At 43.2% G+C, this 288,358-nt stretch overlaps 1 protein-coding gene and 2 pseudogenes across 2 annotated transcripts; 2 read left to right on the forward strand and 1 right to left on the reverse strand.

Moving 5' to 3' along the window:
- Positions 1-33,212: 33,212 nt before the first annotated feature.
- On the reverse strand, positions 33,213-205,189 carry PDS5A (PDS5 cohesin associated factor A). Of its 2 annotated transcripts, none has more exons than XM_010384559.2 (33): positions 204,667-205,189; positions 203,640-203,817; positions 149,162-149,365; positions 147,667-147,753; positions 147,032-147,129; positions 143,821-143,947; positions 141,551-141,631; positions 138,263-138,403; positions 134,605-134,720; positions 131,579-131,673; positions 129,780-129,925; positions 125,331-125,482; positions 123,659-123,772; positions 121,524-121,605; positions 119,991-120,039; positions 119,599-119,738; positions 109,547-109,662; positions 96,678-96,783; positions 93,648-93,808; positions 90,641-90,764; positions 89,358-89,516; positions 85,466-85,534; positions 81,867-82,003; positions 77,768-77,891; positions 77,298-77,502; positions 76,320-76,434; positions 63,615-63,747; positions 62,949-63,068; positions 59,826-59,888; positions 58,661-58,806; positions 55,359-55,467; positions 48,248-48,600; positions 33,213-35,851 (listed from the first exon to the last, which is right to left on the reverse strand). In XM_010384559.2, exons 2-33 carry the CDS (start codon positions 203,775-203,777, stop codon positions 35,848-35,850), a joined length of 4,014 nt encoding a protein of 1,337 aa, XP_010382861.1. In that variant the 5' UTR covers positions 203,778-203,817; positions 204,667-205,189; the 3' UTR covers positions 33,213-35,847. The 2 variants fall into 2 exon arrangements, with proteins under 2 accessions (XP_010382861.1, XP_010382868.1); XM_010384566.2 differs by lacking the exon at positions 204,667-205,189 and adding an exon at positions 204,459-204,564 and having other exon boundaries at positions 34,675-35,851.
- A 4,454-nt stretch (positions 205,190-209,643) lies between these two features.
- LOC115892759 lies at positions 209,644-209,838 on the forward strand (annotated as a pseudogene).
- A 45,359-nt stretch (positions 209,839-255,197) lies between these two features.
- LOC104679094 lies at positions 255,198-269,923 on the forward strand (annotated as a pseudogene).
- Positions 269,924-288,358: the final 18,435 nt, after the last annotated feature.

Consider the following 288,358-nt stretch of genomic DNA (forward strand, 5'->3'; position numbering starts at 1 on the left):
GAGGTCAGGAGATCGAGACCATCCTGGCTAACACAGTGAAATCCCGTCTCTACTAAAAAATACAAAAAACGAGCCGGGCGAGGTAGCGGCCCCTGTAGTCCCAGCTACTCGGGAGGCTGAGGCAGGAGAATGGCGTAAACCCGGGAGGCGGAGCTTGCAGTGAGCTGAGATCCAGCCACAGCACTCCAGCCCGGGTGACAGAGAGAGACTCCGTCTCAAAAAAAAAAAAAAAAAAAAAAAAAATTCATAGTGAAAAAAACTGATTGTCTACGAAACTCGACTACTAGTACACAGAACAGTTTTTAAATAATGGATTTTTGTTTTTAGGTTACCTCCAGATCACTAAATAAAGTGCTCAAACTCTGTCTCAAACAAAAAAAAAAAAAAAGAAAAAACTATATGTGTATATATATATGTATATATAAAACCATTCATATATATGAAAGGTTCACACTACTCATGGCAAATATAAGTATTCTCTTCAAAAATACTCACATGGTTGGGCATGGTGGGTTCACACCTGTAATCCCAGTACTTTGGGAGACTGAGGTGGGAGGATTGCTTGAGCCCAAGAATTTGAGACCAACCTGGGCAACGTAATGAGACCTCATCTCTAAAAATATTTTAGAAATTAGCTGGGCATAGTGGACCACACCTGTAGTCCAGCTACTATGGAGACTGAGGTGGGAGGTCAAAGCTACAGTGAGCTGTGAGGGCACCACTGCACTCCTGCTGGGGCGACAGAACAAGACCCTGTCTAAAAAAAAGAAAAAAGTTCATATGAAGGTGACAGTAATGGGGATTTGTGTTTAAGTGAAGATTTGGTGTGGTTGAATATATCAGTACTTTTCTTATTATAGTCTTTTTACAACTGAAGAAATAGTATATACAACTCACCAGAACTCAACAAAGCGTAACCTGACCAAACTAGGTTTCAAACTTCCTGAAACCAAAACTCTTGCTACTGGCCCAGGCACGGTGGTTCATGCCTGTAATCCCAACACTTCGGGAGGCCGAGGGGGCAGCTCCCTTGAGCTGAGGAGGTCAAGACCAGCCTGGGCAAAACAGTGAGACCTTTTCTCTACAAGAGTTTATTAAAAGAGCCAGGTGTGGCCGTGCGCGGTGGCTCAAGCCTGTAATCCCACCACTTTGGGAGGCCGAGACGGGCGGATCACGAGGTCAGGAGATGGAGACCATCCTGGCTAACACGGTGAAACCCCGTCTCTACTAAAAAATACAGAAAACTAGCCGGGCGAGGTGGCGGGCGCCTGTAGTCCCAGCTACTCGGGAGGCTGAGGCAGGAGAATAGCGTGAACCCGGGAGGCGGAGCTTGCAGTGAGCTGAGATCCGGCCACTACACTCCAGCCTGGGCGACAGAGCGAGACTCCGTCTCAAAAAAAATAAATAAATAAATAAAAGAGCCAGGTGGGATGGCGTGCACCTTAGTCCCAGCTACTTGGAGGGCTGAGGCGATGGGATTGCTTGGGCACAGGACATCAAGACTGCACGCCACGCATCCAGAGGACTGTGGCCTCTGCACTCCAGCCTGGATGACATAGTGAGAGCCTGTCTTCCAAAAGAAAAAAAAAAAAAGAAAAGAATTAACTGAAAATTGGAATTATTCCCCACCCTCCATGATTATCTTATAGTCATACTGTTCTTAATCAGCATTTTAGTGCCTCACTCTTTTTTTTTTTTTAATAATTTTTTTTTTTTTTTTTTTTTTTTTTTTTTTTGAGGAGTCTCGCTCTGTCACCCAGGCTGGAGTGCAGTGGCCAGATCTCAGCTCACTGCAAGCTCCGCCTCCCGGGTTTACGCTATTCTCCTGCCTCAGCCTCCAGAGTAGCTGGGACTACAGGCGCCCGCCACCTCGCCCGGCTAGTTTTTGTATTTTTAGTAGAGACGGGGTTTCACCGTGTTAGCCAGGATGGTCTCGATCTCCTGACCTCGTGATCCGCCCGTCTCGGCCTCCCAAAGTGGTGGGATTACAGGCTTGAGCCACCGCCCCCGGCCAGTGCCTCACTCTTAACCATAAGGGGAACTAAGATGAAAACTTTGAGAAGACCAGCCTGGGAAACATGGCAAAAACCCGTCTCTACAAGAAATTAGCCAGGTGTGGTGGTGGTGTGTGCCTGTGGTCCCAGCTACTAGGAAGGCTGAGATGGGAGGGTCCCTTGAGCCTGGGAAGTCGAGGCTGTGGTGAGGTGAGATGTTGCCACTGCACTTCAGCCTGGGTGACAGAGCAAGACTCTATCTCATAAAAAAAATGTAAAAAAAAAAAAATTTTTTTTTTAGAAGAGCCTTCAACATAAAAGAAATCAAGAAGAAAAATAACCTGGATGAAACTTAACCTAGGGATCAGAATAATTAAAACAAAAATCCAGGCTGGGTTCCGTGGTTCATGCCTGTAATCCTAGCTCTTCAGGAGGCCGAGGTGGGCAGATCACGAGGTCAGGAGTTCAAGACCAGCCTGACCAACATGGAGAAACCCTGTCTCTACTGAAAATACGAAAGAAATTACTGGGTGTGGTGGCGGGCGCCTCTAATCCCAGCTGCTCTGGAGGCTGAGACAGAAGAATCGCTTGAACCCTGGAGGCAGAGGTTGCAGTGAGCCAAGATCATGCCATTGTACTCCAGCCCTGGGCAACAAGAGCAAGACTCTGTCTCAAATAAATAAATAAATAAATAAAAGAGCCAGGTGTGATGGCGTGCACCTTAGTCCCAGCTACTTGGAGGGCTGAGGTGATGGGATTGCTTGGGCATGGGACATCAAGACTGCACTCCACGCATCCAGAGGACTGTGGCCTCTGCACTCCAGCCTGGATGACATAGTGAGAGCCTGTCTTCCAAAAGAAAAAAAAAAAAAAGAATTAACTGAAAATGTTGACATTTGAAGAAGTCATTGCACCCATACAGAAACAGGATGCTATAAAAAAGAATTTTTTTTTTTTTTTTTTTTGAGATGGAGTCTTGCTCTGTCACCGGGCTGGAGTGCAGTGGCCGGATCTCAGCTCACTGCAAGCTCCGCTTCCCGGGTTCATGCCATTCTCCTGCCTCAGCCTCCCGAGTAGCTGGGACTACAGGCGCCCGCCACCTCGCCCGGCTAGTTTTTTGTATTTTTTAGTAGAGACGGGGTTTCACCGTGTTAGCCAGGATGGTCTCGATCTCCTGACCTCGTGATCCGCCCATCTCGGCCTCCCAAAGTGCTGGGATTACAGGCTTGAGCCACTGTGCCCGGCCTATAAAAAGGAATTTTAAGAAAATAAGAGCTGTTAGAAATTTGAAAAATAATCACTGAAGTAAAAAACAACAACAACAACAAAACTATAAATTTCTTCTCCAACTTTTTTTTCTTTTCTTTTCTTTTTTTTTTTTTTTGAGACAGAGCCTTGCTCTGTCACCCAGGCTGGAGTGCAGTGTGGTGGCACGATCTCGGCTCACTGCAACCTCCCCCTGCCAGGTTCAAGCGATTATCCTGCCTCAGCCTCCCAAGTAGCTGGGACTACAGGCGCCCACCACCACACCTGGCTAGCTTTTGTATTTTTAGTAGAGATGGGGTTTCACCATATTGACCAGGCTGGTCTCGAACTCCTGACCTTGTGATCCGTCCACCTCAGCCTCCCAAAGTGCTGGGATTACAGGCGTGAGCCACCAGACCTCCAACTTTATTTTTGTCCTGACAGGATTTAAGGGAGACCCACAGTGTTCCTTGTAGGGAATAGGGGGAATAGTCTTATCCATATGGATAAGACCACTATGAAAATGTTACCCACTTTACCACTGCCTAGGGGACTAATCATGCTTTTCATCTCAATTTACCTTGGTCACTCACTTCAGTACTTTCCCATTATTTGGCACAAAACTCTGTATCTTCTTCCTTTCTTTTCTTTTTTTTTTTTTGGTGGGGGGTGGTGGACAGGGTCTCACTCGGTTGCTCAGGCTGGAGTGCAGTGGAGCCATCAGAGCTCACTGTAGCCACCACCCCCAGGCTCAAGTGATCATCCCATCTCAGCCCCCTCAAGCAGCTGGGACTACGGGCACACAGCACATATCCCTGGCTAATTTTTCATTCATTAGTTTTTGAGACAGAGCCTCATTCTGTTGCCCAGGCTAGAGACTTGATGACAGCTCACTGCAACCTCCACTTCCTGGGCTCAAGTGATCCTCCCACCTGAGCCTCTGGAGGAGCTGTGACTACAGGTGTGCACCACAACAGGCTAATTTTTGTAGTTTTTGTACAGATGGGGTCTCACTATGTTGCTCAGGCTGGTTTCAAGCTCCTGAGCTCAAGCAATCCACCTGCCTTGGCCTCCCAAAGTGTTGGGATGACAGGCATGAGCCACTGCGCCCTGTGGATTTCCTAGTCTTTATCTAATCTTACTAACTGGCCCCCTATCTGCCTCCTTCCTCCATTCTCAAATTCTTAGGAACAGTCATGAGCAAAATTCCATGTAACCGCAGCTGTTTTTTTCTTTTTATGGAAACATGCTTTAATTTCTGTTGGGTAGGCCAGGCGCGGTGGCTCACACCTGTAATCCCAGCACTTTGGGAGGCCAAGGCGGGCAGATCACGAACTCAGGAGATCGAGACCATCCTGGCGAACACGGTGAAACCCCGTCTCTACTAAAAAAAAAAAATACAAAAAAATTAGCCGGGCGAGGTGGCGGGTGCCTGTAGTCCCAGCTACTCGGGAGGCTGAGGCAGAAGAATGGCGTGAACCCGGGAGGCGGAGCTTGCAGTGAGCTGAGATCACGCCACTGCACTCCAGCCTGGGCGACAGAGCGAGACTCCGTCTCAAAAAAAAAAAAAAAAAAAATTATGTTGGGTAAACAGTTTGGAGTAGGCCGGGCCTGGTGGCTCAAGCCTGTAATCTCAAGAAAACAAAAACAAAAACAAAACAAAAAACAGCTTGGAGTAGAATAGCTATCACCACACCTCTTTATCCATTCAACTTCTAACTCAAACATGACTATTCCCTGAAGCTACTGTTTCCACTAGAGCCTCTTCAGTTAGTGGCTATATATTGTTTTTAACGTTGACAATCATGGCATGTATGACTTTTACTTTTTTCTTTTCTTTCTTTTTTTCTTTTCTTTTCTTTTTTTTTTTGTGAGAGATAGAGTCTTGCTGTGTTACCCAGCCTGGGGTGCAATGGCGTGATCATAGCACATCATAACCTCAATCACTTAGGCTCAAGGGATCCTCCCACCTCAGCCTCCCAAGTAGTTAGGATTACAGACATGCACTACCATGCCAGGCTAATTTTTTTTTTTTTTTTTTTTTCCTGTGGAGTGGAGGTCTTGCTTTGTTGCTCAGGGAGATCTCAAACTCTTGGCCTCAAGCAGTCTTCCCACCTCAGCCTCCTAAACTACTGAGATTACAGGTGTGAGCCACTGCACTCCAGCCTGGGTAACAGAGTGAGACCCTGTCTCAAAATACATATTTTATGTCGTTTAATTCTCAGTATTAGGGGATTTTCCAGATGTTTTTGTCATTGATTTGTAATTCTGTTATAGCCTAAAAATGTATTTTCCACGACATTTTTTTAGGGACACTCAGGCAGGAGTTCAGTGGCATGATCATAGCTCACTGCAGCCTGGAACTCCTGGGCTCAAGCAGTCCTCTAACCTCAAGCATGAGCTACCATGTCCAGCTGAACTTTGTTATTTTTAATTTGTTAAGATTTGTTGTTTTGGTCGGGCACGGTGGCTCACACCTGTAATCCCAGCACTTTGGGAGGCTGAGGTTGGTGGATCACCTGTGGTCAGGAGTTCAAGACCAGCCTGACCAACATGGTGAAACCCCGTCTCTACTAAAAATACAAAATTAGCCAGGCGTGGTGGCGGGCGCCTATAATCCTAGCTACTCGGGAGGCTGAGGCAGGAGAATCGCTTGAACCCAGAAGGTGGAGGTTGCAGTGAGCCAAGATTGTGCCATTGCACTCCAGCCTGGGCAATAAGAGCAGCAACAAGAGCAAAAAAACTCCATCTCAAAAAAAAGAAAAAAAAAAAATTGTTTTTTTTACGACCCGGAATATGGTCCCCCTTTTTTCTTTTTTTTGAGACAGGGTCTCACTATTTTGCCCAGGGTGTAGTGCAGTGGTGTGATCTTGGCTCACTGCAGTCTCTGCCTCCAGGGTTCCAATAAGTCTCATGCCTCAGTCTCCTGAGTAGCTGGGACTACAGGCACTCGCCACCACACCCAGCTAGATTTTTTGTTTTTGTTTTTGTTTTTGTTTTTGTTTTTTTGGTAGAGACAGTGTTTCACTGTGTTGGCTAGCTGTGTTTGGGGTTTTTTTGAGACAAGGTCTTGCTCTATCACCTAGGCAGGAGTGCAGTAGTGTAGTCATGGTTCACTGCACCCTCAACCTCCTGGTCTCAAGCAATCCTCTCTCCTCAGCTTCCTGAGTAGCTAGGACTACAGGGGCATGCCACCACACCTGGCTGATTTTTAAAACTTTTTTGTAGAGACCGGGCGTGGTGGCTAATGCCTATAATCCCAGCACTTTGGGAGGTTAAGGCAGTGAATTACTTGAGGTCAGGAGTTCAAGACCAGCCTGGCCAACATGGTGAAACCCCATCTCTACAAAAATACCAAAAAAAAAAAAAAAAGGCCAGGTGCAGTGGCTCACGCCTGTAATCCTGACCCTTTGGGAGGCCAAGGTGGGTGGATCACCTGAGGTCAAGGGTTCAAGATCAGCCTGGCCAATGTGGAGAAACCCCATCTCTACTAAAAATATAAAAATTAGCCAGGGATGGTGGCGGGCGCCTGTAATCCACCTACTTGGGAGGCTGAGGCAGGAGAATCACTTGAACCTGGCAGGTGGAGGCTGCAGTGAGCCGAGATTGCACCACTGCCCTCCACTCCAGCCTGGGTGACAGAGCAAGTCTCTGTCTCAAAAAAGAAAAAAGAAAAAATATAATGTATAATCTGCCATTATTGGGTGGAGTATTCTGAATGTCAGGTTACTTTAGTTGATAGTGATGTTGCTCAGGTCATCTATGGCCTTCCTAATTTTCAGCCTGCTTCCTCTATCAATTACTGACAGGAATATTGACATCCTCAAATATAATTGCAGATTTATGTATTTTCTTTTTACATATATTATTCTTTCTTTTTGTTTTGGGGTGGAGTCTTGCTCTTGTTGCCCAGGCTGGAGTGCAATGGTGTGTTCTCAGCTCACTGCAGCCTCCGCCTCCCGGGTTCAAGTGATTCTCCTGCCTCAGTCTCCCGAGTAGCTGGGATTACAGGTGTGCACCACCACGCCTGGCTAATTTTGTATTTTTTAGTGGAGACAGTGTTTCTCCGTGTTGGTCAGGCTGGTCTTGAACTCCTGACCTCAGGTGATCTGCCCGACTTGGCCTCCCAAAGAACTGGGATGACAGGTATGAACCACCACACCTGGTCCAGATATATTATTCTTGCCTCAGTTGTTTGAGGTGCATATACATTTAGGAGTGTTCTGTCTTCTTAGAGAATTGACCTCTTTTTTTTTTTTTTTGAGACAGTGTCTCACTGTGTCACCCAGGCAGGAGTGCAGTGAGGTGATCTCAACTCACTACAGCTACAGCCTCGACCTCCCAGGCTCAGGTGATCCTCCCACCTCAGCCTCCCAAGTAGCTGGAACTACAGATGCACTCCACCAAGTGCACTCCACTCCGGATAATTTGTTTGTTTTGTTTTGAGATGAAGTCTGTCTTGGTCACCCAGGCTGGAGTGCAGTGGCGCAATCTCGGCTCACTGCAACCTCCGCCTCCAGGGTTCAAGCAATTCTCCTGCCTCAGGCTCCCAAGTGTCTGGGATTACAGGCACATGCCACCATGCCCGGCTAATTTTTTGTATTTTTTAATAGAGATGGGGTTTCACCATGTTAGCCAGGCTTGCCTCGAACTCCTAACCTCAGGTCATCCACCCGCCTCGGTCTCCCAGTGCTGGGATTACAGGCATGAGCTACCGCACCCAGCCTCAAGCCTGGCTAATTTTTGTAGAGGTGGGGTTTGGCCATGTTGCCTAGTATGGTCTGGAACTCCTGGGCTCAAGTGATCCACCTGCCTTGGCCAGACCTCTGTCATTTTATTTTCTTTCCTTTTTTTTTGAGACAGAGTCTCGCTCTGTTACCCAGGCTGGAGTACAGTGGAGCAATCTCAGCTCACTGCAACCTCTGCCTCTGGGGTTCAAATGATTCTCCTGCCTCAGCCTCCCCAGTAGACAGGACTACAGACACCATGCCAGGCTAATTTTTGGATTTTTACCATGTTGGCCGGGCTGGTCTCGAACTCCTGACCTCAGGCGATCTGCCTGCCTAGGACTTCCAAAGTGCTGGGATTACAGGCATGAGCCACCGCACCAGGCCATGAGTCTTGCTTTTTAATCCAGTCTGATAATCTCTCTTTTAGCTGATGTGTTTAGACCATGTCCATGCTTTTTTTAGTAGCTTTTTTTTTTTTTCTTTTGAGACAGAGTCTCACCCTGTCACCCAGGCTGGAGTACAGTGGTATGATCTCGGCTCAGTGCAAATTCTGCCTCCCGGGTCCAAGTGATTCTCCTGCCTCAGCCTCCCTAGTATCTGGGATTACAGGCATGTGCCACCATGGCTGGCTAATTTTTTTGCAATTTTAGTAGACACAGTGTTTCACCATATTGGTCAGACTGGTCTTGAACTCCTGACCTCAAGTGATCCATCCGTGTGTGCCTCCCAAAGTGCTGGGATTACAGGCCTGTGCTACTGCACCCAGTCCCTAGTCCCTAGTTGCTATTTTTATTTTTATTTTATTTTATTTTATTTTGAGATGGAGCCTCGCTTTTGTTGCCCAGGCTAGAGTGCAATGGCGTGATCTCGGCTAACTGCAATCTCCATCTCCCAGGTTCAAGCAATTCTCCTGCCTCAACTTCCTGAGTAGCTGGGATTACAGGCGTGTGCCACCATGCCTGGCTAATTTCTGTATTTTTAGTAGAGATGTGGTTTTATCATGCTGGCCAAGCTGGTCTCAAACTCCCGACCTCAGGTGATCCACCCTCCTCAACCTCCCAAAGTGCTGGGATACAGGTGTGAGCCACCACCCCCAGTCTCTATTGATCACATGCCCCACATTAATGAAGGTGAGACAGATACGGTCCTCGTTATACATCTCCTTTATGCAGCTTAGCTTTCATAGGCCATTACTGTATTGTTTCTTTTCCCTTGCTTCCTGACTGACCTTGCAAAATCTCAGTTCTCTGCCTAGTCAACTCCTATGCCTAAGTAGCAGAATTGTATGTCTCCCTGTTCACTCTCCGAGGTGACTATTTCACAACTTCTCTCATTTTGAATCTCCAACAACTTATATGAATCCCTTACAACTCATGAACCTATTTCTTTTCTTTTTTTTTTTTTTTTTTGAGACGGAGCCTCTATCTGTCGCCCAGGCTGGAGTGCAGTGGCCGGATCCCAGCTCACTGCAAGCTCCGCCTCCCGGGTTTTCACCATTCTCCTGCCTCAGCCTCCGGAGTAGCTGAGACTACAGGCGCCCGCCACCTCGCCCGGCTAGTTTTTTTGTATTTTTTTTAGTAGAGACGGGGTTTCACCATGTTAGCCAGGATGGTCTCGATCTCCTGACCTCGTGATCCTCCTGTCTCGGCCTCCCAAAGTGCTGGGATTACAGGCTTGAGCCACTGTGCCCGGCAACAATTTCTTATATTGCTAATAAATTGAAGCAAAAAGTGATGTATCTCATCATCAAATGTATCTTATCTACACCAGTGGTCATATGGTCTGTCTTCACTGTCTTTTTTTTTTTTCTGAGATGGAATCTCACTCTGTTGCCCAGGCTGGAGTATAGTGGCGCCATCTCAGCTCACTGCAACCTCGCTCCCGAGTTCAAGCAATTCTCCTGCCTCAGCCTCCTGAGTAGCTAGGATTACAGGCGTGCACCACCACACCTGGCTAATTTTTTTGTATTTTCAGTAGAGATGGGGTTTCACCATATTGGCCAGGCTGGTCTTGAACTCCTGACCTGATGATCTGCCCACCTCGGCCTCCCAAAGTGCTGGGATTACAAATGTGAGCCACCGCGCCCGGCCTGTCTTCACTCTCGTCTCTTCAAGGACTTCACTCCTATAATTAATCCTTCTTTTTCTCCAGAATTGTTCATTTCTCTCTTTTTGCTTTAGCGTACATACATGCTATAATATCTCCACTTTAAGGAGAGAAAAGATATTTTTGTACACTCCGTGCCCTATCCAGTCTAGAATTTAATCTAATGCTGTCTCCCTTCAGAATCCACTCTCTTAAACACTGTGGTAGGACACTTCAAATTTATGTCTTAGAAACAAATTCCTGGCCGGGCACAGTGGCTCACGCCTGTAATCCCAGCACTTTGGGAGGCTGAGGCAGGTGGATCGCTTGAGCCCAAGAGTTTGAGGCCACCCTGGGCAACATGGTGAAACCCTGTCTCTACAAAAAATACAAAATTAGCTGGGAGTGGTGGCGGGCACCCGTAGTCCAGCTACTCAAGAGGCTGAGGTGGGAGGGTCACCTGAGCCTCGGTGGTTGAGGCTGTGGTGAGCCATGATTATGCCATTGCACTCCAGCCTGAGTAGCAGAGTGAGACCCTGTCTCGAAAAAAAAAGGCCGAGGTGGGTGGATCACTTGAGGTCAGGAGTTTGAGACCAGCCTGGCCAACATGGTGAAAACTGTCTCTACTAAAAATACAAAAAATTAGCTGGGCATGGTGGCAGATGCCTGCAATCCTAGCTACTTGGGAGCCTGAGGCAGGAGAATCGTTTGAACCCGGGAGGCGGAGGTTGCAGTGAGCTGAGATCGTGCCACTGCACTCCAGCCTGGGTGACAGAATGAGACTCCCATCTCCAAAAAAAAAAAAAAACAAAAAACAAAACAAAACCTGGCCAGGTGTGGTGGTTCACGCCTGTAGTCCCAGCACTTTGGGAAGCCGAGGCGGGTGGATCACTTGAGGTTGGGAGTTCAAGACCAGCCTGATCAACATGGAGAAACCCCGTCTCTACTAAAAACACAAAATTAGCTGTGGTGGTGGCGCATGCCTGTAATCCCAGCTACTCGGGAGGCTGAGGCAGGATAATCTCTTGAACACAGGAGGCGGAGGTTGTGGTGAGCCAAGATCGCGCCATTGCATTCCAGGCTAGGCAATAAGAGCAAAACTCTGTCTCAAAAAATAGAAAAGAAAAGAAAAGAAAAAATAACGAAAAAAAACCCTTATTCCACTCTACCATCACCCAGACTTGCTGCTTTCTTTGTCTGTCCTTAGGCAATTGAATGGGACCATTATTTATTCAGTTGCTCAGGCTAAAACCTCCCAAATCATCCTTCACTCCTTTCCCTGACTAACTGCCCATATTCATCAGCAACTCTTATTAGCTCAGCCTTCAAAGTATATTCTAGTTCTGATTTCCATTTACTTGTCTGCTACTTTCTAACCAAGCCAGTGTAACATTTGCTTTGACCACTACGCTAGACTTATATAGGTGTCTCTACTTATACTCTTGAGCTCTTACAGTCCATCTGTCAGATGGCAAACTGATTTTTTTTTTTTTTTTTTGAAACTAAGTCTTGCTCTGTCACCCAAGCTGGAGTGCAGTGGCACAATCTGGGCTCATTGCAACCTCTGCTTCCCAGGTTCTAGCAAGTCTGGTGCCTCAGCCTCCCAAGTAGCTGGGATTACAGGTGGGTCACCAGGATTGGCTAATGTTTGTAATTTTGGTAGAGATGGGAACTCCAGGATTTCACCATGTTGGCCAGGCTGGTCTGGAACTCTGGACCTCAAGTGATCCACCTGCCTCGTCTTCCCAAAGTGCTGAGATTACAGGCATGAGCCACCATGTCCAGCCAGAATGTTGTTTTTAATGGTAGTTGCCTGCTTAAAATGCCTTTTAACTAAATTAGAATAATATCCATACTCCTTACCATGGCCACAATACCTTACATGGCCTTACTACCTCCATTGTTCCTGACTACCTCTCTGACCTTATCTCTTTTCTTTCTCTCTTTATTGATTGATTGATTGATTGATTGAATGATTGATGGTAGTGGTTGTTGAGACAGGGTCTCCTGTTGCCCAGAATGGAATGCAGTGACACCATCATAGTTTGAACTCTTGGATTCAAGTGATCCCCTGCCTCAGCCCCCAAGTATCTGAGACTACAGGCATCTACCACTATGCCTGCATTCCTGGGTTTTTTTTTTTTTTTTTTTTAGAGAGACAAGATCTCACTATATTGCCCAGCCTTGTTTGAAACTTCTGGGCTTAAGCGACCCTCATGCCTCAGCCTCCAAAAATGCTGGGATAACAGGCATGAGCCACCATGTCCAGCCTCTTTCATCTCTCACCTTGCTCACTCTGCCCTAGACATGCTAGCCCCTTGCTGTTTATCAAGCACACTAACCTTGTTGCAAACTCAGGCCTTCTGCCTGCAATGTTCTTCCTAGAGGTCTTCCCAGGACTTGCTCCATCATCTCCTTCATGCCGCTGTTCAAATGTCAGGCCTTCCTTCCCTGACCATCCTAGCTAAAACAGCTTCTAGCCCCATTCTCCTTCTTTTCCTCTCCTGGCTTAATTTTCCTTTATGGCACATTTTGGCACTTACTATTAATCCACTTTTAAATTTTGTCCAAAATGAGGATGAGGATTTGTCTTATTCATTGCTGTATCTACACTGCCCAGAACATTACCTGGACACAGAAGAATACGGTAGGTCAGTTATCAGTAAACACCTGTTTCAGTAAATGAGTAAATGAATTAACTGAAGGATTAATGAATAGAGGAAGTCTCAATGGAAAAACTTTTAAAAAGGAGGTTGATTTTAAAAATAGGAGCAAGATGCCAGGAGCAGTGGCTCACGCCTGCAATCCCGGAACTTTGGGAGGCCGAAGCAGGTGGATCACGAGGTCAGGAGGTCAAGACCAGCCTGGCCAATATGGTGAAACCCCATCTCTACTAAAAATACAAAAATTAGTCGGGCCTGGTGGTGTGCGCCTGTAGTCCCAGTTACTCAGGAGACTGAGGCAGAAGAATCGCTTGAACCCGGGAGGCGGAGGTAGCAGTGAGCCAAGATCACACCATTGCACTCCAGCCTGGGTGACAGAGCAAGACTCCATCTCAAAAAAAAAAAAAAAAAAAGAAAAAAAAAAATAGGAGCAAGAATATGAGAAATGTATCAACCCAGAAGTTCTGATAACTGATCATCCCAGAGAGAAAACAGAGAACAATTGAGCTCCACCAAGAAAAAGAGAAAATGAGGCTTACATTACCAAAGAAAGAGGACAAAACATTTTGCAGAGCTAAAGGACACAAATTTTCAGATAAACTTACTAGTTCAGTGCGATTAAAAAAAAAAAATGCCAGGCACGGTGGTTCATGCCTCTAATCCCAGCACTCTGGGAGACTGAGGCGGGCAGATCACGAAGTCAGGAGATTGAGACAATCCTGGGCAACATGGTGAAACCCCGTCTCTACTAAAAATACAAAAATTAGCTGGGTGTGGTGGCGCACACCTGTAGTCCCAGCTACTTGGGAGACTGAGGCAGGAGAATCGCTTGAATCTGGAGTCAGAGGTTGCAGTGAGCCGAGATTGCGCCACTGCACTCCAGTCTGGCAAAAGAGAGAGACTCCATCTCAAAAAAAAAAAAAAAAACTTACACATCTTTGACTAATTTTAGAGCACTGGGTAGAGGAGAGGACACTAAGGGCCCCCCGAAAGAAAAGAGCATGAATCAATCCAATTTTGTTCTTTTTTTCTTTTCTTTTCTTTTCTTTTCTTTTTCTTTCTTTCTTTTTTTTTTTTTTTGAGACAGAGTCTTGCTCTGTGGCCCAGGCTAGGCTGGAATGCAGTGGTGATCTCAGCTCACTGCAAGCTCTGCCTCCTAGGTTCAAGTGATCTTGTATCTTAGCCTCCTGATTAGCTGAGATTACAGGCAGCTACCACCATGCCTGGCTAACGTTTGTATTTTTAGTAGAGACAGGGTTTCATCATATTTGCCAGTCTGGTCTCAAACTCGCGACGTCAAGTGATCTGCCCTCCTCGGCCTCCCAAAGTGCGGGGATGACAGGTATGAGCCACTGTACCCAGCCAATCAGATTTCTTATAAACTATTAATATACTGTATTATGAAGACAGTGACATTGTTTTATTTATTTATTTATTTATTTATTTATATTTATTTATTTTTTTGAGACGGAATCTCGCTCTGTCGACAGACTGGAGTGTAGTGGCATGATCTCGGCTCACTGCAGACTCCTCCTGCTGGGTTCAAGCGATTCTTCTACCTCAGCCTCCCGAGTAGCTGGGACTACAGGCATGCATCACCATGCCCGGCTAATTTTTGTATTTTTAGTAGAGGCAGGGTTTCACCATGTTGGCCAGGATGGTCTCGATCTCTTCACCTCATGATCCACCTGCCTCAGCCTCCCAAAGTGCTGGGATTACAGGTGTGAACCACCGCACCCAGTCTTTATTATTGATCTATTTAATTTATTTTTTTGAGACGGAGTTTTGCTCTTGTGGCCTGGGCCTGGAGTGCAATGGTGTGATCTCGGCTCACTGCAACCTCTGCCCTCCAGGTTCAAGCAATTCTCCTGCCTCAGCCTTCCGAGTAACTGGGATTACAGGCATGTGCCACCACACCCAGCTAATTTTTTTTTTTTTAGTAGAGACGGGGTTTCTCTGTGTTGGTCAGGCTGGTCTTGAACATCCGACCTTAGGTGATCCACCCGCCTTGGCCTCCCAAAGTGCTGGAATTACAGGTGTGAGCCACCACGCCCAGCCTATTTATTTTTTTTGAGACGGAGTTTTGCTCTTTTTGCCCAGGCTCGAGTGCAATGGTGCAATCTCGGCTCACTGCAACTTCCACCCACCAAGTTCAAGCAATTCTCGTGCATCAGCCTCCCGAGTAGCTGGGATTACAGGTGTGCACCACTGTGCTCAGCTAATTATGTATTTTTAGTAGAGATGGGGTTTCGCCATGTTGCTCAGGCTGGTCTCGACCTCAAGGGATACATCCGCCTCGGCCTCCCAAAGTGGTGGGATTACAGGCATGGGCCACCGTGCCTGGCCAATGGTTTTATTTTCAATCTAAATTTTCATCCAAGCTGTAAGTCATTTATTAGGATACAACATTTTGTTTGTCTTGAGACAGAGTCTCACTCTGTCCCCCAGGCTGGAGTGCAGTGGTGCAATCTTGGCTCACTGCAACCTCTGCCTCCTGGGTTCAGTGATTCTCCTGCCTCAGCCTCTGAGTAGCTGGGATTACAGTCATGCGCCACCAGCCTCAGCTGATTTTTGTATTTGTAGCAGAGACGGGGTTTCACCATGTTAGCTGGGCTAGTCTGGAACTCCTGACTTCAAGTGATCCACCTACCTCGGCCTCCCAAAGTGCTGGGGTTACAAGTGTAAGCCAGAGAACTCCAGATGCAATCTTTTTTTTTTTTTTTTTTGAGATGCTGTCTTGCTCTGTCACCCAGGCTGGAGTGCAGTGGCACAATCTCAGCTCACTGCAACCTCTGCCTCCTGGGTTCAAGTGATTCTCCTGCCTCAGCTTACTGAGTAGCTCGGACTACAGGCACCTGCCATCACGCCCAGCTAATTTTTTGTGTTTTTAGTAGAGAAGGGATTTCACTGCATTAGCCAGGATAGTCTCGATCTCCTGACCTTGTGATTCACCTGCCTCGGCCTCCCAAAGTGCTGGGGTTACAGGTGTGAGCCACCATGCCTGGCCCCAGATGCAATCTTTATTTTTACATTCAAAGATTCAGGGCTGGGCATGGTGGCTCACACCTGTAACCCCAGCACTTTGGGAGGCTGAGGTAGGAGGATCACCTGCGGCCAGGAGTTAGAGATCAGCCTGGGCACTACAGTGAGACCCTGTTGCCACAAAAAGTTTTAAAAATTAGCTAGGTGTGATGATGGACACCTGTAGTTCCACTACTCTGAAGGCTGAGGCAGGAGGATCACTCGAGCCCAGTCAGGCTGCAGTGAGCTTTGATTATGCCACTGCATTCTAGCCTGGGCAGTAGAGCAAGACTCTCAAAAAAACAAAACAAAACAAACAACAAAAAAACAAATATTCAGAAGTTCTACTTAGGCACATCATTTTAAATCGCTTGTAGGTATACTGTGGCAAAATGGAGCAATGAATAAACCCAGGAGATAGAGAATGTAGTGAGCTAGGATCGTGACACTGTACTCCCAGGCTTCCTTGCTGGGGTGACAGAGCAAGCCTGTCTCTTAAAAAAAAGACGGGCTGGTAATCCGGGCACTTTGGGAGACCAAGGTGGGCAGATCACTTGAGTTCAGGAGTTTGAGACCAGCCTGGCCAACCTGGTAAAACCCTGTCTCTACTAAAAGTACAAAAATTAGACCAGGCGTGGTGGCTCATGCCTGTAATCCCAGCACTTTGGGAGGCTGAGGCAGGTGGCTCATGAGGTCAGGAGTTCGAGACCAGCCTGGCCAACATGGTGAAACCCTGTCTCTACTAAAAAGACAAAAATTAGCTGAGCATGGTGGCGCATGCCTGTAATCCCAGCTACTCGGGAGGCTGAGGCAGGAAGATCTCCTGAACCCGGGAGGCAGAGGTTGCAGTGAGCCGAGATGGTGCCATCGCACTCCAGCCCGGGTGACACAGCAAGACTCTGTTTCAAAAGAAAGAAAGAAGAAAAGAAAGAGAGAAAGAAAGAAAGAGAGAAAGAGAGAAAGAGAGAAAGAGAGAAAGAAAGAAAGAAAGAAAGAAAGAAAGAAAGAAAGAAAGAAAGAAAGAAAGAAAGAAAGAAAGAAAGAAAGAGAAAGAAAGAAAGAAAGAAAGAGAAAAGTAAGAAAGAGAGAGAGAGAAAGAAAGAAAGAGAAAGAAAGAAAGGCAGGCAGGCAGGCGTGCAGGCAGGCAAGCAAACAAGAAAGAAAGAGAGACCGGGCGTGGTGGCTCAAGCCTGTAATCCCAGCACTTTGGGAGGCCGAGACGGGCGGATCACGAAATCAGAAGATCGAGACCATCCTGGCTAACACGATGAAACCCCGTCTCTACTAAAAAATACAAAAAACTAGCCGGGCGAGGAGGCGGAGCTTGCAGTGAGCCGAGATCGCGCCACTGCACTCCAGCCTGGGCGACAGAGCGAGGCTCTGTCTCAAGAAAGAAAAGAAGGGAAGGAAGGGAGGGAAGGAGGGAGGGAAGGAAGGAAAGAAAGAAGAAAGCCAGCCAGGTGCGGTGGCTCACGCCTGTAATCCCAGCACTTTGGGAGTCTGAGGCGGGTGAATCACCTGAGGTGGGGTCCCGTTCAAGACCAGCCTGACCACCATGGAGAAACCCCGTCTCCACTAAAAATACAAAAAATTAGCCGGGCATGGTGGCACATGCCCTATAATTCCAGCTACTCGGGAGGCTGAGGCAGGAGAATCTCTTGAACCCAGGAGACGGAGGTTGTGGTGAGCCAAGATTATGCCATTACACTCTAGCTTGGGCAACAAGAGCGAAACTCCATCTCAAAAAGAAAAAAAAAAAAAAAAATTGCATCTGGCAGCTCAGTGGCTCACACTTGTAATCCCACACTTTAGGAGGTTGAGGTGGGAGGATCACTTGAGGCCAGGAGTTCGAGACCAGCCTGGCCAATATGGTGAAACCCCCATCTCTACTAAAAATGCAAAAAAAAAAAAAATGCTGGGCGTGGTGATGGGAGCCTGTAGTCCCAGCTACTTGGGAAACTGAGGCAGGAGAATGGCGTGAACCCGGGAGGTGGAGCTTGCAGTGAGCCGAGATTGCATCACTGCACTACAGCTGGGCAACAGAGTGAGACTTCGTCTCAAAAAAAAAAAAAAAAAAAAAAAAAATTAGCCAGGCGTGGTGGCGCATGCCTGTAATCCCGGCTACTTGGGAGGCTGAGGCAGGAGAATTGCTTGAACTCGGGAGGTGGAAGTTGTAGTGAGCCAAGATTGTCCCACTGCACTCCAGCTGGGCAACAAGAGCGAAAGTCCTTCTCAAAAAAAAAAAAGACAGGAGAAAAAAGAAGAGAAAAGACACTTGGAGTCAAAGAAACAAAGAAACAGTGGATCTAACTCAGCAGCGCCATACCAGAACGACTTGTGACGACAGCGCTAAAAGAGTCTACCTTTATTAGAGCTGGACGAGGGCTTCAGGACAGATGGCTCTGGGAAAGGGGGACTTGATGAAATACCTGATATGGAGACAGACTGCCTTATTGCAGAACCCTGTTTATTCTTTCTATCTGAATGAGAACTTGGAGGTGTGCAGTTCATGACCTACATGAAAGAAACTATTGGAAATGCCTAAGAGAAAGATAATTATAAACTCTAGGACGGAACTCTGCAGTAAGAGTAAAAGGTGACACTTTTGAGTGTATACTAAGTGCCAGTTGTTCTAAGTCCTTTTACATGTATTAACTCATTTAATCCTTACCAGAGCCCTGTAGGTCTTATCCACATTTTGCAATGAAGAAACAGGGACAGAAAGATTAAATAACTTGCTCAGAATTAATACAGCTAGGGGGTGCTCAAGCACTTCCTAGGGTTTGACCCTCTCAGGGCTCTAAGAGCTGGTAAACTTTTTTTTTGAGGCAGAGTTTCGCTCTTGGCGCCCAGAGTTTCGCTCTTGGCGCCCAGAGTTTCGCTCTTGTCTTAGTGCAATCTCAGCTCACTGCAACTTCCACAGGAAGCGTTTCTCCTGCCTCAGCCTCCCCAACTAGGATCCTCCCTGGGATTACAGGCATGCGGCACAAGGCCCAGCTGATTTTTTGTATTTTTAGTAGAGACAGTGTTTCACCACTTTGGCCAGGCTAGTCTCAAACTCCTGACCTCAGATGATCTGCCCACCTCGGCCTCCCAAAGTGCTGGGATTACAGGCATGAGCCACTGCACCCAGCCAGAGCTGATAGACTCTTAATTCATATTCTATAGATCCTCTTAAGAGAAGACATATAGTTAAACTAAAGAATTTGGCTCTTCATGAACAACATTTGCAAGGTAACAACTACTACTAAGTGATTTAACCAAATGTAGTGATAAATCTGTATTGCAAGATTGATAGTTCTTGTTGTGCTTGTTTTTTTTTTTTTTTTTTTTTTTTTTGAGATGGAGTCTCACTTTCGCCAAGGCTGGAGTGCAGTGGCGCAATCTCGGCTCACCGCAAACTCTGCCTCCCGGGTTCACACCACACCCGGCTAATTTTTGTATTTTTGGTAGAGATAGGTTTTCACCGTATTAGCCAGTCTAGTCTCGATCTCCTGATGTCGTGATCTGCCCGCCTCGGCCTCCAAAAGTGCTGGGATTACAGGCGTGAGCCACAGCTCCCAGCCGATAGTTATTTCTAAGAATGTCAAGTTTTCATCTTCCAGGGCACATTTGTTGCTATACTTGATATGGTTAGGCTTTGTGTCCTCACCCAAATCTCACCTTGAACTGTAATTCCCATATCCCCGTGTGTCAAGGTGGAGGTAACTGAATCGTGGGGGCGGTTTCCTGGTTTTCCTCATGCTGTTCTCATGACAGTGAGTTCTCATGAGATCTGATGTAAGTTTTTTTTTTGTTTTTTTTTTTTGAGACAGAGTTTCACTCTGTCGCCCAGGCTGGAGTGCAGTGGTGCAATCTTGGCTAACTGCAACCTCCGCCTCCCTGGTTCAAGTGACTCTCCTGACTTCTGACTCGGCCTCCCAAGTAGCTAGGACTACAGGTGCACACTACCACTCCCGGCTAATTTTTGTATTTTTGGTAGAGATGGGGTTTCACCGTGTTGCCCAGGTTGTTCTGGAATTCCTGACCTCAAACAATCCACCCACCTTGGCCTCTCAAAGTGGGGGGATTACAGGCTTGAGCCACATCGCCTGGCCCAGATCTAATGGTTTTATAAGAGGCTTCCCTCTCACACTTCACTGTGCACTTCACCTTGCTGCCTCCATGTGAAGAAGGACTTATTTGCTTCCCCTTCCGCCATGATTGTAAGTTTTCTGAGGCCTCCCCGGCCATGCTGAACTGTGAACCTTTCCTTTATAAATTACCCAGCCTCCAGCAGTTCTTTATAGTACTATGAAAAAGGAGTAGGCCAGGTGCAGTGGCTCATGCCTGTAATCCCAGAACTTTGGGAGGCCAAGGCAGATGGATCAGCTGAGGTCAGAAGTTTGAGACCAGCCTGGTCAACATGGTGAAACCCCACCTCTACTAAAAATAAAAAAATTAGCTGGGTGTGGTGGTGGGCACCTGAAATCCCAGCTACTCGGGAGGCTAAGGCAAGAGAATTGCTTCAATCCAGGTGGTGGAGCCCTGCACTCCAGCCTGGGTGATAAGAGTGAGACTGTCTCAAAAAAAAAAAAAAAAAAAGAAGAAAGAAGAAGAAAGGAAGAAAGAAAGAAAAACAGACTAATACTCAAAATTTATAAATTAAGAAATAGTTCCCATTTCAATAGATGTACCTAAAAAAAAAAAAAAAAAAGAAAGAATATTCAAAGCATATTGTTTTAAAATATGGCAACTATCTGAAGAAACAGCTAAGAAATCTTGTCAAGAGTAAGTTTTGGGACTAGAAAACACTAGGACAGAAGACTTACTTTCATTATAAGCCTTTTGTTTCTTTAGCCACTGTGTATTCTTTTTATAAAAATAAAAGTTGATAGTCAAAAGATCTTTCATTTTCTCTGTATTGTAATTACATTTCTCCAAGTATACATTGTGCTTCCTGTCACTGCACATTTAAAATTACTGTTTCTTCTTTTGTAATGTGATTCTCTTCCATTTCTTCTTTTTTATTTTTGGGACAGGGTCTTGCTCTGTTGCCTGGTCTGGAGTGCAATGGCAGAATCTCAGCTCACTACAGCCGTGACCTCTTGGGCTCGAGCAATCCTACCACTTCAGCTTCCCTAGAAACTGGGGTACAGGCACAAGCCACCACGCTCAGCTAATTTTTGTAGTTTTTTTGTGGAGACTGGGTTTCACCATGCTACCCAGGCTTTCCATTTCTATAAATCGAAAGAAACCTTATCTCCCATAGGAGATAGTCTCATAGTCCAAATCTCCCATAGGACTCAACTGTTCCAGTAGTGATAGACATCCCACCTGTTGTTTGTTTGTTTGAGACAGGGTTTCACTCTGTTGCCCAAGCTAGAATGCAGTGGCACAATCATGGCTCACTGCAGCCTCAACCTCCTAGTCTCAATTGATCCTCCCACCTCAGTCACCCAAGTAGCTAGGATGACAGGTGGGTACCAGCTAATTTTGTCTTTTGTAAAGATAGGGGTGTTGGGCCAGGCACGGTGGCTCAAGCCTGTAATCCCAGCACTTTGGGAGGCCGAGACGGGCGGATCACGAGGTCAAGAGATCGAGACCATCCTGGCTCACACTGTGAAACCCCGTCTCTACTAAAAAAAAAAAAAAAAAAAAAAAAAAAAAAAAAAACTAGCCAGGCGAGGTGGCGGACGCCTGTAGTCCCAGCTACTTGGGAGGCTGAGGCAGGAGAATGGCGTGAACCCGGGAGGCGGAGCTTGCAGTGAGCTGAGATCCGGCCACTGCACTCCAGCCTGGGCAACAGAGCGAGACTCCATCTCAAAAAAAAAAAGATAGGGGTCTTGGCTGGGCACAGTGGCTCATGCCTGTAATCTCAGCACTTTGGGAGGCCGAGGCGGGCGGATCACAAGGTCAGGAGATCAAGATTATCCTGGCTAACATGGTGAAACCCTATCTCTACTAAAAATAAAAAATAAATAAAAAATAAAAATTAGGCGTGGTGGCACGTGCCTGTAGTCCTAGCTACTCAGGAAGCTAAGGCAGGAGAATCACTTGAACCCGGGAGGTGGAGGTTGCAGTGAGCTGAGATCGCCTCACTGCACTCCAGCCTCGGCGAAAGATGAGACTCTGTCTCAAAATAAAATAAAATAAAATAAAGTAACAAAAAGCGAGAAACAAAAAAACAGTGAGCTGTGTTGCCCAGGCTGATCTCAAACTCCTGGCCTCAAGCAATCCTCCTGCTTCAGACTCCCAAAGTGCTAGAATTACAGCTTGAGCCGCCATGCCCAGCCTCACCTTCTATATTCTTGTTAGCTGTCTGTTGATTGTAAACTCCTTATGCACAATATTTTTACGTCATGGCATTTAACAGTCACTTAATTAATATCAACTTTATTAAATGCATCATAAAAATCAAGAGCAGAGGAAATGGGACTAAGGAGGGTGCCATCAGTGACATGAAGTGCATCAGAAAGATGGAGCATATTAGAGCTAGACATTGTATGTGGCCAACGGTTTGAGCATTTTTTGTTTTTTTTTCGAGATGGAGTCTTGCTGTGTCGCCCAGGCTGGATGTCAGTGGCACAATCTCCGCTCACTGCAACCTCCGCCTCCCGCATTCAAGTGATTCTCTTGCCTCAACCTCCTGAGTAGCTGGGATTACAGGCACACACCACCATGCCTGGCTAATTCTTTTGTATTTTTAGTAGAGATGGGGTTTCGCCATGTTGGCCAGGCTGGTCTCAAACTCCTGACCTCAGATGATCCACCCATCTCGGCCACTCAAAATGCTGGGATTGCAGGCATGAGCCACCGCACCTGGTCTGAGCATTTTGTTAGTTGTTCTCTTCCAATCCTTGAGGAGGTCTGATCAATCGATGGGATTAACAGCTAGTGTGGAAATTAGAGGGTGATGAGCTAAAATTTTGGGGAACAGTCTGACTGCTTAAAGGGAATTACAACAATTACAAAATAGAGTCAGGTGTGAGAAACTTGTGCCAGGCAAATTTTGTGACAGAAGGCTACAAGTCTGTAGGGAGAGAGAAACGGAGGATGCTGGAGAGATGGAAAGTTCTATCTTTTGGTGGGAAAGGTAGGATACGGAACATGTATGAATTCTATAATCATGGAAATATATGAAGACAGTTACAAAATGCTGTCTAATGTATCGTGATTGCTTTGAGTTATTTGGGAGGCCGAAGTGGGAGGATGGCTTGCATCCAAGAGTTTGAGACAGGCCTGAGCAACATAGTGAGACCCTGGCTCTACAAAAAATAAAAAATTAGCCAGGCTTGGTGCTGCTCGCCTATTGTCCCAGCTACTCGGAGGCTGCAGTGAGCCGTGATTGTGCCACTGCACTTAGCCTGAGCAACAGAGTGAGACCCCGTATGGGTGTGGGTGTCTGTGAGTGTGGGTGTGAGTGTGGTTGTGATTGTGTGGCTGTGTGGGTGGTTGTGAGTGTGTGGTTGTGATTGTGGTGTGGGTGTCTGGTTGTGGGTGTGTGGTTGTGATTGTCGGTGTGTGGTGTGGTTGTGAGTGTGGTTGTGGTTGTGGGTGTGTGGTTATGATTGTGGGTGTGTATGTCTGTGGCTGTGGGTATGTGGTTGTGATTGTGGGTGTGTGTGGGTGGTTGTGTGGGTGTGGTTGTGCTTGTGGGTGTGTGTGGTGTAGGTGTGTGTGGTGTGGGTGTGTGTGGTGTGGGTGTGTGGTTGTGATTGTGGTGTGGTTGTGCTTGTGGGTGTGTGTGGTGTGGATGTGTGGTTGTGATTGTGGTGTGGTTGTGCTTGTGGGTGTGTGTGGTGTGGGTGTGTGGTTGTGATTGTGGTGTGGGTGTGTGGTTGTGATTGTGGGTGTGTGTGGGTGGTTGTGTGGGTGTGGTTGTGGGTGTGGGTGTGTGTGGTGTAGGTGTGTGTGGTGTGGGTGTGTGGTGTGGGTGTGTGTGGTGTAGGTGTGTGTGGTGTGGGTGTGTGTGGTGTGGGTGTGGTGTGGGTGGGTGTGGTGTGGGTGTGTGTGGTGTGGGTGTGTGGTGTGTGTAGGTGTGTGTGTGGGTGGGTGTGTGGTGTGGTGGTGTGGTTGGTGTTGTGTGGGTGTGGTGGGGGGTGTGTGTGGTGTGGGTGTGTGGTGTGGGTGTGGTTGTGCTTGTGGGTGTGTGTGGTGTGGGTGTGTGGTGTGGGTGTGTGTGGTGTGGGTGTGTGGTTGTGATTGTGTGGTGTGTGTGGTTGTGGGTGTGTGTGGTGTGGGTGTGTGGTGATTGTGGTGTAGGTGTGTGTGGTGGGGTGTGGTGGTGTGGTGTGTGGTGTGGGTGTGTTGTGATTGTGGTGTGGTGTGTCTGGGGGTGGTGTTGTGATTGTAGGTGGTGTGGTGTGGGGGTGTGGTGTGGGTGTGTGTGGTGTGGGTGGGTTGTGTTGTGGGTGTGGTGGTTGTGGGTGTGTGTGGTGTAGGTGTGTGTGTAGGTGTGTGTGGGTGGGGTGTGTGTGTGTGGGTGTGGTTGTGCTTGTGGGTGTGTGTGGTGTGGGTGTGTGTGGTGTGGGTGTGGTTGTGCTTGTGGGTGTGTGTGGTGTGGGTGTGGTTGTGCTTGTGGGTGTGTGTGGTGTGGGTGTGGTTGTGTTGTGGGTGTGTGTGTGGGGGTGTGTGGTGTAGGTGTGTGTGGTGTGGGTGTGTGTGGTGTAGGTGTGTGGTGTAGGTGTGTGTGGTGTGGGTGTGTGGTGTGGGTGTGGTTGTGCTTGTGGGTGTGTGTGGTGTGGGTGTTTGTGGTGTGGGTGTGTGGTGTGGGTGTGTGTGGTGTGGGTGTGGTTGTGCTTGTGGGTGTGTGTGGTGTGTGTGTGTGTGGTGTGGGTGTGTGTGGTGTGGGTGTGTGGTTGTGATTGTGGTGTGTGTGTGTGGTTGTGGGTGTGTGTGGTGTGGGTGTGTGGTTGTGATTGTGGTGTAGGTGTGTGTGGTGTGGGTGTTTGTGGGTGGTTGTGGGTGTGTGTGGTGTGGGTGTGTGTGGTGTGGGTGTGTGGTTGTGATTGTGGTGTGGGTGTGTGGTGTGGTGTGTGGTTGTGATTGTGGTGTAGGTGTGTGTGGTGTGGGTGTGTGGTTGTGATTGTGGTGTAGGTGTGTGTGGTGTGGTGTGTGGTTGTGATTGTGGTGTGGGTGTGTGGTGTAGGTGTGTGTGGTGTAGGTGTGTGTGGTGTGGGTGTGTGGTTGTGATTGTGGTGTGGGTGTGTGGTGTAGGTGTGTGTGGTGTAGGTGTGTGTGGTGTGGGTGTGTGGTTGTGATTGTGGTATGGGTGTGTGTGGTGTAGGTGTGTGTGGTGTGGTGTGGTTGTGCTTGTGGTTGTGATTGTGGTGTAGGTGTGTGTGGTGTGGGTATGTGGTTGTGATTGTGGTGTGGGTGTGTGTGGTGTGGGTGTGTGTGGTGTGGTGTGGTTGTGATTGTGGTGTGGGTGTGTGTGGTGTGGGTGTGTGTGGTGTGGTGTGGTTGTGATTGTGGTGTGGGTGTGTGTGGTGTGGTTGTGATTGTGGTGTAGGTGTGTGTGGTGTGGGTGTGTGGTTGGTGGAGCTCGGGTTGTGTCGGAGCCCTACTGCATATGCAAGGCTGGAAAGTGAGTGTATTGCATTTTGTTCCACAGAGAAAAATGGATGCTGCCTCACGAGGTAGCAGTTATGGGGAGGGTTCCCCAAATACAAAACAGGAGCTCAGGTACTGGCCGAGCAAGAAAGTTTTCCTGTTGATGTGGCCTCTTGGAGGCTGAACTGTGTGGCAATGTAACTAGAAACTGGAGACTTTATACCCTGGCTCAAGAAAGCCTGATGCAGGCCCAGAGCCCAGAGAGCAGATGCTGCACCAAGCGAACGGGAACAGCAGCGTCTGCGAGCGCACCCAGCTGCTGCCGGAGGAAGTCCTGGCTGGGGACACGCCTTCCGCTTGAGCTGCGAGTGGAGGCGGACCGCGGGGACGCCCTGGCCAGCTGTGCCTGCGCTTTCCAGAGCTCACTCGAACTCAGCTGCCAAGAGACTTCCCAAGCAGAGAGCGAGAAGTCATCCATCATGAACATGTAGACTGCTGGTTACACAGTCTTTTGTGTCTTTGCCTTATTATAAGGGCAGTCCTTGAGTGTGACCATGAGTGTGTGGAGGAAACTTTCAAGATCTTTACAGCCGGCCGGGCGTGGCGGCTCACACTTGTAATCTCAGCACTTTGGGGGCCGAGGTGGGTGATCACTTGAGGCCGGGAGTTCGAGACCAGCCTGGCCAACATGGCGAAACCCTGTCTCTAGTAAAAATACAAAAATTAGCTGGGCATGGTGGCAGGCGCCTGTAATCCCAGCTACTTATATAACTCGGTATAATGTCACACATATCATTGAATTGTGCATTTAAAGCAAGTGGATTTTATGGTATGTAAGTTGTATATGTCCCCTCCTGAGTACCAGGGTAGGTGGGAGGGCCTCCCAAGAACTCCTCTGTCCAGGAGCCCCAGGTTTGGCCTCCTGAATTGGACTCTGCACCATTTTATTTATTTAGGAGACAGAGTCTCACACTGTTGCCCAGGCTAGAGTACAGTGGCACGATCTTGGCTCACTGCAACCTCTGCCTCCCAGATCCAAGCGATTCTCCTGCCTCAGCCTCCCAAGTAGCTGGGATTATAGCCGTGCACCACACCTGGCTAATTTTTTGTATTTTTAGTAGAGATGGGGTTTTGCCATGTTGGCCAGGCTGGTCTTGAACTCCTGACTTCAAGTGATTTGATTGCCTTGGCCTCCCAAAGTGCTGGGATTACAGGTGTGAGCCACGATGCCTGGCCCTGCATCATTTTATTTTATTTTATTTTATTTTTATTATTTTTTTGAGATGGAGTCTTGCTCTGTCACCTGGGGCTGGAGTGCAGTGGCCGGATCTCAGCTCACTGCAAGCTCCGCCTCCCAGGTTTAGGCCGTTCTCCTGCCTCAGCCTCCCGTGTAGCTGGGACTACAGGCGCCCGCCACCTCGCCCAGCTAGTTTTTTTGTATTTTTTAGTAGAGATGGGGGTTTCACCGTGTTAGCCAGGATGGTCTCGATCTCCTGACCTCGTGATCCGCCCGCCTCGGCCTCCCAAAGTGCTGGGATTACAGGCTTGAGCCACCGCGCCCGGCCTCCTGCATCATTCTAAAGGCACATTTCCCCTGCTGCCTGGTTGCTACCACTTGACTGACACCGTGAGGTGTCCAACCCTCACCTTACAGGATTCCTGCCGGAATTTACACAGCAAATGTTTCTCCTATATTTGAGGATTCCTAAGGGGCAGAGAATCGAGTTGCAATGCCAGCCCTTTTTGGGCTTCTGCTGAATTATCATTGTTGAATGATATTAATCATAAGCAGGACATTAAAATGGAAATGAACTCAGGCAGAAATCCTGATTTACTCTTCCTCTGCTGTCAGAATCCTGTTCTCCCCAAAGCCAAATGGCAGTCTTGTTTCTACCTGTTCTGAATATTTGTAATTCCCTTCATCCTTCTATACGAACTGTAAAAGCTAGGTAACTGTGACTCTTAAAACACAATAATTGTCAGTAAAATAGAAATCATGCATCATCAGTAAAGAATAAGGTCTTCAGAGGCTGGGCGCAGTGGCTCAAGCCTGCAATCCCAGCACTTTGGGAGGCTGAAGCAGGTGGATCACGAGGTCAGGAGTTTGAGATCAGCCTGGCCAGCATGGTGAAACCCCGTCTCTACTAAAAATACAATAATTAGTCAGGCGTGGTGGTGCGCGACTGTAACCCCAGTTACTTGGGAGGCTGAGGCAGGAGAATTGCTTGAACTTGGGAGGCGGAAGTTGTAGTGAGCTGAGATGGCGCTACTGCACTTCAAACTGGGCAACAGAGCAAGACTCCGTCTTGAAAAAAAAAAAAAAAAAAACAGCCTGCAGACAACATACACGTCTCTGCCATTTCCATGAAAAGGTGGAATTACTGTGAGACTGGAGATGATGTAATGTTTGATATATATATATGTATGTATATATATATATATTTTAGACAATCTCTGTCACCCAGTGGTGTGATCATGGCTCATTGTAAGCCTGTAGCTCCTGGGCTCAGGTGATCCTCCCATCTCAGTCTCCTGAAAACTGGAACTATAGGTGCACACTCACCACCATGCCCAGCTATTTATTTATTTATTTATTTAAAGAGATGGAGTCTCACCATGTTGCCCAGGCTGGTCTCGAACTCCTGGACTCAAGCAGTCCTCCCGCCTTGGACTACCAAGGTGCTGCGATTACATGCATGAGCCACCGTGACCAGCCTACTTAATCTGAAAGTCCCCATTTTACAGGCAAGGAAACTAAGGAAAATTTAGTTAGCGCCTTGCCGGAGTTTATAACGTCTGTGAATGTTCTCTGAATCAGCTGTGGGGACTGAGAAATGTTTGACTCCCATGCTGTGTGGATGCCTTGTCATTAAGACAACCTCCAAGCTATGTATGTGTAGAGAGAAGAAAATGAGAACCAGTCTACTTTTAATATCCCTAATAAGCCATGGCTTCTAAAAAGACACATCCTGCTGCTCACAAGTATAAGCTTCCATGGGCAGCCAAGCTGCCAAATGGTCAAAAAATGCAGAGGGTTTAGTCCCTGGGTCTGGCCTACATCTAAAAGTAAGGTAGTTTTGGGGCGACCAGTATTTTGCTTTTCAGCTTTTAGCCTGAGGTGGGTTGCAAAGGGACAGCTTCCTTTCAGTCCCTGCGGTTGACGTTCCTCTTGGAGAGGACATGCCAGATGCATTCAGAAGACTAAACTGCCAGGGTTTCCTTGGGGAAGGGGTTGGGGGCCACCAAGGTGGATCCCTTCAAAAAGACTCCGAAACATGGGTGCTTCATGGGCTGCCTTGCTTTGGAGAAGTCCACTAAGCTCCTAAGGTGGCGCAAAGTTTGTCCAAAGAAGACACAGGAATGACTGACACCCCAGAATGACTGACACCCCAGAATTTGTGCTTAGAGTAGGGTGTGTCCCATGTCCCTCAGGACTGCAGTGCGTAGAGAGGTGTGAGGGCTGGGACCAGCTCTTCCACAGAGCAACATGGCCGGGCCCAGGGAAGTTTAAGGAGTGTTGGTCATCGCTGAAATGGTGGCCTTCTTGTCTTTCCCCAGTCCTCAACCTGGAGAGCCACCTCCAGCTTCAGGTCAAGCTCCTTGTCCCCTGAGGCAGGGCGGTTTGCTCAGGCCAGTCGCTTTTTTTTTTTTGAGGAGTTTTGCTCTTGTTGCCTAGGCTGGAGTGCAGTGGCACCATCTTGGCTCACCACAACCTCTGCCTCCTGGGTTCAAGCGTTTCTCCTGCCTCAGCCCCGTGAGTAGCTGGGATTACAGGCATGTGCCACCAAACCTAGCTAATTTTGTATTTTTAGTAGAGACAGGGTTTCTCCATGTTGGTCAGGCTGGTGTCGAACTCCCTACCTTAGGTGATCCACACACCTCGACCTCCCAAAGTGCTGGGATTACATGCACCTACGTGCTCATAATAGTTCTTAGAATTGCACTTCACTGTGTAGAAAAGGTGAGGATTTTCTGCTTCTACAGCATCCATCAGGGTTCTGAAGTCCACACAAAATATATCCCCTGGAACAGTCGCAGTTGCCTGTGTTATCTGTTGCTAGTCCTTGTGAGGCACCAATCTTGGTGTTTTAATGTCTGCCTGGCATCATGCCTAGTCTCTACAGATCACAAATGCCGGTAATGATGAAAAATGACGACTCCCCATTTTCTTTTTTTTTTTTTTTTTTTTTTGAGGCGGAGTCTCGCTCTGTCGCCCGGACTGGAGTGCAGTGGCCAGATCTCAGCTCACTGCAAGCTCCGCCTCCCGGGTTTACGCCATTCTCCTGCCTCAGCCTCCCGAGTAGCTGGGACTACAGGCGCCCGCCACCTCGTCCGGCTAGTTTTTTTTGTATTTTTAGTAGAGACGGGGTTTCACCATGTTAGCCAGGATGGTCTCGATCTCCTGACCTCGTGATCCGCCCGTCTCGGCCTCCCAAAGTGCTGGGATTACAGGCTTGAGCCACCGCGCCCGGCTGGACTCCCCATTTTCTAGTTGGCTTTTGCAGATCCAGACTCAGCACTATGGTGCTCCTTACATGTCTTACTGACTTCTAGTGTGTTTTTCTATTAGTCCATTCTCATGCTGCTATAAATAACTCCCTGAAGCTGGGTGCAGTGGCTTATGGCTGTAATCCCAGCACTTTAGGAGGTTGAGGCAGGTGGATCACCTGAGATCAGGAGTTCGAGACCACCATGACCAATATGGTGAAACCCCGTTTCTATTAAAACTACTACTACTTGGGAGACTGAGGCAGGAGAATCGCTTGAACCCGGGAGGTGGAGGTTGCAGTGAGCTGAGATTGCACCACTGCACTCCAGCCTGGGCAACAAGAGCAAAACTCTGTCTCAAAAAAACAAAACAAAACAAAATAAAAACCTGCCTGGGACTGGGTAATTTAGAAAGGGAAGAGGTTGAATTGACTCAGTTCCAGATGGCTGGGGAGGCCTCAGGAAACTTAATCATGCTGAAAGGGGAAAGGGAAGCAAGGCATATCTTATATGGTGGCAGGGGAGAGCCAGAGCAAGGAAGGGCCACACCTTTAAGCCATCAGATGTCGTGAGAGCTTCACTATCAAGAGAACAGCATGGGGGAAACTGCCCCCGATTCAGTCACCTCCCACCCGGTCCCTCCCTCGACATATGGGGATGACAATTTAAGATGAGATTTGGGTGAGGACAAAGAGCCAAACCATGTCACTATTCAAGCTTCTTCAAGAAGAATGGATGTAGTGCTGTTTACTGAAAATAACAGGTTTTATTCAGAATAACATGGTCCTTGCTCAAGAACACCAGGAGTAACCAGAGAACCAGGGGAGAAAGGTGCTTTAAGTTAGCAATCAGCATTGATAAAGAAACGTTTGAGAAACACCCCAAAACTGAAGTACTGATCAGCAGCCTGGCCCAGGTTCCTCAGACGTGATACTTGTACATGTTCCTGTTAGGTTTTTTTTCTTCGAGACAAGGTCTGGGTCACCCAGGCTGGAGTGCAGTGGTGCGATCTCAGCTCACTGCAGCCTCTGCCTCCTGGGCTTAAGCAATCGTCCCCACCTCAGCCTCCTGAGAAGCTGCGGAAACAGGCACATCCCACCATGCCTGGCTTAAATTTTTTGGTAGAGATGGGTTCTATGTTGCCCTGCTAAGACTTTGAAATAAGATACAATAGTGAAATAAATGAAGGTTATTACTCTCATGGGAGTGAAAGGTTGAAGGTGTGGTTTAGAGTAGAAATGTGCTTGATTCTGCACTCTAGTTTCCATCCTCCCTACCTTGCCGGCTTATTGGCTAGCTCCTTGTAGGAAATGCTGTCAGCATCACCTAAGCAGGCTACAAACTGCAGGACAGTTTATGTGAGTAGCAAAGACAAAAAAAGTCTTGTCAGTGCAAGTATTGGGGGTGGAAGGTCAACCCATTATGGGTAAAATACAAAACTAAGCATGATAGCTTTTCCTTTTTTTTTTTTTTGAGACAGGGTCTCACTGTCACTCAGGCTGGAGTGCAGTGGTGCAAATGCACATGTTTCAGGCCTTTATTTAGTTACTTATTTTGAGACTTCAGATGGAGTCTCGCTCTTTGCGCAGGTTGGAGTGCAGTGGCACAATCTTGGCTCACTGCAACCTCCGTCTCCCAGGTTTTCTCCTGCCTCAGCCTCACGCAAAGCTGGGACTCCAGGCGTGCGCCACTATGCCCGTCTAATTTTTGTATTTTTAGTAGAGACGGGGTTTCACTATGTTGGCCAGGCTAGTCGCAAACTCCTGACATCAGGTGATCTGCCTACCTCAACCTCCCAAAGTGCTAGGGATTACAGGCATGAGCCAACATACCTAGCCTATTTTTTTTTTCGAGACAAGAGTTTCACTTTTATTGCTCAGGTTGGAGTGCAATGGCGCAATCTCGGCTCACCGCAACCTCCACCTCCCAGGTTCAAGTGATTCTCCTGCCTTAACCTCCCAAGTAGCTGGGATTACAGGCATGCACCACCATGTCTGGCTTTTTTGTATTTTTAATCAAGACGGGGTTTCTCCATGTTGGTCAGGCTGGTCTCGAACTCCTCACCTCAGGTGATCCACCTGCCTTGGCTTCCCAAGTGCTGGGATTACATGCGTGAGCCACCACACCTGGTCTATTTGTTTTTGAAACAGTTTTGCTCTGTTGCCCAGGCTGGAGTGCAGTGGCACGATCTTGGCTCACTGCAACCTGACTTCCAGGCTCAACTGATTCTCCCACCTCAGTCTCCTGAGCAACTGGGACTACAGGTGTGCACCACCACACTCTGCTGATTTTTGTATTTTTGGTAGAGACAGGGTTCACCATGTTGCCCAGGCCGGTCTTGAACTCTTAAGGTCAAGTGACCTACCTGCCTCGGCTGCCCTCCCAAAGTGCTGGGATTAAAGGTGTGACTCACTGCACCCAGCCATGATAGCTTTTCTTACCTCTCATTCTGGTCACCTCTTATCCCAGATATGTTTATGTAATCTGCTTGCTCTCTTGAATTTTTTTTTTTTTTTTTTTTTTGAGACAGAGTCTCACTCTGTCACCCAGGCTGGAGTGAAATGGGGTGATCTCAGCTCACTGCAACCTCCGTCTCCCAGGTTCAAGCGATCTCCTGCCTTAGCCTCCCGAGTAGCTGGGACTACAGGCACATGCCACCACGCCCGGGTAATTTTTGTATTTTTAGTAGAGACGGGGGTTTCACCATGTTAGCCAGGATGGTCTCAATCTTCTGACCTTGTGATCCACCCGCCTCAGACTCCCAAAGTGTTGGGATCATAGGTGTGAGCCACCGCGCCTGGCCTTGAATTTGTTGTGAAACTAAGTATGTGAGTGCAGAACTTGCAATGAATGGATGAACCATAGACTAATATGAATCAAAGGCTGCTTTTAAATTCTTAGGTTAAAAAAATAACCTCTTGGTCAGGCCTGGTGGCTCAGGCCTGTAATCCCAGCACTTTTTTAGGAGCCTAGGGCAGGAGGATTGCTACTTGCAATGAATGGATGAACCATAGACTAATATGAATCAAAGGCTGCTTTTAAATTCTTAGGTTAAAAAAATAACCTCTTGGTCAGGCCTGGTGGCTCAGGCCTGTAATCCCAGCACTTTTTTAGGAGCCTAGGGCAGGAGGATTGCTACAGTGAGCCATGATCATGCCATTGCACTCCACCCTGGGCAACAGGGTAAGATAACATTTCAAAAAAAAGCCACCCCCTAAAACCAACTTCTTGTTTGGAAATTCCGAATGTCCCTCAGAATTTATCATCCACTATGTTCTTCCTTAGCCACTGTAAGCTACATCAGAGTACCCAGCCAGGAAGTTTGAAGGTGGCTTTTGATTTCTAATTAGGATATTCAGACTCCAGCATCTCAATAGAAAATATGCAGAGACATTCTATCAACTTGTGACATACCAGGGGTACATGAATATTCAGGGCTCCACACTACTATATAATGCTGCATTTCTTGGTTTTATTTGAAACAGTGCATATTTTTAGCATTTTATGGTAGGATTTTACACTTGTCATTTACACAAATTACAAGGTTCTGCTTCAAGTTTTTAAAAAAAATTTAAAAATTCAGCCCATGTGCAGCACAAGAATATGCAAAACTACTTTACATTATACACACTTTTTATCAAAGGAGATACAAAATTCTGGCTTGTAGTTTTAGACAAATACAAGAAGCTTCAAACTAGACACAAAGGGTTAACATTAATTCTCAAATATAAGTCTGCACTTTTGTGTTGTAGTTCTCTGAGATGTGAATACCAAATTCCTAAGGGATTTTTATGTTTTCCTTCAAAAAGGAAAACTAAAAAAATTCCCATAAACAAGTCCCTCCCCATCAGCTTGATCTTTCTACAATCCTGCTCTTGCTTCCCTTAGTGCCAGACACTTGCATCATGTTACAGAATTGGGGTGGGCCATTTACATCAGACAAAGACCAGATCCTTTTGAGTAACTCCTCTCCTGCAAAAATCTAAACAAGAATGTATTGATGCAGATAGTTCTGCTACATTTTGTTTAATATGATGTAACTCTTGGTAATCTAGTAAACTGACGCTGGGCAATTAATCAAAGGGAGGAAGAGACAAAGGTCCCTATCAATGCACTTTTTGTTGGTGACACACTGGAAACCTTAGGAATCAAGTTGTCTGATGCTAAGAGAACTTTAAACTCTTTCTAAATAGAACACACCTACTGACTGCTTGAGGGACTTCTCTGATACTTATGCATAGATACTCTTTTTCAGCATGTTGGAGGCAATATTTTATACTTTCTAAAGGGTTCTGAAGAGGCAATAAGGAAGAGTAGGGCTTTTTCTGCCCCTGTAAAGGTATCGTTTTCTATCATTGGTATCAATTGTTCCCTAAGCATCTTCTGATACCTAAATGTGTGTATATGCATATTTAAAATTACCCATCTTTCAATCAATACACAGCCAACTCTTGATTATCTATGAGAAACGTAAGTGACATTTACTCTCAAACTTCACTCTAACAGAAACATCCACCTTTGATACACTTCATGGTTTTACTTCCCATGTACACCATAGCCTATCAAGACCAAGTTATAACACAAATGTTGTTTCCTCTGACCCATGCTAGGAATGTGTAAGGAAATGGAGTGAGCACATTCTGCTAGGGCTTTGCAGATGACTCTACAGTGGACAATGAGGGCAGGATAGAACTCTGGACATGAGAAAAGACAAATTTCACGTTCTTCCAGAATCAGGTCTTACATGCCTTCGTTATTTTGTTCTAAGTTTATCATTAAAATTAAAAACCTGAGGCACAGTCACTATTTTATATAGATAATGGAGAGTTGACTGTAATCATGTTATGACTTTAGCTCTTTAACATGAAAAAATTCACAAGAAAGCGTATGATAAAAAGATTAAAAAGACTGCCATGACATCTAGAAGCATTTATTTTATGCCAAAAACTTAAATATGATTATGTGTACACAAAAAGTGCACACATTACCTATGCTGAACAATGCTGAGACATAATATATTGATGCAAGTTTTCTAAAATAAACATAAAAATGAGCCCAGACCATCAGACAAAAGCAAAACACTTATTTCCCAGTAGCACAATGCTGAAAATTGATAGCAATCCTAAAACACCTCCAACTTTCCTTACAAAGCTGCCAAAGTCCAACTATTTTTTAAAAATTGACTTTTCTTTTTTTACATTAATAAAAATCTGGTGACAAACATTATAAAACCAAATTCTGGACAGTCTTTACTCCTTTAAAATTCCAAATATTCCAACATAATCACAGGAGTAAAAACCATTTTAAAGTGATATGCTTTATGAAACAAACAACAATATGTACACTTATTGCAAATTATATTAAACTAAAATGAGGGGAAATCAAAATATGAACTGTTTACTACTTGCAAATCAATAATTTTAATTATTTTCTCACTCTGATAAAAATCAGAAAGCAACATTTATAAAATTGCCACCACATCACTTTTCATAGCAGGGAACCGAAATCTGTACATCTCATTTTTGCAGAAAAGTAGGCAGGCAGAAAGAATTATACATAAAAGTTTCCAAAAGGAAAAACAAAGAAATATTTAATCTGATCTCTTTTCTTTTAAAAAATTAATTCAGTAGACTTCTATTTTTTCCTGTGTAACATGGGACTTCCTGGCTCTAAAATGGATGAATTTTCAGTGTCAGTGTAAAGACATCTTGTTACTTTCTTTAAAATAAAAACTGCAGCGTGGAAATTAATGGTGTATTACGCATTTAAACTCCAGATAGGCAGGAACTGGAACCAAGTGTTAAGCAATTTGCTTAATTATTGACTTTTCATAAGAAAAGTCTAGGGGAAGGGTGAGAACAGAGTTGCTTTTAGCCTCTCTCTCAAGAGTTTCTGCTGTACATTTCCATCAGAGGACTTGTGGTCATGTGAAAAGGAAGTAATAGTTTCTGTAGTTTTCAAGGCAGAGAGTGTGTGTTCTGAAGTGAGCTTCATTTTCTGTTCAAGGACATTTGTGAATCCAAGTTTTTGCAGAAGCTGAAGCCTGCTTCTGTTTGGCCTTCATTTTCTCCCTCTGCGAATGCGTTTTTACCTTAGGGATAAGAATAGAATGCACAGTTAGAAAAGATGTGGAGAAGATATAAACCAAACTAAAATGATTTCATTTCTATAGTTGTTATATAATAATATATATATATATTTTTAAAACTTATGCATCAGGGTCTCACTCTGTCACTCAGGCTTTAGTGCAGTGGTACGATCATGGCTCACTCAGCCCCAACTCCTGGGTTCAAGTAGTCCTCCACACTCAGTGTCCAGCCTGAGCCTCCCCGATCGCTAGGACTATAGGTGCACACCACCATTGTTGGCTAGTTTTTAAATTATTTGTACAGACACAGGGTCTCATTATGTTGCCCAGGCTGGTCTTCAACTCCTGAGCTCAAGCGATCTGGGAATTCACTATGCTTCTCAGATTCACTACAGGGATTACAGGCATGAGTCACTGTGCTTGGCATGTTATCTAAAATCCTTAAAAGGTTTTTCATTTTTTCACCTGAAACTTGGTTTAAAGAGCCTTTCCCTAAACTATATAAAAACAAAACACCAATAAAGGAGTTTTTGTTTTCAATGACAGTGCTGCTATCCAATGCCCTATTTGCTTACAACAATAAAAGCTATTTATGACACTATGGCAAAATGAATTTATAAGTAGCAAAATAACTTCCGAGACTCCTGAGCTGGGTAAACATACGTTTTAGCATACTAAAAACACCCCAACCAAACCAGGAGGAAAAAATCAGCGTTGTTTTTTTTTTTTTTTAAAGAGATAAGGAGGAATTCCCCCATTGCATTTCCCTAATAGGGAGAGAAATTCTGATCCCTGGAAGCACAGGAGAGTGGGACATGACCTCTTTCTCAACTCCTCTCACCTGCTCCTCTTTGGGAGGAGGAGGAACTCATCTAATAGATGCGATTGGGGAAAATGAACGAACATGTTGGGTTTGGCTTCACCAAGATTTGTTCTTTTGCCCTGAGAAGTGCATTCTGGTTTGTCTGTGGCTGTTCAATTCAGCGGCAAGGCATTAGCAGCCCAACTTGCCTAATTCATTCCACATTTTTATTTTTATTTATTTATTTATTTATTTAGTTAGTTTTTTGAGATGGAGTCTTGCTCTGTTGCCAGGCTGGAGTGCAGTGGTGTGATCTGGGCTCACTGCAAGCTCTGCCTCCTAGGTTCATGCGATTCTCCTGCCTCAGCCTCCCGAGTAGCTGGGACTACAGGTGTGTGCCACTACGCCCGGCTCATTTTTTCTATTTTTAGTAGAGACAGGGTTTCACCATGTTGGCCAGGACGGTCTTGAACTCCAGACCTCATGATCCGCCTGCCTCGGCCTCCCAAAGTGCTGGGATTACAGGCGTGAGCCACCATGCCTGGCCCATTCTACATTTTTAATCAGCCTGATCAGTAGTAAGACTGTCTCCTTTTCAACAAATTTTACACCTAAAAGAGAAAGAAAGATATATTCCCAAACTCCTTTACTATGTACATATTTTATAAAGGTAACAATGCCAAAAAAGCTAAGTGATTATTACAATTCATACAGAGACTATTAGTGATTATTATAATTCATAGAGACTATTAATTTGTTATACTATTTGAAGCAATTTTAACAATATGCTACTAAAGCTTTTTTTTTTTTTTTTTTTTTTGAGGCAGAGTCTTGCTCTATTGCCCAGGCTGGAGTGCAGTGGCATGATCTCGGCTTACCACAACCTCTACCTCCCAGGTTCAAGTGATTCTTCTGCCTCGGTCTCTTGAGTAGCTGGGACTATAGGTGTGCGCCCCCAAGTGTGGCTAATTTTTGTATTTTAAGTAGAGATGGGGTTTCACTATGTTGGCCAGGCTGGTCTTGAACTCTTGACCTCGTGATCAGCCTGCCTTGGCCTCTCAAAGTGCTGACATTACAGGCGTGAACCACCGTACCGGCCAAAGAATTATTTACAAGCTGCCTGCTACACCTTCAGGAAGCTTCCCTTTCCTAGCCCTGAGTCCTCTGTATTTCCTGGGCTGCTCTCACAGACTTGTGAAAGACCCAGGTCACTGGAAGAGCCTCCTGGACTTGATTCTATGTACCAAGATGTACCAAGATGAATTGCCATCACTGAAAGCACTTGGCTTCTGAAAAATTTCATGTTATTTTGAGAAAAATTCACTTGTTACTAAAAAAAATTCATACTGAACTAATATATAGCTGTTTAACACATAAGGATACACACTTGAGGATATATACTTAGGGGTTAATTTTGAGATATGATGGGAGGAAAGTTCAATATACAAATGAGCACAAAAACTCAGTAAATTCTTTAAGAAAAACAAATTCTAAGATCCTTGAACACTCCCCCACACTAAGCATGCTAAACAAAACATGTTAATCCAAAGACTAGAAACCCACCGTCTGTTACCCTACAGATATTCTGTTTAAATTCAGATTCCTCAGAAATCACAAATTTGGGGTTATTTTTCCACTGATGTTTATTGACAAGCTCATCTTCAAGGAAGAATTTGGCCTTAACTGTAAGCAAAACATACTCAAGAATCAGCAAATCTATTCAGAACATATTTTCAATTCAAAACATTAACTGTTTGCCCTTTGAATGATAGCCTTAACACAAAGAGGAAAAACAACTGAACTAAACTACTGAAATGACCATTCCTTCACCCGAAACTCAGAGACCCAACACTAATGTCCAGCTAATACTGTTGACTGTTCCCTGACCACAGTGAAAATGGCTGATTTTTATTGGTTTTATTGGGTGAACTAAACGAATTTTTGCAAAACGACTAAGAAGTCCAAATGCAGCCCAAAACATAAACAGGACTACTTACTGAAACCCACATACATGCAAATAGCTGAGAGAATACATTTACCACAAAAATCCGATCTAAAAATTCTAATGTTAACTTTACAAGTTAAAACCCTCAGCATCAACTCCCAGCTAAAACTGAGGCCAGTAGGATTTTGCGTATCCTCTCTGTTTTGGTGGAATCAAGTATCCTTGAACCATATAGGCAGGAATCAAGCTAAAAATAAACATTATTGACCCTAATGTTGTGAGTAAAAACCTAGTAAGTAAGAGGAATTCTGCAAGGGTTAGCACTTGCCACATATTAGAAGTTATGGCTGTGGTATTAAAATGGCTCTAGAAGCTTACTTAACACATCAGAAATCTATCTAAAAGAGCTGAAGATGAAATGAAGTTAACAAACCTAAAGTGTAAACTGTAGTTGGCATATACTAGGGCCTAAAAATGATTTTCACTAATTAATGATTAATCATAACATATGATAGCAAATAGCAAGTAAAACAACTGGACAAGCTTTCTGGAGGTGGTGCTGGTGTGAAGTACCCCTCTGGGGGGGATTCTGTACTCAGATCGACAAAAGAGCACCTATACATGACTGGGGTGAGGTTAGGAGGCAAGCTCTTTTAAGGTATTACTGCAGAGTTGTGATCAGAGCAGGAAATGATCATCTGGGAAGTGAAAAATAAAGCAAGTGAAAAGTGTGGAGAATCATGCAAGGAAAAATAAGACTGATAAATTGGGCATCTGGAGTTAGAATGCAGACATACAGAGAAACACAAGGGTGCCAGGCCTTATTTATCAAGTAAAACCCAGGGCTGAACTTAGAGCAATCCACATCAGACTCCATAATGTAAGGCCCTTAAGGAGAGCTGATTCTATCATCCTAGGTTCATCTGTAGCTCAGTAATGTGTTTGACTGCTCTCAGGTTTGGCACCTCTATGTCTTCTCTTACCAGTTAGTTGGTTGAAACTGTAATGATACAAAACCTGAACAGGATGATCCTCACCAGGTCTCACGAAAATGCAGGTGGAATGTCAAATCACTCACAGGGAATACTAGCAGTTTATGAGAGCTATGTTTAGAATCTTGTAGCAAGGTGGAAGCTGCAGTTCCATATGAAATAAAAATAGTTGGCACTTTCAGGATTTTGACCATTCAACTGAAGGACATTCAAAACATCAACTGAGGCTGGGCGTGGTGGTTCACACCTGTAATCCTAACACTTTGGGAGGCTGAGGTGGGTGGATCATGAGGTCAGGAGATAAAGACCAGCCTGACCAATATGGTGAAACCCCATCTCTACAAAAATACAAAAATTAGCTGGTGTGGTGGCACACACCTGTAGTTCTAGCTACTAGAGAGGCTGAGGCAGAAAAATTGCTTGAATCCAGGAGGTAGAGGTTGCAGTGAGCAAAGATTGCGCCACTACACTCCAGCCAGGGTGACTCCATCTAAAAAAAAAAGAAAGAAAGAAAGGAAAAGAAATTTCCGGCCAGGCACGGTGGCTCACGCCTATAATCCCAGCACTTTGAGAGGCCAAGGTGGGCGAAATCACCAGGTCAGGAGATCGAGACCATCCTGGTTAACACGGTGAAATCCCGTCTCCACTAAAAATACAAAAAATTAGCTGGGCGTGGTGGCGGGCACTTGTAGTCCCAGCTACTTGGGAGGCTGAGGCAGGAGAGTGGTGTGAGCCCAGGAGGTGGAGCTTGCAATGAGCTGAGATGGAGTCACTGCACTGCAGCCTGGGTGAGAGAGCGAGACTCCGTCTCAAAAAAAAAAAAAAAAAATTTCCAAATACTACATAAATTAATAAATTAGAGGAGAAACACAGCTGCAGCTACTGCTGTGAGCAGTATGTGAGGCAGACCAGATAATAAGTAACATGACGGGATCTTAAGCCATGCCCTGTGTAGCACTAGCCAAGTGACCTAAGCAAAGTCCTTTCAGGTCTTCATTTCCTTACCGCTCATATAGTGTGGTACTTGCTTCATAATGGATGTTGGCAGGTCAGATATCTGCTCATAAAACATTTCCTACTGTCACTACTAATACAGATGGCAGGCACCTATCTCTCAGGCTGCAGTACAGTGGCACCATCATGGCCCACTGGAGCTATGAACACTAAGGCTCAAACAATCCTCCTGCCACAGCATCCCAAGTAGCTGGGACCTCACAGGTGAATACCACCACGCCTGGCTAATTTCTTTTTAAATTTTTTGTGGAGACAGGGTCTTGTTATAGTACCATATATCATTTGAACTAATTTTTGTTAATTTTCATTTTTTTGAGACAAAGTCTCACTCTGTTGACCAGGCTGGAGTGCACTGGCATGATCTTGGATCACTGCAACCTCCGCCTCCCAGTTTTAAGTGATTCTCCTGCCTCAGCCTTCTGAGTAGCTGGGATTGCAGGTGTGTGCCACCACGCCTAGCTAATTTTTGTATTTTTAGTAGAGATAGGGTTTCACCATGTTGGCCAGGCTGGTCTCAAACTCCCGACCTCAAGTGATCTGCCCACCTAGGCTTCCCAAAATGCTGGGATTAAAGGTGTGAGCCACCATGCCCAGCCCATTTGAACTAATTTTCACCCGAGTCTTGTTCTTGGCATTGGGTGTTACATTCAATTAAAGTATGCCACTTTCAAAAACATCTGATCTATCTCTCGGTTTTCCTCTCTGACCCTAAAATGCAAGGATTTTCTTCGCATATACTACCAAAAGAGGTGAAAAAGATGAGTAGAGTTGGTCTAATTTAACTGGTGATTATTTCAAATAAACTACTGTTTTTACTTAGTTACTAAAACTGTGTTCAGCCGGGTGCAATGGGTCACGCCTATAATCCCATTTATATAAGGGATCAAAAGCTATATAGCCCTTTATACCTGGGTTTCCTCCACTTTGAGGAGGAAATGACAGTACTGGAGAGAATGACAGTACTAAGCCACATAGAGTTGTTTTTGTTTTTTGAGATGGAGTCTTGTTCTGTCATCCAGGTTGGAGTACATGGTGCGATCCTGGCTCACTGCAACCTCCGCCTCCTGGGTTCAAGTAATCTTTCTGCCTCAGCCTTCTGAGTAGCTGGGATTAGAGGCACGTGCCACCATGCCCGGCTGAATTTTGTATTTTTAGTAGACAGGGGGTTTCACCATATTGGTCAGGCTGGTCTTGAACTCCTGACCTCGTGATCTGCCAGGCTTGGCCTCCCAAAGTGCTGGGATTACAGGTATGAGCCACCGTGCCCAGCCATAGAGTTGTTTTAAGCCATAGAGCCATAGGGTTAACAAACAAAGAGCTTATTATTGAGCTTGGCTTATAATAAGCACTATATTACTGTTAGCTGTTTTTTAACACACTAAGTTTTAAAATTGTGATAAAATATGTATCAAATACAATTTATCATTTTAACAATTTTTAAGTATAGAGTTTAATGGCATTAAGAAGATAAAGGGACTGGCGCGATGGCTCACGCCTGCAATCCCAGCACTTTGGGAGGCCGAGGCAGGCGGATCACCTGAGGTGGGGAGTTCAAGACCAGCCTGACCAACAGGGAGAAGCCCCGTCTCTACTAAAATACAAAATTAGCCAGGGTTGGTGGTGCGTGCCTGTAATCTCAGCTACTAGGGAGGCTGAGGCTGAGACTGAGGCTGAGGCAGGAGAATCGCTTGAACTGGGAGGCGAAGGTTGCGGTGAGCCAAGATCACACCATTGCACTCCAGCCTAGGCAACAAGAGTGAAACTCCGTCTCAAAAAAAAAAAGAATATTAGGAGTCTGGCTGCCCAACACGGTGAAACTCGTCTCTATTACAAAAACAAAAATTAGCTGGGCGTGGTGGTACACATCTGCAGTCCTAGCTACTCAGGAGGATGAGGCAAGAGAATCCTTGAGGCCAGGCGCAGTGGCTCAAGCCTGTAATCCCAGCACTTTGGGAGGCCGAGACGGGTGGATCACGAGGTCAGGAGATCGAGACCATCCTGGTCTACACGGTGAAACCCCATCTCTACTAAAAAATACAAAAAACTAGCCAGGCGAGATGGCGGGCGCCTGTAGTCCCAGCTACTCGGGAGGCTGAGGCAGGAGAATGGCGGGAACCCGGGAGGCGGAGCTTGCAGTGAGCCGAGATCGTGCCACTGCACTCCAGCCTGGGCTACAGAGCGAGACTCCATCTCAAAAAAAAAAAAAAAAAAAAAAAGAGAATCCTTGAACCCAGGAGGCAGAGGGTGCAGTGAGCTGAGATCTCCCCATTGTACTCCAGCATGGGTGACAGACCAAGACTCCATTTCAAAAACAAAACAAAAACCCAAAAACAAGAATATAAGGGATCTTCAAAAAGTTCATGGAAAATGAATGTTATGAAATAATAATGCGTGGATTTCAAAAAAAAATTTTTTTTGCACCAAAATAAACTCATACTAACTTGTTATGTCTCAACAGGATCTAGTATGAGGCACTGAAAATGTTTGAAAAGTTTGAGGGCTGGGGCAGGAAGACTGCTTGAGTCCAGGAGTTTGAGACCAGCCTGGGCAACACAGCAAGACCCAAAAGATTTAAAAAGAAATTAGCCAGCCATGGTGGTGCACACCTATGGTCCCAGCTACTTGGGAAGCTGAGGCAAGAGGACTGCTTGAGCCTCAGTGCTCTCATAGAACAAAGTGAGCCATGATGGTGCCACTGCACTCCAGCCTCAGTGACAGAGTGAGACTGGTCTCTCAAAAAAGTTGTGAAGAGACCGGGCACGGTGGCTCACGCCTGTAATCCCAGCACTTTGGGAGGCCGAGGTGGGTGGTTCACCTGAGGTCAAGGAGTTTAAGATCAGCCTGGCCAACATAGTGAAACCCCATCTCTACTAAAAAAAATAATAATAATAAAATAAAATAAAATTAGCTGGGTGTGGTGGCGGGTGCCTGTAATCCCAGATACTAGGGAGACGGAGGCAGGAGGTAGAAGTTGCAGTGAGCTGAGATCGTGCCATTGCACTCCAGCCTGGGCAACAAGAGTGAAACTCCGACTCAAAAAAAAAAAAACAAACAAAAAACAAAAATGTTTGAAGAGAGTCCCTATCAGAGCAATAGGAATTCTGCTAAAATTGAAGCAAGAAAAGCATCAAATGTCTGGTGAAGCTTGGGTAGAAGAATGGTGAAATCACTGATGCTTTAGGAAAAGTTTATGGGACAATGCCCCAAATAAATCGGTAGCTTAAAACTGGTAAATTTTGTGTATGTGTGTATGTGACAGGGTATCCTCTGTCAACCAGGCTAGGGTGTAGTGAGGAGTGGCATGATCATGGCTCACTGTAGCCTTGACCTCCCAGGCTCAGGTGATCCTCTTACCTCAGCCTCTGAAGTAGCCAGGACTATAGGCACACACCAGACACCTGGCTAATTTTTCTTTTTCTTTTTTGTAGATATGGGGTTTTGCCATATCGCCCAGGCTGGTCTCAAACTCCTAGGCTCCAGTGATCTGCCAGCCTCAGCCTCCCAAAGTGGTAGGATTATAGGCATGAACCATGATGCCCAGCTGGATAAATTGTTTCAGGAAAGGTTGAGACTATGTTGAACATCATGCCCTCCACATTAATTTATGAGGAAAAAAATTCATCTTGTTTTTGCCAATTCAAGAGGACTGACAAAAGCAGAAACAATAGTCAACACTGTGGTCATTTCAATTGGTTCAGTTTACAAAATTCTGACTGAAAAATTAAAATTGAGCAAGCTTTCCACTCAATGGCTGTTAAAACCCTTTGCACCTAGATCAGCTGTAGACAACAGCAGAGCTTTTGATGGAAAGTCTAGACAAGTAGGATCAAGATCCTAAAGCAGTTCTTCAAAGAACTGCAATGGGAACTGAAACATGACTTTACCAGTACAATCCTGAAGACAAAGCACAATCAAAGCAATTTAGCAGGGCATGATAGCATGTGTCTGTAGTCCCAGCTACTAGGGAGGTTGAGGCTACAGTGAGGCAAGACCACGCCACTGCACTCTAGCCTGGGCAACAGAGTCAGATATTGTCTCAGAAAAAAAGGGTGCTAAGAGGTGAAAGTGGTCAAGTGATCCAGTGAAAGGAAAAGTAGACTGGTCAAGAGTAAAGGTCATGGCAACAGTTTTTTGGGATGCTCAAGGCATTTTGCTTGTTGAGTTTTTGGAAAGCCAACAAATGATAACATCTGATTATGAGTGTTCGATCAAAGTCAAAGCTTTAGCAGAAAAATGCCTGGGAAAGCTTCACCAGAGTCCTCCTCCACCATGACAACGCTCTTGCTCACTCCTCTCATCAGACAAGGGCAAGTCTGCAGGAGTTCCCATGGGAAATCATTAGGCATCCCACTTACAGTACTGATTTGGCTCCTTCTGACTTCTTTTTGCTTCTTAATCTTAAAAAAATCTTCAAAGAGTACCAATTTCTTTTGGTCAATAATGAAAAAAACAGTTTGAAATGGTTAAACTCCCAGGACGCTCAGTTCTTTGGGGATGGACTAAATGGCTTTTATCATTGCTTACAAAAGTGTCTTGAGGTTGATGGAGCTTATGTTGAGAAATAAAGTTTATATTTTTATCTCTTAACTCCACTTTTCCATGACCTTTCTGAAGTGGTCAATTATTTATATTATGTACAATCTTTATCACCATCCATCTCTATAACTTTTTCACCTTCCCCAGCTGATACTCCATCCCCATTAAACACTAAAGCCTATTCCTACTACCCTCAGTCTCAGGCTCAGGCAATCCTCCCACCTCAGTCCCCTGAGTACAGGTACACAACATCATGCCTAATTTTGTATTTTTGAGATGGAGTCTCACTCTGTCGTCCAGACTGGAGTGCAGTGGCACAATCTCTGCTCACTGCAACCTCTACCTCCCGGGTAGCTGAGATTATAGGGGTATGCCACCACATCTGGCTAATTTTTTGTATTTTTAGTGCAGACAGGCTTTCACCACATTGGTCAGGCTGATCTTGAACTCCTGACCTTAAATGATCTGCCCACCTTGGCTTGGCCTCCCCAAGTGCTGGGATTATAGGTGTGAGCCACCGTACCTGGCCATAAACATTGTCACTGAGACCAGAAAACCATCACAGAATACCGTATTCTGAATGACACACTGCCCATTGATCTACTACTGGCATATTTAAGATCTCTAATGTGCCTTTTCACTCTGTAAAGAGAAGGCCAAATGCCGTTTGATGATACTGGGGCACATAGTGTAGCTAAAAGCAAAGCAATGGATTTTACAATGCTGTAAATGAGAGAAGGTCTAATTGCTACTGAAAAAGTTTTCAGGGTTCAAGTATGTATCTGGTTTTTTTTTTTTTTTTTTTTTTTTTTAATTTTGAGACAGAGTCTCACTCTGTTGCCCAGGCTGGAGTGTAGTGGCCAGATCTTGGCTCACTGCAACGTCTGCCTCCCAGGTTCAAGCAATTCTCCTGACTCAGCCTCCCGAGTAGCTGGGACTACAGGTGCGTACCACCATGCCCAGCTAATTTTTGTATTTTTAGTAGAAACGGGGTTTCTCCATGTTGGCCAGGCTGGTCTCAAACTCCTGACCTCAGATGATTCACCCGCCTTGGCCTCCCAAAGTGCTGCAATTGCAGGCATGAGCCACTGCACCCGGCCTCAAGTATGTATCTGTACATTTTAGTTAGATGGTACAGCGACAGCGAATGGTAGGTAAGGTCAGGTGGCTTAGGTAACCTGTGTGTGATGATTAGTACTTTTTGTGTGTAGGTGAAGAAAAGGACAGATCTCTTGAAACTGTTTAGAGAATTCTGGCAATCTCCAGGGAAACATTCAACTTCTATATAACTGAAAAATGTATGTTAAGGGGTAAGGAAAGTAGAATTCAAAACAGTAACGATAACAGTTGGGCATTTATTTTGTAATAGCCCTTTTGCTAGGTGCTTTCTTTATATCTACTGATCCATTTAATTCTTAGAGGAACCCGTTAAGATACATACTGTCATATTAATGAAAAAGGGAGGCAGAGGTTCAATAAAGGTCCAGGTTTGAGAAGAAAGTCATGTAAAATTTGCCCCTAATATTGGCTTTCATTACTACACTTACTAGCTAATAGAAACAGAAGTGAGTAGGAGAAACACACTAGTACTCAGATCAGGTTTGAGCCTTCTGGATCAGATGCCATGAGAGGATGTGAAAGGTTGCCAAGAGGGCACTTAGATGATGTAGAAATTTAATAGTTCAAAATTTCAGAATTTCATAAATGCTTATTTTTTTTTTTTTTTGAGATGGAGTCTCACTCTGTTGCCCAGGCTGGAGTGCAATGGCGCAGTCTCTGCTCACTGCAACCTCTGCCTCCTGGGCTCAAGCGATTCTCCTGCCTCAGCCTCCTGGGTAGCTAAAATTACAGGTGCCCATGCCCATGACCACATCCAGGTTTTTTTTTTTTGTATTTTTAGTAGAGATGGGGTTTCACCATGTTGGCCAGGTTGGTCTCAAACTCCTGACCTCAGGTGATCTGCCTGCCTCAGCCTCCCAAAGTGTTGGGATTACAGGTGTGAGCCACCGGGGCCCAGCTCATAAATGACAATATTTTAAATGTTTTTATACACATGCTTCAGTGACTTTTTTTTTTTTTTTTTGTTTGAGACAGAGTCTCCTTCTGTTGCCCAGGCTGGAGTGCAGTGTCACAATCTTGGCTCACTGCAACCTCTGCCTCCTGGGTTCAAGTGATTCTCCTGCCTCAGCCTCCCAAGTAGCTGGGATTACAGGCACGCATCACCACACCTGGCTAACTTTCTGCATTTTCTTTCTTTCTTTTTTTTTTTTTTTAATTTTAGTAGAGATGGGGTTTCACCACGTTGATTAGGCTGGTCTTGAACTCCTGACCTCAGGTGATCCACCTAGGCTTCCCAAAGTGCCGGGATTACAGGCATGAGCCACTGCGCCCGGCCTGACATTGAGTTTTATAAAAATAATGAAGCAGGATAGTGGGGGTATCCTGAGCTGATCAAATCTGGGACTCTTCCCTAGAAGAAACTCAAATACCTGCAGTCTAATTTCAGGGGTAAATGAGTTAGGTATGTAAGGAAAAAATGAGGAAGAGTTAAGTTCTAAGGCCAAGGTGAAAGGAGCCACCTTCTAGATTTCCAAAAGGAAAAGTCTGAAATCTCAGCCCAAGAATGATCAAAGATGAACAGTTTGGTAAGCCGTTTCTCTGAGCAAGGTAGGGAAGATGTAAGTTGTTGACCTGTGTTAGAATTAATGAAGAATTAAAGAGTGGGGCCTATTACCTATTGACATTTCATGACTGTTTTCTCCATTATGGGAAATTGTATCCAAAAGGCAGCCCTTACTTTATGTCAACCTCTGCAACCACTTGAAAGGCACTAAGCGAAAGAAATACTTGTCTTGTTAATGAAAATAGAAATATCAAAATACCATATACTAAAAAAAATTACACAAAGAAGAAAAGATTTTTCTTCAAATTCGTGCCTTAAAACTGGAGGTTATGAGATAATAGCAGATGCTATTATAAACTGACCCAGGAAAACCAGATACAGGTTTCACTCTCAAATGCTTAGGTGTTGAGGTGACTGGCACTAAGGATATACTACGTATAAAACAGAACGTATAAATTCCTACTTCAGGAAGAATGGCATACATTACCTTTGTAAGTCAATTTGTCTTTCTGCTGGTGCTGCCTTTTTGGCTAAATCTTGCAGTTTGGGTGCTTTGGCATTACCTGCTTCCAAACCCCCAGGGCTCTCCTGACCCACTGCGGCTCTCTTCCTTCCCTTGTTAACAGGTTTATTTAGATCATCATTTTTGGTTGCATTGCCCTGAGATTCAGACTTGGGTCGACGTCCTCTCCTGGGTTTGGAAGGGGCAGGCGGTCCCGATTCATCTACTTTCTCATCTGTTTTTTGTTGGATATTCTCTGCACCAGCTGCTGTTACTGTTCTTTTCTTTCCTCGGTCACTGCTGATGTTGCCCTGGGTAGCCTGATCAGAATTAATTTCCTAAAAAAGCACAAAACAATTCCATAAACACAAATTCCTTAAATATTAATGATCTCTATTAGAAAAGAGTGTTTTGAAAGTATTTTAAAGGAGTCTGGATTCAAGGGCTTCCAGTTAACTGCTTACATCACATTAGGAAAGTAAGCTCCTTGAGGAGAGTGACTGTGTCTGGTCCCTACCATGGTGAATAGCATATATAATGTGCTCGATAAATGCTCACTAAAAAGCAGAGGCTGGGAACAGTGGTTCGCACCTGTAATCGCAGCACTTTGGGAGGCTAAAGCGGGAGGATCGCTTGAGCCCAGGAGTTCCAAACAATCCTCGACAACATAGTGAGATCCTATCTCTACAAATAATTTAAAAAATCAGCTGGGCATGGTGGCTCATGCCTGTAGTCCCAGCTACTTAGGAGACTGAGGTGGGAGGATTGCTTAAGCCTGGGAGGCTGAGGTTACAGTAAGCAGAGATTATGCCACTGGACTTCAGCCTGGGTGACAAAGGGAGAGCTTATCTCAAAATAATAATTGCAGGCCTGGCACGGTGGCTCACACCTGTAATCACAGCATGTTGGGAGGCCGAGGAGGGCGGATCACCTGAGGCTGGGAGTTCAAGATCAGCCTGACCAACACGGAGAAACTCCGTCTCTACTAAAAATACAAAATTAGCCAGGCGTGGTGGCCTATGCCTGTAATCCCAGCTACTCGGGAGGCTGAGGCAGGAGAATAGCTTGAACCTGGGAGGCGGAGGTTACAGTGAGCCGAGATTGCACCATTGCACTACAGCCTGGGCAACAAGAGTGAAACGCTGTCTCAGGGGGGCAAAAAATTGCAATAATAAAAATATAAAGCACAAATAGTACTTGAAAAATAAAATTTACTTGGTTTTGTTGCTATACTCCATCCAAATGAAAGGTGCTTCTTACTGATGATATGTACTAAATGTCACTTCTTAAAAGAAGAGTATTTTCAGAATTCTACATGCTCTTCATGTTTTCTTTGTCTATGAGTACATCTAAGTATAATAATCTTTGTAGTTCTGTAATGTGAAGTTCTTTAACTTTTCATCTCATTTCAGTTGCAATGAGCTGAGATCATGCCACTGCCCTCCAGCCTGAGTGACAGAGAAAGACTGTCTCAAACAAAACAAAACACAGAAATTATTATTTTAATTGACATAATTCTAACTGATTAAAGAGAAAGAGAGTAATACAATCATCGAAAGAATTAGATTAAATCTTTTTAATTAACTAATTTTCATTTTCCCCAGAAAATATTCCCAGAAAGACAAGGGAAAATAAATGACAAATCTTCCATGTTTCAAGAAAATTTAGTTCAAAGAAAATTCCCAGGAGTAACAACTTAAGTGAGAAAACCCACAAATCAGTGTTTTATTTTAGAGTTTCCTTTTTTTTTTTTTTTTTTTGAGATAGGACCTCGCTCTGGTTGCCCAGGCTGGAGTGCAGTGGTGCAATCTCAGCTCACTGTAGCTAAAGTCATTCTCCCACCTCAGCCTCCCTAGCAGCTAGGACTACAGGCAGATACCACCATGCTCAGCGAATTTTTCTATTTTTAGTAGAGATGGCGTTTCACCCAGTTGCCCAGGTTGTTCTCAAACCCCTGGACTCAAGCAATTCACCTGCCTCAGCCTCGCAGAGTGTTGGGATTATAGGCGTGAGCTACCGTGCCCAGCCTGAAGTCTCCTTTAATGTGAAGCCTCACTTTAGTGAACAGATAATCCATGAAAGGACAAGAGTAAGATGGCTTGCAGGAACTGAACTGTGAAAACAATACATAACGGATCAGAGAAGAAATATGCAAAGTCATCTTCGGGAATGATGGCGACTGCTGGACATAACGGAATGGATCAACAACACGACCAAATATTGGTCTAAACACGATCAGCGTTTTAACCTGGAGTAGGAACCACTTGTTCAACTGAAAGTTTAATAGGTGTGGGGGTTCTTGGGCATAGATTGAGGAACAAAACAGGTATGGTTCTTCATATAGGTTAGTACGGTAGGTAACTGATTTTTAAAAAGGTAAATACTTAAGCACAAACCTGTGTGCTAACAGGGTAAAGAAGCTGAGTTAGATGAGACAAGGATAACAAGTTTAAAATGGGCAAAATATGAACAGGCAATTTACAGAACAGCACATCAAATGGTCAGTAAACATACTGGCAGTCAGAGAAATGCAAATTAAAGTAGCAGGGCATTAGATCTGGTAAGCGGAGATAGAAAAAAATTCAAATGAACCGTAAAACATGTTGTTGTTGGTATATAGAGAAGAAAGTACTCTCATACCCTGCTGCTAGAAATGTCAAGTGTTCCAATCTCTCACGAAACCAATATGGAAATATCTAAAAGCTCTAATGCATTTATCCTTTGACCCACTAATACTACTCTGAGATATTCAGCCCACAAAAATAAAAGCACCAGTAAGTGTGCTTCTGTATGTATATATACATATATATGTCTTTTTTTTTTTTGGTGATGGAGTTTCACTCTTGTCATCCAGGCTGGAATGTGGTGGCATAATCCTGGCTCACTGCAACCTCCATCTCCCAGGTTCAAGCAATTCTCCTGCCTCAGCCTTATGAGCAGCTGGGATAATAGGAGCATGTCACTATGCCCAGCTAATTTTTTGTATTTTCAGTAGATACTGGGTTTCACCATATTGGGCAGGCTGGTCTCTAACTCCTGACCTCGTGATCTGCCTGCTTCAGCCTCCCAAAGTGCTGGGATTACAGGCGTAAGCCACTGCACTCGGCTGCTTGTGTGTATATTTTATTATTTTACACACAATAAGTTTATAAACAATATTTATTGTGACATTATAGTAGAAAAAAAGGGAAAGTATATGTGTATACAAATGTGAAAATAAGATTAAACTGCTGAAAAAGAAAAAAAGAGGGCCGGGTGCAGTGGCTCATGCCTGTAATCACAGCACTTTGGGAGGCTGAGGGAGGCAGATCACCTGAGGTCAGGAGTTTGAGACCAGCCTGGCCAACATAGTGAAACCTTGTCTCTACTAAAAATACAAAAATTAGCCGGGTGTGGTGGCAGGTGCCTGTAATCCCAGCTACTTGGGAGTCTAAGGCAGGAGAATCGCTTGAACCTGTGAGGTGGAGGCCACAGTGAGCTGAGATCATGCCATTGCACTCCAGCCGACAACAAAGTGAGACTCTGTCTCAGAAAAAAAAAAAAAAAGAAAGTTGAAGTAAGGGTTTGGAGCAATATAATATTACAGATCAAGCTGAAAGGAAGGTTTGGATATAACAGAAATTAGAATTTAAATTTCCAATTTCAAAATTACATAGACTTTTAGGAAAAGGCCATAAAGGTAACAGATTGCTGGTTGTACTAGATAAACACTTAGGCCTTTGCAAATGTACCACCCTTTAGTAAGTATTGTAAGTATATGATGTAACTCAATGTCTATGGCAATATGCATTTTTTTGTATGTAAGTTTGTTTAAGTCAAGACTGCTTAACTTTACACAAGGATCCCACAATATTCTAATCTATTGGTATCTGGGTTCTAAGAATTTTGATAGTAAGAGGTAACTTGTTACCTGAATCCATTGACATGCTGTGTTTCAAACACTAAGCAAAAAGAGTTTAGATAGCAAGAGATTGATCTAAAAATGTAACCTTGGGTGGGCATGGTGGCTCATGGCTGTAATCCTAGCACTTTGGGAGGCCGAGGTGGGTGGATCATGAGGTCAGGAGTTCAAGACCAGACTGGTCAAGATGGTGAAACAACATCTCTACTAACAATACAAAAATCAGTCGGGCACGGTGGCAGATGCCTATAATCCAGCTACTTGGGAGGCTGAGGCAGGAGAACCGTTTGAACCCAGGAGGCGGAGGTTGCAGTAAGCTGAGATCGTGCCACTGCACTTTAGCCTGGGCGACAGAGCAAGACTCCATCTCAGAAAGTATCCACATGTAGCTGAGTTCAGAAAATGAGAGTTTGGATAGGAAAAGTTAAGCTACTGTGGTGTAATCGCATAATCCTAGTATATTTCATGTACGCAAGGGTAATACCTAAAATATTTGATGACCACCGTAAGTATATGGCGAGCAATAAAAAGATAAGCACTTCAAGAATATGATCCTGGGTGGCAGGGGAGGGGGAAATACTTAATAGTATTTTCAAACCATTCTTACTGAGATAAATTACCAATTTCATAACAGTTGAGTCAGACGCGGCTCATGCCTGTAATCCCAGCACTTTGGGAGGCCGAGGTGGGTGAATCATGAGGTCAGGAGTTCGAGACCAGCCTGGCCAACACAGTGAAAGCCCGTCTCCACTAAAAACACAAAAATTAGCTGGGAACGGTGGTGTGCACATGTAATCCCAGCTACTCAGGAGGCTGAGGCAGGAGAATTGCTTGAACCCGGGAAGTGGAGGTTGCAGTGAGCAGAGATTGTGCCACTGCACTCCAGCCTGGGTGACAGAGTGAGACTCCGTCTCAAAAAACAAAACAAAACAAAAACAACTGAAGACCAGAGAAGTCAAGCAACCTGCTCTAGTCAACACACAGCCAGTGAGTAGCAGAAAAGAGAGGTACAAGTCAGATCTGTGTGATGCTCCTATCAATTATGCACCACTTCTTTCTCTCCTGCCAAAAAATTAAGAAATTGGGTTGGGCATGTGAGATCCAGTTTCAAAACAAAACAAAATTGGGTGGTATAGTTTAAAGATCAACAAAAAAGTCAAGCACGGCTCACGCCTGTAATCTCAGCACTTTGGGAGGCTGAGGCGGGCAGATCACCTGAGGTCAGGCATTCAAGACCAGCCTGGAGTGGCGTGATCTCAGCTCACTGCAACCTCCACCTTAGAGGTTCAAGCAATTCTCCTTCCTTGGCCTCCTGAGTAGATGGGATTAAAGGTGCATACCACCACACCCAGCTAACTTTTGTATTTTTAGTAGAGATGAGGTTTCACCATGTTGGTCAGGCTGGTCTGGAACTACTGACCTCAGGCGATCTACCTGCCTTGGCCTCCCAATGTGTTGGGATTACAGGTGTGAACCACTGCGCCTGGTCTTTTTTTTCTTTTTTTTTTGAGACAGGGTCTCACCCTGTTGCCCAGGCTGAAGAGCAGTGAGTGGTGCAATCTCGGTTCACTGCAACCTCTGCCTCCCGGGTTCAAGTGATTCTAGTGCCTTAGCCTCCTGAGTAGCTTGGACTGCAGACAAGTAATTTTTTACACTTTTAGCAGAGACAGGGTTTTACTTCAAGTGATCCACCAAGTCTCACTCTTGTCACCCAGGCTGGAGTGCAATGGCATGATGTTGGCTCACTGCAACCTCCACCTCGAGGGTTCGAGTAATTCTCCTGTCTCAGCCTCTCGAGTAGCTGGGATTACAGGAGTGCGCCACCACGCCTGGCTAATATTTTGTATTTTTAGTACAGACGGGGTTTCACCATGTTGGCCAGGCTGGTCTTGAACTCCTGACCTCAAGTGATCCACCCACCTCTGCCTCCCAAAGTGCTAGGATTACAGGTGTAAGCTAGCGCACCCAGCCAAGATGAACTTTTAAAAACACAGTAGAAACAAAGTAAAGGGTTGATCACTGGTAGGAATCAGTAAACTTTTGAAAGATTTCAAAAACTCTCGATTCCTTTTTTTTTTTTTTTTTTGAGATAGAGTCTTGCCTCCTGGGTTCAAGCAAGTCTCCTGCCTCAGCCTCCTGAGTAGCTGGGATTACAGGTGCCTGCCACTACGCCCGGTTAATTTTTTTACTTATAGAGACGGGGTTTCGCCATGTTGGCCAGGTTGGTCTTAAACTACTGACCTCATGATCTGCCCACCTCAGCCTTCCAAAGTGCTGGGATTATAGGCGTGAGCCAACGTGCCGGGCCTCAATTCCTATTCTTTAAAAGAGTTGAAATGGGTAGTATAGGAAAAGAATACCATTATGGGTGACCACGTTAATTTTTTTTTTTTTTTTGGAGGCAGAGTCTCTGTCACCCAGGCTGGAGTTATCTTGGCTCACTGCAACCTTTGCCTCCTGGGCTCAAGAGATTTTCCTGCCTCAGCCTCCCGAGTAGCTGGGATTTCACTGCTGACCACCATGTCCCGGTAATTTTTTTTTTTTTTTTTAGTAGAGATGAGGTTTCACCATGTTGGCCAGGCTGGTCTTCAACTCCCGACCTCAGGTGATTTGTCTTCCTTGGCCTCCCAAAGTGTTGAGATTACAGGTGTAAGTCACTGTGCCCAGCCAGACCACATAAATTCTTATAAAATAAAGTGGATGGAGGTAAGCCCAATCATTTTTGGAAAGTGTAACAAAGTATAGCCAGGGGTGGTAATACACACAAGTTTAAAATGTAGCATGTGGATTAACATGTTGGCTGTAGATTTCTTACCCCTATGGAAAAACTGTCATAATCTCCATGAAAAAATCCACTTGTTAAATTTTAAAATTGGCCGGGTGCGGTGGCTCAAGCCTATAATCCCAGCACTTTGGGAGGCTGAGACGGGCAGATCACGAGGTCAGGAGATGGAGACCATCCTGGCTAACACGGTGAAACCTCGTCTCTACTAAAAAAATACAAAAACCTAGCCGGGCGAGGTGGCGGGCGCCTGTAGTCCCAGCTACTCGGGAGGCTGAGGCAGGAGAATGGCGTGAACCCGGGAGGTGGAGCTTGCAGTGAGCTGAGATCCGGTCACTGTACTCTAGCCTGGGTGACAGAGCGAGACTCCGTCTCAAAAAAAAAAAAAGAAAAAAAAAATTTTTTTAATTTACCTTATTCTTTACTGGGTCAATATTCTTTACAGGTGTGACTGAAATAATCCTCACAGGGTTCTCTTCATTTTCACTAACTCCAGTTTCTGCTGCCTCTGAACTCTGTTCCCTGTTTAAGACAAATAAACCAAGACTTCATATTTCCATGAAGAGAAAGTTCACTCTCTCACCATACCAATAAAAAAAGGCTTAGGATGGTTTTGAAATCTGGACAAATGAAGCTACAATAGCAAGATTCGGATATTCTGTAGTTATAGACTAATGCTTTAAAAATACCATTTTCCATTTAGCTTTGATAAAGTGGTATCTATTTCCATTTTGCCTTAATAACCTTAAGACAGAAATGACTGCCTAAGACTACCTGATAAAAGGGTTAATTGTCAAGAGACACAATAACACAACTATTGTAAACTTTATCTTTTGAGAATAGAAAATCCTAAAACGAAAGTAAAACTATAGACCATAGTATAGTTGTCATTTCCATAGTGTTCTACAAAAAAGGGGGCTGTCGGCCGGGCGCGGTGGCTCAAGCCTGTAATCCCAGCACTTTGGGAGGCCGAGACGGGCGGATCACGAGGTCAGGAGATGGAGACCATCCTGGCTAACACGGTGAAACCCCGTCTCTACTAAAAAATACGAAAAACTAGCCAGGCGAGGTGGCGGGCGCCTGTAGTCCCAGCTACTCAGGAGGCTGAGGCAGGAGAATGGCATTAACCCGGGAGGCGGGGCTTGCAGTGAGCTGAGATCTGGCCACTGTACTCCAGCCTGGGTGACAGAGCGAGACTCCGTCTCAAAAAAAAAAAAAAAAAAAGGAGGGGGCTGTCAGAAAAGTCTATTTGGTAGGTATTTGAAGCCCCACTATTCTTTAAACCACATTAATTGATTTTATATCTTGGGCTTCATTTTTGCGAAAAGTGGTTTAAAACATCATTGGCTGAGTTTATTCGTAAGATTTCATGTGTAAGAACAATATCTATAAAAGCCACAATATTAAATGTTCCTACGAGTAGGGTCAGAAATGATAAAGGTTTGACGTGACAGATATCCTAATTACCCTGATTTGATCACTATACATGGTATGCATACACCAAAATATCACAAACACCTCATAAATATGCACAATTATTATGTATCAAAATAATTATGTTTATGAAAAAAATTGCAGGTAGAAATTCTTATGTAGTAGCTAATACCCTGAATACTTAGTATGTTAAAACAAACATGGAATATTTTTATAAGTGAAAAATGTTAGAACAATGTAAACTTATCCTATACTTTTAAAAGAGGCAGGGTCTTACTCAGGCTGGAATGAAATTGTGTAATCATAGCTGATATAGCCTAGAACTCCTGGGCTCAAGTGATCTTCCTGCCTCTGTCTCCTGAGCTCCCAAATCGCTGGGACTACAAGTGTATGTCCCCATGTTGCCCAGGCTGGTTTCAAACTCCTGGGCTCCAGTGATTATCCTTCCTCGGCCTCCCAAAGTGCTGGGATTACAGGTGTGAGCCATCCCACATGGCCTTTTCTTTTTTTTAAGAGCCAGGGTCTTGCTTTGTCACGCAGGCTGGAGTGTAGCGGTGGCATCATAGCTCACTTTAGCCTTGAACTTCTGCACTCAAGCGATAATCCTGCGTTGGCCTACTAAAGTTCTGGGATCACAGCCGTAATGCACTATACCCAGCTCTCCTATACTAATTTGAGTTAAAAATTAAAAAGCATTTCATTTTATTTAAAAGTTATGTTTTCATAGTTTTCCTAAGCGTTGAATTTTCTTATGTATAAAAAATAAACATTTTGGGCCAGGCGTGATGGTTCATGACTGTAATCCCAGCACTTTGGGAGTCCAAAGTGGGCAGAGACTAGCCTGGCAATCATGGTGAGACCCCGTCTCTACTAAAAATACAGAGATTAGCTGGGAGTGGTGGTGTGCACCTGTAAGCTCAGGAATCTGAGTCACGAGAATCACTTGAAACCGGGAGGCAAAGGTTGCTGTGAGCTGACATCCCATCACTGCACTCCAGCCTGAGTGACGAACAGAGACCCTCTGTCTCAAAAATATTAAAAAAAGCATTTTGATACAAATCGGTTGTATTAATTCTTATATTATTTTCTGTTAACTTTTCTACACACTTAGAATGCTATATATTAATAGTTTCAAAGTGTGCAGTACACTCTTCATTTCCTCATTGAAAATACTAAAATGTGCCTGGGTGCGGTGGTTTGCACCTGTAATCCCAGCACTTTGGGAGGCTGAAGTGGGTGGATCACTTGAGCCCAGGAGATCGAGCCCGACTTGGGGAAGATGACGAAACCCCATCTTTACGAAAAGTACAAAAGAAAATTGACTGGGGTTGGTGGTGCATGCCTGTAGTCCCTGCTACTTGGGATGCTGAAGCGAGAAGATTCCTAGAGCCCAGGAGTCTGAGGCTATGGTGAGCTATGATTCTGCCACTACCCTCTAGCCTAAGCAACAAAGTGAGACTCTGTCTCTTAAAAAAAAAATAATTACGGCCGGGTGCGGTGGCTCAAGCCTGTAATCCCAGCACTTTGGGAGGCCAAGGCGGGCGGATCACGAGGTCAGGAGATCGAGACCATCCTGGCTAACACTGTGAAACCCCGTCTCTACTAAAAAATACAAAAAACTAGCCGGGCGAGGTGGCCGGCGCCTGTAGTCCCAGCTACTCGGGAGGCTGAGGCAGGAGAATGGCGTCAACCTGGGAGGCGGAGCTTGCAGTGAGCTGAGATCTGGCCACTGCACTCTAGCCCAGGCGACAGAGTGAGACATCGTCTCAAAAAAAAAAAAAAAAAAAAAAAAAAAAATTACACAAAATTGAGAAAAAAATAAAATACTGACTGGCCGGGCGTGGTGGCTCATGCCTGTAATCCCAGCACTTTGGGAGGCCAAGGGGGCGGATCACCTCAGGTCAGGAGTTCGAGACCAGCCTGGCCAACATGGCGAAACCGTCTCTACTAAAAATACAAAAATTAGCCTGGTGTGGTGGCAGGCACCTGTAATCCCAGCTACTTGGGAGGCTGAGGCAGGAGAATCGCTTGAACCCAGGAGGTGGAGGTTGCAGTGAGCCGAGATTGCACCATTGAACTCCAGCCTGGGGACAAGAGTGAAACTTCGTATCAAAAAAAAAAGAAAAGAAAAAAGAAAAAGAAAATACTAAAATCCATCAATATTATTTTGTACCAGAACACCTCTAACGACAGAAGACCATTTTATGAGACAGCGCTTTAGGAATAAAAGATAAACCAAGTAGTGAGTGCTAGGAACAAAATAATTGGAGAGAAAAGTTGCCTTGATCGATTTCCGGTTGAAGGGTTCAGCTCTGAATTTACATTAATATTGCTTCCAGTCTCAGTGCCAGTGCTTCTAACATAGGGTTTCCTTCCCGTTGCTGATAAAGGCTTATTTACTGCACCTAGTACTCCAGCAGGCTTTGGCTAAAAACAAAAAGAAAAAAACCCCCCCAAAACACACACGTTTATATCTTACCATGTATACATGTAAATTTAGACAAAAGTAAGAGATATTGTTAAATGCTAATTAGTTAAATTGACCAGAAATGTTCATTCTGGGCCAGGCACAGTGGCTCCTGACTATAAATCCCAGCACTCTGGGAGGTGGATCACTTGAGGCCAGGAGTTCAAGACCAGTCTGGCCAACACAGTGAAACCCAACTTCTACCAAAAACATAAAAATTAGTCAGGTGTGGTGGTGTAAGCTTGTAGCCCCAGCTACTTGGGAGACTGAGGCACAAGAATTGCCTGAACCCAGGAGGTGGAGGTTGCAGTGAGCTGAGATTGCACCACTGTACTCCAGCCTGGGCGACAAAATGAGACTGTCTCAAGAAAAAAAAAAAAAGTTCATTCTGTAAAATTGTGTTTGGCTGCCTTAATACAATCAAGTCATAAGCATATCTCTACTTAATAATAACTAGGTAATATTAATTTATCCTTTATTATTCAATCAAAATACAAAGTTCCCCTAAAATACAGCAAAATACATAATAAACGCTCCTATAAACAAACTATTGGAGATATATATATAGAGTAACACTTTAGGAATTGTTTACAAAAAACTAAATTTCCTTTTGCTGTTCTAGGTGTCATCGTATTACTTATATAGAACATGAATTATCTAATTCATTAGTAGTATAAAATTATTTCTTTTATCTTATATACCTAAGTTGGTTATAGCATTTCCCAAGAAAGCCTTCTTTGTGAATTGTAAATAAACTGTGCTTAACATTACTAATGAGAACACACAGTGGCAATTCAGAAGAGTGGTTGCTGGCAGAAAAAGTCTAAAAGCATGGCTGCTTTAGATGCTTTAAATCCATAATGTGATCCCTAAGAATCAGGAACTATATAATCTAGTGGTCATTTAAAGGTATTTCTAGGAATAGCAGAAGCAATATACACATGAAACAAAGATCTCAAAATTATTAAGTACATAATACCTTTCCTGTTAACAGAAGTACTCTTGTCTCTTCTGAAATATAACTCTTATCATTACAGAAGTCCTATTAATAAAAAAAGAAAAAGAAAAAAGAAACATCAATCAAAGGGAACATGAGTATTTTAATTATCCCAATAAGGTTTTTTAGGTATTGTGCCTTGCAATAATAAATACACTTGTGCTAACACATATACCAGTTCGTCAAACAAACAAAACATTTAATGAGCCATACCATAAGTCTAGCTTTAAATTAAACTGATGGCACACACACTTAGGCAAATGTCAAAGATAAATTTCCTAAATCACACCATAAATAAAGCACACCCATGTTTTCATATGGTTCAATGCAGTTTATTCGTTAGATTTATTCATTGAATTCCACCACATCATAAACTTGGGCTGGGTGTGGTGACTCACGCCTGTGAGCCTCATCCCAGCACTTTGGGAGGCCAAAGTGGGCACATCACCTGAGGTCAGGAGTTTGAGACCCACCTGGCCTGGCCAACAGTGAAACCCCATCTCTACAAAATATACAAAATTAGCCGGGCCAAGTGGCACGCGCCTGTAATCCCAGCTACTCAGGAGGCTGAGGCAGGAGAATCACTTGAACCTGGGAGGCAGAGGTTGTGGTGAGCCAAGATCGTGCCACTGCACTCCATCCTGGGTGACAAGAGTGAAACTCCACCTCAAAACACAAACAAAAACAACAACAAAAAACACATGAAACTGTTTCTTAGAACCATAAGTAGATCAACTGTCAAAATATAATTAAGTGAATTATGTTCTTTGACAGCTGTGATATTAACAAGTAAATAAACGATTTAAACGAAATGTGGAAAATGATAGCACTTTGAGAGTTGTATCTATATACAAATTAGGAGTTCAAAGAGAAAAAAAAAAAAGAAAAAACAAATTAGGAGTTCAAACTTGATCTCTCGATGCCTCTTCCTGTTTAATATCTGAAAATGGCAAACAAATAAACCACAATGTTGTGTCAGTGAAGCAAAACCAGCTACTAAACTCAGGAAATATAAATAAGTTTTAAGTAATCCCATTAAAAAATATTTTTAATTGTATTAAATTTACCTTCACAGAAGTAGGAAAGAACAAAGTGTGCCTGTGAGGAAATCACAGTTTTGTCATGTGTGCTAGGCAAAGCCGTATCATTTCTTTTGCACTGTCTTCTATGCAGCTAAAATAAACATCAAGAAACCTGTGTACCAAAGTTCATTCACTTCATTCATAAAAATATACTATAGCTTCACTAGGTTCACTAACTTCACAAACCTAGTTTTCTAGTGTTTATGAATTTATAACACACTGAAAGCAACATGTTAGAAAAATAAGGAATGCTGCATACTGAAAACAGAAAAACCTAAGTTATTATTAAGAAGACTAAAACACTATAACACAGAAAATATCAAAAGAAAAAAAAATTGTTATTCACGAGGCCAGACAGGTGTAGTGACATGTAGGAATTTAATTCTTGATGATGGTGTTACCACTGTTATGAAGATTCTATTCAGGTATTATTCTATTCATGATGGTCCTAGGTCAACAACAGGATTAATTTTAATTCAACAGCTCACTTAAGAGCATTTTATAGGCTGGGCATGGTGGCTCATGCCTGTAATCCCAGCACTTTGGGATGCTGGGAGGTGGGTTGATCACTTGAGCCCAGGAGTTTGAGGCCTGGCCAACATGATGAAACCACCTCTCTACAAAAAAGTTAAAAAATCAGCCAGGTGTGGTGACACATGCCTGCAGTCACAGCTACTTGAGAGGATGAGGTAGGAGGACTGTTTGAGCCAGGGAGTTGGAGGCTGCAGTGGGCCAAAATCAAGCCACTGCACTCCAGCCTGAGTGATGGAGACCAAAAAAAAATTTTATACAGATCAGTGGATTCAATTAGAGAGCATACTTTTGCAATTCTCATTATTTCTATCAAAAGCAAGGCACAGTTAAGTGTTTAATACTAAATCAATAATAAAAATCATTACATTTTAGCAAACTTTTAGTAAAGTACGGCATTCAAAGTAGGAAGCGCCGTTTATTTCTTGGAATGTGCATTTGGAGAATTCTCTAAGCTAGGGGTCTCCAACCCACGAGCCGCAGACCGGTATGGGTTATAGGTCGTGGGTCTGCGGCCTGTTAGGAACTGGGATGCATAGCAGGCAGTAAGTGGCTGGCCAGCAAGCATTACCACCCGAGCTCTGCCTCCTGTCGGATCAATGGCAGCATGAGATTCTTACAGAAGCACAAACCCTACTGTGAACTATGCATGCGAGGGAGCTAGGTTGTATGCTCCTTATGAGAATCTAACTAATGCCTGATGACCTGAGGTAAAACAGTTTCATCCTGAAACCATCTCCCCACCTCAACTTCTCTGTGGAAAAATTGTCTTCCACGAAACTGGTCCCAGGTGTCAAAAAGGTTGGGAATCTCTGCTCTAAAGGGGTCATTACTGAGGCATATATATATACATTTACAGGACAAAGTTAAACAAGTTTAAAATACCACCTAAAAGCAGGAAATAAATAAAAGCTTTTAAAAATCCAAATTAGCTGGAAACACTTAACAGGCCTGGGTTACCTGAAAAATTTACTTACATGGGAAACAATTTGCTGAAAGCAGAACAGATACACTGTATATTAATTAATAACACCATTTATTGAATGGTTTTATGTGATAAACTCTTCATATAAACCTAGATATTAGTAATTGTCCATATGTATTATTAACATCTGCATTATAAAGATGAAGAAATTGAGGCTTAGAGGAGGGAACTTGTCCCTCCTTACAGTGTGCCAAATATTAAAAATTTTTGTCTGCAAAAATACCACGTTTCAATAAAATGAGATTAAAATAATTTTAAAAATCTGAAAACTCTTTTTAATACTAGAAATTCCTAGAATAAACATTAAGATCAACAATATTTGTAGTCTTCTGTTCAAGTGAGAATAATGTTCAGGGCTGTGTAAGACAATCTCCCATTCCTTGATAAACCCTGATTTTCTTTTTTTACTCTGTAGTCAAGACAATTCAGTATTTGTCACAATGGTTGATAGTAACTGAAATTTAAATCAGTTTAGTGTGGTAGGAAAAATGAGAGGAAGAAAATTACCTTTTCAGGTTGTGTAAAAAATTTCATTGGGAGGACTGGGTCCTTTGGTGAATCTGCATTGCACAAAGCACTTTTACTATTTATAACACAGAGAGCCACATCACATACTGTATACAGTTTCTAGGGAAGAAAACGAATCATATATAACTTTTAGTATTGCGAAATAATCACAATTACCAATTCCACTAAATGTATAAATTAGAGTTAAAAGAAGGATACTGTGGTTGTTATTTATTCCTTGAACATTCCATATTTCTGTTCAGCATTGTTTATGCAGCCTTGTGGTAAAGAAAAATCCCTCTATATGAATTTAACATGAATGCCAATATGCATGGCATTCATATAACAAATGAACCAACCCAAAGAAAGCACACAAAAAGAACAAGCATTTGTCTGTAACTCTTACTGTAAGTTTGTAAAATAGCATAGTTGTACATTTTATTCTTATCCTCTAGATCTAAGGTTATAATGTCTTTTCAGAGCACTAAAGATTCTTGAAATAAAATTCACTTGTAATGAAGTGCAATAAAAACTATTCATTTACTTTTGTAAACATTCTAAAATTTAAATTATTATGTATGGCCAAAAAAAAAAGAAAAAAAAAACAGTGGGACAATATATTTTTCTATTACATCTTAACATCCACTGGCCTAAGACTCATCTTACTTCATTTGTCTTGGATTCATCTGGAGACTGGGCATCTCTGGTTAACTTGATGTTCTCTGCCATCTTCTTCATAAAGGCATGGCTATTGTTTTCATTCTTTGTCATTAAAACTTCAAGCATGAACCATAGGCACCTAAATGTAAACATATTAAAGAGACTAGATATAGATAGATGCTTTAGCTTAGCGCAATAAATATGTTAACAGAAATTTCTGTTGTCTGAATAAAATAAAATAAAATGATCAACCTTAATGACTAGTACATGTTATTATCCTATTAATAATATTCTATTCAAATGGAAAATTAAAGCATGAAATAATATATAAAAAATGAAAACATAGCTTAATAAGAGAAATTCTGACAGTTTCATAAGGCATATAAAGATTCACCCTAGCTGGACATGGTGGCTCATGCCTACAACCTCAGCACTTTGGGAGGCTGAGGTGGGTAGATTGCCTGAAACCAGAAATTCGAGGCCGGGCGTGGTGGTTCATGCCTGTAATCTGGACACTTTGAGAGGTCAAGGAAGGTGGATCACGAGGTCAGGAGATCGGGACCATCCTGGCTAATACGGTGAAACCCCGTCTCTACTAAAAAAATATAAAAAACTAGCCGGGCAAGGTGGCGGGCGCCTGTAGTCCCAACTTCTTGGGAGGCTGAGGCAGGAGAATGGCATGAACCCGGGAGGCGGAGCTTGCAGTGAGCCAAGACTGCACTATGGCATTCCAGCCTGGGTGACAGAGTGAGACTTCGTCTCAAACGGAAAAAAAACAAAACAAGAAATTCGAGACCGACCCCGTGAGACCCCATCTCTACAAAAAAATACAAAAATTAGCTGGGCATGGTAGTGGGTACCTGTAGTCCCAGCTACTTGTGGGGCTGAGGTGGGAGGATTGCTTGTGGCTGCAGTGAGCCATGATCACACCACTGCACTCCAGCCTGGACAAAAAAGTGACACCCTCTGAAAAGAAAACACAGATTCACCCTACAGGTAAGTTTAGATAATCCAATGTATCTTAACACCCAGCAATGATGAGCAAATCAACACACAACAGTCTTGGCATTCTGATTATTTATAAGCTATGCAGAAGTTCTACAATTGGTATGCAGTTCAGCTGAGAAACAAATCTAAACTGCATGTACTATGAGGCTGATGTGTGTGGTACTCAGCCACTCAATTAAGGAGTCACAATCTCAAACCACTTTTGCTATTCTACACTTGTCACTGTATATTCATTTAACATATTGTGTCTGAAGGGAACATTTGAATTTCCAAGTAAAAGGGAACCCCAAATCAGGCTGAACATTAGAATTGCTTGGAGAACTTAAATAGACAAATCTGGAAATGGGGCCTGTTTTTATAAAGATCCCGGGATTTTCAGGCAGTGACACGACTACTACATTACTGCATCAACAGGGGAGAAATTATTTGATGATACTCTGTAAAAGTTTCTTTTTTTTTTTTTTTTTTTGAGACGGAGTCTCGCTCTGTCACCCAGGCTGGAGTGCTGTGGCCGGATCTCAGCTCACTGCAAGCTCGACCTCCTGGGTTTATGCCATTCTCCTGTCTCAGCCTCCCGAGTAGCTGGGACTACAGGCGCCGCCACGTCGCCCGGCTAGTTTTTTGTAGTTTTTAGTAGAGACAGGGTTTCACCGTGTTAGCCAGGATGGTCTCGATCTCCTGACCTCGTGATCCGCCCGTCTCGGCCACCCAAAGTGCTGGGATTACAGGCTTGAGCCACCGCGCCCGGCCAAAAGTTTCTTTTCCTACATTCCATGTAACTGTTTTAAGAGACTACTGTAGCATGCATTAGGTTTTTAGCTTAATGGCTTAAATGATAGTTGATTGTTTCAATAATATTTATTAACTTTGGCAAAGAGTTGTCAACTCTAGTTAGATATTGGTTAGCTGCTAGAATCCTGATCAAAGAAAGGAACAGAATAATGAATAACAACACATATAATAAAAATTAGCAAATATTTAATGAGTGCTTACTATCTAATAAGCATTAGGCTAAGCACTTTACCTTCATATAATCCTCATAACTCTATAAAGAATATGAAAAATCATCACCATTATATATAGAACCTATTTTTTTTTTTTTTTTGTCTGTCTTTTAAGACTGGGTCTTGCTTGCCTCTCAGGCTGGAGTGCAGTGGCGTGATCACAGCCCTGGCAGCCATGGTGTCCTGGGCTCACACTATCCTCCTACCTCAGCTTCCTGAGTAGCTGGGACTATAGGCGTCCGCCACTACGTCTGGCTAATTTTTATAGAGCTGGGGTTTCACCAGGTTGCCCAGACTGGTCTTGAACTCCTAGGCTCAAGCAATCTACTGGCCTTGGCCTCACAAAGTGCTGGGACTGCAGGCGTAAGTGACCACGCCTGGCTGTCTAAGTATTTTTTTCAAGCGTTACCTGTTTAGGGTCACAGAGATAAAAAGATGGAGCTAGGATTAGAACCAGGTCTGCCTTTACACTTTTAACAAAAATACACAAAATAAATATAATAAACATTATCTGAGCAACTATGTACTAGACAAAGGTGGCAACACTGAACACATCAGTTCTACAGGTTTGAGGATTCTATTTATTTATGTGAACACTGAAGTCATTTCCTTGACTCTTAGGTCAGAATTCTGTTGAGTTTCTATTAACTTGAAGATTTGTTTGATCCCTTTTCACAAAAGTATAGGGTTAGGATTACTCTCAGTTTTAGGGGATAAGGTGAGGAAGCATTCCTACGCAGCGTTTCTTTAAAAAGTTGTAACAAAAAAATCTTGCAATAAGGTTTTAAACATTAGTATATATATATATATATAAAATACTTGAATGCACATCAACACAATAGAGAATTTATTCCTTGAAGTAACTGGAAAAAAGTATGATTGTTTTGTGATAAGAACGCCAATTCCACCTTAATTTTATGCAAACATGCTGAGACTAATGTGCTATCTAATATGAACCAATTGACTCAATAAATTTTAGTACTTGGAAGCTGTTCAATATAATGTTATGTTTAAAACAGGATACAAAACAATACAAAACAAAATGTATTATAAAACAATAGAAAATAGACATTAAAATGGCATTTTGTGAAATCAGAATATGATGAAAACCTTGGGGCCGTGTTTCACTTCTGCATCCTCAATACTGCCCAAGAAATGTAATCATTAATGTTTACCCATCCTACGAAGTACACAGACTCCCATAATCCTCTGCTTCTTCTTGCCTTATCCAAAGGAGCTAATTCCTCTCCATCTCAATGTCTTTTCACTGAGCTCTCTGGAATACACTTTCCCCCCAAAAAGAAACTTCAATGAATGCTCACTTCACCTTTTTGCCATAACTGAAACCATACCCCCACTCCAAGAATGCTTGCCTTGCATTCCCCTAAAGTTGTAACTGCTCATTCTATTAGATGACGCATACTCAGGGTTAGAGAGTGGGTTCAGCTTCTATCATCCCCAATGCTGATTCCAGTTATTCTTTCATGTTTATGTACAATTACTCCAAGGAAACTTGTGCCATTTGGCTGCTTCTACCATCCTCTCCTTGTCAACTTATCTATCAGCTTCCCTATGTTCCTTGCATTCATTTAGTTTCTGGATAACATTTTTCCTCAACTCCATCTTTAAGTCCTGCCTATTTTCTGGGCAACCTACTCAACACGATTTCCTAATTCTTTGGCGGTTCCAATCCTGGTAAATTTTCTTTGCCTAAGACATTTCACTGCCTCAGACATTCCTAGACTTGGTTAATCTTTAGAAATTGTTCACCTGTGAAATTACAAATTCACTGCAGCCTACCTTTTGGGCTCAAGTGACGCTCCTGCCTCAGCTTCCTGAGTAGCTGGGACTACAGGCACACGTTACAATACCAAGTCAATTCAAAAAAATTATTTGTAGAGATAGGGTCCTGCTATGTTGCTCAGGCTGGTCCTGAAATCCTGGACTCAAAAAATCCTCTTGTCATGGCTTCTCAACATTTTAATCACTTTTTTGAAAACAGTGTGAACTCTCTTACCAATTTTTCTTCTGGTACACTTGCTTTGAAAAACTCAAGAACAATCCAAGTCTTTGGCTTCTCGACAGCTATATTTAGAATTGTTTAATGCTACAGAAAAACCATGTAGCTGAGAAGCTTGATATAATTATAAATTTAAAATTTTTAACTTGGTACTTTATGCTAGCCAGCTATCCTATGTGTCACCAGGATTTTTAGCTACTTCTTCACAGCAGCTGTTTCCAATCTTTACACTACTCATATCTAATTCTATCACCCTCACCTACCAGTAGACTCTGCTCCTTTATCATTTAGAAGCCTATCATTAGATGAGACCTCCTCAACTACTTAACAGCAGTCCTGGAAAATTATTTTTATTTCCTGGCCTTCCTTTGATCTATCTTTAAGATCCCACCACCTCACAAATTCTTCTTTTAGAAGTCCTCCCCTCAATTTATTACCATCGTTTCTTTTACCTACAACCACACTTTATCCCCTGGCTCCTTAAATACTTCCCATTGCCTTCTTCCTCCCCAGTTCATAGCCAATTTTTAAAAAAGATTTGTCTAAACGATACGTATTCCTTATCTTTTGGCAATTTGGCTTTCATCTGCATTGCTTTACTGTAGCTGCCCCTGCCAAGCTTATCAGTGAGTGCTTTGTTGCTAAACACATTTTAAACAATTTTTCCAACCAGTAAGCAAATAAATACAGTTTGTTGTTAAATTCAAAGGACACTGATTAGCTGTGTGACTTTACCCTTGCTGGTATCTTCATTTGTAAAATGGGAACAACAGGAAGGGTGTGGTGGCTCACACCTATAATCCCAGCACTTTGGGAGGTCAAAGCGGGTGGATTACCTGAGGCCCGGAGTTTGAAAGCAGCCTGGCCAACATGGTGAAACTCCATCTCTTTAAAAAAATACAAAAATTAGCCGGACATGGTGGTGCATGCCTGTAGTCCCAGCTACTTCGGGATGCTAAGGTAGGAGAATCGCTTGAACCTGGGAGGTGGAGGTTGCAATGAGCCAAGATCACACCACTGCACTCCAACCTGGGTGACAGAACAAGACTCCATCTCAAAACATAAACAAAAACAAAAATAAAATGGGAACAACAGTAATTATCCCATTGTTCTAAAGAATAAATGAGGTAATATTTCCAGTACACTTAACATATAATAAAAAGCCAATGAAAGTTAGCGGGTTCCTGATCATTTTTCCAAACTGCTGCTCCTTTGACCTCCAATATTCTTCCTCCAGGTCGTTTTCTGATTCTCTGTTCTTTCCAGCAGTGATATGTCTGAAGTCTACACTATTAGAAGTTCTGCTCTACAGATTATTTTTTCTTCCTCCTCTTTTTAACTTCTGACTCCCTCCAAGTGTGAGTTATGTGCCTATTCTAGGTTCTCCCACAATAGCAGAGCATATATCACATACCATATTGTAACCACCTCTTTACCTTTCTTCATCTTCCATTAGATTGTAAACCTTAAGGGAATATATATGATACTCATATTACATAACCTCACAGCCCAAGAACCTAGCATACCTGGCACATTGAAAGTACTCTATAAATATTTGTTAAGGAAGTATGAACATATGAAAAAGAAAAAGTGTTGAAAGATACAGACCAAACTGTTAATAGCAATGATGGGCTTTTAGGGGGTTTAATGATGAATAATTATTTTCTTCTTAATGAATTCATTTTCAATTTTATCTTACTGAATATCAATAAAGGAGAAAGGTAATCATTAAACATTAAAGGCGGCCGGGCGAGGTGGCTCACGCCTGTAATCCCAGCACTTCGGGAGGCCGAGGCGGCCATATCACGAGGTCAGGAGATGGAGACCACAGTGAAAATCCGTCTCTACTAAAAATACAAAAAATTAGCCGGGCATGGTGGCGGGTGCCTGTAGTTTCAGCTACTTGGGAGGCTGAGGCAGGAGAATGGCATGAACCCGGGAGGTGGAGCTTGCAGTGAGCCAAGATGGCGCCACTGCACTACAGCCTGGGCGACAAAGCAAAAAAAAAAACTAAATAAACATTAAAGGCTATATTTAAGTAAGATTTTTCAAATTCAAATAAATTATTACTGATGTCAGAAAAATGGCAGAGTTAAGAAATTTCAGATATCAACTGCAACAACAAAACGAAAGCTGGAAAAAACCAATCATAATCACCTGTCCAGAACTCTGGAAGCTCATGGGACCCAGCAACCAGGAGGTAAACACCTGGTTTGATGGAGGGAGAGGGGATGAATCTCAACAGTGAAGGGAATCTATGTCAGGGTCACAGGCTGACCATAGAGATAACAGAACTATAACTTCAAGGCCTACACAAAACAAGGAATACAGACTTTGTGAAAGTAGTTTAGAAAAGTCAGAATGGTGGACTGTGCCCTACAAGAACCAAAAGCAATCTAGAAAGAGGGGAAGAACCAGACTTTTAGAGTTATCACATTATAGTACTTAAAATGTCCAATTCCTAACAAAAAACTACAAATCACATAATCAGGCAAATATGACTAACTCACAGGGGAGAAGAAAGAATTAGGAATTAACCCTGAGGAGGCCCAGATTTTAGAGTGACTAGTCAAAGACATTAAATCAATTGTCTTAAATATACTCAATGAGATAAAAGAAACAAAGATAATTATATGTATGAACAAGCAGAGAATACTGATAAAGAGACAGAAATAATTAAAAGGAACCAAGCAGGAATTCCAGGACAGAAAAGTGTAACAGCTGAAATTAAAAATTCACTCTAGGAGGATTCAATGGCAGACTACAGCAGGCAGAAAAAAGATTCAGCAAATCTGTAGATAAGGCAATTGAAAATACTCCGTCTGAACAGAAAGAAAAGAGAATGAAGAAAAACAATTTCTAAAGAACCTGCAAGACACAATCAGAAATACTAACATACACATCATGGAATTCCCAAATGGAAACACAGAAAGTGGCAGAAAAAATATTTGACGAAATAATGGTCAAAAACTTGCAAATTTGATGAAAGATGTGAATTTATACATCCAAGAAACTCAGTGATCTCCAAGCAGGATGAAATCTGAGACCCACACTGAGACACATTAGGGTCAAATGGTTGAACATGTGATAAAGAGATAAAGGATAAAGGTCTCTTCAAAGCAGCCAAGAAGGAAGTGACTCATGTTAAAGGATCCTCAATAAGAATAACAGCTGATTTCTCATCAGAAGCCATAATGGCCAAGAGGCAGTGGTGGGATGACATCCTCAAGTTCTATAAAAACAAAAAACAAAAAACCCTGAACAACTCGTCAACCAAGAATCTTTTTTTTTTTTTTTTTTAAAGAATCTTATATCCTACATAAGATTTGTCTTTGTCCAAGAATAAATACAAAATCAACATATTTTCCAAATAAACAAGAGCAAAGGGAGTTTGTCATTAGCAGACCTATCGTAAGAGAAATGCTAAAGTGAGTCTATCAGGCTGAAATGAAAGAACACTAGATAGTAATTTAAAGCCACAAGAAGAAATAAGTAAATCTGGTAAAAGTAACCATATAGGTACATTTAAAAGACAGTATTATTGTACTTTGGCTCATAACTCATTTTTATCATACATGATTTAAAAGGAAAATGCAGCTGCACGTGGTGGCTCATGCCTGTAATTCCAGTACTTTGGGAGGCCAAGATGGGTGGATCTCCTGAGGTCAGGAGTTCGAGACCAGCCTGGCCAACATGGTGAAACCTCATCTCTACCAAAGACACAAAAATTAGCCGGGCTTGGTGGCGGGCACCTGTAATCTCAGGTACTCAGGAGGCTGAGGCAGGAGAATTGCTTGAACCTGGAAGGCGGAGGTCGCAATGAGCCGAGATCGTGACACTGCACTCCAGCCTGGGCAACAGAGTGAGACTCCGTCTCAAAAAATAAATAAATAAAATAAAAATAAAAGGAAAATGCATAAAACAGTAACTGTAAATCTAAGTAAATGGGAATATAGCCTATAAAGATGTGATTTGTGATAATACAAAATAAAGGGAGGGAAAATACAGATGTAGAGGAGCAATGTGTCCATAAGCTATTGAAACAAATTTACTATTATTCAAACTAGGTTGTTATAAATTTGAGATGTCAGCTGTGATCTAAAACCTAATGAAATAGCTAAAAATTTTACAAAAGAGAAGTCAGAAGGTTCGCCACAAAAAAGTCAACTAAATACAAAAGAAAGAGGCAAAATTGGAGGAATTCAACAAAAAACAAGACATGCAGAAAATACACAGCTAAGGCCGGGCGCAGTGGCTCACACCTGTAATCTCAGCACTTTGGGAGGCCGATGCGGGCGGATCACGAGGTCAGGAGATCGAGACCATCCTGATGAACACGGTGAAACCCCGTTTCTACTAAAAATACAAAAAAATTAGCCAGGCGTGGTGGCAGGCGCCTGTAGTCCCAGTTTCTAGGGAGGCTGAGGCTGGAGAATGGCGTGAACCCAGGAGGTGGTGGAGTTTGCAGTGAGCAGAGATCGTGCCACTGCACTCCAGCCTGGGCGACAGAGCGAGACTCCGTTTCAAAAAAAAAAAAAAAGAAAAGAAAAAAAAAAGAAAATACACAGCTATTTAGCAAAACTCCTTCCTTATCAGTAATTACTTTTAATGTAAAAGATATTTCACGTAACAGTAACTAGAGATAAGTGGCTATTTTATTATTAGATAAAACAGATTTAAAGTCAAAAAGCTAACAAGAGACCACAAAGGACTATACTGATAAAAGGTCAATCTGGCAAGAAAATGTGACTGTAATAAACATATACAAAACAAACAAGAAAGTCCCCAAATCTATGAAGCAAAAAATCAACAGAATTGAAGGGAGAAATAGAGTGCCTTAATAAGAACTGGAGACATCAATAACCCATTTTCTTTTTTCTGTTTAATTTTTTAAAAAGAGACAGAGTCTCACTATGCTTCCAGGCTGGTCTCAAATTCCCAGGCCCAAGCAATTCTCCCGTTCCGGCCTCCCAAAATTGCTGGGATTACAGGTGTGAGCCACCATGCTTGGCCAAGAATAAAATGTTTAGAAATAAATTTAACCAAGGAAGACAAAGACCCGTACCCAGAAAACTACAGAACAGTGCTGGAAAAATAAATAAAATAAAATAAAATAAAAATAAAAAAATTAAAGGCCTAAATAAATGCAAAGACATCCTGTGCTAATAGATTAGAAGACTTAATACTTGTAAGATAGTATCACCCAAGGCAATATACAGATTCAACGCCATTCCTATCAAAGTACAATGGAATTTTTTAGAAATATAGATAAATGCAACCTAAAATTCATAAGAAATATCAAAAGCCAAAACAATCTTGAAAAAGAACAGAAATCAGCCTTCCCAATTCTGAAACTTATTATAAAGTTACAGTAATGACAGAGTTACATGGCATAAGGCCAGACATACAAATTAAATAGGATTGAGAGCCCAGAAGTAAGCCCTTGCATATATGGTCAGCTGATATTTGACAAGGGTGCCAAAACCAAACTTTGGGGAAAGAACAGTCTCTTCAACAAATGGTACTGGAAAAATGGGATATTCACAAACAAAATAATGAATCTGAATGTTTACACCTTATACCACTTGCAGTAATAAATTTACAAGGGATCAAAGATCTTAACTGAAGAGCTAAAACTGTAAGTCATAGAAGGAAATGCAGTAAAATTTTCTTTTTTTTAAGACAGAGTTTTGCTGCTATTGTCCAGGCTGGAGTGCAACGGTGCGATCTCGGCTCACTGCAACCTCCGCTTCCCAGGTTCAAGTGATTCTCCTGCCTCAGCCTCCCGAGTAGCTGGGATTACAGATGCCCGCCACAACACACAGCTAATTTCTTATATTTTTAGTAGACACAGGGTTTCACCATGTTGGTCAGACTGGTCTCAAACTCCTGACCTCAGGTGATCCACCCACCTCGGTCTTCCAAAATGCTGGGATTACAGGCATGAGCCACTGTGCCTGGCCGAAAACACAGTAAAAAATTTTTGGATTTGGCTCCTTAATTATGATAACAAAAGTACTGTATAGATAACAAAAGAAAGAATACACTGGGCTTCACTAAAGTGAAAACTTTCATGCATCAAAGGATACTATCAAGAATGTAAATGATGTACCTGATAAGAGATAAATACCCAAATACAAAAAGAACTCTTACAACTCAATAATAAAAAGACAACCCAATTAATATAAAAGGGCAAAGTCACTGGACATTTCTCCACTTAATTGTATGATTAAAAGTGGTTAAAAACGGCAAATTTTGCTATACATATATTTAACAAAAAAATTGTTTCTGACACAATAACTTACTAGTTTCCATAAAGTTATGTAACTACATTCTGAAAACCTTAAACAAACCAAAAAAACAGACCGGGTTTCCTGTCACCCAGGATAGAATGTAGTAGCTGGATCAGAGCTCACTGCAGCCTTCCACTCCTGGGCTCAAGCAATCCTTCCACCTCAGCCTTCCAAGTAGCTGGGATTACGGGTGAGAGCCACCACACCCGCCATGAAAAACATTATTTGGAACTTCAAATTACATGGTAATTTAAAAATTATGTTTAAAGATACACAAAAATGGAAATGATTTCAGCAAGATGGCAGAACATCTAGAAAATATTTAAGACAAGAATACCATCTTTAATGCACCAGAAGCAGGAGGAGAAGAATTGAGTGATGCCACCACTGGTAAGAGCAACAGTTCAATTTCAGACTGCACCACCCTGATCTCCTGAACTGTCAGAACACCACTTGCATACAATTTCCCTAGACTCGTGGTTCTGAGATGAGAGGAGGGAACTGGAAGTGGAACTCTGAGCTCTCCACAAGTCTGGGAAGCCCACTCCAGTCCTGTCCCATGAGAACCACTGGGAGTGCTAGATGGGCAAAACCACCTGGGATGAACTGGGGACAAAGAGCAGGGCACTGATTGTGCTTGAACTTTGGTGACTACTCAGTGCTCCAGTCAGTGGGGACACCATGTTGAAGCTACTATGGAAAACAGTATGATGGTTCCTCAGGCTGGGTGTGGTGGCTCATGCCTGTAATTCCAGAAGTCTGGGAGGCCAAAGTGGGGGGACTGTTTGAGCCCAGGAGTTCAAGACCAGCCTGGGCAACATAACAAGATCCCATCTCTATAAAGAGAGAGAGAGGAAAAAAAGGTTTCTCAAACAAACAAACAAACAAACAAACAAAAACAGATCTGCCATATCATCCAGCAATCCCACTGCTGGATATATATCCAAAATAAAGGCATTTGGTACATCTGGGCCGGGCATGGTGGCTCATGCCTGTAATCCCAGCGCTTTGGGAGGCTGAGGCAGGAGGGTCACTTGAGTCCAGGAATTTGAGACCGGCCTGGGCAACACAGTGAGACCCCATCTCTACAAAAAAACATAAAAATTAGCCGGGCATGGTGGCACATGTAGTCTCAGCTACTTGGGAAGCTGAGGTGGAAGATTGCTTTAGCCCAGGAGGTCAGGGTACAATAAGCCCTGATCACACCACTGCACTTCAGCCTGGGGGTAGAATAAGAACTTGTATCATTAAAAACATAAAATAAAATAAAAATGAAGAATCTTATACAGGCAGAGAGTAGAAGGGTGGTTACCAGAGGCTGTCAAGCGTAGAAGGGAAAGGGGAATAAAGAGAGACTGGGTGCCAGGTGCAGTGGCTCATGTCTGTAATTCCAGCACTTGGGGAGGCTGAGGCAGGCGGATCATGAGGTCAGGAGACTAGCCTGGCCAACATGGTAAAACCCCATCTCTAACAAAAATACAAAAAAAGAATTAGCCAGGAGTGGTGGCAAGCACCTGTAGTCCCAGCTACTCAGGAGTCTTGAGATGGGAGAATCACTTGAACCAGGGAGGCAGATGTTGCAGTGAGCCAAGATCGTGCCACTGCACTCCAGCCTGTGTGACAGAGCAAGACTCTATCTCGGGGAAAAAAAAAGAGACTAGTTAATGGGTACAAAAATACACTTCGATACAAGGAATAAGTTCTGACATTTGATACCACGGTAGGGTGACTATAGTTAACAATAACTTACTTGTATTTTAACAATTTTATTGTTACTATTATTTTTTAGAGACAGGGTCTCACTCTATCACCCAGGCTGGGGTGCAGTGGCTTGATCATAGCTCTTGCAGCTCCGACTGCCTGGGATGAAGAGGGGATGGATATCCTAATTATTCTGATTTTCTCATTACACACTATATGCATGTACCAAAATATTATGTGTACTTCATAAATGTGTACAATTATTATGTATCAAAAAATTTTTTAAAGATACTCGAAGCTGTTGCATGCTAGACAGAACAAAGAATAAAAAATATGCTCCACTGTTTTCAGTTCCAACTCCAATTATTTCACACACTTCAGTACTCTTCCCATATTCAAACCCTCTCAAAATAAATAGTAAAAATCAAATATAATATCTAAGATAACCAAACTAACCTATTTCAAAGACTTAGATAGCTTGACTAGCTGCAAACAAACAGAAAATGAACAACCAAAACCTGGCAGATGGGAACATTTTTGAAAGATGAAACTGGCAATTTATAATAAATGAATAAAACCATAAGGAGATTCTAATTCTAATGGAAATATAAACATAGTAATACATAATTTACCATTTATTGAAAACTAAACATAATTTTTAGAGTTCTCGAAAAACAAGACTTACTCTTTGATATCACGAAGCTGATCAACATCTTGTGATCTTGTGAAATCTGGATCATGGGCCAGAAGGTGAATCATGTATGGAACTACATATTCAGGCAACAGTGATAATAATTTCTCTGAAGTAAAAACATTATTAAAAACAATCTTTATAAAATGCCTTAGTGGACTGAGTTCTAACCACTTAAGTTTCCATTTTTTCCCTCAGTTATTTCTGTTTTTTTTTTGTTGTTTTTTGTTTTTTGTTTTTTTGAGGCGGAGTCTTGCTCTGTCGCACAGGCTGGAGTGCAGTGGCCGGATCTCAGCTCACTGCAAGCTCCGCCTCCCGGGTTTACGCCATTCTCCTGCCTCAGCCTCCCGAGTAGCTGGGACTACAGGCGCCCGCCACCTCGCCCGGCTAGTTTTTTGTATTTTTTAGTAGAGACGGGGTTTCACCATGTTAGCCAGGATGGTCTCGATCTCCTGACCTCGTGATCCACCCATCTCGGCCTCCCAAAGTGCTGGGATTACAGGCTTGAGCCACCGCGCCCGGCCCCCTCAGTTATTTCTAAATTAGACGCAACATGGTACCTGGATACTAAAATACTTTACACTTCACTTTTTAATTTCTTTTTCTGGTACCTGGTATGGAGTTATATTTCACTTTTGAAAGATATTAAAGTCAAAGTTATCAGATATTAAACCCATTAAACAACAGGTCCCTGGCAAAGCTAGGAAAAAATTATTTAGTCTGACATCTGAGCAATATGTTCAAATTAAACCACACTCCTGATCCTGTAGGAAAAATGCAGTTTGCCAGGAGTTAATGCAGCATAAACAGGACTGAGGAGTTCAGTTTTTAAGTACATAACTACAATGACAGTATTCTATAAAACTCCCAGTTTTATTATAAACTATAATAGAAACACATGACAAGAAAAAAACCTAAAAATTGATACACTGACAAAATATATTTGCGCACAGAGAACTTTGAGTTACTTACCAGTAGCCATAGGGTTCTGTTTAATGTATTCCCTGCGTATACTGATATTTTTCAGTAAACACTGTCGTGCGTGTGCTCTTCTCTCCTTCACAGGATCTTTGGCACACAAGGCAAAGATCGCCATATACTCCAATGGAAGCAGTAACTTCACAAGTGCCTTATGTAGCTTCTGAGCAAATATCTGCCTTACTTGGTAACATTCATCCTACAGCAGCACAGAAAAACTTAAATTGGCAACCATTTATTAAACAAAGACCCAGCAGTTTAAGTATTCTTAATGTTTTCTTCAATTAAAAAAAGATAATTATATGGGGGAATAAATAATGTAATAATTGGAAGACAGTTAAACAGGTAATAATAGCAGTACCTTTTGTGCATATATTCACATAATAAATGGATTTGTATCCATAGAAAAGTAATGTATTCAACTTTGAAGACAAGTAATTGACAAAAATAAGATTGTTACTTACATTAATAACAAGTGCACAGAGCTGAAACTGTTCTGGGGTAATAATTTCATGGTAACAAGGTTCCTGAGCAAGCTTCATTATGGCACTACCAGCAGCTAATCGCAAGCGAGACATATCAGATTTACTATAAACAAACAAAAAAGAAATAAACATTTCCTATAACCATTATCATTCATAAAAATGCTTTCGTCCCTTTTTGAACGTAGGGTCCTTAGAGGATAATTTATGCTTAAAATGACGTACAAATATGGGAAAGCTACTTTGAGTCCATGAACTTAACACAAGGGATTGTGACTTTCACAATCAAATCAAATCATTGTGACTTTCTGATTACAAATTTACCTGCCTTCATTTCTAGTCCAGCTCTAAGTTAGATACTTTACCACAACCCAACAACTCTGCTTATTCTTGCAACCACAGTAATTGCAAGGTTAGGAAAAACTCTGAGTATCCCTCATTTTAAGAGAAACACATATCGATTGTCGAAAACTTGATTAAAGTGGCTGGGCATGGTGGCTCACACTTGTAATCCCAGCACATTGGGAGGCTGAGGTGGGCGGATCACGAGGTCAAGAGATTGAGACCATCCTGGCCAACATGGTGAAACCCTGTCTCTACTAAAAATACAAAAAAATTAGCTGAGCATGGTGGTGCGCACTTGTACTCCCAGCTACTCAGGAGGCTCAGGCAGGAGAATTGCTTGAACCTGAGAGGCGGAGGTTGCAGTAAGCCAAGGTCACACCACTGCACTCCACCCTGGCGACAGAGTGAGACTCTGTCTCAAAAAAAAAGAAAGAAAGAAAGAAAGAAAACTTGCCGGGCGCGGTGGCTCAAGCCTGTAATCCCAGCACTTTGGGAGGCCGAGATGGGTGGATCACGAGGTCAGGAGATCGAGACCATCCTGGCTAACACCGTGAAACCCCATCTCTACTAAAAAATACAAAAAAACTAGCCGGGCGAGGTGGCGGGAGCCTATAGTCCCAGCTACTCGGGAGGCTGAGGCAGGAGAATGGCATAAACCCGGGAGGCAGAGCTTGCAGTGAGCTGAGATCTGGCCACTGCACTCCAGCCTGGGCGACAGAGCGAGACTCCGTCTCAAAAAAAAAAAAAAAAAAAAGAAAGAAAACTTGATTTAAAAAACCACAAAGAATTAAAAAAAAAAAAAATCACCTATCATAATTTAAAATCTATTTCCTGTATATAAACGTGTAACAGGAATCTAGCTTTATGCCTGCTGAAATGGCAGGGCTGCAGTTAATAGGGAAGAAGTATCAGACAAATACCTAAAGGATATGAAATATAAGAGCCAGTGTCTGTCTTAGTTCCTGGGGCTGACCTCCTTTTGCAGAATACAGTTTTCAAATGGAACCTATGAAGCCTTGGCACTCCCACCCCCACAGTATGAATTTTTATTACTTATGTGGTAAAATGTGGCAATGAATGGGATGGCATGGGAGTCTTTCTACTTCGACTTCTATGTGGAACACAGCATGGCTTTTATATTTATTGTGACCACTTTACGAAATGCAGAAAGCTAGCCGGAACCCACTGGGACTGTTGCTAAGCACACAGAGGAAAAAACCTGGCACTCTTGGACAACAGGATTGTTACAATGAGCACTGGTAACAATGAGGGAGCCTCAAATGGTTTCTATGGCATTCATTCAGGAATCAAACTTAATAGCTATCATGTGAGTGCTTACTCCACGCCAGGCAGGTGTGAAAAACACTTTATAGGCTTTATCTCAATTAATTTTCACTCCATAAGATGAGGAAATTGCGGCTTAGAAAAGGTAATACTGGCCGGGCGCGGTGGCTCAAGCCTGTAATCCCAGCACTTTGGGAGGCCGAGACGGGCGGATCACGAGGTCAGGAGATCGAGACCATCCTGGCTAACACGGTGAAACCCCGTCTCTACTAAAAAAATACAAAAATCTAGCCGGGCGAGGTGGCGGGCGCCTGTAGTCCCAGCTACTCGGGAGGCTGAGGCAGGAGAATGGCGTAAACCCGGGAGGCGGAGCTTGCAGTGAGATCTGGCCACTGCACTCCAGCCCGGGCGACAGAGCGAGACTCCGTCTCAAAAAAAAAAAAAAAAAAAAGAAAAGGTAATACTGTATTATATGATATCCAGTTAGGATCTGTCTAATGGGTATTCATTCCATGGTTAACCATTCCCCTATTTTTTGTGATGGAAAATAACGCTGCAGGAACATGCTTGTGTATATGCTTTCATATGATTCTTTTATACTCATGAATTATGAGTGTAAAAATAAAGAGTCAAGGATAACATTTTTGAGGATCTAGATGCAAAAATGCCAAAGAGTCCTGCCAATTTATACTCATAGGAGTAATGAAGGAACCCATTTCCATGATCAGACTGAGGAATTATTGCTTATGAAATTTTTTTTTCTTTCTGATTTGTAAGGAAAAGAGGTATTGCTTAAGTTCAAATTGTATTGACTGCATTTACTGATGTTAAACTTTTAAAAGTAAACTGATAATGGCTAATCTTTCTCTCCACTGGGGGCCCTGCCTAGGTATCACTAACTTTTAAGAGCTCATTATTATTATGCCTTTGCCATATACTGTACATAATTACCTCCAATTTAAAGCTTTCATTATCCCTAACGCAGTTCTAAACAGTGTTATAAAAGGCTGCCCTTGGCTTATTCTATGATAAAAATAGGGTGTGGTGGTGCACACCTATAGTCCCACTACTCAGGAGTCTGAGGCAGGAGGATTGCTTGAGCCCAGCTAGCCTGGATAACATAGTGAGATTCCATTCCTAATTATAATAATTTTTAAAAAAATTAATAGCATAGCACTATCACATATCTAGCCAAGGCTGGAGTACAATGGCATGATCTCAGCACACTGCAACCTCAACCTCCTGGGTTCAAGCGATTTTCATGCCTCAGTCTCCCTAGTAGCTGGGATTATAGGCATGTGCCACCACACCCGGCTATATTTCTATATTTTTAGTAGAGACAGGGTTTCAACATGACCTCAATTGATCTGCCTGACTTGGCCTACCAAAGTGCTGGCATTACAGGCGTAAGCCACTGTGCTCAGCCTCATAAAGGAATGATTAAACCTCTGTCCTCTAAAACAAATTTTTAAACAGGAATGCATCGTATGTAGAATACTTTAGTTATCTATGTTGGTAATCTTGGCCCCTACTAAATCAAGAATTTGCAAGAAACCAGAATCATGAAAAATCGAGCTTCTATTTTCATCTTAAAATGAGATGGCAATTTTACAGATTAAAAGTGAAAATGTGTAACAATGTAAACAATCTGTGCACATACATGTGTACACACCCGAATTTGTACAAGAAGAAGGCTTAAACTCTCTCGAGTCGCCATTGAAATTTTTATTTATTTATTTATTTTAAGACAGGCTCTCGCTCTGTTGCCCAGGCTGGAGTGTGATGGCGCAATCTCAGCTCACTGCAACCTCTGCCTTCTGGTTTCAAGCAATTCTCCTGCCTCAGCCTCCTTAGTAACTGGGATTACAAGCATGTGCCACCATGCTGGCTAAGTTTTGTTTTTTTTTTTAGTAGAGACGGGGTTTCATCATATTGGCCACGCTGGTCTCGAACTCCTGACCTCGTGATCCGCCCATCTTGGCCTTCCAAAGTGCTGGGATTACAGGCATGGGCCACCGTGCCCAGCTGCCACTGAAATTTTTATTACTTTCATGGGACTTGAGTCACTCCGCTTATTTAATCACTTTAATACAGCAGGCACTTTTCCTACTTATTTTTGCTGCAATGCTTTTCACAGTGTTTTATGGAGTAGAAATTTAACAAATATTTGTTTAATTGAACCAAATGTTGATGCTAACTATAATACAATATAGTGATTATGATTACATATTTACTGGAAAAAGTTCCTCTTCTTTAGGAATGAAGAAAAATATATTGGCACTATTAAAATAACAATACTAACAGACAGACAAGCCCTAAATGAGTACATAAGATTTGACCCTGAAGAACATGATGTAATTACACCATTCAGTATTCATTAGGTAAGTAATTCCTATGGAAATTCTACCAAAATTTCAGCACTAATAAAACTGGAAAGAAAGACAAATCTCACCTGATCCTCTTTTGCTCTGTCAGGTCACCCTCACTAACCAACATCGCTGATAATAACCGAAGGGTTGAATTGGCAGATTTAGACTGGTTGTTTTTCATACCCAACAGCCACCTTACCAGAAGTTTAATTGCCTGTACCTATAAAATATTAACATGCTAAAAAAAGAGAGCAACTTAAAATTCCAATTAAAGGGAAAATTAATTTATATTAATTAATGAGATTATTCATCTCCATCAGCAGACATTTCATTAAATAAATCTATGGGATAATAACAGTAACAATAAGAACTAATACTTACTCTGTGCTTAACCAGTGTCAGATACTTTTCTTAGAGCTGTACATGTATTAACTTACTTAATCTCTCAAAAAACTCTTATGAGGAAGATTTTTTTCCCAACAGATAAGGCAATTGAGACACATTATTATGATAGATAACTTGCTCAAAAGTCTGGTTCCAGAATTTAGGCTTATCCAGAACTTAGACGTTTGTCCAAGATTTTGAAACTATTTGAAAACATATACTTTAAAAACAATTTGAACTATACAGGCCAGGCGTGGTGACTCACGCCTATAATCCCAGCACTTTGGGAGGCCAAGGCAGGCATTTGAGACCAGCCTAGCCAACATGTTGAAACACTGTATATACTAAAAAATCCTGTCTATACTTTAAAAAAAAAAAAAAAAATTAGCCAGGCATGGTGGCATATGCCTGTAGTCCCAGCTACTCAGGAGGCTGAGGCATGAGAATGGCTTGAACCTGGGAGGCAGAGGTTGCAGTGAGCTGAGATTGTGCCACTGCACTCCAGCCTGGGTAACAGAGCACTCTGTTTCATAAAAAACAAAACAAAACAAAACAAACAAACAAAAAAACTGTACTGATTGTAGTGACTGAAAATAACTTTGGAGTTTCATAGTTTTGTGGTATTGAAAAACTACTTTGAAGAAACCATCAAGTCTGATTCAGTCTCATTTAACATTCTGATCCAAAAAAAAAAAGGAACTGCTATAATTATTGGTAGTCATAATTACTTAGAAATGTCTAGTCAAAAGATTGTTACCAATATACGTGAAAGAGCCAGCCGAAAAATCAAGGTATTATTTATTTATTGACAGCCTGGAAAAATGAATTGATAGAATATATGATGACTATGAAGCAACACAAAGTGAAACAGATTATCAAAGAAGATGATACAATCTTATTTTAAATCCCAAATCCCCCACTTTTAAACTGAGCTTTACATTTATTAAATCCCCAAATTTAGTAACAATCATCTGTCTGCTCTGTCGCCCAGGCTGGAGTGTACTGGCATGATCACAACTCACTGTAGCCTTGACCTCCTGGGCTCAAGCGATCCTTCTGCCTCAGCTTTCTCCTTGCGTAGGTGGAACTATAGGCATGCACCACCACACCCGGCCAAATTATTATTATTATTATATTATTATTATTATTATTATTATTATTATTATTTGAGACCGAGTTTCACTGTCGCCCAGGCTGGAGGGCAGTGGCGCAACTTTGACTCACTGCAGCCTCTACCTCCCAGGTTCAAGCGATTGTCCTGCCTCAGCCTCCGAAGTAGCTGGAATTATAGACGTGCAACAACACGCCTGGCTAGTTTTTGTATTTTTAGTAGACAAGGGGTTTCACCATGTTGGCCAGACTGGTCTTGAACTGATCTCAAGCTATCTGCCCGCCTCAGCTTCCCAAAGTGCTGGGATTACAGGCATGAGCCACCATACCTAGTCCAACTAAATTATTTTTAATATTTTGTAGAGACATGGCTTACTATGCTGCCCAGGTTGGTCTTGAACTCCTAGGCTCAAGCGATCCTTATGCCTCTGCCTCCCAAAGTGCTGGGATTATAGGTGTGAAAAAAAACCCAAAGTGTTATTTATTGTATTTATTGACAACCAGGAAAAATGAATTGATAGAATATATGATGACTATGAAGCAACACAAAGTGAAACAGATTATCAAAGATGATACAATCTTATTTTAAATCCCAAATCTGCCACAGTGACCAGCTTGACAATTATCTATCTTTGCCAAGTTAATATTCATATGCTTGTAGATAGTGGTGGTGAGGCTGGATTTAAGATGCCTCTGAAGGCCGGGCGCAGTGGCTCAAGCCTGTAATTCCAGCACTTTGGGAGGCCGAGACGGGCGGATCACAAGGTCAGGAGATCGAGACCATCCTGGCTAATACGGTGAAACCCCGTCTCTACTAAAGAATACAAAAAACTAGCCGGGCGACGAGGCGGGCGCCTGTAGTCCCAGCTACTTGGGAGGCGGAGGCAGGAGAATGGCGTGAACCTGGGAGGCGGATGGCGTGAACCTGGGAGGCGGAGCTTGCAGTGAGCTGAGATCCGGCCACCACACTCCAGCCTGGGCGACAGAGCCAGACTCCGTCTCGAGAAAAAAAAAAAAAAAAAAAAAAAAAGATGCCTCTGAGCACCGTCATTCTATAAACAACCTCTCTAAAAAACAGCCTCACTGAGATTGCTTTAGCAGGCAGAAGACACTGACATATAATAAACAATGACAACTACAATGTCTTCAAGAAATAATTTTTTTTTTTTTTTTTTTGAGGAGTCTCGCTCTGTCACCCAGGCTGGAGTGCAGTGGCCAGATCTCAGCTCACTGCAAACTCCGCCTCCCGGGTTTACGCCATTCTCCTGCCTCAGCCTCCCGAGTAGCTGGGACTACAGGCGCCCGCCACCTCGCCCGGCTATTTTTTTTTTTTTTTTTTTTTTTTTTTTTTGAGACGGAGTCTCGCTCTGTCTCCCGGGCTGAGTGCAGTGGCCGGATCTCAGCTCACTGCAAGCTCCGCCTCCCGGGTTTACGCCATTCTCCTGCCTCAGCCTCCCGAGTAGCTGGGACTACAGGCGCCCGCCACCTCGCCCGGCTAGTTTTTTGTATTTTTTAGTAGAGACGGGGTTTCACCGGGTTAGCCAGGATGGTCTTGATCTCCTGACCTCGTGATCCGCCCGTCTCGGCCTCCCAAAGTGCTGGGATTACAGGCTTGAGCCACCGCGACCTGCCAAGAAATAATTTTTTGCAAAGAATTTAAAAATAAATTTTAAAATAAAGCACCTCCTTAAGAAAAGCTTGTTGAATAAAAAAGGCTCTCAGCTAGGCACGATGGCTCAAGCTCATGGGGGTTGAAGTGGGAGGATCAGCTGAGCCCAGGAGTTCAAGACCAAACTGAGCAACACAACAAGATCCCATCTCTGTTTATTAAATGTTTAAAAGGTGAGGAAGATACTTTGGGAGGCTGAGATGGGCGGATCACGAGGTCAGGACATCGAGACCACCCTGGCTAACACGGTGAAACCTCGTCTCTACTAAAAAAATATAAAAATTAGCCGGGCGCAGTGGCAGGCACCTGTAGTCCCAGCTATACGGGAGGCTGAGGCAGGAGAATGGCTTGAACCTGGGAGGCGGAGCTTGCAGTGAGTGGAGATCGCTCCACTGCACTCCAGCCTGGGCAACAGAGCGAGACTCCATCAAAAAAAAAAAAAAAAAAAAAAAGTGAGGAAGATAACTACGAATATTCCTTTTTTAAACATGAAGATTATCAAGGCCTAAACAAATTTACCTTTGCTAGTACTTCAGGGGAAACCTCTTCATCTGGAGACCACAGTTTTCCATTCTTTTCACCTGTTGACTATAGACAATTGAATAAATTTAGCTATTAGCATGAAGAAAAAAATTTAACTTTTTGCTGATTAAGTTTTTCATGTTGATCAACACAGCCTCTGAGAAACCGATGGGAACATCACCAACCAGAGCTTGTAAAAGGACAAAGTTAGAAGACTCATACTTCTCAGTTTTTAAACTTACTATAAAACCTACAGTAATCAAAACAGTGTGGCTGGTACTGGCAAGGACAGACATACAGCTCAATGGAATAAAGAACCCAGAAAATCCTTGCATATATGGTAATTCCTTTTTGACAAGGGTGCCAAGACCACCTTTAGGGAAAGAACAGTCTCTTCAACAAACGGTGCTAGAAAAACTGGATATTCAGCCAGGTGCAGAGGGTCAGTGCCTGTAATCCCAGCACTATATGGGGGGCTGAGGCAGGTGGATCACTTGAGGTCAGGAGTTTGAGACCAGCCTGCCCAACATGGCAAAACCCCGCCTCCACTAAAAATACAAAAAATTAGCTGGGCATGGTGGTGCATGCCTTTAGTCTCAGCTATCCAGGAGGCTGAGGTTGGAGAACTGCTTGAACCTAAGAGACAGAGGTTGCAGTGAGCTGAGATTGCACCACCTCACTCCAGACTGGGCTGCAGAGTGAGACTCCGTCTCAAAAACACAAAAACAAAACAAAAAAAACCCTGGATATCCACAAGAAACAAACACACAAACAAAAAACGAAACTAGATTGTTAATATATATAAGAATTAACTCAGAATGAATCAAATATCTCAATTTAATAGCTAAAACCATAAAACTCTGAAAAGATGACATAGGGAGAAATCTTCATGATCTTGGATCTGGTAAATATTTGACAACGGTTTAATACACAGAAAATGTAAACAACTCTTAAAACTCAACAAGAAGCAACCCAACTAAAAGAGGGTGAAGGCAGCATGGGCAACATGGCGAAACCCTGTCTCCATAAAAAAATACAGAAATTAGCCAGGCATGGTGGCATGTGCTGGTAGACCCAGCTTCTCAGGAGGCTGAGGCAGGAGGTATTGCTTGAGCCTGCGAGGCAGAGGTTGCGGTGAGCCAAGGTTGCACTAGTGCACTCCAGCCTGGGTGACAGAGTGAGACCATGTCTCAAAAACAAAACAAAACAAAAAAAAAGAAGAGTGGGGTAGGTGAAGGAATTTAATAGCTCTCCAAAGAAGATATACAGGGCAGTCAATAAGCACAGAAAAAATATCCTTGACATCATTATTTATTAGGAAAATGCAAATCAAAACCACAATGAGATACCACTTCTTATGCACTACTATGGCTATTGCTTTTTTTTTTTTTTTTTTTTTTTTGAGATGGAGCCTTGCTCTGTCGCCCAGGCTGGAGTGCAGTGGCACGATCTAGGCTCACTGCAAGCTCTGCCTCCCGATTTACGCCATTCTCCTGCCTCAGCCTCCCGAGTAGCTTGGACTACAGGCACCCACCACCACGCTCAGCTAATTTTTTGTATTTTTAGTAGAGATGGGGTTTCACCATGTTACTGAGGATGGCCTTGATCTCCTAACCTCTTAATCCTCCCGCCTCGGCCTCCCAAAGTGCTGGGATTACAGGTGTGAGCCACTGCGCCCGGCCGGCTATTGCTTTTTTAAAAAGGAAAATAAAAAAAAAAAAAAAAAGGAAAATGCCATGTAACCCAACAATGTTATTCCTAGATACATACCCAAGAAATGGGAGAACAGGAACATAAACGTTTACATTGGCATTATTCACAATAGCCAACACGTAGAAGCAACCCAAGTATCCATCAATCGACAAACAAAATGTGGGATATATACAAACAAAAATATACATATAATAGAACACTATTTAGCCACAAAAGGAACAACACTCTGATACATATTACAACATGGAAGAGCCCTGAGGACATGCTAAGTGAAATACAACAGACATAAAAGGACAAATATCATATAAGAGATACCTAGAACAGGTAGTCATAGAGTCAGAAGGTAGAACAGAGGGCAATGGAGAGTTGTTGCTTAATGGGTACAGAGTTTGTTTGGGGTGATGAAAAAATTCTGGAGCTGGATGGGATGGTGATGATTAGATAACAATGTGGCTATTATGTTAACACTTAAAAATGGCAAATTTGATATTATGTATAGTTTATTACAACAAAAAAGACTATCTGAAAACACAATCTATCAACAATCATCATTTAAGAGGTATCTTAAATTTCACATTTGTTGACAACCACATCTACCAAAAGTAAAAACAGCAGCAAGGATATGTGGTGTGGGAAATGAGACTTAGGCCATGTTCTTCTCTTCTTGTCTGCTGCATTCAAAAGTGGGAGGTGGTACAAATACAGAAAGTACACTAGCTGGTGTCTTTAAGTTCCTTATATTGAGGCCTCAAGACCACCGAACCATGTGAGAGTTAGTAACTTTGGATAAGTTGGATTTGTGACAAACTAGCACTTAATTGAAAGTTATCCATAATGATCCAGCATATCTGTGTCTTTATTCAGTAACAACAGATTTAATTCAGATCCATTTGGTAAAGCAGTGATTCTATTATTTATTTTTTTGAGACAGTCTTGCTCTCGTTGCCTAGACTGGAGTGCAATGGTGCAATCTTGGTCCACTGCAACCTCTGCCTCCTGGGTTCAAGTGATTCTCCTGCCTCAGCCTCCTGAATAGCTGGGATTACAGGAACTCGCCATCACGCCCGGCTACTTTTTTTGTATTTTTAGTAAAGACGGGGTTTCACCATGTTGGCCAGGCTGGTCTTGAAGTCCTGACCTCAGGTGATCCACCCGCCTCAGCCTCCCAAAGTGCTGGGATTACAGGCGTGACCCACCACGCCCTGCCAGTAGTGATTCTTAATTAAGGTGTGTTTCCGAAATCATTTGGGGAGTCTTTTCAATCTATACATTTCAACCTAGACAGAGGTAATAAATCAGAGCACACAGACATCAATAAATCTAGTGCCAAAAGTACAGTGTATTATCTTAAAAATTAGTCAAATTCAAGTCCACTTACTTTTTTTTTTTTTTTTTTTGGAGATAAGAGTTTCCCTCTTGTTGCCCAGGCTGGAGTGCAACTGTGCAATCTTGGCTCACTGCAACCTCTGCCTCCTGGGTTCAAGTGATTCTCCTGCCTCAGCCTCCTGAGTAGCTAGGATTACAGGCGCCCATTACCACGCCTGGCTAATCCACTTAGATTTCTAACAATGTCTGATAAAACAAATTTTAACCCGGCATGGTGGCTCATACCTGTAATCCCAGCACTTTGGGAGGCCAAGGCGGACAGATCACCTGAGGTCAGGAGTTCAGTAAAAGCCTGGCCAACAAGGTGAAACCCCGTCTCTACTTAAAATGCAAATATTAGTCAGGCGTGGTGGCAGGCACCTGTAATCCCAGCTACTTGGGAGGCTGAGGAATGAGAGGAGGCCAAGGTTGCAGCGAGCCACTGCATTCCAGCCTAGGGTACAGAGCGAGACTCTGTCTTCAAAACAAAAAACAAAAATAACCCAATTCTAACATTCCAGAAAATGATAAACTGTCTTTTGAGGGTCAGGAAAATAGCTTTTACTTATATTTATCTTTCATGATTCACCAATCCCATGTTCTAATTTTTGTTTCTTAAGTGTGAAATTCTAGTAGTAATAGCTACCATGAAATAAGGAAGTAGTTTGGAATTTAAATAATAAATAAGTAGAACCAATATAGAATAATTTAAAAGAAAAAGAGAATTACATAGAAACAGAAGTGTTTCTGCGATGAAGATGTAAACAGTCTTAATCTCATGATTCTCAATTTAATTAAATGAGAAACTTACCCTGTCATTCATTAGCAGATCTTTCACAATAAAATTTGCTACTACAGATTTCATTGGGGAAGCAAACTGATCTGGTGCTAACATAGAAATGTGGCCCAATGAAACTAATGGAGTTATAAGTTGTTCTGGCACATCAGCATTCAGACTCCTACTGAGTGGCTATAAAAATAAAACAGACAAAATTACCAATGTGTTTGATAAATATCTAGACACTCTACTGAAATAGTACATTTTCCTGAGTCCTCCTGAATTTATCATGCCCAAACCAATCTTCTCTAATATGATCATAACTAACTTCAACCTAAGACACCTGGTACTTAATTCACCTACTAAAATTTGGCAAGATTGAAAGAATGTAGAAAAAACATAAAAAATAAAACTCAAAAGAAGTTAAAAAATTTTTTTGCTTCATGAAATCAGCATTATTTTTGACTAATTTACAACAATGGATTTGCTATATTGGTGGATTTCTTATCCTGTGGGAATATTTTAAATGACCTTAAATCATACAAAATAAGAGTTCACTGGGTTTTGGTCACACTACCTCCGATTTATGATAATAGGAATACATTTCTAATAGTAAAATAAGGCCAGTCATTGTAAGTAAAGAAAGGGAAACAGGATTGTCAGGTGGGGTTCTTAGGTTCTTAAAACTGGATTGTTCAAAATTATCTACTAATACTTTCTGAGGATAAATGCACCACTGAACCAATAAGGCTAAAATTAAGTAAAATGTTCTAACATAAACACGTAAGGCCAGGTGTGCTGGCTCATGTGTGTAATCCTTGCACTTTGAAAGCATGAAGTGGGTGGATTGCTTCAGTCCAGGAGTTTGAGACCAGGCTGGGCAACATGGCAAAACCCCATCTCTATAAAAAATCCAAAAATAGCTGGGCATGGTGGCAGTGCCTGTACTCTCAGCTACTTGGGAGGCTGAGGCAGGAGGAATGCTTGAAACTAGGAGTTCGGGGCTGCAGTGAGCAGAGATTGCATCACTGTACTCCAGCACTGGTGAGAAAGTGAAATCTTATCTCAAAAACAAACTAAAAAACAAACAAAAACGACAAAACCCTTCAATATGAGGTATTTGAACATATAATCTGATCCACAGACCGGGAATGCAGTACCATATAAAATAGACAGAATCCTTGCTCACAAGGAATTTATATTCTAGGGTAGGACTTCATATAAACAGCTTTAAAAAATCTAGCTTCCATCTTCATCAAACTATAGAGCTTAAAAAATAAAGACCAATATAAACACAACCTATATATTAGATATACCTCAAAAATCTGTGCAAGCTGGACTTCTTTATTTGTGAATATGGCGTGTATACAGTGCACAGCCTGTTTTGCTTGGTGTGGAGTGCCCCTCTTTGCTTTTTGATGTAAAATGGGAATTAAGGTCCTGCAAAAAATAATATAGTTTTTTTTTTTTTTCTTAAACCCATAAACCAACAATTATTCCTTTGGTTGACTTCCACGTCCCCTATATGGATGGATGCTGGTAGAGAAGGCTCTCTTAAAAATTATCTGATCTAAAGAAACTTGTAAAAAAGCTCCCTCTCTGCCCCCAAGTATAAACCAAGAAATACAATGCCTCAAGAAAAAGCCTACTTCAGGAGACAATTTTCATTTTAAAGCTACCTGACAAATATGCAAAATAACAAGTAACCCTTAATTCATAATCTAAAGCTTATCCCATGACATATTTTTATATTTACCTTCTAAGTAGGAGATTGCTAATTTTTCAATTCCCTTTTATAATCCCCTTATTTCAAAGTAGCTACGGAAAGAGAGTGGCAAAAGGCCAAGTTGTATTAAGCAGCTGAAATAATACTAGTGAAAGAAAGTATGCAAAGATACAGCTACATATATATCACTAGGATGGCAATATAAATATCTAACTATTATGTGCCAGGCACCATTCTAGGTATTTCCGCATGTATTAATTCAACTAATGTTCACATCCACCCAAAGACGACTATTATAATCATTACACAGATGAGAAAATTAAAGCACAAAGATGTTATTTAAGCCTCCTAAGATGACAAAGTTAGGAAACTGGGAGTTGAGATTTGAAAATTAGCACCTCTTTCAAAATCCATACACTTACCCTCTACACTGACAATGAAAAGTAAACTAAAACAGTCTTCGTTTAGGACGAGATGGAAAAACATATAACATTCTCCAAAAATTAAATGTTGATGACATGAAAAAACATTAGGTAGAATGAAGAAAACAGTGTGCATATATGAACTTATAAAAAATAGACAAACACATCTAATAGATGAACATTCGTAGAAAGTATACATATCAAATGTTAATGGTGACTATTTCGTTACATTTTTTCTAGTTTCAGTTTGCTACAATGAACATTAAGTATTTTTATAATCAGAAGAAAATTGATAAAGCGAAACAAGTATTTAAGGAAAGATATTTGTCATATATTTAATGTTATTAGAGAAGAGCCTGTTCCATAGATTACAAAGTTAGTGGTATCAAATGCAAGGGTGACAATGCCCTCTTATGATAATGGGAAGCTAGATATGAAAAGCTATACTGCAGGCTCCAGGCCATGTACCTTAACCAAAAATGGGAACATATGCTAGCTGGTATAAGTCTGATGTGACATTTACAAATATGCCTGAAGTCTGTCTCTGCAGGCTTTGGAATTATGAGATAGGGATGTCCATGCCCAAACAGACTTCCGTGACTGAGTCTTGACCACACTTCTACATGGAAGATGTCTTTCCTCTCTCCTATCTGTTTAGTCTTTCACCATTCCATTTACCAGACTATGATCTCTTATAAAATAACACTGGTGAATGACAAAGGAAGACAGTTTCAACCAAACTGTTGTTAAGTGTATTATTATTATTAGACAAATAAAATAATACAGAAAGTCAACTTTAAACTTTCTTCTTGGCCGGGCGCGGTGGCTCAAGCCTGTAATCCCAGCACTTTGGGAGGCCGAGGCGGGTGGATCACGAAGTCAGGAGATCGAGACCCTCCTGGCTAACACGGTGAAACCCGTCTCTACTAAAAATACAAAAAACTAGCCGGGCGCGGTGGCAGGCACCTGTAGTCCCAGCTACTCGGAGGCTGAGGCGGGAGAATGGCGGGAACCTGGGAGGCGGAGCTTGCAGTGAGCCGAGATCTTGCCACCGCACTCCAGCCTGGGCGACACAGCGAGACTCCATCTCAAAAAAAAAAAAAAACTTTCTTTTTGTTTTTTTATAGAGCAGTATAATCCAGTGATGCCATCAGAGATGTTATTGAGGTCTTTAGTGTTGTGCTTTTCTTCTTTCCAGTGATTATCTCCTTTCTCCTCCATTAGTCTTATGAATGAGGTATTTTATTCCTCACGTCCAAAGTTACCTCTTCTACCTATACCCATTTTCAATTGCTTCCTTTAGGGTAGAATTTCTCTAAGAATAGATCCTTTGCCTTAAAAAAATGTATAGGATTTCCTCCCTTGAAAAACTTATCAAAATCTATCCTACTGTGTCAATGATCTTTTTTTAATAATGTATACATATAAAGTTTATTATTTCTAGTCTACAAACTCCTCGAGGGCAGGGACTGATTGTGGTAACTTTTTTTATTAGCCAGACAATGCTGAGAATGAAGAGAATGTACAATGAACACTGAATTTTTCACAAGTTAAACTATAAGCTCACAAATTTAATAAAAACTTCAGGAGACTGCTTGTTCTATGATTACCACAAGAGGAAAATGGTATGTAGTTCAATATACCTTGAACTACTTGCAAATACATATGATTCAACAGCCATTTGCAACGTATTTTTTCCTCCAGAAGATGTCTTCTGCATATTTTAAGTCTAAATATAACATCTCAACACAAGTTTCACCTTAACATTTTTAAGATGCCAAAGTGAACTATTGGCCCCATTTTTTGGTAGGATAGCAGTGTGACAGTTATTGAATTTACAACACATTTACAGAAAAAAGATGAATATACATGGATTAGAAAGATATTAATCATAAAACACTAAATTCTGTGATAACCTTTGATTCTTAATATCTTAAAATAATTTTGTTATAAACAAACATGTAGTTTCAGTTTACTCTGCTGCCTACATTCTAATGGTGGGAGAGGGGTGTAAGGCAAGGGAAAGACAAAACAGAGGAGGACACAGAAAAGTAGCTTTTAAATCAAAATTGTCTTTCCTCCCTCCTATCTTCTTATACAAAAGGAAAACAATGATTTTATGGTTCCCACACTTAGAAACTTTTGTATTTACCATGGGAGAAAAAATGTACTCACGATCGTATCTGGGGAAGGTCTGTTTCTATTTTGTGACCTGTATTTCTAAAAATTTGAATAGCAGCTTCTGCCACCTTGTCATCTTCCATTCTTAGGCACTGTAACAAGGACTCATATGTCTCTGCAGAGTGGAACGAGGTAGGATGTGTGAAAGACAGAACCTGAAAAAATAGATACAGCTTTAGAAGTACAGACAATTGTTTTAATCCATTAAAAAAGAAATACTTCCCGCAATAAATAAATAAATAAATAAATTCTGGGGGTAAATATGCTAGCTACACAGAATAGAGATACATCTCCTAGCCACCCTTGCAGTTAGTTATGGCTAATTAGACATTATCAGAAATACTGTGTGGTGTGGTAGCTCCCAGTTATCCCTTCACACAACTGACAGACAGCCTTTGTCCTATTTTCTTCTTCACCTCTTAGTCTACTCTGCTACTTAGAACACAAAACTCCTTTTTTATGGAATGTGATTTACAATATTAATAACTACTATCAGTTTATAAATATATTGTATGTAGATGAAGGAATGCTTACTTGAAATAAAACCTCCATACGTAATGACTCAATCTTTGTGTAATGTAAACAAAATGCTAACTCAGAGCTTTCTTTGACTGGCAAAAAGATAATCTATGAGAAATTTTTTTTTCTTTTTTTTTTGCAACAGGATTTCACTCTGTCACCTAGGCTAGAGTGCGGTGGAACGTCACAGCTCACTGTGGTCTCAATCTCCCACCTCGGCCTCCTGAGCTGAGACTACAGGTGCACCAGCCCAGCTAAAAAAATTTTTTTTTTTTTTTTTTGAGACAGAGTCTTGCTCTGTCGCCCAGGCTAGAGTGCAGTGGCCGGATCTCGGCTCACTGCAAGCCCTGCCTCCTGGTTTCACGCCCTTCTCCTGCCTCAGCCTCCTGAGTAGATGGGACTACAGGCGCCCGCCACCACGCCCGGCTAATTTTTTGTATTTTTAATAGAGACGGGGTTTCACCGTGTTTGCCAGGATGGTCTCGATCTCCTGACCCCGTGATCTGCCCGCCTCAGCCTCCCAAAGTGCTGGGATTACAGGCGTGAGCCACTGCGCCCGGCGGTTTTTTTTTTTTTTGTAGAGATGAGGTCTAGCTATGTTGCCCAGGCTGGTCTCCAACTCCTGTGCTCAAGAGATCCTCCTGCCTCGGCTGGGATTACAGGCATAAACCACTGTACCAAGCCAAGAAAATATTTCAAGTGAAATCACTCATCATAATTATCAACAAAGAAGCCACTACTGTGAACTTTTAATTATGGTTACAATATATAATTATTCCCTTATTATGACATGAGCACGAGCCTGTTCTTAAATAATTTTTAGCAAGTTAGATACACGTCTAAAGAGTTAACCTTCCATAAAGTAGAAACAATTCAGTTAGTGTAGTATCAACATTAGGGATGCAAATAGAGAAGCAGGGAGAAAGGGGAATGAGCAGGTGGTCTTCATTAATTTTTCAATAAGCACTTATTTAATGGTCATTAAGTGCTACTGTCTCATTTGGCAAGGTTTGTAGTGATAATATTTACTTATGTGGTTTTAATTATTTATAGAAAACTGGAGAATTAAATTAGAAAAATGTAATAAAAACCAATCTATTAAAAAATGTTACCTTAAAGGTGGTTTCACTTTTAAGAGAACTTAAAAATACAACTCAATTACTAAAAACATAATTAAAATCTTATTCACAAGGCATCATATCAATTCTATCAATGAAAATTTTTTTTTCTTTTGAGACAGTGTCTCACTCTGATGCCAAGCTGGAGTGCAGTGGCACGATCTCGGCACACTGCAACCTCCATCTCCCGGGTTCAAGCGATTTTCCTGCCTCAGCCTCCGAAGTAGCTGTGACTACAGGCTTGTGCCACCATGTCCAGCTAATTTTTGTACTTTTAGTAGAGACAGGGTTTCCCCATGTTGGCCAGGATGGTCTTGACGTTGTGATCTGTCCGCCTCGGCCTCCCAAAGTGCTGGGATTACAGGCATTGAGCCCAGCTCAATGAAACTACATTTAAGAACCTCGGAATAGGCCGGGCGCGGTGGCTCAAGCCTGTAATCCCAGCACTTTGGGAGGCCGAGACGGGCGGATCACGAGGTCAGGAGATCGAGACCATCCTGGCTAACATGGTGAAACCCCGTCTCTACTAAAATACAAAAAAAAAAAAAAAAAAAAAAAAACGAGCCGGGCGAGGTGGCGGGCGCCTGTAGTCCCAGCTACTCGGGAGGCTGAGGCAGGAGAATGGCGTAAACCTGGGAGGCGCAGCTTGCAGTGAGCCGAGATCCGGCCACTGCACTCCAGCCTGGGCAACAGAGCGAGACTCCGTCTCAAAAAAAAAAAAAAAGAACCTCGGAATATGAGCCCATAATTCTTTTTCTATGTAACATCCATTGCACTGGTTTGTCTCTTCTCCTGTAAGTTACAGTGGTATCATGTCTCTTTGCTTTCAATTTCTTCCCTTCTTTTACTCAATCCAATGAAAGTTCTATCAAGGGCTGCAGCTGGTTGTGAGCCAGGTTAAAAGCTCGTGACAGTACCTTTCTTACCCAGTGGCATTCGACAATCTGGAACCAACCTTGTCTCCCATTATTCCTCAAAACACCCCTTTTTTCTAGTCATGCCAGTCTCCCAAAAAACCCACAAATATACCAAGAAATATTCCCTTTAATGATGATATTCCCTCCCCTAGATTTAGTCACATACCCTGTCCACTAAGTCTTAAGTCACACCTTGCTATTACTAAGAATAGATTGTACAGTAATCACTACCAACCATAGAAGGCATGAAAATGATAAACAGTGAAACAAATATTAATTTATAATGTAAAATAATTACATTATTATATTATAACATAAAAATATTACTTTTACATAATCTGATTTCCAACACAGGTTTTAAATCTTTCAAATAGTTTCCTATGAAATAAGCCTGACTCTTGCATATCCTGAAGGGAAGGCAAATTATGACCCCACGGAAATACATGGCAACAAAACTGTTTCAAAAATACCTTAAGAAGTTCAAGTCCTGAACGGATAGCTGTATCTGGACTTACACCCTCCTCTTCATCATCTGCTGTCCCCTCTATTGACTTATTCATCAATTTCACTAGTGCACTATAAAAAGAAGAAAATATAAATCAGTAACCACTAGAGTAGTAACTATATCCTAATCACACTGTGACAGAACATATATAGAGCCTTAAAATATTAAATTCAAAGGAGTTTCTGTGAGGGAAAAAAGTTCAACCTTGTCATCTACTTGATAACTAAACTTCTACTTAGTTTATCCCCCTAAAAACCTTAATGTATTAAGAGTAACTCTTCTAAAAAATAACAAAACTAAAATTAAATGACACAACACACTGGTAATATATTCACGTAAGTAATTTAATATTCATTTCCATATATACACAGATCATTTTCAGTTTTAAGAAAAACAATAATATAGTAGTTAAGTGGGCAATGACAACTGACTCAAAAAAATACAAATAATAAACATATACATGGACAAATGAATTAATTGCTGGTAATTTACTGAATCAGTAACTTTATTTCTATGAACTTACAGCAAAGAAGCAAGTCATCAGAAGCATCATGCTATATTTATAAAGATTCATTAATTAGAAACAATTTAATTGTCAAAAATTAAGGAATTAGTTTTTTCAAAATACCACCAGGAAATAGAATATTATCTGGTCAATAAAAATCAGATGTAGCAACATGGTGCTATTTTAAGTAAAAACAAATGTGATTTCTGGTTTTGAGATCAGTAAACTGAAGAAGATATTACCCTATTATGAGAACATTCAATTATTATTACAAATGTGCAAAACAAGATTTTGGTTAATTTTTTTTCCTTTGGTGTTATGTATATGTCAAATTATTCATTTTAAAAATGTAAGTACCAAATATGTATAGCATACAGATGAAATTCTTTTCACTTATAAAAAATTAACAAAAACTATAACTATTCATGGGGTACAGAGTGATGTTTCCAGACATATAATGCATGGTGATAAGATCAGGATAATTTGCATATCCATTATCTTAAACACTTATTTCTTTGTGTTGGGAACATTCAATATTGTCCTAGCTATCTGAAACTATGTTATTATTAACTATAGTCATCCTACTATGCTATGGAACACTAGAATTCATCCACCCATCTAGCTGTAATTTTATATCCTTTTCTGTAATTTTGTATCTCTCCCTAATCTTCCCTTCCCACTACCTTTTCCAGCCTTTTGTTTCCTGTTCTATTTTTTGCTTCTGAGAGATCTACTTTTTTTTTTAGCTTCCACCTACCAGTGAGAACATGTGGTATTTAACTTCCTGGTCCTGGCTCATTTCACTTAACATAATGTCCTCCAATGCCATCCATATTGCTGCGAATGACAGCATTTCATTCTTTCTTTATGGCCGAATAGTATTCCATTTATCTATGTACCATATTTTCTTTACCCATTCATTCCTCGGTGGACAAATCTTGGCTATTGTCAATAATGCTGCAATAATAATGGGTGTACGGATATCCCTTTGATAAACTTATTTTATTTATTTTGGATGTATACCTAGTAGTGGGATTGCTGGACCATATGGTAGTTGTATTTCTTAGTCTTTTTGAGGACCCTCCACTGTTCTCCATAATGGCTGTTTAAACTAAGTTTAGCACTTCCTTTCCTTTCTCCTCTTATATCACAACAAATATTTTAAAATTCATTATGTTCAGTTAATCTGATAACATTAAAAAAACCAAATTGGTGTATATGTGTATAAACATTAACTTAAAGTATAATACACCACACAATTCACTGAATTAAAATGTACAACTCAATGGTTTTTACTATATTCACAGGGATGTACTCCCTAATTACAGAACATCCCATCACTATCCTAAGTCAAACCCCTTACCTGTCAGCAGGAACTCATTCACCATTAGTCCCTCCAGCCCTAGGCATTTACCAATCTATTTTCTCCCCTATACACTTGCCTATTCTGAACATTTCATATTAATGAAATCATACAATTTGATAGGGTTTGGCTGTGTCCCCACTCAAATCTCACTTTTAACTGTAATAAGCCCCACATGCCAAGGGCGGGGCCAGATAATTGAACATGGGGGCAGTTTCCTCTATATTGTTCTTGTGGTACTGAATAAATCTCAGGAGATCTGATGGTTTTATAAAGGGGAGTTCCCCTGCACATACTCTCTTGCCTGTCACCATATAAGACATCCCTTTGCTCTTGGTTCATCTTCCGTCATGATTGTGAGGCCTCCCCAACCATGTGGAACTGCAAGTTCATTAAAACCTCTTTCCTTTATAAATTACCCAGTCTCGGGTATGGCTTTACCAGCAGCATGAGAACAGACTAACAAACAACTGTTATCCTTTGTGACTGACTTCTCTCAATTAGCATAATGTTCTCGACATTCATCCACACTGTAGCATGAATCAGTGTAGCATCATTTAAATAAATTTCCAAATAATATTCCAGTATATGGAATTAAGATTTTTTTTTCCCCTTGAGACAGAGTCTTGCTCTGTTGCCCAGGCTAAAGTGCAGTGGCATGATCTCGGCTCACTGCAACCTCTGCCTCCCGGGTTCAAGTGATTCTCCTGCCTCAGCCTCCTGAGTAGCTGGGATTACAGGTGCCCACCACCACACCCAGCTAATTTTTGTACCTTTAGTAGAGACGGGGTTTGGCCAAGTTGGCCAGCCTGGTCTTGAACTCCTGACCTCAGGTGACTCGCCTGCTTTGGCCTCCCGAAGTTCTGGGATTACAGACATGAGCCCCTGAGCCCAGCCAGGAAAATTTATTTATCTGTTCATCAGCTGATGGATATTTAGGTTAATTCCATTTTTTTGGGGATATTATGAATAATGTTGCTACAAACATTTATGTACAGGTTTTGCATAAACATGTTTTTATTTTTCTTGAGTATACACTTGAGTGGAACTACTAGATCATATGGTTAACTCCATGTTTAACTTTCTGAGGAACTACCAAACTGTCTTCCAAAGCAGTGTCACCATTTCATATTCCCACCAGGAATATGACAGGTTCCAGTTTTTCCACTTCCTCACCAACATGTCTGTCTTTTTACTTATAGCCATCTCAGTGGATGTGAAGTGGTATCTCTTTGTGGAGAGGGAGAGAGGGAGAGGGAGAGGGAGGGAGAGGGAGAGGGAGAGGGAGAGAGAGGGAGAGAGAGGGAGAGAGAGGGAGAGAGAGGGAGGGAGGGAGGGAGGGAGGGAGGGAGAGAGAGAGAGAGAGAGAGAGAGAAAGAGAGAAAGAGAGAAAGAGAGAGAGAGAGAGAGAGAGAGAGAGAGAGAGAGAGAGAGAGAGAGAGAGAGAGAGAGAGAGAGAAAACATTCTCACCTCCACAAAATATTGCTCTAAACCTCTTCTGTGGTCAATTCCCTACCCTCACCCTGGCAACCACTGGTTTGGTTTCTGTCGCTATAGTTTTGACTTTTCTAGAACTTCATGTATGTAGTGTCTGATATCTTCCATGTGACATAATGCTAATACTTTAGAGATTTATCCAACTTGTTGCATATAATCAGTAGTTTACTCCTTACTATTGCTGAGTATTCCATCATAATGAATATCCAATTACCCACTGATGAACTTCTGAGTATTTCTGATTTATAGCTATTACGAATACAGCTGCTGAAAGCAGTTAAACACAAGGGAATGTATGTTTTCTTTCCTCTTAGACAAATATCTAGTATTAGGATTCCTGGATGGTAATGTTGTATGTACATTTAAAGTAACAAGAAACTATTTTCCAATTCACCAACAATTAGTATGGTTAAAATCTTTAATTCTAAATATTCTAGTGAGTAAGTGGCATTTCTCATTATAATTTGAATTCTGACTGGGCGCAGTGGCTCACACCTATAATCCCAGCATTTTGGGAGGCTGAGTAGGGCAGGTCACTTGAGCCCAGACCAGCCTGGGCAACATGGCAAAACCCGTCTCTACAAAAAATACAAAAATTAGCCAGGTGTGGTGGTACACCCCTGTAGTCCCAGCTACTCAGCAGGCTGAGGTGGAAGGATTGCTTGAGCCCAGAAGGTCAAGACTGCAGTGAGCCATGATTGCATCACTGCATTCCAACCTGGGAGACAGAGCAAGACCCTGTGTCAAAATAAGTAAATAAAAATAGGCCAGGCACGTTGCCTCATGCCAATAATAACAGCACTTTGAAAAGGCTGAGGAGGGAGGATCGCTTGAGACCAGCCTGGGCAATGTAACAAAACCCCGTCTCTACCAAAAAAATAAACAACAAAAATAAAAATAAGTTAGCCAGGCGTGGTGGTGTGTGTCTGTAGTTGCAGCTACTTGAGGTAGGAGGATGGCTTGAACTCAAGAGGAGGAGGGTGCAGTGGGCTGAGATCATGCCACAGCACTCCAGTCTGGGTGACAGAGCCAGACTCTGTCTCAAAAAATAAATAAATAAATAAAATAAAATAAAATAAAATTGTAAAAATCCGATTTTGCATTTCCCAAATGAGTATTAATACTAACTGTCCTTTCTTGTGCTTATTTACCATCTTATCTAGTATCTGTTCAAATTTGTCCATTTTAAAACAAAGTCATTTGTCTTATTGAGTAGTCAGAGTTCCTTATATAGCCTGGATATAATACTTTACCAAATACATACTTTTCAAGTATTTTCTCCTAGTCTGTGGCTATTATGTGCCCTCTAAGAAATCTTTGCCTACCCTATATGTTTTCTGGAAATTCTAGCTCTGACATTGTATTTTAAAGATTTATTCAATTTGAGAAAATTATTCCAGATTGAGCTTTTTATTAAGAAATCCTAGTAAACATTGCTTGAATTTAACAAAATTTCAAGTGTGTTTCAAAAAAATTCATAAATACGTGAATACCTATGATAGGGTCCATGCATACGATTATTTAATAAGTATTTATTAACTACCTGTCACGTGCCAAGTCTTGAGGTCTCCCTGAGAAATACAGCATGAAATGAGAGACATAATCTCTGCTATCATTGTAATGCTGGTAATCACCTATAAGTGAAAGACCAAAGTCTTCAAACCAGGTTTACTGTCCTTCCTCTTATATTTTTTCTCTTTTGTAAATTAGATAAATAATATATACTTCACAGGGCTATATCAAGATGCAAAAGATGATCACCAATCCAACTGCCTCTTCAAAACTGCTAGGGAAGTCTACGCTATACAACCACTGTTACAAATCTTCACCATTCCAACCGAAGTCTAAATACTCCCACTGAACAACTTCATCTTGAACAGAAGGGAGAGTAGTAATGGAAGCCTTGAGTGAAAACTCTTCTAATTTTCCATAACCTCCTCTAACTTGTGTGTATTATTTTGTCCTGTCATAGGCTGAGATGTCCTTCTTTCCACTCTGCTTCCTTAGGAATGCTGCTCCCTCACACCTATACTTCCCTTCCCTTATCTGAAATCTGTCTTCAAATAGCACCTTTAAAAAAAAAAAAAAAAAAAAAAAGATGGAGTTTCGCTTTTTTTGCCCAGGCTGGAGCGCAATGGGGCGATCTCGGCTCACTGCAACTTCCGCCTCCCAGGTTCAAGTGGTTCTTATGCCTCAGCCTCCCGAGTAGCTGGGATTACAGGCACGCACCACCACACCTGGCTAATTTTTGTATTTTTAGTAGCAACGGGGTTTCACTATGTTGGCCAGGCTGGTCTTGAACTCCTGACTGCAGGTGATCCGCCCACTTCAGCCTCCCAAAGTGTTGGGATTACAGGTGTGAGCCACTGCACCCGACCTTCAGCTAGCACCTTTTCAAGGTATTTAAATATTCAAAATTATTTAGCCAAAAACAACAGCAGAAGATTCTTCTTCAAGCTTACTCCCTTTCCATCATCTTATTTTTCTCTGTTACTTTTCTTTTGAGGCTCAAACTCTGATTTTAGCTCAGTTTTTTTGTTTTTGTCTTATTTTGAGACACAGTTTCATTCTGTTGCCCAGGATAGAGTGAAGTGCCGTGATCTCAGCGCCCTGTAACCTCTGCTTCCTGGGCTCATTCTTCCACTTCAGCCTCCCACATAGCTGGGACCACAGGCACATGCCCTGGTGTCCTGCTAATTTCTGTATTTTTGTAGAGATGGGGTTTTGCCAATATTGCCTAGGCTTGTTTTGAACTCCTGGACTCAAGTGATCCACCCACCTCTGCCTCCCAAAGTGCTGGGATTACCACACCCAGTCTTCTCCTTTGTTTTTTATTAAGACGGAATCTTGCTCTGTCACCCAGGCTGGAGTGCAATAACGTGTCACTGCAACCTCCACCTCCGAGGTTCAAGTGATTCTCCAGCCTCAGCCTCCTGAGTAGCTGGGACTACAGTTGCGTGCCACCACATCAGGCTAATTTTTGTATTTTTAGTAAAGACGGGGTTTTCACCGTGTTGGTCAGGCTGGTCTCAAAGTCCTGACCTTGTGATCCGCCTGCCTTGGCCTCCCAAAGTGCTGGGATTATAGGCACGAGCCACCATGCCTGGCCCTCCTTTGCTTTTTATATAAGGTTGGTGCTCTCTGCATTGACTGTCCCCACTTGTGCTGTCAATTTATCTCCTAAGCAGGTTTAGAAGGGTGACAAGGCTATGTATCCCTTTAACACGCTCAAGCCTCAGTGTAGCCAAGTAGTACCTAGTGGCTTTCTGATGAGCTGGGTCAGTAAAAAACAGACTCAGCAGTCTTCTCTGCCTAAGTAACACTGATCAGTTTCTCTGTGTACCATGATGTAGATGTTGGAAAGACTGTCCTATGCCTTCTGAATCCATGGTATTCTGGCTTTGTCCTTGCTACTCCACAGAAACTGCTCTGGTCATTGTGATTTTTTCCCATTTCCTAATCCAGGCGATGATTCTTAGTATTTAATCAACTTCTGGATACCATCTGACTCCTCCCTAGCCCCACTTTGGTTTCTGTGATAAAACTCTTTCCCAATTTTCTGCTTTTGACTATGTCTGCTTAAAACTTAAAAAAAAATTTAAGTCCATTATCTTCTGCCAGCCACTTAATTGCTAATTTCCCTCAGGATTCAGTCCTCAACCCTTTCCTTTTTAAAATTTTACTTTTACCTGGGTTCCAGCCATCATTACAATGACTACTTCATTTTCATCTACTACCTATAGACCATTAACTAACTGTAACACACATATGTCAGGGTATATGGACATATGTATGGGAGGGAAATGGATTATATTTAGAATGATTTTATATTAACCTCAATCCTTTCTTTCAAAATTCTAGGCCAGGCACAGTGATTCATGCCTGAAATCCCAGCAATTTGGGAGACCGAGGTGGGCAGATTGCTTGAGCACAGGAGCTTGAGACCAGCCTGGCCAACATGGTGAAACCCCGTCTCTACTAAAAATACAAAAAAGTAGCCTAGCATGGTGGCGCATACCTGTAGACCCAGCTACTCAGGAGGCTGAGGCAGGAAAATCGCTTGAACAGGCCGGGCGCAGTGGCTCAAGCCTGTAATCCTAGCACTTTGGGAGGCCAAGATGGGCGGATCACGAGGTCAGGAGATCAAAACCATCCTGGCTAACCCGGTAAAACCCCGTCTCTACTAAAAAATACAAAAAACTGGCCAGGCGAGGTGGCGAGCGCCTGTAGTCCCAGCTACTTGGGAGGCTGAGGCAGGAGAATGGCGTAGACCCGGGAGGCGGAGCTTGCAGTGAGCTGAGATCCGGCCACTGCACTCCAGGCTGGGCGACAGAGCGAGACTCCGTCTCAAAAAAAAAAAAGAAAAAGAAAAAAAAAAGAAAATCACTTGAACCCAGGAGGCAGAGGTGGCAGTGAGCCAAGATCATGCCACTGCACACTCCAGCTCGGGTGACAGAACAAGATTCCTTCTCAAAAAAAAAAGAAAGAAAGAAAAAGAAAGAAAAAGGAGAAGAGAAGAGAAGAGATGAGACAAGACAAGACTTAGGTATGGTGGCTCATGCCTGAAATACCAGCACTTTAGGAGGCCAAGGTGGGCAGATCGCTTGTGCCCAGGAGCTCAAGACCAGCCTGGGCAACATGGCAAAACTGCTTCTCTATAAAAGAACTTAATTAGCTGAGCATGGTGATGCACATCTATAGTTCCACCTACTCAGGAAGCTGAGGTCTGAGATTGCTTGAGCCTACACAACAATGAGCCAGGACTGTGCCACTGCACTTCAGCCTGGGCGACAGAGTGAGACCCCATATCCAAAAAAGGAAAGAGAAAAAAAAAAGAAAATCTTAACAAAAAAGGGCTGGGTTTGGTGGCTCATGCCTATAATCTCAGCACTCTTGGAGGCCAAGGTGGGTGGATTGCTTAGGTCCAGGAGTTTGAGACCCGCCTGGACGGCATGGCAAAACCCAGTCTCTACCAAAACCAAACCAAAACAAACAAACAAAAACAAAAAAAGCACGTTCACAGAATTAGCCAGTTGTGGTGGCATGGGCCTATGGTCCCATTTACTCTGGAGGCTGAGGGAGGAGCATCACCTGAGCCCAGGAGGTCAAGGCTGCAGTGAACTATGATCATGCCACTCTATCCCAGCCTGGGTGACACAACAAGACCTTGTCTCAAAAACAAAGAGAGAAAAAAAAGTCAATTTTGACTTTTTTATATGTTGAGAGATGAGAAATAGGGGTCTAGTTTCATTCTTCTGCTAGTCAGTTTTCCAAGCACAATATTGTAGAGACTATCCCTTCCCCCCTTGTATGTTCTTGACACCTCTGTTGGAAATGAGCTGGCCAAAAAAGCACGAACATGTATCTGGGTTCTCAATTCTGTTCCTTTAGATGTGTCTAGTTTTCATGCCAGTCTCATGTTGATTTGGTTAGTGTAGTTTTGTAGTATATTTTAAAGTCAGGTAGTGTGATCGCTCCAGCTTTTGTTCTTTTTCCTCATATTGCTTGGCTATTTGAGTCTTTTGTGGTTCCATGTAAAAGTTAGGATTGTTTTTTCTATTTCCGTGAAGAATGTCATTTGTATTTTGATAGAAATTCCATTTAGTTTGAGTAGTACTGTCATTTTAACAAGATTAATTTTGGCCAGGTATGGTGGTTCATGCCTGTAATCCCAGCACTTTGGGAGGCCACGGCGGGCAGATCACCTGAGGTCGGGAGTTTGAGACCAGCCCGACCAACATGGAGAAACCGTGTCTCTACTAAAAATACAAAATTAGGCGGGTGTGGTGGTGCATGCCTGTTAATACCGGCTACTTGGGAGGCTGATGCAGGAGAATTGCTTGAGCACGGGAGGTGGAGGCTGCAGTGAGCTGAGATCACGCCATTGCACTCCAGTCTGGGCAACAAGAGCCAAACGCCGTCTCAAAAAAGAAAAAAAATAATAAATAAATAAATATTTTTAAAAAAATCTTCCATTTCATGAGCATGGAATATCTTTCCATTTTTTGTGTGTTATCTTTAATTTCTTCCATCAGCGTTTTAAAGTATTCCTTGTAATAGATCTTTCACTTATTTAGTTAAGTTGATTATTAGGTATTTAATATTCTTTGTAGCTATTGTAAATAAGATTGCTTTCTTGATTTTTCATATTGTTTGCTGTTGGCATATGTAAACGCTACTGAGTTGTGTATGTTGATTTTGTATCCTGCAATTATACTGAATTCATTTATCTGTTCTAACAGTTTTTCAGTGGAGTCTTTAGCTTCTTCTGTGATAATGTCATGTGCGAACAAGGCTAATTTGACTTCTTTCTTGCTAAATTTGGATGGCCTTTTTTTCTCTTGACTAATTGCTCTGGCCAGGACTTCCAGTAATTTGGTGAACAAAGGTGCCAGAAGTGGCTTCCATATTTTATTCCAGATATTAGATGAAAGCCTTCCAATTTACCCCATTCAGCACAATGTTCAGTGTGGGTGTGTCACATATGGACTTTATTATTTTGAGGTATGTTCCCTCTATACCTATTTTGTTGAGGGTATTTATCATAAAGTAATATTGAATTTTATTGAATGTTTTTAAAGTACCTATTAAAATGACTATACGGTTTTTATTCTTGGTTCCATTCATATGAATCATGTTTATTGATATATGATTTATGAACCATCCCTGCATCCCTGAGATGAATTCCATTTTATCATGATGAATGATATTTTTAATGTGTTATTGAAATCAGGTTGCTAGTATTTTTGAGGATTTTTGCATTTACGTTCATCAGTGATATGCCCCTATCCCTCACTCTCTAAAAAAATAAATCAAAATGGATTAAGACCTAGTGGATGAAACTACTAGCAGAAAATGCTAGGATAATGCTTAAAGACGTTGATCTGAGCCAAGTTTGTTTGTGTTAACATCCCAAAAGTATAGGCAACCAAAGCAAAAATAGAAAAATACGATTACATTACGCTAAAATGGTTCTGCACAGCTAAGGGAGCAATAAAAAAAGCAAAGAGATAACCCACAGAATGAGAAAATATTTGCAAATTATCCATCTGTCAACGGATTAATAACCAGAACATGTAAGGAGTTCAAACAACTCAACTGCAAAATAATAAAACAAAACAAAAAAACACAAGACAGACAAAAAATCAAAACCACACACAAAAATTCCAATTTAAAAGTGTGGAAAGAGGCCAGGTGCAGTGGCTCACGCCTGTAATCCCAGCACTTAGGGAGGCTGAGGCAGGCAGTTCATGAGGTCAAAAGATTGAGACCATCCTGGCCAACATGGTGAAACCCAGTCTCTACTAAAAAACAAAAATCAGCTGGGCGTGGTGGTGCGTGCCTGTAGTCCTAGCTACTTGGGAGCCTGACGCAGGAGAACTGCTTGATCCCGGAAGGCGAAGATTGCAGTGAGCTGAGATGGCGCCACTGCACTCCAGCTGGCGACAAACCAAGACTCCAGCAAAAAAGAAAAAAAAGAAAAAAAAAAAGGCTTTGTATCAACAAGACAGGGAATAACGGATGCCGGCGAGGATGTGGAGAAAAGTGAACCCTTGTACACTGTTGTTGGGAATGTAAATTAGCATAGCCACTAAGGAAAGCTGTATGGAGGTTCCTCAAAAAACTAAAACTAGATCTACCATATGATCTAGAAATTCCACTACTGGGTATATATTTTTTAAAAAGGAAATTAACATATTGAAGAGATATCTGCACTCCTAAGTTTATTGTGTCACTATTCACAATAGCCAATATGGAATCAACCTAAGTGCACATCAACGAATGAAGAAAGAAAATGTGGTATATATGTACAAGGAAAAATTATTCAGCCATAAAAAAAGAACGAAATCCTGCCATTTGTAGCAATGCGTATGGAAATGGAGCTCATTACGTTAAATAAAACAAGCCAAGAACAAAAAAACAAATATTGCATATTCTCAGTCATATGTGGGAGCTAAAAATGTGAATCTCATGATGACACAGTAGACACGTAGCTAAAAGAAGCTGGGAAGGGTGAGAAAGGGGGAATGAAGAGAGGTTAATTAATATAGAACAACTAGTGTTTTAGAGATTGGGAGAGTGACTGTAGTTTAATAGCTAGAAGATAATTTGAATGTTTCTAGCATAAAGATGAATATTTACGGTGATGTATATCACCAATACACTGATTTGATCTTCACAAACTGTATAAATGTATTAAATTATCAGACATAGCCCAAATACATGTACATTTATTATGTTATGGGCTGACATGTGTTTCTCCCAAATTCATATTAATTCTAATCCCTGGTATCTCAGAATGTGACTGTATTTAGAGACAGGGCCTTTGAAAAGATAATCAAGGTAAAATATGACTGAATGGGTGGGGCCTAATCCAATATAGCTATTGTTCTTATAAGAGATTAGGACATAGACATGCTGGGTGCACAGAGAAAAGACCACGAGAGGACATAGTGCGAAGGAAGCCATCTGCAAATGAAGGTGTGAGAGGCTTCAGGAAAAAAATTTAAAATTGCTGATACCTTGGATCTCAGGCTTACACCTCCAGAACTGTGAGAAAATAAATTCCTTTTGTTCAGGCTAGGCACTTTGGGGTATTTTGTTATGAAAGCCCTAGCAAATGACAATCAGCATTTCAATACAGCCACGTCAGTGATTCACCAAAGGTGAAATAAACAGTGAAGCTTGGGCACTGGAACTGATCTCTGAATTCTAAGTTGTTTGGAAAAAGAACCAACAAGTGCTGCACAGTAACTCAATATGGAAAGATATATAGCTTATCTACTGGAAAAATGATTGGTGCAAGAGAAAAGCATTACCAGAAGTTTGAAAAGTCTGAAATCATGAGAATACGTAATAAAAAATCAATAGCTCTTAACTAACGTCTATGATGCCAGGCTGCTTACCTTTATATACTATCTCAAATTAACATAATCTTCCACCACGATTTTATGCCCATATTAAAGTTGAAAATAAATGAAATTCAAAGACTTTATCCAAAGCCACAAAGTAGACTTACGTTTTGAAACCAAATTTGTCTAAAGATAATCCTGTCCTCTTTCCAATATATCATTCTGTTCTCATACATTAAATGAACAGTGGTATAGTATGTACTAGAGAATATTACAGGGCCATTAAAATGCTTAAGAAAACTGAGAGGTTGGTCAACAGTAACACAGATCTAAAATATTCCTTTTTCTGTCTTTCTCTTTGTTCTAAGTTTTCTTTAATGAGAACGCGTAAGCTAAAAATAAACACAAGAACTCTTTAAAAACAGAAAGCATTACATAAAGTCAAAGATCATAAAATGCGAAGGCTTTCCCTTCAACTGGAATGATGTACACCCCTGTGATTAAAAAGAGACACACGGAGGTTTTTAGGTATCTTTAGGAGCCCAGAATTTAAATTAACAACAATTGTAGTTTCAGATTCTTATCTATTTTTGAGTGAATATACTTCTTGGCTTACCTTATGGCTTCTGAATCAATGTGCACAGGTGCGATTCTTTCCAACAGAAATTTGACCATCTCTAGAAAAGGATTTGTTGGTTGCTTAGGATTTGCAAGTTTCCGGGCTATTTCTCTCTATAGAAGAAAAAGAGTTTTACCAAAAATGTGATTTGCTTTCGTATTTTTGAAAAGAAAAATGACTGTAGGCCAAAAGAAGGAACTGAAATATTCAAAACCAGCATAAGTGGTTAAGAATTGTCTGCTCCAGACCCTGACTAAAAATTTTACACTCACCGAGCAATGACTGCAAAATCTGGACAGCAGAGAAAAGAAGTGTATGATGCGGTTTCTGAGTGAACACAGCCTTGCCTCACAATTCTTTGATGAAAATTATTGGCTAATACAGGAACCTTTTTTTTTTGAGACGGAGTCTAACTCTGTGACCAGGCTAGAATGCAGTGGCGCGATCTCGGCTCACTGCAACCTCCACCTCCTGGGTTCAAACAATTCTCCTGCCCCAGGCTCCAGAGTAGCTGGGATTACAGGCACAGGCCACCATGCCCAGCTAATTTTTGTATTTTTATAGAGATGGGGTTTCACCATGTTGGCCAGGCTGGTCTCGAACTCCTGACCTCAAATGATCCGCCTGCCTCGGCCTCCCAAAGTGCTGGGAATACAGGTGTGAGCCACCACGCCTGGCCTATTGCAACCATTTTAACACTCTAATTTAGAATAAAAACAATTTGTACTTTTATGGGTATGCTTTATTGGTTTTAATTATTTCATAATTTGACAGAATACTGTGTTTTGTTTCAGTTAATTTTTTCTTTTCTCTTTTTGGAGCCAGAGTCTCGCTCTGTCAGTCACTCAGGCTGGAATGCAATGGCGCAATCTTGGCTCACTGCAACCTCTGCCTCCCGGATTGAAACAACTCTCCTCCCTCAGCCTCCATAGTAGCTGGGATTAAAGGTGTGCGCCACTATGCCCGGCTAATTTTGCATTTTTAGTAGACACGTGGTTTCGTCATGTTGGCCAGGCTGGTCTTGAACTCCCAGCCTCAGGTGATCCAACCACCTCGGCCTCCCAAAGTGCTGGGATTGCAGGCATGAGCCACCCGCGCCTGGCCAGTTAATTTGTTTTTTAAAAAATACATATTCAGGCCAGGCGCGGACGGTTCACACCTGTAATCCCAGCACTTTGGGAGGCCGAGGTGGGTGGATCACCTGAGGTCGGGAGTTTGAGATCACCCTGACCAACATGGAGAAATCCCGTCTCTATTAAAAATACAAAATTAGCCGGGCTTGGTGGCGCATGCCTGTAATCCTAGCTACTTGGAAGGCTGAGGCAGGAGAATTGCTTGAAACCGGGAGGCAGAGGCTGCGGTGAGCCAAGATCATGCCATTGCACTACAGCCTGGGCAATAAGAGCAAAACTCCGTCTCAAAAGAAACAAAAACAAAAACATATTCATACATATATAAATACTTGCAAAATTTTTCAGTTCTGGAAGAACATAGATGGAGGATAAATGAGAACCCTGTACACCCCTACAATTTTTTTTATACGTTAGACATATAATTATGGAGGGCTAATAGATGACCCCAATAATAGAAGTAACTCTCAGCCAGGCGCACTGGCTCACGCGTGTAATTAAAACACTTTGGGAGGCCAAGGCAGGTGGATTGCCTGAGCTCAAGAACTTGAGACCAGTCTGGGAAACATGGCAAAACCCTGTTGCTACCAAAAAATACAAAAAATTAGCCAGGCGTGATGGTGCATGCCTGTGGTCCCAGCTACTCAGGAGGCTGAGGTGGGGGGGATCACTTGAGCCTGGTAGGCAGAAGTTGCAGTGACCACCTGAGATTGCACAGCTGCACAGATCCTCTCTCAAAAAAAGAAAACAAACAAACAAACAAACAAAAAAGCTTAAATCCATTTAAGCTCAAAGATTATGATATTAGGCCAGGCGCAGTGGCTCATGCCTGTAATCCCAACACTTAGGGAGGCCAAGGTGGACGGATCATTTGAGGTCAGGAGTTGAGACCAGCCTGACCAAGATGGTGAAACCCCATCTCTACTAAAAATACTAAAAAATCAGTCAGGCGTGGTGATACATGCCTGTAGCCCCAGCTATTCAGGAGACTGAGGCAGCACAATCGCTTGAACCCAGGAGGTGGAGGCTGCAGTGAGCCGAGATCACGCCACTGCACTCCAGCCCGAGCAACAGAGTGAGACTCTGTGTCAAAAAAAAAAAAAAAAAAAAAGCAAAGATTATGGTATTAGATCAAATGTTCCTACCAAGAAAGACATTCTTGCTGGAAGTTTCTGAAGATGAGGACTTAGTAATTATAGAAACTGACTTCTCCAAAGACAGAGTTAAATTTATAATGTGCTGGACCCTTGGGAAAGATATTTAAGAACAAGGCTTTTAATTATAAAAATGCACAAATAGGTATCTTAGCTGAGGAGATAATGAACATTAAATATGCATTCTAAACTACAAAAGCAATAACAAATTATATCATTCTATTTATAAGATTTTCTCATAAAAATATATTTCAGTGAAATGTTCAGAACAAAGGGAGAAAAGATTTCTATTAAACTCAGTTATATCTTGATATGAATTACAAAGGTTACATTAAATTTGATATCATAGATATATTTGTTAATAGTCTAAGTCCAAAGGACTGAGGTTCTGAAGGAAATTTCTTAGTCATTAGCAGATGTCTAACTCACTGTAACAAGCTGTAATTAGCTGGGCAATATTTCAGCATTAGAGAAAAGAAAAATATTCAGTGCTTAATCCCTTACATAATTTCCTTTAAACTAGAGGTTCACATTTTAAATCTGAATTTAAATAGAATCTTATGGGAGAAAATATCCCTAAAAGGGGATTATTTTCCCCTCTAGTACAAAGTTAAGTTGCTTTAACCTAAGAAAAATATGTTACAGATTATCTAACAATATGACTACTGGAAAACTGCTAGGCAAACTGTATTACCACTGCCTTAGAAAAGGTCACTAATAAGTGAAAAAAGTAGGCATTAGAAAAGACAATTATGATATGTAAACATAGAATTTTTAAAGTGCTGAGGGAAAAAGAAGAATGCACAATCATTTAAATACAATAACACAAATACACCTACATATATAAACACTAATACTAGATAAACAGCTTTTAAAGTGACATTTTTGTATTCTCACATAACAATCTTACATTGAGGTAATCACTCATAACAATACCTTTTAGGAAAGGACAGTTGGCAGAAAGTTTCAAAACAAAACCAAATAGTTGTCTGTATGCATGACAATGTTTTGGAAATTTCCGATAAAATCTATAGTAGCAATGTATATTACTACTACTAGTATATATTTATTAATTGCATACATTGTTTAAGTACTCTTAAGAAATATCAAAAGATTAAGCTCTATTTTCAATATGCTTATAATTTATCAATCTGATTTTTAAAATAAACTAATGAGAGAGCTTAAAAAACACTGTGTCCATATATTACCCCTTTCCTCTTTGTACATCTTTTCCTTTTGACAATTAGAAAAAAAAATTGTTTTAGGCTGGTCACGTGGTTCATGCCTGTAATCCCAGCACTTTGGGAGGCCAAGGCAGGCGGATGGCCCGAAGTCAGGAGTTCGAGACAGCCTGGCCAACATGGTGAAGCCCCATCTCTACTAAAAATACAAACAAATTAGCCGGGTGTGGTGGCGGGCGCCTATAATCCCAGCTACTCAAGAGGCTGAGGCAGGAAAATTGCTTGAACCTGGGAGGCAGAGGTTGCAGTGAGCTGAGATCACACCACTGCATTCCAGCAACGTGAGCGAGACTGTCTCAAAAAAAAAAAAAAAAAAAAAAAAGGCAACTTCCAAAGTTTTAACTTTCATATTACAGTAAGATGTGCATTATACTCATTGAATTATAAAAAGATATAACTAAACAGAAACAGGGCTGAGGCAGGAGGATCACCTGAGCTCAGCAGTATGAGACCAACCTGGGCAACACAGTGAGATCTCTTCTCTTAAAAAAAAAAATCAAAAAATTAGTTGGGCATGGTGGCACACATCTGTAGTCCCAACTATTTTGGAGGCTGAGGTAGGAGGATCACTTGAGCCCAGGAGGTCAAGGCTGTAATGAGCTATGATCACAACACTGCACTCCACAGACTGGGCAACACAGTGAGATGCTGTCTAAACACACACACAACACAGACACACACACACACACACAAAGAGAGAAAGAGACAGAGAGAGAGTGGGTATTCTCAGATTTGTCTCCTCTTTCATTTCTTCTCTACTTCCTCCAAGTGATATAACTCTGCTAATATATAGAACCAGGCTTGAATCTCAACACTTCTGAACACAACTGCTAAGACGCTACCTTCTTCCCTAACGCATCTCCTCTGATATCCAGTCAGTCAAACTAGAAATATAGCAGTCATTCTTCACACAATGGTCTACTTCCTACTCACCCTTTAAGACTCAACTTAAGAGTCACTTATTCTGGAAGAAGTCATTCCTGGACCTATTTCCACCCCTGCCTGTAATGAGTAATGCTCCTTTATTTTACCAAAGCACATAATTCAATGGAAATATCTGTCAGTCTCTGTCACTTATTCTGCAAGCTCCATGAGCAACCATGAATTATGAAATTTATTAAATCATGCAGTGAATTATAAGTGTGTGATTGATCAAGGAAGAAGATATTTGGACTTCTGAAGACACAATGCATATCCAGGTTATTAGGTAGAGGAGAGTTCTTAAAACTGTAGTCCATAAAAAACTCATGTTGAGACTTGGTTAAAAGATGGAGAGATTCATAATCCTACATTATACCTATTTTAAAGATCCCTACTCTTTGTAAGGGTAAGACTTATAAGAATGACCATTTATTGAAACCCTGCAGGCAGTGCAAGGGGACCCTGCATTAGGTCACATATAAAATTTCATTTTACATTATATTTATAGGTGAAGAAAATGAATAAGGAGGCTTGAAAATACTGAGTAACTTACTAAAGGTCATATTGGTAGTAAACTATATAGCTGATATTCAAACTGAGGACTGTTTCATTAAATGCTGAATAAACAAGCTTCCTGGAAAATATTAAAATTTGGGGACCATTCTCATAGAGGGAGCAATGGAGCATAAACTAGGATGCACCACTGAAGCTATGGTAAATATGTGGTCCTTCTCTAGGGTCAAGGTGTAGAAATTTAAAACCTGAATTCTAAAGGGAAAGTAAATCTATACATCACATTTCAATTCCACCTCTCACTCTCATTCATTATATCCCCCAACCCACACACAAATACACATGTCTGTTGGTAATCTTTGCTCAAAGTATTTTTGCTAAGATTTTTCAGAAATGGAACTTAGACAAAGAGGGAAGAAAATATTAGATGTCTCTGCCTACTAACTCTCTTACCAACTAATATCTACCTCTTGAGAAGTGAGATAGGATTGTAATTTATGAAAATAAGGAGGTAATGATAAATACACATTAGGGTACAGAGAAGGAACTCTTAAGGATGGAATGCAAGCTACACAGAATGAGAGAAACTAAATTTTACATTTGCATATTTTTCTTTATTCTTCTACATCAGAAGAGGAATGGGGATAATAGAGGAAATATGTAAATAATATTCAGTAGCCTATGGAGGAAAGGACAAACTCATGGAGGTACTCTAACAGAGGTTGTTTTCATATGTGTCTAAGGTGTATTCTAAGTCCCACTTTACATATGAGAGCATATAAATAACATACTCAAGTCACACAATGCCAACATATGAGCTAGAAAAGAAGGTATCATGAACCCATGCTCTTACCAGTGCAAGTGCAGTGTTCATTTCTACCTCACTGGCTCCTAATTTCAAGAGCACTGATTGGCTATGCTGTGTGGCTGTTGCATTCACAGTGTTGGGATTACAAGAGTGAGCCACCGCACCCAGCCCTTTCAAGCTATTTCATTGTCTGATCTAATTATAATAGTAGATTCTCTGCAGGACACAGTACTCTGAAACTAGACTTCTAAATGCCAAAGAAGTCAATGAAACTTTTAAGCGTTTTCAGCAAGTTACTCAGCTCAGAAGTACAAAGCTTGTTGGGCATGGTAGATCATGCCTATAATCCCAATACGTTGGGAGGCCAAGGTGGGTAGGATCACTTGAGTCCAGGAGTTCAAGACCAGCCTGGGCAACATGGTGAAATCTCGTCTCTACTAAAAATACAAAAATTAGTCAGGCATGATGGCACATGCCTGTAGTCCCAGCTACTTGGGAGGCTGAGGCAGGAGGATCATTTGAGCCCTAGATGCAGAGGTTACAGCGAGCTGAGATTGTGTCATTGCACTCCAGCCTGGGTGACAGAGCAAGAGCCTATCTCAAAAAAATAAAAAAGTAAATAAAATTTTAAAAAGAAGTGCAAATGCAAAGGTTGAGGTAGTCTGGGAATTTGGCACATCCACATTCGCAGCCCTGAGAGACAAGCCCACTCTTTTCTCTTCCCTAAATTGGTTTTCCTCCTCAAGTCCTCCTAATTATTGGTATTTGTAATGGTATTCAGATCTCTATGCTGAATAAAAGATACATGTTCTATGCAGCTAGACCTCTTTGCATATACATCTAATATAGTCTGTATCCTTTATAAGTTATTTTAAAACTATCAACTCTAATCCTTTCTAGAACAAAGTTAGACCTATGTAATTGAAATTAGGTTTCCCTTATTTGTCTCTATAAGCCTGGTACCAAGCATAGTACTTGACGTTTATGTGTAATATTGTAAGAAGGATTATTTATTTAAATCCAATAGGGCAGTGCGGGGCCCTTATATGGAGAAACACATACCCTCCCCCCGCCCACAAACACAAAGAATTATCCATCACTTAACGGTGGAGGCAGATTTTGAGAAATGTGTTGTTAAGGCAATTTCATCATGTAAGCATCAGAGTGCATGCACACAAACCTAAACAGTATAGTGTACTACTTCTATACTACAAAACTGTACAGCATGTTACTATGCTAAATGCCATAGGGAACTGTAACACAGTGGTATTTGTGTAAACATTATCTAAACATAAGGTAAAAATATGAAAGATAAAAACATAATATAAACCATATAATAAAAATGCCATATAAAAGATAAAAAACAGTACACCTACATAAAGAGCACTTATCATAAATGAAGCTTACAGGACTGGAAGTTGACCTGAGTAAGTCAGTGAGTAAGTGGTGAGTGAATATGAAGAAATAGGACATTACTGTACACTATTGTAGACTTTATAAACACTGTACACTTAGGCAGCACTAAATTTATTTAAACATGTTTTCTTTCTTCAATGATAAATTATCCCTAGCTTTTTTGTAATATTTTTACTAAACCTCAAGGGCTTTTTTTTTTTATTTTTTTATTTTTTTATTTTTTTTGAGACGGAGTCTTGCTCTGTCGCCCAGGCTGGAGGGCAGTGTCATTATCTCAGCTCACCGCAAGCTCCACCTCCTGAGTTAATGCGATTCTCCTGCCTCAGCCTCCAGAGTAGCTGGGACTACAGGCACCCGCTACCATGCCTGGCTAATTTTTTTTTTTTTTTTGTATTTTTAGTAGAGACAGGGTCTCACTGTGTTAGCCAAGATGGTCTCGATCTCCTGACCTCATGATCCACCAACCTTGCCCTCCCGAAGTGCTGGGATTACAGGTGTGAGCCACTGCACCTGGCCAGGCTTTTTTTTAGCTTTTAAAAAACTTTTTGGAGACAGGATCTTGTTCTGTCACCCAGGCTGGAATGCAGCGGTGTATTCCATTTAAGCTCACTGTAGGCTTAAACTCCTGGGCTCAAGTGATCCTCTCGTCTCAGCCTCTGGAGTAGTCAGGACTATAGGTGTGTACCAGCACATGCAGTTATTTTCTTTCATGTTTTGTAGAGGCTGGGGTCTTGATATACTGCCCAGGTTGGTCTCAAACTCCTGGCTTCAAGTGATCCTCCTGCCTAGGCCTCCCAAAGTGCTGGGATTACAGGTGTGAGCCAATGTACCGGTCTTTTTTTTCTTTTTTTAGCTTTTTGACTCTTTTGTAGTAACACTTAGCTTAAAACACACATTGTACAGCTGTACACAAAATGTCTTCTTTCCTTATATCCTTATTGTACTAGCTTCTTTCTATTAAAAATTTTTTTGGCTGCATGTGGTGGCTCACACCTGTAATCCCAATATTTTGTGGGGCTGAGGCAGGTAGGTTTCTTGAGCTCAGGAGTTCCAGACCAGCCTGGACAACATGGAGAAACCTGTCTCTAAAAAATATAAAAAATTAGCTGGGCATGGTGGCATGTACCTATAGTCCCAGCTACTCAGGAGACTGAAGTGGGAGGATCACATGAACCCAGCAGGCTGTGGATGCAGTGGGCCTTATTACATCACTGCACTCCAGTCTGGGTGACAGAGTAAAACCTTGTTTTAAAAAAAAAAAAAAAAAAGTTTTACAACTTTTTTTGGTGCAAAACTAAGATACAACCACACACAGTAGCCTAGGCCTATGCAAGGTCAGGATCACCAAGATGTCACTAGGTGATCGGAATCCTTCAGTTCTGTTATAATCTCCTTTTTTTTTTTTTTTTAAACTTTAAGTTATGGGATACATGTGCAGAATGTGCAGATTTGTTACATAGGTATACATGTGCCATGGTGGTTTGCTACACCCATCAACCCGAGCTCTGTTATAAGCTTATGGGACTCCCAAAATATATGTGGTCTTATCTTTGGCCAAAACGTTGTTATGCAGTATATGGTTTTAGATACATCAAGAATCTTCTGCCTGGGTGTGTGGCTCATGCCTGTAATCCCAGCACTTTGGGAGGCCGAGGTGGGTGGATCACCTGAGGTCAGGAGTTCAAGATCAGCCTGGCCAACATGGTGAAAACCCATCTCTACTAACAATACAAAAATTAGCCAGATGTGATGGCACATGTCTGTAATCTCAGTTACTCGGAAGACTGAGGCACGAGAATCGTCTGAACCCAGGAGGTGGGGGTTGCAGTGAGGTGAGATCACTTGAAGGAGTTTGAGATCACCCTGGGCAACAATATATTTTTTCCTTTTCTTGAGACAGTCTCATTCTGTCACCCAGGCTGGTGTGCAATGGCATGATCTCAGCTCACTGCAACCTCCACCTCCCGAGTTCAAGTGATTCTCCTGTCTCAGCCTCCTGAGTAGCTCAGATTACAGGCATGTACCACCACAACTGGCAAATTTCTGTATTTTTAGTAGAGACGGGGTTTCACCATGTTATCCGGACTGGTCTCGAACTCCCAACCTCAGGTGATCCACCCACCTCGGCCTCCCAAAGTGCTGGGATTACAGGTGTGAGCCAACGTGCACGGCCTACAAAAAATTTAGAAACTTAGCTGTGTGTGGATGCGTGTGCCAATAGTTCTAGCTATTCAGAAGGCTGGGGTACAGGATCACATGAGCACAGGAGTTTAAGGCTGCAGTGAACTATGACTGTGCCACTGTACTCCAGCCTGGGTGATAAAGCAAGACTATCTTAGGGGGGAAAAAAAGGCTGAATAGATGAATGGATAAATTTTCCCTCCTGATAGCTTTAAGAATATTGGTTTTATATGAAATGAGTTCAAGAGTAGAATGAAGACAAAAGTCTAGATAGGAATTTACTTTATCTATAAATGAAACCAGATATATGGCAATGTTACTACTACTAATTTATTGACGGTTATTTCCATTCTAATACATGAAAGAAGAAAATGCACATGCACGCAAGTATTCAGAAAATACTTATCAATTACTCAATGAATGTCTACTAAATACAAAGTACTTTATCTTGTAAAATTCCTAAGACCAATCTCCCTGGCTTAGTTCTTTAGTTATTTTCCTGGAATGTGGCTGGAGAGTGAATGGTAAATAGAGAATTAACTTGACAACAGATATACTTCAAAGTAATTCAGAGCTCACGATATTCTTAAATTTATACAAATCACTATATGTAAAACAGACTTTAATGACATACATATTTCTGAAAGTAAAGCTAGAGAAAAAGTGTAAAGTATGATTTACTAACCACACAAATATCTGCTTGTTTGCAAGAACAGGTTGGGCTAATTAATAACTCCAATTGAGACCGAAGTTTCTCATCATCGCCGAGAACCTGGTTAAATTTCTTCACAAAATCTTGTGCTTTCCCGGGGTCAGGCAAATTCTCTATAAAATTAAAAGAGAATCAATATTAAAGAAGGAAAAAAAAAAACTATTATACTAAGCTAAAGAACAGGTGCCATAAAAATATTGTGGGGCCACTAAAAGAAAATCAGCCTAACTAGTTCTTAGAAATAAAATTAAGATAAAGATTGTTTTCTTTTACTTAACATTAAATCAATAGTCCCACTGCGTAAATAATTTGTTTGTCTGTATTGACGTTTATTACACGTTTAGTGAGTAAATAAACATACTCACTTGCTATGGTCATCAGTTTCCCAAACATGGCAGAACAGTTAGCTTCTGACTGAAATTTAAAACAGAAACAAAAGCACAACTAGTCATATATGTTAAGAAATTTCTGTAACAAAAATCAATACTCATTACTGTATATTTTTCATGAAGTTCAAAAAAAAAAGTTCATCACAGTCTGCTCAATGGAAAATGGTTTTACCAAATATATACACTAAATTAACAACAAAGAATTACATAGTAGCAACTATTAAGACAAATAGAAGGAAAGGAGATGTTAGGAGGAAGGTACCAAAAAAAACACAAGTATACAACTTTCACATGAAAGTTACGTTGACAGAAGATTGGAAAAAGATCAATGAAGCAATCAACATATAAAATTATCGTATCAGAATTACTATGAAACTACATGTCAAAAAAAATTAACTAAAAATATAAAGAGGAGAAACTCTTTTTTTCTGGAATAGAGTTTTGTTAGCTACTTTGTGGCCCATTATTTAAATAACTTCAGGAAAACCTCCTTTCTAAAATGTACTTCCCTTTCCTCTATCCCATAAAGCATTACTTTATATTTCAAAGTTTGCCAGGCTAGGTGCAGTGTCTCACTCCTGTAATCCTAGCAATTTGGGAGTCCTAGGCAGGTGGACTGCATGAGCCCAGGATTTTGAGACCAGCCTGGGAAACATGGTGAAAACTCACCTCTACAAAAAACATACAAAACCTATCTGGGTATGGTGAAGCACACCTGTAGTTCCAGCTACTCAGAAGGCTGAGGTGGGAGGATCAGCCCAGTGACATGGAGGCTGCAGTGAGTTGTGATCATGCCACTATGTGACAGCCTGGGCAACAGAGTAAGATCCTGTGTATTTAAGAAAAAAAAAAAAAAAAGTTTCCCGCCCCTGTTCCAGCATCCATGTGTCCTTGAGGACACATATATATGGTCCCCTGGTTAAGAACACCTATTCTAGCCGGGCACGGTGGCTCAAGCCTGTAATCTCAGCACTTTGGGAGGCCGAGACGGGCGAGACTCTGTCTCAAAAAAAAAAAAAAAAAAAAAAAAAGAACACCTATTCTAGTAAATACACTTAAAAATGTAAAGTTTTTTTCCCCACGTTGCAAAAATTTAACAGCATTATTTCTTTTAGTTTGCCACTGGCATATTTATAGGATTGATATCTGATATTCACTCTATACTGAGAGACCATGAATCAGGCAGTGAAAAAGAAATATGATGTCTAATGTAATTTTATCTTGAAATTTAATTCTAATTATTTGAAAACTGATTATATATAAACTCTCAGTGTCTGAAAACTTCATATAAACTAGAAACCACCATTTCTTTGCTTACACTGGAAAATAAGAGTTTGTTATACTTATTTTAAATGGAAATTTAGCCTGGACAACTACAGAAATTATATTTAACTGACATTTGGAAAACAAAACACCTGAGATACTTTTTCCTTGCTTTATTATGTAGAACTACAGAAAATCTGAACAGTGATATAATAAACTATGAATTTAAACAAATCATGAACCTACTGTAGGCTGCTTGTGCAAATCCAACAGTTCGCGTACATGACTCCGCAGCATGTTCTGACACTTCCACATTTCGTTGAGAGCTCTGTAAAGTTATGAATATGAAAAAACGCATTACATAACAATACTGGAAATTATTCAGCGTTACAACCTTTCTTGTTGCATGCTGTATATACACCACTCTTCTACATCTAACTAAAAGTTTAAACACCGGGAAACATATTTATTAGGATTTAAAACTATTTAGTACAAATGGTAAATATAAGCCTTCTTATGAGAGAAAATATTTGACAGGTTTAGAAAGATTAATAGATAATAAAGAGATTGAAAGATGTACTAAATACAGGTAGTTAGAAAGTTCTGGTACAAGGAAAGAAAATGTCAAAGCGTAAGGGACATACAGCAAACTGAAAACCATGTATATGCTTGGAGCACAGGGCATGTGTGTGGAGCATAAGGAAGCTGGAGCATTCCATAGACACAGATCAAATCATGAAGGCCTTATTATACAGGCTAAGGTGTATACATGAAGCACTATAGACTATTTTGAAAAATGAAATATCAAAAATGATGCAGATTCAAGATGCCAAATTTACATTATTGTGTTCATTCTAAACTTTTCTCTCTCCAGGAACACAGATTTTCTTCTCTCAGAAATCCCATCCGTATTTCCAGGTGCCCAGGTGACAGAGCTCTGAGAAATCACTAATCTCTAAGCACTCTTTGTCAGATATTTTGAAATGTAAACAAACATCGAAACCTTAAGCAAGGAAAGGTATTAGTAACCATGATACAACACTATCTTAATAGAACTTCTGCAAAAATGGCAGTCTTTTTTATTTTTATTTTTGATACACATCTCACTCTGTTGCCCAGGCTGGAGTACAATGGGATGATCTCGGCTCACTGCCTCCTGGGTTCAAGCAATTCTGCTGCCTCAGCCTCCCTAGTAGCTGGGATTACAGGCGTGTACCACCACGCCAGCTAACTTTTTTGTATTTTTAGTAGAGATGGGGTTTCATCATGTTGGCCAGGCTGGTCTCGAACTCCTGACCTCAAATGATCTGACTGCCTCGGCCTCCCAAAGTTCTGGGATTACAGGGGTTAGCCAACACGCCTGGCCTAAAAATGCAGTCTTAATCTAATAATGCAGGAACACCTGAAGAAGCCACAAGGGCAAACAGTCAAATTCCTAACTCAGAATTCTCTTTTTTTTTTTTTTTGAGACGGAGTCTTGCTCTGTCACCCAGGCTGGAGTGCTGTGGCCGGATCTCAGCTCACTGCAAGCTCCGCCTCCCGGGTTCACGCCATTCTCCTGTCTCAGCCTCCCGGGTAGCTGGGACTACAGGCGCCGCCACGTCGCCCGGCTAGTTTTTTTTTTTTGTAGTTTTTAGTAGAGACGGGGTTTCACCGTGTTAGCCAGGATGGTCTCGATCTCCTGACCTCGTGATCCGCCCGTCTCGGCCTCCCAAAGTGCTGGGATTACAGGCTTGAGCCACCGCACCCGGCCTGAATTCTCTCTTTTTTAAGACACAGTCTCACTACGTTGCCCAGGATAGTCAAACTTCTAGGCTGAAAAGACCCTTCCATCTTGAGATCAGAATTCTTAATGACATCACTCATTTACTTTGTGTATTTTTGACAAAAATTACATATACTATCATGTACAACATAACATATGTATATATTGAAGTGAAATGAGCACACATCCTGGTTGGCCTGGGACAGTTTGAGTATGCTGGTTATCTGAGCAAAAATACCAATAGTGAAACCTTTCAGTCTGAAAATAATCCAGCTGGACCATCAATCATATGACCATCCTACATAGAGAAGATCTGAATATGTTCACCCAACAAAGAATCAGTATTCAGTTATTAGGCTTAATATTTAGTCTGGAAGGATAAAGCACCAGCAGTTTCAGACACTAGCCACAGGTATTTTGATATATGAGTAAGAACACTTTTGGTGTTAACTGACCTGAACATGAATCATAATATTTTGTTGATAAATATTTACCTGAGGTTCTTGATTCAACTATAGAAGCAGCAACAACCCAATCAGTAACAATTAATTAGATAAGATGAAGTAGTTTTATGAAATCCTTAGGAAATACAGCAGTTATTTGAAAAGTAACTTACTTTACAGCATTTGGATCCAAACTAGCATATAAGTAATACAAGCATTTCATTCTCTCTTCTGTTTCCAGGTTGTGGGGGACAAGATACTGAGCAAAGATTTTCTCTACCAACAGTCTAGGAAATAACAACAACAAAAACCTAAGTGACACAATTATTCTATTTTTAAGAAGCAATTTTTTTTTTGAGACAGGGTTCTTGCCGTGTCACCCAGGCTGGAGTACAGTGGTGCGACCTCGGCTCACTGCAACCTCTGCCTCGCAGGTTCAAGCAATTCTCCCACCTCAGCCTCTCCAGTAGCTAGGACTACAGGCATGTGTCACCATGCCCGGCTAATTTTTATATTTTTTGTAGAGACAAGGTGTCCCTATGTTGCTAAGGCTAATCTGGAACTCCTGAGCTCAGGCAATCCACCTGCCTTAGCGTCCCAAAGTGCTGGGATTACGGGCATGAGACACCGCACCCAGCTAACATTTTAAGTTTTAACCATCTTGTGCCAAGATACCATATCAAGATAATAGCTATGTGTGCACATACAATGGAAGATATCAGTTTATAATGACTTCCTTCCTTGGAAAACATTCAGTACAGTTTAACTTCAGAGACACGGTTACTATCTGTGGCTTTATAATTTGTCAGTACGAAACATTTGTTCTAGAAGGTTTAAATGTTATTCCTAAATACAGGGTGCTAGGCTGTTCCACCTACTCTTCAGCAGTCTAGAACAATAGCGAATTCATTAATGCAACATATAAAGCTATGATCCACAGTAGAGTTAATTCTCAAGAAACTCCTTAATTTCCTGATTACAGTTCAGCCCATTTCCCATGTTGTCACATCGTTAAAAACAGGGTCCCCCCTGCTTCATATTACTTCCAGAAAATGTAGTTTTTCCTGTGTATATCTGATCATTCTTCTCTCCATAATCTAAATTCCTTAACAATATTGGAATATCCTTCTTGCTAGTACATATTGCTTGTATCTTCTTGCTTTTATTATTTAACATCACTGGATTAAAAATATACAAGGTCTCTTAATTAACAAATGAAATACATATCCAGTGATGCCAAAGAAGTTAGCTTAATTAAACAAAACAAAAGAAACTATTCTGCACAAACCAAGTATCATCTGTATGATCCAATACAGAATTATAAGTAATATTCAGAAAATGAAAACAAGTTAGTAATCCCTCTATTGGTAGTGTTGTAAAAAGGAAAGTAGTAGTTAATTGAATAGTGCTCTCTTGCCACATATTGGGCTAGGATGCTTTACATTCTTTATTTTATTTAATCTACATGATAATCCTATAGAAAAGGCATTATTATTTTTCCTTTTTATATAAAACTGAAGTGCACAAGAAGTTAATGAACCTCTGGTAAGAATACACATCTAATAAAGGGCAGAGTGAACATTTGGTCTCTAACTCCAAAGTCCATGCCTATTTCACTATTAAAAGGTTACCTTATAATCATGGACAGAGTCTTGTTTAAACACAGTATATAAAAATATGTAAAAAGTTATCTCTAAACTTAGAAATAAATGACTAATCAAGTTGAATGAACTTAATTTTTTTATGAAGTAAATACATAAAAATAAGAAATTACTAAAATATTAGACATTTTTTAAGTAAAAAGTAGTTTTATACTCAACCATTCTACCAACATATTAAACTCACTTGTCATCAATGCTGTTCTGATAATAAATATGCAAAAGTTTGTCCTTTATCCAGCTGACTTTCTCTGCAGCTTCCTTTCCTGCTTCACCATGAAGACAATATTTCTTATAAAGCTGAGCCAGACCCATCATAGCTTCTTTTCTTACTCGCCACTAAAAAGCATAAAATTTATTAGATGAGAAAGATAACAAAACTCTGTACTAACTTCCAAAGATTGCCTTGGGTTCATTAGGTTGTACAATCTTATGTGTGCCTTTATAAACTGGCACATTATTTCTCTTCATAAAAGGCTTTACAAACAATTTTGAATCTGTTCCTATTTAGAAATTTTCCAATGCAAATATTGCTAATGATCTACTTTTTTCTTTTTAAAGAAATGGAATTTCTTTACATTGCCTAGGTTGGTCTCAAATTCCTGGGCTAAATAATCCTCCTGCCTTAGCATCCCGAGTAGCTAGAACTACAGGCTACTGATTTTTTATTTCCCTTGAAAACCAGTAATAATCTTATGGGGAGATTTCATTTGATTCTATTGAAATAAAATTCACCAAGTTTTAGAAGTGATTATAATTTTCCTTGCAAACAAAACCCCTATTATCTGGAATGTTTTAACTGCCAGCCACATCCCTTTAGATGTTAACTTCGGATAAGAACAAAATTCACTATCAAGAATTCTGGGCCAGGCACGGTGGCTCATGCCTGTAATCCCAGCACTGTGGAAGGCCAAGGCAGGTGGATCGCTTGAGCTCAGGACTTGGGGAACTGACTACCCAGTGAATCTAAAATCCTAGGAAATCTAAAATTGCAGTGAATCTAGGAGTTGAGCTGTCTGACTACCCAGTCAATCTAAAAATACGCTCACAAGCTGACAAAACCTGCCCACTCACACAGAGCTTCCAATCAGCTGTGCAGGGATTCAGTTAAAAATCTAACCAAGGGTGGGCAGCACTTTGGGATGCTGAGGTGGGCGGATCACCTGAGGTCAGGAGTTCACGACCAGCCTGGTCAACATGATGAAACCCAGTCTCTCCTAAAAACTTAAAAATTAGCTGGGCATGGTGGCACACACCTGTAATTCCAGCTACTTGGGAGGCTGAGGCAGGAAAATCACTTCAGCCTGAGAGGCAGAGGTTGCAGTGAGCCAATATTACAGCACTGCACTCCAGCGTGGGTGACACAGTGAGACTCTGTCTCAACAAAAAAACAAAAAACAAAAAACTGACGAGATATTCAAGGATCATCAGACCTTTGAGGAATGCGTTCAACAGTAAAGGAGAGGGACCAAAACAAACAGGCCAGAAGAGGAAAACAGGACTCAGTAGAAACAGAGAAAATACAGGTAGTAGAAGACACCTTCAAATATTCTCAGTGAGATAAGATTTTACACCATAAAATAAGACTCAATTCCTCTGAGGAATAAAGGAAGGAAGGTAGGGAGAGAGGCAGGGAGAAAAGGAGGGAAGAAAGCAAGGAAGAAGAAGGAAAGAAGGGAAGAAAAAAAAGAAAGGAGGCAGGGAGAAAGGAAGTTAGAAAAATTAATGATTCAACCTGAGGAAAATGATTTAAAAAATAAAAAAGAAAAGAAAAAAAAAAAGAAATTAGATAATGAGAGGTGCTTTTGGAAATTAAAAATGGAGATAAGTAAAACAACAAAGATAAGAAAATCAAACTATCAGTCCAAGAATTTCAACATCAAATTAAAGAGTTCCCAAAAGAGAGAACAGGCTCATGCCTGTAATCCCAACACTTTGGGAGGTGGAGGTGGAAACAGGTACAGATCCCTTGAGCCCAGAAGTTCGAGACCAGCTTGGGCAACATGGTGAAACCCGGTCTCTACAAAAAATACAAAAATTAGCCAAGTGTAGTGGCACACACCTGTAGTTCCAGCTACTTGGGAGACTGAGGTGGGAGGACCACTTGAGCCTGGGAAGAGGAGGGTGCAGTGAGCTGAGATTACACTACTGCACTCAAGCCAGGGCAACAAAGTGAGACCCTGTCTCAAAAAAAAAAAAAAAAAGAACCTTAGTGATCACCATAAGTGAACGTCCTTACCTTGCAAGCCTAAAATGCAAACAATTTAGCTAGTTAGCAGAAGACTCTTTGGGACTTTTAGAGGTTGGGAAAGTTTAATAGGGTAGGAAAGAAAGGCTGTGAGAGAAGAGACAGAAAAGGAGACCATAAAAACTCAGAATGAGGATCATCATAAGATGTAAGAAAAACAGTAGTAAAAAAAAATCTGTGTATTGAAAGAAGAGGAAGAGGAAGAAGAGGAGGAGGAAGAGTAGGAGGAGGAAAAGGAGGAGGAAAAGGAGAAGGAAAAGGAGGAAAAGGAGGAGGAGGAAAAGGAAGAGGAAGCAGAAGCAGAAGCAGCAGCAGAAGCAGCTGAGTGTGGTGGTGGGTGCCTGCAGTACCAGCTATTCAGGAGAATGAAGCAAGAGGATCACTTGAATCCAAGAGTTCAAGTTCAGCCTGGGTAACATGGCAACACGTCACCTCTAAAAAAGAGAGGTGGGTGGGAGTATGTTATCAATACTTTCTTATAAATTTTTTGTATCATTTTCTCATTTTTTAGGCCACTTATTAGATGGAATAAAATTTTGTCCCTATATAACAGATTAGCAAAAGCATTTTGACATTTCTTACATGACATAAAAAAAAAACACGAGCAATAAAATTTTAAGATGAAATCCTGTTCCCAAATTTCTAGAGACAAAATAATTTTTTTTTCCAGAAAGGCTATAAAGGTCATCTAACTTATTAAACCAAAATCTGGGTCAGAAAATATACAGTAGGTATTACTGTTACCACATCATACAGTTTCAGTTAGGAAGATTCATTTATTCAACTTTCTGAAACTATGAAAAAACTGTAATAGTAGTGAAACTTTTTTTTTTTTTTTTTTTTGAGACGGAGTCTCGCTCTGTCGCCCAGGCTGGAATGCAGTGGCCGGATCTCAGCTCACTGCAAGCTCTGCCTCCCGGGTTTACGCCATTCTCCTGCCTCAGCCTCCCGAGTAGGAGGGACTACAGGCGCCCGCTGCCTCGCCCGGCTAGTTTTTTGTATTTTTTAGTAGAGATGGGGTTTCACCATGTTAGCCAGGATGGTCTTGATCTCCTGACCTCGTGATCCGCCCGTCTCGGCCTCCCAAAGTGCTGGGATTACAGGCTTGAGCCACCGCGCCCGGCCGAAACTTTTTTGAAAGGGGTAAGGGAGGAATGTCAAATAACCACTAGGGGGAGAGTCATTTCATTTAAATTAAAGCTAAGGGAAAAAAACCTTCAAAGTTAGAATTACTAACACTGTTGAACAAGTTAAAAAGTATCCAGCTTTTTTTAAACATCTGGCTCCTATGACAATTTTAAAAGTAAAAACTTAAATAATACCTCTTTCTATATTTTAAAACCAAAACCAATTATTTTTCTACCCTGAAACTATAATAGTCATTTGCAGAGGAAAGTAATTTTGAATTACACCTCAAATAAAATAATAGTATGTTGCAAGGCAATCATGAAACATGTTAGAAATGTTAGGCCTAATCAGCCTGCCTTACAGGTATGTCTCTTGTTCACATCTGACCCTATTCGTTAGTTGTATTCTTAGCACTACTTTTCCTTTTCCTTATCAATCCATGTTTTCTTTTCTTTTTTATTTTGAGATGGAGTCTCGTTCTGTCGCCCAGGCTGGAGTGCAGTGCCTCAATCTCGGCTCACCGTAAGCTCCGCCTCCCGGGTTCACACCATTCTCCTGCCTCATTTTCCTGCCTCAACTGGGACTACAGGCGCCCGCCACCAGGCCTGGCTAATTTTTTGTATTTTTAGTAGAGACGGGATTTCACCGTGTTAGCCAGGATGGTCTCGATCTCCTGACCTCATGATCCACCCGCCTTGGCCTCCTAAAGTGCTAGGATTACAGGCGTGAGCCACCGCGCCCAGCAATCCATGTTTTCAACTGTATCAAATGGAGAAAATCACAGGAAAAATAACTAAACATATAACCATCACTATCGTCCTTAGCTTGGTACATCAATATGTAAACGTCACTTTCTTTAAGTGATACTCTTTAGTTCAATGAATGACAGACCCAGCTAAGTTATACAAGAAAGTCATATGTGAAAATGTTAACTATAAGAATATACGATCAATTGTTATTCTTTCGAAACTCATCATGTAAATAAAAAGGTAAAATTTTGATTAACTTAGTGGTTCTCTTATAAAGGTATGCTAGAAAAGAAACCCATGCTTAAGATCTCAAAAAGTATAGAATCCAACGTATTTATTCACAAGGATAATTAAAAGATATGCAGGAAACATACAAATTAGGAGCTCTTTCTCATTGTTATTAATTTGATTTTCACACAGAAAGATACTAAATGTAACAGAAAATGATACCCAATTGTATTTAGCAATTTAAACAGTAAATTACAGAAGAATAAAATGCCTCAGATTTTACCCGTTTATCCAGTGTTCTTTCCCTTACAAAGCCAAGCAGCTGATCATTTACTAAGGCCAGGTCCCTCTTGGCAGCTGTTATTATAGTAACAATGACATCATGACGAATAGCTTCTTCTGGATCATGTGATCTAACCTTTAAATATTCTGTAATAAGAGAAAAAAACTTAGGCTAAATGTTAGCTATGTAATTTGTCATGATTTGGAATGGCAAAAAAAGAACAGAAACACGTTAAGTTTTTGTCCATACTAAAGCAATGTTTGTAAAATATGAAATGAAATTAAATCATGTTATTTTTAAAGCAGCAGTACTCTACTGTAATCACAAAACTGCACTTAAAACTCCAAAGTTGGCCAGATGTAGTGGCCCACAACTGTAATACCAGCACTTTGGGAGGCTGAGGCAGGCAGGTCACACAAGCTCAAGAGTTCATACCAGCTTACACAACATGGCAAAACCCCCATCTATATGAAAATTACCAAATAAAAAAAACTCATTAGCCAGAAGTATAGTGGCCTGGCCCTGCAGTGCCAGCTACTTGGGGGGCTAAGGAGGGAGGATCACTTGAGCCCAGAGGTCAAGGCTGCAGTGAGCCAATATCAAGCCACTGCACTCCAGCCTGGGTAACAGAGTGAGGCCCTGAATCAAAAAATCAATAAAATAAAATAAAATACTTCATAGTTACATCTTCTTTTTTTGTTTTGAAACAGAGTCTCACTCTGTCACCCAGGCTGGAGTGCAATAGAGTGATCTCGGTGCACTGCAACCTCTGCTGCCCAGGTTCAAGCAATTTTCGTACCTCAGCCTCCAAGTAGCTTAGATTACAGGTATCTGCCACCATGCCTGGCTAATTTTTGTATTTTTAGTAGAGATGGGGTTTCACCATGTTGGCCAGGCTGGTCTTGACCTCCTGGCCTCAAGTGATATACCTGCCTTGGCCTCCCAATGTGCAGGGGATTACACCTGTGAGCCACCACACCCATAGTTACATTTTAATAATGTATTTTCATCAGTTATCCTGGAAAAGTCAATTCACAATGCAGTATCTGATCTATGTCAGTTTGAATTTCAGTTACAAATTAACAGGCTTAAAAGAAAAACATAAGTGAAAATGCTTATGGCAATTTAACTGATAGGTATATGCCTGCAAATTACACAATATAAAATCCAGACTATTTTATAATCTCTTTAAAAATTCTTAAATAATTTATAATACAAACTAAATCTAAACAAAAAAATGTTGTTTCCCCTGTTCTTTTTGGTAAATAAGAGCCTGTTGATAAAACCACTTATGTGCTGCTACCAAACAGGTAGATTTAAAAGCTCTAGATTCAAAAAAATGAAAAATTCTAGTCTAGTGCAGAAGATAATCGTGTTCCCACTTATTATTAAATGCCACTATATTTAATTAAACAGACATAATGATTTCTACCCAAATCCAATGTCTTAAGAAATACGCTACTTCCTTAAATTATGATTTTCAAAAAATCTCAAAGGATTAAAATATGAAGATTTTAAGCTGGGCATTGTAGCACCTGCCTGTAATACTTGGGATGCCAAAGTGAGAGGTCACTTGAGCCCAGGACTGAAAGCCTTTTTTTAAACAAACAAATAAATAAAAAGATTTTAAGTGTAATTTTATTACATGAACATGAAATCATTTCTTAGTGTACAACAAATGAAAACCCGAGACCATACTAGAGTTAAAATCTACTTGGAAAGTGAAGTTAGGTCACAAGTCGTATCTACAATACAGTTTTATGATTATGCTAATATCTGTAATAAACCAGCTAACTTACCTGTGAGATCCTTCGCTAAATCTGGGTGATTCATTAAACAATGACTGGCAAATTTCACACTTTCTAATCTCACAGGAACATGAATGTCATTAAATCTACACAGAAAAAGATTGCTAAACATTAATTGTAAGGCAAAAAAATTATTCTCAAATCAGGTATATCTAACATGAAAATGCTTATACACAACAATAGTTACTGATTAGATAATTTGTTATGAGCTAAGGTATTCTGAAGGAAGAATATAAAGTACACTACAAGGTGAAACGACACAATTTCACAAAAACATTTTCACAAACAGAATTTCTTTACCATGCTAAAACTAACAAAAAACAGTATAAACACATCCCTCAAACCAAACTATACACTTTATGGAGTTATAATTTGAGAGCTTAATATTATGCTACAAAGTAAAAATATTCAAAACACACAAAATCTTCTTGAAGAATAAGTATATAGGAGATTCCAGGCACGGTGGCTGACACCTGTAATCACAGCACTTTGGGAGGCGGAGACAGGTAGATTGCTTGTGCCCACGAGTTTAAGACCAGCCTTGAAAACATGGCAAAACCCTGTCTCTATAAATATATAAAAATTAGGCAGGCATGGTGGCATGCCCCTGTAGTACCAGCTACTACTCAGAAAGCTGAGGTGGGTGGATTGCCTGCACTCACGAGTTCTAGATCAGCCTTGAAAACATAGCAAAGCCCCGTCTGTACAAAAAAACACAAAAATTAGCTGGGCGTGGTGGCATTCCCCTGTAGTCTCAGCTACTCGGGAGGGTGAGGTAGAAGGACTGCTTGAGCCCGGGAGGTAGAGGCTGCAGTGAGCCATAATTGTGCCACTGCACTCCAACCTGGGTAACAGACCCTGTCTCAAAACAAAACAAGACAAAAGGTTTATATGAGACAAACACTGGGGAACTTGAGGTAGAGAGCAAACCATATATAAGGGGCAGATCTGGAAGTTCAAAGATGAGTGCAGAAAATGTGTTACTAGCCCAGGCGTGGTGGCGGGTGCCTATAATCCCAGCTACTCTGGAGGCCGAGGCAGGAGAGGTTGCGGTGAACAGAGATCACGTCACTGCGTTCCAGCCTGGGTGACGAAGGGAGACTCCGCCTCAAAAAAAAAAAAAATGTGTGTTGCACTGCCTGACGTAAGTTTCTTTTGGCCAGCACCACCTTGTATTACAATGCTCTTTTAAAGGTCTAGTATACGTACGAATTCAATTAACACGCAACACAATATGTAGACTCAAAAATGCACATGTTAAGGATAAGGTAAGGAACCCTCAAATTTAAAATAGATTATTAGGCAACTTTTAAAATATGCTGATTAATGATAAACAATGTGATCTGAAATAGCTGGAAATATTTTTATTTTTTAAATGATCTCACAAAATAACCAAGTAAAAGAAAGTTGTTTAATAAATGTCTTAATGTCTATGGCCTCCTACTTTCTTACCCAGATATAATTTTCATGTTTTAATAAAATCTTACATTTAGGATTTATAATTCTCTAGCTGGCAGAGAAAAATTATACATTATTAATGATCAAGTAATTACAAAGTATCAAAACAATTATGGAAAATATATGTTATAATTATGGAAAATAATACTGCAGACTATGAATTGTTTCTATGGATCAGAGACACCACTACAGTTAGCAGTGAGTGTAAAATAATAAGTGTCAGAAACCTACTATGGGTGATTTCATTTTCATAAGTAACTGAAGTAAAAATGAAGCCTTGCATTTTTGCTTAAATTATTTACAAAAAATATTTGATGTCCATCCTGGGATAGGGAATTCCTCCCCCACAACTTTGAAAGTACAGTTGCTTCATTCCCACCATTCAGAATTCTCATGGAGTCACATTTAGCTATTCAAATATTTAGCATTTATTCCTATAAGGCCTTCAAAATGGCATGTTCTGGGCAAGTCACTGCTAAGATAGCATTATGGCCTTGTCAGAGATTTCTCAAAACCTAGGATTAGTATGAGAACTATTGTGGTGAATTTACATCAAGAAAAATTCTGGCACCAACTTCTGAATCAGTTGAACTAAATAATGGGGAATCTCAAACATCTCCAGAATATTAATAGTAAATATCTACTTTCCAATCAGCTTTAAAAGCAAAACAGGTAAATGGAATGCAAGGAGGAATGTAATGAATTTCATAAATTTGTCAACACTACTATCAAGCCAAATAGAATACAGTCATTCTAAGCTCTTGAGAAGAAACATTAAAAACTATCTGAGTTAACTAAGGGCAATAATATTTTCCATTTAAAAATTATACAATTATACCAAGTTAGTTAAAAAACACCATACAGTGTGTTCAGATAAGTTACAGACCCAAAAGACAAGCACTAGTAAATGAAAAAGTTGGTAGGCCGACAAATGGCACAGGTTCTTAAATTTGGATCAGTATGTATTCAGCTTCATGATTTAAAAATCTTAAGACTTAGAATATACTGCAGTGCTGTCTATTCATTCTAATGACTTTCTTTTTTTTTTTTTTTGGGAGATGGAGTCTCACTCCGTCACTCAGGCTGGAATGCAGTGGCTGGATCTCAGCTCACTGCAACCTCTGCCTCCCGGGTTCAAGGATTCTCCCGCCTCAGCCTCTTGACTAGTTGTGGTTACAGGCGCCGGTCACCACCCCCGGTTAATTTTTGTATTTTTAGTAGAGACACCAAGTTGGTCAGGCTGGTTTCCTGAACTCCTGACCTCAAGTGATTCGCCCACCTCAGCGTCCCAAAGTGCTAGGATTATAGGTATGAGCCACCAGGCCTGGCCATGACATTATTTTAACAAGAAGTTAAAAAGTGTTATACAGATAAAATACTAAGCTTTCTCCATAAAAAAATTTTCCTACAATTTATTCCATAAGAAGGATGGCAACACAGATAACAATGAAACCAACATCTACCAAAGAAAGTTTTGATATGTATAGTTTTAATCAAGTGACCTGCACCCTACTGACTATTTTCCAAAATATAAACATCAGAATTATATGTTCTCTTACCGTCCAAGAAAACATTGCCAAAGAGGACGATTCTGTGTTGCCAAATCGGAATCTTTGGAGCCAAACAATTTAGCAAGAAGTCGAACAACAGCTAATCGCTCTTCTCCATCATTGCTCTAAGAAGGGAAAACAGAAAGTGAAGCCTGAGCTTTATTCATCAGATTACAGAAAATATCTTGAAACATTCTTAAGAAGATACAATTTCATATTTCTGCTTGTAACTGTGAGAAGTTTAAAATATCATATGTCCTCATTTACTATGCAGAAATTGATTTGATTTCATGTTAGATCATCTGGGTTTTTGCTCTTATTTCACACCCTCCCAACTGCTAATTTATGTCTACTTCACTGATTAATTGCATTCTATACACTGGTTATGGACATTGTAAATATAGACATATAATTCACTTCTAACATTACAAACCCTATAAAAACGTCTATGAAGGACAAAGCTACAGTTACCACCCTAATAAGCTTACTTTATAGGAAATCTGCAATTTACATTCCAACATAAACACACATCAATTCAAGTTTTGATATACAAAGTTTTTTTCTTTTTTTGAGGAGTCTTGCTCTGTCTCCCAAGCTAGAGTGCAGTGGCGCGATCTCAGCTCACTGCAACCTCTGCCTCCCGGATTCAAGAGATTCTCCTGCCTCAGCCTCTCGACTAGCTGGGATTACAGGCGCCCACCACTGCGCCCGGCTAATTTTCACATTTTTAGTAGAGATGGGGTTTCACCATCTTGGCCAGGCTGGTCTCGAACTCCTGAACTCGTGACCCACCTGCCTCAGCCTCCCAAAGTGCTGGGATTATGGGAATGAACCACCGCACCTGGCTGATATACAAAGTTTTAATGAAGAATCCCCTACTGACTGGTGAATACGATACTACAGAATTTCATGATTCATGGAAACTCATTTTAATAGCAGCCCAAGAATCAAAAAGATGATCTGAAGGTCAAGGTAAATACCATAAAAAAGCAAAACTTCATTGTTTTCTAGTAAGGTCTCTTATTTTCTTATCCTGAAACAGCATATGCGATAAAAATTCTGTTTCAGTTTCAGTAGTGATGCCACGCTTTAATGTAAAATAAGTTATTCTGAAACCATACGTTGTGTGAAACTTTTCAAAAATCATATTCGCTAGGAAAATAAATACAACATCTAAAAGCAACTGCTAATTTTTTTTTTAGGTGTTCACATACAATATGTGGCTAAAGCAATACCAGATATCCAATAAACAAAATATTTTTGGCAAAAGAGAAGTAAAAATAGAAAAATAAAGACCACAGGATAAAATATTTTTCTTATGTTTTAACGCTCAAGAACAGGGGTTTTGTGGGTATAACAGGCACACTTAATCAATGTAAAAATGAAAATTACATCAACTATTTTAATTATAAATGACAAAAATGATTTTTTTAAAAAAAGAGGTACAGTCTTGCTCTGTTGCCCAGGCTAGAGGACACTGGCATGATCATGGCTCACTGCAACCTTGAACTCCTGGGCTCAAGTGATCCTCCCACCTTAGCCTCCTGAGTAACTGGACATACAGGTGTGCATCACCACACCTGGCTAATTTTTTATTTTTCTACAGAGACAGAATCTTACCACGTTGACGAGGTTGGTCTTGAACTCCTGGCCTCAGGCAAGCCTCCCATCTCAGCCTCCCATAATGCTGGGATTATATGGACATGAGGTACCACACCTGGCCTGATTTTCTTTCTCTTTTTTTTTGTGAGACAAGGTCTGGGTCTGGCTCTATCACCCAGGCTGGAGTACAGTGGAGCAACCTCAGTCCACTATAACCTCCACCTTCCAGGCTCAAGCCATCCTCCTCCCTCAGCCTCCTGAGTAGCTGGGACTATGGGTGTGTGCCATTATCCTTGGCTAATTTCTGTATTTTTTGTAGAGATGGGGTGTCACCATGTTGCTCAAGCTGGTCTCAGACTCCTGGGCTCAAGAGATCTGCCTGCCTCCACCTCCCAAAGTGCTGGGATTACACAGGTATGAGCTACGGCACTTGGCCCAGCCTGATTTTCTTTGACAAAATTTTTCTCAAGCAAAGTGACAATAATGCAGAGTAGCACAACCTCCTAATAAGTTCAATTTATTAGCCAATATGATTTATTTCTTAAAGAAAAAGTAATCTGTCCCTTAAATATGAAACAATATATGGAAATTTTATTCGAATAGCAAGTAACTATTTTAGTAGATCGGTGATTATTTCAAACGAGGTGACATTTAACATCTATAAACCACAGAAGTAAAACTAACTGAAAACTTGCCCCTCTGCTATTTGTAAAAGTCAAAATATATTCCTTGACCAGGCTCAGTGGCTCATGCCTTCTCAGTAATCTGAGGCCAAGGCAGGAGAATTGCATTAGGCCAGGAATTTGAGACCAGCCTGGGTAACATATTGAGAACCACTCTCAACCAAAAAAAAATATACATATATATATTACCAGGAATGGTGAGGTATACCTACAGTCCCAGCTCCTCAAGAGATTGGGACAAGAGGATCACTTGAGCCCAAGACTTCAAGGCAGTATTAAACTTTTACAAATATCAGAGGAGCAAGAATTACAAATTACTTGCTCAGTTGTCTATAAAAAATAGATACACTATTTTTAGGACAGTCAAATTTCTGTCCTTAATCTGTACCATGAAAAGGTCATAAAATTGTAAGCAATACCATATTAGGATTCCATTTAAAATCTTTGGATGTTCTAAAACATATCTATCTAATAATGGATACCATTTAATACCAACATGTATTATAAATTTCTAAGATAGGCCGGGCACAGTGGCTCAAGCCTGTAATTCCAGCACTTTGGAAGGCCGAGGCGGGCAGATCATGAAGTCAGGAGATCGAGACCATCCTCGCCAACACGGTGAAACCCCGTCTCTACTAAAAATACAAAAAAAAAGAAATTAGCCGGGCGTGGTGGCAGGCGCCTGTAGTCCCAGCTACTCCGGAGGCTGAGGCGGGAGAATGGCGTGAACCTGGGAAGCAGAGCTTGCAGTGAGCTGAGATCCGGCCACTGCACTCCAGCCTGGGCGACAGAGCGAGACTCCGTCTCAAAAAAAAAAAAAAAATTTAAGATAATACCATTTTTCCTATCTATTGCTTGTGTCACTGTGATTATCAGGAGATATTTAACAATTGGAAGTATTATAATTTTGTGGCCAGGCATGGTGACTCATGCCTGTAATCCCAGCTCTTTGGGCAGCCGAGGTGGGCAGATAACAAGATCAAGAGATTGAGACCAGCCTGGCCAACATGACAAATCCCCGTCTCTACTAAAAATATAAAAATTATATGGGTGTGGTGGTGTGCGCCTGTAGTCCCAGTTACTCAGGAGGCTGAGGCAGAAGAATCGCTTGAATCCAGGAGGCGAACGTTACAGTGAGCCAAGATTGTGCCACTGCACTTCAGCCTGAGCAACAACAGCAAAACTCCGTCCAAAAAAAAGAAAGAAAAAGACAAACTGAAGTCATACTTTATTCTTCTACAGTTACAGAAAAATTATGCGGTATACATTTTTCCTGGAAAGTTTAAAGGGCAAGAAAATTGGTCAATTTTACATTGTACTTGCTCTAGAAATAAGAAAGAAACATGAAAAACAAAATAGAAAAGAAAACTGGTCAATCTTACCTTTAGTTTGAATTCAAGCTGTGGCATGACGGATAATAATAAATGAGGATCTATAGCAAAAAGTTCCTGAATCAGATCAAATACATGTTCTGACAAATCACTTACTGATGATCTTCCCAGCACTAGGACTTGATTGAAAAACTATGAGATATTAAAAACAAAAATAAAACATCTAGTTCACTTAAAAACATGGATACATTTTTATAAACATTTTTATAAACTATATAATTAGGTTTTACACATACTATTAAAGGAGGTGATACAAATACATGTGTGATTACTAATATATAATAGGACAATCATCTAAACAGCGGAAGAAATAATTTCCTAATAATATCAAATCATGAATGTTACAAGGAGAAAAGCAAAAAACAAAATTGGTTTGCTGGGTATATTTCAAATAAGGACATTTCTAGGAATCTTTGTTTTCATTAAAACAATTTAGACAGTCTGTGTAGTTCATTACAAAGGATTTTAGAAAAATTTCCTTGTAGCAGAGAAATATTACAAAGTCTCAATCTTTGATTTTTTTTTTCTTTTTTTGAGATGAAGTCTGGCTGTGTCGCCCAGGCTGGAATACAGTGGCGTGATCTTGGCTCACTGCAACTTCCACCTCCGAGATTCAAGCAATTCTCCTGCTTCTGCCCCAGGAACCTGCCACCAAGGCCAGCTAATTTTTATATTTTTAGTAGAGACAAGGATTCCCCGTGTTGGCCAGGCTGGTCTCAAACTCCATACCTCAGGTGATCCACAGGCCTTGGCCTCCCAAAGTACTGAGATTACAGGTGTGAGCCACTGCGCCTGGCCTCAACCTTTGATTTTTTAAAAAATCAAAGGCACAGCGGCACACGCCTATAATCCCAGCACTTTTGGGAAGCCAGGGCATGACAATCTTGAGCCCAGGAGTTGGAGACCAGCCTGGGCAACACAGTGAGACCCTTGACTCTACAAAAAATTAAAAAATTATCTGGCCATGGTGGTGCATGCCTATAGCCCCAGCTACTCAGGAGGCCATGGCAGGGGGGATCATTTAAGCCCTAAGAAGTCGAGGTTGCAGTGAGTTGTGATCACATCACTGTACTCCTTCTGCATGGGGGACAGAACAAGACCCTGTTTCAAAAAAAAAAAAAAAAAAGTCAGAATAATGTTTCCATGAGTTTAGAAATAAAGAGTATTTAAAGGGGAAGGATTTTTTTGTTGTTGTTGGGTTGGTTCTTTTAATACTCAGAGAAAGTCAAATATGTTTTGGCTTGCATGACAAAAAGAACAAAAAGTTGGTAATACAAAAGCTAACTGATTTTTTTTTTTTTTTAATGCTAGATGGAAATAAAGAGTATACAAGGCCAAGAGCACAGATTAAAAGATACTAGCACTGCACACCACGACCGCCACAAATGCAGAAGAATTCAATTTTTAAAATGTCTCAGGGGCAATTGTATGCAACTGGTACAAGCATACATTTCTGGTTGTAACATAATTTGAAAAGCAGCATAAATTAAGAGTTAGAAAATGCTCATTATTGGCCAGGCACAGTGGCTCACACCTGTAATCACAGTACTTTGGGAGGCCGAGGCAGGCAGATTACCTGAGGTCAGGAGTTCAAGACCAGCCTGGCCAACATGGTGAAACCCCATCTCTACTAAAAAATATAAAAATTAGCAGCGTGTGGTGGCACACGCCTGCAGTCCAGCCACTCAGAAGGCTGAAGCAGGAGAATCACTTGAGCCTGGGAGGCAGAGGTTGCAGTCAACTGAAATTGTACCACTGCATTCCAGCCTGGTCAACAAGGTGAGACTCCATCTCCAAAAAAAAGGAAAAAAAAAAAATCATTCCCATTGGACAAGAATAATACCAAAAAATTCATATTTACTATGCAGACACTGAAAATAATGAAGAAGACAGTTTTATCAAAATATATGCATACACACACACAAAAAAGCATAGAATACTACTTCTGAAAGGATATAAGAAAACCTATCGGGGACGGTTATTTCTGAGAATTGAGAAATGTATTCAAGGCTGAAGACAGACACTTCTTTAGTACCATTATTGTTTAATCTGTTTAAATATTAATTTAGCAATCCAAGCAATACTAATAGGATAACATTTAAATTAAAAGCCTCATTTGTATTTTTATCCATGGAAAATAATTTAACAACACATAAATGTTAAGATTCACAAAGATGATTAGGAAACAAACACTGAAAAGACCTAAATCTATGACTATAAGGAAATATATATCAAGAAACATTTACAGTCATTCTTATATATTTAAAAAGAATGTCAAAATATGTAAATACAAGAAAGACAATAAAAATTTTACATAAAGTAGCCAGGTGCAGTGGCTCACACCTGTAATCTCAGCACTTTGGGAGGCTGAGGAGGGTGGATCACGGTGTCAGGAGATCGAGACCACCTTGGTTAACACGGTGAAACCCTGTCTCTACTAAAAATACAAAAAATTAGCCAAGCATGGTGGCGGGAGTCTGTAGTCCCAGCTACTCGGGAGGCTGAGGCAGGAGAATGGCATGAACCCGGGAGGCGGAGTTTGCAGTGAGCCAAGATTGCACAACTGTACTCTGGCCTCAGGGATGGACAGAGACTCCGCCTCAAAAAAAAAAAATTTTTTTTTCACAAAGTATGTGGGAAAATAGTTATAAATATGAGCAAATGTACAATGGAATTAGTTGTTATAAGGTAGTGAAATTGCAAACTTTTTTTCCAAATTATTAACTTTTTTAGTAAAAACAAACCCAGAACAAATTCCTCAGTACAGTTTTTTTAAACTATTACTACATAGCAACTATCACAATCTTTCATTACTCAAAGTATTTAAATGTTTGCCAAAAACAACAGCCAAAACAACCAATTTTCTAAATAAATCTCTATAATATTTGAAAAAAAAAAAAAGGAAGAAACATTAGCGGACTTCAGAAGAATGACCCAAAAGACACAAAGAAGAAAATATATAAAGAGAGACACAGAGACCAAAGGATAAAGATGTAGAGAAAAAATGAAAGAGATCAGCATATCTGGGAGACAACGAAATAAATATAAATACAAATGCAGATAAGGGGATGGGAATTGCAGATAACTTTTCTTATAGTAACATCCACCCTTTAAAAACAACGTCATGAAGCTTATGCTGCATTTCTCTAACCTTGGTCACATTTGGACATAAGTTCTTCTATATTTATAAGCTAAATAAACTTCTATGTAAGAGGTTCTAATAAATTAGTACAATGGATTAAGAATTACAAAATACAGAATGAACATAGAAATACATACATTAGCAATGCATGCCTCAATAGTCTGGACTGTTCTTTTCAATAGCACTTTTGCAAGGTCAAAAGACTGTTTATTTAAGTTCTGAAAAATAATAAAAACATGGAAAGTTACAAATGAATTTGTTAATTTATGAGATAGCAACACTAGAATACTGTAGTCTTCAAATCTGTAATAAAATACAAATTTTTCTTCACTAAAATGTGAAGCAAAAATAAAAATACCTGAATTCTCTTCAAGGTTTTGCAAATATCCTCTAGTCAAGTGGTCTTAAATGCAGACATTGCAAATCAAACTCATTTATTAATCAAAAACTAAAATGGATTAGTTAGCAAAAGCACAACCCTATATTAAGTTTTACTAAACTCAAAATAGACCTAATGCTTTTTGGTTTTTATATGTTAACCAATGTAAACTAACAACTACACCCATGTATCTTAAATACATACACTCCCCAATCTAACACAACATGCTCAATTATTTCATTGTTTAATCAATGCATGCTCTGGAGAAGAGTAGACCTGGTAAGTGTTTCAAATAAACAGTTATTGATCAATTATATTTTTTAAATGTTGAATACTATGCTTCCGCTTAAAGAGTCCCAATGTACTCAAATAAATTAAAGGATCTGAGAAGAACCTTAGAAAATATATATTTAATTTTTTTTAAATGCCTGAAAAGGGAATTCTTGTTTCGAATAACACAGAGTAACACCGCTATATCTTGAAGTTTTGGATCAAACAGATTCATTCACCATCATCTCACACCTCTTCCAAAATGAGGCTAGGAAACCTACACTCTAGGCCAGAGGTCAGCAAACTTCTTCTATGAAGGGCTACATGGTAAATATTTTAGGCTTTGTGGGTCATACAAATCACTGCTACAACTACACAACTCTGCTGTTGTAGCATGAAAGCAGAAATAAACAAAACGAAAATGAATGAACATGGCTGTGTTCCAATAAGATCTTACTTACATAAATAAGCAATGGTCCAAATTTGATTAACAAGCCATAGCTTCTTGACCCCTGCTCTACACTTTTATTTCATTGGCAAAGGATAAGATTTGCTTAAAATTAAGTTAACATTTCTATTTATTAAAATAAGTCTATTTCCTACTACTAATAAAAATTCTCTCAAGCCCAGTGTGGTTGCTCATGCTTGTTATCTCAGCACTTTGGGAGGCTAAGGCGGGAGATCGCTTGAGCCCAGGAGTTTGAGATAAGCCTGGGAAACATTGCAAAATCCCGTTTCTACAAAGAAAACTTAAAAAAAAAAAAAAAAGTCAGGTATGGTGGCACATGCCTGTATTGCCAGCTACTTGGGAGGCTGAGGTAGGAGGATCACTTGAGCCCAGGAGACAGAGGCTGCAATGAGGCAAGATCGTGCCGCTGCACTCCAGCCTAGGTGACAGAGTGAGACCCCGTCCCAAAAACATACCACCAACCTACTTACCCAGCATATAAAAACCAAATATACTGTCTTAATCTGCCAAAATATACTCTCCTTTGCCACAGTCCCAGAATTTTTACAAACTACAGAATTTTATAAACTACATTTGAATAAAATAAATAATATTTAGACTCAAGAATTTAAAATTAATTGTATCTTTCTGTGAATGAGTACATATTTTTCCACTAATATCTGATAACAGGTTACTGAACCATTAGAAGAAAAAAGCAGGGGGGCAAATAACAACACTGGGGTAGGCTTGAGTAGAGCCCAGTGGTGGAGCCTGAGGGCAGCCAAGTCCTTCAGATTCTTAGGAGGATCTGGTGGAGATAAATAGAAAAAGGAAATGGGGAAGAATGATACACCTCTGAATCGTCCTTTTCTTCTTAACATTAACCATACAGCTTCTGCCCAAATCTTTTTCTGAGAGTACCTAAGAAAAAGGTACGATACGGATTCTGAAAAGAAATCCAAACTCCTATGTGTCACATCTATGTTAATAAGGAGGAAATACATTTCTTTTCCAAACACAATTAACCAAAAAGACAACACCCCTAACCCCTTACAATTCTCAGATTATTTGTGTGAATACGAAACATTTTCAGTTCCACTTGAATGAAACTCTTACATGATATGTTAATCAATATATTTTGTAAAAATAATAGCCACAAGACTAATGTATGTTAACCTATTTTATTTGAGGTGGAGAATGGTCATGGGAACAATCATATGGGATTGCAAATGGCCTGAAAACAATTGTTCATTCTTATGTGTAGCATGACTGTTAAATATTAACCTTTAATATCTTCATATTTTACAGACCTTATGTGCAGGAATGAGGTTAATAAGAATGGAGTCCAATAACTCTTGAGTAACTCCATCACCTTCCATGATGATAGAACTCATCAAATCTAGCATGTGCATTTGTACCTTCTTATTGTGGCTATTGCTATAAAAAAAAAAAAAACAGAATAAGTAGGAGGAAGAGAAAAAGAATAAGAGAATTCAAGCTTCCAATAGGAAATTAAACTTCCTAGTTTAAAACAACAATCTCACATGTAAAGGATTTTCACTTGAGGGACAGTGCCAATAATGGCAGAGAAATCTGGGGGGCTCTATTTTCTTTCTCCTTTTGTTGACTATTACAACAGTTGTAAGCTATTGTTGTATTTTATAAAAACAAACACAAACCTAATTTCTAATCAACTATATTTTCCTCAATTCACATTTTTTTAAAAAAGAAAAAGGCCAGGCACAGTGGCTCGCGCCTGTAATCCCACCACTTTGGGAGGCCGGGGCGAGTGGATCACCTGACATCAGGAGTTTGAGACCAGCATGGCCAACATGGTGAAAACCCATCTTTACAAAAATACAAAAATTAGTGGGGCGTGGTGGCGGGCGCCTGGAATTCCAGCTACTGGGGAGGCTGAGGTGGAAGAATCACTTGAAACTGGGAGGCAGAGTTTGCAGTGAGCGGAGATCACGCCACTGCATTCCAGCCTGGGCGACAGAGTGAGACTCCATATCAAAAAAAAGAAAGAAAGAAAAGAAAAGGAAAAGGAAAAAAAAGACCTTTAAAATAAATTACGTTTCTATACAACTAGGATTCCAAGAGTAAATTAAATTCTGCCTAATAAAAATGTCAATTTTAGCCTGGGCAATGTGACGAAACTCTGTCTCTACAAAAAAATTAAAAATTAGCCAGGCGTGGTGGTGTGTTCCTATAGCCCCAGCCACTCAGAAGGCTGATATGGGAGGATCACTTGAGCCCAGGAGGTCGAGACCTCAGCAAGCCATGATTGTGCCACTGCACTCCAGCCTGGGTGACAGACCAAGACCCTGTCTCAAAACACACGCACACATGTCCACTTCAAAGAAAGGACACTTCTGCTTACATGTCCCAGATTTTTAAAGGTGATAAAATTTTAAGGAAACAAACAAAAAGTATGATAATAAAGGCAGACATTTTTTTCAACTCCCACACCTTAGGTCTTAATAAATTCCTTAAATTAAGAAAAAACCTATTTAAATACCCCCAAATGCATAAGCCAACATAAGCAATTATTTACGTATCCTTGCCACTAGAAGTTTTAATTCACCAATACTGAAAATCAAAAGTTTCATCTAAAATGCTTTCAATAACTAGGTTTTTCTGAAAATGTCATCCCAGTACCTCTCAAAGAATTTCAAACAGACAAATGAAAAATCAATAAAGTATAAAATATAAGGCCAAGAATCAGTTTCAAGTGCTTCCACAGTGAGGCCTGCCCTTTCTTGCTACTTTTGAACTTAGTCAGCATATGAAGAGGCCTGGGCTGACCTCCTGAATGGGTGAGACATGTGACCCAGTTCTATCACTTCAGTCCACCTCAGCCAACAGCCAGGTATCGGCCAGATATCCTGCCAACTGACTACAAACACAGGTGTAAATCCAACCCAAATAAAATCAACTGCCAAGCAGAATCATGAGCTAAATAAAATGGTGGCTGTCTTAAACTATCAAGTTTTAGGTTACTTTGTAATGCAGCAAAAGCTAATACAAAGGTAAGGTTTATATGTTCTATCATTTACTTTAAAGGCTTACTGCTAGTCAAATGCCACAGGAAGTTTTTTCTCATGCTGTCTTTCTACAAGCTTCTATCCTATGCCAAGCTGGAGTGATCCTTCCCTGTTTGTTTCAGGATCATGCCTAATCCTACCATTCCATCTAAGGAAAAAGAAAATATGATATAGCATTCATAAAAATCTCCAGAAAACTCTGGAAATGTGCTGTTCAATATGCAAGCCATTTGCCACATGTGGCTGGTGAACATGTGAAACATGACAAGGGCCACATGGTGGAATGAAAATACTTTTGGATACAGTGGAATAAATAAAATATCAAAATGAATTTCACTTGTTTTTACTTTTCTATTAATGTGACTACTAGAAAACTTATGTGAGATATGTTTATATATAATGTAATGTTCTAGAACACATCTCATAGCAGTACTTGATTTACTATACAAAAAACAAACCAGGCTGGGCATAGGAGCTCACACCTGTAAACCCAGCACTTTGGGAGGCTGAGGTGGGGGGATCACTGGAGGTCAAAAGTTTGAGACCAGTCTGGCCAACAGGGCGAAACTCTATCTCTACTAAAAATACAAAAATTAGCCGGGCGTGGTGGCACACACCTGTAGTCCCAGCTACTGAGGAGGCTGAGGCAGGAGGACTGCTTGAACCCGGGAGGTGGAAGTTGCAGTGAGCCAAGATGGAACCACTGCACTCCAGCATGGGTGACACAGAGCAAAACACTGTCTCAAAAACAAAACAAAACAAAACAACCCACACAGAAGAAAACAACAACAACAAAAAACTCCACACACACAAAAAACAAACCAAACAAAAACAAAAAAACTCACAAACCAAAAAACATGGGCTAAAATCAGAATTTGAGCCTCCTGTTCAGCAACTGGTCCTTGGGCAAGCCACTACACTTCCTGGCTCTGGATTAGTTTCCCTATTTCTATAAAGAAAAGGCCAATTTAGGCAATGTTTAAGACTTTTTTTCTAGGTCTAGAATAAGAAGTTGTCAAAGTTAGTGAGCTTAAAGACTGAGCTATTATGTCTCCCAGTACTAATGGTACATACAACATGCATAATTTCTACCTCATAACTTAATACTTCATTGTATTAATGTAAGGTTTTGGAGGATTTGCTTTACAACCATATCTGGTTGCCTCTATTAGATAGTAAGTTCCTTCAAACAAGAGCACCACTTTTTACTTCTCTACTGGTCCACAGCCTCCAGGACAGACTGGGGCACTGAAGGGTCAACCAGTAAACTGATAGCATAATTTAAAATGGTAGTAGAAGGTCAAAGGCAGTGTTCGAGACAACAGAATTTTTACTTTCCCCTTCATGTTAAGTTTTCTAAGGAAAACAATTCCTTGTAACTCTGAAATATCTTAGTGTAGATGTAGGGTATACAACATCTGAATATATAAATCAAGAAAAAGAGACAAGCAGAAATGCTTAAAAAATAACTTACTTGATCACTGAGAAGAGAGTCCTAAAAAGCTGAATAAAAATTTCATTGCAATCTTCCAATTCAAAGCAGATGTTATATGATTTAACCCAAGCTAAATTCTTAAATAAATAAAAATAATTATTGAATTACACATATATAAACAGAATAGTTATATAATAAAAATACAGTAAAAATTAATTTTTAGAGTTAGAAACATATTAAAGTCTATAAAGACTCAACATATAAAATTTTAAGTGTTAATCACATATTCTGACCTTGAAAAAGATATATACCTGATGGCATCAATTTTCTCAAACTGAAAAATACTCAATCTTTTTAAGTTGGTAGATATATTTACACACAAAATTTAAGAAGCAGTCAAAAAATCTGTTTCTAGAATAAAAAATAATAAAAATAGAAAGATACAAACAAAAGGCATAGTTTCAAATAATCTACAGTTTTTCCATCAGAATATACTTTATCTCTTCAGGATAGGAAGAAAAATAAAATAATATTTTCCTTATGAAATGTAAAAGATATTATAGGCTTTGAATAAAACAAAACGACTCATTTTACATTACAAAGTTAACATGAAGAATTTTCTATCATGTGAAATAATATAACAGTTATTAAATAAAGTTTTTTTTTTTTTTTACCTCTAATAAATAAAAGTATCTATTAAACTGTGGACTCTTTGTATCCTCCAAACCTTTTAATTGTCTGGTAATAAACAAAAAGATGTCCTGTTAAAAAAAAATAAAACATATTAGACACAAATACTTTTCTTTCACAACACACTAATAGTATGTAAATTTATTATTTGTGTACAAACTACAATAAAAGAAAATTCCCCTTTAGATGAATGTCTTGGGATTGGCCTAGTCTATTATTCAAAATGATTCAAAAGATCCAATCAAATAAAATTATACTCTCTAGAAGCAAAAATAAACCACAAATCTTTAGGCTTTCTCTTTCAGAGAGGACCACGGGCTCTGTATCTCATTATATTTTCTTCTACTATCGTGCTTTCACTTTACTCACTATCTCCACCTTGCATAGTGGCAAAAACTATCTTCATTTTAAGGAGTTGGATATGAGTATTTCCATTACTATTTCCTACAAGTAAACAGTAATTTTTAGCCAATGTTTTGAAGTTGATGTATGACTACGAAGTTGAGTGTGAAAAAAGGCAAAAGACTAGTCCAATGGTACTATGTTTCATGATGATAGTCTTTCATTTCTTTTTTTTTTTTTTTTTTTTTTTTGAGACGGAGTCTCGCTCTGTCGCCCAGGCTGGAGTGCAGTGGCCGGATCTCAGCTCACTGCAAGCTCCGCTTCCCGGGCTCACGCCATTCTCCTGCCTCAGCCTCCCGAGTAGCTGGGACTACAGGCGCCTGCCACCTCGCCCGGCTAGTTTTTTGTAGTTTTTAGTAGAGACAGGGTTTCACCGTGTTAGCCAGGATGGTCTTGATCTCCTGACCTCGTGATCCGCCCGTCTCGGCCTCCCAAAGTGCTGGGATTACAGGCTTGAGCCACCGCACCCGGCCTGTCTTTCATTTCTTAATAAGCTTTCTTTAGAAGTTTTAACTCATAGTAGTATCAATATAATACAAAATAATTTTAGGACTATTTTTAAAGAAAGCAGCCTACAGGATTAAAATTTGCCAAGAATAAAATTATTCAAAATACAAAATCTCCTCAAGAGATCAATATGAGTTCCACAAACACTTGAACAAAGGCAGAATGACCAAGATGAGCTATAGTTTTGCACGCTGAATAACTTATAGGGGAAAACAGTCATATGAATATGTAAATTCTGGTATGCTATTTTAAAAAGTATCATTAATCTGCTATTTATCCCTGGAACATAGCCATCTGGGCTTTTGTGATGTATTAACCTGAAAATTGGATTTGAGCATACAGGGACTAGTTCTGAACCACACCTTTCTATGCTTTAACTCAAACAACCAACCAACCCAGTTATTTGTGGAAATACTAACTGAATGAATAATTTTGCAACTTATGATATATACTTAAGATGAAGAGACTAATATGAAACCTATGTTCATAAAGGTAAAATATAAAATAAAAGTATACCTTCTGAACAGCGGTGAATGAAAAATATAATAAAATGAAAAAGACTATATTTACCTTAAGTTTATCATGGGAAGTATATGGAGCTTCCGGGGCATAGATACGAAAGATATCAGCCAAACAACATGCTACAAGGAGACGCACATCTTTATTGGGGTTCCTGAGGAAGAATTCAGATGCAAGATGCAAGGCTAGTGGGAGATACTGCTGTTTTTCATCTTCTGAGTCCTGATCCATATCCATAAAAGTTTTCACTACCATCTGTAAAAATGTACAAAAACACAAAATAATCAACTCCTGGCATTTAGAAATCAGTGGAGGATGTAATTTTTTTTTTTTTTTTTTAAAGTCATTTCCATTAGCAATCGGTGGTCACCAGAAAATTCACAGTCAACTTTTTATAAATCTTCATTTAAGAATTTCAGAAAAGATCACAAGCATGAAACGGCCAGTCTGAAAAACCCATAAACAAGTATCAACTTCTTAGATACATTATCTGAACTAGCACCTCATTTATGAAGAACTTAAGCCTCTTATTACTCATTTTAAATCTAGCCCAGGTAGTTTCTGGCCCCATGTGGACACTAATATTCATCTGATATTTGGCAACATCATTGATTATGTTTCTTTTATATTTTATGATTAAAGGTGCATTGTTTAGGCTCCTTAAAATTGCTATTTCATTTCATGCTTTAATGACTTTTACACTTCACAATAAAAAGTCATTTTCCATGCTGGACAACATGGCAAGACCCTGTCTCTACAAAAAATACAAAAGCTAGCTGGGTACGGTAGCATGTGTCTGTAGTCCCAGCTGCATGGGAGGCTGAGATGGGAGAATCCCTTGAGCTCAGGAGGTGGACCAAGATCATACCACTGCACTCCAGACTAGGCGACAGAGACACTGTCTTTAAAAAAAAAAAAAAAAAAAAGGCATTTTAGAATTATTTTAATGCAGTCGCATTTCTAATTAAAAGATTTAAGTATAATTAAGCTGTTGTTATTTATGGTTATAAACTTAACCAATACACACCTTGGAATCATTATAAAATGCAAAGAACCATGAAAAAAATAATAAAAGAAAAATCCATAATTTATCAACTCCAGAAACTACTATTCACATTTTTGTGTACTTTATTCTGGCCTGTTTTCTCTGTAATCATGTAAATAACTATAATTCTTTATGTACCAAATCACAATAATTTCTCCAGACCTTAAAAATTATTCTCTAATTATAAATCATAGTTTACTTAATCTGTGTGTCTTAAACTGAGTGTCAACTTGATTGGACTGAAGGATGCAAAGTACTAATCCTGGGTGTGCCTGTGTGTGTGTTACCAAAAGAGATTACATTTGAGTCAGCGGGCTGGGGAAGGCAGGTCCACCTTAAGCTGGTGAGCACAATTTAATCAGCTTCCAGCAAATATAAAGTAGGCAGAAAAACGTGAAAAGGGAAAGCGAGACTAGCTTCCCAGCCTACATATTTCTCCCGTGCTGGATGCTTCCTGTCCTCAAACATCAGACTCTAAGTTCTTCCGTTTTGGGACTCGGACTGGCTCTCCTTGCTCCTCAGTTTGCAGACAACCTATCGTGGGGCCTTGTGAATTAACACTTAATAAACACTTTATGTATTATATTTTATTTGTTATTACATTATTTCTATTTCTTTGTAATTATATGAAAGAAACTGGCTGATAACTTCTAAAGACAACCGTATCAGGTTTTAGTACTAAATTATACTGGCTTGAAACAAAATGAGCAGTAATCCCTCTTTTTTTCTATCGCAGTATATCAAAAGTGTGCTGGTAAGGCTGGTTTTATTTCTTCCTTAAATATTTAGGAAAGTATAACTGATAAAAGAAGGAATCATAATGGAAATGAGAAAATATTTTGAACTGAATTAAAATGTAAATATGAACTACCAAAACCCATAGGACGCACTTACCACTGTACTTAAAGAAAATTTATAATCTTAAATGTGTATTTTACAAAAGAATGAAAAATCCATCATCTATATTTCCATCTAGAGAAATTAGATAAATCCAAATAAACTAGAACCAGGGTTTGTGAAGCAAAAGATAGAGAAGGGCTGGGCGTGGTGGCTCACACCTGTAATCCTAGCACTTTGGGAGGCCAAGTCAGGAGGACTGCTTGAGCCCAGGAGTCCAAGACAAAGGTCTGGCTCTGCCGCCCGGGCTGGACAGTAGTACAATCTCAGCTCTGCAACTTCCACCTCCCAGGTTCAAGAGATCCTTCCACCTCAGCCCCCTGAGCAGCTGGTACTATAGGCACACGCCACTGCACCTGGCTAAGTTTTGTGCTTTTTTTGTGTGTTTGTAGAGATGGGATTTTGCCATATGTTGCCCAGGCTAAAAAATATTTTAAAATTATTGCTATGTAATAAACTATCCCAAAACTCAGTGCCTTAAAACAATAACATTTATCATATGTAGTTGAAGAATTGAAAAGTGGCTTAGCTAAGTTGTGTGGGCCTGGAATCTCTCAAGAGGCTGTACCTGGTCAAGGCTGCAGTTACCTGAAGGCTTGACTGGGCATGGAGGGTGTGTTTTGAAGGTAACTCATTCTTATGGTTCTAAGTTGACACTGGCTGTTGTTGAAAGGCCTCAGTTCCTCACTACATGGGCCTTTCTTGACAGCTCGAGTGAAAAGGCAGTTAGTTGGTTTTCCCCTGGTGCAAGATCCAAGTGAGCAAATCTGAAGTGGTAGTCTTTTATGATCTAACCTTGAAAAGCATACATTGTCACTTCTACCACAGCCTGTTGGTTACTCAGGTCAGCCCCGTTCAGTGTTGTAGGGAGTAAATACAAAGAAATAAGGATCATTCAGGACTATATTGGAGGTTATATGATACAATGCCTTCTCATATATATACCTTGTATAGTCTTATCCCACAATGACTCTGGATTTGGCCATGTGACTTTTTTTTTTTTTTTTTAAAGAAAGTCTTGCTCTGTCGCCCAGGCTAAACTGCAGTGGCATGATCTTGGTTCACTGCAATCTCTGCCTCCCAGGTTCAAGAAATTCTCCTGCCTCAGCCTCCTGAGTAGCTGGGAACTACAGGCACTTGCCACCACATCTGGCTAATTTTTGCGTTTTTAGCAGAGACAGGATTTCACCACGTTGGCCAGGCTGGTCGTCAACCTCCCGACCTCAGGTGATCCACCTGCCTCAGCCTCCCCAAATGCTGGGATTACAGGCATGAGCCTCCGTGCCCAGTCTAGGTGACGTATTTTGACCAAAGAGACATTAGTCAGCCTGATGCAAGAACAGGCCTGATAAGCATTTGTACATTGAGACTGCAATGCCCCTATGGGAATGTACCCACCATGCTATTAGGAATCCCAGACTATTCAAAAAACAGAGGCTGTGTATATCACATAGATAGACTACGTGGAAGAGAACTAAGGTGACCTCATTGAGCTGTCATCTAAATTTAGCCACAAGAGTGGCCCTGTAGAAGCAAAGTAGAACTTCATAAATACACACAATGAAGGGGAGAAAACCTGTGGTGGCTGTGAAGGTCCTGATGCCATGTATGTCAAACTGGTATCTTCCGATGGTCATGAATTTATTATAAAAAGAGAACATGCGGTGCTAAACACGGTGGGTCACACTTGTAATCCCAGCACTTTGGGAGGCTGAGGCAGGTGGATCACGAGGTCAGGAGTTCGAGATCAGCCTGTCCAATATGGTGAAACCCCATCTCTACTAAAAATAAAAAAATAGGCCAGGCACGGTGGCTCAAGCCTGTAATCCCAGCACTTTGGGAGGCCGAGACGGGCGGATCACAAGGTCAGGAGATCGAGACCATCCTGGCGAACACAGTGAAACCCCGTCTCTACTAAAAATACAAAAAACTAGCCGGGCGAGGTGGCGGACGCCTGTAGTCCCAGCTATTTGGGAGGCTGAGGCAGGAGAATGGCGGGAACCCGGGAAGCGGAGCTTGCAGTGAGCTGAGATCCGGCCACTGCACTCCAGCCTGGGCAACAGAGCAAGACTCCGCCTCAAAAAAAAAAAAAAAAAAAAAAAAAAATTAGCCGGGCCTGGTGGTGCGCGCCTGTAATCCTAGCTACTCAGGAGGCTGGGGCAGGAGAATCGCTTGAACCCAGGAGGCGGAGGTTGCAGTAAGCTGAGATCACACCACTGCACTCCAGCCTGGGCTACAAGAGCAAGACTCCATTTCAAAAAAAAAAAAAGAGAGAGAGAGAGAGAACATGTACTAACATGAGGAACAATCAAAAGCCATGTTGAAGCTGAGCACAGTGGCTCATGCCTATAATCCCAGCACTTCGGGAGGCTGAGGTGGGTGGATCACATGAGGTCAGGAGTTCGAGACCATCCTGACCAACATGGTGAAACCCTGTCTCAACCAAAAATACAAAAATTAGCCAGGTATGGTGGTGGGTGCCTGTAGTCCCAGCTACTCGGGAGGATGAGGCAAGAGTATCGCTTGAATCTGGCAGGCAGAGATTGCAGTAAGCCAAGATCGTGCCATTGCACTCTAGCCTGGGTGACAAAAGCAAAACTCTGTCTCAAAATCAAAACCAAAACATGTTGAGTGACCCAGATCAGTTTGCTGAGAATGAAATCATTGAGGGCAATTTTAGAGAGATCTGTTCATGTGTGCTATCAAAAGTATGTATGTATTATCAAGAATGGTGGCTTGCACTTATAATCTCAGCTACCTGGGAGGCTGACACAAGATGACTGCTTGAGCCCAGAAGTTCTAGGCTGCAGTGAGCTATGATCATACCAATGCACTCCAGCCTGGTGACAGAACAAAACACTATCTCTAGAAAAGTAAGAGTTAAAGTATGCATATATTTTACCTACAAGGGTCGCTACACTAACAGTTCCACTGAGATTTCTGAATTCCCAATTGCACTTTATACTACACTGGAACAGCTGATGCAGACTTCCCAGATTGTTATTAAATTAAAATAAACTGTTAAAAAAAAAAAAAAAAAACGGAGCCCGGCAGGCACCACATGGAAAAGAAGAACCACAAAGTCTATTCACAGAATTGTAAGAAACAATTATTCATTTTAAGCCACTAGATTTTGCTTTACCACACAGGAACACAAATGAAATTCCACTCATTCTTCTTTTTTTTAAATATGTCATTCTGTGCGCATTTTTAACGTGCTGTACTGAGGCTAAAAACTACATTTCCTAGATTCTCTTGCAATGGAGTTGAAGTCGTAATTCTGGTATAGCCCATCAGAGGCACTTATTCAAGATTTGGAAGGTGAAAGTTCAGAAGAGGTGGTGGTGTAGTTTCTGCTGTTGTCATATGGCAAGTATGGAGTGAGGTGTTGTGTGTGTGTGTGCGGGCATGCACATACACAGCAGCTTTCTACTGACTGGCTGTTAGTATTGTGAAGACAGAGGGAAGAATCATCCATTTTGTGCTGGTACTAATCTATTAAACTGCGTGAGGATCTGTAGCAAATTATACCAATGGTGACTTCCTAATCACTGGATTACGGCTAAAAGTGTGTCTCTACTTAAGAGCTCCAGGGTGGCTTCCTGATTTCCCCCCCTTCTGATTAGAGCACAGGATTCAGCTCTTCTTGTGGGCCAGCTATATGAAGTGTTCTGGGAGTCTAGTCCTGTAAGCCTGAATTAAGGGTGCTCTTCCAGCAATTCCAAATCACTTTTTAAATACCAAGTTCCCTGTCTGCTTAAAATAACATAACTAAAGCTTGACTGGTTATTTGAAACATGACTCTGATTTTCTCAGATCCTTAAACGCGTCAGAATCCCCTGTGCCCTTTGGGCCTTTTTAAATGCTATTGGCTCTTTGTAGACTAATCTCTTCTTACCTCATCTAATTTATCATACACTTATGAGAAACAATTTCTTGGTATGTCTGTGTGAGGTTTTTTTCCTGTGGATTGTGTTTTAATACCCTCTCGCAATTTATCTATTGTGGTCTTAGTATTTCTTTTTGTCTTTGAAGAAACGAGCAGGAAAAAATCAAAGTATTTTGCCCACAGCTAGGTTTTTATAATATTGATAAAAAAGAAACACTAACACCAATACTATTAATAATGATTAACATTTACTGAATATTTACATTCCAGCACTCTATAAATATTATTTTTTGAGACAAATTAACTCAAAATTAAGCATCTCTTCACGTATTTGCCATCTACTCTACATTTTCTTGGTGATGTGCCTCTCCAAATCTCTTTTCTTTTTTCCTTATGTGTTTTCAGCTGTCATATATTCTGGGTACCAATCCTTTATCAGATATGTATATTGCAAATATTTTCTCCCAGTCTGAGGCTTGTCTTTAACAGCATAGAAAAATTTAATTGATGAAGGATTAATTAATGTAATCTAACTTTATCAACTATTTTCTTTTATGGTTTGTGCTTCGTGTGTCCTACCTAAGAAATCATTACCTAACCAAAATTTGCAAAGATTTTCTCTGTTGTGGTTACATACATACATACATACATAGGTTTAAAAATTTGCTAGAATAACTCACAACTCAAGGAAAGCACTATATTTTTATTTATTATTTATTTATTTATTTGAGACGCAGTTTCACTGTCACCCAGGCTGGAGTGCAGTGGCGCAATCTCGGCTCACTACAAACTCCATCCCCTAGGTTCAAGTGATTCTCATGCCTCAGCCTGCCCTAATAGCTGGGTGAATACCACTATGTCTGGCTAATTTTTTGGTATTTTTAGTAGAGATGGGGTTACGTCATGTTGGCCAGGTGGGTCTTGAACTCCTGCCCGCAGGTGATCTGCCCACCTTGGCCTCCCAAAGTGCTGGGATTACAGGTGTGAGACACTGCACCCAGCCTGAAGGCACTATGTTTATTGTCACAGTTTTATTATAAAGGAAATACTTGGAAGCCTAAACAGGATTGAGCAGGCTTGATCTTGGATGGTAGACCACTGGGGCATACCAGGTGCTGTGAGCTAGAAGGAAAAAGAAACAGAAAATAACAAGGTGGAAGAAGAGTATATAACGTAAGAACAGTCAAACTGAAGAGATACGTAAGCCAAAGTCTTGGGGGTGAAGAGGGATGTGTGGATGGGATGGGGACACAGAGCTTTATGCCCTTTTCTCATGGAATCTGGACGTGTCATCCTCTCAGCATATCACTGTGTTCACCAACCAGTAACCTCCCCTGAGCTTTAGTGTTTACAGGATTCACTGGGCTTTACGACACAGGCATGAATGATAAAATCAAGACTGAACTCAATCTCCAGCCTCCCTCTCCTCCTGGGAGAAAGTTCCAATCCTCTAATTTAAGTGACCAGCCCCATCCTGAAGTTATCTAGTGGCACTGCCAGAGGCTGCCTCATTAGTGTAACAAAGACACTCTCACTTGGGAAGTTCCAAGGGTTTTTGAGGCTCTGTGCCAAGAATCAGAACAAAGATCAGACAGACTATTATATGTCATATAATTTAAATATGTCCAAATTATTGTACAGTAATTCAATTATACCTCAATATAGCTATTACAATTTTTTTTCTAATTTTATTTTTTGAGAAAGGTTCTTACTCTGTTGCCCAGGCTGGATTGCAGTGGTGTGATCAGTGCTTACAACAGCCTCAACCTCCCTGGCTCAAGGGATCCTCCTGCCTCAGTCTCCTGAGTAGTTGGGACCACAGACGAATGTCACCATGCGCAGCTAATTTTTACTTATTACTATTGGCAGAGATGGGGTCTTGTTACGTTGCCTAGGCTGGTCTCCAATTCTTGGCCTCAGGCGATTCTCCTGCCTTGACTTCCCAAAGTGGTATGAGTTACTGTGTCCGGCCAAATGAACTTTTTGTAAGTCCAACATAGCAAATGAGAACTCTCACTCACTTTTTAATTGAAATGTAAGTTGGTACAACCACTTTGGTGCTTTCAGTTAATCAGAAGACATGCATGACCAATGATTCAACAATTTCACCTCTGGTGGTGCCCTAAAGCAGCTAGAGTATGTATACAAGGATGATTGGAGTGTTAAGTTTAGCCTAAAGCTGCCTCCTTGCATAAATTCAGCCTAAAGGATTCTCCATACATAGTGAGCTGTACCTAACCAGATTGTAAAAAGACTAACCTACTCTCCTACCAATCACACAGAATTGTGGCCAATCATGGGTGGCCAATTGTTAAAACTGTGATCAAATAAGGCAAATGCTGAGTTGTAACCAATTCAGCTATTTCTGTACCTCACTTTCGTTTTCCATATATCACTTTCCTTTTTCTGTCCATAAATGTTATCCGACCACTTGGCAGCTCTGGAACTGTTCTGAACCCACTCGAGTTTGAAGGGGCTGCCCAGTTTGTGAATCATTCTTTGCTCAATTAAATTCTGTTAAATTTTATGTGCCTGGGCCGGGCACGGTGGCTCACGCCTGTAATCCCAGCACTCTGGGAGGTCGAGGTGGGTGGATCACCTGAGGTCAGGAGTTTGAGACCAGCCTGGCCAACATGGCGAAAACCTGTCTCTACTAAAAATACAAAACTTAGCCAGGCATGATGGCAGGTGCCTGTAATCCCAGCTACTCGGGAGGCTAAGGCAGAAGAATCGCTTGAACCTGGGAGGCAGAGGTTGCAGTGAGCCGAGATCGCGCCGTTGTACTCCAGCCTGGGTGACAGAGCAAGACTCCGTCTCAAAAATAGTAACATGTCTGAAGTTTTTATTTTAACAGCAGCAATGTGGTTTGTAAAAGCCAAAAATCTACAAGTGAAAAATGTCAACAGAAGACTGATTAAACTGTATAATGAAATACCATATAGTTAGGCCGGGCACAGTAGCTCATGCCTGTAATCCCAGCACTTTGGGAGGCTGAGGCAGATGGATCATGAGATCAGGAGATCAAGACCATCCTGGCCAACATGGTGAAACCCCATCTCTAGTAAAAATACAAAAATTAGCTGGGTATGGTGGCACATGCCTGTAATCCCAGCTACTCAGGAGGCTGAGGCAGAAGAATCGCTTGAACCAGGGAGTCCGAGGTTGCAGTGAGCCGAGATCGCGCCACTGCACTCCAGCCTGGCGACAGAGCGAGACTCCATCTAAAAAAAAAAAAAAAAAGCAGTAACATGAAACTCAAACATAACACTGAAGACACAGTAACACAAGGAACCATATAGTATGATTCTAGTCATATAAAATTGAAAAAGTAAAACTAGAAAAAAGCTATTCATGTTGGCCAATGCCTGTAGCCCCAGCTACTTGGGAGGCTGAGGCAAGAAGATGACTTAAGCCCAGATCAAGGCTATGGTTGAGCTATGGTTGTACATTGTACAGTGGCTCATGCCTGTAATCACACTTTGGGAGGTCGAGGCAGGAAAACTGCTTGAGCCCAAGTGTTGGAGACCAACCTGGGCAACATAACAAGACCTCATCTCTACCAATAATAATAAATAAAAGCTAGGTGTGCATGGTGACATGCTCCTGTAGTACCAGCTACTTGGGAGAATGAGGCAGGAGGATCGCTTGAACCTGGGAGGGTGAGGCTGTAATGAGCTCTGATCACACCACTGCAGTCCAGCCTGGGCGACACAGTGAGACCCTTTCTCAAAAAATAAAATTAAAAAAAAATTTTTAATAGCTTTACTGGGGCTGGGTGAGGTGGCTCATGCCTTAATTCCAGCACTATGGGAAGCCAAGGCAGGTAGATCACTTGAGGTCAGGAGTTGGAGAGTAGCCTGGCCAACATGCTGAAACCCTTCTCTACTAAAAATACAACAATTAGTCAGGCATGGTAGCACACGCCTGCAGAAATCCCAGGTACTCGGGTCACTGAAGCAGGAGAATCGCTTGAACCCAGGAGGCAGAGGTTGCAGTGAGCTGAAATTGCACCACACTGCATTCCAGCCTGGATAACAAAACAAGACTTCATTTCCAAAAAAAACCAAAAACAAACAAAAAATAGTTTTATTAAGGTATAACTCAACTACTGTACAATAATTTGGATATATTTAAATTGAGCTATGGTTGTACCAGTGTACTCTGGCCTGGGCAACAGAGACTCTGTCTAAATAGAGTGAAAAATAAAACTAGAAAACAATGAAACTGGCCAGGAGCAGTGTCTCACACCTGCGATCCCAGCACTTTGGGAGGCCAGGGCAGGAGAATCACTTGAAGTCAGGAGTTTGAGATGAGCCTGGCTAACATGGCGAAACCCCATCTGTACTAAAAATACAAAATTTAGGCCGGGCGCGGTGGCTCACGCCTGTAATCCCAGCACTTTGGGAGGCCGAGGTGGGTGGATCACAAGGTTAGGAGATCGAGACCATTCTGGCGACACAGTGAAACTCCGTTTCTACTAAAAATACAAAAAATTAGCCGGGCGTGATGGCGGGCGCCTGTAGTTCCAGTTACTGGAGAGGCTGAGGCAGGAGACAGGAGAATGGTGTGAACCCGGGAGGCGGAGGTTGCAGTGAGTCGAGATTACGCCACTGCACTCCAGCCTGGGAGACAGAAACAGACTTCGTCTCAAAAAACAAAAACAAAAACAAAAACAAAAACAAAATTTAGCCAGGCATGGTGGCAGGTGCCTGTAATCTCAGCTACTTGGAAGGCTGAAGTGAGAAAATCACTTGTGCCCGGGAGGTGGAGGTTGCAGTGAGCCAAGATTACGCCACTGCACTCCAGCCTGGGTGAAAGAGCGAGACCCTGTCTGGAAGAAAAAAGAAAAGAAAAAAAGAACCTATTATTTTTAGAGATATATAATGAAAATATCAGAAAACCAAGGAGACTGCATTAACATGGTAATGGAGGAATTACGTATGAAGGAAGAAGCTTACAACTGAGGGGAACACACAACTTCTGGGGGTGCTGATGATATTCTATTTATTCATATATTCACTTTGTGGTTATTCACCAAACTGCATTTGTTTTATGCACCTTTTATGTTACATTTCAGATATATAAGAATCTAAAGATATGTAAGAATTTTAGATACATAAGAATCTCAGGTTCTCTTTAAAGCAATTAATCTAATCACCTTTTAGATAATTTAGGGGCTTCAGAAACGTGAACTCCTTCACATAAAAATAGAGAGGAGGAGGAACAGGAAAGAAAGAGAGGAAGAAACTGACCCACAGACTTTTATTTTATTTTAATTTTTTGGAGACAAGGTCTTGCTTTGTCACCCAAGCTGGAGCGCAGAGGTGTGAACAGGACTCACTGCACCTCCAGGGCTCAAGCAATCCTCCCACTTCAGCCTCCCGAGTAGCTGAGGCTACAGGCACGCGCCACTATGCCTGGCTAATTTTTAGTGTCTTTTTGTTTGTTTTTATTTTTGTAGAGACAGGATTTCATCATGTTGCCCAGGCTGACTCAAACTCCTGGGCTCAAGCAATCCGCCCATCTTGGCCTCCCAAAGTCCTGAAATTACAGGCACGAGCCACTATGCTCAGCCTAGAGATATTAACTGAAGAAACATAATGAGTTATTGGTAGGTCTAGAACTGAAAACTAAAACCCAGGTTTCAGTATTGCCAATCTAGTAACTTGAAAGGACACCATTTTAACTCATATTCTGTAAAAGCACTGTTTCTCTTCTTAGTTTTACTTTTCTTCACTTTTCTTACATTTTACTTGCTTACTCTGTCTTTCCTGCACTGGACTTTTAAGTTCTGTGAAGGCAATAGATTTAAATTTTGTGTAGTTCTAGAGTCTATAAAAAATGTGCCTCATACAGAGTAAGTACTCAGTATTTCTTGAATTAATGAAACTATTATCCCAGAAAACTTTACATGTACATCAATCTTTCAACAACAAAAATCCACCTGTCAGGTGTAACGATAATGTGAGTTCTGAATTAAACAGGCCATCTAATTTTTATATTAAAATGGCAGTTTACTCACTAAGCATATACATGGACTGCCAGCTAAGACTGAGAATGAACAACCTATTTGCCAACATGTGACTCTTTGCAGCTTCCTTTCCTATTTTGTACCATTATTTCTAACATAGCCCTTTTATTTATTTAATACACATTCAAGGTGAACACTTAAGGCAGGTGGTGCAGGAGCATAGTTAATGCATAAAGCCATTAGAATTGAATACACACAAACTGATATTGGAGTTTAGCACATTAGAGCAACTTTTGGGCCTAAAGCTCTAAGTTCAAGTGGCTTACTGACCAAGTTTATCACATCATTATTATGCCTTTTCATTGCACCTAGATTGTAAATTCCTTTTAAGAAAACCTCACAGGCAGGAGTGGTGGCTCATGTCTGTAATCCCAGCACTTTGGGAGGCTGAGGAGGGAGGAGCTCTTGAGGCCAAGAGTTCAAGGCTACAGTGAACTGTAATTGCACCACTGCTGCTCCAGCCTGAACCACAGAGCAAGATCCCATCTCAGCAACAACAAAAACAGCGAGCTAGTTTCATACTGAATAAAGTTGGTAACATTTAGATTCCACTGCCAAAATGCCTAGTTTAGGCCCTTAATGCATCATACCCAACTTGAGTCTCTTTAGATTTTAAAACCAAACACAGTGCTCCTAAATTAATGTTATCCCAACTCAAACAGTGATTTCCTATTGCCGAATTCCTTACGACATTTTAAACATCATAATCATCAATTTTATAATTTTATTTGCCTTTTCCACGTGTATACTTATGCATATGTATACGTTTATATATAATTATAAAACATTATGTAATGTCAACTCTCTCCACTCTAGTCAAACTGGGTTAATTCATTATCTTCCAAAAATATCTTGAGCCTCTTTACAGCTTTACACAGAAAAAAGAAAGCTCATAGAGTTTGACACTTTTTAAAATATGTGAATATGTCCTAGAATTGCTTCTGCTCAATACAAGCCACCCTACCCAAACATATGCTTTTACTAAATTCTTACCCATCCTTAATGTTTTTGCCCAAATTCCATTTTTTCTTGAGACAGGGTCTCACTCAGTCACATAGGCTAGAGTGCAGTGGCATAATCACAGGTCACTACAGCCTTAAGCTCTCAGCCTCCGGAGTAGCTGGGACTAAAGTCATGCACCACCACACTCACCTAATTTTTGTATCTTTTGTAGAGACGGGTTTTGCCATATTGCCCAGACTAGTCTTGGACTCCTGGGCTCAAGCGATCCACCTACCAAGGCCTCCCAATGTGCTAGGACTACAGGTTTGAGTCACTACGCCCAGTCAACTTCCTCTTCTGAAGGGATCACTGACTCCTTTGTACTGGAAACACTGTACCAATTATGAAGCAATTGTTTTACAGCATCTAATGCTGTGATCATTAGTATAAAAATCATGTCTTCTCAAGACACTAATCCCAGCACTTTGGGAGGCTTAAGTGGGAGGATCATTTGAGGCCAGAAGTTCAAGGCTGCAGTGAACTCCTAAAGGATCTCCTAAAGGATGGGGGCTGTGTTTTACATATTCCACATCTGCCTTACACACTAAGATATATGTACAAGATGTTTTCTGAAGGAATGAAATTTATTAGTATATTTTTTACACGTTCTAGATTTCAGTGACTGACCAAGTCTGAGAACAGAAATGCCTCCAAAACTTGCATTTGGCATTTTTCTAATAAACCAGCATAGATTACTTGAATATATAATTTATTACTAATATATTTAGTCAAGGTTAGCATTACTTAATAAGACAAAGTTATTATTTCATACCTAAATTGTGTGGTACAGAAAAATTAGATGCCACACATTTTACTACCTTCTTCCTGAACTCCAAACCCAATTCTATTTTAAAGATACATTCTGGCCAGGTGCAGTGACTCACGCCTGTAATCTCAGCACTATGGGAGGCCAGGGCGGGCAGATCACTTGAGGTCAGGAGTTTGAGACCGGCCTGGCCAACATGGTGAAACCCCATCTCTACAAAAAATACAAAAAACAAAAAAACAAAATTAGCCAGGTGTGGTGGTGTGCACTTGTAATCCCAGCAACCTGGGAGGCTGAGGCACAAGAATCACTTGAACCTGGGAGGTAGAGGTTGCAGTGAGCCAAGATCGTATCATTGCCCTCCAGCCTGGGCGACAGTGAGACTCCGTATCAAAAAAAAAAAAAAAAAAGATCCATTCTATCAGACCTAAACCATTTAACAAGCACATACTACAAAATACAGTATTAATCATTATGGAAGGTTTCTAATGTAGGTAAAAAAGGTTTACTCCATTTATTTCTGCCTTCCAGATAACCCACAAATAAGATTCTTAAAAATTACCAGGATACTGACTGTAACAGAACAATCATCATAGAAGTTATTTTTAGCATCAAGGGGAATTCATAAGGTCCTAAAACATTGAGTAGCCTTAAAGGCTGAGAATTTGGCCGGGCACGGTGGCTCACGCCTGTAATCCCAGCACTCTGGGAGGCCGAGGTGGGTGGATCACCTGAGGTCAGGAGTTTGAGACCAGCCTAACCAACATGGAGAAACCCCGTCTCTACTAAAAATACAAAAACTTGGCCAGGCTTGGTGGCACATGCCTGTAATCCCAGCTATTTGGAGGCTGAGGAAGGAGAATCGCTTGAACCCAGGAGGCAGAGGTTGCGGTGAGCCAAGATCATGCCATTACACTCCAGCCCGGGCAACAAGGGTGAAACTCCATCTCAAAAAAACAAAATTTTAAAAAGGCTGAGAGTTTGATACATGCATGGCGGGTTCAAAGGCTTTGAGACTTGGTTTTAACATAACCTCAGATGCTCTCTAATCTTCAGGTATTTGTGAGATGGAAGAATAAAGTGAGTGAAGACAATATGACACAAACCAATCATTCTGTACTTTGACCCTCATATAATAAATTCTCTATTCTTTTTTTCTTTACAACACAATTTCCATTTTATTTTCTTTATGAATTCTCAATTCTTAAAGCCCATTTTTTTATGGGAACTACTTGCAACAGTACTAATAGTTAACATGTATTGTGTTCCTGCTATGTGTGAGGCACATTTCAAATAATTTAAATACACTATTAACTTATGTAATACAATGATACCTAAGAGAAGCATTATTATTAATACCCCCGTTTAACAGATAAGGAAACAGGCCAAGTAAGTTGTGCAAGGGCATAACAATTTAAATGCAGGCAACATAGCTAGTCAATCACTACTTAGTACTCTTACCTAGATGTTATATATAGAAGGAGGAATGCTTACCCAAATGACTACTGAAATACACACATTATACTATAAAAACTGTACTTTATTAGTTATAACTACTAAGTGATTGTTTCTAGGCAAACTCAAAAAGCCCACTTTGTCACAATTTAGTTAGATGAAGACTACAGTAGAAAATTTAGATGGGAGCATCTAGCAACTTAATAGATCTCTTAATCCATCAAGTGAATGTCAAGTACCCTGGCTTTCCTTTTCCTTCGTGAAAAAAAAAAACTCGTTTGCCTTATGCTTAAAATGATCAAACATTATGTAAGGTGTTTTTGCTCAAAAATAAAATAAAACACAGCAGTTTTTCTAAGGTTAAATGGATTAAGAGTTGAAAGAAAAAAAGGAGGACAGGCACAGTGGCTCACTCCTGTAATCCTAGCACTTTGGGAGGCTGTGGAAGGTGGATCACTTGAGGTCAGGAGTTTGAGACCAGCCTGGCCAACAAGGCGAAACCTCGTCTCTACTAAAAACACAAAAATTAGCTGGGCATGGTGGCAGGTGCCTGTAATCCCATATACTCAGGAGGTTGAGGCAGGAGAATTGCTTGAACCCAGAAGGCGGAGGTTACAGTGAGCTGAGATCATATCACTGCACTCCAGCCTGGGTGATGGAGTGAGACTCCATCTCTCCATCTCAAAAAAAATAAAAAGAAAGAAAGAAAGAAAAAAAGGAAAGGAAAAGAGATTCAAGCCGACAAGTGTACACATGTGGGAAAAAGATGGAATTAATTATGGCACTGAAGCAGTGAGAGAGGAAAATCAACAGTAAGTATAGGGAAATTCCCCTACAGGCACAATGAAAAGGGGGTGGTGGGAAAAAGTAGACAGTGGCAGAGAAGCAGAAGTGGCAGAGAAGCAGAAGTGCCTTCCTATATCAGTTGCCAAAAATATTACCACCCTGAAGAACTTGATGGCAGCTAGAGAAAGGGCAACAAAAAGCTGGTTCTTTGAAAACATCAACAAAATTGATGACTTTTCAGCTAGACTGACCAAGAAAAAAGACTAAATTACTAGATTAAGAATGAAAATAGACAAGTTACTAATTACCTTATAGAAATAAAACCCATTGGCCGGGCATGGTGGCTCATGCCTGTAATCCCAGCACTTTGGGAGGCCAAGACAGGCGGATCACTCGAGGTCAGGAGTTAGAGACCAGCCTGAGCAATACGGTGAAACCCCGTCTCTACTAAAAACACAAAAAATTAGTCAGGTGTGGTGGCGGGCACCTGTAATCTCAGCTACTTGGGAGCGTGAGGCAGGAGAATCACTTCAACCCGGGAGGTGTGGGTTGCAGTGAGCCAAGACTACACTATTGCACTCCAGCCTGGGCGTTGCAGAGACTGTGTTTCGGAAAAAAAAGAAATACATAAAACTGATCATAAAGGATTACTATAGGCTGGAAGTGGTGGCTCACACCTGTGAAAAAACCAGCACTGTGAGGGCATCGATGAGGTGAGGGGAATTACTTCAGGCCCACGAGTTTGAGATCAGCCTGGGCAACAGAGGAAGATCCTATCTCTATTGGGAAAAAAAATTAATTAAAATATATTTTTAAAAAATCCTATTTCTATATACTTGGAATGAAAAATCTGACAATGAAATTAAACAAACATGACCAGGCATGGTGGTTCACGCCTGTGATCCCAGCAATTTGGGAAGGTGATGCTGGCGGACCACTTGAGGTCAAGAGCTCAAGACCAGCCTACTAGCCAACATTGCGAAACCCCATCTCTTCTAAAAATACGAAAAATTAGCCTGGCATGGTGCCTGTACTCCCAGCTACTTGGGAGGCTGAGGCACATCATTTGAACCAGGAGGCAGAGGCTGCAGTGAGCCAAGATCATGCCACTGCACTCTAGTCTGGGTAACAGAAAGAGACTCTGTCTGAAAGGGGGGAAAAAAGAAGAGAGTGAGAGAGGAAACATGAAACAAACATGAGGGAGTAAACTTGCTTTATAACAGGAGTGTCCAATCCTTTGTCTTCCCTGGACCACACTGGAAGAAGAATTGTCTTGGACCACACATAAAACACACTAACACTAATGACAGCTAACAACCTTAAACAAAAAAAACTGCACAACAGACTCATAATGTTTTAAGAAAGTTTATGAATGTGTGTTGTGCCACATTCAAAGCTGTCCTGGGTCACATGTGACCCACAGGCTGTGAGTTGGACCAAGCTTGCTTTATAAGAACCCACTTTCTGGGTAACTAATCCAGTCCCAGAAGAATGAGAACTCACTCTCACAAGATGGCATTATCTATTCATGAGGGACTGGCCCCATGATGGAACACCTCCCAGTAGGCCCCAATTCCCAACACTGCTACAATGAGAACCAAACTTCAACATGAGTTTTGGTGAGGACAAACCATATCCAAATAATGGCAACGTCCACACAAAAATTTGCACATAAGCCAGGAATGGTGGCTCACTCCCATGACCCTAGCACTTTGGAAAGACAAGGAGGGAGGATGCCTTGAGACCAGGAATGGGAGACTACCCTGGGCAACGCTGCCAGACCCCATCTCTACTAAAGATTAAAAAATTAGCTGGGTATGGTGGCACGTACCAGTAGTCTCAGCTACTTGAAAGACTGAGGCAGGAGGATTCCTTAAGCTCAGGAGGTGGGCAACACAGCAAGATACTCTCTCTCAAAAAAAAAAAAGAAAGAAAAGAAACAGAAATTTGTGCAAGAATGTTTATTCACAATAGCCAAAAAGTGAATCAACCTTTTTTTTTTGAGATGGAGTCTTGCTCTGTTGCCCAGGCTGGAGTGCAATGGTGCGACCTTGGCTCACTGCATTACTGCAACCTCTGTCTCCCAGGTTCAAGCAATTCTCTGCCTCAGCCTCCTGAGTAGTTGGGATTATAGGGGCCTACCACCAGACCAGGCTAATTGTTGTATTTTTAGTAGAGACGGGGTTTCACCATCTTGGCCAGGCTGGTCTTCAACTTCTGACCTCGTGATCTACCTGCCTCAGTCTCTCGAAATGCTGGATTACAGGTGTGAGCCACCACGCACGCTCAACCTTTTTTTTTAGACCGAGTCTCACTCTGTTGCCCAGGCACCATCTCAGCTTACTGCAACCTCCGCCTCCCGGCTTCAAGCAATTCTCCTGCCTTAGCCTCCTTAGTAGCTGGGATTACAGGCATGTGCCACCATGCCCAGATAGTTTTTGTATTTTTAGTGGAGATGGGGTTTCACCATGTTGGCCAGGTTGGTCTTGAATTATTGACCTCAGGTTATCTGCCCACCTTGGCCTCCCAAAGTGCTAGAATTAAAGGTGTGAGCCACTGCACCCAGCCCAACCCCATTTATTATCAACTAAACAAATGGATAAACAAAATTTGCTACACCTATATACCACAGTATTATCTGGCCATAAAAAGTATAATGAAGGCCAGGTGTGGTGGCTCACACCTATAATCACAGTACTTTGGGAGGCCAAGGCCAGAGGATCACCTGAGCCCAAGATTCTGAGACTGGGCAACAGTTTTTAAAACCCTGTCTCTACAAAAAACACCAAAAAAAGAAGATAGCCAGGTGTGGTGGCACATGTCCGTAGTCCTAGCTACTCAGGAAGCTGAGGCGGGAAGATTGCTTGAACGTGGGAGGTTGAGGCTTTAGTGAACCCAGATGGGGCCACTACATTTTAGCATTGATGGAAGAGCAAGAACCTATCTCAAAAAAAAAAAAAAAGAAGTAGTACTGATGGTATGACTGGGTGAAATGTTATGCTAACTGAAATAAGCCAGCCACAAGAGACCACTTGCTTATGATTCTATTTATGTGAAATGTCCAGATCGGGGAAATGTACATAGACAAAAAGTAGATTAGTGATTCCTTAGGACTGTGGTGAGGAATATGAGGATAATATCTAATGGACACAGGGATTTCATTTTGAGATGATAACTGTTCTAAAACTGACTATGAGCTGGTCAAAGTGACTCACACTTACAATCCCAGCTCTCTGGGGTTCTGGGTAACGAACTGGGCAACAGGTAAAACCGCATCTCTAAAAAAAAAATTTTTTTTTAACAATTAGCTGGGCATGGTGGTGCACACCCAGCTACCCAGGAGGCTGAGGTGGGACAATCACTGAACTTGCAGGGGCCGGGACTGCAGTGCATTGCACCATTGCATTCCAGCTGGGGCGATAGAACAACACTGTCTCAAAAAAAAAAAAAAAGAAAAGAAAAGAAAAACACCACAAAAAACCTGACTGTGGCGATCACTGCAAGCATCTGTGATGATACTAAAAAGAACTGTACATTTTATTTTATTTTATTTTTGAGGCAGAGTTTTGCTCTTGTTGCCCAGGCTGGAGTGTAATAGCGCGATCTCAGCTCAACATAACCTCTGCCTCCTGAGTTTAAGCGATTCTCCTGCCTCAGACTCCAGAGCAGCTGGGATTACAGGCATACGCCACCACACTCGGCTTATTTTGTATGTTTTTAGTAGAGACAGGGTTTCTCCATGTTGTTCAGACTGGTCTCGAACTCCTGACCTCAGGCAATCTGCCCACCTCGGCCTCCCAAGTGGTGGGATTATAGGTGTGAGCCACCACCGCACTCAGCCACTTGTACGTTTTAAATGGGTTAACTCGGCCGGGCGCGGTGGCTCAAGCCTGTAATCCCAGCACTTTGGGAGGCCGAGACGGGCGAATCACGAGGTCAGGAGATCGAGACCATCCTGGCTAACACGGTGAAACCCCGTCTCTACTAAAAATACAAAAACTAGCCGGGCAAACGGCGGGCGCCTGTAGTCCCAGCTACTCAGGAGGCTGAGGCAGGAGAATGGCGTAAACCCGGGAGGCGGAGCTTGCAGTGAGCTGAGATCCGGCCACTGCACTCCAGCCCCGGCGACAGAGTGAGACTCCGTCTCAAAAAAAAAAAAAAAAAAAAAAAAAAAAAAAAAAAAAAAGGGGGTTAACTCTATGGTATGAGAATTGTATCTCAACAAAACTTTTTAAAGAAGAAAATTTAGGCCGCGCACAGTGGGTCACACCTATAATCCCAGCTACTCAGAAGGCTAAGGTAAGAGAATCACTTGAACCTGGGAGGTGGAGAGTGCAGTGAGCCGAGATCACGCCACTGTATACTTCAGCCTGGGTGACACGGCAAGACTCTGTTTCAAAAAAACAAAAGTTAGAAATTATTAAGATGGCCAGGTGCAGTAGCTCCTGCCTGTAATCTCAACACTTTGGAGGCCGAGGCACGTGGATGAGGTCAGGAATTCAAGACCAGCCTGGCCAACATTTTAGTAGAGATGAAACCCCATCTCTACCAGGTCATGGGTTCAAAAGATTCTCCTGCCTCAGTCTCCCAAGTAGCTGGGACTACAGGTCTATGCTGCCACCCAGGCTAACTTCTGTATTTTTAGTAGAGACAGGGTTTCGCCATGTTGGCCAGGCTGGTCTCCAACTTCTAACCTCAGGTAATCCACCCGCCTCAGCCTCCCAAAATGTTGATATTACTACAGGTGGGAGCCACTACGCCCAGCCTGAATTTGTTTTTTTTTTTTAAAGTAGAGAGGGTCTCCCCTCTGTGGACCAGGCTGGAATACAGCGGCACAATCATAGCTCACTGCAGCCTCGACCTCCTGAGCTGAAGCAATCCTCACATCAGCCTCCCAAGTAGCTGGGACTACAGGCATGCATCACCATACTCTGCTTTTTTGTGTACAGCCGGGGCTTCACTGCGTTGCCCAGCCTGGTCTCAAATTCCTGGCTTCAAACAATCATCTGGCCTTGGTCTCGCAAAGTGATGGAATTACAGGCATGAGCCACAATGCCCAGACAGTTTACTGAATATTTTAAGTCCACTGCTGAGACGTACTACTCAGAAAAAACTATTGTTTTCAAAATACTACTGCTCACTGGCAATGCATCTGGTCACCCAAGAGTGCTGATACAGATGTACAAGGACATAAATGGTTTCAGACCTGCTGACACAACATCTATTTGGCAATCCATGGATCAAGGAATAATTCTGACTTTCAAGTCTTATTATTTAAGAGATACAATTTGTAAGGCTAAAACTGCTATAGATTGTGATTCCTCTGATGCATCTGGACACAGCAAATTAAAAATTTTCTAGAAAGGATTCGCCATTCTAGATGCCATTCAGAACATTCATGATTCATGGGAGGAGGTCAAAATATCAACATTAACTGGAGTTTTGGAAGAAGTCAAGCTGTGGAAATGAAAAAAAAAAAAAAAAGTTGATTCCAAGAAAAAAAAACTTGATTCCAAGTCTCATGGATGACTTTGAGGGATTTAGGATGTCAATAAAGGAAGTAACTGCAGATGTGGTAGAAGGAGCAAGAGCAAGAATTAGAAGTGGAGGCCGAAAGTGGGACTGAACGTCTGCAATCTCACGACAAAATTTAATGCATGAGGAGTTGCTTCTTATGGATGAGCCAAGAAAGTAATTTCTTGAGATGGAATGTACCTTTGGTGAATATACCGTGAAAACTGCGGAAATGACAACAAAAGTCTATTACATAAACTTAGTTGATAAAGTAGCAGCAAGGTTTGATAGGATTAACTATGCTATCAAGGAAATTCTACTATGGATAAAATACATCACAGGCTAGAAAAATCTTTTGCAAAAGGGTCAATCCACGTGGCAAACTTCATTGCTATCTCATTTTAGGAAATTGGCAGTGTCCCCAACTTCAACAAATACCACACTGATCAGTCAGCAGTTATCAGTATCAAGGCAAGCTCCCCTTCTCCTCCATCAGCAAAAATATTATAACTTGCTAAAGGCTCAGGTAATCATTGGCATTTTTTAGCAATAAAGTATTTTTTAAACCAGTAAAGGCCAGGCGCCATGGCTCATGCCTGTAATCCCAACACATTGGGAGGCTGAGGCAGGCGAACTGCTTGAACCTAGGAGTTCAAGACCAACTTGGGCAACATGACAAAATCCTGTCTCTAGAAAAAAATACAAAAATCAGCCAGGCCCAGTGGCACACACCTGTAATTCCAGTTACAAGAGACTCTGGAGGTGGGAGGATGGCTTGAGCCCAGGAGTTGGAGGCTATGATAAGCCATGACTATATCATAGCACTGCAGCCTGGGTGACAGAGTGAGACTTTGTCTCTAAAAATGAAAATAATAGGCCCTGCGCAGTAGCTTACGACTGTAATCCCAGCACTTTGGGAGGCTGAGGCAGCCAGATCATCTGAGGTCAGAAGTTTGAGGCCAGCCTGGTCAACATGGTAAAACCCAATCTCTACCAAAATTACAAAAATCAGCCAGGCATGGTGGTGCATGCCTGTAATCCCAGCTACTTGGGAGGCTGAGACAGGATAAACGCTTGAACCTGGGAGGCAGAGGTTGCAGTGAGCCGAGACTGCGCCACTGTACTCCAGCCTGGGTGACAGAGCAAGTATCTACCTCAAAAAAAAAAAAAAAAAAAAAAAAAAAAAAAATATATATATATATATATATATATATGGCACCTTTAATATACTATGGCATAGCATAAACATAATCTTTTTATGCACTGGGAAACCAAAAAATTCATGTGACATGCTTTATTGGAATGTTTGCTTTATTTCCACATTTGCTTGTCTGTGGTGTTCTAGTACCAAATCTGCAACATCCCTATCAAATGTCCATATACTTAATTATCTACAAAAGACCTGTGTGCAGTGGCTCACCCCTGTAATCCCAGCACTTTGGGAGGCCAGGGCTGCTGGATCACCTGAGATAAGGATTTCAAGACAAGCCTGGCCAACATGTCGAAACCTCGTCTCTACTAAAAATACAAAATTTAGCCATGCGTGGTGCCAGGCGCCTGTAATCCCAGCGATTCGGGATGCTGAAGCAGGAAAATCGCTTAAACCTGGAAGGTAGAGGTTGCGGTGAGCCAAGATCATGCCACTGCACTCCAGCCTGGGTGATGGAGCAAGACTGTCTTTAAAAAAAAAAAAAAAAAAAAAAATTCTACAAAAGAAAGTAAGTGAACTTTAGAGAATAGATTTCACACAGGTCACATTGATTGTTGGTAAGCAGAAGATCCAGGATTTAGACACAAATCTTTATATTCAAATTCACAGTTCCCAGATTAAGAATTAAAATTTATAATCCACTCTAGATCAAAGACCAAATTAATATCCCGGTATTACAGTTCCATATTCATAAAGTGACCATATGCTCCAATTTACTCATGTAGTCCTCATTCATACCTATTATCTCAGCATAATTTTTTTTTTTTATTATACTTTAAGTTCTAGGGTACAGGTGCATAACGTGCAGGTTTGTTACATGTGTATATTTGCGCCATGTTGGTGTGCTGCACCCAACAACTCGTCAGCACCCATCAATTCGTCATTTATATCAGGTATAACTCCCCAATGCAATCTCTCCCCCCTCCCCCTTCCCCATGATAGGCCCCAGTGTGTGATGTTCCCCTTCCCGAGTCCAAGTGATCTCATTGTTCAGTTCCCACCTATGAGTGAGAACATGCGGTGTTTGGTTTTCTCTTCTTGTGATAGTTTGCTAAGAATGATGGTTTCCAGCTGCATCCATGTCCCTACAAAGGACGCAAACTCATCCTTTTTTATGGCTGCATAGTATTCCATAGTGTATATGTGCCACATTTTCTTAATCCAGTCACAGATGGACATTTGGGTTGATTCCAAGTCTTTACTATTGTGAATAGTGCCGCAATAAACATACGTGTGCATGTGTCTTTGCAGTAGAATAATTTATAATCCTTTGGGTATATACCCAGTAGTGGGATTGCTGGGTCATATGGTACATCTAGTTCTAGATCCTTGAGGAATTGCCATACTGTTTTCCATAATGGTTGAACTAGTTTACAATCCCACCAACAGTGTAAAAGTGTTCCTATTTCTCCACATCCTCTCCAACAACTGTTGTTTCCTGATTTTTTAATGATTGCCATTCTAACTGGTGTGAGATGGTATCTCATTGTGGTTTTGATTTGCATTTCTCTGATGGCGAGTGATGATGAGCATTTTTTCATGTGTCTGTTGGCTGTATGAATGTCTTCTTTTGAGAAATGTCTGTTCATATCCTTTGCCCACTTTTTGATGGGGTTGTTTTTTTCTTGTATATTTGTTTGAGTTCTTTGTAGATTCTGGATATTAGCCCTTTGTCAGATGAGTAGATTGCAAAAATTTTCTCCCATTCTGTAGGTTGCCTGTTCACTCTGATGGTAGTTTCTTTTGCTGTGCAGAAGCTCTTTAGTTTAATTAGATCCCATTTGTCAATTTTTGCTTTTGCTGCCGTTGCTTTTGGTGTTTTAGACATGAAGTCCTTGCCCATGCCTATGTCCTGAATGGTACTACCTAGATTTTCTTCTAGGGTTTTTATGGTATTAGGTCTAACATTTAAGTCTCTAATCCATCTTGAATTAATCTTCGTATAAGGAGTAAGGAAAGGATCCAGTTTCAGCTTTCTACTTATGGCTAGCCAATTTTCCCAGCACCATTTATTAAATAGGGAATCCTTTCCCCATTTCTTGTTTCTCTCAGGTTTGTCAAAGATCAGATGGCTGTAGATGTTATCTCAGCATAATTGTTAAACGCACCTCTCATCAATGTTTTCCATCTTTATGGAGACATGGTCTCACTGTCGCCCTGGAGGCTGCAGTGCAGCAGCTTGATCTCAGCTCACTGCAGTCTCCACCTCCCAGGCTCAAGAAATTCTCCCATTTCTGCCTCTCAAGTAGTTGGGACCACAGGTGCACACCACCATGCCTGGCTAATTTTTTTCCCCCCCACTTTGTAAAGACAGAGTTTTGTTATGTTTCTCAAATTTCTGGGATCATGTGATCCTCCTGCCTCAATCTCCCAAAGTGCTAGGATTACAGAAATAAACCACTCCATCCAGTCTCTGTTCTGCCTCTTAATGGATAGGTAATCTGAATTACTTAGTCTTTCTGTGACTACATAATGAAGACAGCAATATAATCTTGTAAGATTGTGATATTTAGAGATGATAAGTGCCAGATCTACTGTCTGGCACACATGGGGGCTGTGACAAATTAAATAACCATGTTTTATCAATTCTAAGGCTCACATCTCTGAAACTGGGATGTGTCTCAAAAATCAGTGGTTTTCCAATCAGTGACTGCCAGAAGCAATTGTAAGGAAACTACTGTTACTTGCACTTACACAAATTTCACCTTGAAAATCTTGTGCTGATAACAACTGATAACATCTAGAAAGCACAAGCATCAAATCTTGCAGCATTAAGTGTTAATGACTCAGAAGAACATCTCAGCAACAATAATTGGAGCACTCAAAAGAATTCTGTATCACGACAGGAGCGGTGGCTGACACCTGTGATCCTAGCACTTTGGGAGGCCAAGGCGGGCGGATCACGAGGACAGGAGATCTAGACGATCCTGGCTAACACGGTGAAACCTCATCTCTACTAAAAATACCAAAAATTAGCCAGACATAGTGGCAGGCACCTGTAGTCCCAGCTACTCAGGAGGCTGAGGCAGGAGAATCGCTTGAACCCGGAAGGCGGAGGTTACAGTGAGCCAAGATCACGCCATTGCACTCCAGCCTGGGTGACAGAGCAGAGTCTGTCTAAACAAACAAACAAAAAAAAAAAACACACAAAAAAATCTGTATCACTAACACTACTGGTGATGACAACATTGTGGAAAAACACAAGCATCAATTACTAGTTTTAACAAAAAAGATCACAATGGTCAAACTATGAATGTGAACATAGGAATAACAACCAATTGTCCAGGCACGGTGGCTCACACCTGTAATCCCAGCACTTTGGGAAGCAGGGGTGGGCAGATTACCTGAGGTCAGGAGTTCGAGACCTGCATGGCCAGTATGGTGAAACCCTGTCTCTACTAAAAATACAAAAATTAGCTGGGTGTGGTGGCACGTGCCTGTAGTCCCAGCTACTCCGGAGGCTGAGGCAGGAGAATTGCTTGAACCCGGGAGGCGGCGGTTGCAGTAAGCTTGTATTATGCCACTGCACTTCAGCCTGGGCAACAGAGTGAGACTCCGTCTCAAAACAAAACAAAACAAAAACCAATTATTTAAATTTTATTTTCCTTTACATATGTAAAAAGGTGATGTGGAAAAAAATTTGTCTAAATGAGTTAACTATAGGAGCTCTTTCAACAAGTATAAAATTAAAATTTTCTAAGTGTTAAAAATCACCAGATCACAATTTGTTAATTTTTTTTTCTTTTTAATGATGGGCTCATAGTAATCCAATTCCTTGGTCTTTCTATCCTATCATTCTGGACAGCCAGCTTAATAGTTAAGTGGAATAGCTAGCTTACTGTGATAATACCAGCTGAAAGATAACGCATTGAGAAGATGAGGTGCTTATTTTATAAGATGTGATACATTATCTAAATTAGTGACCAATAAACTGTGCTATTTGTCCCATAGTACATAGATCTGGAATTTTTTTTTTTTTTTTGAGACGAAATTTTGCTCTTGTCGCCCATGCTGGAATGCGATGGCATGATCTCAGCTCACTGCAACCTCTGCCTCCTGGGTTCAAACGACTCTCCTGCCTCAGCCTGCCAAGCAGCTGGGATTACAAGCGCCTACCACCATCCCTGGCAAATTTTCGTATTTTTAGTAGAGTCAGGGTTTTGCCATGTTAGGCCAGGCTGGTCTGGAACTCCTGACTTCAGGTGATCCACCCACCTTGACCTTCCAAAGTGCTGGCATTACAGGTGTGAGCTACCACGCCAGTCCAGATCTGGAAATTTAAAGGTTGAATCAGAGTGCCCCCTCTCATTATCATACCTAATAACCTACTCAAAAAATTTTTTGCCTCCATCCCTAAAACATTTGGTCAGCTGGTTTAGAGGTCTTGGTTTCCATAAGAGGAATACTTTTACCTTAGGACACAACAACCGTTCCACTACAGTGAAGCTGAGCTTGTCACTTGACCATTTCGAGCTATTCATGCCAGCTGAAACAACAGTTAAAGATAAGTTTTACTGTGGCTGGGGTAACTGATCTCAACTATTGTGAGAAACCTAGGTTGTTAGTATGAAATAAGGGCAGGGGGAACTATTTCTGGAGCTCATCAGGTGGTGTAGGGCAGTGTTTTTCAAACTATTAATGGTGAAGAATCAGTTGTGGTTTTTTTATTCCAACACACTGGGAGTAGTGGCTCACAACTGTAATCCCAACACTTCTTTGGGAGACTAAGGCGGGAGGATCACTTGAGTCCAAAAGTTCAAGACCAGCCTGGACAACATAGTGAGACCCTGTCTCTACTAAAAATTTAAAATGTAGCTGGGTATGGTGACACATGCCTGTAATGTCAACCACTCAGGAGGCTGGGGCAGGAGGATCACTTGAGCTGGGAAGTCAAGCCTGCAGTGAGCCATGATCGTACCACTGCACTCCAACCTAGGCCGCAGAGCGAGACCCTGTCTCAAAAGAATAAGTAAAGTAAAATTCCAACACATTTGTAAAATATAAAACACTGAGATGCACTTAGACATTGTTGTAATCAATAGCAAATGACCGGCCGGGCGCGGTGGCTCAAGCCTGTAATCCCAGCACTCTGGGAGGCCGAGACGGGTGGATCATGAGGTCAGGAGATCGACACCATCCTGGCTAACACGGTGAAACCCCGTCTCTACTAAAATATACAAAATACTAGCCGGGTGAGGTGGCGGGCACCTGTAGTCCCAGCTACTCAGGAGGCTGAGGCAGGAGAATGGCGTGAACCCGGGAGGCAGAGCTTGCAGTGAGCTGAGATCCGGCCACTGCACTCCAGCCTGGGCGACAGAGCGAGACTCCGTCTCAAAAAAAAAAAAAAAAAAAAAAAAAAAAAAAAAGCAAATGACCTATAAATGTTTCTATTTACTCTCAATTTCTGCATTTGTCCTACTGTGAACTGACACCACACTCTCAATAGCCAAGGCACAATATGCAATATTAAAAGTTCATAGGAAACTTCAGTGTCCTAATGACGTCAGAATCCCTTGGAATGAAGTTTTCATACAATCTACCAACTTAAAAACAAAACAAAATGCAATAGGCCCCAAGTGAGGTACTAAGTAAAGGAAAAAGAAACAATGGGATGAGGCAGGGCATGGTGGCCCACGCCTGTAATCTCAGCACTTTGGGAGGCCGATGTGGGAGGATTGCCAGAGCCTAGGAGTTTGACAGCATCCTGGATAACACAGGGAGGCTCTGTCTCTACAAAAAAAAAAAAAAGAAAGAAAGAAAAAGAAAATTAGCTGGGCGGGGTGGCATGTGCCTGTAGTCCCAGTTACTTAGGAGGCTGAGGTGGGAGGATTGTTTCAGCCCAGGAGTTTGAGGCTGCAGAGAGCCATGACAGTGCCACTGCACCTCAACCTTGGTGACAGAGTGAGACCCTGTCTTTTAAAAAAACAAAAGAGGCCAGCGTGGCAGCTCATACTTGTAATCCCAGCACTTTAGGAGGCTGAGGAGGGCAGATCACCTGAGGTCAGGTCAGGAGTTTTGAGACCAGCCTGGCTAACATGGTGAAACACTGTCTCTAACAAAAAAAAAAATACAAAAATTAGCCTGGCATGGTGGCCCATGCCCGGAGTCCCAGCTACTTGGGAGGCTGAGGCAGAAGAATTACTTTTACCTGAGAGGCGGAGGTTGCAGTGAGCCGAGATCACGCCACTGCACTCCAGCCTGGGCGCCAGAGCGAGACTCCGTCTCAAAAAAAATAAATACAGTAAAATAAAATAACATAAAATGAAATATCATAAAATAACATAACATAAAATTTAAAAAAATAATAAAAACAAAGGCCAGGCATGATGGCTCACTCCTGTATCCTAGCAACTGAGGAGCCTGAGGCAGGCTTACTTGAGACCAGAAGTTCAAGACCAGCCTGGGCAACATAGTGAAACCCTGTCTCTACCAAAAAATAATAATAATAATAATACAAAAATTACCCCTTGTACTGCTTGCTTATAGTCCCAGCTACTCAGGACTGAGGTGGGTGGATAATTTGAACCTGGAAGACAGAGGCTGCTGTGAACCAAGATCATGCCACTGCACTCCAGCCTGGGAGACAGAGCAAGACTCTGTCTCAAAAAAAAAAAAGAAAAGAAAAGAAAAGAAAAGAAAAGAAAAGAAAAAGAGAAAGAAAAAAAAAAAAAAAACCAAACACACAAAAAGAGAAGGCAGGAAAGGAGGGAGAACAGCAAAAAGATGAGACAAACAAAAAAATACAAAATGGTAGGCATATATTCAATCTTAATACTATCAAACATAAGCAAACTATACCCTGTAATTTTAAAGGCCGAGATTGTCAAGATGGTTAAAAAATTAAAAACAGGAGAAAAAATAGACCCAACTATATGCTGGATACATTTTAAAGACACACCAAGGTTGAAAGTGTGGAAAAATATGTAATACAGATAGAAACCACTAAAAGGGTACAGTTGAGAGATGAGGAACATTTTATAACGCTAAAAGGGTCAATATATTGGAAAGGTCTAACAATCATAAATGCAAACATACCTAAAAAGTGTTTCAATATAAATAAAACAAAAAATCCAGAATTAAAGGGAGAAACAGACAATCCCACAATCACAGTTTGAGGCTTTATCACCCCCTTCTCAGCAAGAGAACTAAGCATAAAAACAAAAATGCCGCCAGGAGCAGTGGCTCACGCCTGTAATCCCAGCACTTTAGGAGGCCGAGACGCGTGGATCACCTGAGGTCGGGAGTTTGAGACCAGCCTGACCAATATGGAGAAACCACGTCTCTACTAAAAATACAAAATTAGTCCGGCGTAGAGGCGCACACCTGTAATCCCAGCTACTAGGGAGGCTGAGGCAGGAGATTCACTTGAACCTGGGAGGCGGAGGTTGCAGTGAGCTGAGATTGCGCGATTGCACTCCAGCCTGGGCAACAAGAGTGAAACTCCATCGCAAAAAATAAATAAATAAATAAAATAAAATAAAATAAAAACGTCAGTAAAACATTAGGCTGGGTGCAGTGGCTCGTGCCTGTAATCCCAGCACTTTGGGAGGCTGAGGCGGGTGGGTCACGAGGTCAGGAGTTTGATACCAGCCTGGCCAAGATGGTGAAACCCCATCTCTGTTGAAAATACAAAAATTAGCTGGGCGTGGTGGCGGGCGCCTGTAGTCCCAGCTACCCAGGAAGCTGAGGCAGGAGAATCGCTTGAACCCGGAGGTGGAGGTTGCAGTGAGCCAAGATTGCGCCACTGCACTCTAGTCTGGGTGACAAGAGCAAACCTCTGTCTTAAAAAAAAGAAAAAAAAGTCACTAAAACATAGAAAATGAATACAAATCTCAATCTCCTGGCCTAAAGAACAGTAAATGACCTAATAAAAGAGTCATCCAACAGCAGCAAAATACACACTTTTCAGGTGTACATGGTATACTTGCAAAAACAGAGTATATGCTGGGCCAAAAAGCCTAATAAATGTCAAAGACGAGTCTTACAAGTACGTTTTCTAGCCACAGTAGAATTAAATCAGAAATCATTAGCAAATAAGTATTTATAAATACTTCAAATATTTGGAAATTAAACCGTATTTCCCAGTAACTTAAAAGTCAAAGAAGAAATCACAAGGAACATGAAAAGCATTTCTAACTAAATGGTAATGAAAATTTATCAAAACTAGTGGGACACAAGACAGTGTTTCCAAAGAAAGAAATCGCTTTAAAAGTTTATGTCAGCATAGTAGTATTCAATACAAAGACGATTCTGCTCCCCAAGAAACATCTGATAATGTCTGGAAACATTTTTAGTTGCCATCACTGGGAAGCGGAGGGTTGCTACTGTCATCTCATCTAACGGGTACAAGACAGGTAAGCCACTAAACATCCTACAAGGCACAAGACATCTCTCCAAAGAATTATATGGTCTAAAATGTCAACAGTGCTTAGGTTGGGAAACGCTGTGTCAGAAAACCCAAACAAAATAGAAGGAAAGCAATAATAAAGAGCAAACTTTAATGAAACAAAAGAAAAACAATTAATAGAACAAATTAACAAAGGGAAACGTTAGGTCTGTGGGGAAAGAGAAACAGATTTCTCTCTTTTTTTTTTTTTGAGATGGAGTTTTGCTCTTGTTGCCTAGCCTGGAGTGCAGTGGCACGATCTTGGCTCACTGCAACCTCCGCCTCCCAAGTTCAAGTGATTCTCCTGCCTCAGCCTTCTGAGTAGCTCGGATTACAGGCATGCACCATCACGCCCAGCTAATTTTGTATTTTTAGTAGAGACGGGGTTTCTCCATGTTGGTCAGGCTGGTCTCAAACTCCCGAGCTCAGGCGTGAGCCACTGTGCCCGGCCAAGAAACAGATTTCATAAGCCTCTTGTAGACAGACTAAAAAAAGAGAGCCAGGCCGGGCGTGGTGGCTCATGCCTGTAATCCCAGCACTTTGAGAGGCTGAGGCAGGTGAATCACTTGAGGTCAGGAGCTTGAGACCAGCCTGGCCAACATGGTGAAACCCCATCTCTACTAAAAATACAAAAAATTAGCCAGGCGTGGTGGCACATGCCTGTAATCTCAGTTGCTCAGGAGGCTGAGGCAGGAGAATTGCTTGAACCCAGGAGACGAAGGTTGCAGTGAGCCGAGATGATGACACTGTATTCCAGCCTGGGCAACAGAATGAGGCTCCGTCTCAAAAACAAAAACAAAAACAAAGAGCCAAATGAAGAATACCAGAGGGGAATATTACTTCTTATCTTACGGACATTAAAAGGATAGTATATTATGAATATCAACTTTATGTGAATAAATTAGAACTGAGATGAAACGGACAAATTCCTTGAAAATACAACATTCTGCTGGGCACAGTAGCTCAAACCTGTAATCCTAGCACTTTGGGAGGCCGAGGCAGGTGGATCACTTGAGGCCAGGAGTTCGAGACCAGCCTAGCCAACGTAGTGAAACCATCTCTACTAAAAATACAAAAAATCACCCGGGCATGGTGGTGCATGCTTGTAGTCCCAGCTACTTGGGAGGCTGAGATGGGAGAATCGCTTGAACCTGGGAGATGGAGGTTCCAGTGAGCCAAGATCATGCCTCTGCACTCCAGCCTAAGCAACAGAGCACGACTGTCTCAAAAAAAGAAGAGTGGTTGCCTACATGAGGGTGACAGCGGGGCGGAGGGGTGGTGGCAGCGATGGAAAGGGACTGACTGAAAAAGGACAAGGGTAACTTTCTGGGGTGATGGTAATGTTGTAAATTTGGGCTACACAAAAGTATGCATCTGTTAAAACTCATCAAGTGGCACAATTCAGATATGTGCATTTTAACTGCACACAAATTTTACACCCCTGTAAAAATACTGTAAATTAATAGTGTACTCTTAATGATACTCATGTTGAAGTGTTTAGAAGTGAAATACACGGACAACTGCAACTTACTTTAAAATATGTCTTCTTTTGGAGACGGTCTCACTCTGTAGTCCAGACTGGCTGCAGTGGTACGATCATAGCTCACTGCAGCCAGACCCTACCTCCGGGGCTCAAGTGATTCTCCCACCTCAGCCTCCCGAGTAGCTGGGACTACAGGTACATGCCACGACACCTGGCTACTTTGTAGAGATGGGGTTTCACTGTGTTGCCCAGGGTGGTCTCAAACTCCTGGGCTCAAGTGATCTGCCTGCCTTGACTTCCCAAAGTGCAAGAATTATAGGCGTGAGCTACCATGCCCAGTCTGAAATACATTTTTTTTTTCTGAGACGGAATCTTGCTCTCTCGCCCAAGCTGGAGTGCAATGGTGTGATCTCAGCTCACTGCAACCTCCACCTCCCAGGTTCAAGCAAGTCTCCTGCTTCAGCCTCCTGAGTAGCTGGGATTACAGGCATGTGCCACCACACCTGGCTAATTTTTGTATTTTTAGTAGAGGTGGGGTTTCACCATGTTGGCCAGGCTGGTCTCAAACTCCTGACCTCAGGTGATCCACTCGCCTCGGCCTCCCAAAGTGCTGGGATTACAGGTGTGAGCCACAGTGCCCAGTCTGAAATACATCATCAAGAGATAAATAAGTATCCATGGTCAAGAGATAAGTCAAAAAAACCAGAAACAGAGGTGGTCCAAACCCTAAAGCTATCAGACAGAGACGTTAAAATAACTATGAGGCCAGGCACAGTGGCTCATGCTGGTTAACAGGCATGAACACTTTGGGAGGCTGAGGCAGGAGGATCACGTGAGTTCAGGAGTTCGAGACCTGGGCAACATGACAAAGCCCGTGTCCACAAAAAATACAAAAATTAGCTAGGCATGGCAGCACACACCTGTAGTCACAACTACTTGGGAGGCTGAGATGGGAGGATGGCTTGATCCCAGGAGGTGGAGGCGGAAGTGAGCCATGCTCATGAAACTGAACACCAGCCTGGATGATAGAGTGAGACCCTGTTGCAAACAAAAAATATAAATAAATAAAGCATGCTGATTATCTTCAGGATTTAAAGTAAATCGGCACTTAGAGCTCACCCTGGCCAAACAACAAAAGCCAAAATTTGGAATATTAAAGGATAATATGCTAAATCTAACTTAGAGTTTAAACTAAGAGCATTACATGAATAGAACATTTGGGCTTTATCAAGCTAAAAAATACACAGGGAAACAAAACAGGAACATGGACTTTGGGTGATAATGTTGTGATGTTGGTTTAGAAATGTAGCACTCTAGGGCTGGGTGTGGTGGCTCAAACCTGTAATTTCAGCACTTTGGGAGGCTGAGGCGGGCAGATCACCTGAAATCAGGAGTTCAAGACCAGCCTGGCCAACATGGTGAAACCCTGTCTCTACCAAAAATACAAAAAATTACCCAGGTGTTGTGGTGGATGCTTGTAATCCCAGCTTGGGAGGCTGAGGCAGGAGAAGAGCTTGAACCCAGGAGGCGGTGGTTGCAGTGAGCTGAGATTATGCCACTGCACTCCAGCCTGGGTGACAGAGCGAGACTCTGTCATAAAAAAACAACAAAACAAACAAATGTAGCACTCTGGAAGGTGACTGAGGGGAGGCATTACTGTGGGAGGGAGGTATGACTAGGGAGGGGGAGTCTTCCTGGGGGACGGGAGTGTTACTGAGGGGTGAGTCCAGGGGGCTTCTTGGGAATACTCTGTACATCCCAGCAATTTTGCTGTGAACTTAAAACTGCCCTAAAAAAAAGTCTGTTTAAAAATTTGAACAATTAAGGCCGGTGTGGTGTTTCATACCTGAAATCACAGCACTTTGGGAGGCCAAGGCAGGTGGATTACCTGAGGTCAGGAGTTCGAGACCAGCCTGGCCAACGTGGCGAAAGTCCATCTCTACTAAAAACACAAAAATTAGCCAGACATGGTGGTGGTGCACACCTGTAGTCCCAGCTGCTTGGGAGACTGATGTGGGAGGACTGCTTGAACCTGGGAGGCAGAGGTTGCAGTGACCGGCGATCTCTTCACTGCACTCCAGCTTAGGCAATAGCCTGAGACTGCCTCTCAAACAAACAAACAAAAAATTAAAAAAAAAAAAACTATAAGAAAAATGTATAGAACAACTGACATAGCAGCAGTGGATTATAGCATTAAACATCTGGCAGGGTGTGATGGCTCACACTGGCAATCCCAGCACTTTTGGGAGGCTATGGCATGCAAATCACTTGAGATCAAGAGTTGGAGACTAGCCTGGCCAACAAACCAAAACCCTATCTTTACCAAAAAATACAAAAATTAGCCAGGCATGGTGGCGTATGCCTGTAGTCCCAGCTACTTGGGAGGTTGAAGTGGGAGGATCGCTTGAAACCAGGACACGAAGTTGCAGTGAGCCAAGATTGTGCCACTGCACTCTAGCCTGGGCAACAAAGCGAGACACTGTCTCAAAAAAAAAAAAAAAAAGTCTGATAAAATAACAAGGAAATATGAGAACTGAACACAGCAAACAAATTTTTTTTTTTTTTTTTTTTTGAGACGGAGTCTCGCTCTGTTGCCCAGGCTGGAGTGTAGTGGTGCATCTTGGCTCACTGCACGCTCCGCCTCCCAGGTTCATGCCATTCTCCTGCCTCAGCCTCCCGAGTACCTGGGACTATAGGCACCCGCCACTACACCCGGCTAATTTTTTGTATTTTTAGTAGAGATGGGATTTCACCGTGTCCAGGATGGTCTCAATCTCCTGACCTCATGATCCACCCACCTCGGCCTTCCAAAGTGCTAGGATTACAGGCATGAACCACCACGCCTGGCAAAAAACAAAATTATACAACATTTCAAAAAACATCTAAAGACAATTTTATTACTACCTGGTTTTTACCCTTTCTTCAAAGCTTTACAGGTATATGCTTCAAGAAGAAAGACAGATTTTCTTACTTTTTTTTGGAGACAGGGTCTCACTCTGTCACCCAGGCTGGAGTGCTGCAGCACAATCATGGTTCATTGTACACTTGACCATCTCGGCTTAAGCGAGCCTCCTGCCTCAGCTTCCTGAGTAGCTGGGACTATAGGCACCTGCCACCACACCCAGCTAATTTTTGTATTTTTTGTAGAGATGAGGTTTTGCCATGTTGCCCAGGCTGGTCTCAAACTCCTGGGCTCAAGTGATCTGCCTGCCTCAGCCTCCGGAAGTGCTGGTATTACAGGCATGAGCCACCTCACCCAGCCAAAAGACATTTTCTAAATAACTTCTGCCAGAAACAAAGTATTCTCTCTATCTACACTGACTCAATCTTCACGAATCTTAGGAAAGAATTTTCATTCAATGATTTTCTTTTCACACACAAGGAATTCACGTCTACTTATTCTATAGTGGCTACATGAAGGATATTCAATAAGCATTTGAAGTTATAGGATAATCATACATGGCCACTGAACTTAACCCAATTTTCAAGTATTAAACTTAACAAAATAAAAAAAATGGCATCAATTTACTATTAAGGTTTACTTAGGGCCAGCGTGGGGGTTCACACCACTGCACTCCAGCCTGGGGGACAGGGCGAGGCTCCATCACAAGCAAAAAAAAAGAAAAAGAAAAAGAAAAAGCATTCACTAAGTTATTTTTTTAATTAGTATCATAATTAAATAATCTAAGTACATAAAATGTTGCTAGCCACTCTTTAAATTTTACTCATCCACAGCTTTCACACTTATTGTCAGATGACTATAATCTCAGCAACTAACAAATTTACTCAGACAGCATCAATTAGAAATGGATTCCTGGACCAGACGCAGTGGCTCACACCTGTAATCCCAGCACTTTAGGAGGCCGAAGAGGGCGGACCACGAGGTCAGGAAATCGAGACCATCCTGGCTAACACAGTGAAACCCCATCTCTACTAAAAATGCAAAAAAATTAGCTGGGCGTGGTGGCGGGCGCCTGTAGTCCCAGCTACTCGGGAGGCTGAGGCAGGAGAATGGCATGAACCCGGGAGGCAGAGCTTGCAGTGAGCTGAGACTGCACCACTGCACTCCAGCCTGGGCGACACAGTGAGACTCTGTCTCAAAAAAAAAAAAAAAAGGAAATGGATTCCTGTTCAAACAAAGATGCTACGTGATCTGGACATGAGGCTAAAAAACACTCCACAGTCCAGGTGTAGTGGCTCACGCCTGCAATCCCAGCACTTCGGGAGGCTGAGGTGGGTGGACCACCTGAGGTCAGGAATTTGAGACCAGCCTGACCAACATGGAGAAACCAAGGGTCAGGTGATCCTCCCAACTCAGCCTCCTGAGTAGCTGGGACTACAGGTGCACACCACCACACTCAGCTAATTTTTTGTATTTTTAGTAGAGACAGGGTTTTGCCATGCTGCCCAAGCTGATAGCAAACTCCTGAACTCAAGCGATCCATCTGCCTTTGCCTCCCAAAGTGCTGGGATCATAGGCATGAGGCACCATGCCCAAGCAGGTGTTAATTTTACAACAAAAACAACACACAAGGCCAGGCATGGTGATTCACACCTGTAATCCCAGCACACTGGGAGGCCAAAGCAAGCGGATCTCCTGAGGTCAGGAGTTCAAGACCAGCCTGGCCAACATGGTGAAACCCCACCTCTACTAAAAATACAAAAATCTGGCTGGGTGCAGTGGCTCATGCCTGTAAGCCCAGCACTTTCGGAAGGCAAGGCAAGCGGATCATGAGGTCAGGAGTTCAAGACCAGCCTGGCCAACATAGTGAAACCCTGTCTCTACCAAAAATACAAAAATTAGCCAGGCAAGGTGGTGTGCGCCTGTAGTACCAGACACTCAGGAGGCTGAGTCAGGAGAATTGCTTGAAACCAGAAGGTGGAGGTTGCAGTGAGCTGAGATCGCGCCACTGCACTCCAGCCCAAGAGCAAAACTACTTTCTCAAAAAAAAAAAAAAAAAAAAAAAAAAAGTACGGTTAGGGAATTACCTAAGCCTTACCTAACCTTAACTTGCCTCAGCACTAGCAAAATAGTAGTACTCATTTTTTGTCTTTTTCTTTTTTTTTTCTGAGACAAGAGTCTTACTCTATCACCCAGGGTAGAGTGCAGTGGTGCAATCTCTGCTCGCTGCAACCTCTGCATCATGAGTTCAAACTATTCTTGTGCCTCCTGAGTAGTTGGGATTATAGGTGCACATCACCACCACCGACTAATTTTTGTATTTTTGGTAGAGACGGGGTTTCACCATGTTGGCCAAGCTGGTCTCAAGCTCCTGGCTTCAAGTGATCCGCCTGCCTCGGCCTCCTAAAGAGCCGGCATTAGGCGTGAGCCACTGCGCCCTCCTGTACTTATTTATTTTCCCTAAACACACCAAACATGCTTCTGCCTTTCTGCCATTCATCTGCTTGGAATGTTTTACCACTCATTTGCCTACCCAAGTCTGAGACTTCAAATCCCAGCTTAATTGTCACCTTCTCTATGAATTTCTTGACAATCAAAATTCTTAGTGATCTTTTCATTTTATCTAAAGAAACAAATGCAATCCAACCACATAATTGGCACTTACACTGTAAATTATAATAATCTCAAAATACGATAATCTCACATGGAAATCCATTCTACTGTTATTCCCAGTATCACTTTCCCTTACTGAACTAATGCTGTTATTTAAGGGCTGGCTTTACCAACACAAATAACAATGCCCTACTTTAGTAGGAAATGTTAAATGTTTATCTTTTTTTAAAGTTTTTTTATTTTATACCCTACTAGCAAGCTAAAAATGCTTAATCTAAATTTTTTTGTTGTTGTTGGAGACAAGTATCTCACTGTCATCTAGGCGGGAGCACAGGGGCACGATCATGACCACTGCAGCCTCTACCTCCCCAGGCTCAGGTGAAACTCCCAACTTGGCCTCCTGAGTAGCTGGGACTACAGATGCACACCACCACACCCAGCTAATTTTCTGTATTTTTAGTACCATGCTGTCCAAGCTGGTAGCAAACTCCCGAGCTCAAGTGATCCATCTGCCTTGGCCTCCCAGTGTGCTGGGATCACAGGCATGAGCCACCACACCCAGCCAGGCATTAATTTTATAACAGAAAAACAACACATAAGGCCAGGCATGGTGGTTCACACCGGTAATCCCAGCACACTGGGAGGCCGAAGCAGGTGGATTTCCTGAGGTCAGGAGTTCGAGACCAGCCTGGTAAATATGGTGAAACCCCGTCTACAGTAAAAATACAAAAATTAGGCCAGGCGTGGTGGTTCACGCCTATAAACCCAGCACTTTGGGAGGGCAAGTGATCATGAATCATGAGGTCAGGAGTTCAAGACCAGCCTGCCCAACATAGTGAAACCCCGCCATCTCTACTAAAAATACAAAAATTAGCTGGCATGGTGGTGCATACCAGTAGTCCCAACTACTTGGGAGGCTGAGGCGGGAGAATCACTTGAACCTGGGAGGTGGAGGTAGCAATGAGGTGAGATCGCGCCACTGCACTCCAGCCTGGGAAACAGAGTGAGACTTTGTCTCAAAAAAATAAACAAAAAAACCACAAAGAGTAGCTGGGCGTGGTGGCACGCAGCTGTAATCCCAGTTACTCAGGAGGCTACGACAGGAGAATCGCTTGAACCCAGGAGGCGAAGGTTGCAGTGAGCCGAAGTTGTACCAATGCACTCCAGTCTGGGTGACAGAGGGCGACTCTGTCTCAAAAAAAAAACCAAAACAAAACAACTACAAAAAAAAAAAAAAAAAAAAAACCACATATATTATGGAAGTTACCAACTTCTAAAATATCACATAATACACAAAAACAATGATATGTGTATAAGTTCCAAAGGCTGAGGGACTCTAGGTCTAGGCACAATTGTAACTGTGTAGAAGCAAACTAGTTAGGAAGCCATGAATTAATGTCAAAGACCAAATGCCAACAGCAAGGGAAAGAAATTTAGAAAATTTCTTAATTATGCTTACGTTCAACTTTCTATTGCAACAGTTATCTTGAACTTTTTTTTTTTTTTTTTTTTTTTAAGAGACAGGGTCTTGCTCTGTCACACAGACTGGAGTGCAGTGGTGCAATCCTGGCTCACTGCTCAGGTGATACTCCCACCTCAGCCTCCCAAGTAGCTGGGATGACAGGCACCTGCCACCACACAATGCTAATTTTTTTTTTTTTTAAAAAAACGGAATCTCACTCTGTCGCCAGGCTGGAGTGCAATGGCGTGATTTCGGCTCACTGCAACCTCCACCTCCCGGGTTCAAGCTATTCTCCTGCCTCAGCCTTCTGAGTAGCTGGGACTGCAGGCACGAGCCACCACACCCAGCTAATTTTTGTATTTTCAGTAGAAATAGGGTTTCACCATCATGGCCAGGATGGTCTCAATCTCTTGACCTCATGATCCACCTGCCTCGGCCTCCCAAAGTGCTGGCAGTACAGGCATGAACAACCACACCCGGCCTAATTTTTTATTTTTTGTAGAGGTGGGGGTCTCACTGGTCTTGAACTCCTGGCCTCAAGCAATCCTCCCACCTCGCTCTCCCAAAGTGCTGTGATTACAGGCATGAGCCACCACACCTAGGTAGAACTTTCTTGATCTGTTGTCTTTAGCAAATAAAAACTATTAGGATTTCATATATTGTAACGAACTATAGAATTGATCCCTGAAAAGTATAATCTTGGATTTCATACATTGTAAAAACTCCACTAGCTCCATGAATTTTATCTTCTGCACCAGGGAATTCAAGAAATCTTTTCTTTCCTTTTATTTTTTATTTATTTATTTTGCGATGGAGTCTTGCTATGTCACCCAGGCCGAAGTGTAGTGGCGCCATCTCGGCTCACTGCACCACCTCTCAGGTTCAAGTCATTCTCCTGTCTCAGCCTCCCCAGTAACTGGGAGGTGCCCGCCACCATGCCTGGCTAATTTTCTTGGTATTTAGAGACGGGGTTTCGCCACGTTGGCCAGGCTGGTCTCAAACAGATGACCTCTTGTGATCAGCCCACCTCGGCCTCCCAAGGTGCTGGGATTACAGGTATGAGCCACCGCGCCTGGTCATCTTTCCTTTTATATTTAATAGAGTCTGGGTCTCACTATTTTGCCCAAGCTGGTCTGGAACTACAGAGCTCAAGTGATCCTCTTGCCTTGGCCTTCCTAAGTGCTGGGATTACAGGCATGTGGCACTGCACCCAGCCGTGTGGACATATTTTAATGTGCCAATAACCTCAGTCAAATTGTTTAACAATTAACTGTGAAAATAAAAGCCAACAGAAATAAAATTCATTAATGTCCTTAAATCTGTTCTCTTACTGTGAGCATTATATAGATTTCTGATACAAGATATATAAATCATGGTATTGGCCTTCATACATGTCAATATTACTTACTTCATATATGGGGTTTTTAATAAGCCTTAACCTAATTTCTATTTAATTCAAGATCTTCAATTAAGACCTAAGTGAGGCTTGAAGCTTTCAACATTATTTCTGTTATTAAAATTCTGTCCCCATCCTTTCCTACCCTCATTTCTCCAAACTAAAAAGGTATCACTCAATTCTTTCTGAGTTTTTAAGGAAATCTAAATAAAGTTCTTATCCCTCTGAACCTCAATGTGACACTTATGTTTAATTATTCTCACACAGAACTACTCTTGTTGCCAGGAAGCAGTAAGTTGGCTTCATTGGAAAACATTAATTAGTTTATTTGACTGCAAATTAAAAGTAGGGAGGTTGGGCACAGAGGATCATGCCTGTAAACCTAGCACTTTGGGAGGCCGAGGCGAGTAGATCACAAGGTCATGAGGTCAAGGCCATCCTGGCCAACATAGTGAAACTCCGTCTCTACTAAAAACACAAAAATTAGCTGTGTGTGGTGTCGCGAGCCTGTAATCCCAGCTACTCGGGAGGCTGAGGCACGAAGATCGCTTGAACCCAGGAGGCGGAGGTTACAGTGAACACACCACTGCACTCCAGTCTGGCAACAGAGCGAGACTGTCTGGCGGGGAGCAGGGAAATTAACCAGAGGTCATGGCACATGCCTGTAGTCCCAGCTACTATGGAGGCAGAGGCAGGAGAATCACTTGAACCTGGGAAGTGGAGGTTGCAGTGAGCCAAGACTGCACCACTGCGCTGCAGCCTGGGCGACAGAGGAAAACTCCATCTCAAAAAAACAAAAAAAATAATAAAAATGGGAGGCCGAGGCAGTCGGATCACCTGAGGTCAGGAGTTCGAGACTAGCCTGGCTAACACAGTGACACTCCATCTGTACTAAAATAAAAAAATTAGCTGCATGGTGGCAGGCGCATATAATCCCAGCTACTCAGGAGGCTGACGCAGGAGAATCGCTTGAACCTGGAAGGCGGAGGTTGCAGGAAGCTGAGATTGCGCCACTGCACTTCAGCCTGGGCAACAATAGCCAGACTCCGTCTCAAAAAAAAAAAAAAATTGGCTGCGCATGGTGGCCTGTAACCCGAGTCACTCTCAAAATAATAATAATAATAAAGCAAGGATTACATTTATCAGTGGAAATAAAAGGTCGGCTGGGCACAGTGGCTCATGCCTGTAATCTCAACACTTTGGGAGGCTGAGGTAGGTAGAATGCTTGAGCCCAGGAGTTCAAGACCAGACCGGGAAACATGGCAAAACTCTGTTTCTTCAAAACCTACAGAAATTAGCCCAGCGTAGTGGTGCATGCTTGTGGTCTCAACTACTGGGGAGGCTGAGGTAGGAGGATCACCTGAGCCTATGGAGAACCAGGCTGCAGCAGTGAGCCATGATCACACCACTGCACTCCAGCCTAGGTACCAGAGTGGGATTCTGTCTCAAAAAGCAGGGGGTGGGACGGAGTGTCAACAAATATATATATAAATTGATAAACAGAACACAAAGAAATTAGCTTTTTTTCTTTTCCCCGGGACCGACTCTCACTCTATCGCCAGGCTACAGTGCAGTGGTGCAATCTTGGCTCACTGTAACCTCTGCCTGCCAAGTTCAAGCCATTCTCCTACCTCAGCCTGAAATGAGCTATTTATAAAAATTGATTAACATAAAGAATTCAAATTTAAGTAACTAACAAACATGGTACTTCATATACTTTTCATGGGACAGAAAGAACTGCAAAGAAATCCTGTAAAGGATACTGGTAAAGCAGATCTGAATTTAGATTGTGTTTACAATAGGGTAGTACAAACAACCTTATGGATGCTAGAGGAAATCCAGGTTTTGACTGTAGAAGACAGAAATATGGAATGGAGGAAGCTCAGAAGTACTCTGTGCTGGAGGTTCAACTGGAGTAACATGGTTGACAGGCTGATTAAATTAAGTTATATAAATAAGGGGGATGTATTTCCCAGCCCTATATACTGAAAAGGCCTGAAGAAATTATATCCTAATAGCAACGCAAGCCAGACTCAGTGGCTTATGCCTATAATCCCATCACTTTCGGAGGCTGAGGTGGGAGAATCGCTTGAGGCCAGAAGTTCAAGACCAGCCTGATCAACGTAGAGTGACTCCCGAAGCTACAAAAAATTTAAAAATTACATGGTGGGGTTTTGCGGCTGTAGTCGCATCTACTCCAGAGGCTGAGACAAGAGGATCACTTGAACCCGGGAGGTGTAGTGAGCCGAGATCATGCCACTGCACTCCAGCCTGGGCTACACAGCAAGACTCCATCTCAAAAAATAATAAAATATGGCCTGGTGTGGTGGCTCACGCCTATAATCTCAGCACTTTGGGAGGCCGAGGTGGGCAGATTACCTGAGGTCAGGAGTTCGAGACCAGGCTGGCCAACATGGTGAAACATAAAAAATTAGCTGGGCATGGTGGCACATCCCTGTAATCTCAGCTACTCGGGAGGCTGAGGGAGGAGAATCACCTGAACCTGGGAGACGGAGATTGCAGTGAGCTGAGATCGCGCCACTGCACTCCAGCCTGGGCGACAGCAAAACTGTCTCAAAAAAAAAAAAAAACAATAATAATAATAAAATAAAAATTTGAAAGTACACATGGTTAGTATACTTTGACTTGTCACAAGAACTCCTGTGGTAGACTAATGATGGCTACAAATGTTCTTTCCTGCTTCCATTGAGAGGTAAGGCCCATCTTTTTTCTCCCCTTGAACGTGGGCTGGGCTGTGACAATGGTACTTTCTTTTAACCAACAGAGTAAGGTAGAGGTGACAAATGCCATTTCTGGACCAATTTCTGGCAACCTCCTCTATGGTGTCTTGGAACCCCTGGCCCAACTACTCTACTAGAAAGACTATGTGGAAAACCCTAAGACTACATCTTAGAGAAAAGAACCCAGCTGAGTCCAGCCTTTCAGTTGTTCCCACTAAGGTATCAAGTGTTTAAGTAAAGCCACTGTGGATCCTCTGGACCAATCTAGTCACTAGTTGAATACCAATGAGTAAGCCCAGTAGCCATGTGTAGCAGACGCAAGACAAACCCTGCCTGAATTCCTGATCCACAAAACTGTGAGATAATAAGTTGCTCACAATAGCTAAAAAGTGGAAACAATTCAAGTGTTCATTGACAGAGAAACAAAATGTGATACACACATACAATGGAATATTATTCAGCTTTAAAAGAGAAGTAATAACACATGCTAAAATATGGATGAACCTTAAAGGTACATGCTAAGTGAAATAAGCCAATCACGAAACGACAGATGTTGTGTGATTTCAATTATTTGAGAGTAAGGCAATCGCTTCTGAGCCTTTTGGCTAAGATCAAGTGGAGAGTAAGTCAAAGTCATCTAGACAAAAAGCAGAATGGTTGTTGCCAGGAGCTGGGGAAGGGAAAAACGAGGAGTCAGGGTTTAGTGGGTAGAGTTCCAGTTGGGGAAGATAGAAAATTCTGGAGATGAATGGTGGTGATGGTTTCACAACAATGTGAATGTACCTAATGCCAAAGAACTATACACTTAAAAAAGATTAAAATGATAAATTTTATGTTACGGATATTTTATCATGAAAATTTTGAAATATCTTTTAAAAAGCCTGTTACACAGCAACAGATATCCAGAACAATTATACACAAACAGAAGTCTGAAATAAGAACTATACTGCACTAATTCTCCCTTCACAAATGTATATTGGCTATTATAGGATATGATTTTAAGAAGTCTTGCCTCTCCATTTAATTTTTAATGTTCTGAGCAGAATCTTCTACATTAATAGAAATATTAAAACATATGAACAGAATTTAGAGTTAAAAATTATATACTTAATCACATGCAAAATTATCACACTGTGTGGCAATGAGGGATAAATAAAAATTATTCATGGAAGTAAAAACAATTACAACCAAATCAGTACTTCTGGGGTCCTCCTGGAGGAAAGCAAAGGGAAAGAATTATGGCCTTCCTGCCCTTAATCTATTCATTACCTCTAACAAGGTTTGTGAGGAAAAGGGGATGCCCTAAGTTAAAATCAATTCCACTATATCCTAATTCCTACTAAACCATGAAATAGGCCAGATGAGAATGGTTGATACAGGAAGAAAGATTAGAGATAAGATTAGAGATTAGAGATAAGGAAAATATACCTGTTAAGAAAAAATGGGGATACTTTCACAAAACCCTATTTAATTTTTCTAATTCTTAGCATCAAGATAGTAGGTATTTTTATTTGTTTCTGTAACAAAATAATATAGCAGACCAGGGTAGCTGTATTAATGTCTGGAGCACTGCTCTCTGAGATCAGATAATTAAGAGATGAATATAAGAAACAAATTTCAGGCCAGACACGGTGGCTCATGCCTGTAATCTCAGTGCTTTGGGAGGCCAAGCTGGGTGGATCACTTGAGGTCAGGAGTTCAAGACCAGCCTGGTCAACATGGTGAAACCCTGTCTCTACTAAAAATACAAAAAACTGGCTGGGCACGGTGCGGACACCTGTAATCCCAGCTACTCGGGAGGCTGAGGCAAGAGAATTGCTCGAACCTGGGAGGTGGAGGTTGCAGTGAGCTGAGATTGCGCCACTGCACTCCAGCCTGGGAAACAAGAGTGAAATTCTGTTTCAAAAAATAAAGAAAAAAAAAAAAAACCAATTTCAGGCTAGGTGCGGTGGCTCACACCTGTAATCGTAGCACTTTGGGAGGTCTAGGCGGGTGAATCACTAGAGGTCAGGAGCTCGAGACCAGCCTGGCCAACATGATGAAACTCTGCCTCTACCAAAACATAAAAAATTAGGTGGATGTGGTGGCACGCACCTGTAATCCCAGCTACTCAGAAGGCTGAGGCAGGAGAATTGCTTGCACCTGGGAGGCACAGGTTGCAGAGAGCCAAGATCTTGCCACTGTACTCCACCCTGGGCGACAGAGAGATTCCGTCTCAAAATAAAAAAAAAGAAAGAAAGAAAGAAAGAAAAGAAAAGAAACAAAACAAATTTCACTCTATCCATCCCACCATTTAAAAATCAAGAAATGCCAGGCGCGGTGGCTTACGAGCAAGACACCATCTCAGAAAAATAAGTAAATAAAATAAAAATAAAAAGGCCAGGCATAGTGGCTCTCTCCTGTAATCACAGAACTTTGGGAGGCCAAGGCAGGCGGATCATGAGGTCAGGAGTTCGAGATCAGCCTGGCCAACATGATGAAACCCCACCTCTACTAAAAATACAAAAGTAAGGTGGGTGTGATGGCAGGCACCTGTAGTCCCAGCTACTCAGGAGACTGAGCTGAGATCGCACCACTGCACTCCAGCCTGGCAACAGACCGAGAGACTCTGTCTCAAAAAAAAAAAAAAAAAAAAAAACATCAATAATTATCACGGCCCTCCCACCTCCAAAGTAGCAAGCAAGAAAGAAACAACAAAGTATGTGTGCAGCAAATAGCTCTGTAGCAATCCATGACATAAGATATACTACATAACTAACTTAATTCCATTAAGCCCTTTATGGAATTTGCACAGCTACTTATAAGTGTATTTTATTTTTAAAATTTTTATTGTAAATGAGGTTTTGCCATATTGCCCAAGCTGGTCTCAAACTCCTGAGCTCAAGTGATCTGCCCATTTCAGCCTCCCAAAGTGCTGGAAATACAGGTATAAGCCAGGACATCAGACCTGTAAGTGTATTTTAAATGTTACTTATCAGATGTGAACCCTGCATTAGTTTCAGAACCCACAACTATATGGGAGGATGGCTATTTGTGATTATCATTTTTTTTTATTTTTTTACTATTTATTTATTTATTTTTTTTTTTTTGAGATGGAGTTTCACTCTTGTTGCCCAGGCTGGAGTGCAATCGTGCTTAGATTACTTAATTATAGTATGAATTTTTAAAAAAATCACTTGTTCAGTATATGCTTTTTCTTCTTTTCCTTGTGACCGTGTTCCCCAGGCTGGAGCGCAGTGGCGTGATCTCGGCTCACTGCAACCTCTGCCTCCTGGGTTCAAGCAATTCTCCTGCCTCAGCCTCCTGAGTAGCTGCAATTACAGGCATGCGCCACCACACCCGGCTAATTTTGTATTTTTAGTAGAGACAGGGTTTCTCCATGTTGGTCAGGCTGGCCTCAAACTCCTGACCTCAAGTGATCCTCCTGCCTCAGCATCCCAAAGTGCTGGGATTACAGGCATAAGCCACAGTGCCCAGCTATTTGTGATTCTTAATGTAACAATGATACTAAACTATTGGCCATCCTTCCACACAGCTAACTTTAGTATGGTTTTAAAATTTGTCAATTAATATATAATTGTAACTTATCTAAGTAGCAGAAGTTAATGACACTTTTCAGCTTTATGTGACTAGAGTTGTTCACAACCTCTCAAATAGTTTCTTCAGCTGAAAAATTAGAAGAGAAATACATAATCTCTAAACCACCTGTTGACTCCAAAATTCTAAGTACTGTACCTATGTTACTATCTCTAAGACACAAACTCCTTGGTTTGAAAAGTCCTGGCTGGGCGCGGTGGCTCATGCCTGTAATCCCAGCACTTTGAGAGGTCGAGGAGGGCAGATCACCTGAGGTCACGAGTTCGAGACCAGCCTGACCAGTATGGTAAAACCCTGTCACTACTAAAAATACAAAGTTAGCCGGCATGGTGGTGGGCGCCAATAATCCCAGCTACTCAGGAGGCTGAGGCAGGAGAATCACTTGAACCCAGGAAGCAGAGGTTGCAGTGAGCCGAGATCACACCATTGCACTCCAGCCTGGGCAACAAGAGCAAAACTTGGTTTAAAAAAAAAAAAAAGTTCTTAGTTGCAATTTGAAATTTTTTCAAATTATCCTTTACTTTAAAAAATAAAAACATTTATCTAATCCAATATTAATACAAAATGTTCATTCACTCACTTAACAAATATTTGTTCAGCACCCAACTATGTGCCAGGCATTAAGCTTGGCACTGAGAGGAATCAAAAACAGACATGGTATCTTTATTAATAAGGTTTGCAGAGAAACTGGAGAGAGAAACCAAATAAATGTATGGATAAATGCAATATGAAGGAGTTAAAGAGTAGAATCATTTTTTTCTTTTTCTTGAGATGGCATCTCACCCTGTCGCCCAGGCTATAATGCAGTGGTGTGATCTCAGCTCACTGCAACCTCCGCCTCCCGGGTTCAAGCGATTCTCCTGCCCTAGCCTCCCAAGTAGATGGGAGGCACACACAGGCATGTGCCACTACGCCCAGCTAATTTTTGTATTTTTAGTAGAGATGGGGTTTTACTATGTTGGTCAGGCTGTTCTCGAACTCTTGACCTCATGATCCGCCCACCTCGGCCTCCCAAAGTGCTGGGATTACAGGCGCGAGTCACCGCGCCCAGCCTGTGATGTAGAATCTTAAAGGCTTCCCTTAAGAAGTAACAAATGAGTGACAAATGATCTTATGGGCTATTTAATGTGAGGAATCTGTCTAGACAGAAATAAACAAGGCATGTTCAGGGAACTGACCGAAGACCAGTGTGGCCTGACATAATAAAAATTGGTAAAGTAGTGCCCGGGAAACAGGAATGAAAAGTTCTAGTATACAAAAGCATATCTTAGCTATTTCAAAGACATACTCTAAAATTTATTGTCAATGAAGCTTCAAAGCTTCACAATCGTTTCTCTCAAATGTTTTACTAAAAAAAAAAAGCTGTCCTTTTTATCCCTACAAAAGACCAAACTAACTCTCATTGATTCTCTTCACATTTCACTGCAATGTCTTCAACTACATGATAAAAATCACAACTTTTTAGTTCTACTTAGTTTAGATTCCTTAAAAGACAGCAACTATATAAGAACCAAGGTAAATATGGCGTTATTGCCCCATCTCTGTCACTAAACTGACCTGTGACTGATTTTGGTAAAAGTTACTTGGATACTTTGGCCTAACTTTTATTATCTGTGAAGTAAGGGGAGGTCCCAGAATTTCCTTTAAGATCCTTCTAATTCTAAAATTATGGTTCCACTGTAAAACTGCTTGTTCCTTTTTTTTTTGAGATAGGGTCTCACTCAGTCACCCAGGCTGGAGTGCAGTGGTAGGATCATGGTTCACCGCAGCCCCGACCTTCCTGGGATCAAGTGATCCTCCTACCTCACCCTCCTGAGTAGCTATGACCACATTTGCATGCCACCATGTCCAGCTAATTTTTGTATTTTTTGTAGAGACAGGGTTTTACCATGTTGCCCAGGCCTATCTCAAATTCCTGGGCTCAAGCATTCCTCCCACCTTGACCTCCTAAAGTGCTGGGATTACAGGCATGAGCCACCACACCCAGCCTTGCTCCATTCTTGAAAACTGATGAGAACAGGACCAAACACCGCTGAATTCCTTTGACCGAGATTGTACTTGCCTTTAAGATGTTTTATTTTTTCTTTTGCGGGTGGGGGGGGGGGCAGGGTTTTGAGATGGAGTCTCACTCTGTCGCCCAGGCTGGAGTGCAGTGGCGCCATGGTGGCTTACTGCAAGCTCCGCCTCCTGGGTTCATGCCATTCTCCTGCCTCAACCTCCCGAGTAGCTGGGACTACAGGCCCCGCCACCACGCTTGGGTAGTTTTTTTGTATTTTTAGTAGAGATGGGGTTTCACCTGTGTTAGCCAGGATGGTCTTGATCTCCTGACCTCATGATCCGCCCGCCTCGGCCTCCCAAAGTGCTGGGATTACAGGCGTGAGCCACTGCACCGGGCCTGCCTTTAAGATCTTTTTTTTTTTTTTTTTTTTTTTTTTTTTTTTTTTTTTTTTTTTTTGAGGCGGAGTCTCGCTCTGTCGCCCGGACTGGAGTGCAGTGGCCAGATCTCAGCTCACTGCAAGCTCCGCCTCCCGGGTTTACGCCATTCTCCTGCCTCAGCCTCCCGAGTAGCTGGGACTACAGGCGCCCGCCACCTCGCCCGGCTAGTTTTTGTATTTTTAGTAGAGACGGGGTTTCACCGTGTTAGCCAGGATGGTCTCGATCTCCTGACCTCGTGATCCGCCCGTCTCGGCCTCCCAAAGTGCTGGGATTACAGGCTTGAGCCACCGCGCCCGGCCTAAGATCTTTTTTAAAGAGACAGAGTCTCACTCTGTCACCTAAGCTAAAGTGCAGTGGCACGATAATGGCTCACCGCAACCTCTGCCTCCTATGTTTAAGTGATTCTCATGCCTCAGCCACAGGAGTAGCTGAGATTACAGAGGTATGCCACCACACCTGGCTAATTTTTCTATTTTTAGGAGAGATGGGGTTTCACCATGTTGGCCAGGCTGGTCTCGAACTCCTGAGATAAAGCAATCCACCTGCCTTGGCCTCCCAAAGCGCTAGGATTACAAGCAAGAGCCCCTGCATCCGGGCTTAAGCTCTTTGTATTTGTATAGCATTTCAACACTATTGCTATGCTATAATAATAAAAAACTCCCAAATTTATAAAATTACCAATAACTAAGGTTCTAATAAAAAACTAACAAAATTTCAAAAATAAGTATTGTTAAAAATCTACATTTCCAATGAGGCATGACACTTTAAACAGGGAACCCGAATAAGCACAAAGTCAAAATAGAAAGGAAGGCAGAAGAAATACAAAATCAAAATAATTTTTCAGAAAATCAAAATTTTGGCAGTAGGACATTGAAGTTGGTTGATATGAATGTCGATTTTAACTTCCAAAAGAACTAGTAACAAATGTATAATCTAACTTGATACTCATTCTCCACTGATATATGTCCATTTATAGTTAACAGCACTTCTGATAATCTATTTTCAAACAGAAAATGTATGTAAGTAGTCATAACTTCCCCACTATACCTTTAAAAAAATTGAGACAGGGTCTCACTATGTTGCCCAGGTCTGAACCTCCTGTGCTCAAATGATCCTCCTGCCTTGGCCCTCAAAGTGCTGGGATTACAGGCATGAGTCCCTGCACCCAGCCACAACTTTCCTTTTTTTTCCACCGTTTAAGTAATTTTTATTAAAGCAGGAATTTTATCATCCAAATTACATTTCCTTGCTCAGTTATCAATTCTGTTACTTAAAACAGAAATGACATTTTGAGCTATTCCACAGTAAAGAATTACAAAATTAAAGAAAGGAATACTTTGAATTTTTGTACTTTGCTGAAAATTATTGTTCCCAGGATCTATAAAACATTAATTTGTTTTCATATTTTATTATTTTTTTGTGGGTTTTTTTTAAATCAATAAGCAATCTAGGACTAATATTATGTTTGCTAGACCTGGCATTTGCTTGGAAAGGAAACTTCAAAGTTTCTTTTTGTGGTCCCTGATCAGTTTTAAACAGTAGGAACACCGATGGCACTGTTAACTGCTTTCTGGGTAGCCTCTTTAGCTTGGTGGGCTTGTAATACAGCTAGCTTCAACAACCTTAGAACCAAGTGACTCTGGAGACTCAGACGGAGTCTTGCTCTGTCGCCCAGGCTCAAGTGCTGTGGCGTGATCTCGGCTCACCGCAAGCTCCGCCTCCTGAGTTCACACCATTCTCTTGCCTCAGACTCCCAAGTAGCCGGGACTACAGGCACCCACCACCACACCCAGCTAATTTTTTGTTATTTTTAGTAGAGACGGGGTTTCACCATGTTAGTCAGGACGGTCTCAACCTCCTGACCTCGTGATCCACCTGCCTCAGCCTCCCAAAGTGCTGGGACTACAGGTGTGAGCCACTGCGCCCGGCCAAGCATATGAAGAAGTTCTGAGTTATCAATCTCCAACAACATGCCAGTGATTTTACCAGCAAAAGTAGGGTACATGGCTTGAATAACAGGAAACAGCTGTTCACCCAACATTTGCTTTTGCTCTTGAGGGGCAGATGCCAACATGGAAGCAGTCAAAGGTTCCTGACCTTGTACATGAACAGCAACCTATTGCATTGTAACTTGTGGCTGTGCATTAAGATGTTGCTGAGGACTGCAAACTCCCGCAGCGTATTTATACTGTGGAACGGTGCGGACAGCAGGAGTAGCTGCAGCAGATACCAGAGTGTTAATATTTATGTGAACAATCTTGATAATGGTATTGATGATGAACGTCTCCAGAAAGAGTTTCTCCATTTGGTACAATCATTAGTGCAAAGGCTATGATGGAGGGTGGTCGCAGCAAAGGGTTTGGTTTTCTGTTTCCCCTTCCCGGAAGAAGCCACTAAAGCAGTTACAGAAATGAACGGTAGAACTGGGGCCACAAAAACCACTGTATGTAGATTTAGCTCAGAGCCAAGAAGAGTGCCAGGCTCATTTCACTAATCAGTATATGCAGAGAATGGCCAAGTGTACGAGCTGTGCCCAACCATGTCATCAGCCCCTACCAGACAGCACCTGGTTACTTCATGGCAGCTATTCCACACTCAGAACTGTGCTGCATACTCTCGTCCTAGCCAAATTGCTCTACTAAGACCAAGTCCTCGCTGGACTGCTCAGGGTGCCACACTTCATCCATTCCAATATGCCTGGTGCTATCCGCCCAGCTGCTCCTAGACCACCACTTAGTACTATGAGACCAGCTTCTTCACAGGTTCTACGAGTCATGTCAACAGAGCGTGTTGCTAACACATCAACTTTCCATTTTTTAACCAAAATTATCCAACACTAGAATTCAAGGTTTCAATATTCTTAATTTGAAAACTTAATGTTAAAGATCCATAAATTGTTTAAGTTTTATATTTCATAATTTATCATTCCCAAAACAGTATAACTTTTAGAAGCATCAATCAAGCACCTCAATTCATATATAATCTTTAGTATCAAGATTTGTTTTATTTATTTTATTTTACTTTTTTTGAGACAGAGTTTCACTCTTGTTGCCCAGGCTGGAGTGCAATGGCGCAATCTCTGCTCACCAAAACTTCTGCCTCCCGATTCAAGTGATTCTCCTGCCTCAGCCTCCCAGTAGCTACGATTACAGGCATGTGCCACCACGCCCGGCTAATTTTGTATTTTTAGTAGAACTCCAGACCTCAGGTGATCCACTTGCCTCAGCCTCCCAAAGTGCTGGGATTGCAGGCGTGAGCCACTGCCCTGGGCCCAAGATTTGTTTTAATGAAAGGGGCCGAGAGCAGTGGCTTACACCTGTAATCCGAGCATATTGGGAGGCTGATGTGGGCAGATCATTCGAAGTCAGGAGTTGGAGACCAAAGTGACCAACACAGTGAAATCCCATCTCTACTAAAAATACAAAAATTAGTTGGGCGTGGGATTGGGCGCCTGTAATCCCAGCTACTCGGGAGGCTGAGGCAGGAGAATTGCTTCAACTCAGGAAGTGCAGGTTGCAGTGGGCCGAGATGGCACCACTGCACTTCAGCCTGGGTGACAGAGCAAGACTCTGTCTCAAAAAAAAAAAAAAAAAAAAAATTAGCCAGGTGTGGTGGCGCATGCTGGTAGTCCCAGCTACCTGGGAGGCTGAGGCAGAACAGCTTGAACCTGGGAAGTGGAGGTTGCAGTGAGCTGAGATCACACCACTGCACATAGATTTGTTTTAATGAAAGAAACTGTTGTCTTATTCCTTCCAAAAAGGCAACAAATTGCACAACCAAATTAGAGTTTGAAAACTAAGCCACACGAATATTTTAAATACTGTACTAATTAAAATGTAACATTAGGTACATTTACTGGGCTCCAAGAGCAAGAGGCCAAGCTCATTCCCTAAAATACATTTCGCCAAGTCGCCCAAGATGGAAACATTGTCAACAATGTTGCTTGCCTCACCTCCCACCAATTCTGATTTTAACTCTGAAAAGTTGTTAAATCACTTCCTAGTCACTATTACCAATGCCACAGCCTTACCTGAAGATTTCAACGTCTTTCACCTAGACTACTGTTCATAGTTTCCTAGCCGGACTCACTGCCTCTGGTGTTTCCCTACTCCAATCTAGCACCAATTGTGACAATCAAAATGTCTCCAGCATTGCCAAACATCTCCTGGAGGTCAAAGTTGCCCTGACTCAGAACCACTGCTTCAAGCTGATCCTACAAGAAGAGTATCACTTATTTGGTAAGATTCTGGCCACAATCTATGTCAGTGGAACAGAAACCAAAAAAAACTTATAAACGTGAGGCTGAAATTTAAAACCTTAACCTTAGGGCTGCCATGCTTAAACGAAATTAGCTGACACCTCATAAAAAGAGCCATAATACTCTTAAACTCCTTTGAACTATGTATAGACTTAAATCATCTTACTTTAAGCCTGAATTATGAAAAGTGTACCTTCTGTCAAAGTTTAACCACAATATATACATATTTAAGCTTCTGGACACTAGAAAATCATGCGAATTTTTAGAAAGGACTTTGCACTTCAAACAGTCCTCCTCAGAAGTTGAAAATAGGAAACTTCTTGGGCAAATTACTGCCTACACGTAAGTGTGCAAGACACTCTGAACAGTATTCTCATTAAATACCTCCAGAAAAAAACTCTAAAAACACAAATTCTTACGTTTGAAAACCAGGAAGTTTTTGAAAAATCACGCTTTTTAAATTTCCCACAATGGTTATGTCCTTAACAAAGCTTACTCAAAGATAACTTATCTGAGATACAACAGTACCTTTCACAGGGCGTAAGAGATCTAAAAAACTTGGAACTCTAAAGGCCAGAACGAGCAGGGTAGCAATATGACAGGAGAAAGCGCCTCCTACCAAAGACATCTGAAGAGCGAACAATCCGTCCAGACGCTTACCTTCAGGCGTTTGATCATCTCGTCAGTGGTGATCTTGTCGGTGATCTCTTTTACCCCCGGAGGGTAAGCGATCTTCCCGTCGGCACTCACTACGCCACAGAGGGCAGTGGCAGGCTTGGGCTGCGCCGTGAAGTCCATCCTGGGGGACAACTTTTGGTTCACAGTCCTCTACCGGCCTCTATCGGTCAGAAAACCAAAGTTCAGCGGGAAAGGGGCGACTTTGTAACCTCTTTTTTCATTTCAAATCTCTCTAATCTGGAAAAGGCCCTTTCTCCCCGGAGGCCGGGGACCCGGCAGCGGCCTCGCCACCCGCTCTTTCCCAGGGCTCGAACCCCGCCGGCCCCACCAGCCCCAGCCCAGCCAGCCCCAGGCTCACAGGGCTCCTCGGCACCAGCAGCCGCGGCCGCGGGAGGCGCCGAACAGCGTCAGGAGTTTCCCATTCCGCCTTTCACAATGAAATCCAGCCCCGAGCACCAAGGTCCGAAGTTTGGCAGCCTCAGGAGGCCGGCAAGGACGCCAAGGCCCCCGCTCGGCCGTGGGGAAGCGCCCAGTCCCGCCCGGCCAGTCCCCCCCGGGAAAGCAGACGCGAGGCCTATAAGGCTCGGCTTAGGCCGCAAAACTAGGGACCCAGCGGACCCACGCGCAGCGGCGGCTCCCGGGAACAAAACGCCCTTGCCCAGCCGAGCCTCGGACCTGGGGTAGTGCCCCGCCGCACTGCCGCCCCTCCCCTGTTCCGCTCCCTCACCCCCGCGGGAGGGGAAAACAAGCCGCCCTCCACCCCGAGCCCCACGCCAGGAAGCGGCTGACGCGGCTCCGCACTTCACATTTTGTTCCTTCAACTTCGGCTGAGGGACCCCAGCTGCTTCTCTGGCCCCCGGCCGCTTGGCGCCTCCGGCACCGCCAAGGCCTTTCCGGCACCCCCGGGCGGCCCCACCGGGCCTCGGACCCGCGGCCCCCCCTCCGGTCTCCTCTTCCGTCCCCTCCCTCCAGCAGCCTAGGGCGGGAGCCGAGCCACCGCCGCCTTTACCTCCTCCTCATGCGGGCGGAAGGTGCATCGAGCGCCCGGGCCTCTGTCAGGTGGTTGCGCCGCCGCCCCTCGTCGGGCTGCACACAAAGCGGCTCCGCGGGTCCCGCCGCCGCCGCCGCCCGCCCGCCCGGGAGCGGCGCTGGGGCTGGCGGTGCCGAGGAGGAGCAGCCGCTGCGGGGGGAGACGCGGGGCGAGTGAGCGCTGGGCGGGGAGACAGTGCCGCTCTCCGTCTGGCCGAGGAAGAGCAGCCTCGAAGGCTCCTCCGGGAACGTGTGCGCGTGGGTCCGCCCGGGACCCCCGCAGCCCGCCCGCACGCACCTCGCGCCGGCCCGGACCGCCGACTCGGACCCGGACGCCCCTCGCAGCGGCGCGCGCCCGGCCGTCCGTGCCCCGGGAGCCGGCCCTCGCGCACACACCGGCCGGTCACGCGAGCGGCGCGAGAGCACGCGAGAGCAGCGCGCGCTCCTCGCTCCCTCCCCTTCCTCTGCCGGCCGTGCATCCGCCTCCCTCGGGCCCGAGGCGGCCGCGCGCAGGGCGGACAGCGCCGCCACCCGGTTGGCGCCAATACCTGCCGCGCGGGACGCCTCCGGGAGGACCCGACCGGAGAGGGCGAGAGGAGGAGGAGCCCGGGTGGCGGGAAGCTAGCCCAGGTTCCCGCGGCCCTGCGAAGGCACGCAGGGCAAACAGCGCTTTATTTTTCGCAGCGGCGATGACCTGGTGACTTTGGGGGGTCATTCTGAGGGACATAGACGGAACTGGTTGGGAGTAGTTAATTGCTCGGTGAAAATGAACTGATTTCCTCCTCAGGGAAAGGAGGATCTGCAAAGTCAAGGAAAGTTGTGCAACGGGGCACAGCGTGAGCGGCTCACTGTCGGGTCTTCTGACAGCCACCCGAGTTGCCCACCGTCCTTAGATTTCTGAAGTTAATATTTTGAAAGCTGCAAAACATGAAAATAGCATTGGGTCGAGTCGTTCTCAAGGTATGGTCTTTGGGCCACCAGGCCTCACAATCACTTTGGGTACTGGCTGGAAACATAGGTTTCCAACTCCAAACATAAAAAAGCGAGGATCTCTGAGAGTGGAACCCAGAAATAAGCATTTATTAATTAGGTGGGTGATTCTTGTCAAAAAGGAAGAACTCGTTTTTTTTTAATGTTTTAAACGTACCAAGCATTAACGTTTTCTGTCATCCAAAGGAAAACAACTATCAGGTAAAAAAAAGTGCACGCAGCAGTGTTTGAGCATTTTAATGTATGTGAAATGAACGCAAGAGCGTTCTATTTAAAAAAATACCTATTTAAAAACAAATCAAGAGCATACACAAAATTTCTGAAGAGGAAGTTGAAAGAAGGATACAATAATATGAAATCGCATTCAGCTCTTGAAACTAACCACTACCATAGTTTAAAATGATATTCGTTTGTTTATTCAAATTATTCTTGATGGATATCCATTGGTCTATTTTTTCCCACATCCTTTAATGTCAACTTAAAAATAGTAAAGGTACTGCAGCTCACTGACTTGTTTTTGACGTACTACACGAGAGAGCAGTCATTGCGAGTCTGACACTCCAGTTGCTGATTTGCTAGAACTCTGCCCAAAAGTCAGTGGTTTGTTCTTGGGCATTTACAGTACCAGGCAGAATCCATTTAAAATTGTCTTCATCCCAACTATTAAGTGGACCAAAAGCTGCTCTCTTTTTAGGCTCTCCCGGTCACTTTTGATATTTCTTTTTTTTTTTTTTTTTTTGAGACGGAGTCTTGCTGTGTCGCCCAGGCTGGAGTGCAATGGTGCGATCTCAGCTCACTGCAAGCTCTGCCTGCCGGGTTCACACCATTCTCCTGCCTCAGCCTCCCGAGTAGCTGGGACTACAGGCACCCACCACCACGCCAAGCTAATTTTATTTTTTTGTATTTTTAGTAGAGACAGGTTTTCACTGTGTTAGCCAGAATGGTCTTGATCTTCTGACCTCATGATCTGCCCGCCTCAGCCTCCCAAAGTGCTGGGATTACAGGCATGAGCCACTGCGCCCAGCCAACTTTTGATATTTTTTTCTGTGTTACATTTAATTAAACAGCAATGATTTTATCTTTCATTCTCCTCAGTAGCTTGCCCATTATTCAATGGAGTTTTATATGTGTACATAGATTTTATTTTTTTTATTATTTTATTATTTTTTGAGACGAAGTCTTACTCTGTCGCCCAGGCTGCATGGCAGTGGCACAGTCTCGGCTCACTACAGCATCTGCCTCCCAGGTTCAAGCGATTCTTGTGACTCAAGCCCACAAGTAGCTGGGGCTACGGGTGTGCGCCACCATACCAGGCTAATTTTTATTTTATTTTACTTTATTTTTGAGACAGTCTCCCTCTATCGCCCAGACTGGAGTGTGGTGGTGTGATCCTGGCTCATTACAACCTCTGCCTTCTGGGTTCAAGCAATTCTCCTGCCTCACCCTCCCAAGTAGCTGAGATTACAGGCGCCAGCCACTATGCTTGGATAATTTTTGTATTTTTAGTAGACACAGGGTTTCACCATGTTGGTCAGGCTGGTCTCAAACTCCTGACCTCAGGTAATCTGCCCGCCTCAGCCTCCCAAAGTGCTGGGATTACAGGCGTGAGCCACCGCGCCTGGCCTTACTGGTTGATTTTGTTTCTTTCCTTTTTTTTTGACATAGAGTCTCACTCTATCACCAGGTTTGAGTGCAGTAGTGCGATCTTGGTTCACTGCACCTCTCTGCCTCCCAGGTTTGAGAGATTCATCTGCCTCAGCCTCCCAAGTAGCTGGGACTACAGGCACACACCACCACGCCCAGCTTATTTTTATATTTTTAGTAGAGATGGGGTTTCACCATATTGGCCAGATTGATCTCGAACTCCTGACCTCATGATCCAGCCACCTCGGCCCCTCAAAGTCCTGGGATTACAGGTGTGAGCCCCTGTGCCTGGCCTATTTTTTTTTTTTGAGATGAAGTCTTGCTCTATTGCCCAGGCTGTAGTGCAGTGGTGCAGTCTGGGCACACTGCACCCTATTCCTCCTGGGTTCAAGCAAATCTCCTGCCCCAGCCTCCTAATTATCTGGGACTACAGGCATGTGCCACCACGCCCAGCTAATTTTTGTATTTTTAGTAGAGATGGGGTTTTACCATGTTGGCCAGACTGGTCTCCAACTCTTGACCCTAGGTGATCCACCCGCCTTGGGCTTCCAAAGTGCTGGAATTACAGGCGTGAGCCACTGCACCCAACCTCCACCAAGCTTTTCTTCCCCCCTTAGTGCCCAAAACAATGCTTATATTGTAGGCCTCTTTAAATAATTGTTTCACAAATGAAGGCCTGTCCTCCTGGTGGACCTTAATTTGTTTGGGGAGAAATAGACCAAAATAAAAATAATACATGTATATGAAAATAAAGTAGGGAAGAGCTGGGCACGGTGACTCGCACCTGTGATCCCAGCACTTTGGGAGGGGGAGGCAGGCAGACTATTTGAGGTCATGAGTTTCAGACCAGCCTGGCCGACATGGTAAAACCCCATCTCTATTAAAAACACAAAAAAATTAGACTCAGTGGCTCAGATGCAGTGGCTCAGAACTGTAATCCCAGCACTTTGGGAAGCCGAGGAGGGTGGATCACCTGAGGTGAGGAGTTCCAGACCAGCCTGACCAACATGGTGAAACCCTGTCTCTACCAAAAATACAAAAATTAGCCAGGCACGCTGGCACATATCTGTAATCCCAGCTACTAGGGAGGCTGAGGCAGGAGAATCGCTTGAACCGGGGAGATGGAGGTTGCAGTGAGCTGGGAAAGCACCACTGCACTCCAGCCTGGGCGACAGAGTGAGACTCCCGGGAGTGAGAGAGAGTATAGATCGCATATAGCCTTTTAGACCTCTGGTAGAACTGTGGCTATCCTCTGATTCAGATGGGAAACTAATGGTCTGTTTTAAGCAAAGAGGTGATATGATGTATGTCCTGAGTTAGGCAACGTTGAACAAACCACTTAATCCTTCTGTGCCTCATTTTCTTCATCTGTAAAACAAGGATAATAATAGTATCTTCCTCAGATGATCATCATGAGGAATAAATATGTTAATTTTTTTTTCTCTGTTGCCCAGGCTGGAGTGCAGTGCTGTAATCTTGGCTCATCGCAACCTCTGCCACCCAGGTTCAAGAGATTCTCTTGCCTCAGCTTCCCTAGTAGCTGGGATTACAGGCACGCGCCACCACACCCAGCTATTTTTTGTATTTTTAGTGGAGATGGGATTTCACCAGGTTGGCCAGGCTGCTCTTGAACTCCTGACCTCAGGTGATCCACCCACCTCAGCCTCCCAAAGTGCTACGATTACAGGTGTAAGCCACTGCGCCTGGCCATAAGTTAATGTTTGTAAAGTGCCTAGAATAGTAACTCACATATGCTAAGCTCTACATAATTTTTTTTCATAAAATAAAAAAAAAAATCATTATAGCTGCTGGGTTGAAAATAGCAGTAGATATGCAAATGTGGAAGAAGGGTAGCCCGGTAGGTGTAAGACAACTATAAAAATCCCAAGGAAAAATGGTAACAAGAACCATTTCTGCTGGGCGCGGTGGCTCAAGCCTGTAATCCCAGCACTTTGGGAGGCCGAGACGGGCGGATCACGAGGTCAGGGGATTGAGACCATCCTGGCTAACATGGTGAAACCCCGTCTCTACTAAAAAATACAAAAAACTAGCGGGGCGTGGTGGCGGGTGCCTGTAATCCCAGCTAGTCGGGAGGCTGAGGCAAGAGAATGGCGTAAACCCGGGAGGCGGAGCTTGCAGTGAGCTGAGATAGTACCACTGCACTCCAGCCTGGGCGACAGAGCAAGACTCTGTCTCAAAAAAAAAAAAAAAAAAAAAAGAACCATTTCTTAGAATGATATAGCTAATAGAAGTAATGGCAGTAGAGGTGGTAAAAAGGGGCAGAAGAAGAAGAGACAAGAAATCAGGGATGACAGCAGGTGCCATGTCCAGCCGCGAAGGTGGCAAGAAGAAGCCCCTGAAACAGCCCAAGGAGCAGGCCACAGAGATGGACAAGGAAGAGAATGCTTTCAAGCAGAAACAAAAAGAGGAGCAAAAGAAACTCAAGGAGCTAAAAGCGAAGGCGGCGGGGAAGGGGCCCCTGGCCACAGGTGGAATTAAGAAATCTGGCAAAAAGTAAGCTGTTCCTTGTGCCTGAGGAAATGATGACCCTTTATTTCATCAGTATTTAAACATCAGTATTCCCTGCCATAACATCTTTTGCCACCGATAGTTGGAATTAAGTGTTGTTTTGGAACTGTTGTACATTTAAGAATAAACTTCTGTTAAAAAAAAAGAAAAAAAGAAGAAGAAGAAAATAAAGAAATCAAAGATGACTCAAAAGTTTTCAGCCTGAGTAACTAGAACCACTATCAAGATAATGAGGACTATGCTTGGATCAGATCAGATTTAGGGCCTAAAGATATCCATGCGATCATAAAAGTTAATTAAACAGTCACTGAACTCCTATACTGGGTAAGGCATTGAACTAGGCACTGAGAGAATATGTTAAAAACAAAATCCGGCTGGGCATGCTGGCTCACACCTGTAATTCCAGCACTTTGGGAGGCCGAGAACGGATCACAAGGTCAGGAGTTCAAGACCAGCCTGCCCAACATGGTAAAATCCTGTCTCTACCAAAAATACAAAAAATTAGCTGGTCATAGTCGTGAGCGCCTGTAATCCCAGCTACTTGGGAGGCTGAGGCAGGAGAATTTCTTGAACCCGGGAGGCAGAGGTTGCAGTAAGCCAAGATCACACCACTGCACTCCAGCCTAGGGGACAGAGTGAGACTCCATCTCAAAAAAAAAAAAAAAAAAAAAAAGGGCCAGGCTGGGTGCCTTACACCTGTAATCCTGGCACTTTAGGAGGCGGAGGTGGGTGGATCATGAGGTCAGGAGCTCAAGACCAGCCTGAACAACATGTGAAAACCTCGTCTCTACTAAAAATACAAAAATTAGCTGGGCATGGTGGCACGTGCCTGTAATCCCAGCTACTCAGGAGGCTGAGATAGGAGAATCACTCGAACCCAGGAGATGGAGGTTGTGGTGAGCCAAAATTGCACCACTGCACTCCAGCCTAGGCAATAGAGTGAGACTCCATCTCAAAAAAAAAAAAAAACCATGACAAAGTCCCTATGCTTTACAGGATCACAGTCTATTGGAGGAACCAGAGACATACATCTAATCCCAATTTGAGACAAGCCTGTGATATGTTTTTGTGTTTTTGGTTTTGTTTTTGATTTTGTTTTCTGTTTGAGAGGGAGTCTCACTCTGTTGCCCAGACTGGAGTACAGTGGTGCAATCTTGGCTCACTGAAACTTCCACCTTGCAGGTTCAAGCCATTCTCCTGCCTCAGCCTCCTGAGTACCTGGGATCACAGGCATGCACCACCACAACCAGCTGATTTTTGTATTTTTAACAGGATGACAGGATTTCATTATTTTGGCCAGGCTGGTCTCAAACTCCTGACCTCAAGTGATCTGCCTGCCTCAACCTCCCAAAGTGCTGGGATTACAGGCATGAGCCACCGCGCCAGGCCACTGTGATATGTTTTATATTGGAGATGTGAACCACATTGTCTGGGAGCCTGGAAAAGCGATGCTGGGGAGCTTCACAAAGGAGACATTTGAGGCTAGGCCTTGAAGAATGAGTTGCAGCGAATAGTTGTTGTGGAGAGAATAGCTAATAAACGTAACCACAGGGTAAAACAAACAAAAAAAACAGCCGAGCATGGTGGCTCACCCTTGTAATCCCAGCACTTTAGGAAGCAGAGGCAGGCAGATCACTAGGTCAGGAGTTTGAGACTATCCTGGCCAACATGGTGAAACCCCCATCTCTACTAAAAATACAAAAATTAGCAGGGCCTGGTGGCATGTGCCTGTAGTCCCAGCTACTCAGGAGGCTGAGGCAGGAGAATCGCTTGAACCTGGGAGACAGAGATTGCAGTGAGCTGAGATCGCACCACTGCACTCCAGCTTGGTAACAGAATGAGACTCTGTCTCAAAAACAACCAACCAACAAACAAAAACAAACAAACAAAAAAAACCCCACAAAAAAACACACAAGGTTTAGAAGTGATTTAATACTATTTGTTTTGGAGGAAAAAGTTTTAATCCCAGCACACTGGAGGGGCCAGGGCAGGAGGATGCCTTGAGCCCAGGAGTTCAAGAACAGCCTGGCCAACATGACAAAACCCTGTCTCTACCAAAAAAATACAAAAATTAGCCTACAGGCACACATTCATAGTCCCAGCTACTTGGGAGGCTGAGGTGGGAGAATCCCTTAAGCCTGGGAGGTGCAGGTTGTAGTGAGCCGAGACCACGCCACTGTATTCCCAACTCCAGCCTGGACCACAGAGCAAGACATCGTCTCAATTAAAAAAAAAAAAAAAAAAGAGTTTTCTGTGGTTAATAATTGTACAAAGGGGTGGCTTTGTGAGTCTTTATTCTACCCCCCACATAATTTCAATCAGTGTCCTCCTCACACACACATTCAATTATATAATCAATGCACAAAATTGCATCCAGTGCAATTTGAGGACAAACTCCAACCCCCAATTTCACTACAACTCCTTCTATATACAAATTCTAGAGCTCCTGACCAACTTGGCAAAACCTCATCTCTACTAAAAAGAAATATATATATATATATGCAAAACTTAGCCTCGTGGGGTGGCGCACACCGGTAGTCCCAGCTACCTGGGAGGCTGAGGCATCAGAATAGTATGACTCTGGGAAGCAGGGGTTGCAGTGAGCTGAGATTGCACCACTGCACTCCAGCCTGGGCGACAGAGAAAGACTCTGTCTAAAAAAAAAAAAAGAAAAGAGACCTGAGCATGGTGGCTCATGCCTGTACTCCCAACACTTTGGGAGGCCGAGGCAGGTGGATCACCTCAGGTCAGAGTTTGAGACCAGCCTGGCCAACCTGGTGAAACCTTGTCTCTACTAAAAATATAAAAATTAGCTAAGCAGGGTAAAGGGCACTTGTAATCTCAGCTATTCGGGAGGCTGAGACAGGAGAATCACTTGAACCTGGAAGGCAGAGGTTGCAGTGAGCCGAGATCGTGCCATTTCACTCCAGCCTTGGCGACAGAGTGAGACTCTGTCTCAAAAAAAAAAAAAAAGAAAAATAGCTCAAGCCTGTAATCCCAGCACTTTGGGAGGCCGAGACGGCGGATCACAAGGTCAGGAGATCGAGACCATCCTGGCTAACACGGTGAAACCCTGTCTCTACTAAAAAAATACAAAAAACTAGCCGGGTGAGGTGGCGGGCGCCTGTAGTCCCAGCTACTTGGGAGGCTGAGGCAGGAGGATGGCGTAAACCCGGGAGGCGGAGCTTGCAGTGAGCTGAGATCCGGCCACCGAACTCCAGCCTGGGCGACAGAGCCAGAGTCCGTCTCAAAAAAAAAGAAAAATTAAAAAAAAAAAAAAGAAGAAGAAGAAGAAGAAGAAAGAAATTCTAGAGCAAAAATCTAGGGCAGTTCTGTCCAAAAGAAATTTCTTCAGCAATATAAATGTTCCATACATGCATTGTCCAAAATAGTAGCCACCAGCCATACGTGACTGTACAGCGCTTGGAAAGTGGCTAGTGCCACAAGAGAAGTGAATTTTTAATTTAATTTGATTTTGATTATTTTCTTTTGTTGTTGTTATGAGAGTCTCGCTCTGTCACCCTGTCGAGGCTGGAGTGCAGTGGCACAATCTCAGCTCACTACAACCTCTGCCTCCCAGGTTCAAGTGATTCTCCTGCCTCAGCCTCCTGAGTAACTAGGATTACAGGTGCCCGCCACTACCTAGCATATTTTTGTATTTTTAGTAGAGATGGGGTTTCCCATGTTGGCCGGGCTGGTCTTGAACTCCCGACCTCAAATGATCCATCCACGTGGGCCTCCCAAAGTGCTGGGATTACAGGCGTGAGCCACCGAGCCTAATCCTAAATATTTTCAAGTATGAAAAAAACTGCAGGTATAAGTGACATGGATAAATCTTAGTGCTATAAAGTTCAAAAGCAAGGTTCAGGATAGTGGTTACCCTTAGAGTACGAGGAGAAGCAGGGAACCCAGTGGGACAACATGGGAAAATGAATATATTGGTAGATGTATTCTGTTAAAGCTTTATTCTTGGGCAAGATGGTGACTTCACATATGCTAACTATGCTAAAGAATGAATGGGTGAATGACTAAAGGCAGCCAATGGACTAATGAGGGATGTGTTCATAACCCAACAATTATAATTAATCTAGTTGGGGCACATGAGGTCCAGAAGAGAAAAAAATAAAACCAAACTCAACAAATTTCCAAACATTTTAATATTGTAATTTAATATTTTTTCAATTATATCCCTGAAGTCAAAAAAATTATACCCTCATGATAATTATAATTTTTGTCTAGTAATGGTAGTACCATAAGAAATTATTTAGAGTTATATTTTGTACAAATGCCACCTTTTAACCCTTTCTCAAGTTGCTAGTATTAGGATGACAGATGATTATAAAACTGAAAGAGTTTTCAGGGTAAATAAAATTTCAACAATCACATTACAGTGTACTTTTGTTATGAAGCTTGGGATGTCAGCCTCCTGTTGTTCTATATAACTAAAATAGGCCAGGTGTGGTGGCTCACACCTGTAATTCCAGCACTTTGGGAAGCCAAGGTGGGCAAATCACTTGAGGCCAAAAGTTCAAGACCAGGCTGGCCAACATGTCGAAACCCCATCACTACTGAAAGTACAAAAATTAGCTGGGTGTGGTAGCACACACCTGTAATCCCAGCTACTCAGGAGGCTGAGGCAGTAGAATGGCTTGAACCTGGGAGGCAGAGGTTGCAGTGAGCCAAGATCTCGCCACTGCACTTCAGCCTGGGCAACAACAATGAAGCTCCATCTCAAAAAAATAAAAAAATATTTTTTTAAAAACTTAAAATAATTGGCCAAGTGAGGTGGCTAATGCCCATAATCCCAGCATTTTCGAAGGCCAAGGCAAGAGGATCACTTGAGCCCAGGAGTTCAAAATCAGCCTGAGCAACATAGTGATACTTTGTCTCTACTAAGAATAAAAAATTAGGCTGAGCGCAATGACTCACACCTGTAATCCAAGCACTTTGGGAGGCTGAGGTGGGTGGATCACTTGAGGTCAGGAGTTTGAGACCAGCCTGCCCAACATGGTGAAACCCCGTCTCTACTAAAAATACAAAAAATTAGGTCGGGTGCAGTGGCTCACGCTTATAATTCCAGCACTTTGGGAGGCCGAGGCGGGCGGATCATGAGGTCAGGAGATCGAGACCACCCTGGCCAACGTGGTGAAACCCCGTCTCCACTAAAAATACAAAAGTTAGCTGGGCGTGGTGGCGCACGCCTGTTGTCCCAGCTACTTGGCAGACTGAGGCAGGAGAATCGCTTGAACCCGGGAGGCGGAGGTTGCAGTGAGCTGAGATCATGCCACTGCATTGCAGCCTGGGTGACAGAGTGAGACTCCTTCTCAAAAAAAAAAAAAAAAAAAGGCCAGGTGCAGTGGCTCACACCTGTAATCTCAACACTTTGGGAGGCCAAGGCTGGTGAATCACGAGGTCAGGAGTTCAAGACCAGCCTGGCCAACATGGTAAAACCCCCATCTCTAATAAAAAATTAGCTGGGCGTTGCCGGACACAGAGGCTCACGCCTGTAATCCCAGCACTTCGGGAGCCAAGGCGGGCAGATCATCTGACTTCAGGAGTTTGAGACCAGCCTGGCCAACATGGTGAAACCCTGTCTTTACTTAAAATACAAAAATTAGCCAGGTGTGGTGGTATGCACCTGTAATCCCAGCTACTCGGGAGGCTGAGGCGGGAGAATTGCTTGAACCTGGGAGGTGGAGGTTGTAGTGGGCCAAGATCGTATCATTGCACTCCAGCCTGAGCGATAGGGTGAGACTCCTCCTCAAAAATAAATAAATAAATAAATAAATAGGGCCAGGTGCAGTGGCTCACGCCTGTAATCCCAGCACTTTGGGAGGCCACGGCAGGCAGATCACCTGAAGTCAGGAGTTCTAGACCAGCCTGGCCAACATGGTGAAACCCCTTCTCTACTAAAAATACAAAAATTAGCCCGGTGTGGTTCAAGAGAATTGCTTGAACTTGGGAGGTGGAGGTTGTAGTGAGCCAAGACGTGCCATTGCATTCCAGCCCAGGCAACAGGGCAAGACTCAGTCTAAAAAAGAAAAAAAAAAATTAGCCAGGCATCATGGCATGTACCTGTATTTCCAGCTACTCAAGAGGCTGAGGTGGGAGGCTCACTTGAGCCCAGGTGATCAAGGCTTCAGTGAGCTGTGATTACACCACTGAATTCCAGCCTGGGTGACAGAGTAAGACCCTGTCTCAAAAAAATAAAAATAAAATAAGAAAGTAAACTTATGACTTGTACTTCTTTACTACAGTTACGGGCAGAATAGATTCATTTATCAAATGTATTAGAGAAGATAATCGTGCCCAGGTGCGGTGGCTCACGCCTGCAATCCCAGCACTTTGGGAGGCTGAGGTGGGTGGATCACGAGGTCAGGAGATCCAGACCATCCTGGCTAACATGGTGAAACCCCGTCTCTACTAAAAAATGCAAAAAATTATCCAGGCGTGGTGGCGGGCACGCTGTAGCTGTAGTCCCAGCTACTCGGGAGGCTGAGATGGGAAATTGGCATAAACCCAGGAGGTGGAGCTTGCAGTGAGCCGAGATTGCACCACTGCACTCCAGCCTGGGCGACAGAGTGAGACTCGGTCTCCAAAAAAAAAAAAACCACCAAAAATTAGCCGGGCATGGTGGTGGGTGCCTGTAATCCCAGCTACTTAGGAGGCTAAGGCAGGAGAATCACTTGAACCCAGGAGGCAGAGTTTGCAGTGAGCTGAGATCAAACCATTGGACTCCAGCCTGGGCGACAGAGCAAGACTGTCACACACAAAAATTGTTTTCTTCATGTAAAATATCTTTTATCTGAGCTAATTTGAGTACATTTCTGATGTTAACCACCAAATATGACCTAACTTAGAATGAACAATTGGACTTTATGAACTCTTAACCAAGATTCGTGAACCCATCTGTACTGGGTTGAATAGTGCCCCACGACACACACACACACAATTCATGTCCACCTGGAACCTCCTAATATGGTCTTATTTGGAAGCAGCATCTTTGCAGATGTAATTATTTAAAACAAACTCATACTGTATTAGGGTAGGCCCTAAATCCACTGACCAGTGTCTTAATAAGAAGATATGAAGACACACAGGGATGAAGTCCCATGTGGGGATGGAGGCAATGAATGGAGTGATGACTGCAAGCCAAGGAATGACAAGGATCACCAGCAAGCACCAGAAACAGAGAAAGAGACAGGGAAGGATTCTTTCCTCGAGCCTTCAAAGCGAACATAGCCTTGTTCACACCTAGATTTCAGACTTCTAGACTCTGAAACTGTAAAAGTGTAAGTTTCTGTTGTTTTAAGCCACCATATTTGTGGCACTTCAATACAACAGTCCTATGAAACCAATACACCAGCCATATGCAAAAATTGTCTTGGCTGGGTACAATGGCTCGCCCCTGTAATCCCATTACTTTGGGAGGCCGAAGTGGTCGGATCATGAGGTGAGGAGTTTGAGACCAGCCTGGCCAACATGGTAAAACACCATCTGTACTAAAACTGCAAAAATTATACAGGCGAGGTGGCAGGTGCCTGTAATACCAGCTACTCAGGAGGCTGAAGCAGGAGAATCGCTTGAACCCAGGAGGCGGAGGTTGCAGTGACCTGAGATCACGCCATTGCACTCCAGCCTGGGTGACAGAACGAGACTCTCTGTCTCAAAAAAAAAAAAGAAGAAGAAGAAGAAAAAAAACCTGTCTTAAAGTGGGGTAGTTAGTAGCCATAAGAAAGCAAAAACATTTACCCTCTGAGAGAAAAATGTCGTCATTCTCATGTTGACGTAAACATTTGCTTTTGAAGAACTGTGAAACATCTATATAGCTGTAAACAACAGCTTACCTGATTTCTACATTTTTTTCAATTGTGTTAACTTTGTGAGCATAAATCAATTTCTTTATTTGCTCTTTTTTAAATTTCGGATTCAGGGGTACATGTACAGGTTTATTATAAGAGTAAATTGTGGCTGGGAGTGGTGGCTCACACCTGTAATCCCAGCACTTTGGGAGGCCAAGACAGGCGGATCACAAGGTCAGGAGATCGAGACCACCCTGGCTAATACGGTGAAACCCCATCTCTACTAAATTACAAAAAAATTGGCCAGGCATGGTGGTGGGTGCCTGTAGTCCCAGCTACTCAGGAGGCTGAGGCAGGAGAATGGCGTGAACCTGGGAGGCGGAGCTTGCAGTGAGCCGAGATCTTGCCACCGCACTCCAGCCTGGGCGACAGAGTGAGACTCCATCTCAAAAAAAAAAAAAAAGAGTAAATTGTGTAATGCTAAGGTTTGGGCTTCTATTGATCACATTACCCAGACAGTGAACACAGTACCCAGTAGGAAGTTTTTCAGCCCTTTCCCCTCTCCCTCTCTCTTTTTGGAGTCCCTAGTGGCTAGTGTTCCCAGTTTTATGTCCATGTATATTTTCTCATTTTCTTCCTTTTCTTTTTCTTTTGAGACAGAGTTTTGCTCTTGTTGCCCAGTCTGGAGTGCAATGACGTGATCTTGGCTCACTGCAACCTCTGCCTTCTGGGTTCAAGCGGTTCTTCTGCCTCAGCCCCCCAAGTAGCTGGGATTACAGGAGCCCCCCACCACACCTGGCTAATTTGTTTTTTTTCTTCAGGCGGATTCTCACTCTCGCCCAGGCTGGAGTGCAGTGGGGCCATCTTGGCTCACTGCAACCTTCGCCTCCTGGGTTCAAGCAGCTCTGCTGCCTCAGCCTCCTGAGTAGCTGGGATTACACATGCATGCCACCATGCCCAGGTAATTTTTTCATTTTTAGTAGAGATGGGGTTTCACCATGTTGGTCAGACTGGTCTCAAACTCCTGACCTCATGATCCACCCACCTCAGCCTCCCAAAGTGCTGGGATTACAGGTGTGAGCCACCACGCCCAGCCCCCTAATGTTTGTATTTTTAGTAGAGACAGTTTCACCATGTTAGTCAGGCTGATCTTGAACTCCTGACCTCAGGTGATCCGCAGGCATGAGCCACCGTGCCACGCCCATTTACGCACATTCTTATGCAATAGAACAATATGCAAGCAAATATTTAAACAATTATGCAACTAATGTGGAAAAACTGCAAAAATGGAACTGTTGTATGGCAGACAGCTTTACCAAACCCTAGCTTCAAGTATTGATTTGTCATTTTTCAGCTGTGCAAAAGTTCAAACTAAAATTTTAAAAGCAATTTAAGAATGGAAGTATAGGCCGGGTGCGGTGGCTCACGCCTGTAATCCCGGCACTTTGGGAGGCTGAGGCGAGTGGATCATGAGGTCAGGAGATCGAGACCATCCCGGCTAACATGGTGAAACCCCATCTCTACTAAAAATACAAAAAATTAGCCGGGTGCGGTGGCGGGCATCTGTAGTCCCAGCTACTTGGAAGGCTGAGGCAGGAGAATGGTGTGAACCCAGGAGGCAGAGCTTGCAGTGAGCCGAGATCATGCCACTGCACTCCAGCCTGGGCAAAAGAGTGAGACTCTGTCTCAAAAAAAAAAAAAAAAAGAAAAAAGAATGGAAATATAGGCTGCACGTGGTGGCTCACGCCTGTAATCCCAGCACTTTGGGAGGCTCAGGTGGGCGGATCATGAGGTCAGGAGTTCGAGACCAGTCTGGCCAACATGATGAAACCCCGTCTCTACTAAAAATACAAAAAATTAGCCAGATGTGGTGGTGGGTGCCTGTAATTACAGCTACTTGGGAGGCTGAGGCAGGAGAATTGCTTGAACCCAGGAGGCAGAGTTTGCAGTGAGCTAAGATCACACCACTGCACTCCAGCCTGGGTGACAGAACAAAACTGCCTCTCCAGGGGGGAGAAAAAAAGAAGAAGAATGGAAGTATAGGCTGGGCCCGGTCTCTCATGCCTATAATCCCAGCACTTTGGGAAGCCGAGGCGGGTGGATTACCTGAGGTCAGGAGTTCAAGACCAGCCTGGCCAACATAATGAAACCCCATCTCTACTAAAAATACAAAAATCAGCCAGGCGTGGTGGTGTGCGCTTGTAGTCCCACCTACTCGGGAGGCTGAGTCAGGAGAATTGCTTGAACCCTCGAGGCGGACGTTGCAGTGAGCTGAGATGGCATCACTGTACTCCAGCTGGATGACAGGGCCAGACTCCATCTCAAAAAAAAAAAAAAAAAAAAAAAAAGGCCAGGCACAGTGGCTCATGCCTGTAACCCCAGCACTTTGGGAGGCTTAGGCGAGCGGATCAAGAGGTCAAGAGATCGAGACCATCCTGGCCAACATGGTGAAACCCTGCCTCTACTAAAAATACAAAAATTAGCTGGGTGTGGTGGTGTGCGCCTGCAGTCCCAGCTACTCGTGAGGCTGAGGCAGGAGAATTGCTTGAACCCAGCAGGCAGAGGTTGCAGTGAGCTAAGATTGCGCCACTGCACTCCAGCCTGGCGACAGAGCAAGACTCCGTTTCAAAAAAAAAAAAAAGGAATGGAAGAATATAATGAATAACTGAGGTTGTGCAAAGTTGAAAGGACAAAAGTCAAGGAAGTTACTTTGTTTTGTTTTGTTTTATTTTGTTATTTTGAGACGGTGCTTCACTGACACCCAGGTTGGAATGCAGTGGCATTATCTCGGTTCACTGCAGCTTGGACCTCCAGGACTCAAGCAGTCCTCCCACATCAGCCTTTGAAGTAGTAGCTGGGACTACAGGCACTCACTAGAATACCTGGCTTATTTTTGTATTTTTTATAGAGAGGGTCTCACTAGGTAGCCCAGGCTGGTCTCAAACTCTTGAGCTCAGGTGATCCGCCTGCCTTGTCCTCCCAAAGTGCTGGGATTACAGACATGAACCATTGCTCTCTCCCCGCCTGTTTTTCTTTCTTTGAGGAAAAGTCTCACGCTGCCCAAGCTGGAGTGCAGTGGCGCAATCACAGTTTACTGCAGCCTTGATCTCCTTCCTGAGCTCCGGCAATCCTCCTGTCTCAGCTTCCCAAAGTGCTGGCATTACACGTGTGAGCCACAGAGTCCAGCCAAGAGAAACATTTTCTATTATTTATAACCAATCAAATGTCATTATAGGCTGGGCACAGTGGCTCACGCCTGTAGTCTCAGCTACTTGGGAGGCTGAGGCAGAAGAATCGCTTGAACCTGGGAGGCAGAGGTTGCAATGAGCCAAGATCATGCCACTGCACTCTAGCCTGGGGGACAGAGTGAGACTGTCTCAAAAAAAAAAAAAAAAGTCGTTATATAATAACCAGCAGATTGTTAAGTACTTCAACTTCAAATTTCTAGTTCAACTGGAAATGTAACCAAATTAGAACTGGTAGCCAACACTATTTGACTTGTCTGAGAGATGTGCCAAGGATTTGCGCAACTTTTGCCTTATAAAATTTTCCAAGTAATTATAGAAACTGCTCAGTTCTTGGAATGTGGACTACCTAGATAAATACTGTTTTGGGAAAACTCTACAGGGTTCAGTTATGCAGAGGCTTGTCTAGAGACTAAAGAAAATTAAGCAGAGTCTGCAGGAAATTTAAGAACTAATTTCACCTTCTAATCATAACTGAGATATATCATAATTTTCAGGATACAGGAAGTTTCTTGTTAATTGAATTATTTGATAAATTGAATCTTAACTAGAAAACTCCTTTTCTTTCCACTCTTTTGGAAATATTTCTAGAATATATCAGTTCTTTTTTCCAGTCCTTAGAAAGCACAGGATAGGCTGGGCACTGTGGCTCACACCTATAATCTCAATGAGATAAAGTACCTGAAGTGCTTAGCACAGTGCCTGGAGCATAATATGTGCTTAATAGCTGTTGTCTACTGTTTTCTTTTCTTTTTTTGTTTTTGAGACAGAGTCTCACACTGTTGCCTGGGCTGGAGAGTAATGGTGCGATCTCGGCTCACTGCAACCTCCGCCTCCACTTCCCAGGCTCAAGTGATTCTCCTGCCTCAGCCTCCCGAGTAGCTGGGATTATAGTTGCCTGCCACCACACCCAACTAATTTTTTGTATTTTTAGTAGAGACAGGGTTTTACTATATTGGCCAGGCTGGTCTCGAACTCCTGACCTCGTTATCTGCCCACCTTGGCCTGCCAAGTGCTGGGATTACAGGCGTGAGCCACCATGCACAGCCTACGATTGTTAATGTTGTTCATATTATTGCCACTATTGCTGTTAGTTCTCTTTGGTTTCCAGGAGCAAAGGAAATGAACTTAAGCTAGCTTAAGCAAGGAAAAAAATGTATATATATATAAAATCATCATCATATGTATGATAATGATAACAGGGGTGCTTCATGGAACCCGAGTAAAATTACAGCTAGACTTCAAGAAAAGAGTCAGGTAAGAACTGAAAGATGATATCAGGAATACATTCTACTCCTAATTTTCCTCTCAACATCTCCTTCATTCCTTTTTTTTTTTTTTTCTAAGACAGAGTTTCGCTCTTGTTGCCCAGGCTGGAGTGCAATGGTATGATCTCCACTCACTACAATGTCTGTCTCCTGGGTTCAAGTGATTCTCCTGCCTCAGGCTCCCAAGTAGCTGGGATTATAGGCATGCACCACTATGCCAGGCTAATTTTTGTATTTTTAGTAGAGATGGTGTTTCACCATGCTAGTCAGGCTGGTCTCGAACTCCTGAACTCAGGTGACCCACCTGCCTTGACCTTCCAAAATGTTGGGAGTACAGGTGTGAGCCACTGCACTCGGCCCTTCATGCTTTGCTTTTAAAAAAGAGCTCCTTCTTTGCTTTTCAGTCCACGTGACATGCAGTAGAGAATCACCTCTCATCATTTGTTTGTTTGTTTTGAGACGGAGTCTCTCACTGTTGCCTGGGCTAGAGTGCAAAGGTGCGATCTCGGCTCACTGCAACTTCCACCTCCCAGGTTCAAGCAATTCTCCTGCCTCAGGCTCCCGAGTAGCTGGGATTACAGGTGCCAGCCACCAAGCTCCTGCTAATTTTTTGTATTTTTAATAGTGACAGAGTTTCACTCTGTTGGCCAGGCTGGTCTCGAACTCCTGACCTTGTGATCCGCCTGCCTCAGACTCCCAAAATGCTGGGATTACAGGCATGAGCCACCGTGCCCAGCCTTGTTTGTATTTTTAATAGAGACAGTGTTTCGCCACGTTGGCCAGGCCAACTCCTGGACTCAATTGATCTGCCCACCTCTGCCTCCCAAAATGCTGGGATCACAGGTGTGAGCCTCCACACCCAGCCACCTCTCATCTTCTGAGTTTACATCTCCTACATCTTAGACTAGCCCAGACTAAACTAGAATCTCTTAGTCCAAATACGAAATGCCAAGGACAACAAATGGAATTCTTTTTTCTTTTTCCCATAGAACTTACCATCTAGAATACAAAATAATTTACTTATTTATTTTTTTGATTATTTATGGTTTGCTTCTCCAGATGCACATGCCTTGTTTAATCAACTGGGGACAAGTGTGCAGGGTCATGTCTAAAACATGAAGTGAACCACCATTAATGAATCGGGAAACCAGTAGCAATTTTCAGAGAAAGGAAGAATCATGCACCAGATATATCCTCCAAAAGATCTCCACCAAAGTTTTATTTCTGTTAAAGTAGCGCCAACTCGGTGTTCTTTATATTACACACACCCAACATTCACAATGTACCCACCAATCTGTTAAAAATAAAATCTCTCTCAGCATCACATTTAATTATTTAAATGAAATTTTCAGTTTGACTTTTTAAATTCTTTTTTTTTTCTTTTATTGAGATGGAATTTTGCTCTTGTTTTCTAAGCCAGAGTGCAATGGCGAGATCTTGGCCTTCCAGGTTCAAGCGATTCTCCTGCCTCATCGTCCCGAGTAGCTGGGATTACAGGTGCAAACCACCAAGCCTGGCTATTTTGTATTTTTAGTAGAGATGGGGTTTCACCATGTTGGCCAGGCTGGTCTCGAACTCCTTACCTCAAGAGATTCACCCGCCTTGGCCTCCCAAAGTGCTGGGATTATAGGCCTGAGCCACCGACCCCGGCCCACTATTCACATTTTAACAAGTAATCCTTAATATATATTTATAGATTCAAAATTAATAATACAGCTGGATGCAGTGGCTCAGACCTCTAATCTCAGCACTTTGGGAGGCCAAGGCAGACAAATCACTTGAGGTCAGGAGTTGGAGACCAGCCTGGCCAACATGGTGAAACCCTTTCTCTACTAAAAATAGAAAAATTGGCTGGGCGTGGTGGTGCATGCCTGTAATCCCAGGTACTTGGGAGGCTGAGGCACCAGAATCGCTTGAACCTGGGAGGCAGAGGTTGCAGTGAGCCCAGATTGCACCACTGCACTCCAGCCTGAGTGTCACAGCAAGACTCCATCTCAAACAACAACAACAAAAAAGAAGGAGAAGAAGAAGGAGAAGGAGAAGGAGAAGGAGAAGGAGAAGAAGGAGAAGAAGGAGAAGGAGAAGGAGAAGGAGAAGAAGAAGAGAGACAACTATTACTCATAAGAAACTCCATGGCTGGACCATGATCTGCATCCCTGAGTCTGTCACAGTTGGTGTTGCAAGACAGACTTTTATTCCTCCTTGTGTGCCATTTCCTTTCAGGGGTATTTAGCAAATGCCATGGGGAACAGAAGGGATATTTGGCAATGTGACTGAATGCAGGGAGAGAGACAGACAGAGATTCTTTTTGAATATTATTGGAGAAGGGCAGTCTTTTCGATGTGAACAGTCTGATTGTATATACACCACGGATAGGATTGATACACTCCTGATCTCATCTAAAGTGGAGCAGAGCTGAATGGCTCAAGCCTGTGCCAAATGTAGAGAAGAGATAGGATCCTAGGGAAAGGGTGCAAGTCTCTGTCATGGCGGGAGGAGAAAAGAAAGAGAAGATCCCAAAGGGAGAGTGTATATTTGTGGGCAAAAAGAGGCATGGCCATATAGGGCAGCTCAATGGACCTAAAAGAAGGTGTCCTAAATGGACCACTGTCCATTAAGGATAAACGGGAAAGCTGATATGAAAAGAATAGAGGAACTCTTTCCAAACTCTTACTCCCTTGGGGCTTGGAGTTGGGAGCTCTGACACTAACTTGAAGCAAGGGACTATTATGTACATTCTGTAAGAATAAAGCTCTGTGAGGGCAAGGAGCTTTGTTTATTTTGTTCACTGATATATCCTGAGCGCCTGGCACCTATAGTTACTCAATAAATATTTGTTCAATTAAATAAATTCTAGATTGTATATATTTGCTTGACTGGCTAACAGAGGGATTGTTTTATATTGGATTGTACCACCTCTGCATTTCCTATTCAGGGCATAATTCTGACGTTTCATTAGAAATCAGCCGGACACGGTGGCTCACGCCTGTAATTCCAGCACTTTAGGAGGCAGAGGAGGACGTATCACTTGAGGTCATAAGTTCAGGATCAGCCTGGTCAACATGGTGAAACACCACCTCTTCTAAAAATACAAAAATGAAAATGAAAAAACAAAAATTAACCGGGCATGGTGGAGCATGCCTGTAGTCCCAGCTACTGGGGAGGCTGAGGCAGGATAATCACTTGAACCTAAGAGATGGAGGTTGTGGTGAGCCAAGATTGCGCAGCTGCACTCGAGCAAGTCTGGGCATGGTGGCTCGAGTCTGTAATTCCAGCATTTTGGGAGGCAGAGGCAGGCAGATCACTTGAGGTCAGGAGTTCCAGACCAGCCTGGCCAACATCGTGAAACCCCTTCTCTACTAAAAATACAAAAATTAGCCAGACATAGGGGCACACAACTGTAATCCCAGCTATTCACTTCTTAGGAGGCTGAGGTTGAGGTGGGAGGATCGCTTGAGGTCGGGAGGCGGAGGTTGTAGTGAACGGAAATCACGCTACTGGATTCCAGCCTGTCGACAGAGTGAGACTCCAACTCAAAAAAAAAAAAAAAAAAAAAAGAAAAAGAAAAAAGAAATCAACCAGTAGATCAAGTTCAATGGCTCACACCTGTCATCCCAGCACTATGGGATGCCAAGGCGGGCAGATCACTCAAGCTCAAGAGTTTGTATATATATGATAATCATCACAATGATAATGATGCAGCCTAGGGAACATGGTGAAATGTCATCTCTACAAAAAATACAAATATTAGCCAGGCGTGGTGGCGCAAGTCTGTGGTTATAGCTACTCTGGAGGCTGAGCAGGGAGGATCACTTGAGCCCAGGAAGTTGAGGCTGCAGTGAGCTGACATAATGCCACTGCACTCCAGCCTGGGCAACAGAGCAAGACGCTGTTAAAAAAAAATAATAAAATGAAATTTAGATGTAGACTCTGCTTGTGATGGTTTATTTTATGTGTCAACTTGACCAGACTAAGGGATACTCAGATAGCTGGTAAAACATTATTTCTGGGTGTGTCTGTGAGGATATTTCTACAAGAGATGAGCATTTGATTCCATAGATTGAGTAAAGAAGATCTACTCTAATCAGTGCAGGTAGGCATCATGCAATTCCTTGAGGGCTCTAATAGAACAAAAGGGTGAAGGAGAAGCGAATTATCCCTCTCTCTTTTGTTTATGTTTCAATTTTTTTGAGATGGAGTCTTGCTCTGTCACTCAGACTGGAGTGCAGTGGTGCGATCTTGGCTTACTGTAGCTTTTGCCTCCTGGGTTCAAGCAATTCTTGTGCCTCAGCCTCCTGAGTAGCTGGAATTACAGAGGTATGCCACCATGCCTGGCTAATTTTTGTATTTGTAGTTGAGATGAGGTTTCACCATTTTGGCCAGGCTGGTCTCGAACTAGTGACCTCAAGTGATCCACCCTCTTCGGTCACCCAAAGTGTTGGGATTACAGGCGTAAGCCGCCACCATGCAGGCCTCTCTCTCTTTTGAACTCGGACACTCATCTTCTCTTGCCCTTAGAGCTCCTGGTTCTCAGGCCTTCAGACTCTGGGACTTACCCCAGCAGTTCCTATGGTTCTCAGGCTTGTGGTTTTGGAGTGACAGTTACACCACTGACTCCTCTGGTTCCCAGTCCTTCAGACTCAAACTGAATGACCACTGGCTTTCTTAGGTTCTCTAGCTGGCAGAAGGCAGATTGTGAGATTTCTAGGCCTCCATAAGTATATAAGCTAAGCTAATTCTCATAAGAAATATTCTCTCTCCCTTTTTTTTTTTTTTTTTGAGACCAGGTTTTACTCTTGTTGCCCAGGCTGGAGTGCAATGGCATGATCTCGGCTCACTGGAACCTCCCCTTCCCGGGTTCAAGTGCTTCTCTGGCCTCAGCCTCCCAAGTAGCTGGGATTACAAACCATGCCCGGCTAATTTTTGTATTTTTAGTAGAGACGGGGTTTCACCATGTTCACCAGGTTGGTCTCTAACTCCTGACCTCAGGTGATCTGCCAGCTGAAGCCTCCCAAAGTGCTGGGATTACAGGAGTGAGCCACGGCAACCGGCCTAAATATTCTCTTATACATATACTTACATGTATCTTATTTGTTCTGTTTCTCTGGAGAATTCTGCTGATATATATTTTGTTACCGGGAGTGGTCCTAGAGAAACATAATTTTGTTTGTTTGTTTTTGTGAGATAGAGTCTTGCTCTGTCACCCGAGCACCATCATGGCTCACTGCAGCCTCGACCTTCTGGGCACAAGTAATCCTCCCACTTCAGCTTCCAGAGTAGCTGAGACCATAGGTAAGCATGACCATCATGCTCAGGTAACTTTTCTTCTTCTCCTTCTCCTTCTCCTTCTTCTTCTTTTTTTTTTTTTTTTGAGACGGAGTCTCGCTCTGTCACCCAGGCTGGAGTGCAGTGGCCGGATCTCAGCTCACTGCAAGCTCCGCCTCCCGGGTTCACGCCATTCTCCTGCCTCAGCCTCCCATGTAGCTGGGACTACAGGCGCCCGCCACCGCACCTGGCTAGTTTTTTGTATTTTTAGTAGAGACGGGGTTTCACCATGTTAGCCAGGATGGTCTCGATCTCCTGACCTCGTGATCCGCCCGTCTCGGCCTCCCAAAGTGCTGGGATTACAGGCCTGAGCCACAGCACCCAGCCAGGAGCAGAATTTTAAGGATGAGTTTTCTGAATTGGCTTTGGGGTTTCTGGAATTGGATCTTTAATCTGATTAGATTTGGAGATGCTAATGACTCTGTTTCCAGGAGGAAAGAGAGCACTGATAGTCTATGGTGTGAACTATTTATAGAGATATCAGCATGGATACTCCTTGTCAACCACGTATGAGCAGCAAGGAGCTAAGTAACTCTGTATATGATGCTTTCAAATATTTTTGGAAAACTAAGGGATATAATGATGTTGGTTGGTTGCTCTTAGTGTTGCTGGATAAAGTGCTAAAGGAAAAGAATAAGTTCAGGAATTCAAATTCCCAACTCAAGCACAATATACATAACCTAAGAGCTTGTAGGTGCGCCCTAAAGAGCCTTATCACTTGTAGCGTCAGGACTGAAATTGCTGAAAATCATCTGCAATTGGCTGAATTACGATGCAAATTGAAATCCCAGCTTTTCAAGGGTATCCAGTATCAAAGCTAGAGCATGAATTGGGAAAGAATGGAATCCCATTGTATATATTGAGATAGGAATGTGGGGAAAGACCCTGATGAAACTGTGGATTCTGAGCCCCTAAATTCTGACGAATCTTTCTCAGTGGAAGAGGCCTCCACACCCCTGGTGAAAGCGACCTCCCCCATCTCCGTGGAAGTAGCCTCAGTGGCAGTGATACTAGGCTTTGCATTAACCCTGCTTTGGTAATGGCTGAGGAATGGGAATGGCCTTCAGTGAGGCAGTTGCCATGTCAGTCAATGCTGATCCTCCTCAAGACCCACCTCCACACCCACTTTGCTTCTAAATGTATAACTAGACTCAAGTCCGAGCAGGCCCCTAAAGATGAGTTACAAGGTGTGACCTGTGAGGACTAAACTGTTTTTGTTTTTTTTTATCTTGCCCAAATTCCTATCCAAAGGGTCTGGGGAGTTATGTCCTACAAATCATACATTCTCATTAGATGGGTTTTTTGTTTTTGTTTTTATTTTGAGATGGAGGTTTGCTCTTGCACTTCCAGGCTGGAGTGCAATGGTGCAATCTCAGCTCACTACAACCTCCACCTCCTGGGTTCAAGTGATTCTCCTGCCTCAGCCTCCTGAGTTGCTGGGACTAGAGGCGCCTTTCACCACACCCGGCTAGTTTTTGTATTTTTACTAGAGACGATATTTCACCACGTTGGCCAGGCTAGTCTCCAGGCTAGTCTCCTGACCTGAGGTGATCCACCTGCCTCAGCCTCCCAAGGTGCTGGGATTACAGGAGTGAGCCACCCTACCTGGCCAGATGGGTTTTATTTATCCCTATGTATCTTGACTTATTTCCCAACCTGACTCTGGCATAACATTAACAGATAAGGAATCAAAGTGTTTTTATTTTATTTTTATTTATTATTATTATTATTTTTTTGAGACAGAGTTTCCCTCTGTTGCCCAGGCTGGAGTGCAGTGTTGCGATCCTGGCTCACTGCAACCTTTCTGCCTCCCAGGTTCAACCAATTCTCCTGCCTCAGCCTCCTGAGTAGCTGGGATTATAGGTGCCCACCACCATGCCAGGCTAACTTTTGTATTTTTTTTTTTTAAGACAGAGTCTTGCTCTGTGGCCAGGCTGTAGTACAGTGGCACGATCTCAGCTCACTGCAACCTCCGACTCCCTGGTTCAAGAGATTCTCCTACCTCAGCCCCCCAAGTATCTGGGATTACAGCAACACACCACTATGCCCAGAGAGTTTTTGTATTTTTAGTAGAGATAGGGTTTCACCATGTTGGCCAGGCTGGTCTCAATCTCCTGACCTCGTGATCCACCTGCCTCGGCCTCCCAAAGTGCTGGGATTACAGGCGTCAACCACCGCGCCTGGCCAGTGTTATGCCCAGACCGTTTATTCCCCGAAGAAGACCACCAGAGTCCAGAGTCAAAGCCAAGCGGCAAGGACCTTTACTGCAAGTTTGAACTTGGTCCCTCCGTTCCACAACATTCAAGAGGGCCCCGAACGATGCATGTGCTTGCTTTTTATAGCCCGATGTAAACAGGATATGTAAGGTTACAGAGAAACAAGGGAATTCTTTTGGTTACAGCATTACAATTGGTTAACATTTTAAGTTATACGTTTAGCAGTTTTTTATTGGTTCCCGCGCTTTCAGTAAAACCACTCCACAAACGGTTGTGACCTTATCGGGGACTCTCCAGGTGGTGTTTTTCTAAAGTTGAGACAAATGGAGGAATGTTTGTACTGGGCCCAGGAAGTTGAGACAAATGGAGGAATGTTTGTACTGGGCCCAGGAAGTTGAGACAAATGGAGGAATGTTTGTACTGGGCCCAGGACTGAGATATATGGAGGAATGTGTTTGTACTGGGCCCAGGACTGAGATATATGTTTGATTTCTTACATTCCCCCCTTTCTCAGGTACCTCTGGAGCCAATCTTGGGTCTTATAAGTCTGATTCTGTTTCCGCGTTGGTATTGGGCTCTGAGGACCATGAGCTGTATGGTGTCAAACCTTTCCCTGACAAACTGCAAAATTCAGTTAATAACACAGGGTCCTACGGTAAACAGAAATAGTAGGCTTAGCAGGGGTCCAAGGAAGGGAGCTAACAGAGAAAACATAGAGGAATTCCACCATTGGTTTGCAGCTGAGGCAAATTGCTGTTTTTTCATTTCTATGCTTAACTTGCATAAGTGTTGGACCCGGTTCTCTACAAGCCCTGATTCATTTATGTAAAAACAACAGTCTTCCTTCAGGAACATACATGTACCGCCTTTTTCAGCAGTGAGTAGGTCTAGGGCCCTCCGGTTCTGCAAGGTTACCTGAGCTAGGGATGTGAGCTGTCGCTGAAGGGAGGCAAGGGATTCAGCCGACTCCTCCATAGCAACGGCAAATTGTTGGTACAACTTGTTGCTTTCTATGAGGGTGTGACCTAGGGCTCCCCCTGCCAGTCCGACCGCAATGAGGGATGAGGTGAGGGAGATTCCCGCAATGAGGGGGAGAAATATGGCTCGTGCAGGTCTCGGTCTAGGGGCTGGGTGAATAGCAGTGCTAGTCCAGTTACCGGTGTACCCCAGGAACTCGCCGGCAGTTAGTAGAGTTAACCGGGGAACTAGTGTGACAGGGAGACACAGTATGTTGGTAACAGAGGGACCAGATAGGGTCTTAGATAATGTTCCATTACACCAAAAGAATATGCCTGGCGGGGCCCTCAGGTTGGTATTAGGGGGCGTTACAGTGATGTTGCAGAGGCTAGAGTTAGTGCCTGAAAAACAGTAGGGAAACTTCTCCTGACTGGGGTTCCGGTACAGTGGCACATTAAGAATAGGGGCATTCTGCACTCATTCGCTTCCAATAATTTTTTTTTTTTTTTTTGAGACGGAGTCTCGCTCTGTCACCCAAGCTGGAGTGCAGTGGCCGGATCTCAGCTCACTGCAAGCTCCGCCTCCTGGGTTCACGCCATTCTCCTGCCTCAGCCTCCCGAGTAGCTGGGACTACAGGCGCCCGCCACCTCGCCCGGCTAGTTTTTTTTTTTTTGTACTTTTTAGTAGAGACGGGTTTTCACCGTGTTAGCCAGGATGGTCTCGATCTCCTGACCTTGTGATCCGCCCATCTCGGCCTCCCAAAGTGCTGGGATTACAGGCTTGAGCCACCACGCCCGGCCCCAATAATTTTTACAGTTGTGTTGGGCCTGATCAAATTCGAAGCAGATCGTGGGTAATGCCGGTTTGGCAACCTGAAACCCAGTGAAGTTGAGGTAAATTGGGGTACTACATCCAGAGTGGGGGGCAATCTGCACTAGCTAGCAATCTGCCAGCTTGGGGGGTTTCTCCTGGGTGGGTTTGGTTCTCATAAAGCCAGAACCTCCAAACAAAGGGGTTAGTAGCTGGATTTGCAGTGAGCGGGGAGGATAGGCGCAGGAGGCACAAAGTCACAAAGAAAGCTAACATAGTTACAGTGGGTTGCGGCGCCGGCGCAGTGTCAGCTTCAAAGGATTGTCCTTAGTTCGATCTATTGTCCAACTATCCGCAGTCCCTGGCGTCTCCACGCCTTGCTGGAGGAAATCTGTCGCTGGGTTCACCAGCCTGACGTGGGTGTGATGGATCCACGACGCGATGCCCTCAACCTTGAGAGTGGTAGGGGTGGTTAGGAGTACCTAGAATGGTCCTTTCCACTGTGGCTCTAAGCTTACTTGCCGATGCGGCTTGACCAAGACCCAATCTCCTGGTTGATGTGAATCAGGTGTAGGCGAGGGTCCAGACTCATACAATTCTCGCAGTCGAGGCCACACTTCCTCCTGGACTCTCTGTAGAGCTTGCAGGGAAAATAAGAACTCAGAAACACTTTCTAAATCTGGGTTCAACAGGTCACTTTTTAAGCTGGGAATTATAGGTGGGGGGTGACAATACATGATCTCATATGGGGTAAGTTTTAACCTATAGGGGGTGTTACGAGCCCTAAACAGAGCGTAGGGGAGTAAGACTACCCAATTAGCGCCAGTCTCCATGGTCAATTTCGTTAAGGTCTCTTTTAGGGTCCGATTCATTCTTTCTACCTGTCCTGAACTTTGGGGTCAGTAAGCACAATGTAATTTCCAGTCAGCCCCAAGGATGGAAGCCAGGTCCTGACTTACCTTAGCGACGAAAGCCGGTCCATTGTCAGACCCTATCTGGACAGGAAAGCCATACCTGGGGAGGATTTCTTCCAGAATTTTCTTTGCTGTAACCTGAGCGGTTTCTCTTTTGGTTGGGAATGCTTCAGTCCACCCTGAAAAAGTATCTACAAAGACAAGTAAGTACCGATACCCGTATTTTCCTGGCTTTATCTCAGTAAAATCTACTTCCCAGTAGATACCGGGCCTGGTTCCCCTGAGCCTTGTTCCCGTTGCAGCCTGGGATTGGGGATAGGTGTTGTTAAGCTGGCAGACTTTGCAACTTGTCACGATGCTGCTGGCCGTCTCGGCTATATGTCTGATCTTGAGCTTGGAGCGTCTGATCAGGTCTATCATCCGCCGGGCACCCAGGTGGGTGGTTCGGTGGATGTGTTCCAACACTTGTTGTCCTAATTTTTCTGGTAGGATAGTTTGGTCATTAGTATCAGTCCACCACCCATTCTGGATCCGTTTCAGGGGAAGTATGTCAATCCACTGGAGATCTTGTTCTGAATAATCAGGGAGATATGGCAAGTCCCGGGGGCCCGGATCAGGGAGCTGGAGTGCAAGGAGTTGGTTGGGAGCCTTTGCCACACTCCTTGCAGTTTGGTCTGCCAGAAAGTTGCCTTGAGCAATTGGAGTGGTTGGTTTCTGATGCCCTGGGCAATGTACAATAGCCAATTTTTCTGGTCTCCATAGGGCTGTTAACAGGGCTAGGATCTCTTGCTTGTTTTTTATCTCTTTTCCTTCAGCCGTTAGTAACCCTCGCTCCCTGTAAATGGCCCCATGTATATGTGCCGTAGCAAAAGCATATCGGCTGTCTGTGTATACTGTCAGTTTCTTCCCTGCCCCTAAGGTAAGAGCTTGGGTGAGCGCTATCAGTTTGGCCTTCTGGGCCGATGTCCCCGGGGGCAGGGGTTCCGCCCAGATTACCTTAGTCTCTGAAGTCACTGCTGCTCCTGCATACCTCTGGCCTTGGTGTATGAAGCTGCTCCCATCAGAGAACCAAACGAGGTCAGCGTCAGGAAGTGGGTGGTCCTGCAGGTCCTCTCGAACTCCGTGCACTTGAGCTAGTATCTCGGTGCAATCATGGAGCGGGGTGTCCAGGTCCGGGTTGGGCAGTAGCGTGGCAGGGTTTAAGGTTGTTGGGGACAGGAAAGTTATCCTGAGGGGGTTTAGTAGTAGTCCTTGGTAGTGGGTGAGCCGGGCGTTACTTATCCATCGATTAGGTGGCTGTTTGAGTACACCCTCAATGGCATGTGGGGTAACGACCAGTAATTCTTGACCCATGACAAGTTTATCAGCATCTTGTACCATCAGGGCCGTGGCTGCGATCATTCGGAGACAAGGGGGCCACCCGGCAGCCACTGGGTCTAATTTCTTTGACAGGTAGGCAACTGGCCTCCGCCAGGGGCCTAAGTTCTGAGTTAGCACCGCCTTGGCGACACCCTTGCTGTCGTCCACGTGTAAGTGGAAGGGCTTGGTGACATCAGGTAGTCCCAGGGCGGGTGCAGAGAGTAGGACAGTTTTAATCTGTTGGAAAGCCGACTCGGCTTCTTCTGTCCAATTAAATGGCTGTTGTCCCCGTGTTGCCTGATACAAGGGTTTAGCCATCTCTGCGAACCCAGGGATCCATAATCTACAAAATCCCGCCGATCCCAGGAATTCCCTTACTTGTCGGGTGGATTGTGGCCTGGGGATCTGCAGAACAGTTTGCTTCCGGGCGTCTGTTAACCAGTGTTGCCCTCCTCTTAGCAGGTACCCCAGATATGTTACTTCTGGTTTACAGATTTGAGCTTTCTTTGCCAAGGCTCGGTAGCCCAGATCCCCTAGAGCTTGTAAGAGACCCTTGGTCCCTTGGATACAAGCTTCCTGGGTCTCGGCAGCAATCAGGAGGTCATCAACATACTGTAGTAAGGTTATTTCAGGGTGTTTGCCTCGGTACTCACCCAGGTCTTCATGGAGGGCCTCATCGAACAGGGTAGGAGAGTTTTTGAATCCCTGCGGCAGTCTGGTCCATGTCAGTTGGCCACTTATGCCCCTCTCAGGGTCAGTCCACTCAAAGGTGAAGAGCTTTTGGCTCTGAGGGGCTAAAGGCAAACTGAAGAAAGCATCTTTCAAATCTAAAATAGTGTACCATTAATGTTTAGGGTTTAGGGTACTCAGGAGGGTGTACGGGTTAGACACAGTTGGATGTATGTCCATAACCCTCTTATTGACTTCTCTCAAGTCTTGTACAGGTCTGTACTCTCCGCTATTGGGTTTCTGTACTGGCAACAATGGAGTATTCCAGGGCGAGTGACATGGGCTAAGGACCCCTTGGTCGAGGAGCCGGCGAATATGTGGTGTAATCCCTTCTTTGGCCTCTAGGGGCATCGGGTATTGGCGTACCCGAATGGGGTCTGTCCCAGGCTTGAGTTCAACAAACAAGGCAGGATGGTGTTTTGCTAGTCCTAAGCCCCCCGTTTCCGCCCAAGCTCCTGGATATTGCCGGAGCCAGGTTGCTATGTCCTGGTCAGGGGCCACCTGATTTACAAAAGACATTACAACAGCTGCCTGACTTCCTGGGGCCTCTGGGTCTATGGGGGTGTACTGTCTAAAAGCTTCCATTAATCTTTCTAAATAGGTAGCTGGGCTTTCTGTCTTTCCCTGCAGAACAGAGTATACTTTAGCCAAATTAGTGGGCTTGCGAGCAGCTGCCCGGAGACCTGCCATTAGAGTCTGGCGATAAAGGTGTAGCCGTCCCCTACCTTCTGCTGTGTTGTAGTCCCACGCCAGTCTGGTCAGAGGAAAAGTCGCATTTATGAGGTCAGGGTTGGCAGTCGGTTGACCGTCGTCCCCCGGGACCAACTTTCTAGCTTCTACCTGAATTCTCTCTCGCTCCTCCGTTGTGAACAAAATTCGGAGGAGCTGCTGACAATCATCCCAAGTGGGCTGGTGGGTGAACATGACACTATCTAGTAAAGCCATTAAATCTTTGGAGTTGTCTAAAAACCGGGCACTCTGAGTCTTCCAGTAATACAGATCACTGGTGGAGAATGGCCAGTACTGGAGCCTGGGGATTCCCGTGTCATCTGAGGGTCCTATTTCCCAAAGGGGTAGAGCCACTGTGGAGTCAGGTGGCTGGGGGGGTCTAATCCGCAAAGTGTGCCCTCGTGTCCACCCCGCCGGCCCTTCAGAGTTACTTTCACTTTCAGTGAGCTCGGGTGCGCTGGCCGCCTCCCGTCCGCCTACTTCTTCCTGCGGCTCAGCCCGGGGGACTGGGGCCTGGGGCCTGGAGGGGTACGGAGGGGGATCTATGGACAGTGGGTCCCCGCTATCAGGTAAAACAGGATGGGGGGGTGGTCGGTTGCTTGGATTTTAGCGGCCGAGCAACCAGTGCCTTGCATGGCTTGGGGGCTAATAGGAAAGGGGACAGCCAAGGGGGCGGGTTCTCAACAAGGTCCTGCCATATGAGAATATATGGGATTTGATCCGAGTGGCCAGCACGCCCAGGTAGAAAAACCTTGGACTTTACTTTAGTAATGACAGGAGGACAGAATGTCCCTTCAGGTGGCCACCCTACATTAAAGGCAGGCCATTCAGAGCGGCACAGAGTAATTAGCTTTCCCCTCCTGATTTCCACACTAAGATCATGGCCCCTTGCTCTAACATCCTTGAAATTATTTATAAGGAGAGATAGGGGTGTGCTCTGGGTATTACCCATTCTGTAATAGTTTGTAGTCTCCTTCTGCAATAGAATATGGGTTAGAATTCCTGCAAAGGAAAACTGGAGTATCAATAATATCTAGCCGCAAGCGCGCTCCGGAAGCCCGGGTCAGAATCAGTTCAGATAGAAATCTAAATCAGGTGAGAGCCAGGGGACGTCTCCCACCGGTCTTCACTGGCCGTCCTATAGCGCGTCCGCCAGGACTGTGTCAGCTTCAGTTTCAGACCTCGCAAGTCACAGATACAGGTTCAGAACAGACACAGGCAGACAAACAGACAGGTTCAGAACAGACATAGACAGACAAACAGAGACAAGCCGGCTCACCTATCAGCAGATCGATCCTGGTAGATCTGTTGACCAGGGGTCTGGTGGGCTTGGGGAATCCCGGACGAGCCCCCAGATGTTATGCCCAGACCGTTTATTCCCCGAAGAAGACCACCAGAGTCCAGAGTCAAAGCCAAGCGGCAAGGACCTTTACTGCAAGTTCGAACTTGGTCCCTCCGTTCCACAACATTCAAGAGGGCCCCGAACGATGCATGTGCTTGCTTTTTATAGCCCGATGTAAACAGGATATGTAAGGTTACAGAGAAACAAGGGAATTCTTTTGGTTACAGCATTACAATTGGTTAACATTTTAAGTTATACATATAGCAGTTTTTTATTGGTTCCCGCGCTTTCAGTAAAACCACTCCACAAACGGTTGTGACCTTATCCGCGACTCTCCAGGTGGTGTTTTTCTAAAGTTGAGACAAATGGAGGAATGTTTGTACTGGGCCCAGGAAGTTGAGACAAATGGAGGAATGTTTGTACTGGGCCCAGGAAGTTGAGACAAATGGAGGAATGTTTGTACTGGGCCCAGGACTGAGATATATGCAGGAATGTGTTTGTACTGGGCCCAGGACTGAGATATATGTTTGATTTCTTACACCAGAATCAAAGTATTTTACCCCAAAATGGCCGGGCGCAGTGGTTCACGCCTGTAATGCCAGCACTTTGGGAGGCCGAGACGGGGGCGGATCACGAGGTCAGGAGATTGAGACCATCCTGGCTAACACGGTGAAACCCCGTCTCTACTAAAAATACAAAAAACTAGCCAGGTGCTGTGGCGGGCGCCTGTAGTCCCAGCTACACGGGAGGCTGAGGCAGGAGAATGGCGTAAACCCGGGAGGCGGAGTTTGCAGTGAGCCGAGATCGTGCCACTGCACTCCAGCCTGGGCGACAGAGCGAGACTCCGTCTCAAAAAAAAAGGCCGGGCACGGTGGCTCAAGCCTGTAATCCCAGCACTCTGGGAGGCCGAGACGGGCGGATCACGAGGTCAGGAGATTGAGACCATCCTGGCTAACACGGTGAAACCCCATCTCTACTAAAAATACAAAAACTAGCCAGGCGAGGTGGCGGGCGCCTGTAGTCCCAGCTACTCGGGAGGCTGAGGCAGGAGAATGGCGTAAACCCGGGAGGCGGAGCTTGCAGTGAGCTGAGATCCGGCCACTGCACTCCAGTCCAGGCGACAGAGTGAGACTCCGCCTCACAAGAAAAAAAAAAAAAAAAGTATTTTACCTCAAAACATGTTTCTGTCATATTTTAAAATGGCCCTGCAAAGCTGTTCTTTGTGGGGGAAATTTGCATCTCTAAAGGATCTCTATTAACATAGCTCTATCTTTTTCCTCCAGACCCTCCCAATGCTGAAGAGATTAACTAAGATCTGAATAGAAAACATTTGTCATCTATTGTCTTTAAAGGCAGCCACAATAAGACTTACAAAGAACTTTGGTCTCCACAATCTTTTTTTTTTTTTTGAGATGGAGTCTCGCTCTGTCGCCCAGCCTGGAATGCAGTGGTGGGATCTCAGCTCACTGCAAGCTCCGCCTCCCGGGTTCACGCCATTCTCCTGCCTCAGCCTCCAAGTAGCTGGGACTACAGGCACCTGTCACCATGACCGGCTAATTTTTTGTATTTTTAGTAAAGACAGGGTTTCACCGTGTTAGCCAGGATGGTCTTGATCTCCTGACCTCGTGATCCGCCCACCTCGGCCTCCCAAAGTGCTGGGATTACAGGCGTGAGCCATCACGCCCGGCAGTCTCCACAATCTTTATCTTACCCTGAACATTTCCTTTCTATCAATCCCAGGGCTTTAGTCAAATTCAACCAATTGTCAACCAGAAAATGTTCAAATTTACCTATAGCCTGTAAGTGCCCCCTCCCACCCCTTTGAGTTGTCCCCCCTTTCTGGACCATAGAAATGTATATCTTTTTCTTTCTTTCCTTTTTTTTTTTTTGGACACGGAGTCTCCTTCTGTCGCCCAGGCAAGAGTGCAGTGGCGCAATCGTGGCTCACTGCAACCTCTGCCTCCTGGTTCAAGGGATTCCCCTGCCTCAGCCTCCCAAGTAGCTAGGACTACAGGTGTGTGCCACCACCCCTGACTAATTGAGACTACCTTTTCATTCCCTATACGGAAAATAATATTACAAAAGTGTTGCCCTATGAAAAGATGACCAAATTTCACCAAATTTTTGGAAAATGAGAAGATGGAAACATGGATTCATTCGACTATGTGGCTTAATCCGTAAATATTCATTAGTTGCCCACTATATTTTCTTTTTCTTTTTATTTTCTTTTTTTCTTTTCTTTTCTTTTTTTTTTTTTTTTTTTGATATGGAGTCTTGCTCTGTCATCCAGGCTGGAGTGCCATGGCAACGTCTCGGCTCACTGCAACCTCTGCCTCTCAGGCTCAAGAGATTCTCCTGCCTCAGCATCCCAAGTAGCTGGGATTACAGGTGTCTGCCACCATGCCTGGCTAGTTTTTTGTTTTTTTGTTTTGTTTTGTTTCGTTTTGTTTTGTTTTTGAGACGGAGTCTTGCTCTGTCATCCAGGCTAGAGTGCAGTGGCATGATCTCGGCTCACTGCAACCTCCGCCTCCTGGGTTCAAGCAATTCTCCTGCCTCAGCCTCCTGAGTAGCTGGGATTACAGGCCCCTGCCACTGCCCCTGGCTAATTTTTGTATTTTTAGTACAGACGGGGTTTCACAGTCTTGATCAGGCTGGTCTCAAACTCCCAACCTCATGATCCTCCTGCCTCAGCCTCCCAAAGGGCGGGGATTACAGGCACTTGCCACTGCACCCAGCTTAATTTTTGTAATTTCATTAGAGACAGGGTTTCACCATGTTGGCCAGGCTGGTCTCAAACTCCTGACATCAGGTGATCCACCTGCCTTGGCCTCCCAAAGTGATGGGATTACAGGTGTGAGCCACTGTGCCTGGCTGCCACTGTATTTTCAAAAATGCTGATAGAGGTTGGGAGTAGAACACTAAATAGACATAAATAGTCCTGCACATCAAGGAATTCACAGTCTGAGGTGGAATAGGCCCCTAACAAGTAAACTTACCAATGATGACTTATTTATAATTAGTATAATTATGACAAAAAATAAGTGCAAGAGAGCTAACCAGAAAGATTCCTTGAAAAACAGGATGTCTAAATTGGGGTAGTAATCCAGATTACAAGGGGAAGAAAGAATAACCTATTTTGGGGGAATAGCAGAACAAAAGGCTCTGAGGTAGGAAAGTACTTGTCTTAATTTAATTTAATGTAACTTAATTTAGGAGAGCTAAGTAGTTAAACATGAGGCCAAAGTACATAAGAAAGCGGCAGCCTTTTATTGCAAATATGCACATACTCTTGGGTGAGGTTCCTCGGTCCTCAGGTATGGGGCCAGGGAAGTTGCGCCAGTGCTCTCAGGTGAGGTTCTTCGGTCCACAAATGTGCAGGCCGAAGAAGTCACACCAGCTCCTGCCGCCAGTGGACTTTTATGCATTGGTACTGGAAGGGGGAGGGCAGTGGGTGGGATAAGGGCGTAATAGGGGCGTCTCCATAGGCGTGGCCGGGTAAGTTTCGATCTTTTCGGATTGACTTCACCTGGTGCATGCTCAGTTGATCTGCATCTTCCCAGGCACGGGCTGCATTTTCCTGCATGAGGGAAAGTTGGTGAGGAAGAACCCGGAAGCAACATGGATTGTTCCTTCTTGTTCACCTTCCTCCATCTTGTCCCTTCTCCCTCACCCAAACAGTCCAGCCTCTTATTGATTATAAGAATTTGGGGCACCGTTGTCTGTCTGGCTGCTTCCTGCTGTTAAGGGGCGTAGTTAGGGTCTGAGGTTGGCAGTTGGGTGTAGGGATGCAGGAGCATTTGATTGAAGGTGACTCGGGTGATTTCTTGGACCTTGGCTCAGAGAAATTTTATAAAAATGGGAGCAAAACATAAGGCAAGGAAGAGGATTAGTATGGGAATTAGGAATGGAAGTAGCTGCTGTACTTCCAGCAGCAGCCATACCGGTGGTCCGGGGGTTAAGGGGGCATTAAGTTGTTGAAGCTCCTTTTGATTTTGTTTAAAGTTTAGACGTTGGTGTCAACTAGGCCTGAGTCGTTTATATAATAGCAACACTCTTCTCCTAGGAAGAGGCATGTTCCTTCTTTTGCAGCAGTAAGAAGATCTAATGCTCACCTATTTTGTGCTGCTACCTGGGCCACTGAGGTAATCTGATGCTGTAAAGAGGCCAGGCTTTCAGCTGAAGCCTCTATGGCTTCCTGGACCTGAGTGGAGAGAGCCCGTGTGGGCTGAATTGAGGGGGCGAGTGCCCCTGTCCTAAGTCCTGAGGCTATTAGGGACAATGCTAGGGAAACCCTGATGACTAAGGGAAGAAAAACGGCCCACTTTTGGATTATATTGCTGGGAGTGGTAAGCTGGGAAGCTAGTTCGGACAATTCCCCTTCGCTATATAGGGTTAAGCTAGGCACTAAAGACACTGGGACGCAAAGGGATTGGGTGATGGAGGTGGGGTTAAGAATTTTAGATAAAGTTTGGTTACACCAGAAGTAGCCACCAACGGGGGCTGTCTGGGTCTTATTGGGCAATTGGGTATAATTACACCATGAAGAGTTGGGAGTAGAGTAGCAACAAGGAAGGGTTTGACTCTGTGGATCACGGTATAGTGGGACTTGAGGCAAGGATGTTGCTTGAGAGGAGCTGGTAGAGTCGGTGGGGATATTGAAAGTGGCTGGTAGAGGGACTGCCACTAAGGGAGCTTTTCCGAGTGCAGTGCAAAGGAAGCATTGAGAGAGGTTTTTTACTCCGGCAGCCTGGGTTAAGTCAAGTCCCTGGCGAATAAGTGTTAGCCATGAGAATGGGTCCTCATTGTTAGGGGGGCTTGGGGGCTTAACAGCTTCTGTATTTTTTTGTTCATGAGATTTTATGGCTGAGGTTAAATTTTGTAGGGGCTGTACACCCTTAGGGAGTTGTACTTGCTGAACATATATTCTCTTTACCTGGATGGTTGCGGTGGGATATGAGGAAGAAGTTGATGCATATAGTCCACCTTTTACTCCCTGGGCCCACCGAGGGTCCTAGGGATCATTAATAATAAGACTATATGTTCCTGGCGAAGGGCTTTGAAACATATTTTTATGTTGGGATTGTGCAAAGAAGTCATACAAAGGATGGATTTTGCAGTAATTGTATGGACACCTGAGGTTGGTTTCTTGCCAGTAGTTCTTATAATTATATTCTGTTTGGTCATATAAGAAACAAATGGCCGGGAGGCCTCCAGTGATGGAACTTAGGGAAAAGTTTAGGGAGAGGACAGATTGACAGCCCTGAGGAGGACATTCTGCAGTGCCCTGCATGACTGAGTGTACCTGGTTGTCTGTAGACTAGGTTTCAGTTATAGAAAATTTCGATACAAAGTTAGGATTAGTAGGGGTAACTAGGAGGATTAGAGTGAACTATAATAATGGTAGCAAAAGTGAAAAGTGTAGAGAGTAAGTTTAACATTGCTGAAATCACAAAGGGCACCTTGCCAAGCTAGGTCTTCCATGAGAGTAAAAAGTTGGGAGACCTACTGGTTGGGGGATGGGTCGGGGAGGAGGGTATCTATGGGGTTTGTGAGGGAAAAGTCAGTTAAGATGAAGAATAGTGAGGAAACAGGAAAATTTGAGGAGGGTGTGGCTCATCTAGCTTGTTTCTATCTTGGTTATTTCTAGACGCGTGAGCAACAGTTGGGTGGACTGCCACTTAGCCTGAGGGGGCTAGGCTCTCTTCAACTGGGTAAAATGGACTTAGGAACTGTGACTTAAAAGCTTGGCTGCTGTAGAAGTGGTAAGAATTACTGTATATGGGCTCTTCTACTTAGGAATAAGGCCTTTTGCATGTAGATCCTTGAGTAGAACTTGGTCACCTGGAGAAAGGGCCGAGGGGGTGTCTGGATTTCCTTATGTAGGTGGGGGAAGTGACCTTTCGGTGTGTTCTCTAAGTAATTGTCTTAAGAAAGAGAGATAGGGCAAGTAGGGTGCCAGAGGTGTGGGAAGAATAGGAAGTTCTCGTAATGCAAGAGGGCGCCTGTAAACTAGTTCAAATGGGCTAAAGCCTGTAGGGCTTCTAGGTGTCGCCTGTAGTCTGGTAAGGGCAAGGGGAAGTAGGGTTACCTACGATTGACGTGTCTCTATGGAGAGTTTGGTTAAGATGTCTCGTCTTAAGAGGCGGGTGGGACATGAGGGCATGATGAGGAAAGAGTGGGCAAAACATGCATAGTCCAGGCAACAGTTTAACATTGAGTTCTGGCAAGGGTTAAATGGCTTACTGTCTACTACTACTGAAATAGTGGAGAGTTGGCTAGGTCTACTATAGGGTGGCAAAACTGAGTAGGTAGCCTCCATAATGAGGAGAAAAGAAATTGGCTTACCTGCTACTTGTAGCGTTACCTTGGGCTCGGCAAGGGTGACCGGGGTCTCTGAGTGTGGGCACCATCAATCGTCATCAAGGTGTAGGAGCTGGAAGGAGCTTTCTGACCTTTGAGGAGAGGCACCATGTTCAGGCACGGCACCTGTCTTGATGGCAGGGCAATGAGACTTCTAGTGTCCTTCCTGTTGGCAGGTTGGGCATGGCGTGGTAGACAGGTGAGGATTTGGACAGTGTTTTGCCTAATGCCTGGTTGTGCCACACTTAAAGCATGGACGAGATGGAGTGGCCGGCTTGGCCTGGGGACACTGGTTTGCCTAGTGTCCTGGGTCTCCGCGTTTATAGCAGGAGCCCTTAGGAGACTTGTAGGAGCCTTTAGGAGACTTGCCCTGTGTCTTCCTTGCCGGCAGAGTGGGCAACCCTGGTTGGAGGGCAGCCACTAAAGCTTGCGCCTGAAGTGCAGCCTTTCTTTTCTCCTTGTCTAGCTCTGCGGCCTCAGCTCTTCTTCTCTGGAGTTAAAAACTTTGAAGGCTAATTTTTACTAGGTCCTGTATGGGAGTCTGAGGCCTATCTTCAACCTTTTTAGCTTTTTTCGAATATCTGAGGCTGACTGGGAAATAAAATAGGAGGCTAGGACAGCTGCCCTGGCTGGGGAAGTGGGGTCTAGGCGGGTAAATTGGGCCAGTGCCTCTGTAAGGCGATTTAGGAAGGAAGCCGGGTTCTCATCTGGGTGTTGGATAATTTCCTTTAATTTATCAAAATTTACCACTTTGTTAGAGGCTGCCTGCATACCGGCCAAGAGACATTGAATCATAATGTCCCTCCTACGGCGGCCAGGCTGCTGTGGTTGGTAGTCCTAATCTGGTTCTATGGACGGGACAGCCATCTCTTCTAATGGGATGGTGGAGTTGGTTAAATGCCATTGATCTGCACGTTGCCTGGCGGCTGTGAGAATGTGCTCTTTTTCCTCTTGGTTAAGGGAGGAGGACAAAATGACCTGTAAGTCATGCCAGGTTAGATCATATGCCTGACAAAGGTACTTAAATTTTGTTGGAATATTGCGTGGGGTTGGCTGAGAAATCGCCAAGTCGTTGTCTAATTTTGGAGAGATCAGCCAAGGAAAAAGGGACATGGACTCTAACTAGCCTTTCGGCTCTGGCGACCTCTCAGAGGGGGGCCAGTAGATTGGTAGGGGAGGCAGGGTTAGGTTGGTTAGTGGAAGGTTGATTTGTAAGGTTTGGTATAGTAGTCTTTGAACGGGTATGGGTTGCAATGGGAGAGGTGAGAGGAGTGGCTGCTGAGGGAGGAGTGTTGAGAGGGGCGGTGGGAAGTGCATAGGGAGGGGTAAGGAGAGTGGCTGAGGGAGGGGCGTCAGGAGGTCCATAGGAAGGGGGGGGTTGGAAGGTCGGGAGGGAGGTCGCCTGCCGTCGGCCTTATCTGAAATGGAGGTGGAGTCCTCCTCAGGTGCTGAGGTGGGGGCCAAGGGCCGGGTTTTTGCTAACAAGACCTGGGCTATTGAACATTGGGCGCACAGGTCTGGGCGAGAGCGCAAGTCCTTAAAGCCTTGGACATAATTGATTTCTGACCACTTTCCTAGCCTTTGGCAGAAATTAGACAAATCAAGTAAAATATTATAGTCAAGGGTTCTTTCTAGTGGCCATTGAGACTGATTATCTAACTTGTATTGTGGCCATGCCACCGTGGAGAGGAAAATTAGTCGCTTTCGTTTAAGATCTTGCTCTAATTGTAAAGTTTTGAGATTAGCTAGAAGACACCTTAAAGGGGTGTCTCTAGGTATTTTGGATTGGGGATTTCTTATTGCCTCTCTCTCGCGGAAGGCGGAAACTGAACTCTATCTGGCTACAAAGCGTTCTTTGGAGCCACTAGAGACTGGATGGCTCCTGGAGCCGGAATGGAGATTACCTTCAGGCGGACGTCTCCGTCCTGGACGGGTCTCACGTGGACTGGAATGGAGTTCCTTTGGGCAGATGTCTCTACCTTTGGGAACTCTCCTGTGGGTCACCTGGTGACCAAAAGCCTTGGGCCTGCGCAGGACTTCTGGCCAAGGAGTATGAGAGGGAGGCAAGAGGTACTTACCTTTAGGAGGCTTGGAGGTGTGGAAAGTAGCGTCTGGGTCCTGGTCCATCTGCGGTGTGAAAGGTGGAGGAGGCTCCCTGGACCTTGGGGGGCCCTGAGGAGGGGTCTCCTCCCGGGTTTCGGCACCACCTGTCTTAATTTAATTTAATGTAACTTAATTTAGGAGAGCTAGGTAATTAAACATGAGGCCAAAGTACACAAGAAAGTGGCAGCCCTTTATTGCAAATATGCACACACTCTCGGGTGAGGTTCCTCCGTCCTCAGGTATGGGGCCAAGGAAGTCACGCCAGCGCTCTTGGGTGAGGTTCTTTGGTCCACAAATGCAGGGGCCGAAGAAGTCACACCGGCTCCTGCCGGCAGCGGACTTTTATGCATTGGTACTGGAAGGGGGAGGGCAGTGGGCGGGATAAGGGCGTGATAGGGGCGTCTCCATAGGCGTGGCCGGGTAAGTTTCGATCTCTTCGGATTGACGTCACCTGGCGCATGCTCGGTTGATCTGCATCTTTCCGGGCGCGGGCTGCATTTTCCCACGCGCGGGAAAGTTGGTGAGGAAGAACCTGGAAGCAACATGGATTGTGCCTTCTTGTTCACCTTCCTCCATCTTGTCCCTTCTCCCTCACCCAAACACTTGTTAACTTAAAAAAAAAAAGCTAGTGTAGCTACTGTGAAAATAAATTTAAAATCTAGCATGTTGGAACTGTAAATTATTTTGAGCTTTAAAGGAGTGAGATTATAAGGCCTGAATCATGTGACATGCAGCTGTTACCTAGGCAACTAGAAACTTTGTTTCTCTGATTATAGATTATTCTTATTCCTTATCTACATTGTTTTTAAAATACTGCAAAGGACTAAAGGGCCAGGGCAGACCTCTTCCCTCTTCACAGTTAATCTTCATCATAGATTAACTTCCCTCTTACTTTTCTCACACACAAAGATTTCATGGCTATCACATCCTCTTAAGATGGAATGTTAAGTACATTCTTTTAAATTGGAAAGGTAATGAAAACTAGCACAAAGAAAAAAAGACAGGCTGGGAGCGGTGGCTCATGCCTGTAATCCCAACACTTTGGGAGGCCAAGGTGGGCGGATCACTTGAGGCCAAGAGTTCTAGACCAGCCTGGCCAATATGGTGAAACTCCAGCTCTACTGAAAATACAAAAATTTGCTGGGTGTGGTGGCAGGCACCTGTGGTCCCAGCTACTTGATAGGCTAAGCCTGGGGAATTGCTTGAACCTGGGAAACAGAGGTTGGAGTGAGCCAAGATTGCACCACTGCATTCCAGCCTGGGCAACAGAGTGAGACTTTGTCTAAAGAAAAAAAAAAAAAAGAAAGAAAAGAAAAGCGAGAAAAAAGAAAACAAGCCATATGGGAAAAAAAGTAAACTATAATTAATTAAATTGTTGTAATTCATAAACCAGGCTAGTATAGAAAATGTTATAATCCTACTAAACTTGCTTTCTTCTGTCTTTGTAAGAAGGAATTCAAGGGCAGGATGCAGTGGCTCACGCTTGTAATCTCAGCAGTTTTGGAGGTCAAGGCAGGAGGATCTTGTGAGCCTGGGAGTTTGATACCAGTCTGGGCAATATGGTAAGATCTCATCTCTTAAAAAAAACTAAAAATTGGCTGGGCGCGGTGGCTCAAGCCTGTAATCCCAGCACTTTGGGAGGCCGAGACGGGCGGATCACGAGGTCAGGAGATCGAGACCATCCTGGCTAACATGGTGAAACCCGGTCTCTACTAAAAATACAAAAAACTAGCCGGGCGAGGTGGCGGGCGCCTGTAGTCCCAGCTACATGGGAGGCTGAGGCAGGAGAATGGCGGGAACCCGGGAGGCGGAGCTTGCAGTGAGCTGAGATCTGGCCACTGCACTCCAGCCTGGGTGGCAGAGCGAGACTCTGTCTCAAAAAAAAAAAAAAAAAACTAAAAATTGACCAGGCACGGTGGCTCATGCCTGTAATCGCAGCACTTTGGGAGGCTGAGGCAGGAGGATCATGTGAGATCAGGAGTTTGAGACCAGCCTGGCCAACATTGGAAAACCCGTCTCTACCAAAAATACAAAAAATGAGTGGGGCATGGTGGCAGGCGCCTGTAATCCCAGCTACCTGGGAGGCTGAAGCAGGAGAATCACTTGAACCTGGGGATGGAGGTTTCCCTGAGCCGAGATCATGCCATTGCACTCCAGCTTGCGCAACAGAGTGAGACTCTGTCTCAAGAAATAAAATAAGGCCGTGCGTAGTGGCTCAGGCCTATAATCCCAGCACTTTGGGAGGTCGAGGCGGGTGGATCATATGAGGTCAGGAGTTCAAGACCAGCCTGGCCAACACGGTGAAACCCCGTCTCTACTAAAATTACAAAAGATTAGCCAGGCATGGTGGTGCATGCCTGTAATCCTAGCTGAGGCTGAGGCACGAGAATCGCTTGAACCTGGGAGGCGGCGGTTGCAGTGGGAAGAGATTACACCATTGCACTCCAGCCTCGGCGACAGGGCAAGATGTCATCTCAAAATAAATAAATAAATAAGTAAAATTAAAATTAAAAATAAGGAAAAATAGAAGGAAAGAAACTTAACTTTTAACTTTGGAGCACTGACCCCATTTTTCTGTAGCCTTTGTCTCCCAAACGGCTATTTCCAATTTTTTGCTTGAATAAAGTCTTTAAGGTGGATTCTGATCCTTTTGATTATTTCAGGTTGACACTAGTGTGCCATAAGCAATCGGAAAGTGGTGAATGAGTCCAACAAATTAATTTTGCCTGTTCTGAAACTTCATACTGTCATCCTTCAGTACCTGCTGGGGATTGGTTCTCAGAGCTGTATGGACACCAAATATCCTCGAATGCTCAACTTCCATACAAGGCCTCTTATGTAAAAGAGGCCTAGTATTTGCATAGACTAGATGTACCTCCTCCCATTCCTTCCACATATGTTTTTCTGTGGTTTTTTTTTTTTTTTTTTTTTGAGACGGAGTCTCACTGTCACCCAGGCTGGAGTGCAGTGGCGTAATCCCGACTCACTGCAACCTCCACCTCCTGGGTTCAAGGAATTCTCCTGTCTCAGCCTCCTGAGTAACTGGGATTACAGGCACCTGCCTCTACACCCGGCAAATTTTTGTATTTAGTAGAACTGGTATTTTGCTATATTAGCCAAGCTGGTCTCTAACTCCTGACCTCAAGTGATCCACCTGCCTTGGCCTCCCAAAGTGCTGGGATTACAGGAATGAAACACCATGCCTGGCCCCTCTCATATACTTTAAATCAAATCTAGGTTACTTATAATAGCAAATATAAGGCAAATACTATTTAAATACTTGCTATACTGTTTTGAGTTTTATTTGCATTTTTTACAATTGTTTTTCTTTCTTTTTTTTTTTTTTGAGACGGAGTCTTGCTCTGTCGCCCAGGCTGGAGTGCGGTGGTGCGATCTTGGCTCACTGCAAGCTCTACCTCCCAGGTTCACACCATTCTCCTGCCTCAGCCTCCCGAGTAGCTGGGACTACAGGTGCCTGCCACTGCGCCTGGCTAATTTTTTGTAATTTTTTATTAGAGTCCGGGTTTCACTGTGTTAGCCAGGATGGTCTTGATCTCCTGACCTTGTGATCTGCCCGCCTCAGCCTTCCAAAGTGCTGGGATTACAGGCGTGAGCCACCGCACCTGGCCTACAATTGTTTTTCTAAACAATCTTTTTTTTTGGCCTTGGTATTAAGCTGTAATTTTTTTTTTTTTAATTTTCCTTTAAATATAGCATTTAGGCCAGGTGCGGTGGCTCACGCCTGTCATCCCAGCCCTTTGGGAGTTCGAGGCATGTAGATCACTTGAGGTCACGAGTGGGAGACCAGCTTGGGCAACATGGCAAAACCCTGTCTCAACTAAGAATACAAAAATTAGCCGGATGTGGTGGTGCATGCCTGTAATCCCAGCTACTCTGGAGACTGAGGCACCAGAATCTCTTGAATCCCAGAGGCAGAGGTTGTGTTGAGCCACCCCTGCACTCCAGTGGGTCATCAGAGGGAGAGTGCGTGACAGAGGGAGACTCTAAAGAAATAAGTAAATAAAGATTAAACATTTTTAAAAATTTAAATTTACATTTAAACTTTAACTTTAATTTTTTGAGACAGGGTCTTGCTCTGTGACCTAGGCTGGAGTGCAGTGGTATGATCATGGCTCTGTGCAGCCTCAACTTCCCAGGCTCCAGTGATCTTACCACTTCAGCCTCCCCAGGAGCTGGGACCACAGGCTCAGGCCACCACGTCTGGCTACTTTTTGTATCTTTTGTAGAGATGGGTTTTCACCATGTTGCCCAGGCTGGTCTCAAAACTCCTGGGCTCAAGCAATCCACATGCTTCAGCCTCCCAAAATGCTGGGATTACAGGCCTGAGCCACCATGCCCAACTGCTTTGTTTTTTTTTCCTGAAAAAAAATTTTTTTTTTTCTTGAGACTGAGTCTTGCTCTTGTTGCCCAGGCTGGAATGCAATGACGCGATTTCAGATCATTGCAACCTTCGCCTCTTGGGTCCAAGCGATTCTCCTGCCTCAGCCTCCCGAGTAGCTGGGATTACAGGCATGCGCCACTACGCCTGGCTAATTTTGTATTTTTAGTACAGACAGGGTTTCTCCACGTTGGTCAGGCTGGTTTGAAACTCCTGACCTCAGGTGATCTGCATGCCTAGGCCTCCCAAAGTTCTGAGATTACAGGCATGAGCCACCTCACCTGGCCTGAATATTTTGTATTTGTGGTTGGTTGAATCTATAGATGAGGAACCTATGGATAAGGAGAGCTGACTGACTGGATAAGTGAAATTTAAAGAATATGCAACATACATGCTTTTGTATAAGGCTTTTAAAACTTAGCATAATGTGGAATGTGGGCCGGGTGCGGTGACTCAGGCCTATAATCCTAGCACTTTGGGAGGCCGACGCTTGGGGATCACCTGAGGTCAGGAGTACGAGACCAGCCTGGCCAACATGGTGAAACCCCATCTCTACTAAAAATTACAAAAAATTTAGCTGGGTGTGGTGGCGTACGTCCATAATCCCACTTACTCAGGAGGCTGAGGCAGGAGAATTGCTTGAACCTGGGAGATGGAGGTTGCAGTGAGCTGAGATCATGCAATTGCACTCCAGCCTGGGTGACAGGGCAAGACTCTGTCTCAAACAAAAAACTTAGCATAACGTTTTCAGATTTCCATCCATGCTGTTGTATTTGTAGGTATTTGTTCCTGAACATTATTTTATTGTGAGGCTATATCACGATCTATTTATCTATTCACAGGTTGATAGACATTTGGGTTATTTCCAGATATTGGCCATTGTGAATAGAGCTGCTATGAACATTCTTGTATAAGAGATGTGAGATTTTTAGTCCACTGTTTTTCCCACCTCGCTGCAGTGTAAAAGCAAGAATATACTCTTCATTGTACAGCAGTTTTAATAAAAGAGCTAGGAATAGTTTAATACCTATCTGATCCTTTCATTGACCTCATGAAAGCACTTGGGTTCTAGCAACTGCAGGTAAGAAGAGCTAGGTCAAGTAATTCAACACAGCCATAGCATCTCCCTGGCCTGACTCTGTATCACCAAAATTTGATATATGAACTATACTTTGAGATGGAAGGTGTCCAGATATGAAAGGGTCTTTGCTGATGCTTGGAGGTGGAGAACCGATCTTGTCTATACCCTCACGTTTAATAAAGAATTCCTAACTATAGAAGAGATTGTTTATCTGCTGCCAAATAGTCTTAATCCTACTTCCTCTTTCCTACTTCCCCCACAGTACTGACCTGAAAGCAGAGATCTGTAACTCTAGCCTTACTGTGCAAGCCCATGGCACTTTTAGTATATCTGCATGTTCAGCAGAAGCTAGATATGTCCCTGAGTTGCAACAGCTAGTAATGGTGAGTCAGCTGTGTAAGGTCAAGTGCTACTCCCATATGCATGGAATGCTTTCTGATGATCACAATTGTAGTCACTTTAAATTAATTACAACATTGTACAAATATGATAGTATTAAGAATATCAGTCTTCAGTGAATTTTTCATATTTCTCTCGATATATAAACAAGCACAGTATTTTTAAACTTTTTTTTTTTGAGATGGAGGTCTTGCTCTGTTGCCCAGGCTGGAGTGCAGTGGCACCATCTTGGCTCACTGCAAGCTCCACCCACTGGGTTCACGCCATGCCCGCCACTGTGCCTGGCTAATTTTTTTTAAGTTTTAGTAGCGACAGGGTTTCATCATGTTAGCCAGGATGGTCTTGATCTCCTGATCTCATGATCCATCCGCCTTGGCCGCCCAAAGTGCTGGGATTACAGGCGTGAGCCACCACGCCCAGCCTAAACGTTTTTTTAAGACAAGGTCTTGTGCTGTTGCCTAGGCTAGAGTGCAGTGGCGTGATCACAGCTCACTACAGCCACCACCTTCCAGGCCCAAGCGATCCTCACACCTCAGCCTCCCAAGCAACTGGGACCACAGGTGCACACCACCACGTCCAGCTAATTTTTTTTTTTTTTTTTTTTGAGACTGAGTCTCGCTCTGTCAGCAGGCTGGAGTGCAACCTCTGCCTCCCAGATTCAAGTGATTCTCCTGCCTCAGCCTCAGTAGCTGAGACTACAGGCATGCGCCACCACGCCTAGCTAATTTTTGTATTTTTAGTAGAGATGAGGTTTCACCATGTTGACCAGGATGGTCTCTATCTCTTGACCTCGTGATCCTCCAGCCCTTTTTTTTTTTTTTTTTTTAAACAGAATTTCACTCTTGTTGCCCAGGCTGGAATGCAGTGGCACAATCTCAGCTCACTGCAACCTCCACCTCCCGGGTTCAAATGATTCTCTTGCCTCAGGCTCCCGAGTAGCTGGGATTACAGGTGCCCACAACCACATCCGGCTAATTTTTGTATTTTTAATAGAGACTGAGTTTCACCATGTTGGGCAGGCTAACATGACCTCAGGTGACCTCAGGTGATCTGCACACCTCGGTCTCCCAAAGTGCTGGGATTACACTCACCTGGCCACGTACAGTTAATTTTTACATTGTTTTTGTAGAAATGGAAACTCTCCATGTTGCCCAGGCTGAAAACATTTTTTTTTCCTTTGAAAAGAAACATAGCTTGCAAGAATTTTCTTTCAAGGGAGGACTCCTAAGGCTTTTTTGTATGCTAATTTCTTTTTGTTTTGCTATATTCCTTCTTTTTTTTTTTTTTTTTAATTGAGACAGCGTCTCCCTCTGTCACTCAGGCTGGAGTATAATGGCCACAATCGTGGCTCACTGCAACCTCAGCCTCCTGGGTTCAAGCAATTCTCCTTTCTTAGCCTCCCTAGTAGCTGGGATTATGGGCGTGTGCCACCACCACCAGCTAATTTTTGTATTTTTAGTAGAGATGGGATTTTGCCATGCTGTTCAGGCTAGTCTGAAACTCCTGGCCTCAAGTTATCCACCCACCTCGGCCTCCCAAAGTGCTGGAATTACAGGCCTGAGCCACCATGCCCGGCCTTAACATTCTTTTAAATGCAGAGCTGAATCAACAAGGTAATAGATCATGGTATATCCACGATGCCAGCCTTCCCTGAGAGCTATGTAAACGTCATACCTGACTGAACCAATCTGTGAGCCCTATGTAAATCAGACACCGCCAAAAAATCACCAAAAAAATCTCATAATGTTTTTAGAAAGTTCACGAATTTGTGTTGGGTTGCATTCAAAGCCATCTGGGGCTGCAGGTTGAACAAGCTTGCCCTAGTTAATGAGTGACATATAAAGTTGAGGGAATGATGGCAGGAAAAAATTAAAAAGTGTAAGAGGGGCTATCAATTGAAGTCTTATAGGCCATGTAAAAATATCATTTTTCATTGTCATCCATTGACATTGACTGTAGAATATTCTGAGACATCTCTGAATATTCCATTTCATGTTATTCTCTGCTGCTAAACCACTGTTGGAAATATCTTAGCACCAGGAGTGGTGGCTCTCGCCTGTAATCCCAGCACTTTGAGAGATACAGGCGGACAGATCACTTAGGCCCAGTAGTTTAAGACCAACCTGGGCAACGTGGCAAAACTCCATCTCTACTAACAATCTGTAACACCTACTTTCTGGTTTCACCAGTTGGCCAGGCTGGTCTTGGGGGCTGCTTTTCATTAAAAGGAAAACCTTGACTGGGCACGGTGGCTCAATCCTGTCATCCCAGCACTTTGGGAGGCTGAGGCGGGTAGATCACTTAAGGTCAGGAGTTCAAGATTAGCCTGACCAACATAGTGAAACCCCATCTCTACTAAAAATACAAAAATTAGCTGGGCATGGTGGTGCATGCCTGTAATCCCAGCTACTTGGGAGGCTGAGACAGAAGAATAGCTTGAACCTGGGAGGCGGAGGTTGCAGGGAGCTGACATTGCACCACCTAACTCCAGCTTGGGTAATAGAGGGAGACTCCATCTCAAAAAAAAAAAAAGTAAATAAAGGAAAACCTTATCCAGGATTTCTGTACCCTTACTATTTGCCTAAGTAATTTCTTCTTTTTTTTTTTTTTTTTTTGAGACAAAGTCCTGCTTTGTTACCCAGGCTGGAATGCAGTGGCTCAATCTCTGCTCACTGATACTTCTGCCTCCGGGGTTCAAGCGATTCTCTTGCCTCAGTCTCCTGAGTAGCTGGGACTACAGGCGAGTGCCACGATGCATGTTGGGATCTGCGTGTTTCCTAAACAAAGGAATGAACACACAAGACAACACAAGACAAAACAAACATGGCAGCCGCCCTGAACGACACGCTCCGCTTTATTTTTTGCAGTTGTTTGTGGAATATTACCAAGTCACAAGACACATTGTTGGTTTTCTGACCTTTCCCTGACTTTCTGGATTTTCAAGATGTTTACACATAAACAAGCCCCCAGGGTCTGCTGTTTGCAGCTGGCTCCTTTGTCCTCCCTGTTTGCAGGGAAGGAACGCCCTGCTCTGTTTACAAGAGCAGGACTTATCGGGAACGTCTCATTTGTGAGCACGTAGTCCTCTACAGATGCATGGCTAATTTTTTTTTTTTTTTTTAGTAGAGATGTGGTTTCACCATGTTGGCCAGGCTGGTTTTGAACTCCTGACCTCAGGTGATCCACCCTCCTCAGCCTCTCAAAGTGCTGGGATTACAAGCATGAGCCACTGCACCTGGCCGTTTTTTAAGGTATTTAAATCATTGGTCCCCAGGTACTGGTTTCACAGAAAACAATTTTTCCACAGACATATGGTGGGTTGGGACACAGTTTTGGGATGATTCAAGCACATTACGTTTATCATGTACTTTATATTATTATTACATTGAAATATATAATGAAATAATTATACAATTCACCATAATGTAGAATCAGTGGGAGCCCTGAGCTTGTCTTTCTGCAACTAGACAGTCCCATCTGGGGGTGATGGAAGACAGTGACAGATCATCAGGCATGAGATTCTCATACGGAGTGAACGACCTTGATCCCTCACAATAGGGTTCACACTTTTATGAGAATCTAATGCCACCATTGATCTGACAGGAAGTGAGCTCAGGCATTAATGCAAGTGACGGGGAATGGTTGTATACACAGGGGAAGCTTTGCTGGCTCACCCTCTGCTCACCTCCTGCTATGCAGCCTAGTTCCTAACAGGCCGAGGACAGAACTGGTACCTGTTGGGGATCTCTGATTTAAATGAAATAGCTAGAACTTCCATTTTGCAGTTAATGGATGGTTTATTTTTTCCCAAGAGTTTCTATATGCATGATAAATCCAGTAACCCCAGTGGTTTACTCTGGCCTGAGAACAACTGCCTCCAAATAACCAGTGGGCTCATTCCATTTGCTTTGTTTATGGAGATGGGGTTTTGCTATGTTGCCTAGACTGATCTTGAACTCTTGGGCTCAAGTAATCTGCCCATCTTGGCCTCCCAAAGTGCTGGGATTACAGGCATGCGCCACCGCGCCTGGCCTTCATTTGCTTTTTACTGATTGCTGCGTCAGCCACGGAGGGACCCTGACCACTGAGTTTCCCAAGGAAACTTAGGGGCTAAAGCTCAAATGCTCCCCCATGAAGTTGAGAGTCGGCTACCAGTGCCATAGTTACTTTCTTAGCACCACCATGGGTAGCCAGAAAGACAGTGGGGGCTCAGTGTACTATTTGTGTGGGCCTGTTCCCCTCACTACTCCTACAATCTCAATAGCTGTTCCCCCCAAGCTCCCTGTGCATTTCCTGTATATCTTGTAAGCATGAAGATCAACAATAAAATGGTAAGTCCCCTTTGCTTCTCTCTGTAGTTGGCCTAAATCACCACAGCTGCTGACCCCCAACACTTGTTACACACACAGAGCATGGAGCAAGCCAGCCTCTCCATGGCATGCCTTATGGGCCAGGATTTAAGTCACTCAATCCTGATCGTTCTGTCACCTTCCCCTGCCGCTCAATTTGTGTTCTATTTTTCATCCTTACTGCCACCCTCCTGGCTTAGGCCTGAGCATTTATTTTGATCACTATAGAATAAGGAGACAGTAGTCTTCTTATTCGTGTCTTACCTTCACCCATCATTCATACCACTCTGCTTACCTGCTTGCCACTGCCACACCCTTACTCTTCCTTTTTTTTTTTTTTTTTTTTTTTGAGAGAAGTCTTGCTCTTGTCCCACAGGTATGAGTGCAATGGCTTGATCTCATCTCACTCCAACCTCCGCCTCCCAGGTTCAAAGATTCTCCTGCCTCTGCCTCCCAAGTAGCTAAGATTAAGGTGCCTGCCACCACACTTGGCTAATTTTTGTATTTTTTAGTAGAGATGGGATTTTACCATGTTGGCCAGGCTGGTCTCAAACTCCTGACCTCAGGTGATCCACCTGCCTCAGCCTCCCAAAGTGCTGGAATTACAGGTATGAGTCACCATGTCCAGCCCAAATTCTTTTATGCTTTTGCCAGAGTAATTTTTATTTTATTTTATTTTATGAGATGGAGTTTCACTCTTGTTGCCCAGGTTGGAGTATAGTGGTGCAATCTCGGCTCACTGCAACCTCTGCCTCCTGGGTTCAAGCGATTCTCCTGCCTCAACCTCCCGAGTAACTGGGATTACAGGCACCCACCACCATGCCCGGCTAATTTTTCGTAGTTTTAGTAGAGATGGGGTTTTGCCATGTTGGCCAGGCTTGTCTCGAACTCTTGACTTCCGGTGATCCACCTGCCTCAGCCTCCCAAAGTGGTGGGATTATAGGCGTGAGCCACCTCTCCCAGCCTCATATGTATAAATTTCGAAAGGGATTATATTTTTTCCCTGATTAAAGTCATATCATAGTGAGTTAGAAAGAACCTGAATTTTAGAGCCAGCAAACCCTGGTTCTATAGCTGCTTAGCATTTCTGTCTTTTAGTTTCTTTTCCTATGATATAGAGATAAATAATAGTAACTCTCTCATAAGGTTTATTACTAATTAATTAATTACTTTTTTTTTTTTTGAGATGGAGTCTTGCTCTGTCGCCCAGGCTGGAGTGCCGTGGCCAGATCTCAGCTCACTGCAAGCTCCGCCTCCCGGGTTTACGCCATTCTCCTGCCTCAGCCTCCTAAGTAGCTGGGACTACAGGCGCCCGCCACCTCTCCTGGCTAGTTTTTTGTCTTTTTTTAGTAGAGACGGGGTTTCACCGCATTAGCCAGGATGGTCTCGATCTCCTGACCTCGTGATCCGCCTGTCTCGGCCTCCCAAAGTGCTGGGATTACAGGCTTGAGCCACCGCGCCTGGCCAATTAATTAATTTTGAGACAGAGTTTTGCTCTTGTTGCCCAGGTTGGAGTGCAATGGCATGATCTCAGCTCACCACAACCTCCACCTCCCGGGTTCAAGTGATTCTCCTGCTTCAGCCTCCCAAGTAGCTGGGATTACAGGCATGCGCCACCATGCCCAGCTAATTTTTTAAATTTTTAGTAGAGACGGGGTTTCACCATGTTGGCCAGGTTGGTCTCGAATGCCTGATCTCAGGTGATTTGCCTGCCTTGGCCTCCCAAAGTGCTGGGATTACAGGCATGAGCCACTGCGCCTGGCCTATTTATGTTTTTGAGACAGAGTCTCACTCTGTTGCCCAGGCTGGAGTGCAGTGATGCAATTAGGGATCACTACAGCCTCTACCTCCCAGGCTCAGATGATGTTGCAGCCTCAGCCTCCCCAGTAGCTGGGACCACAGGCATGCACCACCATGCGCAGCTAATTTTTGTAGTTTTTGTAGAGACAGAGTTTCACCATGTTGCCCAGGCTGCTGTCAAACGCCTGAGCTCAAGTGACGCTTTTGCCTTGGCCTCCCAAAGTGCTGCAATTACATGTGTGACCCACCATGCCCAGCTGGAGAGATGCCATTTGAAAAGGGTTTTCTTTTTTTTTTCTTCTTGAGACGGAGTCTTGCTCTGTCGCGGCCCAGGCTGGAGCGCAGTGGCCGGATCTCAGCTCACTGCAAGCTCCGCCTCCCGGGTTTACGCCATTCTCCTGCCTCAGCCTCCCGAGTAGCTGGGACTACAGGCGCCCGCCACCTCGCCCGGCTAGTTTTTTGTATTTTTTTTAGTAGAGATGGGGTTTCACCGTGTTAGCCAGGATGGTCTCGATCTCCTGACCTCGTGATCCGCCCGTCTCGGCCTCCCAAAGTGCTGGGATTACAGGCTTGAGCCACTGCGCACGGCTGAAAAGGGTTTTCAATAGTGAAGTGAGAACATGGCAGGTAGGATGCAGGCCAGTAGCCAGGACACTATGCAGAAATGCACCAAGGGAATGGCTACCATAGGAGGCTATCCCAGAAAGAACGTCTATCCAGCTTAGGTTGAATTTGAACCCTCAGTTGGCATCGCTGAGGAGGTACTTTTCCTTTAACTCTTGGGAGGTAGGCACATGGTCTTTATTTATTTTATTTTATTTATTTATTTTTTTGAGATGGAGTCTTGCTCTGTCACCCAGCTAGAGTGCAGTGGCACGATCTTGGCTCACTGCAACCTCCGCCTCCTGGGTTCAACTGATTGTCCTGCCTCAGCCTCCTGAGTAGCTGGGACTACAGGCACAAGCCACCAGTCCCAGCCCTTTGGATGCCTGAGGCAGGAGGATCACGAGGTCAGGAGATCTACACCATCTTGGTCAACATGGTAAAACCCTGTCTCTACCAAAAATACAAAAATTAGCTGGGCGTGGTGGTGGGCGCCTGTAATCACAGCTACTTGGGAAGCTGAGGCAGGAGAATTGCTTGAACCCAGGAGGTGGAGGTTGCAGTGAGCTGAGATTGTGCCACTGTACTCCAGTCTGGGCAACAGAGTGAGACTCCCTCTTAAATAAATAAATAAATAAATACACATGCTGGTATCCTTCATAGAGCTACTGAATCAGAATTCCTGAGATTAGAGGGGTTTTTTGCTTGTTGGTTTATTATTTGCTCTTTAATTCTTTTTTTTTGAGATAAAGTTTTGCTCTTGGTGTCTAGGCTGGAGTGCAGTGGCGCGATCTCAGCTCACCGCAACCTCTGCCTCCCAGGTTCAAGCAATTCTCTTGCCTCAGCCTTCCAGAGTAGATGGGATTACAGGCATGAGCCACCATGCCTGGCTAATTTTGTATTTTTAGTAGAATTGGGGTTTCTCCGTGTTGGTCAGGCTGGTCTCAAACTCCTGACCTCAGGTGATCCGCCCACCTTGGCCTCCCAAAGTGCTGGGATTACAGGCAAAAGCCACTGCGCCCGGCCTTTAATTCTTTTTTTTTTTTTTTTTTTTTTTTGAGATGGAGTCTCACTCTGTTGCCCAGGCTGGAGTACAATGGCGCGATCTTGGCTCACTGCAACCTCTGCCTCCTGGGTTCAAGTGATTCTCCTGCCTCAGCCTCCTGAGTAGCTGGGATTGCAGGTGAGCACCACCATCCCTGGCTAATTTTTGTATTTTTAGTAGAGACAGGGCTTCCCCATTTTGGTCAGGGCAGTCTCGAACTCCTGACCTCGTGATCTGCCCACCTCGGCTTCCCAAACTGCTGGGATTACAGGCTCTTTAATTCTTTATTGAGTGCAGAGGCTCAATCTCAGCTCACTGCAACCTCTGCCTCTGTGTTCAAGTGATTTTCCTGCCTCAGCCTTCCATGTAGCTGGGATTTCAGGCCCGCACCACCATGCCTGGTTGATTTTTGTATTTTTAGTAGAGACGGGGTTTCACCATGTTGGCCAGGGTGGTCTCAAACCCCTGACCTCAGGTGTTCTGCCCGCCTCAGCCTCCCAAAGTGCTGGGATTACAGGCGTGAGCTACCACCGATGCATTTTGACAATAGTGTACATACAAGTAACTACTACCTAAAATAACATAAAGAACATTTTCATTATTCTCAGAGAATTTCCTTATGTGCACTCCAGTCAATTCTGTGCCTACCACAGGCAAACACTGTTCTTTTTTCTTTTTTCAAGACAGGGTTTTATTTTGTCACCCAGGCTGGAGTACATGGTGTGATCATAGCTCACTGCAGCCTCAAATTCTTGAGCAATCCTCATGCCTCAGCCCCTGGAGTAGCTGGGACTATGGCTGCATGCCATCATGTCCAGCTAATTTTTTTTTTTTTTTTTTTTTTTTTTGAGACGGAGTCTCGCTCTGTCGCCCAGGCTGGAGTGTAGTGGTGCGATCTCAGCTCACTGCAAGCTTTGCCTCCCGGGTTCACACCATTCTCCTGCCTCAGCCTCCCAAGTAGCTGGGACTACAGGTGCCCGCCACCATGCCCGGCTAACTTTTTTGTATTTTTAGTAGATACGGGGTTTCACTGTGTTAGCCAGGATGGTCTCAATCTTCTGAACTTGTGATCTGCCCACCTTGGCTTCCCAAAGTGCTGGGATTACAGGCGTGAGCCACCACACCTGGCCAACCAATTTTTTTTTAAGTTTTTTTTTTTTGTACTTGAGATGGGATCTTGAACTCCTCCTGGATTCAAGCAATCCTCCTATCTCAGCTAGCCAAAGTGCTGAGATTACAGGTGTGAGTCACTGCAGCTAACTGCACTATTTTGATTTCTATCACCGTAACTTAGTTTAGGTATGCTAGGATTTTAAAAAAATACAGGTAAGTAGCTGGTGTGGTGGCCCATGCCTGTAATCCTGGCACTTTGGGAGGCTGAGGTGGGCAGATCACCTGAGGTCAGGAGTTCGAGACCAGGCTGGCCAACATGGTGAAACCCCCATCTCTACCAAAAATACAAAAATTATGGCCAGGTGCGGTGGCTGATGCCTGTAATCCTAGCACTTTGGAGGCCGAGGTGGGCAGATTACCTGAGGTCGGGAGTTGGAGACCAGCCTGACCAACATGGAGAAACCCTGCCTCTACTAAAAATACAAAAATTAGCCGGGTGTCATGGTACACGCCTGTAATCGCAGCTACTTGGGAGGCTGAGACAGGAGAATTGCTTGAACCTGGGAGGCAGAGGTTGCAGTGAGCCAAGATTGCACCACTGCCCTCCAGCCTGGACAACAGAGCAAGACTATGTCTGGAGAAAAAAAAAAAAAAAAAAAAGGCCCAACTTGGTGGCAGGCACCTGTAATCCCAGCTACTCAGGAGGCTGAGGCAAGAGAATTTCTTGAACCTGGGGGGTGGAGGTTGCAGTGAGCCGAGATCGTGCCATTGCACTCAAGGCTGGGTTACAAAGGGAGATGCTATCTCAAAAAAAAAAAAAAAAAAAAAAAAAAAAAAAAAAAAAGCGAAACTCCATCTCAAACAAACAAACAAACAAACAAAAACGGATAAGTGTATTATGAAAGAAGTAGAGTTGCCTGTAATCCCAGTGGCCCAAGAGTTGGAGACCAGCCTGGGTAATATGGCAAAACCTGTCTCTACTAAAAATATAAAAAATTAGCTGAGCATTGTGGTGTGAACCTGTAGTCCCAGCTACTTGGGAGGCCAAGGTGGGAGGATTGCTTGAGCCCAGGAGGTCGAGGCTGCAGTGAGCCAAGATTGTGTCACTGCACTCCAGCCTGGGTAACAAAGTGAGACCCTGTCTCAAAAAAAAAAAAAAAAAAAAAAAGGCCGGGCGCGGTGGCTCAAGCCTGTAATCCCAGCACTTTGGGAGGCCGAGACAGGCGGATCACGAGATCAGGAGATCGAGACCATCCTGGCTAACGCAGTGAAACCCCATCTCTACTAAAAAAATACAAAAAAAACTAACTGGGCGAGGTGGTGGGCGCCTGTAGTCCCAGCTACTCGGGAGGCTGAGGCAGGAGAATGGCATGAACCCGGGAGGAGCTGAGATCCGGCCATTGCACTCCAGCCTGGGCGACAGAGCGAGACTCCTTCTCAGAAAAAAAAAAAAAAAAAGTCTGGATACAGGTATTCTAGGGCTGCTAAGACAAAAGGGTTTCACTAATTCTTATTTTGCTACTTAGCCAGTCTTCAGATGTGGTTTTCACCTCAGGACCAGCAAAGCTGCTTGACCTTCAGTCATCGTGTCCATATTCCAGTCAACAGGAAAAACAAAGTACAGAAGTGCCTATACCTCCCTTCAAGGACAATTTCTGGATGTTACGCACATTACCTTTGCTTACAATTCACTGTCCAGAATTTAGAGGTGACTGCACCTAGTTACAAGGCAGTGTTGGAAAACGTAGTGTTTCTTCTGGACCATCTCACGCCCAAGTGAAAATCAGGGATTTCATAATATTGTGACTTGTGAGTTGCATACCAAAACCAAACAAGTCCATTATGATGGTGACAGAAAGTGATGTCAATGCCTAAGGTTTTGGTCAATCTCTCAAAATTGACAGGCTGACAAAAAGGAGGGAGTTATTAAATTAAAGAAATAAGAGGCCAGTGGCCTGACACTATCTCCATACTTTGAGTTCCTATGTAACAAACTGCAACTGTTACAATTTAGTATATAAACAAACTCAAACCTAATCTAGAAGTATGTTTTTTGTAACAGACTACTGTGTCTCACCCAATCACAGGCAGTCGATTGATCAGACCAAGTTCAAATAAGGCAAGCACAGAACTGTAACCAAGCAAACTGTTTCTGTACTTTACTTTCCTATTCAGGTTATAAAAGCTCACTGCTCACGCTGCAGAGTGCAGCTCTCTAAACCCATGTCAGTACTGGATGCTGCCTAGTTCGTGAATCACTTTTTGCTCAAATAAACTCTGTTAAATTAAAAAAAAAAGGAAGAAAGAAATAAACAAAAAGAAAGAAAGAAAAAGAAAGAAAACTAGGGATTTTGCCACGTGTGGTGGCTCATACCTGTAATCCCAGCACTTTGGAAGGATGAGGAGGGCAGATCATGAGATCAGGAGTTCCAGACCAGCCTGACTAACATCCTGAAACCTTGTCTCTACTAAAAATACAAAAATTAGCTGGGCGTGGTGGTGCGTGCCTGTAATCCCAGCTACTTGGGAGGCTGAGGCAGGAGAATCACTTGCAGTGAGCCGAGATCGTGCCACTGCATTCCAGCCTGGGCAACTGAGTGAGACTCTGTCTCAAAAAACGAAAACAAAACAAATCAAAGAAAACGAGGGATTTTATTTTATTTTATTTTGCGACAGAGTCTTACTCTGTCGCTCAGGGTGGAGTGCAGTGGTGTGATCTTGACTCATTGCAACCTCGGCCTCCCTGGTTCTAGCGATTCTTCTGCCTTAGCCTCTCAGTAGCTGGGATTATAGGCACCCACCACCATGCCCAGCTAATTTTTGTATTTTAATACAGACAGGGTTTCACCATGTTGGCCAGGCTAGTTTTGAACTGATGAGTTCAGGTGATTCCTCTGCTTTGGCCTCCCAAAGTGCTGGGATTACAGTTGTGAGCCATTGCACCCGGCCGTTTTTTTTTTTTTTTAATTTATTTTTTCTTTTTTAGTTTCTCTTTTTTGGTTCTTTTTTCTTTTTTCTTTCTATTTATTTATTTATTTATTTATTTATTTTTTGAGATGGAGTCTCGCTCTGTTGCCCAGGCTGGAGTGCAGTGGTGCAATGTCAGCTCACTGCAAGCTCCGCCTCCCAGATTCATGGCATTCTCCTGCCTCAGCCTCCCAAGTAGCTGGGACTACAGGTGCCCACCACCACACCCAGTCAATTTTTTGTATTTTTAGTAGAGACAGCTTTTCACCATGTTAGCCAGGATGGTCTTGATCTTCTGACCTTGTGATCCACCCACCTTGGCCTCCCAAAGTGTTGGGATTACAGACATGAGCCACTGCGCCCGGACCTTTTAAATTTTTTTTAATTAAAAAAATTTTTTTGAGATGGAGTTTCACTTTTGTTGCCCAGGCTGGAGTGTGATGGTGCTCTCTTAGCTCACTGCAACCTCCTCTTCCCAGGTTCAAGTGATTCTCCTGCCTCAGCCTCCCTAGTAGCTGGGATTACAGGCATGTGCCACCACACCCGGTTAATTTTGTGTTTTTAGTAGAGACAGGGTTTCACCATGCTGGCCAGTCTGGTCCCGAACCTGACCTCAGGTGATCCACCTGCCTTGGCCTCCCAATGTGCTGAGATTACAGGTGTGAGCCACTGTGCCCAGCCTATTGTATTTTTTTTTGAGAGGAGTCTTGCTCTGTCACCCAGGCTCGAGTGCAGTGATGCAATCTTGGCTCAGTGCAACATATACCTCCTGGACTTAAGCAATTCTCCTGCTTCGGCCTCCCAAGTAGCAGGGACTACAGGAGCCCAATACCATGCCAACATAATTTTTTATTTTGGAGATGGAGTTTTGCCCTTGTTGTCCAGGCTGGAGTGCAATGGCGCAATCTCGGCTCACTGCAACCTCCACCTCTTGGGTTCAAGCAATTCTCCTGCCTCAGCCTCCCAAGTAGCTGGGATTACAAGCATGCATCACCGTGGGCAGCTAATTTTGTATTTTCAGTAAAGACGGGGTTTCTCCAGGTTGGTCAGGCTGGTCTTGAACTCCCAACCTCAGGTGATCTGCCTGCCTCGGCCTCCCAAAGTGCTGGGATTACAGGTGTGAGCCACCATGCCCGACTGCTAATTTTTTTTGTTTTTGTTTTTGTTTTAGATATAGTCTTGCTCTGTTGCCCAGGCTGAAATAAAATGGAATGATCTTGGCTCACTGCAACCTCTGCCTCCCGGGTTCAGGGGATTCTCCTGCCTCAGCCTCCTGAGTAGCTGGGATTACAGGCATGTGCCACCACGCCCCACTAATTTTTTTTTTTTTTTTTTTTTTTTTTTGAGACGGAGTTTTGCTCTGTCACCCAGGCTGGAGTGCAGTGGTGCGATCTTGGCTCACTGCAACCTCCGCCTTCGTTTCAAACGATTCTCCTGCCTCAGCCTCCCAAGTAGCTGGGATTACAGGCGCCCACCACCACGTCCAGCTATTTTTTTTTTTGTATTTTTAGTAGAGACGGGGTTTCACCATGTTGTCCAGGATGGTCTTGAAGTCCTGACCTCGTGATCTGCCCACCTCAGCCTCCCAAAGTGCTGGGATTACAGACATGAGCCACCACACCCGGCCGTGCCCCACTAATTTCTTTTTTTTTGAGACGGAGTTTCGCTCTTGTTGCCCAAGCTGGAGTGCAATGGCACAATCTTGGCTCAGTGCAACCTCTGCCTCCTGGGTTTATGCAATTCTCTTGTGTCAGCCTCCTGAGTAGCTGGGATTACAGACATGCACCACCACACCCAGATAATTTTGTACTTTTAGGAGAGATGGGTTTCACCATGTTGGCCAGGATGGTCTCAAACTCTTGACCTTGTGATCCGCCTGCCTCGGCTTCCCAAATTACAGGTGTGAGCCACTATGTCTGACAATTTTTGTTTTTTTAGTAGAGGAGGGGTTTTGCCATGTTGGCCAGGCTGGTCTCGAACTCCTGACCTCAAGTGATCTGCCTGCCTCGGCCTTCCACAGTGCTAGGATTACAGGTGTGAGCCACCGCACCCGGCCACCAGGCTAAATTTTTTTGTATTTTTAGTAGAGATGGGGTTTCACCATGTTGGCCAGACTGGTCTTGAATTCCTGACCTCAGTGATCCACCTATCTTGGCCTCCGAAATTGCTGGGATTACAGGCATGAGCCACTGCGCTCGGCCAGGATTTTATTAGTAAGGAAGAAGAAATAAGATTAGTAAATCAAAACTATACATATTTCTATTATGTATTACTGTTTACTATACATAGTATTATATCATTGTATGCTTTTAATATTTATTGAATACCAGAAAAATATACAATAAAAATATTTTTCTTTAAAACAAATTAAAGTAGGCTGGGCATGGTGGCTCATGCCTATAATCTTAGCACTTTGGGAGGCCCAGGTAGGAGGATTGCTTGAGCTCAGGAGGTTGAGAACAGCCTGGGCAATGTAGTGAGACCCTTAGTTACAGACAAAAACTAGCCAGGCATGGCGGTGCCTGCTTGTAATCTCAGCTACTTGGGAGGTTGAGGTCGGAGGATTGCTTGAGCCCAGGAGGTTGAGGCTGCAGTGGACTGAGACTGTGCTCCTATACTCCAGCTTGGGCAACAGAAGGAGACTCTATCTCAAAAAAAAAAAAAAAAAAAAAAAAAAAAAAAGTTAGCCAGGCGTGGTGGGGCATGCCTTTAGTCCCAGCTACTCGAGAGGCTGAGGTAAGAGGACAGCTCGCGCCTGGGAGGTTGAGGTTGTAGTGACTCACTGCACTCCAGGCTGGGCTACAGAGAAACACCCTGTCTCACAGGCACACCAAAAAAACAAAAAACATTAATTATTTTTCCCCTAGTAAAGATCTTTCTTGTTACCTACTGTGAATATAACGAAGTAGTGTTTTTAAAAGTATGAAGACTGTAGCAGAATGGCTATATTTAAGTCATGGCTCCACAGTTTACTTGCAGTTGTACAACTTTGGATAAGTCACTTACTTCACCTCTCTAGTTGCAATTTTGTTGCCTGTAATGTGAGGATAATAGTACCTACCTCATAGGATTGCTACGAAGATGAAATGGACCAGGTGCGGTGGCTCATGCCTGTAATCCCAGCACTTTGGGAGTCTGAGGAGGGCAGATCACTTGAGGTCAGGAGTTCGAAACCAGCCTCTCTAACATGGTGAAAACCCAGCTCTACTAAAAATACAAAAATTAGCTGGGTGCAGTGGCTCACACCTGTAATCTCAGCACTTTGGGAGACTGAGGCAGGCAGATCACCTGAGGTCAGGAATTTGAGACCAGCCTGGCCAACATGGTAAAACTTCATTTCTACTAAAAATACAAAAATTAGCTGGGCGTGGTGGCGAACGCCTGTAATCCTAGCTTTTTGGGAGGCCGAGGCAGGAGAATCTCCTGAACCCAGAAGGTGGAGGTTGCAGTGAGCCAACATCGCACCACTGCACTCCAGACTGGGCGACATGTCAAGTGAGACTCTGTCTCCAAAAATTAAAAAAAAAAAAAACAATAAAAATACAAAAATCAGCTGGGAGTGGTCATGCATACCTGTAGCCCCAGGTATTCGGGAGGCTGAGGCAGGAGAATCACTTGAAAGTGGGAGGTGGAAGTTGCAGTGAGCTGAGATCACGCCACTGCACTCCAGCCTGGGAGACAGAGCAAGACTCCCTCTCAAAAAAAAAAAAAAAAAAAAAAAAAGATGAAATGTATTTATACACCCATAAATACATAGAGCGGTAAGTATTTAATAAATGCTATAATTGTGGTTGAAACTTTAGAAAATTGAAAAAATTAGGAAGAGCAAGAAAAGGTAATCAATAATCCATCTTCCAAAGGCAGCCAATATTAAAATATTGAAGTATTTACTCACAATAAAATTTCCATGGATATTTGTACCCAGTGGAAATACTTATGTATGTGATTTGTATCTTATTTTTAATTTTTATTTTTTAGATGAGGTCTTGCTCTGTCATGCAGGCTGGAGATTCATCCCCCTGCCTTAGTAGCTGGGACTACAGGTATGCACCACCTCACCTGGCTAATTTTTGTATTTTTTGTAGAGAGGAGGTTTCACCATGTTGGCCAGGCTGATCTTGAACTCCTGGGCTCAGGTGATCCACCTGCCTTGGCCCCCCAAAGTGCTGGGATTACAGGCGTGAGCTACCGTGCCCAGTTGATTTGTCTCTTCTTTAGTCCAGAGCCTCTCTTCTCGTCTTCATTCTGCTTTGTGTCTCAGGAGGGACTCATGAGGACTCCATCAATGGATTATACTGAGCTCTTCTATTTGGGTTTACCTAATGGGGACACTGTGATAGGGTATTAATTTCCCTTCTCTTTTGAGGAAGTGGGGTGGGTTGGCTGTGCCCCTTTACTGAAGGTCTCACCTCTTGTCAGAGGCTCTTTCCACATGGCCATGCTTTCTGGGATCTCCATTTCAGCCTACGTTTTGTAACTGCTGTTGATAGACAGCTGCAACAAGTTCTGCAATAATCTTTATTGGTTTCCCTGGTTGTAAATGATTCCTTTGCTAAATCTCCTCAAATTATCCAGTTTGAGTGTACCATGTCCTTTCTTCTAGGACTTTGATACATAGGAGAAGAACAAAGTTTTTTTCAGGAAGATTAATTTTAGTAGCTGTGTAATATTCTAGAGTGCCAATATACCAACAATAATGGCAATTACTTAATGTGCATGTCAGGTGCTTCATAGACATCATTTTATTCAGTAATTAGCACCTCTGGAGATTAGTATTTTACGGATGAGGAAAGTGACTTCATGGAAGGCTGAAAACGTATTTGCCTAAAGTTACAGAGCTAATAAGCAGCAAGGTCAGTCTTACTTCAGAATCTGTATTCTTCCCACTAAGCCCAGTGGTTCCAAAGCCCAGCTAATCATGAAAGAGAAAAATCTGGCTGGCACGGTGGCTCATGCCTGTAATCCCAACACTTCGGGAGGCTGAGGCAGGCAGATCTTTTGAGCTTTTGACTACCTGGCCAACCTGGCAAAACCACATCTCTACTACAAATACAAAACTTAGCCGGGCGTGGTGGCACACACCTGTAATCTCAGCTACTTGGGAGGCTGAGACACAAGAATCACTTGAACCTGGGAGGCAGAGGTTGCAGTGAGCTGAGATCGAGCCACTGCACTCCAGCCTGGGTGAGGGAGTGAGACTCTGTCTCAAAAAAAAAAAAAAAAAAAAAAAAAGAGAGAGAGGGAGAGAAAGCTATTTCCACTCCCAGAGATCTTAACTTACTAGGTCAAGAGTAAGACCTATAAATCTCTATTTTTATAAAAGTTCCTCGGGGGATTCTGATGATAAGCTAGATTTGGGAAAGAAAGCACAGTTTACCTCATCTTAATATACTGATGTTTCCTTTTTATTGGATATTTAGATCATCTGTACGCTTTGTCCTTATAAATAAGACTGAAATAAAGATGGTTACATATAAAGTCTTGCCCACATTTAATACTGTTCACATAATACAAGTCTCAAAAGAATGAATGGTGAATCAAAAATAGAAATATTTTTGGCCAGGCGTGGTGGCTCATGCCTGAGGATCACCTGAGGTCAAGAGTTTGAGACCAGCCTGGCCAACATGGTGAAACCTCATCTCTACTAAAAACAAAAAAATTAGCCAGGCGTGGCGGCACACATCTGTAATCCCAGCTACTTGGGAGGCTGAGGCACAAGAATCGCTTGAATCTAGGAGGCAGAGTTTGCAGTGAGCTGAGATCGCACCACTGCACTCCAGCCTAGGCTACAGAGCAAGACTCCATCTCAATAAATAAATACATTTTAAAAATAAATAAATGGTTGTTGGCAAAGCCTGAATCCTGTCCTCTCACTCCTCCCCAGTCAGAATGAGCTTCACTATTCGCTCCACCTTCTCCACCAACTAGCGGTCCCTGGGCTCTGTCCAGGTGCCCAGCTATGGCGCTTAGCCAGTCAGCAGCTCAGCCAGCATCTATGCAGGTGCCAGGGGCTCTGGTTCCTGGATCTCCGTGCCCTGCTCCACCAGCTTCCGGCTCGGCATTGGGTTAGTGGGCCTGGCCGCCAGGATGGCCGGGGGTCTGGCAGGAATGGGAGGCATCCAGAACGATAAAGAGGCCATGCAAAGCCTGAACGACAGCCTGGCCTCCTACCTGGACAGAGTGAGGAGCTTGGAGACCGAGAACCAGAAGCTGGAGATCAAAATCCGGGAGCACCTGGAGAAGAAGGGACCCCAGGCCATTACTTCAAGACCATCGAGGACCAGAGGGCTCAGATCTTCACAAATACTGTGGACAATGCCTGCATCGTTCTGCAGATTGACAATGCCCGTCTTGCTGCTGATGACTTTGGAGTCAAGTATGAGACAGAGCTGGTCATGCACCATTCTGTGGAGAACTACATCCACGGGCTTCGCAAAGTCACTCATGACACCAATGTCACTTGCTGCAGCTGGCGACAAAGATCAAGGCTCTCAAGGAGGACCGGGTCTTCATGAAGAAGAACCACGAAGAGTAAGTAAAAGGTCTGCAAGCCCAGAATGCCAGCTCTGGGTGGACCGTGGAGGTAGATGCCCCCAAATCTCAAGATCTTGCCAAGATCATAGCAGATATCCCGGCCCAATATGACGAGTTGGCTTGGAAGAACTGAGAGGAGCTCGACAAGTACTGGTCTCAGCAGACTGAGGAGAACACCACATTGGTCACCACTCAGACCGCTGAGGTTGGAGCTGCTGAGATGCCACTCATGGAACTGAGACATACAGTCCAGTCCTTGGAGATCGACCTGGACTCCATGAGAAATCTGAAGGCCAGCTTGGAGAACAGCCTGAGGGAGGTGGAGGCCCGCTATGCCCTGCAGATGGAGCAGCTCAACGGGATCCTGCTGCACCTGGAGTCAGAGCTGGCACAGACCCGGGCAGAGGGACAGCGCCAGGCCCAGGCCCTGCTGAATATCAAGGTCAAGCTGGAGGCTGAGATTGTCACCTACCGCTGTCTGCTGGAAGACGGCAAGGACTTCAATCTTGGCGATGCCCTGAACAGCAGCAACTCCATGCAAACCATCCAGAAGACCGCCACCTGCAGGATAGTGGATGGCAAAGTGGTGTATGAGACCAACGACACCAAAGTTCTGAGACATTAAGCCAGCAGAAGCAGGGTACCTTTTGGGGAGCAGGAGGCCAATAATCAGTTCAGAGGTAAAATAAATAAATATTTTTAAGATTTTTGATTTTTTTGAGATGGAGTCTTGCTCTGTCGCCCAGGCTGGAGTGCAGTGGAACTATCTTGGCTCACTGCTCTGGGGTTCAAGCAGTTCTCCTGCCTCACATTCTGGAGCAGCTGGGACTACAGGTGCACTCCACCACTCCCAGCTAATTTTTGTATTTTTAATAGAGATGGGGGTTTCACCATATTGGCCAGCCTAGTCTTGAACTCGTGATCCACCCGCCTCGGCCCCCCAAAGTGTTGGGATTACAGGCATGAGCCACTGTGCCCGGCCAATTTTTGATGTTTTGTTCAAACATTCATTCATTTGGCTACTTAAATATTCATTTAAAAATTCTGCATGCTTTCCCTGCCTGGCCAACATGGTGAAATCCCATCTCTGCTAAAAATACAAAAATTGCCAGGTATGGTGGCTCACATCTGCAATCCCAGCACTTTGGGAGGCTGACCACCTGAGGTCGAGAGTTCGAGACCAGCCTGGTCAATGTGGTGAAACCTCGTCTCTACTAAAAATACAAAAACTAGCTGGGCGTGATGGTGGGTGCCTGTAGTCCCAGCTACTTCGGAGGCTGAGACAAGAGAATTGCTTGAACCTGGGAGGTGGAGGTTGCAGTGCGCCAAGATTGTGCCACTGCATTCCAGCCTGGGCGACACAGCCAGACTCTGTCTCAAACAAAACAAAACAAAAGAAAACATCACAAAAATTAGCTGGGCGTGGTGGCACGTGCCTGTACTCCCAGCTACTTGGGAGGGTGAGGCAGGAGAATCACTTGAACCTGGGAGTTGGAGGTTGCAGTGAGCCGGGATTGCACCACTGCACTCCAGCCTGGGCAAGAAGAGTAAAACTCCATCTCAGAAAAAAAAAAAAAAAAAAAAAAAATCTGCATTCTTTCTACAAATATTTATTTATTTATTTTTCTACAAATATTTATTAGACATTTATCATGTGCCAAGCACTATGCCAGAGTTTTGAAATACAACAGTAAGGCCAGGTACGGTGGCTCATGCCTGTAATCCCAGCACTTTGGGAGGCCAAGGCAGGAGGATCACCTGAGGTCAGGAGTTCAATACCAGCCTGGCCAACATGGTGAAACCCCATCTCTACTAAAAATAAAAAAATTAGCCAGGGATGGTGGTGCAGGCCTGTAATCCCAGTTACGTGGGAGCCTGAGGCAGAAGAATCGTTCGAACCTGGGAGGAGGTTGCAGTGAGCCAGGATCAAGCCATTACACTCCAGCCTGGGCAACAAGAGCAAAACTCCATCTCGAAAAAAAAAAACAAACTGCATTCTTTCTACAAATATTTACTAGACATTTATCATGTGCCAAGCACTGTGCCAGAGTTTTAAAATAGCGAGACTGGGTGTAGTGGCTCATGCCTGTAATCCCAGCACTTTAGGAGGCCAAGGCGGGAGAATCACTTAAGCCCAGGAGTTTGAGACCAGCCTGGGCAAAGTGGTAAAACCCTGGCTCTACTAAAAATACAAAAATTAGCAGGTCATGGTGGCATGCACCTATGGTCCCATCTACTTGGGAGGCTGAGGTGGGAGGATCTCTTGAACCCGGGAGTGGGAGGTTACAGTGAACTGAGATCATGCCACTGCACTCCAGCCTGGGTAACACAGTGAGACTCCACCTTAAAATAATAACAATAATAATAATGATGTAAATAAAATATTTAATTTACAATTGCAATTGGTCTATGAAGGAAGAGTAAGGGAGAATATAACTTCTGATTTGTATATGATTAGTGAAGGTGTTATTAAGGAAATGACATTTACACTGAAGCTTGATGCATGGCTAGATGCTGGCTGTGCAAAGAGGGAAGAGACAACATTCCAGGCAGAGGAAGTGGCATATGTAAAGGCCCAAACATGATGTGAGGGAACGTGGCAAGTTATCTAAAATCGATGTACGTTATAAGACATGTGTGTCATATGGCCATGTATATACTGAGGTAAAACAAGAGTGAATATGGAGGAATTAATTAAGTTATTGTAGTGGTTTATGAAGAAGATGAAGTAGGAAGGAGACGACTGACAGCTTGAAGTAGCGAGGTGTCAGTAGAGATAATGAAAAGTGGATAGATGACAGATTTATTTAGAAAGTAGGGCTGGGCGCAGTGGCTCACACCTGTAATACCAGCACTTTAGGAGGCCAGAGCAGGTGGATCACTTAAGGTCAGGAGTTTGAGACCAGCCTCAGCAACATGGTGAAACCTCGACTCTACTAAAAATACAAACATGGCGGGGCGCGGTGGCTCAAGCCTGTAATCCCAGCACTTTGGGAGGCCAAGACGGGCGGATCACGAGGTCAGGAGATCGAGACCATCCTGGCTAATACGGTGAAACCCCGTCTCTACTAAAAAATACAAAAAAGTAGCCGGGCGAGATGGCGGGCGCCTGTAGTCCCAGCTACTCGGGAGGCTGAGGCAGGAGAATGGCGTGAACCCGGGAGGCGGAGCTTGCAGTGAGCTGAGATCGGGCCACTGCACTCCAGCCTGGGTGACACAGCGAGACTCCATCTCCAAAAAAAATAAATAAATAAAAATAAAAATAATAATAATAATGGGCCGGGTGTGGTGGCTCACGCCTCTAATCCCAGCACTTTGGGAGGCCAAGAAGGGTGGATCACCTGAGGTCAGGAGTTTGAGACCAGCCAGACCAACATGGTGAAACCCCGTCTCTACTAAAAATACAAAAATTAGCTGGGCGTCATTACGGGCACCTGTATTTATTTGATAAGTAATATCAAATGAAATGAACAAGGATGATTACTGCAGTAGTGTTGGTGGAAAAAACTGACTATACCCAAGGACAGCAAGGTCAGGAATTTGAGATCAGCCCAGCCAACAGAGAAAAACCCCATCTCTACTAAAAGTACAAAAAATTAGCCAGGTATGGTGGCACATGCCTATAATCCCACTTCTCTGGAGGCTGAGGCAGGAGAATTGTTTGAACCTGGGAGGCAGAGGTTGCAGTGATTCCAGATTGCACCATTGCATTCCAGCCTGTGCCACAGAGCGAGACTCCATCTCAAAAAACAAAACTAAACATAAATGCACTGTAACTTTGTCATACAAGGGATTACAAAAAGTAGTCAAAGGGACTAAAGTTACCTATACAAACACGGAAAAATGTAAAAATTACCTCAAAATGGATTATAGATTTAAACGTAAAATGTAAAACTATAAGCGTTTAGAAGAAAACGCAGGAGAAAATCTCCAGGACCTGTGCCTTGTTGAGGAATTCTTAGATGTGACACCAAAAGCACAATCCATTAAAAAAAATGTTAAATTAGACTTCATCAAAATTAAAAACTTTTGTTGTGATTTACCAATCACATATCTGATAAAGAACTCATATCTAGACTATATGAATAATTTTCAACTCAACAGTAAAAATACAAAAACAAAACCAATTAGAAAATGAGTAAAACCCAGCCAGGCATGGTGGCTCACACCAGTAATCCCAGCACTTTGGGAGGCCAAGGGAGGAGGATTCCTTGATCCCAGGAGTTTGAGACCAGCCTAGGCAACATAATGATACCCTCACCTCTACAAAAAATTTTAAAAAATTAGCCAGGTGTAGTGACACACAACTGTAGTCCCAGCTTGGGGAGGTTGAGGTGGGAGGACCACTTTAGCCCAGGAGGTTGAGGCTGCAGTTAACTGTGATCGTGCCACTGCACTCCAGCCTGAGTAACAGAGCAAGACTTTGTCTCAAAAAAATTAAAAAATTGGCCAGGCACAGTGGCTCATACCTGTAATCCCTGCCTTTTGGGAGGCTGAGGCGAGCAGATCACTTGAGGTCAGGAGTTCAAGACCAGCCTGTCCAACACGGTGAAAGCCTGTCTCTGCTAAAAATACAAAAATTAGGTGAGCGTGGTGGTGCTCGCCTGTAATCCCAGCTACTTGGGAGACTGAGGCAGGAGAATTGCTTGAACCTGGGAGATGGAGGTTGCAGTGAGCTGAGATTGTGCCACTGCACTCCAGCCTGAGTGACAGAGTGAGACTCCATTTCAAAAAAGAAAGAAGAAAGGAGGACTCCAGGAGAGAATGAAAGTTGTGTCATAGTTACAGGAAACTAAAACTAAATGCCTTGTAGAAATATCAATCATGTAAATCCAGAAACAGGCAACCCAGCCCATTTTGAGGAAATTACATAACTGGAATCAGGCCATACGTATGCCCTTGAGACTGGCTTTTCCAGGCTGCATAATGCCCTAGAAAGCCACCCAAGTTGTTGCATGTATCAATAGGTTGTTCTTTTTTAATGCTGCATATTCCGTGGTATGGATGTACCACAGTCTATTTAACCCTTCACCATTTTTTCTAAAAACTATTCATTTATTTGTTTATTTTATTTTATTTTGAGACGGAGTCTCGCTCTGTCACCCAGGCTGGAGTGCAGTGGTGCAATCTCAGCTCACTGCAACCTCTGCCGCCCAGGTTCAAGCAACTCTCTGCCACAGCTTCCCAAGTAGCTGGGATTATAGGCACCTGCCACCCTGCCTGGCTAATTTTTGTATTTTTAGTAGAGATGGGGGTTCACCATCTTTGCCAGGCTGCTCTTGAACTCCTGTCCTCGCAATACACTGTCTCGGCATCCCAAAGTGCTGTAATTACAGGTGTGAGGCACTGCACCCGTTCTTTTTTTTTTTTCTTTTGCTATGGAGTCTTGCTCTGTTGCCCAGGCTGGAGTCCAGTGGCATGATCTTGGCTTCTTGGCTTACTGCGACCTCTGCCTCCCGAGTTCAAGTGATTCTTCTGCCTCAGCCTCCTGAGTAGCTGGGACTACAGGCATGTGCCACCACTCCTGTTTAATTTTTGTATTCTTAGTAAAGACGCAGTTTCACTGTATTGGCTAGACTGGTCTTGAACTCCTGACCTTGTGATCTGCCCGCCTGGGACTCCCAAAGTGCTGGGATTACAGGCGTGAACCACTGCGCCCACTCATCATTCATCTTTTAAGGGACATTTTGGTGGTTTCCGGGTTAGGACTATTTCATATAAAGCTTCTGTGACTGTTCATGTACAGTTTATATGTGAACATAAATTTTGTTTTTTCTTTTTTTTAGACGGAGTCTTGCTCTGTCAACTGAGCTGGAGTGCAGTGGCACAGTCTCAGCTCACTGCAACCTCCACCTGCCAGGTTCAAGCGACTCTCCTGCCTCAGCCTCCTGAGCAGCTGGGACTACAGGCGTGCGCCACTACACCCAGCTAAGTTTTGTGTTTTTAGTAGAGATGGGGCTTCACCATGTTGGTTGACCAGGATGGTCTTGATCTCTTGACCTTATGATCCTTCCGCCTTAGCCTCCCAAAGTGCTGGGATTACAGATGTAAGCCACTGTGTCCGGCCTGATAAATTTTCATCTATCTGGGATAAATGCCCATCAGTGCAAGTTAGTTTGTATGGTTAATATATGTTTCGTTTTTTATTAAACTGTCAGACTTTTTCCCAGAGTGTTGTATCATTATACATTCCCACAAGGTAGGAGCAATTCAGTTTCTCTGCAGTCTCACCAGCATTTGCTTTCATCACTATTTATTTGTTTTAACTGTTCTAATAGGTGTGTAGGAATATCTGTTTATGGTCTTAATTTGTATTTTGATAATGGCTAGTGAAGTTGAACATCTTTAAACATGCTCATTTGTATCTATACAGTGCATTCTTTTTGGTAAAAAGTCTCTTTATGTCTTTACCCATTTTCTTTGTTTAATTCCTTAATTTTTTAACTTTTTTAAGTTTTAATTTTTTTTTAGATGGAGTCTCGCTCTACCGCCCAGGCTGGAGTGCAGTGCAACGATCTTGGCTCACTGTGACTTCCACCTCTCTCAGGTACGAGCAACTCTCCTGCCTCAGCCTTCCAAGTAGCTGGGATTACAGGCATGCACCACCACACCCGGCTAATTTTTATATTTTTAGTAGAGACGGGGTTTCACCATGTCGGCCAGGCTGGTCTCAAACTCTTGACCTCAAGTGATCCACCTGCCTTGGCTTCCCAAAGTGCTGGGATTGCAGGGGTGAACCACCATGCCCGGCCTTGGTCTCTGTCTTTACTGTTGACAGCTTTCCTCAAAGGTCTGATGATCCTTGAATATTCAGTTAAAAATACCAGATTTTTAACTGAACCACTGCATAGCTGACTGGAAGCTCTTTGTGAGTTTGCAGGTCTTGTCAACTTGTGGGCTTATTTTTAGATTCCCTAGGTAGTCAGCCAGCTTTTGTGTGCAGGTATGTGTGTGGTACCCCAAATGACAGTATGTGTAGGTATTTTCTCTGTAGCAATTTACTTTATCTGGAGAAAAACTAATTTTCTGCCTGGCTATTGGCTTTGTAGCACTGGACTGAAGAATCTCATAGTTCAATATGTAGACCTTTTTTTGTTTTTCTTAAAAAAAGCAAGTACTAAACTAATATTCTGCCTGGCTATTGGCTCTGTAGCACTGGACTGAGGAATTTCACAGTTCAATATGTAGACTTTTTCCTTTTTTTTTTCTGAGATACAGTCTCGTTCTGTCACCAGGCAGAACCAGGCAGTGGTGTGATCTCAGCTCACTGCAACTTCTGCTGCCTGGGTTCAAGCGATTCTCCTGCCTCAGCCTCCTGAGTAGCTGGGATTACAGGCACACAACACCACACCTGGCTAATTTTTGTATTTTTAGTAGAGATGGGGTTTTCACCATATTGGTAAGTCTTGTGTCGAACTCCTGACCTTGTGATCCGTGCACCTCGGCCTCTGCACCTGGATGCCCTTTTTTTTTGTTAAAAAAAGAAAAAGAAAACAAAGCAAGTACTCTGGAAACTCTGTAGACCTTTTTTTTTGACATAGAGTCTCATTCTGTCGTCCAGGCTGTAGTACAGTGGCATGATCTCAGCTGACTGCAACCTCTTACCTCCTGGGTTCAAGCAATTCTCCTGTCTTAGCCTCCTGAGTAGCTGAGATTACAGGCATCTGCCACCATGCCTGCTAAATTTTTTGTATTTTTAGTAGAGACGGGGTTTTGCTATGTTGCCCTGGCTGGTCTTGAGCTCCTGACCTCAAGTGATCTGCCTGCTTTGGCCTCCCAAAGTGCTGGGATTACAGCTGTGAGCCACCACTCCCAGCCTGTAGACTTCCAAGGAATTCTCACCCGATCTCTCTTCCTTTCTGCTGCTCCCCAAGCTTCTCAGATTGTTTCTCCCCAGAAAAAGTACTTGTGGGAGTGGGGAAGGGGTGGCTGCCTGACTGATGGGAGTGACGGACGGCTTGTAGGGCTGCTTTCCAGTCTTCAGACACCCCTCGCTGTCTTCACTGTTCCTACACTGCCTTCCAAAGTACCAGGCTTCAGTCCTCGAGTTGTCTTGCTTTTTGTGGGTCTTCTCCAACAAAGCTTGGCCTTCCTCTGCTCTGCTAATTTAGTCACCATTCCTCCATCTGCTTTTTGTCTTCATGTGCTGTGGGTTTGGGGAGAATAAATGTTTCCTAGTTTTATTGAAGATAACATTTGTGTTTCTGTTTCTTGTTCTGATTGTGTTTTGGGGAGACCAAAAAAAGTAGTCTAGAAAGGTCAATGTTCAGCCATCGAAAACCTGGAAGCTGTGGAGGTGACTTCTAGCAATTGCCTCCATCATTGCTGTCCAAACATATTTAAAAAAAAAAAATACAAAGAGTGTTCTGAAAGCAGTTCAGTCTGCCCATACTCTTTGCTCAGTGGCAGTGCTAAGTAGTGCTGCGCCTAACCATATTGGAGCCTGAGGCAAAAGAAAAAATTAGTAACACTGATCTAATCTTTATTTAACATTTCAATATTTTGTTCATTATGGAGTTTTGCTGCACCTATTTTGACTTAAAAATACTGCATTGGCCAGGCGTGGTGGCTCACGCCTGTAATCTCAGCACTTTGGGAGGCCGAGGCAGGCAGATCACCTGAGGTCGGGAGTTCCAGACCAGCCTGACCAAAATGGAGAAACCCCATTTCTACTTAAAATACAAAAAATTAGCCGGGCATGGTGGTGCATGCCTGTATTTCCAGCTACTTGGGAGGCTGAAGCAGGATAATTGCTTGAACCTGGGAGGTGGAGGTTGCGGTGAGCCGAGATCATGCCATTGCACTCCAGCCTGGGCAACAAGAGCAAAATTCCTTCTCAAAAAAAAAAAAAAGAAAGAAAAGCATTAAAATACTATTTTAAGGCTGGGCATGGTGGCAAATGCCTGTAATCCCAGTACTTTGGGAGGGCAAGGTGGGTGGATCACCTGATGTCAGGAGTTGAAGACCAGCCTGGCCAACATGGTGAAACCCTGTCTCTACTAAAAGTACAAAAATGAGTTGGGTGTGGTGGCATAGGCCTGTAATCCCAGATACTTGGGAGGGTGAGGCAGGAGAATCACTTGAACCCAGGAGACAGATGTTGCAGTGAGCCGAGATCACGCCATTGCACTCCAGCCTGGGCGACAAGAGCAAAATTCCGTTGAAAAAAAATTATTTTATTGGCCGGGCTCGGTGGCTCATGCCTGTAATCCCAGCACTTTGGGAGGCCGAGGCGGGCGGATCACAAGGTCAGGAGATCGAGACCACGGTGAAACCCTGTCTCTACTAAAAATACAAAAAAAATTAGCCGGGCCCGGTGGCAGGCGCCTGTAGTCCCAGCTACTCAGGAGGCTGAGGCAGGAGAATGGCATGAACCCGGGAGGCGGAGCTTGCAGTGAGCCGAGATCGCGCTACCGCACTCCAGCCTGGGCGACAGAGCCAGACTCCGTCTCAAAAAAAAAAAAAAAAAATTATTACTAATATTACTTACTATTATTATTTATCACTTAACTACTGAGTGCTTTGGCGCCTTTTACATTTTACATCCCAGTTAGGTGACTTATTTCCTTCATCCTAATCCTGGTCCTGGGATGTATCACTTTTTTTTTTTTCTGAGACAGAGTTTCACTCTTGTTGCCCAGCCTAGAGTGTGCAATGGCGAGATCTCGGCTCACTGCAACCTCCGCATCCTGGGTTCAAGTGATTCTCCTGCCTCAGCCTCCCGAGTAGCTGGGATTACAGGCGCCCGCCACAACACCCAGCTAATTTTTTTGTATTTTTAGTACAGACGAGGTTTCACTGTATTAGTCAGGATGGTCTGGATATCCTGACCTTGTGATCCGCCCGCCTCAGCCTCCCAAAGTGCTGGAATTATAGGTGTGAGCCATTGCGTCCAGCTGGATGTATCACTTTCTGCAGCTCATCATGCCCCACCCTGCAAGCCACTACAAATAAACATTTCATCTACTTGCTTTTTTTTTTTTTTTTCTCAGACCCTTTAGGTCTGAAACAGAGTTTAGGATGAAATTGCTTGCCATGCAAACTTACACCTTCAAGACATATCCCACAGTCACGCTTTCTTTTTTTTTTTTTTTTTTTTTTTTTTTTTTTGAGACGGAGTCTTGCTCTGTCGCCCGGGCTGGAGTGCAGTGGCCGGATCTCAGCTCACTGCAAGCTCCGCCTCCCGGGTTTACGCCATTCTCCTGCCTCAGCCTCCCCAGTAGCTGGGACTACAGGCGCCAGCCACCTCGCCCGGCTAGCTTTTTTTTTGTATTTTTCAGTAGAGACGGGGTTTCACCGTGTTAGCCAGGATGGTCTCAAACTCCTGACCTCGTGATCCGCCCGTCTCGGCCTCCCAAAGTGCTGGGATTACAGGCTTGAGCCACAGCGCCCGGCCCACGCTTTCAATCAATTTATCTTCCTGGCTGGGCACAGTAGCTCATGGGCTGTAATCTCAGCACTTTGGGAGGCAGAGGTGGGAGGATCACTTGTGGCCAGCAATTGGAGACCAGTCTGGGCAACATGGTAAAAACCCTGTCTATCAAAAATACAAAAAACTAGCCAGGTATGGTCTCAGCTACTAGCGAGGCAGAGGTGGGAGAATCGATTGAGCCCAGGAGGTAGCACAGGTTGCAATGAGCCAAGATCCTGCCACTGCATTCCAGCCTGGGCAATAGAGTGAGACCCTGTCTCAAAAAAAAAAAAAAAAAAAGAAAGAAAGAAAAAAAAAAGAAGAAGAAAATTATCTCCTTAACACATGACTGTTGCTGAGTGTTCTCCTCTGTTCATAGAAAGAGTTAGTCTCTTCTAGGAAATAGAAGATTGGATCAAAGCGAACCCTATCAGTATAATTAAGATGCCATATTTATTTATTTATTTTTTTAAGACAGAGTCTCGCTCTGTCACCCAGGCTGGAGTGCAGTGGCACGATCTCAACTCACTGCAACCTCTGCCTCCAGGTTCAAGCAATTCTCCTGCCTTAGCCTCCCGAGTAGCTGGGTCTATAGGTGCCCGCCACCACACCCAGCTAATTTTTTTTTTGTATTTTAAGTAGAGACGGGGTTTCACCATATTGGCCGGGCTGGTCTCAAACTCCTGATCTTGTGATCCGCCTGCCTCAGCCTCCCAAAGTGCTGGGATTACAGGCATGAGCCACCACTCCCAGCCAATGCCAGATCTTTATTCATACATGGTGCATAACGTAAGGACTGGGGCGGCACTGCTGATTCCAAAGCTTTGTTTTGGTTGGTTGTTTACTAAAATAAAGTGAGATTAACAGAGACGGAAGCATTTCCTCTAAATTATTCTGGTGTTCATTTTTCTGCTAAAAACTTTGACATGAAGTAAAAGCAGTAACACTTCCTCATTTATCTCTACAATCACTACTATCACATGTGGGCAGCGTCAGAAAAGGATCTTCCCTTTTCTTTTTTTTTTTTGTTTTCAAGACAGAGTCTTGCTCTGTCATCCAGGCTAGAGTGCAGTGGCACAATCTCAGCTCACTGCAACCTCTGCCTCCCGGGTTCAGGCAATTCTCTTGCCTCAGCCTCCGAGGAGCTGGGATTACAGGCACGAACCACCATGACCAGCTAATTTTTGTATTTTTAGTAGAGACAGGGTTTCACCATGTCCCAGGCTGGTCTCAAACTCCTGACCTCATGATCTGCCTGCCTCGGTCTCCCTAAGTGCTGGGATTACAGGTGTGAGCCACCAAGCCTGGCCTTTTTTTTTTTTTTTTTTTTTTTTTTTTTTTTTTTTTTTTTTTTTTTTTTTTGAGACTGAGTCTCACTCTGTCACCCAGGCTGGAGTGCAATGGCATGGTCTCAGCTCACTGCAACCTCTGCCTCCTGGGTTCAAGCGGTTCTCCCACCTCAGCCTCCCGAGTAGCTGGGAGTACAGGTGTGCACCACCACACCTGGCTAATTTTTATAATTTTAGTAGAGACACGGTTTCACTATGTTGGCCAGGCTGGTCTTGAACTCCTGACCTCGTGATCCACCCACCTCGGCCTCCCAAAGTGCTGGGATTACAGGCGTGAGCCACCACACTCGGCCTTTTGTTTTTTTTTCTGAGATGGAGTCTTCACTCTGTCGCCCAGCCTGGAGTGCAGTGGCATGATCTTGGCTAACTATGAGCTCCACCTCCCGGGTTCAGGCTGTTCTTCTGCCTCAATCTCCCAAGTAGCTGGGACTACAGGTGCCTGCCACAATGCTCAGATAGTTTTTTGTATTTTTAGTAGAGACGAGGTTTCACCGTATTAGGATGGTCTCGATATCCTGACCTTGTGATCCACCCATCTCGGCCTCCCAAAGTGCTGGGATTACAGGTGTGAGCCACCGCTCCTGTCCTTTTTTTTTTTTTTTTAGAGGGAGTCTGGTTCTGTCACCCAGGCTGGAGTGCAGTTACATGATATTGGCTCACTGAAACCTCTGCCTCCCAGGTTCAAGCAATTGTCCTGCCTCAGCCTCCCAAGTAGCTGGGATTACAGGTGCCCACCACCACGCCCGGCAAATTTTTTGTATTTTTAGTAGAGATGGGGTTTCACCATGTAGGCCAGGCTGGTCTTGAACTCCTGACCTCAGCTGATCCTCCTGCCTTGGCCTTCCAAAGTGCTGGGATTACAGGCATGAGCAACTGCACCTGGCCAGGATCCTCCCTTGCTAATGACAAGATTTTTCATGGTTAAGTAGATGGAGGAGAAAGGCATTTTGGCTACAAGGGAGTACTGAGATGTAATGGTTGAATTTGTTTGTTCTTTTTTATTTTTTTAAGACAGAGTCTCGCTCTGTCGCCCAGGCTGGAGTGCAATGGCACCATCTCAGCTCACTGCAATCTCCGCCTACTGGGCTCAAGCAATTCTCCTGCCTCAGCCTCCTGAGTAGCTGGTACTACAGGCACGCCACCATGCCCAGCTAATTTTTTGTATTTTTTAGTAGAGACAGGGTTTCACCATGCTGGCCAGGCTGGTCTTGAATCTTGACCTCGTGATCCGCTCTCCTTGCCCTCCCAAAGTGCTGGGATTACAGGCGTGAGCGACCATGCTCAGCTGTTTATTCTTTTGAGTTCTTGTTTTAATTGACTATGACGATTTAGGGATGTCTTATAGATCACTGTCCATTGCTACAGTGAAGAACGATCAAGTAGAAGGCATTCTCAGTCCTTGTGTGTCCATAGGAAATCTTAACATTTTGGGGATGTTATCTCTGTAAGCCACAGAGGCACCATGTCTTAATAAAGACACAATGGTCACCTCATACCTTACTTGCTATATCACACCCTTCAGGAAGGTCCAGGAAAATGCCCTTCAAAGTCTCAAAGTGTGCACTGTGGACCAGAGTTGGTTCTGGAACTGTTGTTACTTGTCTGGGCTCAGATAATCATAGAAATTAAGAGCAAGCATTTGGAAAATTTCACAGCAGGCAGGGCGCAGTGGCTGACGCCTGTAATCCCAGCTCTTTGGGAGGCAGAAGCAGGGAGATCACTGGGGTCAGGAGTTCGAGACCAGCCTGGCCAACACGGGGAAACCCCATCTCTACTAAAAATACAAAAATTAGCCAGGCGAGGCCGGGCGTGGTGGCTCATGCCTGTAATCCCAGCAGTTTGGGAGCCTGAGGCAGGTGGATCACCAGGTCAGGAGTTCGAGACCAGCCTGGCCAATATGATGAAACCCCATCTCTACTAAAAATATAAAAAAATTAGCCAGGCATGGTGGAGGTTGCAGTGAGCCGAGATCCCGCCATTACACTCTAGCCTGGGCGACAGAGCAAGACTCTGTCTCAAAAAAAAAAAAAAAAAGAAAGAAAGAAAGAAAAATAGCTGGGTGTGGTGGCAGGTGCCTGTAATCCCAGCTACTCGGGAGGCTGAGACAGGAGAATTGCTTAAACCCAATCGCTTAAGCCCAGTACTCCAGGCTGGGCGACAGAGCGAAGATTCCCTCTCAAAAAAAAAAAAAAAAAAAAAAAAAAGCCGGGTGCGGTGGCTCAAGCCTGTAATCCCAGCACTTTGGGAGGCCGAGACGGACGGATCACGAGGTCAGGATATCGAGACCATCATGGCTAACATGGTGAAACCCCATCTCTACTAAAAAATACAAAAAACTAGCCGGGCGAGGTGGCAGGCGCCTGTAGTCCCAGCTACTCGGGAGGCTGAGGCAGGAGAATGACCTAAACCCGGGAGGTGGAGCTTGCAGTGAGCTGAGATCCGGCCACTGCACTCCAGCCCAGGCGACAGAGCGAGACTCCATCTCAAAAAAAAAAAAAAAAAAAAAGCCCGAGTGCGGTGGCTCACGCTTGTAATCCCAGCACTTTGGGAGGCCGAGGCGGGTGGATCACGAGGTCAGGAGATTGAGACCATCCTGGCCAAAATAGTGAAACCGCGGCTCTACTAAAATTACAAAAATTAGCCAGGTGTGGTGGCACACATCTGTACTCCCAGCTACTCAGGAGGCAGAGGTTGCAGTGAGCTTAGATCGTGCCTTTAGCCTGCACTTTAGCCTGGGTGACAGAGCAAGATTCCATCTCAAAAAAAAAATAAATAAATAAATAACAAATAACTGGGCATGGTGCCAGACTCATATAATCCCAGCTACTCGGGAGGCTGAGGCAGGAGAATTGCTTGAACCCGGGAGGCGGAGTTTGTAGTAAGCCAAGATCGTGCCACTTCTCTCCAGCCTGGGCAACAGAGCAATACTCTGTCTCAAAATAAAATAGGTGTGGCATGATAGCTCATGCCTGTAATCCCAGCACTTTGGGAGGCCAAGGTGGGAGGATCACAAAGTTAGGCGTTCAAGACCAGCCTGGCCAACATAGTGAAACCCTGTCTCTACTAAAAATACAAAAATTAGCTGGGCATGGTGGCCCACGCCTGGAGTCCGAGCTACTCAGGAGGCTGAGGCAAAAGAGTTGCTTGAACCCAGGAGGCAGAGTTTGTAGTGAGCTGAGATCTCGCCATTGCACTTAAGCCTGGGTGACACAGTGAGATCCCGCCTAAAAACTAAAAATAGGCCGGGCGCGGTGGTGGCTCACGCCTGTAATCCCAGCACTTTGGGAGACCGAGACGGGCGGATCACAAGGTCAGGAGATTGAGACTATCCTGGCGAACACAGTGAAACCCCGTTTCTACTAAAAATACAAAAAATTAGCCGGGCGAGGTGGTGGGCGCCTATAGTCCCAGCTACTGGAGAGGCTGAGGCAGGAGAATGGTGTGAACCCAGGAGGCGGAGGTTGCAGTGAACCGAGATTGCGCCACTGCACTCCAGCCTGGGCGACAGAGCCAGACTTTGTCTCTAAATAAATAAATAAATAATAAATAAATAAAAATAAATAAATAAATAAAATAGGCCTGGTGCGGTGCCTCACACCTGTAATCCTAGCACTTTGGGAGGCCGAGGCAGGTGGATCACTTGAGGTCAGGAGTTCAAAACCATCCTGACCAACATGGTGAAACCCTGTCTTTAGTAAAAATACAAAAAACTTAGCTGGGCTTGGTGGCGGGTGCCTGTAATCCCAGCTACTCAGGAGGCTGAGGCAAGAGAATTGCTTGAACCCAGGAGGCGGAAGTTGCAGTGAGCCAAAGTTGTGCCACTGCACTCCAGCCTGTGTGACAGATGGAGCCTCCGTCTCAAAAAAAAAAAAAGTATATATATGTATATACATATAAAACAAATAAATTAATTAAATTAAGTAAAAATTAAAAAAAAAACACATATTAAGACTGTCAAGGAAAAAAAAAAAAGAAAAAGCAAGCAAGCAAACAAACAAACAAAAAACCCCAAACCACACATTTATTATGTCCCGGTTCTGGCAGGTCAGGAGTCTGGCCTGGGTTGGCCAGGTCTTCTCCTCAGGGTCTCTCTAAGCCAAAAACAAAGTGTTGGCCATAAATCTCATCTGAGGCTCCAGGGCCTCTTTCAGGCTCACTGTGGTTGTTGGGTTGTTGGTAGAATTCAGCTCCTTGTGTTGTATTGTTGGCGTTCCCATTTTCTTTCTCTTTTTTTTGAGATGGAGTCTTGCTCAGTCGCCCAGGCTGGAGTGCAGTGACTGCGATCTCAGCTCACTGCAAGCTCCGCCTCCCGGGTTCTTGCCATTCTCCTGCCTCAGTCTCCCGAGTGGCTGAGACTGCAGGTGCCCGCCACCACGCCTGGCTAATTTTTTGTATTTTTAGTAGAGATGGGGTTTCACCATGTTAGCCAGGGTAGTCTCGCTCTCCTGACCTCGTGATCCGCCCCCTCGGCCTCCCAAAGTGCTGGGATTACAGGCGTGAGCCACTGCGCCCGGCCCCCATTTTCTTGCTAGCTGTTGACTGACGACTGCTCTCAGGTCCTCCAGTTGCCTCAGGTGCTTGCACTCAGCACCTTCATAAGCCCATTTGCAACATGCCGGTTCACTTCAACTTCAAGGCCAGTAGGAAAGTGTCTCTCTGTTGCTTTGCATTCATTTATTTTTTAAATTTATTATTATTTTTTGAGACGGAGTCTCGCTCTGTCGCCCCGGCTGGAGTGCGGTAGCACCAGCTCGGCTCACTGCAAGCTCCGCCTCCCAGGTTCATGCTATTCTCCTGCCTCAGTCTCCAGAGCAGCTGGGATCACAGGCGCCAGCCACCACGCCTGGCTAATTTTTTTTATTTTTTATTTTTAGTAGAGATGGGGTTTCACCATGTTAGCCAGGTTGGTCTTGATTTCCTGACCTCGTGATCTGCCCGCTTCGGCCTCCCAAAGTGCTGGGATTACAGGCATGGCGCCACCGCGTGCGGACCGCTTTGCTTTCTTTTAAAGGGCTTACAGGGCCAGGTGTGGTGGCTCACACCTGTAATCCTAACACTTTGGGAGGCCAGGGCAGGTGGATCACTTGAGGCCAGGAGTTCAAGGCCAGACTCGGCAACATGGCAAAAACCCGTCTCTACTACTACTACTACTACTACTACTACTACTACTACTACTACTACTAATACAAAAATTAGCTGGACATTGCTACCGTCCCAGCTCCTCAGGAGGCGGAGGTGGGAAGATGGCTTGAACCCAGGAGGTGGAGGTTGCAGTGAGCTGAGATTGCGCCACTGCACTGCAGCCTGGGTGACAGAATCAGACCCTATCTCAAATAAACAAACAAACAAACAAACAATAAGGGCTTACTGAATTAGGGCAGGCCAACCAAGAAAATCTACTCTTTGATTAACTCAAAGTCAACTACTGATCAGTGATCTATCTAATTAAGGGAATGATACAGAGAACAGGAATCTCTGGACCATCTTAGAATTCTGCTTAGCAAACATTTTCTCTCTCCTTTGTTGAAAGTCCGTTAGATACCCTGCAGGACTTGTGGCATGTGATGGCATTGGGGTGCAGGGGAGAAAATCATGTGATTATGTAGCTTAAATTTTTTTTTTTTTTTTTTTTGAGACAGGGTCTCGCTCTGTTGCTCAGGCTGCAGTGCAGTGGCATGATCATGGCTCAATGCAGCCTAGATCTCCCAGGCTCAAGTGATCTTCCCACCTAAGCCTGCAGAGTAGCTGAGAATACAGACGTGTATACCACTCCCAGGTAAATTTTGTATATTTTGTAGAGAAGGAGCTTGGAAAAAAGTGATTTTGAAACTGATAACGGTAATTGAGGGTTAATTAGGTAAACATCTTGCAATGTTTGGCTTACAGATGAATAGCACATTGTATTAGTTACATACATATATATACACTTTTTTTTTTTTGAAACACAGTCTCGCTCTGTCACCCAGGCTGGAGTATCAGTGGCACGATCTTGGCTCACCCCAACTTCCGCCTCCCAGGTTCAAGCGATTCTTCTGCCTCAGAGTCCTGACTAGCTGGGATTACAGGCATGTGCCACCATGCCTGGCTAATTTTTGCACTTTATTTTTTTTTTTTTTTTTTTTTTTGAGACGGAGTCTCGCTCTGTCACCCAGGCTGGAGTGCAGTGGCCGGATCTCAGCTCACTGCAAGCTCCGCCTCCCGGGTTCACGCCATTCTCCTGCCTCAGCCTCCCGAGTAGCTGGGACTACAGGCGCCGCCACCTCGCCCGGCTAGTTTTTTGTATTTTTAGTAGAGACGGGGTTTCACCGTGTTAGCCAGGGTGGTCTCGATCTCCTGACCTCGTGATCCGCCCGTCTCGGCCTCCCAAAGTGCTGGGATTACAGGCTTGAGCCACCGCGCCCGGCCTATTTTTTTTTTGCACTTTAATAGAGATGGGATTTCACCATGTTGGCCAGGCTGGTCTGGAACTCCTGACCTCGTGATCTGTCCGCCTTGGCCTCCCAAAGTGCTGGGATTACAGGCATGAGCCATCATGCCCTGCCAAAAAGAGTAAATTTTTTTTTTTTTTTTTTTTTTTTGAGATGGAGTCTTGCTCTGTCGCCCCAACTGGAGTGCAGTAGCGCGATCTCGGCTCACTGCAAGCTCCGCCTCCTAGGTTCACACCATTCTCCTGCCTCAGCCTCCTGAGTAGCTGGGACTACAGGTGCCTGCCACCATGCCTGGATAATTTTTTATATTTTTAGTAGAGATGGGGTTTCACCGTGTTAGCTAGGATGGTCTCCATCTCCTGACCTTGTGATCTGCCTGCCTCCACCTCCCAAAGTGCTGGGATTACAGGTTTAAGCCACTGTGCCCGGCGCAAAAAGTAAATTTTAATACAATATAGACATGGGCAGGTCTCACTATCTTGCCCAGGCTGGTCTCATACTCCTGGGCTCAAGTGATCCTCCCACCTCAGCTTCCCAAACTGCTGGGATTACAGGTTTGAGCCACTAAGCCCTGCCAAGATTGGCATTTGAATCAGTGGACTGCCACCTTCATCTGATGTGGGCAGGCACCATCCAATCAGCTGAGGGCCTGGATATTTGTTATATTTTTTGTATTTTTAGTAGAGACAGGGTTGCACTATGTTGGCCAGGCTGATCTCGATGTTTTTGCGGCAGAGGAAAGGCAAACTGCTGCACTCTCTCTTTTTGCTGGAGCCAGACACCTATGTTATCCTGCCCTTGGACATCACAACTCCAGGTTCTCTGGCCTTTGGACTCCTACAAGAGGCCTCCTAGGTTCTCAAGCCTTTAGC

Source organism: Rhinopithecus roxellana, chromosome 2 (genome assembly GCF_007565055.1).
Source record: "Rhinopithecus roxellana isolate Shanxi Qingling chromosome 2, ASM756505v1, whole genome shotgun sequence".
In the NCBI taxonomy this organism is placed as follows: Eukaryota; Metazoa; Chordata; class Mammalia; order Primates; family Cercopithecidae; genus Rhinopithecus; species Rhinopithecus roxellana.

What these genes read in the sequence shown, in the direction of transcription:
- PDS5A (XM_010384559.2), bottom strand. Translation starts at nt 203,777, where the DNA reads ATGGACTTCACGGCGCAGCCCAAGCCTGCCACTGCCCTCTGTGGCGTA. An exon ending in CCCCTGAAGTACTAGCAAAG is followed by an intron (nt 82,004 to 85,465) that starts GTAAATTTGTTT and finishes AATATTTTATAG; the next exon opens with GTACAGGCAATTAAACTTCT. An exon ending in TACTTCTGTTAACAGGAAAG is followed by an intron (nt 58,807 to 59,825) that starts GTATTATGTACT and finishes TTTTGTTTTTAG; the next exon opens with CCAAAGCCTGCTGGAGTACT.